This window comes from Semicossyphus pulcher, unplaced genomic scaffold (assembly GCF_022749685.1).
Source record: "Semicossyphus pulcher isolate SPU_LCO1_2020_fin unplaced genomic scaffold, fSemPul1.0.p SCAF_22, whole genome shotgun sequence".
Taxonomy (NCBI): Eukaryota; Metazoa; Chordata; class Actinopteri; order Labriformes; family Labridae; genus Semicossyphus; species Semicossyphus pulcher.
The window spans coordinates 7,949,737-8,230,477 of NW_027211696.1; the positions used below are offsets into that span (position 1 = coordinate 7,949,737).

Sequence of the window (280,741 nt, forward strand, 5' to 3'; positions counted from 1 at the left end):
ACTGTTAAAGTCGAGGTGAAATGAAAAATGTCATTTTCATCCTTTTAGATCACATCCCCGGTAATATTGTGCATCTATTTGACAATATAGGCCAAAAAAAATACAGATAATCAATTTCTTCGTATTCTTATATCAAAATCCGATCATTTATTCTTCCAGTAAAACTAAACTTCACTCGTGCTTACGTAAGTTAGCACCAAACAATTTCAACCAATCCATTCCAATCAATCTGCAACATTTAGCCGCAGAGCACCAAGAACGCTCGGTCAGTTAGCTAGCTACTGCGCTGTGGAGAACGTCTGTCTACGCCCACTTCTCAGCGATCAAATCAAATCCCTCTAATGATATGTCCCGCCTGCATGTCCTGTTTCACTTGGAACTACGTCACGATACGGAAGCTAGATACTCTCGAAATGCCGTTTCAGCTCGACTTTAAGTCTAGCCTTCTTAAAATGAGCTCAGCTAACTGTTTTTACTTTACATTAAATGGAAACATTTCCACTGATGGTGAAGTAAGACACGGTGATCGGGACCGCAGGAATCAGCGCTGCACCTGATTGAGGTTTTCTGTCTCGTCACTGTCAGAGCCTGTTGACATTTTCTTCTCCATTCACCGTCTTTAATCACCGCCGTATCCCGTACTGTGTTCTGTTTAATGTTTACTTCATGTGCCGTGTTCAGTTTTGGAGATCTCTCTGTCGTAGCCTTCAGTTTCTGCATTGTTTAACCTTTATTGCTTTCTCTCCGCTGTTTTGTCTCTTTTATTTTTTTCCCTCTGTAAACAGACTGACGTCAAATTTATCAGACTTCTTTTTCGGCAGATTGATATGATTACAGTTTCAGATTACAGCCACATCCCTAGCGACGGTCTGTTCTTCATAGCAACAGTCTGTAATCGAGGAATAACAGACCTCGGAATGCCGTGGTTAACCAATCAGAATCAAGTATTTAACACAGCTGTGTTCAAATTATATATAATCATAAATTATAATTTTTTTAATGAGGAGAAAGATGCAGATGTAATTCTAGAAGTTTTAATAAGTTAATTTCAATTTTTTTTGCTAAAGTTTAAAGTTTTTTATGCCTTTAAACACAAAAATCAACTAAATCAATGAATGAACGAAAAACCTAAAAACTGATCAAATACAAAGACTATGGTTTGTTGAAGCCTGTCCGTAGCAGCTGACAACAACATACTTTTTTACATTTATTTTTACCTAAAAACCAAAACAAAATGCATTTAAGAAAAATATGTTTTAACAAAGCGGGTCATGTAGAAGAAAGTTGTAATTTCCGTAAGCCTGAAAAGAAAGTGAAACTTTGTCCAAATAAAACAAGCAAATAGTCAGGAATGAGAAAGTGTTGACACAAAGAAAAGTCCCTCTGATGCAGGCTGAAGACCGGACATCAACAGGACCAGTGTTGTTATTTCTATTTAGTTTGACCAGTGTTCATATAAACTGTTTATTTAGGGGGTAAGCAGATATGAAATATTTCTATACTCTGGCTGGCCTTTCATGTCTTCACTTCTGTTTCACCATCCCTGCATTAGCAGTCTGACAGCACATCACACTGTTGATCTGATCTGTAAACATCTGGCACTAATAATCACAACACACTCAGAATCACTCACATTTCGGCCGCTCTGAGGTTTACATCAAATCCTGATTCAGAGGAAAGTGATGCTGATTCTCGCTCCTCACCCCCCTGAAGCTGGAACTGACAGAAGTTCTTCAGAAATGCTCGCCAGATGTTACAGATTTTTCCCATCTGACTCGGAGCAGAAAATTGCTGTTAAATTTTACTGTTGGGGTTACGCATGCATTGGACATGGTTAGGTTCCGGTTCCAGAGGATGAATGTGGATCGATGCAACATCCTGCAAAGAGTCAGGGGTGAACCGAACCTCTCGCACAATGACAGCTGAGATCGGCTCCAGCCCCCTTAACAGGATGAGTGTTATAGATAACAATGGATATAATGAAAGGGCTCAATTTAAAGGGTTGGTTCACTCAAATATCATTTCTTTGTTGCTCATAGCATCAACAATCGCATTTATCAACTTCAGCAAAAATAGAAGAGAGACAGAAACATTGTCCTAGTTACTAAAGATTATCCTCTGAGCGTTTTCATTGGATCTACTTTTCCTGAAGAAATAGTCCCTTAAACTGTTGACAGTGGGCTCTGTGGATTATCCACAGAAATGGGGTCACTGTTATTGGAAATAAAAGATGCTGCTGTTGATTTAGTAAGTATTTTAAGCTTTTGGCCACACAATCATATTTTTATCCAATTTCTGAAAGGAGATAGAGAGATAAAAATGTGGAAAAAATAGGTCAAATAAAAAGAAAGTGTCGGCGTTGCTGAAAAGATAAGTAGTAAAGTGAAGTCATGTACCTACACTGGTGATTTGTCTGCGTTTTTTAAATGACAGAATGAGTTTGCACACGTCCATACTTTAACACAACTTTGATGTTTAAGCCCTGGGACATAATATTGAGGCCAAATCTAAAGCTGTAAAGTGTGTCACTGTTGGCCTGAAGGCCTGCGCACATCTTTTAATGTGCTTGTGTGAAATAAAATCAACATCGTCTGGTGACTGTTTGATGTTGTGGAAGTGGCAGAGAACTTAAAGCGATTCAGGCAGCAGCATAAAACTCTATTTGCATCATTGTGATTCCTCAGCACCTTAAAAGCACTTTTGCTGCAACAGCTGCAGAACTTCTAAACTCTGTTTGATTTCGGCTGCATTATACAGCGAGAGCATAATGAAGAGCACGAGCAGCCTTCCTCCCCTGCGGCTCACTTATGTCTGAGTGATAATAATGATGCTGTGGAAGAGCTATCTGCTGCCCCCTGCGGGCTCACAGTGGTACTGAGGATGTAATGGAAGAAAACCCCTTTAATCTCCTTACTGCAGACAGCGCGCGCACAGTCACATGCATGCGTGCATGCACACATGCAAACACGTACTGTGGGCTAAATATGGCGGTAAATAAGATTGTGGACGCTTTTAGTTTTGGTACAAAACAAACACTCCGTGTGTTGGATGGTAATCCATCCTCTGATTGGACTTTAACCGTGAAAAAAAAAATGTCCTCAAGCTGCTAAAAAAGGACAGTTTTTATTTATTTTGCCTTTGCAGCAAAATCAATAATTCAAAATATTTTAGATAAAAAATAAACCTTTAAGAAAAAAACAGATTCCAATTTCGTGACTCATTCTTGTGCAGCTGAGCACCTTATCAGACAAAAAAAAAAATGCTAATTCACCTCAGAATACACCGAAGCTGTGAAAATAGCATGATGCGTCTGTCAGGCTCACACATGCGTCTTTACGCACGCGCACTGACCGCCCACTCCGGCGCTGTGTGTTCAGGCGGATTGGCTGCTAAAGATACCAGCGCCTGTGTGCGCGCTGTGGTTGGCTGCGGCTCTGCTTGGCCATTACGTTATGCTTACTCCACACACACAGGCAGGCAGCTGGAGAGAGGGAAGACGTAATGGTTTGATTCCCTGTGCACTTGCAATGGTCGTCGTCCTGACATTACTCGGCAGATTCCTCAAACGGGAGGTGCAATGAAGGTACGTGATGAATCTGCGGGTTATTTAGGATTCGGATTCACTGACGATGCAGATTTTTGGAGATTTGCGCGCGATGCTGCACCGACAGGAAGGGAATACCTCCATGCTAATGACAATTAGATGTGTTTGCGTGCACTTGGATGTGTTATATCAACAGGCTTGCGTTTTTATGCAGCAACACAATCTGATTTGATCTTGATATTTCCTCGCCTTTGCATCTCCAACCCTGTCAGTGTGATTTTTTTTTTAATTTCCCGGCGACAGTGCGACCCTGGCAAGGCTTCCCCTGCGTCTCCAGCCGTCCTGACAAACAGTAGGTACAGTGTGTAGCCTTTTAATGAGCCTGCTTTGACCCTAGTGTGATAGTTCAGTGGACTAAAGCCGCTGCAGCGACGTCCATTCATCGTCAGGCTCTAATCCGCTCTAATGAGATCCAGACTGCGGCCAGAGAGTGAGTGAGAGGGATGTTTGGGGGATGTCTCGGTGTGATGAGGAGAGATTCACCTCTCAGGTCCGACCGAGCTGTGTCAGGAGTCTCCTTCCGCTATGTGTGTGTGTGTGTGTGTGTGTGTGTGTGTGTGTTTGTGCTGCAGCACAGGGGGGGAGGAAAAGGAGGTGATGATGCTGTCTGGCAGCTCGAGCTCGGAGCTGATAATGATGAAGATGATGGCGATGATGTCATTGGTGGTGGCAGCAGGTTTGTGGAGACAGTCACGGTGAAAGGTGAGGGGGAGGCAGGGCTGTCACTACAACCTTCATCATCAGCATCAACATCCTCATCAGCTCTGTGTACACACAGAATGGAGAATACACTGGCGCATCTGAGAACAAGAGTTGTCACAATAACAGTACAATTATACTCATAATACTAGCTCTGTTTTGAAGTACATATACTTGAGTATTTATTCTCTGATGCCCTTCACTCTGCTACCTTTCAAAGTAAAAGTCTGTAATTCATGTGCCAGGACAGAGGGTTTCCCCAAAGCATCAGCTGCAAGCTAAGTAGTCGGCTGCTCCGCTCTGCCTGGTCACATATTTTTAAGTCTAAATATCACAGCATTAGTGGCGTTAACGGAGGAGAGAATCCACCCGGGCCTATTTAACCTACCCAGGGGCTTTTATTCTGAAAATTACCCCTTTTGAAAATGTACACAGTATGTTTTGGAGAAATGCAACTCCCTCTGTGTTTGAAACCCAGCTTTTTAAACATATTCAGTATGTTAGCGTTCATAAACACATATTAAGAGTTTGCATATTAGAAATAACATCCCTATGTCTCGTATTGTTCTGGCTTCTCCCTCCACTACGCTGCATAACCTACAACAAGCTATACATCATCATAAATGATGCAGTCGGAGAGAATAAACATACCAGCAGTATATGAAACCTTTAGAGTCACTACAGTGTTTTTCAGGTTAAGGTCACGATTGTTTTCTGCTGCTGAAACTCAACAAAATGCAGCTTTAGTCACACAAATGTCACACTGAGCAGACACATTCTACTTTCGTATATTATTCTGCAGATAAATTAGCACTTGTGTGATATTTTGTATGCAGTAGGTCAAGCATTTGTCACTCCGTGCGGTAGTTCATTTTCCGAACGCACATCACGGCCCACTGTGTCCCGGGGAAACAACATGGGCGAGATGTTTTATTGACTAATCTGCTTTAAATTGAAAAGCAGCTTTTCGGCCCCTGTGGAACACTGTTAGCTGAACTGAGTTAGCATATATCTGAAACAGGAGCGACTGCTGCACAGTATGTTATCATCCATGCCATTTAATCAGGGACAGACCTGTGGGGATGTTCGATTATTACACACGATGCGTTCAGAATCCTCTTACAGTTTAATTTCCCTGCACATTCTGTAAATAGTGGACGTAAATACGCACAAATCTCAGACCATGTAGCACTGATGTAGCACCCTGCATCATATGAGAACTTCTTCTTAAGTAGATCAAAATATCTAACGCTGTAAAAAGGGTCCGGGGGCACAGAAGCAGACTCTGGTGGTTATAAATGAGTCCAGTCATGTTTCATATTGCAGGACAGCCTGTGCCTTTTTATATCGCTGCACCAGAAGAATTCTCCAGGCTAAATCCACGACCACGTCCTCCCCTGCTTTTGCAGTAAACTGTGTAAATCTGTTATTTTTGCAGACGCAAATGCAAACTTAGCCGGCAGCAGAGAGAGTTTTATGTGCACGTCTCTCTGGACGTCTGCATGTGGCGTCTGCAGGCTGCAGCAGACATCGCTGAAGCGTTTATGTAGGTCAGATTTACATTAAATATTTGATTGATTCTCATTATTTTTAGATAAACAAGAAAGACAGTCATGATTTAGTTTATTTTCAGTGTTCACTCCTCTGTCTCCGAAGTGAGGCAGCTGAATCCCTCCTCGCACTGTGACTGACATTATGATGCCAGAGGAAAAAAAGAAAGAGGAAATGAAATGCGAGACAGAGACAGTGGATGATGGAAAGATGGTAAAGATAGCTGTAAAATGCGTGAAGCTGTTTACAGTGAAAACCACCATAAAACTGCCTGTGGGGTGTCTGTCGAGATGATCACATGGATGCTTTCCACTCGTGGTCTCTAACAGAACATGTAGACAGAGCTGCAAACCTTTGATGTAAGTGTTTCAGGTTTTTAATTGACCTAATTAACAAAAAAAACATTAATAATGATTTATTTGTTTCCTAATTACATTCCAAACAACAAGATAAGATGCTGTGTTTGAATGTCAGGGCATAAAAATGACACCAAAATAGATACTTTGTCGTTACCTTCCACCCCTAGCATAGATGAATAGTTAATATGGGTACTTCAGTGATGTCCTGTACTTCCCATAAAGTTGGGGAAGAGATAGATACAGATTTTAAAAATGAACGGAAAGAAACAGGTTAAGATAATCCTGAAGAAATGTGGGGAGGAGAGAGAGAGAGTGGGGGATGACACGCACCAAGTGAGCGGCAGCCCGGGAGTCGAACCTGCGATCAGTGCGTCGAGGACTGTAGCCAAACCAGCGCCCCGATAATCCCGACTTTTAAGATCCTACATTTTCCACAAATCAACTGAATTGTGTCTTTAATTAGAACTGCCTCCTCAAAGCCTCCAGATAGTGATGCATGTTTTCTGTTAAAGCCTAAACCTGCAGGTCATCATCAGCCAGAGCCACCTTGTGACATCATCAGGGTTACTTCCTTAGGCTTCAGAAAGCTCCTCCAGATGCACTAAAGACATATATGAACGTTTCAGCAGTAGATAAATCATGACATGCACAGAACCGAATGAAAAGTCACTTCATAATGTCTTAAAAGAAGGTAAAAAGTCTTGCTGTTCTAGTTAGTCATCCCGTCTCCGTATGACCCATTTAGTCTGCATCTCTGTCCCATTTGGGCACATTTGTCTGTGTCGATGCAATTTTAGAGATTTGATCCTCAAACGCTGATTTTATGAGGTCAGATCGCTGTTCGTCCACATGAGGCCTGCTCGTTTTCTTCCCCTTCTCTGGTTTAAATTCTATTTAAATCTGCCTCACTTACTTTTTCCCCTCTCTGTTTGTTTGTGTGCGCAGAGGAGCTGCTGGCTGCTCCTGTTTGTTTGATGTTGAAGCAGCAGTGTGAGAAATATCTCAACTGTTCAGTCGCTCAGAGAGTCCAAAGGTGACTGGAAGGACAAATACACAAACACAAAATGGTTTTTCCCCGAGGTAAAGCTTAAGTGATGAAGCCGGAGAGAAAATATAAGTGCTTCAAGTAATAACAAAAACAATGTAGTCCATGTGATGTTTGCTCTTGTCACTTGTTTGTTCGGGACTCCCTGCCTGCAGAGCTTACAGTGCGCTAATTGAAGTGACAGAGGGAACTCGTGCTGCTGGATCATATCCAGATAAATCTGATTTCATGGGCAGACTGCAGCGGCTCCTGGAGACGCAGTAAATATTCCTTTTAGTAGTTTTTTACTGCCACATGAAGGACTTTTTAGCAGTTGAACATGAGGTCAAGTTTATGCCACGGGCGCCAAATTGAAGTCTTTATGTTTAATGGTTTTATTCTGCACACAAAGATAGAGTGGTAGTGGAACATTGAAACGCTGAAACAGCTTCTTTTGGTAGATTTCAGAACACGGCATGAAACAAAAAATATTAGTGCTAAAACATTTAATCAGTTGGCAGAACATGTATTCATTCAATGTCTTTCATGAGGCAATGATTCCAACATGCACTGCTTACAGCTTATCCAATCAGAGGATTTGTTTGTTTCATATCACTGTCTATTGAATATTTTCAGCTTTGGGGCTTTTATTTTGACGGGACAAGCTATCATAGATTCTTGGACTGTATTTTCTGGTTTTGGGCTTTTATTTTGACAGGACAAGTAATTTAAAGATCCCACCTTGGACTGTATTTTCAGGTTTGGGGCTTTTATTTTGACAGGACAAGTAATTTAAAGATCCCACCTTGGACTGTATTTTCAGGTTTGGGGCTTTTATTTTGACAGGACTAGCTATTTATTTAAAAAGGCTATCTTGGACTGTATATTCAGGTTTAAGGCTTTTATTTTGACAGGACAAGTAATTAAAAGATCCCACCTTGGACTGGATTTTCACGTTTTGTGGCTTTTATTTTGACAGGACAAGCTATTTAAAAATGGTATCTTGGACCTTATTTTGGTTTAGGGCTTTTATTCTGACAGGACAAGCTCTTTAAAGATGCCTCTTTGGCCTGTATTTTCACTTTTTGAGGCTTTTATTCTGACAGGACAAGCTACTTAAAGATGCCTCATTGGCCTGTAGGTAATCCATCCAACAAACTATCCAACCTTTCCAGTGTAACGACGGATTTAACCTTTAAAAACCGTCCTGACTGCCTCGGTGCAGCGGGGGAAACCTCCCCCCTCCTCCTCCTCCTCCTCCTGCTCTTCTTCTCGCCGTGACTCCACATATAGAGCCTCGTTCCTGTGCTTACATAACCCGTCCCTAAGCAGATGGGTGAGGTCAGATCACAGGGTGTTTGTGACAAGTCAGAGCAACGCGCCGCCTTAAGAAGCGATGTGGCAGTGCCCTGTGAATTCCATTGTTTTCCTCACGGAGCCGGGGAGCACAGAGGGCTTACATTATGCTCGTGTCAGCTATTGATTCTGCAGAACGGAGGAGGAGGAGGAGGGAGGGAGGGGGGGACAACAGAAGACATATTCTCCCCTCGCTGTCCTCCCTCCCTCCCTCCTCCTCATCAGTATGCTCCAAGGAGTCGAGGCTCCCATCACGCCATCTTTGCTCCCTGTCTCCGGCCCGTCTCGTGGTCAGCAAAACATCCGACCGACTCTGAACGCTCACTTTACTTAATTTCTGTTTATCCTATGACACATGAACGCAGCATAACATCCACCACAATGTGTGTATTGTGTGGTTGTGACTTGTAACAAATCCTCTGCTTCTTTCTGGCTGGTTTGTCAAATTGTAAAAATAATGCAGCAGCTAACTGAGGAGTTTAACTCTCGTCATTAATAGCAGCTTTTAGCGTCTACTTGTGTCTAATTATCTGGAACCTCAAAGCTTGTAAAGAGCACTCTCAATAATGTGCTGCCTGATATCTCCCTCCTCCTCCTCCTCCTCCTCTCTTTCTCATTCATCTCCTTTCTCCATTTTCTCTCTCAACAAGGGAGACTGTCTACTTAAGCTCTTTATCGTGTCATTGAGTAAAGGACTTCTGGATATGGTTCTACATCAGCTTCATGTTTTTATTAATGATATTAGAAGTTATTTTATATACAGGAAGTTGAACACCTGATTTCATGTTAGTTTTTAATGTCTGTAAACCTGGAATGATTCATGATTGATTCTCTTCTGAACGTCTCTATAAGATGTCTGTAAAAGTTTCCTGTGTGTGCTCTCTGTAGGCGGGGGCCTCGTCCATGTGGGCGTCATGCTGCGGGCTGCTGAACGAGGTGATGGGCACGGGCACGGTGCGGGCGCAGCAGCCGGGGTTCGGAGCGGGGGCCGGGCCCTTCCGCTTCGCCCCCAGCGCTGGGTACTCCACCTACCCCCCCACCAGCTCAGGGAGCGCCGGGCAGCTGTGCAAGGCCTGCGGACTGGCCTTCTCTGTCTTCAGACGCAAGGTAAACCACACAATTCTTATTAATTTTACTAATCATCTTTCAAATCCGACTGAAAAGCAGCTGTTCGGTTTCTCTTCATGTCAGCGCTTTCTGATCATCAACGTGCAGGGAGGAAACCTTGCTCAGTAATCCCTCACAGTCGAGGTTTAGTCAGCTGTTTTTCTGTGTCTGAATTATGTAATCATTGCGTGCTCTTGTGAGCAGGGACTCCGCGGTGCATTCAAGGAAACACCGATATTCATAGTACCGAATCACCTGCCAAACAGAGACCACCAAAATGACAACGATATGGTTTCACTCTGAAAGGAAACACATTCACACTATCAGTTACATCAATTTGTTTTTTACAAGGTTTTTTATTTCATCTTTATTTATAGACTGTAGCTTGGCTGAATGTTACGGCAGCATCCAGTTAAAAGTTAACATAAATAAAATAACAGACAGACGTGAATAGAACAGAGTAACAGCCACTAAAGGTCGTCACACGCAGAAAGAGGACCCTGATGTTTCTGTAATGTTACAAATACAGAAACAGAAAGTTGCTCACTGTGATTAAAACTTGTTTAAAGCAGGTTTTAAGTCTGTAAGAGGATTTTCCTGCTCCTCTGTAATTAATGGAAGTGAACGTCTCTCAAAGCACACTTACTCAAGTGCTGTACTTAAGTGCAATTTTGAGGGACTTCCAGTATTTCCAATTGATGCTACTTTATACTCCCACTCTATTGCAAGTAATATAGAAATATTGTACTTTTTAGTGCTCTACATTTTTCTGTCCGCTGTGGTTACTTCCTTTCAGATTTAGATGAAACATACATGTTTTATAAGCTTATAAAACACGACATTTAATGTCTCATGGTTGTCAAAATATATGAATCGATACTTTCAATAACGTGTTTTAAAACGATTTAATCTCTGTTATTTTAACGTTCGAAGCTACAGTCAGATTTTCAACCCAAAGCTGCCACGAGCAAAAGAGAGAGACAGCAGCTGTGGTCGAGTGACACAGACAGGAAGTGAGGAAATAAGACATTGTGTTCTGAACGTTTGTCAGTGGTTACCCCCTCAACAACAAAGTCACACGCCTACACCTCCGTAAAACCCCACGATTTTGTTTGTAGGCCGAAGTTGCGCTTCATCCTGCTGACTGTCCGTCTGCTCCGCCTTTCGGCAAATTTAAAACAAGAAAATTATCTTATTTCTTTTTTTGTTGCTGTTGTATCAAAACAGGTATCGAGTATCGTTTTTTATTACTAGTATCGAAGTTTGAATTTCTGGTGCACGACAGCCCGATGTCTCGTAGCTCCTAGCAGCTCCACCGAGGAGAGATTTATCCCCTAAACCTCCTACATGGTTTTATTTTAATCATTACTGAAGAAATGTTTTCTCAAAAAAGTAGCATAACTTAGTTTTTTCTTCTTCCCTGTCCTGTGATTAATCTGATGACATCACATATTTATTTTTGGGGTGTTGGGAACTGCTAAGCTAAACTAGCATACCGGTTAAAACTAGCTCCACCTTGACGATCTACAACAGCAAAATGCTGCTGATACATTGATGCAACAGTGTTAACAATCTCCGTAATAAAATGATATATCAGTGGTGATTTTTCAGTACGTATTATAGCAAGGCTGTACTTTTTATATAAGTGGGATCTTGAATAAAGGAAATGCATGTAATGGAGTATTTTAACAGTCTTGTCCTAGAACCTTCCATCTAAGTACTTCCTCCTTCGCTGTTTCAAGTCGGAAATTTGACCTAAAAGATTTGTGGTTCGTTTTGGAAAATTGTCTTTAAAGTTTGGCATGACTTGTAAAGTCGCCGTCACATCCCTTTAAGAGCAGGCACCGTGCACATTCACTCTGGCATTTGAACGTGTCACAGTTTAATGGTGAGTGTTTCTGTCTGTCTGCCAGTCAGACGCAGTCAGAGACACTGATGAAACGCTGCGGTTTCCTCTTAGATCACTTTATCCTCACACACACACACACACACACACACACACACACACACACACCGCTCTTGACTCCCCGGACACACACACATTAGTGTGTCAGCGTGATATTTTCATAGTGTGAATAAAAGCAGCGCCGGGGGATTAACAACAAACGATTGTAGGAAAGTATGTGTTACGGTTGGAAATGTGCTTCCAGTGGACCGGAGCACGTTTGTTCATGAGTGATAAGAAAATGTTCACAGCCGGGCTGACCTGCTTTCCTGAACATTTGAAGTGTCAATCCACTCGCTGCTCTCTATCAGGAGACGGCGTGGAGCCAGTGAAATGTCAAACATCACCAGGAGGTGCACTGGAGTTTCTTTTTCTTTTCTTTAGTCTCTCTAAGAAAGTGACGGAGCTCACAGGAAGTGAGCGTCTGTTTCAGATGTGTGTCAGAAATGTTTCTCTCTGCTGTGTGGAGACACAGACGGCTGACTGTGGGGAGAACGGGATAAACAATGTGACAGTTTGGGGAATAGTTTAAGTCAGAGTCCCAACATGAGTACGATTATTTCTTTGTCATAGATTTAATGATATCTAAAGATTATTTTCACTATCAACACATCTGTTAATTATGTTATCTCTTAAAAGATAAATTTACATTTAAATTTGGAGATAATTTAAATTGTAAATTGCTTGTTTGGTTGCAGCAAAAACCAAAGAAATCCTCATATTTGAGAAGCTTTAGCGTGAGCATAGTGAGCATGTTTGAGTCATAGATGGGGGTGGGAATCACCGGGTGAATCACCATCCGTGGCCCACGATAACGATGATATCACGAGTCAGAGCGATAATTGATATGTTGCAAGACATTCTTATAAGGATGCATCATGATATCTGGTTAACTTCTTATTCGGCCAAATAATTCCGTTCACGTTACTCATGTCATCAGTGCCGACTCGAGGAGTCATGAAGTAGTGACGTGGTGACTCAAAATCTGTTTAGAGCGACATGTACCATAAAAACCAGAATATAAATCACACCAGAACCAGACTCGGAACCTGGCCGTGCATATGATCCATCCTCCTTGCCAAGAACGCAAACAGGTTTCCTGTTATCCATGTCGTGTTGATAAAAACAGCAATGCTGATCCACTAGTTATTTAAGATTAAAAGTCCACTTCCTGTCACGCAGATGGACGACAAATGCGCGGCTTGTTTAGGAGCAGCATTGCCGCTACAGCGAGTTGCCCACATAAAACGTGGATCTGAACCCGTCTGGGTCCCGGGTCCTAGTTCCAGTGGACCCGTGAAGACCTGTAGTGCCCAGCCTACGGTAACGTTGACGGTGCATGTCTGTGACAAAGATTTAGCTATGTTAAATTATAGCGCCATTGTCGTGGTATTTTGGTCGCACCTGTATGTAGGAAGCAGCCCACTTTTTAGATGGAAAAAAAAAGTTGTAAAAGTACGTCTTATACTCTGAATTTTACAATATTTGGCAGCAGCCTATTGATCAGGACGACGATATATTGCCGTATCGGTATTTTGTCCCACCCCTAGTCATGAATTACTCAAGCAATGAAACAATGCAGATTAATAATTATTCCCTATATGGCAAAAATAATAAAGATAACATGCAAAATAATCCCACTGATGAAAAGTGCTTCGACTGTGATCCCCCGCTACATCAGACAAAACTCCACACACACTTTTTAATCAGTTTGCTGATGAATTATGAATCTGAAGGGGAAAAAAATGTGATAAATGACAAAATGATTCTGCTGAAAGTTCATAATTTCTTATCTTGAATTATCACCAAGTTCTTCTCGCCAATATCCGGCAAGTCGCTGCACCAAATCATGTAGTGATGGTGCTGATTGCTCGTTTCAGTGCTAATTAAATGTTGCAGCAGCTTCGCTTTCCTTCCATCGTTTGGCCCATTTTCAATCTTTAAAGATATATTTCAGGAGATGTTAATTAATTCATGAGAAGTGGCACAGAGGATAAATAGTTGAATGTGCTAACAGAAGGCCTTTTTAGATGTTATTGGAAATGTTTCTTCACTCTGATCACGTCTGACTCTCCGCTCCCTCCCTCAGCACATCTGCTGCGACTGTAAGAAGAGTTTCTGCGCCCTCTGCTCGGTGCTGCAGGAGAACCTGCGCTGCTGCACCACCTGCCACCTGCTGCGCGGCACCGCCTTCCAGAGGCCCCGGCTCATGCAGCTCCGAGTCAAAGACCTGCGCCAGTACCTGCTGCTGCGCAACATCCCCACCGACACGTGCAGGGAGAAGGAGGACCTGGTGGACCTGGTGCTGTGTCATCAGGGGACGAGGGAAACCCAGAGACCGGTGGAGGAGGAGGACGAGGAGGAGGAGGAGGACGAGGAGGAAGAAGAGGAAGAGGAGGACACTCATGAAGAGGAGGAGGAGGAAGAGGAGGAGGAGGAGGAGGAAGGGGGAGATGACGACACGGACAGTCTGCACTCGGTCCCAAACTCGCAGGCTGCCTCGCCTCCCTCCGCCACACGCTCCGCCTCTGAACAGTCGGTGATCTCCGCCTCTCAGGGAGACGTGCTCAGCCCAAGTGACAGCTCAGGGACCACCAGCCAGGTCTGTGTGTGTGTGTTTGTGTGTGTGTGTGTGTGTGTGTGTGTGTGTGTGTGTGTGTGTGTGTGTGTGTGCGTGTGTGTTATACCCTTCATTTACATATGCCATACTTCCTCCACATCTGTCCTCATTCTATCAAAGATCATTAATTTCAGCGGTGAAGTCATCTTATTTACAAGATTCAGTGTGACTGTGACAAACAAACACCCTCGTGCACATCTTTAGACTTATTTTATTTAGTGCTTTATTCCTTCCTTCTGCTGTTTTCTGTGTTGTTACGTCCCCTTATTCTTCTCTGCAACATTTCATTTTTTTCCTCCATTCATACAGAGAAAGCTCCGCTCTGCAGCGCTTCACTGGTCAGCTGACTGTGCACGTGACAGCTGCAAACAGCTGTGTTAGCCATGTGTACTTGTATCTGTATGTGTGTGTGTGTGAGTGTGCAGAGCCTTCAGACTAGCCAGCAACGCAGCTTAAGCTCTTTGCCTTTTTTAGGTCTGTTACATAGGCTGAGTCTGTTATGTAACAGGCCCACAGGTTGAGAACTCCCCACAGCGTCACAGCTGCAGCCAAACAACAGAAACACTACAGAACATCCCTCCTCTCGCCCCCGCAGATTATCTGTCCCTCCTCGCGTCTAACAGCACATGTGGGCTTTAAGTTTTTAGGATTATTCTCTGCAACTAAAAATGTTTTTATCTTTGCAAGACAAAATAATGAACTGCTTTTGCAAACAGGCCAAACATTGTGTGATCATAGACATCAATATTTATTATGGAAGCATAAAAATAAGGGGAGATTCTGCCTTAAAATCCAACTACAGTTAAATCTGAACTACAGATTTAGAAATGAGCTTATCCTGCTCCCTTATGAAACATCAAACAAAGATACAAAGTACTGCTGATATAAGCTTTGAAATTAAAGACTCATTTAGATGTGTAACCTTGAAACAGGCTTCATGTTATGTTTTTGGCTTTTGCCTTCATTGATAGGGCAGCGGAAGAGAGACAGGAAAATGTGGGGAGGAGAGAGCGGGGGGATGACATGCACCGAATGATCGGCAGACCGGGAGTCAAGCCTGCGATCGGTGCGACGAGGACTGTAGCTTCTGTACGTGCGGTGCCCGCTCTACCAACTGAGCTAAACCAAACCAGCGCCCCCAGGCTGAATATTTTTAATGGAAATGACGATTGACAAGATATTGGAGAAAAAAATCTAACGCATAGCGGCGCCCCACTCTCTCTTCACCTGTTTCTGACACTAACCGCTGTCCTCTCTCTCTCTCTCTCTTTCTCTCTATAAAGGCATTAAAGGCCAAAATAACAATAATAATAATAAAAATTACAAATAATCATTCTTTTTAAGGTATTATTATTATGTTACTGAATTGCCATTTTTGCAAGTGTACAGGGAACATTTTAATGCAGAATCCATTTTCTCATCCATCTTATTCCATCGGCTATAGTCTGACGACCATATAGCCTCTTGTGAACATGTCGGGCGTGTAGCCAGGGTTAGAGATAAACGACTTCCTGTCAAGACTTCCTTTTCCTTGTGCTGCATTGTTTAAGGAAAAAGAAACTGTTTCTATTGTGATTTACGTTAATTAACGGGTCTTACCTTTGCTGGAATTTCAACATCATGATGCAGATTAGTAAAAAGTAAAAATGAGGCTTTGTCAGGTCTGTCCTCAAGAGGAGAAGAAAACGACTTTTAAAATGCTCGTTTGTTTGGATCGATCATTTCGGATGCTTTAAGGAGGTCAGGAAATCTGAACGCTGAACGGCTTTCGTGACACAGCGTCAAGGGAATTTGAATTTTAGATCTAGAACAGATTGTTAGCTGCTAGCATGCAGACGTCTGTTTGTAGAGATGAATAAGAAGCTAAATCGTCATCAGAGAGCCGCTGCTAATGCTCTCCTCACGGACTGTTTTTCCTGCATTCGCCGCAGCCTGCTGATACGTGATTGGTTAATATTACTCGGACTACAAGCGAGTACAAACGATGACCATGGGACTAGTTTTATGTCCTCATCATGGTCAGTATTTTCTCATGAGCTGTTCCAGTGAAGGGAAATCAATCAGGCCCATGTATCACATTTTTATCACTTTGTACATTTTAATGTCTTGTAGACATTTCTTTTCTATTATTAAAACAAAGAGTTTAGCAGCTTGTTCAGCCTGTGCAGCAGTCTGCGCTCTCTAAGTGCTTCCTACTTCTGTCATAAGTTTAAAATGGTTGAAACGGGAAGTCAAAGAAACGTTGTGCTCCAGAGAGGTTTGGCACTTTGCGTGTGTCAGAGCTGCTGCTCCTGTTTGTCTCTCTGAGGAGGCCGAGCCCGAGCGAAGGCATCATGTCTGCGTGAGGGGAGACATCTAACACCCCATCGCTGGACGATACATTATTAACACAACTCCAGTCCAGGTCTGAGGCGAAGAGAGGATTTAACTTTTTACAGTGTAGAAACGGCACGATATCACACATATTTAACTTATTTCCGCTCTTTTGTCGAGCAGATAAAAGAATAAAGAGGCGATATCTTCTCTTCAAAGGGCACAAACGGCTGAAATAAAACAGAGCTGTGCACCAAACAGCTGTTCTGCAGCTCCATTTATTCTGCTTTCATCCGGCAAATTCCTGACCTCCACCTTCAAAGGGAATAATTAACCGCCGAGTTAAGAGCGACAACAAAGTCTTTCATTAGATGTGTGAACATTTGCAGTTTAAAGAATGAGATCACAGGGAGCATTGATGGTTATATGGAGGCGGAGGAAACTATGAGTTGTAATCGGACACCACAAGCTTTGTTTCCTTTAAACTTTGATGTTCAAGGTCACATTTCTTCATCCATATTGTTCTGTCTGCACATGCTTCAAGAGTGATTTGATGTTTGGTGATTAAACAGTAGAAATAACCTGTTTTATTGGCTGATCAGTGAGTGAAATGCTGCCATTTGACCTTAAGTGACCTTCAGTGTTTTGTTCTCAAACAGGAGCATGAGGACACTCCGACAGCGTCCCTCCTAAACCTGGAGCCCGCTGAAAACATGATGGAGGTACGACACTCTCTATTGTAGACTAATGAGGCATTCAGGGGCCGCACACTGCGTCGGTGATTGCAGCTTTTGTCTCCCCCCGTGTGTGGACTTGCAGGTCAGTCCGGCGACGCAGAGGAGGATCCGGGCCTCGCTGTCTGATCTGGACAACGAGGAGGCGATAGAGAACCTCTCCGTGCGCCAGCTGAAGGAGATCCTCGCCAGGAACTTTGTGAATTACTCCGGCTGCTGCGAGAAGTGGGAGCTGCTGGAGCGCGTGCATCGGCTGTACAGGGAAAATCAGCAGAACAGGAAGTCGAGTAAGAGTTTCATCTTTAGCTTTTATTTGTTTTTGCATCAAATTTTTGACTTTTATTGTTAAAAAAACACCTTTTTTTCTTTATTCTTCCAGTGGAAAATGTCAGCATAACAGCAGGTAATTATTGTTTTGTTATGTGTGTAATTTCTGCCTTTTAATATGACACTATGAGCATTTTAACCCAACATGAAAATGCAGTTAGCTACTTCCTGTTTTGTGATTGCATAGCCTCTTACACATATGGTGCGTTCACTGTTTCCTAAACTAATAGATTTTCTCTATTACTGCCCATTTGTATCTATAAGTGGTTGCATATCCTCCGCCTCTCTGCAACAGTGGAGTTGGAGGTAAGAAGTTGTTTTAAAAAGCCACTTCACAGCTCCATCTCCTCCATGAACACAGTCATCATCTGATAGCATTAAAGGCACGCTGCAGCATTTTTATATCATCTTCCATTTGATCACATTAAGGTCACTTATCATCAGTGTCTTTACATTCTGTCACTCCTGCTTCTTTTTACTGTCTGCTTCATCTCATTTTATTTTGAAGGACAGCCTCACATCCTGTCATTAATGCACTCTCTGAGAGCTTTCACCCCTTGATGAGCCGTCACATTACTTCATTGGCAGCGTGTCTCCATCAGGTGTAATTACATTGTGAAGCTACTTAGAGGATCCCTTGTTGACATAAAGAGGATCATATTAGGCCTGTGAACAGGCAGGCGTACGTGCAGGGACAGCAGACAGGTTGCAGATGGATGATTCCCTTTTCCCTGACATACTGGATGTGAGCAGCAGGAGTCAGGTTGAGGCCAGTGAGCCGTCAATCAGCTGTCAGGTGTTTATCTTCTGTGAGCACCGAACCGGCATCATTTGCTCTGTTGATTGTTTTCTTTGGTTTATTTTGTAGCAACTAATTACAATAAAGGTATATAATATAATAATAATAATATAGGTAATAAAGTATTGTGAACATTTAACTTTTTAAATGTTTTTTTTCTTTCCAATTATTTAGAACGTGTTACAATTGGTTTAAAACTGTGTGTGTTCTCAACTGGTCTCGCCTCAGGACCCACCACCACCTCCTTGACGACAAATCGCGACTCAAATTTCAGATTTTTTCAACCAATCAAATATATTTAATGAAAAATGGTGCAGTTTGGACCTGAGACGGAATCACAACAGACAACACAATAATAGTGAACCAAAATGTTAATGGTGGATAAGGGGAAAATATTCCCTTTACTTATATATGATAAAAAAAAAAGTGCAACATAAATGCAACTACTGTCGGGCTCATCAAGTTTCAAGAATGTAACTGTAGCTGGTATTACCCAACCAGTGGATACATAGAGTGTAACTAAACTACACTGCTACTGCACGCACATTGAAGGAAACCTGTGTCCTTCAAAATAAAAGCGCAGCTTAGACTTTTTGCCACAACAGTTTTTTTTTTTTCAAGCACACATCCACTTTTGGGTCCTGATTCACCAGTTGAGAACCACTACTCCTATTTTAAACATACTTATATTTTTTTCGTAACTTCCAACCAATTGCAGGTCATTAAACATAAATAGCTTTATTCTTATATTTACAGATTTTGCATAAAAACGCAGAATCTGAAGCTGCATGACCAGATTTTGACATCAGAAGTGCATTTGTAGTCCGAGTTGTATCAACCAATCACGTATCAGCAGGTTTTGGTTGCATGCAGGAACAAACAGAGGAGAGCAAAACAGGCGGAATACAATCTGTTGTAATGTCATCCCGGCTCCGATAGGCGGTCATCTGATAAAGATTTAGCATTTTATTAATCTCTGTTAGTTGCTTGTTCGACTGTAAACAATGCAGAGCACAGAAAACAGCTGGCTTCACCGGACACCGCGATCCCAGAGATCTACATTTCAAATTTTGAGTCATAAAGACAAAAAGATGCACACAAAAGCCCTACGGAAGCCCTTAGCGGACATCCATCCATCCATTTTACTCTGTATTCCCGTGATAACGAGTTAATTCCGGTAGTTTTCTCAACTTCTTTTTTCTTGTTATAAAAACAAAGCTTGTTTTCCCATTATAACTGATTAATTTGGCCCGTTATCTCGAGATAACAAAGCTTGTTTTCTCGTGATAACGGGATAATTTTCTGGCAATCTAGAAAACAAAACAACAGGCTGGTCACTGTGATATTACAGACCATTGTCCGCACTAATGAGCTGCGTTCAGCCTGTTTCTATGTTTGTTTTGTGCTTTTGCAACTCTGGGGATACGAGTTACGATCATCTGACGTTGCCGTGGTGAAGCGTTGGTATGTCAAGATAACGAGATGAATAAGTCAGGACGAGAAAATGACCAGAAATTCCTCGTTGTCACGGGAAAACAGAGTAAATAAAATGTATGGACGCATGTGCAGGTTAATTTTGTCACTTGCTTTAGTTCCATCAGTTTATCACCACCCCTCTGCTCAAAATGGTTTGTCCCATGTAATGAGATGTCATCCACTTGTCATTGCTTTGTGTAATGTTGTTTAAATCATCACTTTTTCTTTGTGTTTTTCCAACAGTTTAAAGAGCTAACACTAAAAATAACTTCTCATATGTCCCTCCACAGATGGCGTCAAGGCTCAGCTGGCGGCCGACGAGAACTTGTGTCGCATCTGCATGGACGCCATCATCGACTGCGTGCTGCTGGAGTGCGGTCACATGGTCACCTGCACCAAGTGCGGAAAGAGGATGAGCGAGTGCCCCATCTGCCGGCAGTACGTGGTGCGGGCCGTGCACGTCTTCAAGTCTTAAAACTCTGTGTGTGTCTGTGCGTCAGGGAGGAGTCTCTCGCGGAGGATGAACTGCTGTGCATGACGTCTGGCAGGGTTCAATGCTGCAGCGGGCGCGAGCAACATCCTGGAAGCAGACTGTTGCCTCTCGCCTCCACCCGGTTTGTTCTCCCCTCCTTTACTAACTCATGACCCCACTTCTCCTCCTCCTGCTGGACCGTCATCAGCTGCACCGGGACACTCTTTCTCTGATAACAAACACACAGCAGGAACTCCCTGCCATCACTTCCTGCTCTCTATTCTCTGTTTCGGTTTCACTCACAGGAGAGGAGAGGAGAGGAGGCGGTCCCGTGGATACTTGAGGAGGATCGGGATGAAGCAGTGTGATTAAAAAAATATAAGATCCCAGGGTTAGAGTCAATATGGTTTACACAGTCATGCCACATGACACCGTGTTATCTCCCTCAGTGTTCTTTAGGATGTGCAATATCAGAAAAAAGAGACTTTCGTGTGTTTTTATCTATCTGTTAATCCGACTACCAAGCACCTGGTCATCTGGTCTCACTCACAGGAGGGTGTAAGGTGCCAAACGTCATGCCTTTGATCCACATTTGGTTTCAGATCTCACAGTTTATGCATCCATTAACCAGCAGGCTTGGTGTGATAGTTGAATTGTAGGACATAAAGCGTGTACAAGTTAACATTTGAGCACTTCCTGTGCTGTGATTGTGACGGCGTCGCCTTCAAAATAAAGTGCACGGACGTGATTTCTTCAGGAGCAAGGAGGAGGAAAACCGCTGCAATACATTCCTGTTACATCTAAAGAGTGAAAGTTAGTTTGTCAACTTTGAAACAGCAGAAATCTGAACTCAAGGCTTGTTTACTTTCTGATTATTTCATGGGCTTCTTCGGTGGATGGGGTGTAATCAGTTGTCATGGAGATGTGTCAGCCAACATTGGTCGTATATGAATGTGGATCACCTTTTTCCTGAGGAGGACCGTGAGATGCAGCTGAAGCTCATAAGTGGACCTTTAGTTGAGATTTTTGTCTTACTAGTTTGTCCTCTTTGATTTCCGATAACGTCCACCAAGCAATACCATTTAGTTTCCAAGTCTGCCAAGTGTCTTTCTTTGATTGTGTTGTCCGTTAACGTGTCCAATCTTAGGTAGGTAACAGGTGCTACTTCCTCTTTTCTGAGTGTAACATCGACGTATCTTTTTGTCCCATCGTCACGGCATCCTTCCTGATACCCATCATGCATTGAGAGGAAGAGGAAGCCTGGTTTACTTTAACCTGTTATGCAAACTAAACTCTTTTGTGTTCTTGTCATGAGATCCATTTAACTCAGACGTCACTAAATGATCTGTGTGTACAGTCTGCCTGTGGTACGTTTAAAAACAGAACTTACAAAGTGAATCGCATAGATAGCTTATATTGTTGTTTACTGATCAGTCATTAAATGTATATTTTTCCATTATACTCGGGAGACATGATTTAAATTCTTCTGATTGCGGAGGTTTAAAATAAAAAGACGTTTTTGAGAATGTATTCCTGCTGGTGTTGGTCGGGCGAGCTCCTCGGCCCTCTGATCGTGTCACTCTCTCACCATTAAACAGTCATGGTTTTTGGTTTCCAGCACTTCTGTTGTCGTCGTCTGCTTCAGATCCAAAAGTGACACCGACACCTGCACTGTAACAAACACTGTAACTCTGTACGTCTGTGTGTTGATGCTGCTGTTTCTCGAAGATGTCATTCATGGGCAGCTACAGTAATATCAGAGTAGAGGTCATCATGAGCACTCATAATCCTGGATCTTTATATTTTGGAATGTTGAACCTTTTTATTTTGGTAAACAAGAGAAAATGATTTATTAGATTCAATAAAATGCAGTATTACAAACCAGACAGTAAAACCTGCTCTTCATTTATACTGTCACTTATTAAAGGAGGGGTGTTGTTCTCATTTCAAGCTTCAAGCTTCCTTCTGTAATTAATTATGTGGAGTAGCTTAACATCACTTCAGTTAAAAACAACTGCTCTGTGCAGGCCCTCATACAGCCTCTGCCTGAAACAACTCGGTCAGCTCTGTCCCTTTAAGAAACCCCGCCCCCTACAAGCCTGCTTTCTTCTGATTGGCCAGCTCTCTGAAGCCTGCCGAGGGGCAGAACTCAGTGTTTGAGACACACCTCCTACCCTGTTGAGAGTAAACTTCACTTATGAACGATGTGAAATGAATGTCTGCTGCTCTTGTCCTTTGGAAAAGTAAACACTGATGTCTTTCCTTCACAGCCAAAGAAACACTTTCTCCGAGACAATGTTGATCAACTTGACGATTAAAGCCGTTGAGCAGAGCGGTGGAGTGAAAAAAAATTCAGAGGCAGACTGCGCTGCTGGGTGGGCGTGTCTTTGAATTGTGCCAGGGGCAGGAAGTTCTGATGTGTCTCTGGCAGATGCCCAAATATAGAGTTCCTCCACTTTGTGACATCACAAAGTGAAGCGTCTGGAGAAGTCTGTCTGAAAGCACGCATTCACAGCAGCCTGCAGACTTTTTTAAGCAGGGGATTACTCCAACATACTTTTACCTACAGATTTGAAACTTCACCCACGTTGAGTGTGGACATCATTGTAACATTGTATATATGTCTTAAAATGTGCAACAGCATAATACCCTCTCTTTAATAATAATGCAGATCTAAACATATAATCAAGGACACACCGCTCAGTATTTCAAATGATTTTAATATCTCAAAAGGTTGACTTAACTCTTCTAGAGGCTTTACATGTACATTATGTACAGATCCAACATTTACAGCAATGTAGTAAAATATGTCGCAGAGACAAAACAAATAATAAAAAAATGAAATGTAAACCCATCCTCGGAACTGTATCAAGTGCTGTTTAATAGTTACAAAAAGCTATTTAAGTCGTTATAATTTGTTGAGTTCCAAGTTGTAAAAGCAAAATGAGTCATTTTTATACAACGTTAAAACATAATGATGATGTAAGAATAAGACTTATGGTTGCAATAAACTTTAACCAAACATGTTAGAAAATAAAACCGTTAAGACGTTATTTGAAATCAAACATTTTCAGGACAAATAAAAAACTTTTCACTTTTATATTTGCACAAATCTTTCAGTTAAGTTGTTCTTCTTCTTCAGATGGCACAGGCTTAATGACATGTACACATACGGCCTCTGATCCTGCCTCTTCCTGTGTTAAAACACTGTTTATAATGTTAAGTATGTGATATTAAGCTTGTGGTAAGAGGCCCATGTCTGGAGACGGACATGGATTTACTGGATCGATTTGCTGATACTGGAGGATATACTTTAAATAAAACAGAAACATCACTATGCTTTACTTATAATCCTTGGGGCGTGAGGCTTTTGCAATATACAGTACGAGTGTAAACGAGGATCAAGCGTGACAATGAGTCTAATTTCTGCAAATTTAACATCCTATTTCTGGACTTTAAGTCTGGAGTCTGAGTCGCTGACTCTAATAAGAGGAGTAAAGGGATGGTTATATTGTTATTAGCTAGTTACTAAACCTATTGTCTGGTGTGTAAACATGTCTCTTTGCTGCATGCAGAGCTAAAACGCCTCCTTTCACAAAGACTGATGGAGACTGGCAGGTCTGTCTGTATATAACCAGGTTAACTAGAAGCTGTTAGTAGAATAAGCAGGAGATTTTAGTGTTGTAAAAATATGCTTTATACACTGTACACTGTATAGTGTATGAGTGAATACATTCATGTATTCATATTTACTGTTCAGTGCAAATATCTTCGACATATCTCTCTCAAAGGGACGTGGAGTCATGATGTGGAACATAATGAAATATAAAAACACACAAACACAGCTACCGTCTAACATTTGGCAACAAATCAACAGACCTTTGCCTCTCAGTAATAAAGAGCTTAACAGTAATGCCGATTGATTATCAATTTCAATGGTAAATGGTGCAATCAATACTGCACATAAATGTATGAAACACTTTCTGATACAAAAATATTACTCTATAATGCAATCAAGTTTGCATTGGAACAAAAAATAATCTATAAACACCAAAGAGAGAAACATGATACAATACCATCATAAAAAAAGGAATAAATAACTTAAGAGTAAACAAGTGCAAACAACAACAAAAACATTTTTGCATTTTTGCCTTCACAGGACAAGATTTCCGTTTGTACATTCTGCTGTAGCAGCTCAGCTTCCCTTCGCAGACGCAGACGGCGCCCTCGTGTCTGTTCGTCTGCTGCCTCCGCGTGGACGCCGCTGTTCGACCCGCCTAACTGATCTTCTGCAGCAGCTTCTCCTCGATCAGTTCAAACTGCACGCTGACCGACATCTCCGCGATGAACTGGTCGCAGCCCTCCTTGGTCACCTGCTTGCAGTAGCGCAGGTCGATGTGGCATATGCTCCCGCAGCGCTTGAAGTAGGTCAGCGACTGGTCTGTGACCCTGTTACAGACTGCGGGGAGAGAAAGAGCAAATGAAGCGTTAACAGGTCACCTGTGCAGACATGAGCTATGACACACAGGGATTAATCAGCCCTTTAGGATATTCTGGGGCATGAAATCCAAATGCCTCATTATGGTGAGAGGTGCTGCAGGACGACTATGGAGACCAACCAAGAAAAACAACGTGTATTTGCCTTCCAGCTGTTTCCATTACGGCCTTTTGATTCACTGCTTTTAGCTTTTAATGCTTTCCAGAGAGACAAAAAGTGTAACATTAATATTTTTAGCATTTGTGCACTTTGCAACAAATGGCACAGAATTATATTACAATTGATTTCAGCATCTTTATTTGATTTCAAACCTCTGAAAGAACAGCAAGAAGTAAGTTCTGCAAAAACCTTTCTCTAAAAAAACCTTCATGAAGGTCCGGTTTGATGCACAATGGTTGCTTTAGACGACAATATTTGTTACAAATAAACTGGTGTACCTTCCCACATGAACATGTAGGTGTTTAGATTTAATCTTGTAGAAGCTTTAAGGCAAGATTTTATTCAGCACGACTCCTATTTCCTTTTTTTTTAACCGTTTGACAACCACATGACCTTGCATAAAGGTGACAGAAACAGTCACCGCCTGAAAGCTTGAGTTAATTGTGGTTAAGAGGACAAACATTCAGAAACACCAGTATGGTCCTTTAACTGAAGGAAAACACTCAAATTAATCGATAAATCTAGAAGTGGAAGAATGACCCACTGGGGTTTTAAATGATATCTGGTACGTTCAGGATTCAGCCACTAGGGGGAGCAAGTCAAACGCAGGCAGACTTACATTAAACACAGACAGGCTCCTACCTGACAGGTTGATGTCAGTGAGCGAGTCTCTGGTGGTTGTCCCGGCAGCGGTCAGGATGTTGACGCTCTGGTCGGTGACGTGGTTGCAGTAGCTGAGGTCCAGCTTGGACAGCGAGGGCATGTAGCGAATGATGAGGCGCAGGGACGTGTCCGTGATGTCCAAACCCGCCAGGCGCAGGTCCTCCACGTTCCGCAGCTTACTCCTGTTGTCCAACTGACCTGCAGAGAGAAAATGTAAGGATAAGTCGGGTGATATTCGATATTTTCTTATCTTTAAGGAATTAAATTAGGCTTAAAATAAATCATCCTTCTAAGAAGTTTTATCTGTGCCGCACACAAAAGGCCTAATGCAGCTTATTCCTCAGTGCCACAGAGCTCCACTGTTCTTAAAAACACATTAATGAGCCAAACTGCTGCGTTGATGTTCCTTCATTAGGATAAAAACGGGTACTGTAGTTTATTTTGAGTTAATCCCACAAACACCCTCCTGCTGCTGGAAATAATCACTAGAGACCCAATTGTGTATTAATCCCTGGCAGAAAATAGTCCCAAACAAAGGCACTGTTTATTCTTGATTGAGTAACATTTATAAAAAATACAAGTGGTTTTAGTAAAATTATTTAGCCTTTTTTTTTCAAGTAAGAGCATATATTTAAAACCTTTTTTAAAAAATATATATGTATATGTATTTAGCAGGAACCATGGTATCAGGTAGGTCCGTACCTGGTCTGTTATCCGTAGGAGGCGACAGCAGGTCCCTCATCTGAGCATCTTTCAGCCCCTCGACCCACTGGACATCCAGAGTTCGCAGCAGAGGACAGCTGGAGGTGCAAAGAGCAGAGACGGCCACCCAGGAGCATCCTGACAGCAGCAGCACGCGCAGACCTGCGGGGACAACACGTGTTTCTGAATGAAGCTACTACACACTGATCTTCTGTCAATCCCTTAAATCAGTTCTACGTGCAGCCACACGGCAAGGCTAAAAATACTGCAGATTCACATTCAGACTGTTGAAGAAATGTGGCCTATTTCTCCGTCTTCCTGTCTCCAGAGTTTTAGTTAATCTGAGGTCACAAAATAAACCAACGAGGAATCTAATTAGCTGAATGATCCAGCAGAGACATTCATCAAGAACAGAGGAAAGCATCTGAAGTAAACCATCTAAACTCACAACTCTCTGAGGACACAATTATCCAGACGGATGAGCTGAACATATGGGAGTTGTAACTTAGCGGAAACTGCACAAACATGAACTACATAAACATACTTTTTTTTATCATCACCTGAATGTAACTGAAAAAAGTTCATGCTGCTTTGAAGTGTTCATAAAAAAAATGTAAAGACATTTACTAAAAATGTAAACTTAATATTTTCACAATATGGCTAAATGTGCGCTTAGTTCTGTTGAATTACTGCATGTGCAAATGGATAACAAGGTGGACAGTGGATAGTGTCTAAATCAGGGAAGGGAGAGTGGGGATGACACGCTGCAAAGGGCCAGCGGTGGGAGTCAAGCCCGGGGCTGCCACATCGAGGACTGTAGCCTCTGTATATGGGACGCACGATTTAACTGCTGAGCTAAGCCGTTATAATAACTAAGAATAAGAGTCGAACATTTCAACTGTGAATGTGTTACAATGTTCTTCAATGACGCCCTCAGTTCAGAGGGTTTTATTCTGGTAAAAGTACAAAAAAGGCTCTTGTGAAAATCGAGGTATCGCTCCAACTTGTTTACATAAGTAAAAGTGAAAAAGTACAGGCCCTAAAATGGAATCTACACTCGATTACAGTAAGATGGACATTTCTACCAGCTGTTTCAGTATTAACACTTGGAATGGATTTTATCAATACCGGTATCAATACTGATACTTATCGATACTCTTATCGATACTACTCTCCATTATTTGGTGCAAAAATTAAAGACATCTTTATTAGGGTGTCTGATAATGCGCCTCTGGAAGTGGGGGTAGTAACTGTGGTTAAGGGCTGAGCTCATCTCCCTACAGTTAACATTAACAGTAAATGCATTAACAGTCATAAGCTATACAAAAACAGTTTTCTGGTTGTCATGGCAACTCAAAATTCACACTTCCCAGCATTGCCATTGGAGGCACCGGAACTCGGAGGTTGCACTGAGGACGTACTAGGAGAAACGCTAGCAACAGTGTTAGCGTTAGCTGCTTTGCTAACGCAGTCGAACGCGCTCAGAATTACAGAATGTTGAACTTGAACGCGTTTCGTGAGGATGCTGGTGTTACCCACTTAAGACGCAACTACCTTTTTACACGAAGTTGCACCAAAGTTAAATTTGGTACAGTGAGCCTAAACACTTTGATCTGTCCGCCATATAGAGCTACTAGACTTTCTCCAGCATGAGGCCACAACAATGTAACGTCATTGCCCGACGCCGGCGGCTTCGTCATCACTAGGCAACGGATGTCAGCTACGGTAGGATGAATCAATTGCAGTAAAATGACATTAAATAAGACTTAACGTAAACATTAAATACTGATAGTTGCACCGTTACTTTCAGTTCTGACCGATCACATACTGGTACCAGAAAATACCGGTTCTCGATAACCATGCCTCATGAACCGCTGAACCTCTCATCTTATTTGTGAGACCTTTTTCTAACTTCAAATAAATTAAGAACTGATAATTACGAACATTAACTTTGCTCCACTTTGATTGGGAATGTCTTGCTGCTCTGAATCCGCCTGAACCTCACACACCTTCATCCACTTCTCTTTATTTCTCCCTGTCAGTCAAGGACATCCCATTAACTAGACGCCTCATCCCAAAGTTTCCCTCTCTTGTCAGTTTCATCTTGAAAAGTATTTCACGTCATTCTGAATATTTTTACCAGGCAGCCTGTTGATGAGCCAGCTGAGCTGTTTCTTGGAGATGTTGGTCCAGCTGAGGTCCAGAGCCGCCGGCTGTCTCCGGATGATTCCGCTCAGCATGAGAGGTGTGATGGACTTACAGCGGTTCAGGTTGATCTGCTTCCAGAGCCTCTTGTCGCAGCACCTGGTGAGACACGCAGCAGATATCAACAGACCGCCTTTAAAGTGTGGACGCCGTGTTCGTCGTGTACTCACCATCTGTTCCAGGTCCTGCACACACGCATGCACACACACAGATCTCTGTGCGTCAGGTGACCGAACACCAACATCCACATCTCTCTCCGCATCAGGTGAGCCTCGCCATCGTTCAGCGGGAGTCTGTCGGGCGGGGGGCTGATGGGAGGCGGCCGGATCACATGGCGCTCCATTTGGATGCATTTTGGCGGTGATCTGCAGGGTAGCGGGCGGGGGCATATCGGCGTGATGGGCGGGTTTCTGTTCCAGCTGAGCGGTGAGTAACCACGCTGCGTGTCCGTCACATCCCGCCCCCTGTGTCGCAGCCAGTCACCCAGGTCGCCGCTGCCGTTGTTAAGAGGCCATCTTGGCTTTTGGTCGTCTACGTCGTTTTCGGGCTCGGCTTTTACAGGTCTGTGGTTCTGATTGGCCAAACTGTCCTCCGTTTTCAGCGGTCGTCTGTTTTGATTGGCGAGTCCTTCCTCTGTTTTAATGGCCCTGCGGCTCTGATTGGTGCTCGGGTCTTCTGTTTTCAGTGGTTTACGGTTCTGATTGGCCACAGAGTCCTCGTTCTTCAGTGGTCGTCGATTGTGATTGGCCGGGCTGTCCTCTGTCTTCACTGAGATGTTCTTTTGGTTGGACAGACAGTCCTCCTTCTTCAGACTCTCCTGTTTGAACTCTTTCTTCAGCTCTTTGTTCGGGAGGCGTCGACGTTGATGGCGAGCCTTCAGCTGAGCAGAGCTCCTCTCCTGAGCGTCTCCTGATTCGCTGCTCGGCCCGGCCCGCGGAGAGTTGGAGGTGGATAAGTCGCTTTCTCTGGCTGCAGACGTCCTCAGCAGTGGATTCAACAGGACCTTAGTTTTATCGTCTGCACTGTTGTCTCTTTCTTTTTTCACTCTCTCCTCTTCCTCTCCGTCCTCGTCTTCTTCTTGGTCCTCGTCGTCGTACTCGTTTTTCTGCTTTAAGCGGATCCGGTCCAGGGAAAATCCGTCTTCGTCATGATCCTCCGGGTCATCCTCCTCGTCGCCGTGATCATTCTCTGTCTTGATTTGCCGCAACAGCTTCGGAGTCAAGGGCTCCTCGGGTTTTGAAAGCTTCTTCTAAGAGAGAATTAAATGGGAATATAATTATGTTTTTTTAAAGCAGTGAATGTGAGAATATTGAGTTTCAGCAGATTCTAGTTCGCTGTAGATTGAACTTTTAAGGGAATAAATGGGGCTCCGAATAGATTTATGAAATGCTGACACACTGTAGTTTAATTTAAGTTGATATGAGACGATGAAACCTCCACTTCATTCAGCACAGCTGATAAGACACAAGCTTTTTTACCTTCTTTTTCACGATGACAGGTTCATCATTGGTGTCGAAAAGTTTCCTCTTTTTCCTCAGCGGGTTGTCCTCAAGCCGCGGTCGGGGCGTACCATCCAGAGACAGCAGGGGGGGACGTTTCTTCGGGGGCTCTTCTTCTTTCCTCTTCGGGCACTCTTCCCTCTCTGCTTTCCTCTTCACGGCCGACGGCGTGGTCGTCAGAGCGGTAACAGTCGCCGTAGCCACCATCGGCGGGTCAGGCTCGTCTTTGGAGTCCCGGTTTAAGCGCGGTCCTTTTAGCAGCGAGCCAGGAAGGTTCGACGCGTACTTGAAGCCTGGCCCCCTTTTTTGCTTTGAGGCCAAAAGGTTAAAAAAAGGAGAGCACAACTTTATTTCTCTTGTTGAGAGATTCACAGACAGAGACGACTGCTTTATCATTACATACAACACACGCAACGAAGTCCATACAGATGCTTACTTTCCCTGTTTTCCCGGCGTGGTTGCACTTTGGGCACTCCCAGCAGTTTGGCAACTCGTCATTGACGACTCCACTTGAATCCTTAACCTGAGCAAAGAGATCAAATAGATCGCCGGGCTTACTAAGGCAGCTGTTTAAGGTGCAGATGCGACACATTCATCCTCAAACAGCAGGCATTCTCATTGCTTTCAAGGTAGCATCGTGCATATAACAGGAGGAGACATGATCACAGAGGTTAATCATATATTCTGACAGATTCACTGAGGTCACACTACTTGCGGCTGTCAGTTTAGCAGGGAAAGAAGTTGTAAACAGAGCCCAGGAAGTTACTGCTCTCTTTTGCTTGCAGAGTGCATCTGGAGTTCAGTACCAGCAGTAGTCCAAGAGCTGGCTGCGCAATCAGCTTCTTTATTAGTACATCAGAAGCTGAATATGCACAGACTTCTACCGCAAACCTGATGCACATTCTAGCAACGTGATTTCAGTAGTAAATCTGGCCCAAGGACTATTAATTAGCACAAGGCAACTTTAAAAGGATGCTAACAATAGCTCAATCAATCACAGAAGAAGTGCGTGGCGGTACTTTCGCTTCACGTTTACCTTCAGACAGTGAGGATGAACTATCTCATTGCAGATGGAGCACTCCATTAGCATTAGGTTAAACTTCTCCTCCTCGTCCTCCACTGTGTCCTCTTTCCCCGCCTCTCCGCAGACAAGACACACGGCTGTGTGAGGAAGGACGGGCTGGAGAAAGCACAGAACACAGGCTTCAAAAAATACGGCTGGTTTACCAAATTAATATCCTCTTTAAGAACGATTTGTTCTGTCACTATGCTTTTATTGATTTAGGGTTCACTTAAAATGAGTCTCAAGAGTCTCAATTTGAGCGCTATTTGCAATATTTTGTTTAAAGCTACTTGTGGACTAAAAAATACTAATTTAAAAGCTCCAATCTCAGTGATGTAATACTGATTTGCACACTTGATCTGTGTGGAGATTAACTTAATTGTAGTCTCATATTTAACATCAATGTTTAAACAGTATAATACGACTATTTTACTCCTTTAATTGCACTATTTATTTGCATTTGATCCTAAACACTAAATAGAATGTGTGGCACAGCATATGTTTGCTCTGAGCACGGCTCCACCATCAGGGGAAGTGAGCATCACCAGTGGGTTTATCATATTGGCAGATCTTTAAAGTGACGCACAGCTGCTAAAGAGCTTAAGACCACAAGTGTGGGTTATCGGGAGAGAAGCCATCTCTGTCTCACTCTCTTGTTCATAGAGGTCAATCATTTAAAACGGATCCGTCTCAATGCTTCAAACGCAGTCTCTGTCTCTGTCCATGGTGCTGAAACATTCAGACACAGCCTTTGGCAACAACACCATAAGTTTACATTGATTTTCTATATTCAAGGCAACCTTTACAATCTTTTTTTTTTACAATGTTGTGAAAATCTTCAGTCAGGGAGGTTTGAAATGTAGTTTAGGTAGCTTTCTTGTTACTGCACATGAGGACAAAAGAAGAGTCCATGAGCTATGTTGTCAGCAAATGAAACCTTAATCAAAAAGCAGCATGACTGAAGAGTTAAAACGATCTGTTTGTTTCTTGGATGTAAACGCCAGCCGTGTGTAAAAGCTTTAATGTCGGAGCATCATTTAAAGCACGGACAGGGAGAGAAGTGTCCAACGACACACTGAGCTGATCTGAATGTGTCAATCAATGAGACACGGTTCAATGAGTTCAATGGAAAAACACTGACCAGCAGTATGTTCCCTTATTAAAAAAAGCTTCTTCAAATGTTAATGTATTCTTTTTTTTGGCTTTATTTGCTGGAACAGCTGAAGAGAGAAATGTGTGGAGGAGAGAGTGGGGATGACATGCACCAAATAATCGGCAGACCTGCCTGCGATCAGTGCGCTGAGGACTGTAGCCTCTGTACACAGGGCGCTTGCTCTACCAACTGAGCGAAACCAGCACCCCGATAATGTTTTAATTTCATGCCTGTCATATCGTGGACAGTGGTCAGACAATGTTCTCTATAGCTATAAACACAGATTAAACTATTTATAGCACACGGTCAAGAGCATTAAGGCCCTGTCTAAATTCTATAAACAGATATCTGCATATGAAGGCTGAATCTGTAGGGGAGGGGAAATATTTTGGTGTTCTGTTATTTTTCTTTCCATCATGTGAAGATGATTGAGCTTTTTTCTGATCTCTATAAACAGACACATATCTGCATACGAGTGCAGTAAAAGTCTGCTCATAGATGTCCTTTTCCCCTGCATATCAAGTTGTCTGACTGTAAACAATGACCAGCACATGGAAGAGGACGTCTCGACCTGGATGTTGTTTTCCGCTGGGCTGGGTACATCATGAATTAGAAAGAACCATAAACTGTATAAAAAGATGGACGACATGACAGCTCCCTAAAGTGAAGCCAAAACATTTAGAGCGCCCCCTGCTGACTGGCTGCAGTATAGGTCACCAAGCCCGCCTCCTCCATGTTAACAGATGGGACATGAGTCAAACTATAAAATCTAAATACATGCCAAATACATGTTTCTTAAACATGGTTTCTGTCATTATAGTTAGTTCTTATCATGCTGATTTATGTCCAAGTGTTAATTTTTCTGACAATTTTATTTTTAATTAGTTATTTGATGCTGTCAAAATGATGATTGACAGCTCTGTTGACAAATTCGGTTCCTGCAGCCGATCTGTTCTGGGTGAGCAGAGCAGAGGACGATCCGCGAGTGGAAACGTTAAGTGTGTTTTTGGGTTTGCGGAAGTGGCTACGGCCGCTTCACTCACCAATCTCTACTGTATGACTTCACCATCGCAAGATGGCAGCGCCTATCATGGGCGCTATTTTGGCATCGTACAATGGGAGCAGATGGAGACGAGTTGTCCATCTATATGTGCAGGCATTGCTTCAGACAACACAAGGAGCTGTTCTACTGTTAAACACGCTGGCATGAGGGATCTTTGCTGTTTTTTTCTGTAAGTTAAGCTTCTGGTTTTGGTTAGTGGAAGTGGCTACGGCGGCGCCACCCGCCGATCTCCAAATTACGTCACCAATGCAAGATGGCAGCGCCTATCATGGGGGCTATTTTGGCATCAATTCTGTACAATGAGAGCAGATGGAGACGCGTCGTCCATCTTTATATACAGTCATTGGAAAACACTATAACATTTTAAAAAAAGGATGAGAGTGTCGTCTGCCATTCTTTTTAAAAGGGCATTTCAATAGCAATGCGCCAGGCTTTTAAATTTACATGGCTGATTCACCAAGTCAAAGAAGCAGCCAGTTCTCTGTGGAGGAATGGGATCTGCTTGGCGCACATTAAAGCGTGCAGGGTTTTGTGCAGATTAAACAAACAAGTAGGACTTGGACACAGTGAGCTAAGGAGGTGCTGAGGGGTGGATATTTCTTAATTTTTGACTATTCATTATTAATGCTAAGCTAAGCTAATTGCCTGCTGGCTTTAGAAAAAATATGGACTTTTCCCAGAATATGAAACAATTCCTCTGACATCGTGTGAACATCAGTGAACTCACCGCGATGCACTGCCTCATGATGCAGGACTGCTTCATCCGGCCCGGCCCGCCAAACTTCTTCATGTCTTTGCAGAAGTGGCACTCCCCGCACTCCGTCCGCAGGCACGCCTCGCACTTCCGGCAGCGCGTCCTTCTCCTCCTGGCACCAGATGTTCCTCGACTGGCCGACAGCTTGACTGCTGATGCAGGGGAAGCTGCCATCTTAGGTTTCGGCCGGTTCGGGGGCCGGGGCTGAAAGGAAAAAAAGAGGATATTGTATCGAGTCAAATGTAACAGGCATCAAAAAGGTCTGAAAATTAGGAAGTGAAATAATGATGCATGTATTTTATAATTGCATATGTATAAGAGCATTGATTTAGTAATACTAGCAAAAACATATGTACTATTTACTGTCTTATTAGCTTTAACAAAAGCCTGTCTGAAGATGCTTTAGTATGCTTATCACACTACTTAAACATCATCCTTTAGTCCTTTATTCTAATGCTGCACTTTTATTTAATAATGTTGCCATGGCTGGATAATAAGCCCTTATATTCCTGTTATGTAATAAGAATCATTTCAAAGTATGCTATTGATTACAGCAGGGGTCAGTGTAACGTTTGATGTGGGCGTTCTGCCTAATCTTCTCTCCGCTCTGCGTAACTCTGGGTCAATAATTCCAAGCACATGCACATAATTATAAAGACATCCCCTTTAAATGAATATACATGAAATATATATATCCACAGACAGAAATGTGATTAAAAAACAGTCTGTGCACACACACATTTTTCATGCCTATTAAAGCAGTAGGAACCAGGAGAAAACAAACACATCAAGAATGTCCCTGAAGGCATCTTCCAAATTTAGCCCTCCACTTGCTTGCATGTTCCTTCTTCAAAGAGAAACTGCACTTATGGCGGCATTTCACACATGTATCACTCGCTCCCATTCTTCTGTGTAAGACGGCTGCACAGACTCATTTATAACAGTAGATATTTAATGTGCTCGATTTAATAAAGCCAGGCCTTTGATCTCCATCCTTTCTGCTCTTGTGTTACAAATTCTGCTTCTTCTCAGGCTCTAAAAAAAAAACCCAACAACCACAACAATGTTTTTTTAACGTGCACACCACATGTCAAAACGCCGCCAACGAAGCCGTGAGAGAAAATGTGTGCGAGATAGAAGAGAACAAGGAGTGCAGGAGGCTGCAGCTCTTGGAAATGAAGATTTCTTTAGTTACATCGGCAGTGCAGATTTTCCTAGCGTCAGCATAGCAACAGCCACGTCCCATTCCCTAACAGAACAGTCTATGACACACAGACTTGTAACCAATAAGAACTGTAATGAGACTCTCTGACAGAAAAAGAAAGCAGGCTCAATCTTAGGCACATTACAGTCATTTATTCCAACAATAGCCGTGAAATAGAGTGACATGGGCAGTCAGATATGTGGTAAGCAGACAGGATTAGAGATATTAGGGGGGTGGGGATTGTGCAATCTGCACTGGACTGGTCTGGGGGTATTCAGGGGGGGATTAAAGCCAGAGGGTCTGTTTCAGAAGAACAGAAATGAGACCAAATATCCACAGAGCTGCAGCTTAAACGCCATGATGTGTAGCCAAGCTTCTGCACGAGACAACAGGTCGGAGCTCTGATCGATAAACTGTTTACACCTGTCACTTAAACTGCAGGTGCAGGAGGCAAACATACTTCAAATAGCCTCCCCTTAAATCCCCTCTGAACCCCCCTCTGTGTGCTAAGTGAGTGTTTCTAAAGCTGATATCCCTCAGATGCAGAGGATAAAATGACAACACTACCGAGTGAGTGAGTCCGAGTACAAACTCTCTGTCTCAGGAACAAGCGCTTCTTTTAGCAATATTACCTTATTAACATTAAGATACATGTCTTAGCGGTGTAGTCAGAGCATATAGTACCTACATGTGTCCTCATTGTAAAGAGTACAATAACAGCGAGTAATTTCTTGCCTCTTCAAAGCCCATTGAGCTGGGTAACATAATGAGAATCAGACTCTAATGTTCATTGACGCAGCCTTGGAGCCTCTTCAGCTGCTGTGGAGAACAGTGAAAATCAATTACTGTGGATGCACTTAAGATCACCTTAAACACACTTTGAAGACGGCGCTGTGAGGACAGAAACAACAGGACGGGTTGTTTTATCAAAGAAGAACATCAAGAAATAGTACCAACAGTCCCAACATCCGTATATCTGGAAACTATTGACTTTAGTTCACGACGTCCTGGAAGGATTATTTCCCCCCGTTAATCTTCCGAGGTGGCATATGTAGAAAAGTTAGAAACATGTGACTCCTGTGGCGCACACAATATTTGGTGTTCAGCCCAGATTTTACATGTGACAAAAGGAAAGTGGAGCACGTGTTGCACACAAATAAAACCTCGGAAGTGTGGTGACTCAGGAGCTGAGGGTGGAGGAACAGAAACAGTGTCAATCAGATACACAAGTCCTTACAGATAATGCACGACATGCTTTGGAGATGAAGATAGAAGCAGGTGTTCTGGTGCTAAAACTTCATATCTGGATGATCTTAGATACTCAACCTGCTGTGGACATATTGCGCCTGCTTCACCACGCAGTGTATTTCAAATTAGCCTTAATATAAGCATATTTTATTGATGCTCAAATAGTTGAACTGTGGCACTGATAACAGGTGCATTCACATGACTGAAAGAAGCAGACCTGAAGATGTCAAAAAGGCAAAATGGACTCTGCAGTCAATGTTTTTCAAGCCTCAGAATTAATGTAAGGGGGGTGTGGTTCAAGACGTATTTAAATGAAGGGAATAAAACACATTAATTGATGTAAGCAGGTCAGAGATCTCAGCGTATTACACTGACAAATACTACAAATTACAACCCTTTCTTATTAACGCAATTAATATTACATTTTTCTGTGCTACTCCTGCACATCTTCTAACATGCACATCTGATGTTTTTACAAACAAGCCATGAAAAATTCATCCTCTGCATCTACGTGAATTCCCATACCTCTGCCTCTCTGCTTTGAAACAACCAATAGCAGCCCTGAGGCTCTGAGCTATATAAACACAGCCTGCTCCCAATGCTGGTTTTACCTGATCAAAACACACGAGCATGCCCGCAGACGCACACACACGCTCACACGGGCAACAAAAGATTTTAAAAGAGCAAATAGCAAAGCACAAGAAGGCAGACTGAATCAATGCATGTCTCTCCAGGTAGCTCCATTCTCTCGCAGCCCTGTGATGCTGCACGCCGCTCTGTCTGGCACAAGCATTCCTCTGGTGGCCTGCTCGCGGGGGTTCGGTGTGCTAACCTGCTCGGAGTCTGAGTCGTAGTCCTCATCATCAGCGCTCAGCGACATGGCCATGGCTGGGGTTTTTTTTTGTTGTTTTTTTTCACACCACGTCCAGCTCGCAGCAAACTGACATGGCTGCAGTCTCCTCCTCCTCCTTCTACTCCTGCTACCGCTGTCTAGCCTACAGCCCTCCCTCCTACTCCACGGCTCCACAATACCACAAGCAGATGTAGGAAACACAGACGAGCAGGCCTCATTAATATGGATCGACTCCCGGGAAAAGAGGAGGGGTTTGGGGAAGCACAGGGCCAATGGGAGGCGGCAGTGCATCAGAATATGTAGCGGGGGGGAGTCAGCTTCTATCCAATGAGAGAGGAGATGCAGAAAAGTTGTTGTCATATTCATGATGAGTATTAGAGGAAGAGGAGAGCAGGCTCTGCACAGCCAATGGAGCCAGATGGCATCTCATTACAAAAGGCAAACACAAAGAGGCCCCAAAACCAGCAGCTGGCCTGTGGAGGGACGGCTGGGGGGACCAGAGGCTGCATGAAACCAATAGTAATCACCTCCATACATTCATATACAACACGTCCCATCCGCCCACCTCCTGTTGAGGCTCCTCCGCCTCTCACACACTTCATGTCTGGAAAATTATTTTAGTAACAGTTTAGTGACAATAATTAAAAAGCATGGAGAATATTAGATATAAAACATTTTAATCTTAAAAGAGTCATTTACGCTAACATACCTGAGCACATTCTGTATTTTTTACCCCAATATATATTATATTTGCGCGGGTGTTTATCCCTGCTGTTATTGGGCGAGAGGTGGACTGATCGCCAGTCAGTCACAGGGCTGACACACAGAGACAGACAACCTTTGACGCTCACACTCACACCTACGGTCAATTTTAGAGTCACCAATGAGCCTAACAGGCATGTCTTTGGACTGTGGGAGGAAGCCGGAGGGAACCCACACATGCACAGGGAGAACATGCAAACTCCACGCAGAAAGGCCCACTACATTCGAACCGAGATTCGAACCAGGAACCTTCTAGCTCTGAGGCAACATTGCTAACCACTGCACCACCGTGCAGCCCTACATTTTCCACATATTTTACATAATAATGCAATCCAAGAAATAAAGACTTAACCAACTACGTCTGCGTAGAATTCATTAAAGATGCTGTTTCACATTTTAAGACACATATATATAATGTTACAATGTTGGATGTCCAGACTAAACGTGGTTGAAGTTTCAAATCTGTAGGTGAAAGTATGTTTGAGTAATCCCCAGGCTTCTCAGCTCAGTCTGCAGGCTGCTGTGAACGCCAGGTTTCACACTGTTTTTTCTACACGCTGCACTTTGTGACATCACAAAGTGCAGCCTCAGCAGGCTTTGGAGAGCTGGCCAATCAGAAGAAAGTGGGCTTGTAGGGGTGGGGTTTCTTAAAGGGACAGAGCTGACTGAGTCGTTTCAGGCAGAGGCTGTATGAGAGTTTTTTAACTGTAAATTATGCTAAGTTACTCCACAGGTATCACAGAGTGAAATATGAAGCTTGAAATTAGCATGATACCCCCTTTTTAATATGTTTTTTGACCCTTTCATACTAGATACTAGTGAAGATGGAAGAGGTCATTATTATGACCCTCTTATGATTATGCTCCAAACACGATAAAATCAGAGATGATATAGATGATATATAAAATATCAGATGATACACACATCAAAAGCCCTTATAGCCTGCCGATGATTACAGCTATTAAACAGTCTTATAATGTTACAATTTTCCTCCGACTGTCAATAGTGGTATATTGTAGAACATACTGACGCACAAAAGGAAAAAGCATAAGTACACAAGAATTTAGAAGCACACGCAGACCTTTCTAATGTTTTCTGTGTGAGGATCAAGACTTGAAGAAAACAGATCAATAAGAAGTAAACTGCAAGCTCTTTCTATTGTTTAATTGTTTAACTCAGAATCAAGCGTGTCGATCAATATGAGTTGAAGCTCAAATTACAGATAAAAAAACTGTTTGGTGCTGAAGAATTAAAAAGTCTGACAGTGCAGCTGAACTCTTCTTACCTTAGTGGTTTTCTTTGACCAGTACACAACAGGAACTCCAGTGATCGCTAACTTGGGGTCGTCATCAGCGTGTTCTTTTAACACCACCTAGACAGCCAAAGAAACCAGACCAGAGAATTCTCTATCATGCAAATGACTGCATGTGCAAACTTGTCAGCGTGTCGTCTAAGTTTCCTACCTTCATGTCCTCCAGCAGGCCTTGCGGGTTCTCGATTCCCTCTGGAACACATTTCTTATTCTCAGGCAGCGATTCCAGCTTCTCCACCAGCGTCCTGAGTCCGCTCAGTTCAAACTCGGTCAGATGGGTCCATTTATTCTCAGAGGCTGGAGAGTCAGAGGGGGTTTGTGGGAAATCTATGGAGGTGGATCCGGGGTTACAGCTGTCCTCGGAGTCGATAGATAAAACCGCTTTGAGGTGTTGGCCCCTCCGGTTGTCGGGGGAGCAGGGGCCATCCTGGGCCGCTCGCTCGGATTTCTCTCCCTGGTATTCCCTGGCGTGAGTCTCACACAAGTCCTCGTTCATGTCCTGGCTCCGCGAGTCAGAGGAGGGGCTCTCTGTGTGTGGCTTTGTGTCGTTGTCTGAAGGGAAAATTGAATGTCAAATGACTTACCATGTTTGTCCATATTGTTTTATTCTTTGCAGCAATGTTAACTTTCAGAATTAGACTATTCTCACATAAAGTGTATGTGCCTTAAATGTAGCAGCAAAGCCGGTTAGAATCCAGCATTACAGGTGGAGAGCAGAACAGTTTTTCATGAATACATTTAATAACAGATTTAATAACTTGTGAGAGATAATTACAACTGCAGCACAAGTATCCAGGGACACACAGGAGATATTAGAAAACAGCTCACCCATTACTACAGGCTCTTTACGGACCTCCTGAGAGAAGTAGGAGCGTTTGGTCAGGCAGTGCAGGTATCTCTCCAGGACGTACCAGCATATCTCGTAGTAGAAGGGGAAACGGAACTTGGAGTTAACCTGAAAACGGGGACAAAACCAGCGTCAGAGTAACCTCTAAGAACACCTCATACTTACATGCAATCAGGGTATTTTTATGTCTTCATAAACTCCAGTTGTTACATGTTTGTTTGAGCCATAGACTGTATAAAAAGATGGACATGACAGCTTCCTAAAAGTGAAGCCACAACACTTCGAGCATGGTTTCTGTCATTATAGTTAGTTGTTATCATGCTGATTTGCGTCCAAGTGTTTTGGACGCACAATTTTTTCTGACAAGTTTATCTTTAATTTGTTATTTGATGCTGTAAAAAGGATGATTGACAGCTCTGTTGACCAATACGGCTCCTGCAGCCGATCTGTTCCAGAAAAGCAGAGTGGAGGACGATCGTCGAGAAGAGATGTAACTAAAACAATCACAACGGTCATTGAAGTTTCCATATCTGTGAACGTCTGCTTCAGACCAACACAAGAAGCTGTTCTGCCATTAAACACGGCGACATGCGGGATCTTTGCTGTTTTTTTCTGTAAGTTAAGTGTGTGTTTTGGTTAGGGGAAGTGGCTACAGCGGCGCCACCCGCCGATCTCTACTGCGCAGCTCTGGCTCCAAATGACTTCACCATCGCATGATGGCGGCGCCTATCACGGGGGCTATTATGGCATCAATTCTGTACAATGAGAGCAGATCTTTTTTTTTACAAAAATTAGAGTTTTGTAATGTGGATTTATTGAACTATTTTTTTCCAAGTAGAGTTTACTGTATTGCAGTGCAGGTCAGAGTTCAGTAGGACTCCTACCTTGGTCCTATTCTCTATCTCATGAATGGTGAGCTGCATAGGAATGTTAAAGCTGTGCAGGATGTTGCCTCCAAACACCAGTGTGTCCTCGGGAGTGTAGACAGCATGAATCCAGCCTTCATTACAAAAAGTAAAAGTTCACAACATATATATAGAGAGATAGGGAGCATGTGGAGGATGCATGCACACAGCTGACTATAAACAGTGTTGTACTCCAGTAAGCATTACAGTCCATTGAAGTGGCAGCTAATCTTATCCTGCTGGCTACTTTAAAACAGCCATGCCAACACACCAGATGGGATGAAGAAGGTGTATCCTTGCTTAAGCTCGACTCTCTGGCATCCATCCGCTCGGTCTCCCAGGAAGATATCACTCTGTTTGCCTGACAGGACCCAGTCCTCGTAAAGGGCAAGGTTATGAGAGGTTGGAGGCACAAGCCAGAACACCTGAGGAGGAGGAGATTTTAGAGGTTATACTGGACAAGTTCAGCTACAGAATATCTCTGAACACTCGAGGTTGCATCATCTTAAATTATTTTCTTCAATGATCTCTTTTATGTTCCATGAAAGGAATAAAAGAGGGTTTGTGGCACAGAATATCGTAAATAAGAGATAAAAAATAGGCTTACTTTTTGTCCCTTGAATACGTGATACCAAACGGAGGTTCCCCCGAAATCGATGTGGAAGTCTGTGTAGCAGCCTTTAACACTCATCAAACAATACCTGAAGCAGAAAAGGAGACAGCAAAATCATTCCAAGTAATCACATTGTAGACAAGAAGACAGTAAAGATGTATCAATAAAAAGATCGACAAATGAAAAACACAGCCCAGCAATCAGAACCAATTTACAAGCAGCAGAAATCTCTGTCGTGTTTCGCTGGAAACGACAGCCACCGTTAGAAAACACCACGAGAGATCAATCACAAGAGCACTACAGCAAAGAGCGAATCGTTCACAACAGGACACCTCTCCTCTGGAAATTAATTGAGGAATGATTAGCTCTCCCCGATAAAAATGATACAGTCATTTAGATAAATAGGAGCAGCTCTGTTTGTGATTATACGCAGTATTATGTTATTCACCCCACAGAGAGGTGATGATGAGAGGGGACTGTTTTTATCTGACACAACGAGAGAGCCAGTGCGCTGATGACAACAGTTTAAATAAAATTGCAACTATTCACCCGGCTAGTTTAACTGTCAAGGCAAAGCAAGGCAAGTTAATTTATCACTCAGAACTGGAGCGATGTGAGCTACTCTCCTGGTCTTAGTGAGGACTCGAGCAGCAGCGTCAATGTCTGATTGATTATTTTAGGGAGGCCTGTAAAGGCACTGTTAGAGTAATCGAGTCGACTGAAGATAAATGCACCAGTTTGTCCAGATCCTGCTGACATAAGTCCTTTAATCCTTGATATACTCTTAAGGTGTCAGTCAAACATGCACAACAGGCCGCTGTCCAGAAATTTGGAAGAATATTGTTTGAGGTAAACTGAAGATTCCTAAATGACAAAATAGTCTTTATCGTCATTTATGGATCTATTTAGTTTATCTGTTACTGAACCTTAACTGTGACCACAGCAATGAAGCAGTGCTGAATACAGAGCTTAAAGTCAGGTGGCGTCATTTTGCTTGCATGAGAGAGAATAATGAACCAAAGAAAGATAATAATTGAACATGAATTATATTGTTGATTTTTATTTTTTCATGGTGGACTAATCTGTCCAAAAAATGTTGGGAAAAAACTAGAGATGCACCGATGGAGAAAATCAGGGCCGATACCGATATTGAAAACAACAATTTTGCCGATGCCGATGTTTTTTTTCAATAACTGCAGAGAGCAGCTAAATAATAAAAACATCAGCTACTGCCGTCGGTGCACGCCACCTTATCTGCCGATGGGCCGATGCCTGTCAACAAGGCCGGTATCAGCCGATTCCTATATTCAACCGATGCATTAGGGCATCCCTAGAAAAAACGCCATTGTAGATTTCTTGTGCACAAAATGACATCTTCACACTTCTTGTCCAACAGTCCAAATACAGTATCTATTTTTTCAGTTACATAAGACAAAGAAATGAAGAAAATCCTCCCGTTTGAGAAGTTAAACGACAGATTATTTTACATTATTTCTTAACAGATTATTTAAAAGACGGATGCTGTACCTACAACACCATTATACATCTAATATTCTGTCTTTACTGCTGTACTATATCTTATTATACTATTATTATTGATACCACACACTGTATATGATATTATACTATATGATTTTATATTACATTTTTAATATTCACTTAATTTTCCATATCATACATTATATACATATACACATTGTAATACACCAAACTGTATTTATTGAAACGTTGGTACTGCACCTTATATGTTACTATATCTTACACCTTATACTTCATAACAAACTGTCTTATCTCATACTGCTGAAATGTTGCTGCTATTACCCACACAACGTCTCATAACTGTCACGTTATCTTGTCACTTACTCCTACTTGTATAACAGCTGTATATACCTCTTATTTTATTTTTATACTGTATTTACTTACTTGCTATTTGTCTTTGTGCTACAGCAACACCCAAATTTCCCCTCAAGGGATCAATAAAGAATTATCTTACCGTATCTTGTTATAAAACTAGCTTCCAATTCATTATATTTTTAATTTAATGTTTTTACTTTAACTTCAATAATGATAACAAATCATCTCAGCGCAATAGTTATTGCAAGATTATTTTAGAATTCATCCCTAAATCACAGTCAAAATGAATATATTAGGGAAAAGGACAGATAATCAAGGGTAATTGTAACAAATTATATTTAAATATATATTATATATAAAAATTATACCCAATGTGTTGCAACTCTATGACACATTCCAACATAGGCTGAAAGTCAGCATGCAGGTGTTTCAGGCTAGTAGTAAAATAAGGGACAGGAAGCCTTTAAGAAATGAACTTGCTAATGGAGAATAGATTATTAAAACTGTTATAATAAAATAACTGAACAGACAGGATTTGTGCACAGCTCCTAAAGGGAATTCAGGCCCTTCATAAAAGTATTTTTTTTACATATATATAAAACACAGCTACCAGTAAAGTTCTGGTTTCTGTCACGTCTTTAAAGGATTGAATAATAATGGAAATCATTTGCTCCTGACCATCTGCAAAAGCTGATCTCCCAATCCATACCACCAGCTGTAAATTAACTATTATTATTCAATTAAATACAATTTAAATAAATAAATAAATATAACTCAAAAGGAGACAATAGGGGGGAGAGTTGGATTAGTGGGGTTTTCATTTGATGGGTTAAAATACAAGCAGCTGAGCTTAAAAGGAAAGGCACACTCAGTGTGACTCTTTTGCCATGTGCAAATGCAGAGATCTGATTGGCCGAGAGCCGTCTGTGCAGTCCGACTACAGCTGTTATAAACCCATCCTCCACTGTGGAAAACTCTGCTGCCTAGCAACAATCAAGAGCACGTTCAGGAGATGGATAACACCAACAGTGTGCAGCGCTCTGCAACCGCTGAGCGTTAGATGAGAGATTCGGATCAGAGGAGAAATGTATTTACTGCCAAGGAAGCAGCAATCTTCTCCAAGTGTTTCCTGTACGTTGGTCCACATATTTCAATTTATATTCAATTATAGACTGACATGGAGCCCTCACAGACACAAAATGAAGAGTCATACCTTTGCACTTTAGGGTACTTCATCTCTGAGATGACATTTGTGGCTTCTGTTTGGCTGTGTTTCAAATCAGGAGGCCACATGTTGTCCACCCAGTCCACTTGATCCACCTGTGAGAGTGACCAGCATAGCCCTTTTAGCCATCGATCACAGTGTTTTAGTCAAACTTTCTCTGAGTACGATACAAGATATGTGACCTTTATAACGTCATATTACGATTTTACCGTCTCTTACCACTGTGGGCCGCTTGATGAGGTTCTCCAGCTTGGTGTGGCTGAACTCTAAGCTGATGACATTGAAGAGTTTGTCCCGCTCCTCCTCTGGCGTCTCATAGTAACGGACAAACTGAGCCATGCTCATTTCAGAGCCTTTCTGCGTGCTCACGTCCATGACATCCACAGACCGACGACTGCCTGCAAACGACAGCGAGGACACAGGTTTAAATTAACCTGTGAGCACTTCCACTGACACTAAAATGTAACTAAATATGTCTGCAAGCTTGTCTAGAAATAATATTGCATGCTATCTTTAGATGAAATGTGTTGCTATAGTAATGATATTTGACAAATTAAATGATTAATAAACAAAACCATGCATGTTATTCATTATTTTCCCCACTAGATGGAGCAACTACACCCTGATCCGGTCTTGATTCATGCTTCATTTAACACAGTTGTATTATAATGGATTAAAAAATGTCTTTGCAGCTTTGTATCTTCAGCACACTGTGCTGTGGAGGTAAAAATTCCCACTGATTATTTTAGGACACTTCAGATAATTTTGAAAAGGTGCCTCCTAAGAGAGTGATTACTCCAGCCGCTCACAACTTTTGGATTACAGAATAAAATGTTTTGAAATTTCAGTAAAACTCAAACTCATTGACCTCCATACTTTTTCGCTCTACCTGCTAATATTCTCTGAACTTGCAGTTGTAATCAATTCTCACCTTTTCCTTTTTTAATCACTCAAACTGCTACATTACTAAACATTTATGCATTTAATTTATTGTGTGCGTGTGTAGCATTGTACTTACCAACTAAGCCTTTAATTTCACTGACTGTAAATTCTGGATCAGGCATTCTGCGTAAGAGAGTTACCAGGTGGTTAAAAGATGAATGTATACAAATATAAATAAGGTTAAATCAAAACCATGAACGCTGTAAAATATTTAAATAAACAATTATCAGTAAACTGGTGAATTTCAAGAAATGGCTTCTCACCTGATCCCTAGTCCAGCTTTCTCTGTAAAAATGAGAGGGATCCTGAGAGCCTCCCTCTGCACATATTCATATGAGAAGTCTGCAAGACAGCCAGAGTGTTATGGACAAAAGCATTGATTTAATGAGGAAAAGGCATCTTGTCAATCAAATGCAAATAAAAAATATTAACAAATATTAATGACTGAATATTTATGAAATGACTTATGGTGTGTTATGTTTCTTTTACCTTTACCCTCCATGGAGTGGACAAATTTTGCGCTGTAACTGTCACTGACAAGCTTTTCCTCCACGCTGAAGCCTCGGATATTTGCAATTTCTTCCACATCAGACAAATCCTCATTTTCGTCGTACATCCTCCGGCAGATGGAGCGCTGCCATCGAAAACGACATTATTTACATGACAAATCTGCAACACGCGTGGAAAGCAAACTCTTTCTGTCACAACAGCCCAGAAACAGACAGTCTGACTGGTGTGAATTAGGTGGACCTTTATTTTATTCCTAACTTACAACTGGAGTAAAGGATCGTATTCAGTTAAATATAGTAGCATTAATTTCCTTGAATCTGACGTCAAGAACAAAAAACATTATAGGACACTTGGAGAGGAAGCTGTTGGTTACTTCATAACGATAAAGGCAGTATTTGCAGGATTTCACTGTTATAGATGTGTATTTATCTTGATTTGACTATCGTATTTTCGCTGACCTGTTTAAAATATAAGAGAAGTTATCACATCTCTAATGCATTCTTTTTCCCTCATGGTCTCTGACTTGAACAGCTTAAGTGACTTGACAATATCCCGACATTTACAGTTGCAGACGTTAGCTTAGCTAACTAATTAGCTCGCTGCCAATCTCGCTTCATAAGCTAACATTAACACGGCAGATGGTACACACCAGCCTGCGTCCGGATTCAGTACACGTCTCCACTGCCTGAGCCATCGTCTCTTACGGATGTTTTCCGGTCATTCAGGTTCGGATAAGCATCTTCATGCGTAGTGAAGTTAAAGAAACACTTAGCACGCTTTTCAGGTTCAAAACAAGGGAACCATGTTTTTGTGTGTTACGTCATCGTCAGGAACCAAAACATTGTTGGACAACGTCACGGCGTGTTAGTTCACTGCTTCTCAACTGCTACTACAAAGCAGCATCATTCACATGAAACTAACCGCTCAATGTTTGTGGTGAAATGCAAAAAAAATATTACATTTTATTGTAATAAATGGTCGAATAGTTAAACCAGCCTTGTTCATGGAAAAGAAGCTATAACATAGATTTAACATATATACAAACAGCTCTTTATTTACTTTCATTCATTCTTATAGTATCAACTCCAGCTTTTGTACTCTGGACGTGACGTGCGTCACGTGGAGGGGTGTGTGAGTGCGTTCAACCGTTGAAGGAGACAAAAACACATTTTTTAAACAATTAATACACATTGAGTGTGGTTGTTACAACGTGACTAACTAAGGTCTAGATACTAATCCCTTAACTGAGAAAACGCAAGACAGATAGCGGATGTTCCTCTCAGCGCGCGCAGGCTTATGGGTAATGTAAGGTGCAGGCAGGCAGCACAACACGCCGGAGACTAGTGGTGAAAAAATAGCTTCCGCAGTTCCGTCAGCTGGCGAGGTTAAATGTGTTTGAGGTGTACACTGTTAGCATGTTGAACGTTTGTTTCTGTCGTGTCACGTTAGAGTAACAAGGTAACTACGTCACCGCTGCTCGTCCAGTTCTTTGATAACGGGAGCAACATGAGCCTGAACGAGCACTCACTACAAGCTCTGTCCTGGAGAAAGCTGTACCTGAGTCGAGCTAAACTGAAGGCTTCGAGCCGGACATCAGCTCTGCTCTCTGGATTTGCTATGGTAACATTATCTTAAAGACTTTCTCTTACTCTTCTTTAGATCTATTGTCATATTACTCGGTATTGACGTGTATAAAGTTGTTTCCTATTCTCTTCCTATTTCTTCCCTTCAGGTGGCTATGGTGGAAGTGCAGCTGGACAACAGCTATCCATACCCCCCTGCTCTTCTCATTGCCTTCAGTGCCTGCACCACTGTGCTTGTGGCTGTTCATCTGTTCGCTCTGATGGTCAGCACCTGCATTTTACCCAATATTGAGGCAGTCAGCAATGTCCACAACCTCAACTCTGTGAAGGAGTCCCCACATGAGCGAATGCACCGGCACATAGAACTGGCGTGGGCTTTTTCTACAGTTATTGGTACTTTGCTCTTCTTAGCCGAGGTTGTTCTGCTCTGCTGGGTAAAATTTTTGCCTGTGAAGCCCAACAAGTCCAGCAATAGCACAGTTTCATCTGGTGTGGCTGCTGCTATTACGTCCACCTCCATTATGGTCCCCTTTGGGTTAGTATTCATAGTCTTTGCTGTGCATTTTTACCGCTCTTTGGTCAGCCACAAGACTGACAGACAGTTTCAGGAGCTGGAGGAGCTGTCTAATCTCACTAGGCTACAAAACGAGCTGGACAACAGAGGGGAATCTTCCATCTTGCAGTCTCCAAGCTCACATTTCCCATAGACAAGTAAGATTAACTCTGACTCCTTGGGATTACTCCAATCCAGAAGCCAAATCATTGGCGTCTTATTTTTTATAGGAATGAAGATGTCTCACCTCTTTGTCGTGAAATGTACTTTTGTGTAAAGAGTCATATTTTTAGAACACATTTAATCAACTGTGAACTCACTGAATCTGCCATGACGCATGTAACTTGAAATTGGAAAGTCTTAACTGTGATAGTTGCTTGATTTATCGCACACATTGTGGCAGAGACGTCTTGAATCTTCAATTACTTTGAATCCTGTCTGTTGCCTGCTGCGTTTATATTTGTTTGTCAGTGAACACTGCATTTGTTGATATATATTATGTGTTTGTGTTCAGTAAACCACAAGTATTTAACCCCTTCTTATTCACTGTGTTCATTATTTATGGTAATGATCAACATTTTCATGAATGTAATGCCTGCTCATTTCATAGACTCACTGCCAGAACTCCAGTATTATTATTGTTAAAGAAATTATGCTGGCATGTGTAGCACAGGCTCTGTTGTTAGAAATAAAGTCATTTTATCATACGGCATTTTAAGTTTCAGAATTTCAAAATAATTGGATGCACTATGTTCAGAAAATAATTCTTATCTTATCTGTGCAGCTTACTTGTTATCAGTAATGCAAGGCAAGCAAGTCACCTAAAAAATGTAGCAAATGTAACATTTGAAGTAGATGTAATTCAAATCTGTCTTAGCATCACTTATCCTGAATAACAAAGTCCTGTCTGAATTTTCATTTATCCAAAGCTTTTTTAAATAATTCTGACTGATTACACATTCTGCTAAACCACATTTACAGCCTATGGAGTATTTGTTAATATTAGACACTGATGTTCCCAGTGCTTTATTTTGTAAAGCCTGAGCACTCCACTTGAAGCACATCCCTATTATCACGTCACCTTCATCGTTCACATTTGTCGATCCATGAAGTGCTCTTCTGATGCTGATGTTTGTTCAAATATAATTCAGATGGGGTTTTATCTCAATAATGTAGAGATCAATTGGAGTTAACAGGCTGTACTGGAGATGGTACAAGTCCAGATGTGTTTGGAGATGTCCATGTGCTGTACAATAAAGTTAATAAAATGTTTTAGGTGCGGATATATTGTATATTTTATCTTTATTATAACCATGAAAAAAACAGGGATTAGAGCTTTTTAATTTGATCATCAAAAAAAAGAATAATTGTTAATAAATGGATTGTTATAAGTAAATTGTTACACCTTCACAGTGCTTAGCGAAAGCAGCATATATGAAATACATTAAAAGGGTAATTTTTGATCAATTGCTTTATATATTTAGAATTCCATATATGATAGTACTTTATTAATCATGACCAACTTCAGTAGACTCTGATTGCTTTTGTTTTACAGTATCAGTAACCTAGAAAATAACTGTTACATTGTGGGATAATGAGCTAGCAGCCAGCTTTTTATTATCAATACAGTTAAAGCATTGAATTTCAAGTGTTGGCAGTAGTTGGATTAACATTATACTATACTATACTATACGTTACATTATACTACTATTGTTTTCAGGTAATTTCAATCATCGCTAAATGTTTGTTTCACACCCAAGAACAAATTATTTGGGTGTAAATATTCAGACAATTCTGAACATGCCGAATTCCTTTATGCCATTATTTTTATTCCTTATCAGGAAGTGTGTGGCGTAGAGGAAACCTGCTCTTCATCCACTTGTTCTTCAACACTGGTCAAAGTAGGCTGACTGGGCCTCCCTGAGAACCAACTGCATATCCACCAGTTGTATCTAGAAAAAAAGAAATTAAAGTTAATTTTTAACACAATAATACACAACACAAGGGCTTTATTGTCCATGATAGTTTGATGTCACATGACTAGTAACAGACTGCGTGTAAACTGCTTAAGTTGTACCTGTGGAATTGGATATGTTGTCGGCGTCGGTGCTTCATTCCTCCCAAAATCAGACAGGGTCCCACATTTTGCCACTCCGTCCACCCAGAAGCCCTCATAAAGCTGGCCTTTGTCAGAGTAGAAGAACTTTCCTTTACCGTTCCTCTTGCCATCACTCCAGGTGCCTTCATGCCAATTTCCATTAGCTTGAAAATAAAAAGATGGAAAGTGACATTATAAATCATCCCACTAAACTATAATCTATTTAGATTTAAAATGACTGCAAGCAAATGACTCTTACCAAATCTAATGATGCCCTGTCCGTGATTCTTATCCTTCATCCACTCTCCCTCATAGATATCTCCACTCTCATAGTACATCCTTCCCCAGCCACTGCGTTGGTCCTCGCTCCACTCGCCCTCATAAACTGCTGAGTTATTGTAGAAGTACATGCCATAACCCTAAGGGATAGAGAATGATGACAAATAAATCACTCTGCGTATTTATATATGTTACAGTGTGCATGTATAAAAGACAGTACATCAATACATACTTGCTTCTTTCCATTTTTCCATCCACCACAGTACTTCTTTGCATACTCCTTTGCTTCTGGGAGTAGCACACTGTAGGTACCATATCCATCACGTTTTCCATATTTCCACTCTCCATTATAAATGGCACCAGAGGCCTTCCAAACCTGAGCTCCTTTCCCTTTAAGTAACATTTTAAGCAAATATTTTAGCCATAGCACATCACAAGTGAGTTAAGTTTCATAACCAGGTCTTCACATTTTCCAGTCATGTAGAAGCTCTCTCACCATGCTTCTTGTTGTCCTGCCACTCTCCAGTGTATTCATTTCCATTGACTGAGAACACTGTGCGCCGCAGTCCACATTTCTGTGACTTGATATCCCACAATGATGACAGTGGCAGATTTTTTTGATGTGTTTTAATATATGGCATGGCTGTGGAGAGCTTGATGAAAAACCCCTAGAACATAAATAACATGTTACACGTATAAAGCTGCATAATTTACATTAAAAATCACATAAAGGAAAGAAAGTCTCACTTTCTATTCTTTCAATACAAGGGACCATATTCATAATGTAGACAGTCAGCTGACACATTAGTTTTACTAAACTTAATATATTTAATAAAAAAAACGTTTTTTCTTGTATTTTGTCATTTAAACGGCTTCTTTAAAACGCCTGCTAAATACAGGGAGAAAGGTGTACAAATGAATGCACATAAACCTTAATTTAGAGTAGAATTCAATTTGTTAACATTAGCAAGTTAGCAACAAGGCAGTCAAATGCTAGCCACCTAGCTAGTTAACTACTTAGACCATTATACACTGCAACTAAACACCAGTCAAATTAGCATGTCAAACACTTATTCAAAGCAAAGTACTAGCACCTTAGCGACGTGTCCAAGCGGATGAATTACTTAAACTCAACCCGCTTGTATTCGCAGGCCAAGCAGAAAACGAAAAAACTAAGCAAACATGTTAAACAGCTAGCAGCCTAACTTTATTAGCTGGTGTCCGCGACCGAGGGAGCTTGGTATTTGTTGTATCCTAGCAACAGAATTGTGTACTGTAGTGCGTGCATTATACATTTAATTAAAAGTAAATTAATAATTACAGTTTAATGTGCCTGCAGGTCCAACTGATGTCTAAGTCGTTTTTATTTATTTTTTTGTATGTCTTTTTAATTTGATATTTTTGTCTTTCCACAGTGGTCGTTATCCGGACAGTGTTTTACGATTTGCGCATGCTCCGTGCACCCCCGGTTAAAGAAGCGTCTGAGTGGACAATCAGTGTGTGAGGAGAGACTCGGGGTGGATCCGTGTGAAGCCGTCCTCTTTGCTTCATCAGCGACTGTACCACAATGTCCAAACCGAAGTTTCAGACTGAGTGGGAGGAAATTGACGACGAATATCAACAATTACAGGTGAGAGAACACATTAAAACCAGTCCATCATCAACGGTAGACTGCTGCCTGTAGCGTGCTGTGGATGGCACTGACAGTCGATACTCTCTGGCGGCTACGTTAGTTTGTATGGCTCTTTCCTATTCGTCATTCATTCCCTGCCCAGTCGTAAACGCAGCACTTAGCCAATAACTGCTCTGTAGGTGGACTAATCTATCTGAGGGATGAAATATGTTTCTTTAGACGTTTATCATCTTTGACTTTACTGTAACATCCTTGTGTTACAGCTGCTAACGTTAGCAGCAGTTTGCTTGTCTTGCTGCTAGTGCGGCTAATGAGCGGCTACAGTAACTTAGCTAACCACACAAAGCTCTACTGTGCGATTGATTAATGTTCAATTATTGTTACCAAAGTTACTTAGAGACCGTGAATGTAACTTCAGGTGTTTTTTACTGTTATTATGTCATAGTAAATGAATGCATTATTGTGAAGCTAGCACACGTTTGCTAGCTGGCTAACTTGAAACAACATAAGTAGTACATAACATGAAAGAATACGGCTGGCTTAGAGGTGCAATATATCATGATGTGGTCTCTGTGGTGTCGTGGCACAACCACACCTCCTCGTGCAACTGAGACGTGGAGCAGTGATGCCATCAACATATAAAATCTGGAGCTGCTCCTTAGGGAAAGATGATGAAGGTGACTGACAACTGTTCGGGAAATTAAGCTCAGGTTTTTCACAGTCAGTTGATTCCCTCCAGATTGTGTATTCTTACAGCTGTGAGAATGAGGCCTTAACCTTCGACAAAGGATAATCTCTGCAGACTGTGCATCCTCACCTCCACTTAGCAGTCCAATCTACTGAGTCTGTGTCGGATAAAGTGAGGACATTGGTCTCTGGTTTACCAGCATAGATGGATGATTACTGGAATATATATTTCACCACATAATTCAGTTTCATGGGAAGTTTGTGTGCAGATAGCAGGGTCAAACAAGATTTCACAGGGTGAAGCATCTCTGTCTCCGCTGAATAGAGATTCTGTTCGCCTATTCAGTGCTGTCCTTTGAGGCTGTATGAAGCTTGGCTAAGATTTTGTTGAGATTAGGATACAGTTTTACTCTTTCAGAAGAGTATTTCAAGTGGAATATGAATACTTGATTCATGCTCAGTTCTGTATAAGTTATAATCACTTATCAGCTCTTTTTTATAGTTTTCCTTTGAAATATTTGTCACTGCATTTCTCTTAATTTGCAGATTAGAAAGAAGCATTTGTACGTCACTGAGAGCCAGGGGACTTTTCTAACCCTACAAATTATCTGTGCTCACATTGTGTGTGTTTTTGTGTTTGGTCTCCAGGAAACCCACAAAATCTACAGACAAAAACTTGAGGAGCTCACCAATCTGCAGGCAACATGCAGCAGTTCTATCAGTAAACAGAGGAAATGTTTAAAGGACCTCAGGCACAGCTTGACCAGGTAAACAATCTCTGCTCAGGACTCCATGTTTTATTTAGTGACTGTTTGCTTACAGACATTTTCTAGTATAGCTCATATTTAACTTAGTTAGCTGATGATAATATGTCAGCAATCCAGAAAATGGTTTTGCAGCCATGTCTGCAAGAAGAGGTTTCTCTAAAGGATCCTTTGTATCTTTTCTTCTGAGGTGTGCGCAAACATGTGGCGAGAAAGACCTGGAACTAATAACAGACATCAAGTTACAGATCAAAGAAAAAGAAAATGTGTTCTTTGATATGGAAGCATATTTGCCAAAGAAAAACGGGTCAGTCCTTTATTTCATGTTGGCAATAAACTCCACATTACAGACAGGAAGTTTGATTTCTCTAATGCTTTTTTTTTCCCGGTGTGTTTTCAGGCTCTACCTGAATTTGGTCCTGGGTAATGTGAACGTAACGCTGCTCAGCAACCAGGCAAAGTAAGTGAAGTATTAATGAATAGACAGGTATAGACTGTAGATCTGTGTATGTTAGTTTTCACCTACTTATCTTCTTTCTGTCGTCCGTTTTGTCCCATAGATTTGCCTATAAAGACGAGTATGAGAAGTTCAAGCTTTATATGACGATAATCCTGATGTTTGGAGCAATAACCTGCCTCTTCTTCCTCAACTGTCGGTGAGATAACCTTCCCTCCTTCCTAATGATGGACATTATCATGTTCACAAGTTACAAATCTAAAGAGTAGCTTTAATTTTTTCAATTTTTATTTAGAGTCACTGATGAAATCTTCAACTTTTTGCTGGTGTGGTACTACTGCACACTGACCATAAGGGAGAGCATCCTCATGAGCAACGGCTCCAGGTGAGTTGTGACGTGAGATACAATTTTGTGATTCCATGAGAGGATTTGTGTTCTGACCGTTGGCTAGCTGAATGACTTGCGTATACATTTGTAATCTTTTCTTTTGCTTTACAGGATCAAAGGCTGGTGGGTGTCTCACCATTATGTATCCACTTTTCTGTCAGGTGTGATGCTCACCTGGTGAGTTTTTGTCTTTGATTTCACAGTGAACTTTTGTGCGAACAAGCAGCGACTGCTAAGGCACTAACACCTTTTAAACCTTGTGTCTTTTCACAGGCCAGAGGGGCCCATGTATCAGATGTTCAGAAGTCAGTTCCTCGCGTTCTCCATATATCAAAGTAAGAAATTAATCTAGATTTGGAAAGAGTTTGTTGTGATTGTTGCTTTGTCGTACGCACCATGTAATGTTGAGTTTTATATGCCAAAGGGTGAAGTTGTTAGTAAAGTTCCTGTTCGTAAGCAGAAACACTTTTATTGACTCTGTTGCATTTACTGCCGTGGTTCTCACCTGGTCTCGCCTCAGGACACACCACCTCCTAAATGACAAGTCACAACCCAGATTTTTGAAATGTTTGCAACATAAATGCAACTTCTGTCGGCTCGTAAAGTTTCAGGAATGTCAATGTAACTGTAGCTGGGATTACCCAATCGGTTGATACATGGAGTGTGAATAAACACTACAGCTGCACGTCATAGGAAAGCCATGTCCTTCAAAATAAAAGCGCAGCATAGACATAGATTTTTTTTTCCAAGCACACATCTGCGACCTACTGAGAACAGCTCCGTGACCCACTTTTGGGTCCTGACCCATCGGTTGAGAACCACCGATTTAAAGCATCTCCAGTCTGTTTGATGGGACCATTTCTCAGCTAAAATAATGTAATTTTTTAGCACTGCACTGCAGTGAAACCTTACTGTTGTTCATCATTAAAAGTTTTCTTTGATCTGATAGGCTGAATCATAAAATACTTCTACTGACTGTAAAACCTTCACTTCTTGTCTGTTCATATTTAGCTGCATTTATAATTAACGTTTGAATAGTGCCTCACACTGGTATAGAGAAGTGCAGTTATTTCACACGCTGGTGGTTACTGTCATAAACCAGTACATCACATGTTCACTTATGTGTGGCAGATAATGTGACAGGGCTCTCAGGGTGGGGTTTGGGGTTATAGGTCACATGATTAAACAGACAGATTGTCTTTCACTCTAAAAAGCTTAACAATGTTTTTTTGATGTGTAAAATTTTACATAAAAGCATCATTTTGACTCAACATCATGAGTTTAATGTTGATCAACTCATGCTAGTCTTAAAAAAATCGGAACTTCATTGATTTGTCGATCTGTTCAGGTTTGACTGTGCTGTAATATATAACAAGATTATAATAAGACTATAATCTGTCATGTTCTGCAATCTGTTTGTCTTCCAGGCTTTGTTCAGTTCCTGCAGTATTACTACCAGAGCGGCTGCTTATACAGGCTGCGAGCTTTGGGAGAGAGGAATCAGCTGGACCTCACAGTGGGTGCGTTGAAAGCTATTTTTGGTGCTAGTCATTTCAATCGTTTGAACTCTTGAGCCATCTGCAGCGCCATGTCTGGGGAGAAATAGGGGAAAGGTTGCTAACATCAGTGTGCTGCTGCTGCTGCTGGGCAGATGTTGGCAGTGATATGAGCATGGCCTCGGTGAATTAGCCTCTAACAAGAAGACGGAGTCATGCATGTAATATTCTGTGTCAACTTGTCCCAAGGTCACTGTTACACTTTTGTGTCTCTGCAGAGGGATTTCAGTCCTGGATGTGGAGAGGCCTCACTTTTCTTTTGCCATTTCTCTTTTTTGGCCATGTAAGTCCTTTCATCTTTTTTAATCCAAATATTTAAAAATCAAGAGGTCATTGCACAATATCCTGCACTCTGCTGGTGCAGAGCCAGAACACATTGTACACCAGTATCATTGTTTGATCTCCTTTTTTAAGTGCATGTAAAAAGCAGACATTTGCATTATAGACAGAGTGTATCAGCTGAGGAGAAAGATGTAGATCAGAGCTCACTTTGAGCGTGCAGCAACATTAGGAAAGATAACACGTCCTTTTCTTTCCCAGTTTTGGCAGCTGTACAACTCAGTGACCCTGTTTCGCTTGGCAGGACATGATGACTGCAAGGAGTGGCAGGTAAGCGTTGCATTGGCAGGTCGGTTGCTTAATTGTTTGCGGAATAGAAATGACATTGACAGGCTGCTTAGGAAAAGTTTTGTAGACCCCTGCAGCCCACCGACCTTATTTAATCTCCGCTAAAGTCTAGTTTAATGTTTCGAAAATTTGATCACTGCCTACTTAATCTCTATTTACAGATTCTACGTAGAAATGTAGAATCTGTAGGCAGGCACGTGGATTTTAGGGACGGCAAGTCTTCTGGTTTCTGTTTGTAGTACGCTCATAGTCCAAGTTTTATTGACCAATCACAGAAAAACAGTCTGTGTGGAGAGCAAAAGCAGGTCACCTGACAACGTTTTACCTTCTTATTAATCTCTACATTTCCCGACTTCCTCGAATAGATCAGAAATGGTTTATCCGACCTCCATTCAACAAACGAGCATTTTACAAGTCGTTTTCTTCTCCTCTTGAGGACAGACCTGACAAAGCTACATTTTTCCTTTTTACAAATCTGCGTCATGAAATTTAGGGGGTGCCAGTTTGGCTCAGCGGTTAAATCATCGACCATATACAGAGGCTATAGCCTTTGATGCTGCAGCCCCAGGCTCAACTCCCGCCCTCGGCCCCCTGCCGCATGCCGTCCCCACCCTCTCTCCCCCTGCCCCTGACACTATCCACTGTCCTCTCTGTCAATAAAGGTATGAAAATGCAAAAAAAAAAATGATCTTAAGAAATTAAGGCCAAGGTGAGACCCGTTAATTAAAGTCAATCACAAGAAAAACGGTTTCTTTTCGGGTTTATACCGCTGGAGTAAGCCAGAGTAAAGCCTCTGTTTAACCTACTATTTACAGAGAAGCTGAGACTCACCAGAAACAGATGAACAGGCGCTCCTCCTGTGGATTTAATGAACTGAGACATTATGTTTACTCTGCAGCACATGGAAAAGGAAGTCTTAACATGTTCACCGTAGTCCCCAGAGGTTATATTGTCTCAGACAATAGCCAATGGGTTCCAAGATTGCTGCCTCCTCTACATGTCCAAGCCCTTCAACATGTAGTAAAACAGATGTAACTATGGTTCTCTTGTATTTTGTCAGCATAAAACAACTTTATTTTTTCTTCTTCTTCAGGTATTTATGCTGGCGCTGACATTTCTTGTCCTCTTCCTGGGAAATTTCCTCACCACGTTAAAAGTCGTCCACCAAAAGGTTCAGAAAAACCAGGGTAAGATGCAGAAAAATGACTGAGACAGAAGCTCAGCGAGACGCCTCGGGATCCTTCAAACGGCCAGTGATTTTGGAGCAACGCGCACAATCGCTTAACAGACTGACCACGGTACGACCCGGCCGGGAGGAGACCAAGCTGAAACCGCCGTTCCTCTCAGGCTCTGACGACTGCAGCAGCGTCCAGCCAAAGTATCCGGCCAGCAGGCTTTTTTGCTTTCCACTGACCCGTCGTCGATGTTGCTGCACAGTCGGTCACAACACAAAGTGGCGTTGACACATGAACTGTTTGTCGCTTTATCCTTGTACATAAAAGAAGTGAGTGAAACGAATGTGTTTTATTTGGGTGTCTGCATGAGAGCCTTTGTTAAAATCATATGCAACTAAAAAAGGGCAGGTAGCATCGCTAAGCAGACCAGATTATAGTTTGCCTTTTAAGACCTAAAGTCTGTCGTGTACATTCTTCATACTTCTGTGAAGTAGTGATGGTCAAACTGTCTCTGGCTTGAACAAACTGTTCAACTTGGCATCGTGCTAATCTTACTTTTTATGTGTACTTCTCAACTTCCTGTTTTGCTATTTCAATGCTAACCAGTATTTTTACTAGAATTTTCACTAATGTAGGTCCACAACTTCAGAAAACATTAACCTGATACTTGACCGCCCAAGATAACGAACAGGACAGAAAATCTCCCTCTGGTTTATTTTGTCCGTGTGGAGTCAGAGGCAGCTCTGTTTTTGGGGGGGTTTATTTTGAAGGGAATGCAACATTATCCCTTCAGGCGGCTGTTACAAAAGCCATAACTGTTTTTTGTATGATCTAACACCCGATCTCTGTTAGCCGGCTAAGTCACATGAACACACGCACATAAAAACTTGTACTGTCTCAGCAAAACTGCTCGTTCCCGGCAAAGATAAAAGCAGGTTTCATGGTAGCTCCCCCTAGCAGTTACACTTGTATGTTCTTATTAAATTTATACTAACAAATGAATATAACAACGGTTTATCATGCTTCACTAATGTCTAAAACTTGATTTAAAGGTATCAAACATTTTGTTACAAAGCCCAGATATGAGACGTTCAAGTTCCACTTACAGAGTTTGGATTTAACAATACTGTGATGGGGGAAAAACTACATGCTGGTAGTTCCCACTTTGTTATGTGATGTTGCAGAAACGATCAAATGCTGCTATTAGTGATGGAACTGTAAAAGTAGGATACAAGATGATTATTAAAAAACGTGCTGGATTATTGTTTTTCTAATTCCAATCAACACACTTAATAAAATATTTGTATGAATGAACTGAACGAGCATTCGTTCCAGGGTTGTCCAGTTCGTGTTTCATGTTACACAAGGGTTTGTTTTTTAGCTAAGGTTCGGATGGGTCCAAACAGCTGTACTAATGTTAGGTCTCTAATGCCTTATTCTCCCTTCTGCCTGTCACTGCAAAAAAAAGTGCTTTTATTTTGAAAAGTCATAAGACGGTTAGCTTTGGCATTTCCCGCAGTGCAATCATGCAAAAGAGAATCGAAATATTCATGTTTTCAATTTTATTGAGGGGGAATTGAAGCAACTTGAGTTACAAATGACCAAAATGTTCATTTTAATGCCAGAAAGCACCGAACAACATGACTTACTGAAAGATGTAGCTGATGTTAAACAATGTTTTCACCGTTCATTTCAAGAGAGTCACTGGTGAGTGCGATCAGTAACTCTTGCCAGTTGACAATTTCTCAATCTGTGTACACTGTTGTAAAAAATATATATATATTAATAATTAAACACGTAATGAAAATCTGACGCTTGTTCTGGTTAATTTTCAGTGTTCAGTGTACCTTTAATTTCCTCCGTGGAAAATGTGGCAAATTGTGCGGACGTTCCGTTTTTCCAACACTAGTGGGCGCTGTTGGTAAAGATAAGAATTCACAGCTCCAAAGTAAACTAGCCCAGTGCTTTACTGGACATGAATTAACCCCGTTTGTTTGTTCATCAACTTTTATTTGTTTGGGTTTTTTTATTATTAGATTGTTAAAGCTACAGTACAAGTTGTTATCTACCTGCAGTGTTTCAACCAGATCAGACATTTGAATAATTAAAACAAAAACCTACAAAATCTTAATTGGTAATACAAATACTAACAGTTTAAAATCAGTACAAATACTAGTTAAAACCTTTATATATAAAAATATTAAAAATAGTTCTGGTACAAAATGAAAATATGACAGAAGGCATTTCAAGTTGCACCTTGCACAATTCTGTAAACTGCGGCACCTTCTTGAGAAATTGTCTTTCCTGTTACATCATGAGCCATTTTCCTGTGACGGTAAAGACACTGATTCATCAGGGCCAAAGGTAACAGGGACTGATGAGTGCTTTCTGAACAGTACAGCTGCTGCCACATCTGTCTGGGACACAAGCATCTTTTTGTCTCTGCATCCCCAGCCACTCTCGATGTGATCACCATTACCACCCAGCATCACCGGCCTCCTCTCTCCTCTGTCTGTCCTTCACAATAAGACACATTTCTTCTTCCTTTTGAAGTTTCTATGTTTACGATTGAAGGCCAGAGTCCTTTTGGTGGCCTCTTTGAAAATGTCGTCCACGTTCTCCTGATACTTTGCCGAACACTCGAGGTAGAGCTCTGCATTCATCTGCTGCCGGGTCTCCTCACCCTAAACAACCCAAACCCGCATTAACACAAAGAGTTAACTCCTATGACTGTAAACGCACAAAGAGAACTGTTTTTGCATTGTTGTGCAGTTAAATGTGGTTTTAGATTCTGGTTAGGGTGCTTCCTCTTGCATGTGACAGTGTAGAAGCATGAAATGTGTGCTGTCTTCTTCCTGCTTTACCTGTATGTAGGTGATGGGAGCCAGATTCAAGGCCTTGAGCTTCCGCACACACTCTTTGTCCTTCCTGAGGTCGGTCTTGCAGCCAATCAGGATGACCGGAATGTCCCTGCAGAAGTGCTTCACCTCTGGGAACCACTGAGTGAACAAAATATGCACAATTATTGTGTGTCCTCCTGTTCTTTTTAACACTAGACTTCTCTTTCACTGCATTCCAACCCTGTTTGCAAAGGCCCTACCTGCATGCTTTGGGGGAGTTCAATGTCCACATGCAGGCTCAGTTAATCAGAGCTAAAAAGAATGCAGCGAACACCAACATACCAGCCTCTAACAATCATTTACAGAGTGATTATAAACAGCCAGGCTGCAGCTCCGGTTAAGACTGACATTCTTGTTGTAATAGATGTGTTTGTTTGTTTGACTTGGCATGCAGGCAGATTACCTTTATCATGACATTCTCGTAGCTGGTGGGGTTCGTCACATCAAAGCAGACTAAAACCAGGTTAGCTTCTTGGTACGAGAGCGGCCGCAGTCTGTCGTAGTCATCCTGTCCTGAAAGATAAAAGGCATAAATAAATGTGACCACTGTACAAAATGTGGTCAGTTCTGGGAGGAACAGTGTGAACATACAGATAGGATGCATGACACAAAGTTTGTGTAGATGTTTAAAACCACATCCTGGCTGCCGCTTCCTTTTTCCGCTGATGTAAGGTGCCCTGCTGCAAGTGCACACGAGATAAGCTGATAGCTCAGTCTGTCACGGGTTTTACTGACTCAAATTAATACTTAAATTTAGGTGTCAGCAATTTCAAAAAGGACACTTTTCAATAACCTCATTCAATCACTTATTTCTTCACTGCTACATCTGCTAACAGAGCAAATATCAGCCAAATTACACCTTAGAATCAGCTGATTTTACACCGGATATTAACGTTTACTATGTGACACTTTTTGAACACATTTCAATCAATACTCAAGAGTATTTATGTGTAATATAAAACCCTAACATGTCTTTATATCTGGAAAAGGACACTGTACATGAATCCACATAACATAGACCCAAATGCATCTGATGTTGTTAAGCGTCCTCAAATAATTGGTCTATGTATACATTCAGCATAACATTAAATAATAAGGAGTAAAGATACTCAGTTTTAGTTGCTGTCTGATGTAAAAGAAGTCTCTTGACTCACAAAAGGATGCCTTTTTACTTACTTACTTACAGTTCCTGAAAATATAATGATAACCTTTACCACTTCCTCTGCCTGAGTCAGAACGAGATACAGACACGTTGGGTGGATGTCTCAACTTTAATGTCATATAAGAAATAAGGCAAACTATATCGACCTCTTACATGTGCTGTTATATGTTATATTACATGTATGTCACTGTTGTCGCTCCACATAAAAGTAAAATATGTTCTCGTACTTAAAATCAATAATGGATGTTCAACAAGGAGTCTTACCTGCTGTGTCGTACAGGTTGAGCTTTATCTCTTTCCCTCCGAGGGAGATGGTGGTGACATATTTTTCAAACACTGACGGTGCATATTTCTGTTTTTGACACACAAGAGAAAGATTTAAATTTTACTTTAATAGTGAACCCTGCTTAAGTGTTTTAAGTTCATTCTCAGAGTATTTATATGGTCAGAAAAATATTTTATGTTGTTAATGATTTAGATTAAATGATTAAGTGAAGGCTCTTCTTACCTCTGGAAAATCACCTTTAGCATACACCATCAGCAGTGATGTTTTCCCGCAGCCTCCATCTCCCACTATCACAATCTTCAGTTCTTCTCCTTTCTTTATGGTGCCTTTACCGGCCGCACCGTTTTGTGTCATTGTCACCTCCAAACTATCAAACAGGTGCCAGACCGGATGAGGCTGAAAACACTCCCCCCAGATTTAAGTTAAAGACATGATAACACCTGGTGCGTCTATATCTGTAGCAGCTGGGATGGTTTACAGGCGGTGTGAAGAGAGAGGAACAGACAAGGCTCATGTTGTAGCAGGTATAGCTCACCGCTCGGCTCACCGCTTCCTGTTCCTGTCACATTGAAGCTGTTTCCAATTGACCCCCCTACACTTCTTCTCTCCTCTCCTATTAGCAGTCTGCTCACTGAAAGCACCCCAGGGTACGAATAGTGCCGCAGATGTGGAACAGTTGAGCCTTTCTGCTGCTGCTTCCTGTGTTGCATGTGAACTTCTGTTTCATTTTCAGGGTGGGTATCAATCTGAGGCACTGCCTCCATGTGAGATAACACCTAACATGTGAATGTGCACAGAAACATTTTGAGATGTTTGTCTATGTAGTCATGCATGTGTGTCCTGGATAGGCTGTGATGACAGTGAAAGGGCCCAAATGTGCTCTCACCTTTTACCGTGATAACTATTTACTTTTGGAGACTGCATTCTCGGAAGCTTATGCTGGTTGAAGGTCAACCTTTCGCCTTCTTAGACGAGTAAACACGCAAGAGCAGGGGCCTCACATCTGTGTGCACTTCATTTGAGGTTGCATTCTTTTTTATGTCAGGCGTGGATATTTGATTCAATAAGGAATATTCCTTTAAAAATCAGTCATTAATATGTCTGTCTAACATTTAAAGGAGTCCATGCTCGAGATATTTGACCCAAAAATAGTCACTTAACTGCGTAAGAAACCAAAATTTATGCGGTGCATAATAACAATGTAAAATAACAGAATTCTTCCCATGTATGTTTTAGATGACACAGAAATAGTAGTCTGTTATTTATTCCCTTTTAATGTGATCATTTCATCAAACACCAGGGGTGTTTACCAGCAGGATGTCCGTCATACCTCTCTGTTCAGCCTGTATGGCTGAACTCATCAGTGACATCACAGATTGGGCGTAAGAATCATCTATTCTCTCGCACATCCCCGGGTGCAGTATATGGATATAATGTGAAGCACCAAACGAATTGAATGAGGGGAAATTAAGTGATTGGTTTGGAGATATAATAGGAGTTATAGTAAGTAGCCTAACATGTATGCGGTTTTTTTTTTTATAAATGGGTGTGTGAGGCAGACGAGCTGCTTCAGGGCACAAGCGATGAGGGTTTGGTAGAGATCAAAAGCAGTCTTGTCTTCTGCATTCAGAATATAGCTTTGAGCTACGGCTTGATTTCACATTACTTAGATGAAAGAGGATTTTCATGGACATTACAGCATATGTACTGCAACGTTTTTTCATGTGTTTTATGTCGGTTATAGCCTCAGAAATCCAGTGTAGGTTAGTTACAGTGGGTGTCAGGAGAGAGCAGATCACAGAGAATGAGCTTGCATGATCAGAACCACAAAATCGTTGACTCCTCTGCTCTGGGACATTTTCTCAGTCCTCCAGGCAGGCAAACTCAAACAGAGGTAGGCAACATTGTCAGATTTGAAGGTTAAATTGCAGTGGTCACCGGTGGGTAAATGTGCAGTAGGAGAGCTGAAAATGGGAGCAAGCTGTCCCTTTAAGAGGATAAGCTGACACTGCCCTTCCTATTTTAAGAAAACACATGTAATCATTCAAGTATTTGCCTAAAAGCAATAAGTAAAGGGGAATTACACCTAAAAGAAATTGCTCCTACAGCCATGCCACCCTGCCTCATGATTTGAGCTCTTGTGTATTTTCATTAAAGCCTAAACAATGGTTTGAAAAATGGGCTTTAACATATTTAAGGTAGAAAATTAACAACCAACTTCCATTTCCACAACAACAAACCATGAAATTAGTATAAAGTCTATTTATTAAAACATCTCAGAATCACAGACAGATGATAATGCTGACAAGTAAAAGACACTAAATCAGACTGTGAAATATTACAGCATTAATACATTGAACATGCAAATATGTAAGAGTAAAAAGAAGGAAAACCAATAAGTACAGTACCACCAAGATCCTTGAATAAGCCAGTGTACCTAAAAATACAGACACAAAGCGACGAGGAAACCTGGTTTGATTCAGTGAACAATCCTTCAGGCTGAACATACATAAGAGAGAAAATGAAGTGTAGCAGTCTGTCTGGTTATTCTGGCTCCACATAAGTACACATACCGTTCTCTCATGCCAAATATGCTTCTACAATTCCGTCTAGCAAAGCATGAAAAAAAATCCTTTATAATAATAATTAAAAAAAGAGTGCTTGTTTGACTTACAGGGTGAAACTGGATTCCTAACATATAAAATAAGGAATCCTATAAAAGGGTATTAAATTGTCCTGTAGGTATACAAAATATCCATACGTGTACAGCCCCTTTTCATCAATTAATAAGCAAAGCAGATTTGTCAAAAATAGTTTTTCGCCGAGTAGAGAGACAGCTGTCCAGCAGAAGAGAGGCCAATCCTCTGTGTGGAATATTCCAGTCTGTCAGCGGCGCGCAAAGCTGAATGGCGCAACTCACAAGGGAGTCTTTTTTTCCCTTCAACCAAAGGCCTATAAATAACCTCATTGGCGGATTTGAACGCAAAATTTTCATCCTTTGTAACACATATATAGCCTTTTACACAATTGCATCCCCATTGCACTGGGGATGGGGGTGTAGAAAGCAGGCTTTGAGAGAGAGGAATGCAGTTTACAGCCTCGTGACCTGCAAATGGAGGAGCGCGCGCACTTGTCAGCCAGAGTTGGGAGTGGATAACAAGAAAAACAGGCCTGACACACCAACTAAAACTCTCTGTGTTGATACACACTATACAAACATTCACGTTAAAAGAAGAATGCCTACAGGCAACATAGTAGCACCCCTAAAGACCATATTAACTTACGCAAAAAAGACTTCACTCTCCTCTTTTTCAACTCCTTACCGAATAAAATGCACATTGTTAGTATTATCTGTTATACAGCAAAGAAAAACAAACTATACTGGTGTTCTGTCGGTCTTTGTTTCGAGAAAGAGAGCGCGCGCTGAAGTCTGAGGCGGCCCCAGCGTTATTTTCACCCAGCTACAAAACAACAGGGCTAGTGCAGATTCCTGATGACCTTATATGGCAGTGTGGGGGTGCAGCAACACGCTTGAGCTCTCGTGGCAGTCGTCCAGAGCTCTCGGATTACTGCCGTCGCCAGGGCGAGTCAGCCCTAGCAACCGACAGCCTGAATACGCAACCCTATTAACGTTTCCTTCCTCACAAGCACCGTCGACCGTTTTTCTTCGTATTAACTTCATTTAAACATTCGCCATTCGAGTTAAATCCCCCCTGTGTCGGTCGGTGAAAAGGCTTCGAGTTGAATCACCGAGAAACGTCCTCGAAAAAAACAGAAAGTCCACTTTCACCGAGTGAACGAGCCTCACCCAGTTATGGCGCAGCAACATTATTCAGCACAGTGCTCTCCTTTGTCTGTAAAGAAGCCATTTTGAGACAGGAGAGCAGCAGAGAAACCACAGTACAAGTGTAGCTTACTTACACTGAAAGCTCTGTTTGGATAAATGGAGGCAGTGAAATGTACAAGATCTACCCCCATAAGATTATTTGCTCGTTAAAGACTTGGATTATATGTTTTGAATACTAACTGTAAGTTTGCAATATCAAATCAAAGAATGTGAGTTAAGTTTAAATTTTACGAAAGTCCATATAATTTTACGGGTAACGTTTAAACCACAGTTAATTATTGTTCGTGTTGTCTGCCCTCTTTTAGAATAGGCTACTTAGATGTAGACATATAAACTGGCAAATAAAGTGAAATAGCTGTAACAATAAAAATTCATTACCTTTCAAAACAACATTTCCTTGTGGTATTATATGATGTAGCTCTGTTAAAAATGTCGAAATAGAAGAGGTTATACTTGACTGCAATCCTGTCTTCAAGGAGAGAGAGGAGATGGTTTGCATATTGCCCACACAGATGATGCTTGAAGATGCATATTCGCTGGCTGAGAGCAATGCCTTCCACTGATCAAAAAGTTTTCAAAAGAGCTCTATCATTCGTGCTAATGGATTCCTTCCTTTTCAGGAGACGCTCTCCCACCCCTTATTAATGCCATTATTAGAGGATCCGAAGATGGAGCTGAAAACATTCCTCCTGTCCCTGCGTTTAGGCCTGTTAACTGCATTTCACCAAAGTGCTGAGGTAAATATTTTCAACTAAGAGTTTTCCCTCCATCTGTTTCCTCTTAGGTGTCAGAGTTTATTTTTTAACGGTTGTTTAAAATGTTAAAAGGCCACCTAACTAGGCTTATTTTTACATTTAAAATGCCCTTGAAGTAAGGTCAAGCCGACGTTTAGCCTACACTGGACGCATTTGGTTCTTAAATAGCAAATGGACAGCACAAACCTAATCGTGCTTGAGGTTGTCTCCACAGTTGTAGGTGGGGTGCAACACAAGCCATCAGGGTGTTAAGCGTTGCTGTTGTGAGAGGAGATATTTAAAGTCATTAATCAAAGAAAAAGGGTTATCAATCAACAGTAAGAAAAGCAGGCAGAACAATAAACTACTTTGCAAAAGGCCATTAGTTATCCATGGCCTGTCTGTCATTTGAGGAGTTATATGACCTGAAAGCTTTATATTTTGTATGTCAGCATGCAGTGAACATATTTAATAAAAATGGCTAAATATTACAGAGGCCAACATTTCTATAATAAAAATGAAGATAGCTCAATAGATGAAATGACAGAAAATACTTTTACTTACAGTAACTGCATGCCTCACATTTTACATTTCTAAATAACCAAAACTGTGAAATATTATAAAAGAGTTAAACTTACTCATTGCTACTCATATCCTACAAGGCCATAAACAATCAGCCATTACATATTTTCACTTTAAACTGTGTTGTTTCCCCTCTACTTTAACATCTCCAAAACCACAAAGCTGTTTATTCACAACATTTGGTTTCTTTTTTTACATAAGAAAGATAAATACTATTATATGGGTGTGCCATGACCTAGTTAAGACAAAGATGGATTCCAGGCAGAGGAAAAAAGGCTCAAAATGTCACAGGGTATTACATCCAGCACATTCTCTTCCTTCTTCTCAATCCTTTAAAAGGAGGAATCATAGTTTTATCATAGTCCGTGAGAGATGAGGAAATCAAGTGTAAGATCCCTTTTGGAACAAAGGAAACCCATATAGGCCATTGAGTCCTGTTTTAGGAAAATGGCTGCCGAGAGCGCTCAGCCCCCTCTCTCTGCTCTCTGTTGAAGGACTCCTGAGCCGTGCTTCTAATAGCAGACAGCTCCTCTGCTGCTGCGCTCTGATTGGCCCGCCGAGCTGCCGCTGTTAACCAGCCAATTGCCCGAGCACTGCAAAACACCAGGCAATGTCAAACAATATCCAGTTTGTTCGACAACAGGCAGTTCACAAAAATAATTTTAAAAGCGAAACATTCACAATATTAACATTTTTTTAATTAAAAGTTAAACTCCTTAATTTAACTCCTTAAAACCAAGCCTCGAATTAAATCCCTCTCTCTCTTAGATATTCTACATTAGCAGTAAACAACGTGCTCTACAGCTAGCTCTTTTTTTCTTTAAAAATATACTCCGACATGTTAAAATGTTTTAACTTTCACATGCACGTGTTTACACAATAGCCTGCGACAAAATCGTGTTTATTAGCTTTTAGTGGCAGTTAGAAACATATCCCCCCGTGTCTATCTTGTTTGCCATTTTAGTAAATACAATCCGCAGATTCCACACCAAATGATTTAGAGGTTTATCGAAGCAAAGCTGTTATCAGGCATTAAAAATCTTCGTTTGTATACGAACATCTCATTTTAATATTTTTGAAAAATATCAGTTTCATACGAAGCTAAAGTATCGTCAATTGACCGTTGGAAATAGAAATTAGTTTGTAACGAAAGTGCGACTAGCGTCTGAGGTGGGCAAGCCTAGCGGTGTATTGTGGGAGAGACAGAAGCTACAGACCAGAGGCACACAATATGTGTTGGCTCTCGCCGAAAAGGAGGCAGTATTCTTCAAGCTAAATCATGTAATGTAAGCGGCGAAAGGAAAGCGATTTTGTCTTTTCATCAATTAAAGAAAAATTACTCGACCGGACAAAACATGTCCAAGCCAGGGGAGAGAAACAGATTGAACGAAGACCATGGCAGAAAGCAGAGTTCAAGTAAGCTGGCTCTTTTTTTCCTCTTTCTCCAGCCCTCCTAATGCCTGTTTTCCGTAACTGGGATCTACGCTAGATCCCGTTTTCGCTCTCACTTGGGTTCCCCCCTTCACCACCAAAGTCATGCATCTGTAACGTTTGGCTGTTGTAAAGTGTTGGGGGCTGGTAACGGGACCGTGTTTAGCTTTGCCTCACGATAGCTCCTCTCTCCTTGTCGCTGGCTGTCGTTTCAGGTTTGGCGAACGGCATGGACAGTCATCCCGTCTGCGGCTCGGCGGAGAAGCGGAATCACCACCGGAGAAGTTACAAGTTGATCATCGACCCGGCGCTGAAGAAGGGATCCCAGAAACTGTATCGCTACGATGGACAGGCGTTCAATTTGCCCGTAAGTGGACCGCCTGTGACACGGCGGAGCGGCTACAATAGTAACCGAGCAGCCGACCTCCATGATAGGTTATAATTTGTCCGTGTAGCCGCTGTCGGCCACTGGCATGTTTCAGCATCTTGAGCTGCGTGTCCGAGGTGTTCATTTTAAGCAAACACGACGTCCTGTTTGCATAAAACTACTTTGCAACAAGTTATCGCTGTGTGAAGTTGTGAATGGGATGGATAACATTGTGTCCCCCTCCTCTTCTCCCCAACAGAACCCCGGGATGCCACCAGTGGACATGGTCCGGGACCCGAGGATCGGTCGTCTCTGGACTAAGTACAAAGAGACGGACCTACCGGTACCGAAATTTAAGGTACCTGCTTTGACAGAAAGACACCATGATGCCCGCTTTTTTCTTGAGGAAATTGGGGACTGTCAGAAGTTGCAGACACACCCCCCTCACTCATCTTTGGGATGCGGAGTGAAAGTTTGATTGATCAGACGGCTGTTGACTAAAATAACAGGCGTGCAGATGGCTGATTGGATTTGCATGTTCATCGTAACGACTCCGGCGCTCTTGTCCTTATCTCAGCTGTCAGAAATGACCGCACATGGTGCAACATTAACCCGAAAGCACCTCTAACATTAACTCCTCTCATTCTTCTTCCAGATCGATGAGTGCTACATCGGCCCTGTGCCTCCAAAGGAGGTGACATTCGCCAGACTCAACGACAACATCAGGGAAGGATTTCTTACCGACATGTGCAAAAAATTCGGAGAAATCGAGGAGGTGGAGATTTTGTACAATCCGAAGAATAAAAAGCACTTGGGAATTGCCAAAGTTGTTTTTGAGACAGTGAAAGCCGCCAAAGTGGCCGTGCAGTCGCTCCACGAGACGTCTGTTATGGGAAACATCATCCACGTGGAGCTGGACCCGAAAGGTAAACAGTGATTCAGCCGTTCAAGGGAAGGACTTGTAACCTGCATTTAGGCACGATCGAGCCCGCTCCCTGCAGCAGGAGCTAAAAAATATACTCAAAGTGAAGTGTTGCCTTGTTTTGAATCATTAGGATGACGGCAGTCACGTGTGTAAATTTACGTCCGTTGCCTGGTAACGTGGGGTAATTGAATTTCATTGAATGCTAGCGTGCTCCCAAAAGCTCAGAGCTGAGGGTGCTGTGTACTCCCACTGTGCATAATTTCAGACCTGTAAACAAACACTAACCGATCTGTCAGAGGCCGTACAGATCATCTCTGTTGACTCACATTTGGACCAACTTTTTATCCATGTTTTCCTTCAGCAATACTCTGCTTTACTTTGTGACAGACATAGAGTTTAGCCACATCAACTTATCTTAAGAAAATGCAGTTATTATTAAGCTGGCGAGCTTCATTTTGCTCATTTCTTGAGGAAAATAATGACTGAAATTTTATTTATTTATTTTCTTTTTCTGAAGAGTCTCAGTGAGAAATGTAGTTTGCATGTGTTGCATTTTGTGTCTCATCTCATAATGTTTATTAGGGTGACACTGGTATTATTGCATCCATGTGTTTCATCCAAATGTACATTATCTATATCTGTTAGATAGTTTCCCAGTTTACTACTCTCATAGGCTGGGAAAAAAACAATATAGATTATTAGAATTTCCCCTAAAATAATTGCTCGGAAATGATGCTGCATGAATGTAATCAGATCCTCTCTACAACTGTTCAGATTTTCCTTCATTATTTAATGCATGCCACATTAGTTGTATTAAAGCCTGCTGGCATTTTTCCTGCTGTATAGACTTGGCATCAGTATGTTTACTGTTCTGCAGGTGAGAATCGCCTTAGGTACTTCCAGCTCCTGATGAATGGCAGCTACACCCCGCGGACCCTGCCTGTTGGCGCAGAGGAGGCCAGAGAAGTCTCCCCTCGCAGCCTAGCAGAAGCCTTACTGGTAATTACTCCTCTCATGTGCAGAACCTGATTAATTTGTTTATGGTGGTTGTGAAATCTCTCCCTTAACTTTACCAGTGTGATAATAATGTAGTTTGGTACAGTCTCTGGTTTGTGCAACAGTTGCATGCTGTTGTGTGGAAGTGATCGCACAGTTGTTGTTTCAAAAATCTAAGCTGACATCCTTATCTGTGATCCTTTTTATCAGGGCAGCAGGTGGTGGAGTATAGCAGAGGAAATGTTATCCCGACCCTTGCCTGTGCACTGAAATCACAAAGAAACGTGCACTTTGGCCTTGTAGCACGAGTGCGCTCAGGCATGCGGCCTAGATACTCTGATATTCTAGTCTTTGCAGGTTTAGACTGTAAAATGAGTCCCACTACTTTTCATGATTGCATTGATACAGCTATGTTGCTACCCAAATGCATTCTCAGTTAAATGACAGGGTATATAATTTGTTCTATTGGTGTAAATGTTTTCCTGTGACTCTCATTCATCCTGTCTTTCTCCTCTCAGGCCTGCGAGCCGATCCGCAGGTTGTCGGAGAGCGGCGTGTCTGCTGTTGGAGGAACATTGCCCCCCAGCAGCTCCACCACCCCTTTGTCTTTGGAGACGGGATACTCCAGCCTAAGGCAGGACACGCCGCAGTCCCAGGGAACCCCTCACACCCCACGCCAGACCGGTACGCCCTTCTCGCAAGACTCCAACTTCTCCAGTCGGCAGTCCACGCCTGCGTACCAGTCCGGCCGGCCCGAGAGCTCCGGGGGTTACAAATCTCGCAGACATGAGAGTAAGTTCCAGGACGCGTACAACCGCAGACCGGAGAGGCCTCAGTACCGCAGCAACATGTACCGAGGCACGACGATGTCTGAGCCCTTTAAACAGCACCAAAAAACCCCACCTGAACCTCCGCCGTCCACCCCCTCCTTCGCCTACACAGCGCCCCCACCCGCTACGCCCAACTTCAAGTCCGCCTTCTCGCCCTACCAGGCCCCTTTGCCCCCTGCGTTCCCCCCGTCAGAGCCAGCTTTTCATCACCCCGCCCAAAGGGAGGACGAGTACCTCCGACCGCCGCAGCCTCCTCTGGCAGCTGCTACAGACTTTCTGCCTGTCAAGGAAGGGAGACCGGAAACTCCTCCCATCCCAGAACCCCCTCCAGAGCCCCTTCCCCATCCCACCACGCCGCCTCCTCAAACCCCAGAGCACATCCCCTCGCCCGGCTCCCCCACACTGGATCCAGAGCGCAATAGCCTGGATTCCCGCATCGAGATGCTCCTCAAGGAAAGAAAGACAAAACTGCCGTTCCTGGAGGAGCGAGACTCGGACACTGAGGTGCGGATGGAGGGAAGTCCGATTTCATCCTCGTCCTCGCAGCTCTCTCCGATTCCCCCGTACATGAGCGGCTCCCAAGGCGGCCAGTTTAACTCCCGCCCCTCCAGCACCGGCTTGGAGGACATCAGTCCTACCCCTCTGCCAGACTCGGAGGATGAAGAGCCGATTCCTGGAACGGCCGCCCTGATCAAGAGAATCAGCTCTCCTGTCCAGGAGAAGATGAGCAACAGTGACCTCAAAGATGGACACTTTCGAAGCCACACGCCCACGGATAAAATGGAAACGGTAAGACAGTTTTTTTATTCGCATGAAACTTTACCTGAAAACATAGGCTGATAAAGCACCCAAAAGTGCCAAATGTAGCTAAAATGTGTTCATATTAATAGTCCTGATTAGTTGAGCATGGGGCTGATGTTTACTCCCAGCTGTGAATGACAGTTACACAGAAGACACAGGAAGTCAGGTCTAGTTTCAGTGTGAGGTGGTAGTAGTAAACTTTCCCTTTTATTTCATTGTGTTCCTGCTGCGTGTAAAGGAAGTGCACGTTTGTAACAGTCCATGTCCTGCTTTTTTTGGCAAGAAACAAATATGATCTTAATGACTCTAACTTAAGTTTTTGTTTATGAATTACCTACAAAAGTTGTGTATTTGTTTGCACAGTCGTCTCTAAAATTGCGCAGAACAATGTAAAAGTCTTTGTCAGGCGAACAGCTGAAAGAGTTATGAATGAAAACTTCTAAATGCCTAACTGGCGGTCTTACAAATACCTCCACATTCATACAAAGTTGCTCTCCTTGTTTGAAGCCACAGTAAACACCATCTGGCCTGTGAAGTTTTCTACACTTAGTGTTGCGCTCTAAAAGGAGAAATAAGAGCCGTTCTGCTGTTGGGGAATTGGAACACTGTTATTTCCTCTTTCTAACACTCACCACACACTCACATGCAGGAAGACACAGTTTGGCTGTTGGCCCCATTCACTACCACACTCACTCGCTGGTTTTGCTGAGCCTGACAGTCGGGATCGCCCCGCGGCGTCTCGCGTCTCGCATTTCAAGTTATCACAAAGCAAGCCGTGCAAACAGGTCATTTGGATGTGACGCCACTCCCATGCTGAGTTTACTCTACTCACTTTCATTTCTGCAGCAGTTGTAACACAAAGCCTTTCATAATAACAATAATAAAAGCAGAGGCGAGCATTTAATGCTGATATGTTTACTCTAAAACACCCAGAATACTATAACTACTAGAAAGGCCATGGCCATCAATCTGACTGCTCATATATTTTTTTAAATATAATATTTTTAGCTTTTGCCTTTATTGAATAGGACAGCTGAAGAAAGAGAGGAAGTATGGTGAGGAGAAAGTGGGGGATGACATGCACCAAATGATCGGCAGACTGGGAGTCGAGTCTGCGATCAGTGCGGCAAGGACCAGGCTAAACCAGCGTCCCTTTTTGCATAGAATTTGATAATCAATATAAAACCTACAAATAAATAGATCTGTAGTGTTAGGATAATTAACCCATAAAGGGTTTGTGTAAATTTATATTGTTATTATTATAATGAATGTGCGGTAGGTAAATTAATAACGACAGAACCTGCAGATACGAGAGTAAATTAGATCATATCAGACACTATCACTAATATGTATATTGCATAAACACCTAAATCAATCCAACCGTCACAGGAAAATCTCATCTGAAGGCTGAAATGCTCAATCATAATAATATTCTTTGATATAATAACTTTGGTCTAAAGCTTAATCTAGGTTTAAACTTTGCAATTGCGTGAAAAAAATTGCTAGGTAGTTTTAAAATGTGTCTTCAAGATTGGGGAATAAATAGGCAACACTAAAATACTATTCTGTCTGTAATGAATGTGGTTAAAATGTTTTGGGTGAAATACAGACAACGCTAGTAATGAAATAACAGTGTTTAAATAAAATGTAGAATAAGATGAGTTTTATAGTTACATGAGTTTTATTTCAACAAAGTTATAACATTGCAGTGTTGATGAAAAGGCGCATAGGACATGTGATTTGACTTTTGTAACCTGTGGAGAACATCATGACATCATGCTGTGTTTGTTTTCAGAGTCATCAGTCGTCAGGAGAAGACATGGAAATCTCTGACGACGAGATGCCCGGGACTCCCATCACCAGCGGGGACTGTGGCCAGATGCAGACCATCACCTTGCCTCCCCCTGGCTTCCCCCCTCTCCCCCACCAGGCCGGCTTCGCCATCCAACACCACCACCTGCACCCACACTCGGCTCACCTGGCCGGCCACCCCGGAGTGCCTCCGCATTTGCTGCCGCACATGGGCCCGTACGCTCCGAGCATGATGCCGCTGGTGCAGATGGAGCTGATGAACTGCCTGCGGTGGGAGCAGTGGAGCAGCACCGTCCCCATGTCCTTCCAGATGCAGCAGCAGATGCTGAGTCGCATCGCTCAGACTCGAGGGCCGTTTCCTTATCCACAGTTTATGGACAGCGGAGCGTCGGGGCCGTTCGGGGGGCCGTATGCGCCTTTGTCTATGGGTGCTACGCCTGCTAGCAACGCGGGAGCACCCGGGCAACAGTGGCAGCATCCCAGTATGCCAAAGTTCAACCCCACTGTTCCTCCTCCTGGATATGAGAGTAAAAAGGAAGATCCCCACAAGGCCACCGTAGACGGTGTGCTGCTGGTGATCGTCAAAGAGCTGAAGGCCATCATGAAGAGGGACCTCAACCGCAAGATGGTGGAGGTGGTGGCCTTCAGAGCCTTTGATGAGTGGTGGGATAAGAAGGAGCGCTCGGCAAAGGTACGTTATTCATCAGATACAAAAACAGGGTTACCTGCAGAAGCAAAGAAAGTACTCTATTTGTGGGGACAATATACTTTATCACTTGATATCATGATAGCATTATATCCTATTCTTTCTTTCCCTCTAGGCGTCTTTGACTCCGGTGAAGGGTGCAGAAGGGAAGGAAGAAGAAAGACCCAAACCCAAAGAGACGATGGGTTCAAGTCTGCTGGAGAACTGGAACAAGGGCGAGGGGCTCGGCTACGAGGGGATGGGCCTGGGTATCGGTTTGAGAGGAGCCATCCGCTTACCTTCCTTCAAGGTAAACATTGACATTTGTCTTTTAGAAACACGGACAAGAAGGACGTGTCGTTTTTCACCACTGCTGCTGGTGCTTAACAGTTTTGTGTTGCGTTCAGGTGAAGAGGAAGGACCCACCCGAGGCTGCAGCAGTAGGGGACAACAAACGGCCCCGACCGTCCACTCCGGTGGACGACGAGCTAGAGGATGAAGGTAACCATATATATCGAAACACTTCTTTCTTTTTCTTCTTGGTGTCTTTAAAATACTCAAAGCTGATTAATCTGTATTTCTGTTAGACCGTGATCGAGACCCCGCTGAACTCCCCACAGACGAATCAAAAATGGACGCCGACAGTATGGCAGCAAAGCGGCGGCACTCCCGGCCGCTCGAACTGGACAGCGAGGGCGAGGAGGAGGCGGACACCTCAGGGAAGGAGGAGGAGTCGTTGTCCGACAGGGAGGGGCCTGATGAAACGAAGGCTGCTGATAGGCTGTTGTCAGGAAAAGTAAGTCGCCTCAGAAATGATTGTATTTGTTGGATTATCTGTGGTATGGTTTTCATTAAACATTGTGTTCATCTCTCAGGAGAGCGGTGATGAAGAGGGCGATGATGAAGACGAGTCCTCCAGTGAGAGCGCCTCCTCAGACTCGTCTGATGACGGTATTTAAATATCAGCGGCCACAGTTGGTTGAGTTTCTTGCTTTTTACCTGTTATTCATCATTTCTTTGCCTCATTTCTTGCAGAAGCTGAGAGTTCAGCTTCCTCCAAGGCCAGCTCGGACTCCTCAGACGCAAGCGACGAGTCCTCGTCGGAATACGAGTTAAGCTCGGAAGAAGAGGAGGACGAAGAGGAGGGGGCGTCGCAAGAGGTGGAGGATGATGTCAAAAAGGCAGAGACCTCGTCGTCCTCTTCGTCCTCAACGACGTCGTCTTCTGACGAAGAGGAGGGGGAGGCGGAGAGCAAGGGACAGAGCCCTCCTGTGGGGGTTAAGGAGGAGAAGGAGGAACAGAGGAGCAGCAAACACAAACGTAGACCTCCCAGTCCTGAAGAGGAGGACGTGAAGCCACCGTCACCCAAAGGTAAGCGTCAGCGAGAATGATACAGAATTAGCAGCAAACATGAGTACTGATGTTAAATGAGCTCTTTTCTTGTCTTGTAGTGAAAGAGCGAGACGTCGACGTCGACAGCAGCGTTCCCGTAGTGAAGTCTGAACCTGTAGCGAATCTCCGGCCATCAACACCCACAGGCGCCCTCCCCGACAGCGACCAGGAGACGAAAGCCAAAGGTAAAGCAGAGCCTGAGGAAGTCCCCTGCACCCCTGGTCGATTAGCACCATCCCACTTAGACGCAAACACGCCTCTCCCCAAATCTGCCTCCGCATCTTTAATGCACCTCCCTCTCCCTCCTCACCCGGCGCTAGAAGGCCGCTCCCTCCTCCACCCACCCCCCGCTCCCCTGCCTGACCTCCCTCAGCGGCCTCGCCTCCCCACAGACGAGGACATCCCCCGCACGCCGGGCAGGGACCTGCTGGAGCGTGCGCGGAGTCTGGGCAAGTCCACGAGCACGGATACGGTGCCCAACACGCCCGGCAGCGACGCCCCGCTGACCGGCAGCAGCCTGTTGCTTAGCTCCCCTCACATCCCCGGTAGCCCCTTTTCCTACCCCGCACAGTCCCCCGTCCTTAGTGCTGGAGTCCCCCGCACCCCAGGAAGAGACTTAACCTTCACCCCCGTCTTCCCCGATCCCGCAGCACTGACTCTTAACAGGAAAATCTCCTCTGAGAGCATAGATGATAGACCAGTGTTTAAGGAGCCGCCTGTCAGCGCCCTGCCTAACCAAACTTTGTCAGCTGGAACAGAGCACTCTGCTAGTGTCCCTGAAGATCTGCCCCCTGGTCTCACTGTAGATGTCCCTGTGCCATCAGATACCCCCTCATCAAAGAAGAAACCTGGGCGACCCAAAGGCAAAAAGACCCCGGCTCTCTCTGTGTCTGAGGACTCTTTGGAGCTCTCATCCGAGTCCACCCTTGTGCCTCACGACGCACGTCTCGGCGATCTCTCCACGCAAAGGATATCTGCAAAGTCACCCGATCACCCGAGCCTGGACTTCCGGGAAGGAAAGGCGGAGCCTCAGACGGTGCTGCCCGCAGAAGACGGCTTCCTGTCCTACGAAGACGAGGCGCCCGTAGTGGTGAAGCCGACGCGGAGGGCGCGGCGAGGCTGGGAGGAGCTGCTGCTGGACACCCTGTCCCCCGTCACGTCGCCTCTGCGGCCGTACTTCAACCCGCGGTCAGATTTCGAGGAGATGACCATCCTGTACGACATCTGGAATGAGGGGATAGACGAGGAGGACATGAGGCTTCTGCAGATCACATATGACAAGATGCTGCAGCAGGATAACGGCAACGACTGGCTCAACGACACGCTCTGGGTCAACCATCCTCATATCCTTTACTGCTTTGCATCGACTGATTCACACCAAAAGTCATCAATAATATTATCTTTGTGTGTCTTTTTCTTTACAGAATAAAGTTACAAAGTTCTCCTCAAACTACAAATCATTTAAGGAGATCAGTCCAGTTAATGAGGACTGTTGTTTTGTACTGTGTGTGACAAATAGCAGCCCCCTCTGGTGGTGAAAGTGAGGAACGTTTTTGGCTGGTATTTAATATCTGTTGAGTGTGGTGGCATCCGAGCTGTGTTTCAAAGCCTTTTCAGTTTCTCCCTTGACTCCCCTGCACCTACCAACATCCCCGGAGTGAAGAAAAAGAGACGAGACGACGGCATGAGGGATCACATGACCGGCTGCGCGAGAAGCGAGGGATACTACAAGATCGACAAGAAGGACAAGATCAAGTACCTCCAGAGCACAAAGCTGCAGTCCGAGGAGCTGCCGGTGGACACGCAGGTGGGAATCAGAGAATGGATGTTTGCTGTTTATTTGAACCTGCTTTGGATGAACACATCTTAACTCCACCCCTCTCCCTGCAGGGAATGAGCATTCCTGCACAGGTGCCAGCCTCCACCAGAGCTGGCTCGGAGCGGCGGTCGGAGCAGCGGCGTTTGCTGTCCTCGTTCGCGTGTGACAGTGACCTGCTGAAGTTCAACCAGCTGAAGGTAAACACCATCAAAGTGAACTTTGCTCCAGAGGGATGGAAGTTCAGTAAAGGAACTGTAAACAAGAACATGAGACACAATAAACACACACAGTGACCATCGAAGGATTACTCATAATCAGGTTTCCTGTTGCCAAAAAGTCACACTTTTCTCCTCTTTTCTGTCTCAGTTCCGAAAGAAAAAGATCCGATTCTGCAGGTCGCACATCCACGACTGGGGTCTGTTTGCTCAGGAGCCCATCGCTGCTGATGAGATGGTGATCGAGTATGTCGGGCAGAACATCAGACAGGTGAGAGGCAGAGGATTGGTGTGTTGTAAGTGGGCTTTCTGTGGGTGTGTTAACAGTTAGGACTTTTTTTTTTTACCAATCAATAAATCAACTTGCATTCATTAGAGTTTCGTGTGAGCCACAAATACAGACAGATTTGGAAAGTTTATACTTCTGAATGTGTCAAGTATGAAACCTTTTAATGAACAGAAACTCACATTAAAGAAGTGGTATATCTGCGCATCGTTTTTGTGTGAATTGCAGCAACTTTCAACCAGATTTAATTTTGAAAATAATGACGAAAAATGTTGGTCAGCGATCTGTTTTCCATGACAAAGACGAGACGTTGACGAGCTAAAAATAGATTGTTGATAATAACAACTCTGACGACGTGTATGTTTTGTTTTAACGAGACGAGGCGGGACCAAAATGTTAGAGGGGGAAATATGCATTTTGAATATTTGACAGCTATGTGTCTAATCTGTCAAAATACAAGCAGTTCATTCCTGTAACAGGGTAACGGGTATCACAAAGCTGGTTGTGAACTTTCTGTGTCACTCAGGCTTTCTGCCTCAGGCTCTCTGCCTGCGTTTTACGCGTCATGTGATGCTGCTTCCGCTCAAAGGAGCGATCATCGGCTGTCTGCTTCAGTCAGACTGTAACTTTAGATGCGCCGTCTTCATTGTTCATTTACAGTAAAATGGATGATCTGATGAAATTAAGGTTTTAATTTTACCTTAGCAAACAGGTAAAAACTAGAAGAAGGAGACTGGAGGGGGGGGTCATATTTCTTCAACATTTTGACTAAAAGTAAAGACTAAAATGTGAGGACTTTTTATCGACTATAACTATAAAGAGCAAAAATGACTAAAATGTGACTAAAACAAGAAGCATTTTCATTTTAAGACTCAGACTAAATCTAAAATAGCTGCCAAAATTAACACTGGTTTCAACAAACTCAAAGCCAATAAATAAAACAGGTAGGAAAAGATCCCCAACATACCCAAATCCAAATAACTTTCACCTACCTTTCCTGAGGTCAGACTCCTCAAAGGGCTCAAGGGTCAGAATGTGAATAATTCACTACACCATTATAACCAATAAGTAACACAGTTATCTATATAGAGAACTCTTTAGAGCTTCTTCGTCTGGATGCAAACACTTTGATGCACACATTTACAATTGTTTACAGCCAAACATATTGTCTCGTTATGTTTCGAACCGTGACTGAATATATAGACGGGTGACGCGTCTCCATCTACTCTCATTGTACAAAAGTGAAGCTGCGCAGTAGAGATCGGCGGGTGAAGCCGCCTTAGCCACTTCCGCTAACCAAAACACACACTTAACATTTAGCTGCAAAGATCGCATCTTGCTCAATGTAACAGCAGAACAGCTTCTTGTGTTGGTCTAAAGTTAATGTTCACAGTCATGGAAACTTCAATGACTGTAGTGATTGTTTTAGTTACGTCTCCTCTCAAGTTCCTCCTCTACTCTGCTAATCCACAACAGATCAGCTGCAGGGGCCGTATTTGTCAACAGAGCTGTCAATCATCCTTTTTACAGCTTCAAATAACTAATTAAAAATAAACTTGTCAGAAAAATGAACACTTGGACGTAAATCAGCATAAGAACTAACTATAATGAAAGAAACCATGTTTGAGAGAAAGGAGGCAGGCTTTATGACCTATACTGCAGCCCGTCAGCAGGGGGCTTCACTTTTAGGGAGCTGTCATGTCGTCCATCTTTTTATACAGTCTGTGGATTCGAAGGACTGGGGTGAATGAATAGTGAACGAGCCCCACAAATACAACATCAGCAAAGTGGAGTTCTGAGGGTGAAGCATTATCTTTTATTCAAGTGGTCAAACAGCTAACGTTTTTCTCTCTGCAGGTGATTGCGGACATGCGGGAGAAGCGCTACGAGGAGGAGGGCATCGGTAGCAGCTACATGTTCCGCGTCGACCACGACACGATCATAGACGCGACAAAATGTGGCAACTTTGCCCGCTTCATCAACCACAGCTGCAATGTAAGACAACATCCACGAGAGAAACGCCTCAGCACCACGTTTATGAATCAGAAACATCATCATCTAACTTTGATTGTCTTGTTTTTCCAGCCTAACTGTTATGCGAAGGTCATCACAGTGGAGTCTCAAAAGAAGATTGTGATCTACTCCAGGCAGCCCATTAACGTCAACGAGGAGATCACATACGACTACAAGTTCCCCATCGAGGACGAGAAGATCCCCTGTTTGTGTGGGGCCGAGAACTGTCGCGGAACGCTCAATTAACGTCCATTCGAGGTCGATCCTCTGCGGGGTGTGAACCCGGATGAGGAGGAAGTGAAGAGGGGAATTGTAACGCACTCTTCACATATTTAAATCTAGATTGTTTACGATTTATGGTGCTCTTGAAATGAAAAACGCGTACTTTTTTATGTCTGCCAGTGACCCAGAATTTACTACAACACTTGACTTGCTGGTGCAGCGTTTTCTCCCCCTCTCCCCGACGTCGGACAGTATTTCAGCATGGTCTCTTCCACATCCAGTCCTGGTTTGTACAGTTTTTTACACTTCCCCCCCCCCTCTCATTTGTCACATAAGCTTTACTTACACCACACGTGGTACAAAAAAACACACATCCTCACATGTTTAGCTGCTTACTAACACTGTTGAGACGCACAAACCCACCAGGAAAACATCCTCTCTCCGCGGCAGAGAGGCGGCACCTGAGCAGATGGCAGGCGGCGGATGGCGGCAGAGTGTCACAACCTCCGTCGTCCTCTGCTCCGGTTTTCTTGGACATAAATCAAACTGATGGAAGCAAAAGAATTCAAACGGTTTAATCCTGCCACAAAATCTGGAATATGTGGATATCACCCCTTTCCTTTACCAGCCAATCACGGATCATGCTGCTTCCTATTAGTTTATGCAAAAACATGCAAAATTTGTATTAATGATATTCCAGTGTTTTCCAGATTTTGGTTTAGGTAGTTTCTTCAGAGACACTATATTTGTGTGTTAGTGTGTGTGAATGCGTTCTGACTGAGAGTTTATCAACATATCTTGTGAATGTGAATGTGAGTGCACTGCCCCCTGTAGGCCGCTGAGCAGAAGGCTGAATAATCATGCAGACAAACTGAATCGTGACCCCGTCTACATCCGCCGTAGTTGTTTCAGTAGAAAGCATTATTTCTCATTTTTAAGTGCCATATGAATGTGTAACCGTCTTTGTTAAAGCTGAGCAGCAGAGTCTGTCCTTTACGAGAAGCGTTCACATGCATGTCTAAAGAATTGCTGCCTATTTTTTCCAGCGCTGTGGATGTTTGATGATGTTTTTTGGCTTTTTTTCATCTGTGCCTGGGCCGCCACTTCATCTGCCACACTTTATTTCTCTACCAGTGTTCAATGTGATTCTCCGACTCGGCACACAGCGAGGGTCGTTCTTTCTTTATAACTCATTAAGATGAAAAAAAAACCCTGAATGCACTCGAGGCTTGCACTTCCGCTTTACGCCATCTTTCAGCCAATCAGCTGCCCCCCCCTCATGACCAAGTCAGTCATTGCTTTTCATTCAGTTTGATGAAGATTTTTTTTCACCAGTGATGTTTATATTGTATATGATTACTTGTACAGAAGATCTAAAGCTTTTTTTATCTTCACAGGGGTAACACTTTTAAGATGCATCTCTCTCTATTTCTCTTTTTTTAACAAAAGACTGAGTATTTAAGATATTTTCAGGGATCTGTAAAAGGAATCTGAGGATTTAAAAGGTTGTTTATTTAAAGTAAAAAGGTCCACTGTGTACAGGAAAAAGTCTCCACCTCCCTTTTGGAAAGATTGTTTCTTGTAGAAACGTCTTCATTTTCTGCCCATTTGCTTTGTAATCCTAGAGTCTGTAAATACTGTAACTGTGAATACTATATAAATATATATATATTTTTGTTCCCTGGGATTTGCTACTCAAACTCAAGCTCAGAGGTCTATGTAAAATATGAGGCGAGCACTGAGCTAGTAGCAGGAAATTCAGCTTGTGTCAAGCTTTGTTTTTTTTTATTTTCTGTTGTAAATTCTATGAAAAGTTTGCGGTGTGGAGATAAAAAAGGTGCAGAATCGGCATGAGAAGAGGGCTGAAGCTTCAGCCTGTTTCTTATGTCTATTTATTACACGACAAATGTATGAAAAAGGAAAAAATGGAAATAAAGCAATTTTGCATACATCCATAAATGGTGGTTGTTTGTCATGAAGCATGTGAGTAAACTATACGCTGATTTATCGATAATTGTGACAAACCCACATAGTCCTCCTGATGCTGTTTTCATGAATGGGAACAGTCGGCAGCAGCTGACCAAACAATGGCTCTGTGTCAGGCTCGATTCACAGAGCACAGGGTCATGTGATCCACTGTCCTACAAACAAAGACTGTATGTTTAGCACCAGTACAGTTTATAACACAATAAAAAGATCAGCAGGACTTACATAAAAAAGAAAAATACATTTATAAGTAGATTTAGAGAGAATGACCATCGTTATCAGTCCAACACAAAGATACCCTCATCATGATGACATGTATTTGCTTAGTTGTGTACATTATAATATTTCAACTTTATGCCGACACACCTCAACCACAGATTTGTATCCCACTCAGGTCTTTTTGCATGACAGTCGTTACCTCAATAGACAGGAAACGAGGCAGAGCGATAAAGCAAATGTCTCTCATCTGTCAAAAACAGCAAACGTGACACAGAAGAAGACATGGAGGCTTTGTTTATTGTTTGAACACAGGAAATATTAAAAGAAAGGCACAATTGTAAAGTAACATTGCTTTAATGTAGCCTGTTCACATACTTGAATTCTTTCTCTAAAACTTGCTAGTTTATATTGATGTAGGTGGCAAATATGCAAATGATGCGCAAACACACACGGCATATATTTGCATGTAGTTTGCAGGCAAGATGGGTCATTTGCAGACTACAACTTCAACTTTACTTTTTAAATGGGCTCTGTATACTTTAACAGGCAGACATTATGACTATGATGATTAGTAACACCTGTGCTTGTCATGGCAGGAGGAACACAGGTGTTACTAATTATCATACTAATGGAACTAACGATGGCTGTTCTATTAAAGTGTATTAGTGGGACATGTTAGTGAGCTAGAATGTAAAATAGTACAACCCTGAAACAAATAAAGCTGAAAGGATTTTTAAAAAATAGTTACACTTCTGGTTTTCCTTTTGTGTTAAGATGTAATTTGCCAGTTCTGTGCTAAGTTGTTCGGGTTATCGCTGTAAGGATACCTTTCAACTCCTGCTCACAAAACACCATAAGGCGAGTAAATACTTCCACATACTGTATTTTCTTCCACTAATACTTTAAAATCTGTTTAATGAAAATAACAAACAACCTTCATTACAAACACTTTTCATTTGCCTTCCCTTTCCTTTTAAGTCATGCTAGCAGCACATTTTTATTTAGCACCATCATAATGTTTAAAACATTTTTGTGTTTAGTTTTAATGACAAATAACTACAAAACGCGACACCGCCATCTGCTGTTAGTTGTGTGAAGTGATAATTAGTAACTGTTAGCATGCTAAAACGCTAAACTAACCCTAACCCTGCTTAACACAACCATGCTAGCATTGTACGTATGTTAGCATTCTGACGTTAGCAGTTAGCTACAGCTCTTAGTGTTGTTTTATATTTTGTCTTCCCCTTTTTTCACTTTTAACTGTTAATGTTTGTGTAGTTAAAAAATAATATGTGACCCAAAACTACTCATAAAAAACATAAATGTTAGGAGTGTACTTTAAAAAAAAAAAAAAAGCTATGAGTGCAAAAAGCCTACAGTCGTACGTGGCTGCCATTAAGAAATCGTTTCAATGCTACCACTACTGAATTCACATGATTTTCAAACTATTAGTAACAAGACATTTTTGAATACATTATAGGAATACCTCCTGCAGAGACAGTATGTCACAATCATGAAATATTTAGTAACAGTTGAATGTTTTACAGTACTTTATCTTCACAGTTTGTTTCTCTATATGTAGTCTTGGCTGGAGCTTTTCTACACATAATTCATCTTTGTCTGCTGTTGTATCTTTCCATGGTTTGGACTCATTGTGCTAAAGTCCCCACATGAAGCTCCCCAGTAAAAGGATTTGAAGCAGTGACACAGCTGACCTGAGGCGATGACCGGCCGCCCCTGTGAGCACTTTGCCATCTTTGGACACAGACACGATGCGACTGAAGGTGGGGTGGATGTGTCTGAAGTTGTTCTGCAGAGGTGTCACCTGCTCTGCGTCCTCCTCTGTGGAGAAGATCTGTGAGGTAAACTGAGCCAGCTGAGAAGAAAATACATACAAACATCTTTTTACAACACTTTGGAAACTATTTGTGCTTTCTTTTTTTTAGAGATTACCAAAGAGACGTACCTGTGACCATGAGATGTAGACGGGGACTTCATACAGAGTCCATACAACCACCTGAGAACATGGAGGGGTGGTGAGGCTGCCGTAATAACGGTAATACTGACTCATGTTGTGCTTGGGCAGAAGGCTCATCAGCGGAAATGGCTTGACTTTAGTAGTTTGGCCTTGGGGAAGGATGCACAGCCGTTATGAGACGAGAGATACAAACAGCAGGCAGGAAGATATTTAACATGATTTTATCAAACCTTTGTAAGCAACAGAGGACAGCTTTTGTGAGATGTGTCCAAAGTGCACATTGTCTGCGTAAACAACCTGTAAAAGAGCAAAATATTCATGAAAATATCTGCAAATGCTTTGATTTATACAGCAAATATAGTAGATTTATTGAAACTGACGTCAATGAAGAATCCAAGAACAGCGAGTCCAGTCGGGTCGTTCAAGGCTGCCGTCATGTTCGGATGGATGGACTTCATGTTGACAATGTGCATCTAAAGGTACATGAAAAACACATTAAAGAGGCCGCTCTGCATCAGTCAGCTGTTAGAGTTAGTTAGTGACAGTGTGGATCTGTCTACTGACCGTACTGTACCTCCATCGGGTATCTGCGTCCGTCCACCGTGTGCTCAGAGCCGTTTGTAGCCGGGCCTCCCCAGTGGAAGTGCAGCTGGATGGTGTGGTACACATCTGAGAGACCCCCGCCGCTCACTGACATGCCACCGCCGACCTGCAGAATAACTGGGAGCAAACCAGAAACGTGTAATCGACAAAAGAGACGTAAAGATTCAAATTCAGGGCAGGATGTGTGGACTATTCACCAGAGTGTCCGTCGTTTTCAAGCGTCCAGTGGCCTGTTTGGATCACATCGAAGCCCTCCAGATGTAACGAGTCCAGAGACTCGTTTCTGGTCATGTGGTGGTCTAGATTGATGGGGGAGTGATGCTCTTCAAGTAAAGGATGGCAGGACGGGAACATGTCTCCCCACGCGTAAGGATCTGAGGAAGACCCAAATAAACCAGTGAGAGACGATGTTATTTACATAAGCCTGGACCTCTTTATGGAGTCACAAGATAAATACTGAATTTGGAAGGTCATAGGTGAAGAAGTTGACTACACAATTTCACCACAACGGCCGTTTATGACCCTTTCCCACCAAAATTAGCGCTTTGATGCAGGTTTTTCAGACCCGGGAAGACCTGCTAATAAATGCCGATTGTTTCTTTTCCCATTGCCAGTGGAGTATATTGCTTTCGGTCTCTTTTCTGCTGCGTCTCCATGTGACGTCACAAACGCACCAGAAACAGGGTTAGTAAACAATAGTAGGCACAAAGAACATTATACTCTTTATTGTATCTATTCCTCATTCAGTCTATTTATCAAACTTGGCGCAGACAAATTTGGAACGATGTTCGAGAATTTGTAGCTGAGATGATAGCAGAGATTGGCGTGTCAACCCGGGTTTTGAGTTCTCATCATTGCAGATCGGAGCCGAGGCGACAATTACCCAGGTCTACTGCAGAGTCATTTGACCCGGGTCTGAATGCCGATTGTAACCTTTCCCACTAAGCAAAAAAGCTGGGTGTTTTGTGGGTTTTCTGACCAGTGGGAAAGAGGCTTTAATAGCTGACCTGGAGCTTTTTCCTCACGTGACATCAACTACCTCAGCAGATGGAGGTTTTTAATCTAAGTGGTTGTCAAATTAGAAACTTGTCTTGTTTTGTTTGCTGTTTCCAAGATGTAGAGAGGACAAACCCCCTTAAAAATTGTGCTGAGAAAGATTGCATATGATCAAAAAGCTCCAGAACAGCTACTTAATAGATCAGGAGTTTTCTTGTTATTCACTGGGGGGAAATTGTTGTGATGCTTAAATCTTTTAGACTCTTTTTTTTCTTTTCTTGTGACAAATTGGATAGTTTAATCTCTTGAGCCCTCAGAAAATATTCAAATGATACAATCTGAGAGGTTCAGAGGGTTATTTTATCACACGAGGGGAAGGAAGAAGTCACTGCCTCATTTGAAACCAAAACAAGCTCTGTCAAAGAAATATTGTGTTAAAAATCATGGTATATTCAGCTGAATAATGTCTCACATTGGCAAGTAAATTCATCACCAACTAGCTCCAAAATATAGCTGATATTGATGCTATTTAATTCACATTATAAAAAGATAGTAAATTCCTTAAGGTGCTTTCTTTGAGTTTCAAAATGAAAAGTAGTTCAAAGGTTACTCACCACAGTGCGGCTCATTGTAGCAGTAGTCCTCTGGAAAACAAAAGAATAGCAAAATGTTGACATTTTTTCTTCACTTCTATTTCATTAGCTTCAATTTATTAAAAAAAACAACAACACAGAGTTAAGTATTGTATTTGTCTTCTAAGAGCCGGAGCCTCACCTGAAACAACGTATGAAACAACAGTCATCAGCAGAGCAGCGGTATGAATCATGGTCTGATCCCGCGGAGCGACGAATCCACACAGGTGTCAGAATCTGAGGTAGACTGGAGATCGGCGAGGACGTCGACCTGCTTAAATAGGAGCCGAGGTGGAAGCTGACTCTTTATTTTTTTCTCCCCCTCCTGGTCTGATCAGTGAACCGTGTCATTACCAGTCTAGTGGTCTTTTCTGATCAACAGGCTCATTGATGCAGGACAGCTTCGCCCCCCCCTCCCTCATCACTGATGCTGCTGCTGCTGCCAGCGTAGATACCCAGTGACCACTAACAAGACCCATTCATCTCATGGGAAAGTCAGGATGTGCAGCACGCTGAATTAGACAGGAACAGAATATATGTTGCTTTTTATAGGATGTTAAAATCTGTTTGTTTTGATGGTCATAATCAGCATAAATCTAGATATATTGGCTAATTAGTCTTGAGTAAAATATTTATTATGTTAATCTTGAACATATATTCCACCTGACATATGACACGTATGGTTTTGCACTACTTGTAAAACACACAGTTGAGTGCTATTCTCAACTTTATACACAAACTCTGATATTTCCTTACTTTTCTAGTCAGGTCCCTACTGTCTCATTAACACATTTGTCTTGACTGAGCTGCTCAGCGTCGAGTGTCACGTCCCCCTCGTGTAGAAAAAGATCATGTGGTTCTGTCACTCCTCGGCCCGTGTGGACAAAGCCCCTTTTCTTCAGCGACAATGCTTTCCAGCCGGGTATCACTATCTGCTCTGACTGCTGCCTTATGAGTCACTGCGAGGTGCCATATATCCGCTTTCTTAAATTATTTGAATCTTTTGACCTGTGGAGGGGGAGGGGGATTTCCCTGCATCCCACCTTAATCCCCTTGTGACATTTGGTCACTGCAGACGGAGGGATTTCCTCCACAAGTCAAAGGACTCAGGTAAATGTCGTGATGGATGCTGTGTTCATACCCACTGACGCATGAGTCGTCCTTCATGGTGCAGTTTATTTGGCATTTGATTAGATGTACATCTACCTCAGAAAAACACAAGCTCCCTCTGCAAAAGAAGCATTATTTAAATGTAAAGGCTATGAAATAAAAGACAATGAAATGTAGCATTTGTTGTATTATACATAAAAGATTTCAATCCAGTAAAATTAGTCGTCACACCACCATAGTCTAGCACAGAAGCTACAGTGTAATGAAGCTGTTTGGGTCCTGGACAGGTTTCTTGATGCACATGGAGTCTTTGAAGCTACTGTACAGGACAGACTGTTGCGCTAAAGATGTGTCCATGAAAAGAAAAATCTCTCAGCATGCCAAACGATAAAAAAACAAACATGCACCTCAGGTCCGAAGAGCAGGTTGAAAAATCAAAGCAAACAAACTTCATGGGGCGAAAATGAATCAAACCAAAACAGCATCTCCGTCCTATACACACATGCACACGTTACTGTTTCCATAATTCATGAGATTTTGTTGGTTGGATAATCCTCTGTGGATTGTCAGAGCCAAAACAAACAAAAATAAAACATGGAGAAAAAAAAAGCTTCAGCATAAAAAAATGTTTCTACATACATTACATTCAAACATGAGATACACAGACGTGCTCAGTCGTTCACACATATACAGCTGGTTGTCTTTAAGCAGACCGATAACCGTTCTGATGCTGGTGGCTGCGGGTCGACGCTGATCTAAAGACTTCTTCAGGCTTGAGTGAATCACACGATTGTCATCATAACAGGGGTCTAAACAAGTTTTAACTTTTCTTTTATTACAATTTTTTTTTTTCACTGCGATCCCACTGAGAAAAAACAGAACAGGTAACAGACCGATCAACAACACCGAACAGAAAAAAGACTCACAGCTACAGTCAGCGACATTATCTTCATCAGTAGCTGAAAACAACCTCAAACTGAGAAAACAGAATCACACATAGAAACACATCGGGGATGACAGGCAGCATCCAAATGTAAGGACTGACAGATTTTATCTCTAAAAATAAAAAAAAATCAACCCTGAATTAATCAAGAGATGAGCGTGCAAAACATTGAGCTTTGAGTCACTAAACATGGTTCAGTTAGCAAACACACAACTATCCTGCGTAAAAAGAGTTAATGATAAAGCAACAATGGGACCGTCTGCATGATTAAACAACCTCATGATTGGAACAGTTGTGTTAAATCAATTGATTTTGTCAAATTCATTAGCGGGATATCATCCCTGATCTTCACACATGCACTTCATCGCTTTTGCTCGCTGATCAGTGGACAGTTCAGACTGCATCTATCCCACAATAAAACTATCAAGATTACAGCCTGCAGTCGTAAATCATAATCAAACAGAAGACGATACCAAACTCAGATATTTATACCAGTACCACCACAATCCTTGATACACAATGCCTTGTGTCAGCATCACCTAATAAAAACCTCAGAGCAGGAAACTAACTGTACCTTCTTGCAAGGTTAAACCTCTTTATTACAAAACTGCAAATATGCGCTATAAACCTGGAAGACCGCTTCATGTATCAGACCCATAAGAAAGAGAGGGGACAGTAGATTTGTATGAGCGAGTAGAAATCCAGATCTGGGACATGCTGCGAGAGAGACAGATTTGTTGAACGTTATTGAAGCTAATACGGATCTGTTGGAACGACAGTATGATGCAAACAGAAACGCACAGTTAACAATGGCTGGTTTTTCTGTCCGTCCGTCATTCTTTTGCTTGTGCTGGACTCTGACACACAAGTGTAAGAAATCTGACCAGCACAGACCTGAGGGGTATTTACATCAGGGCTCCTCCACCAACCAGGCCAAACTCTGAGATGTTTCGAAAGCTTTGCTAACGCTAAAGTAAAAGTGCAGCCTGATTAGCCTGGATGTAGTTTTTTTTTCTCTCTCTGTACAGAAACAGTCCTCTCTGCTCCCTCAGACGTCTTAAAAAAAACAAACACTCAGAGGTCCGGCTGCAGAAGAGTCTCCAGAAGGATCCTTGTAACGCCTCAGAGAAACGAGCTGCCTCCGATATGTCTGTACAAACTTTAACGACACAACAGTCTGCTGCGTCCTCTCCCGGTGCAGAGCGCCACACAACCGGCGGGGTATGTCCGAATGCTCCGTGTGGTCCGTTCACAGTCCTATACCACAGTGCTGAGGGTGGAGGCGCAGTCTGCAGGCATGGAGGCGGGGGCGTGGCCATCTGTCGGGGTGTCGGGCCCCACCAGCAGGGTGCTGCTATCTATTGAGTCCTCCCTCTCCTGAGAGGACGGTGCCGAGTTTGGCACAGGAACGGAGGCGTTGGGAATATCAGCATGCAGCCCATCTCCCATGGCGTTCATCTGGCTTGGCACCATGGAAACCCCAACGTGTCCTGAAGGTAACAGCGAAGAGAGGGAATAAAGACGAGCTCAAATGCACAATAAGATATGATACAAACAGGATCAGCGCCTACCGAGGTCCACGTAGAGGAGGCTGTCTGGGTTGATGGAAGCTTCGTACGGAGGAGGGGGGTCGTCGGGGTGCTGGATGTCGGGGTATTTGTAGGCTGCGTACGGCGGAGGAGGCTCTTGGAAATGGAAAGCGCCCCCCTCTCCGTCATCAGACAGATGCAGGGGAGTGAGACCGGTGCCAAAGGCATCCGGGCCGTAGTCGAAGCCTGGGACTCGTCTCCCAAGGTTAAAGTGGTGCACTGAGCCGGACAAAGGGAGGACAAAATTAGTGCTAAACAGAACTTACAATACATCCGCCTCTTAAGACACTTTCATTCATAGTTTTAATTTGATTTAATTAGGAGATTTAAATTAAGATTCTGTTTCTACAGGGATGTTTTCGAATTATTGTTCAAATAAGCAATGAGTTTGCTCTTCACCGACGTGCCCTCAGCGGTCAACAGCATGAAATCCTTATTTAAACTGAAACAGCAATTTATAACGGGAGCTTTGTGTTTCACAGGGCTTCAAATTAATAGCTGCAGTCAATTTAACTGAGACTAATTATGATAAGAAAGCCTCATTACATAACCAAATGATCAGGGTTTAGCGAGTGTGTGTGTGTGTGTGTGTGTGTGTGTGTGTGTGTGTGTGTGTGTGTGTGTGTGTGTGTGTGTGCGCGTATGTCCAACAGGCTTACACTCACAGTTTCCTCCAATCAGGGTTTCGATGCGTTCACGTCTCCGCTGACGGAGTCTGTGCACCATGAAGAGCAGCAGGGAGAGGATGAGGAAGGACGAGATGCAGCTGACGATCAGCCTCATCCCGCTTGCCATCGAGTCAAACAGACTGTTTCCATCTGAGGAAGCAAATAAAATAAATAAATAAATAAATAAGGATATTAGCTGCTGTGAGCTCATTGGTTAAGTCATAAACTGAGGTAAGCAAATACTGTTGATGTGTGGGGACTGTGATCACTGACATTAAATCACTTCATGTAAACAGTGTCTCTGCAGCAGCTACCCCAACAGGTGGCTGAATGTTCACATATCCAAACTTTTGGCAGGTGAAAGTATTCTGCTAAAGTGAAATCTGGCTCATATCAGTGAGGTGTGGCAGTACCTGGGTCCAGACAGGTGAACTTGCAGCACTCTTTGGGATCCTTGCGGAAGTGCTGGCAGCCCTGCGGACGCTCGCACAGCGCTGCCACACACATCTCAGGCTCGCCGTCGTGACACGTGCAGCTCAGACACGGGTCGTCCCCCTTAGGGGTGAAGTAGTAGCCCTCGTTTACAACATTGTCTTTAATATCCACACACGTTTGTCCTGTGGAGGAAAATAAAACATCAAAACAAACTCCAGAATGACTCAAACATTTCTGATAGACATGACTAAATGAGCACATACTCCTCTTGCAGAGAAAGGGGAACTTCTTGTAGCAGTTCTCAGCGTGCCAGCTGTGCAGGCCTCGTTCATTCATGCTTTTAATCTGAAAGCGCTGCAGCTGGGCACAGAAGACATTGTCCTGAGTGGGAGACGCCTCCCCGAAACTGGTCAGACCCTCGGGTGGCAGAAACACCTGCATTGACCCTAACAATGGAAAAAAAAAAGAAACAGTTAAAGCATTAGAACTACACGTTAGAAGGGACGTTAGCTTTCTTTAGGAGCAGAAAAATAAATACCTTTGTATGCCACCTCCCAGCGGCCCTCCAGGGAGTGGTTTTGATTAGTGATCACATACTGGTAGCCCACCCAAAACCTTAAAACACACAAAAAAATGTCAAACGTCACATCACCACAATGTCAAGGTGCGTGCATAAGCCATTATTGAGCACTTTAAACTGCAACTATTGGCCACTAGAGGGCCTTCAACCTATAACAGAGCACTATCACTCCCCCACATCTGAACCCACAACTGTATATGTCATTTAATTTGGACCAGAGACATCGATGGCAAAGCATAACTTTTACGAGTGATAGAAGCAGATCTGGTTTTCATCTCAAGACACTGACTTGAGTTTGTTGAGTTCTCTTTTCAATAAAAAAATGACACAGCTATTCTCTCTCTAAGTAGAGGCCAAATAAACCAGACAGAGGAGCCTGCAGAGCTTTGACAAGGGGAGGAGAAGCTGTAAAGAGTTTGTCCTTGACATTTTAAAAAATAAATAAAGGCATTGAAGTTAATTAGACTCAGTTAAGCGGTAAATGAATACAAAATTCTGATTAAAAAAACATCCCTTAAGTGAAGCTCTTGCAAACAATCATCGGCTCTGACTAAAGCTACATTTTTCAAACTAAATACTTACTTGCACTGGTCTCTGCGCTCACAGACTTTGTCATCGAAATCCACCTCGATCTTCAGTATGAACTGCAGCTCCTCGTTGGTAACAAAAGTAGCCAATGAGCCGTTGACTTTCTGACAGGTATCCACAGCCTGCCAGTAGTTCTCGTTCCTCAGGTACACTTTGTAGCAGCTGGCCGTTTTCTCGTAGTGGTGCCATCCGCTCGGGCATTTCTCTGTTGATAGAAAAGACACTTCAGCATTCTGGCTAATGAACGCTGGGTAATAATGCACATTCAACAACTGTTTAAGAAGCTCAAATGAAGTGGGATGCTTACTGTTGAAGCGCACAGGCTGAGCCACACCAATGACGTCTTCTACCTGGTCATATCCGTTACCGAATCGATACCTCTCCTCCTTTATAGCTGAAAAACAAAAAACAAAAAAAATTAAAATCTAAGCTCTGCCTGGTAATTCTAGGTTTAAATCATGTGTGTGTAAAGGGGTTAATTGTTAAAACTAATAACTTGGGTATATTTTCATATTGACTAATTCTGGCGTTCCTCTAGGTACACTTCTAGATCCCTTGTTAATTATATATGTAATGGCTTCGGATCAACATGTCTTCCTGTTGTGAGGCTCTTCACTGATGACATGAACTTTATGTACGCATCTCCATAAAAATGTAGGAACTAGATGCACATTTGAGGAAGATAAAAGCAGAAGCAAAGCCTTACCATGCAGAAGGTTTGTATTGTTTTGTTAATTTCTTAAAGGCTGAATCAGATCTAAAATCCCAGCGTTGTCTACATAAGTCAGCAAAATCTTGACTTTTTCCATAGGAGATCTGATGTGAGGATGAATCTAAAGCAAAAAGTCTACCCAAATAATCTAAATAGTCTGCTTCTTCATAAAAGAAAATGTCCTGAAGAAGGAGTTTCACTTGAAATCACAAAAAACAAGATACTAATGGCTTCAGGGTTTTATATATATATATGACATCTATGTTACTCAGGCGATAAAACAAGCAGACAAACTTTTTTTCAGTTTTCAGCCTCTAATACTGAGAAACAGCTGTGCATAAAAAAGGGAAACATAGACTGAAACTGTCAGTAAATTTAAAAAAAGGAACATGAGATATTTAGTTCAGGAAATTTTTACTGTACGCTGATTAAATTTAATAAACTCCTTGTTCCCTTGATTCACAGAAAATAAAACTAAAAAGGGTTTCCTCTGCTACAAACTGAACTGAAATGTAGCTGCCAACGTTTTGAGAATCAGTGACACAAAGCTTGTAATGTTTTAAATAAATAGTAGTTTTTTATTTTACTTTGCTCGCTTCATCTTCAGACAACACTGTTAATGTGAAGTACTTCCGTTTGCAGCCTGGCTTACTACAGTCTGGTATGCGTTTGTTTGCGAGCTGGATTTCCATATAATACCTTCTCCTCCTTAACCTGCATTAAAGGTATAATGCTGAAAAGTTTCCTCTGGTATTTGTTTTGCTGGAGTTAGTGTGACTGATTGCGGCACCTTTCCACTGTATTCAACAAAGAGCTAATCCCAAACAAACAAGAACATTGATTTCCCTGCATAATGTTGATTCAGCGTACAGTAAACCCTCACTGATGCGTGTCGGAGCATTGTTTATTTTCTCTCTAAGACTCCAAAGCTGCTTCTGAGGCCTCTGAACATACTGTGCATAAATTTGTGGTAAGGTTCTTTTTATTGGTGAATAATCAAGCAGTCTGTGCCGCTGTTCATCTATAAGCAAACACTTCCTGCCTTTAATGCATGTATGTCCTCTAAATATGGTTTTACAGACGCATGAATAGAGTCCGGTATAAAACCTCAATTAGGATATGTTTGAAGGCCTGCAGCGTTTACTCAATAGCATACATAACCACTGCTGTATAGAGGTCACATGCTGAACTCAATCCTTTCAATAATTCCTATTATGCGGTCAGAGATCTGGGGATAAGGTCCCGATGGGTTTAAGAGTGGAAAACAATAGGATTTCGGTCAAAGGATTAGCTGCTGCTGCTGCAACGTTTATGCAGTGTTGAAGAGATCAACAAGCAGTAAACACAAACAGAGACACATGTGCGGCCACTCAGAATTTAACTCTACCTCCCTCTGCGATCTGATGCTGTCAGTCAGGAGCTGCTAGAGTCTCTGCGGTGGACCTCTTCTTACCTGCAGGCTAACATAATGTCTGAGCTGTTTGGTTAAAGGAAATCAGCTGGATCTAGTTGTATTTGAGGGTTTTATTGTGTTCTACATCTCTGAATACATCCCAGTGCCTCCTCAAAGCATGCTGGGTGCATCCACACCTGTATTAAGAGCTGTGATGGGATTGTCTGAGTGTGAAAAGGTCGCAGTTGTTGCTATTCTTCCCAGAAATCAATGGGTTTATGGGTGTTAGGTAACAGAGTGTAAAAAGGCTTAAGTGAGCGATACTCACGGGGACAGTCCATCTCGTCACTCTTGTCCTCACACGCTGTCCAGCCGTCACACTGCCAGGACATCGGGATACATTGCATCTTCCCGCTGCGGCAGGCGAACTGCCCGGGGCTGCAGCGCTGCTCTGTAACACAACAACAGAGTTTGTGTGGTCAAACATGCGTGACTGAGGCCTTTTTACAAACAATAACACCAGCAGAGGACTGAAAGAGACCTGGTCGATACAGCCTAAAATTTGGGAAATGGTTCCAATTTTTCCTCTTTGGCTGTTTAATGGCTGCCAACGCCAGCTACTGTTTCTGAGCTGCAAAAAGAACTCTTTTATTACAGTTTTGGCGAGTATTTTTCCTACTACTCTCCCAAAATGTTGGTCCTCCAGAAACGTTTTGTAAGGATTACAACTCGATCCAAGTCTTACATCTCATCTTCTCCACTATTTCAGAAACTCAAGATTCTTACTATTCATGACATAAGTAATGTGTTTTTATTTACAAAATACATTCAAGTAAAGGGAATATCCCTGACCATTTGAAGTCTTACTTTTAAGCTAATCCACAGGTCAATTGTTATCCAACTCGACAAAGATTAGATCTTCCCCCTTCCTAAATTTCTCACTTGCAGAGGTCAACTTCCCGTACGATTTCGAGGTACCAAATAATGGCATGGCAAAAAAACTGTTCATATATAAAATTTTCTTTACAAAAGATGCCTTAAAGACCATTTAACTGCCATTTTGTAACTACTCTATGTATCGTTATCCATGTATCCATGTTTTATTTGTTTAACTCAACTATTGTCAAAAACATATGTACACCCACATTACACATACTATACACATTACTCATATTCTTTATTTATCTTTAATTAATTTGATACCATTTGTATTAGGCTATTATTGTCAAAATATATATATGTGTATATATATATACATATATATAGTTATTAGTTTATGTTGTATTATTTTCTCGTGTTCTCTATTAAATTGTGAAATTTTTAACATTATTTAGATGGAGACTTTAAAGCTCCTGTGAGGAACTTTTAGTTTGTGTTGATTTTGGCGCCCCCTGTGGACAAAGCCGTACCTCTTATGTCATTGCTGATTTTCCTGTACATGCTTAAGTGGCTGTTTTTAACAAAAACTCTCATCCTGCTTTCTTTAACAGTCATATGTCAAAGGCAGCGTGCAGTTAATCGCGTCGTCTGACACCTACTACCCCCCCCCCAGCGGTTTCAGGCATTAAAAATAACTATATAGAAATACTCATTTTTGTTGCTTTTGTAGGTCATTTAGAGTAATAATAATTAATTTCAGTCCGTTTCATAACCAGCAAAAAACTCCTCACAGGAGCTTTAAATCAATCAATCAAATTGTATTTGTATAGCGCCAAATCATAACCAAGTTACAAAGTTACCCTTTACAAAAAGAGCAGGTCTAGACCGTACTCTTTGTTATGTTATTTAAAGAGAGACCCAACATGAATCATCATGAGTAGCACACACTGGCAAAGGAAAAACGTCCTTTGAACAGGCAGAAACCTCGAGCAGAACAATGGGATAGAAGGATAAATAAGCCCACTGGGTCTTTTGTCTCTCCCTGCGCTGTATATTGTTACATGTTATCTTTGTTCTTTTTGTTTATTGTGAATTGTGCAAAAATAAAATTCAAATTTCAACTCATTCCAGATAAATAAAGCACTTTGACGTTAAAATTCAGTGTTTCCTCAGTGCTTTGGCAGGCACAACATGTTGCTAACATTAGCGCAGCTTGGGTTACTAACAGGAGCCAAATTATCAGCAGAGGTCTCATCCTCTCCAAAGCAAATGCAAAATAGGAATCTGTGTCTTTGGCAAACACAAGAGAGAGAGAGTTGTGTTAAAAAATATAAAATATCTTCTCCATACGGTTTTGTCATGTATCCCTAAAAGTATTTTTGTGACTTATTAACAGCTACATACAGTTTTAAGGTTCTTTGTATGCATGTGGTCATGTTTTACAAAAGGCGTAACCTTAGCTAGGCCAACCCAGCCAATATCACGTCCATAAAGGTTGAGTAGTGAACAGCTGTTATGTTCTTTAACACCACTGGTATGGGATCAGTACCCTTTCAATTTGAAAGTTCAGCTATCATAATCGGCAATGGGAGGCGAAAAAAATCAGAACATCTCTTATGGATACACAGACTTCAATGCTCTTCCTGATAGCACCTAGCCAACCGACAAAATCAGTCACAAGAGCAGCACTACAACTGCACCAGTGGGACAAACTTAAATCAAGAGATACTGGGCACTACAGCTAAAATATATACACACTTCTGTTCAGCCCGTTTGCTCACTTACCAAATCAATATACTGAGACAGTAAAGGAAGGGAATAAATATAAGTAACACAGCACTTAGTGACTGAAAATGTGTACAGAAACCTATGTACGCTCAGACAGCTGAAAATAAAACAACAGGACGTTTGTAAGCATGTCTTAAAGAAACACTTCAGTCATGTGGGCAAGAGGAAAGAAGGAGCCTCATTAGACGTCTAAACAACAACGTCTAAAGGCTTTTTGTATCCTTCAGCAACACAGTCTGTGCTAACTGGGTCTCCATACATCATGTGATTAACATAAAGGATGCTTCTGCATCAGAGCTGCCTGTGTCCTGGTTTCCTCATGTGATGAAAGTCTATAGGCAGACTCGAACATGTCCCTTGCAGATGTAAGGATCTCAGAATATCAGGGGATTATTCTGTTATTCTGTACTTATAAATGCAAAGACGATAAGAAAATAAGAGTTTTTCAGGCTTTAAACTTCTGATTACCGTCTGAAAACATCTAAAAGGTCAGTGAAGGTTCAAACTGAAGGAACAGCTGCTATACGCTAACAACAACAGCCACTACACTAAGACACACACTGCTTGCTTACCTGACAATAATCTTGCCAGAGCTAGCCGCGGACCTGAAAAGAATAGAAACAATCAGAGTGACTATCCTGTTTGTGCTCCTCATTACGTCCCCCTATAAGGAAATCTATTATTCACACTGTTAACACGTGTGTTTGTCAGTGATTTCCCCAGTTGCTTGCCAAGTAGAGGGTCCTTCCATCCCACCATCTGTTTCTTGGATACAGGTGGTTATGTTTGCCTACATGTAGCTGGACCACCCACTCACCTGACAAATATGGCAGCGCTATTTTTACTTAGAAAAAAGAAGATCAGAGCTATTTCAAGGGACTATTGTTTCATGTGTGTATGCCAACCACACCAGGTGACAATAACCCCAACACACCGCTTCAGCTGTGATGATCCCACACAGCAAGACAACCATGTACACTGTGTCGACTAGACAGTGATTAAAACCTTTATTTGTGCTAGAGATCTGACTGCTTAGCAAATTATTGCTTAGCCTGTAATAAGAAACACATGTGGGCGTGTGGCTTGGAAAGGCACTCGGGAAAGGTTTAATTTTTTCCAACCTGATGGTATTAAAAGTTTTCCTTGTATTTACAATCACAGCACAAGTAGCTGTCAGAAACTAACCATTCATCTGCAGCTTTTTCCAGAGTTTTAAAACAACCAAACAAGCAAATTGTTCAGACCTTTAAATAAAATGAAAAACCATATTTTCAAAAACAGGAATCTAACATTATTACGTAATAATCCCGAAGATTTCCATTTGAATAAATGTCACTATCGCTGAATGAGGTAACACAATGCTGATTAAGCCTATGGCCCACTGATGAAAGCGTTTGTATTGTATAGTATTATTATGGACTGGGTGTCTGTGGAAACTTTCGCGGAAAAAATCACAAGCGGCGCCCAGTTAGTGACGTGTTTTCCATCACCCAGCAGTGGTTGGTCTGCCAGAGAGGGTAGGCGGAGCTAAGTGGCTGCTTTTCCGGTCTCTGTAAGCATTGCGAGTAAACAGTAATCTACTATGGCTGAACAAACAAAGAAAAGATCGATGACTACAGATACAACTTCAAAAATAAGTGAAAATCCAAAGAAAAGGAAACAAATTGGACGCTCAGATGAAGGCAAACAGTCTAAAAAAGGAAAGCGACCATCATCGAGGAAAATCAAGAGTTACCGGAGCCAACTGTGGACGTCACACATGCGACACTGTCTGGATATCCTGCTACTAAACGACCCAGATTTAACCAAGTGAAATGTGGGCTAAAAAATATGATAAAAATGACTGTTTATTAGGGGCTTGAAAAATATCGATACAGCAATATATCCTCGTCCTGAAGCTATCGATATGTTTATTTACAATTATGTGGTACTCTTAACACAATTACCTGCGATTTTAACTCACCGTGCCACCACTTCACGACCCCTCTCAGTGGCACTTATGACATGATGATCATTATGATTGTCTTGCAATATATCAATTATCGCAGAATCGCTGTATTGTGACATTATCGTTATCATGGGCCACGTAGCGCGTATCGTGGGTTGCCCTGTGATTCCCACCCCTACTGTTGATAACCCTGTTTTGTGTACAATATAAACCAGTCTAGTTATCCTGTGAGCTTCCTGTTGTTGTATCTGAACTATAGTGTAAACTTGAAGTATATAAATGACAGAAAATGATGAGAACATGTAAATAAGGTCTCTCCTGAAACAAGCTGCCCTATTCTTCCAGGCTGACCTTAATGCAGGTCGCCTTAACGTTGCCAAAAGCCGACGTCACCTCGTCTTGGTTAATGCTAAGTGGATTGAGATGCATAACAGGCCTGTGCCGGCCTCCTGGGGCTGGATCCATTATCATTGGTCCCAATGAGCCTGAATATGTGTCACACTGATGGCTAACATTAGAGAAAATGTATCCCAAACACATTAGAGAGGAAGTGTGAGGTTAATAATTAATGCATGTGTTTAGACAGAAAACAGATATTTAATTCACAGTCTCATACTTAAGTTTCCTATAGAGCTTGAAACGTCTTCATTGTGAGCTTTTTCTGTGCCGGTACATTTCCTCCAGGAGATGCAACAAATCCAAAACCCAAATCCAGCTTGTGCTGTATATTTAAAATAGAGCTGACTACGCTTTTCAATCCGTATCTGCATGTGCTCAGGACTTTCAAATACATGCTTGATTTGTGCTTCCTGATGCCTGTGGTTTGAATAAAGCCTCGCTGCCTGCGCGGTCTTCATCAGTATTCACTCTCTCTAAGAGCTGCTGCAGAGAAACCCTCAAAAATAGAATTTATTCAGACACCACTCGCCTCCTACTTTAGGGTTATCAGATATTACATGTCGAAGGCGAGGAAAAGCTTCTATCTATAACGGCTTCAAGTTGAAGAGCACTTCCCTCGACATTATCTGAACTTCCTGGTGATAGGAGTAGAGTATCTGAATGGACTGTGGTTGGCAGCTGCCTGAAAGCTCATCTATTACTTCCTGCATGGTGGAGACATTTGTACAGCACACATTTCAAAAAGGAGGCTAATGCTTTGTTTTGGTTTTGAGACGAGCTAGAAGAAGACCCCCGGTGGCTCATAATTAACCACAACATGCCCGATGCGAGGTCATGCTTGACATGCGCGCCAGGGAATTACTGCATTAATGAATCTTGAAAATAATGAGGAGTTTTCTCTCCATGAAGGCCAAAAGTCATCCCATATCGAGGCTATTTCCCTCACACACGTTACATTTTGTGATGCCAAATCTACACGCCGGCTACCCTGAGAAAAGGAAGCCTCTGCATCTCTTACATAACCGAGAGGAAAATACAATAAAGACTGCCCCGACTCAGTCCCTCCGAAGTCTAACAGCACAGTGAACCGGCCTTGTGAAAACACTGCTTCATCTCCAGCCACCGATGATTCACATCAACACTGAGGCTCTCAGTTAAAAGCATGAGTGGGTACGGGTATTCATTTATATTTCTTTATGCCAGCTCACATTTAAAAGCAATAAATTTCTCTTTGCTGAAAGCGCCTGAGGTTAAAAGCAAGGCTGTTTGGTTATGTAAAAAAGGGAGTTGGGGGGGTATGAAATTAATATGCGTAAATCATGCTGTTTTAACTGGTTTCCAGGAAGTGGATCAGTGTAACATGTAAAAAAGAGAGAGGAGCGAACACGTAGCAATTAAGTGAAACATCTAATGTGTTCCAGGAATGAAAAGGATAATCCTTACCGAGCTAGAGCAGAAAATATAAGTGTTATCCATCCGCAGGTACGTGATTCTCTGCTGTCAAGCCTGACTGAAATCTGTCTGCGCTGACAGTCGTTTCATCTCAACATTTCCTTCACTTACATTTTCAACTGCTCGACAATACAGGAGACAGCATGAGCAAGAGGTTGCGAAACATTTCAGGTGTGAAGGTGAAAAGAGTCTTGTCTCGGGGCTGTTACACCGACTACTGCAGCAGGAAGGAATTCATCTGTAACTTCTTACAGCTCATTAAACATTACAAAATAATAAACACTAAATAAGCTAATAAAACATGGCTCTAATAAATGTTGGTGGATAACTTTTCTTCCATTTCAAGCCAATAACTTACTCAAGGATTAAAACTTCCCTGTAAGTACTTCTGGCTGTATTTCAAGTCTTCTACATGGGGGTCACTGCAAGTTAACCGTCAACTGCAACTGTCTCGCCAGTCATCTGACTCAGTTCTGATGGATGACGTCTGTCCAAAGATAAACTGCAGCCAACATTTTGTGCAGAACAAATAGTGAGAAAACAGCTGCCAGTATATCACAGCCCCACAGAACATAAACACAGTTCAGCAGACTGGTTGTTCAACTTGACGTCTGTGTAAATAAAGGTATTTCAGTCCCTTGAGTCGTGGGTATGTTTGCACTGCAGGAGCTCAACCAGACTCCGCTAACTCTGTCTGCTTCTTCACGACTATTCGGAGCCGACGTTAAAGTAGTTCAGTGAAGCCCGAGGTTTAGTGGCCTGGGCATGACCCATATCTGCTGCGCAGTCTCACATTCAAATATGGCTGTGTATTGGCAAGAAACAGGTCTGTGCGATTCATTAAATTGCAAAAGTGTAAGTAAGGGAAAACCGGTCATAGTGTAAAGAACTAACCACCATAAGCTTAAAATCCAGTATTAAAGGTTGACTTTTTTATGAAATCAGAACAGTAGGATGTGCATTTATGTGTAACTTCCACCTTAAGAGCTCTACTTTTTGTGAAGTGTAAGCATTAACCATATGCCTTTATAAATTACATCAAATAAAATATTTGCTTGTTGGCTATTATTTCAAGAGTTTCTTAAGAATCATTATTACACGGCGGTGTTAAATACTTGATTCTGATTGGTTAATCACGGCATTCCGAGGTCTGCTATTTCTCGATAACAGACCGTTGCTATGAAGAACAGACCGTTGCTAGGGATTTGGCTCAGTTACACAATCCAGAGGACTAACTGTAATCACACCAATCAGCCGAAAGAACTCCACGATAACAACCTGCTCTCTATACATTACCCCTTACATACAGTATCCCAAAGCATAATATCACAACACTCAAGTGTAGCAACATTTTCTTACACTGCTACTTTTGAGCCAAACCAACGAGCTTCTTGCAACTGTCGTACAACTCACACAATAAAGCCTCTCTTTTTGGAACCTTTCCCACGGCTTTGGGCAGAAGATTAATTTAAAAAAACACTCATTCATGGATCAGGTGGAGAATATATTTATGATTCAGTTGTACAATCCGCCTGACATGCATGACTCTGTAGGGTGACCATAAGATATGCACATGTGCTAACCACCTAGCCACTGAACAATCCCTGTCATGTGTATCATCACATCCATCTCTGGTTTTACATTTTCACACACTTTTGCAACACTGTGTTGAGTATTGCAGTACTGCTTTTATATATTATTTGCATCTCTTCAAAAAGATTCTGGTCATATTTTGGACCAAAAGCACCTCCTCCTTCACTGCATGGAGCGAGTTTAATGTGTACTAACTCTGTTGCTAACTGGCTAATATGTAGACCTAGCTAGTTGCAGAAAACTGAGTGAGGTGCAGATGGGTTGGTGACATAAACGCCAGATGAACGAATCCTAAAGCTTTAGAGAAGACCTTAACTGATCATATAATGATGCAGGTATCTCTGCTACAGCAGCGGGTTCTGTAAGACCACTCTGCTCTACCTGTGTGACAGGAAGTATTTCATGCTCACAGCTGCTCAAACATTTTTAATTGAATTATGTTCTACAAACTGGATTATTCTTAAGCTGAGTGCCCAAGTCATGTGGGCATCAAGCTTTGGGAAGCCTGAACTTGACGTGCATCGACATGCTCTACAGAAACACCCCCTCTGTGACACAGTCTGTGCAGAAACAGGAAGTCCATGTGTAGGAGACCTGGGACAGGGCCACAGTATACACAACAAATAATGATTGTAAAACAAAAGGCACTGAGCTCACTCTTTAACATAAGAGTAAATAATTATCCAGCTTTGAAAAGATAACTGATTAGAGTTGATTACATCCTATAATTGAGTGCAAATGAACCCCAAAGAGCCTCCTAATATACACTTAATATCTGTCCAAGGATCAAAACCTCTACACAAACAAACAATAAGAAGGATGCAGAGTCGTGTCTAATGTGTTTTCTGGGCAAGATTCTTGTTGCTCCTTTGGATTAAGCCGAACAATAACGCGTTTATCCATGACTTGAATTGATAACAGTTTCTCCATTGTCAGGATCCCAACATGCATTTGTCTTCTCACTGCTTAAAATTTATCCAGGAAAGGGCTTTGCATTCGAAGCACGAGTACAGGCTTTCAATTGAGACAAATGAGGTAAAATAATTTCCCTGTTCGGTTCATAAAACACTGGCATTTTCTGACAAACATGATTACCTGAAGACGCCAGTGTAATACTATTTAAAGCATTTACACTATGAATCAGCTTCATAGGGGTTTTGTATGGGCTTAATGAGTCATTAATTGTTTGCAGTTCGTGTTGCACTTTTGAAGAACAATTTTCATGCTAGAAATACAAAATTATATAAACAAGTACATCTGGATTTATAGATTAAGAGGTCATTGTTATCGATCCTGAGGGAAATTTAGGCATCCAGTAGCTAGCTTAAAAGGCATATGACATCAATAAAATTAGAGACAAAATAGAAGAAAAATAAAAGCTAATAAAATTACAACAAAACACTGCAACAAGGGCTATTAAAATTACAACTATACACTGCAACATTGAGTAGTGGGTAGGAGTGTAAGGCAGTGTTATGACAATAATATTAGTATGCTGTTTATAACGGATATGTTTAACTGTTTAGCTGAGGGATGAATCAGTGTGAGGCAGCTTTAGGGATGCAGGAGCAGAAAAATCTGACATGAATTTCAAATTAAAGCTTCACAGCTAAGCAGAAACACTTACGGACGAAAACAAACCAATTGTCTGTTCAGTCTCTTTTTTTTTTTGTAAACCTACGCGAGTTAAGATATCCACCTTTATTATGAGTCTGGCCACATATTCATAATGTATTTTCACAGTACAGCCGTTTCCAGAACTGACCAAACTAGCCTGTTAATTATGAAAAAGAGGCTTAAAGCAAAAACAAATGGCGTGTATTGTGAAAATCACATGTTGACTGTATTAATGTGTAAATGTTCATAGTTTAATGGTAGCCTGCAGGGGTTTTAGTTTTCCCACTTAAAAAAAGACTAAAGACTAATTAAGTGGCGACACTCAGGTGTTCCTCCACACTGTCCAGCATGAGCACAGCAGCGGTTTAAAATCAACCGGAGTCCCCGGTTCATCCAGCAGGCCTTTCCGCCTGACCTGCCTCTCTCTACTCCCAGCTGTAATCTGTTTCTCCTACTTCACAGACTTGCCCTCGGGAATGTAAGAACACAATGTAGATTTATTTACCTGTCCGTGGTGGGTCCGTTAACGTGAGGACAAAGAGAAGAGAGAAGAGGACGAAACTGCTGCTGTCAGCCTTTGGCAACATTTATCCTCCATTCATAGTCACTCCTCTATTCAGAAATGTTAAAACATATACCGAGGATCTGCACCGTCGCCGCCCTCTCCGGATTTATAACGTTAACCGCTTAACACACTTTATATCCATTTCTACTCATTCGAAGCAGCAGTTAAGGAAGAAAAAAACCGAGTAGAAACCATATTCGCTCCACACAGCGACACGGATTGTAGTTAATCTGAGCAGCTAACGTTAGCTAACTGGCGCAACCGTTAACGTCCCCCGTCCTCTCTCCTGCTGCTCGGTGTGGAGCGGCGCTGATCCAAGATGGCTGCGGCCTCCCATCACAACAATCCTAAACATGGAACACACAGGCTATCAGCTGGAGGAGCCGTCGGGGCGGAGTTTAGCAGATTACACCCAGTGTGACACACGATAACCAGAGTGTATGTGTGCCCTTTGAGATTATTACGTGATGAATCGTACCCAAAATATGATCACTGGAAATACTGAGCGGATGTCACCGACACACTGATGACTCTTTAAATCTCACAGCATCTTGCGAGCTGCTGGCACAGTAGTGAACGATGTAATTTCCGTTAGTTACGCATGTCAGAAGACTTTGATGATGAGTGATTACATTCATTTAAAAAGCTCATTTGATGCAACAACATTAATTATCTCAAGGTCACAAATTTACATGAACCCATAAAACCCATTACAACTTCAAGAGATTTATTCTAAAAACAAGTTATTTTACAAAAGTAATAAATTAAGACATGGCTTTATCATTTGGCATCATGAGAAGCCTTTTGACTAAAATGCTTTAATACACATGAATTTAAAACCTGAATGTTATCATTTAATTTGCTATATTTTATCGTCTTCCTTAACTTCCTGGACAGTCTGACCTTATTGACCTTGTGAGAGAGCCCGTGTGTTAAACCTTTTCTGAGAACCATCACGATACAATTAAGTCATGTATATACGTACTAGCATGTGAGTATAAGAGAGTTGAAATGCAAATATATGTTTTAACGGCCAAATCTTAGTTTGAAACACTTTCTTACAAAAACAATCATGTATATTAAACATTCACTGTACTAAAAACTCAGTGTCAATGAGTCATGTCCTTAGCCGAGTCAAAGATATGTTTGACAAACACACTAAAATCACTGACCTTTGAACCTTGACCCTCCCTTCTGAAAGGGTCAAGTTGTAAATCAGGCTGCAGCGTGTGTTTTGACTTAGTTTGATAATAAATCAGGCCTTTGGGAGTCCTGTTGCCTCTTAGGCTTCGATAAACAGACTGTTGAACCTTTCTGGCTTTAGTTTAAACACAAAAACAGCCTCACAAGGCCTCTACATTTCATTCCTATTGGAAAAAAGAAGATGGCTATTGTGGTAATGGTATTAAAATCTTTTTTAGACCATTTATAGTCAAAAATGTCCAACTTTATCTTATATTTTAGGGAAAAAAACTACAAATTTATGATGCAAAGCTTCCCAGATCTGCCTGTAAAAACTTTAAATTAAGAAGATATATTGAAAATGTCTGTCTGTCTGAAACCCTATGTTGTTTTTTTAACCATTTTTACTGACACAGTGTGACTTTGGGGAAACGAGAGGTTACAAAACATGCCATATTGTGTAATTCCTACGATGCAGAAACAAACACTGAAGTGTTGTGGCAGCACGTACGCAGAGCTGGGCCACAGCTTTTGGATTTTGTGCATTGAGATAATTTGTACGTGTGATTCATGTAAAAAGCTACTCAATTTTAATAACATTGATATATAAGCATGAGCCGCTGGGTTGGTGGCTGTACAAAAATCTATGAAACCTCATTTTGGGATTTAAAAACAACATAAGAAACAAGTTAAATAGAGTTTGGACACTGAGCTGTATTTCACATTGATCTCCATAAACCTTTCTGCGCAAAAATGTAACCAATAAATCCACAAAATGTCTCCTCTGTACATTCCTTTTTCCAGCCATCCAGATGAAAGATACGCTCACAAATTTGAGAGAAACTAGGTCTGGAGAGTTTATAATTAAGTTCTCCCCGTTGTAAAGTGTCTGTTCTGGACAATCTCAGCTGAGATCTGCTTCTCTTGTTCAGAAAAAGTCCGATGCTTTTCGTCTCTTGGGGAGTTGCAGCAGATTGTCTGTGAGCGATGTGAGGTCCTGAGAGCCTGGCGTCTTGGCTTTGTTTGGCGTTGGCGTTCCTGAGGGAGTGGACGGGCCACTGAAGGGAGTCTTGCAGCCGGTGACTCTGTGCGAGGGCGATGGGGTGTAACTCGCTCGCAGTGCTTTGTCCGTGTATTTGCTGGATGTCCGATTTACGAGTCTTTGCAGGGCGGGGGTGAGGGCCGGGCTCAGACCTTTGGGTGTTAGACTGCAACACAAACAAAGGTGAGGTTAGTACATTACTGTGGCTATTCTACAACTGCACTAATAAAAACAATTAGTAGCACAAAATAATTAGAAATCTAAGCTTTACTTTCCACTTAAAGGAGGTCAAATAAGCAGCAGCAAGTTGTTTTAACTTGTAGAAGCAGATATAATCAGTGTGAAGTAAGTCAGATGCCTTTACCTTGCAAGGTTCTCTGTAACCTTTCGCAATGCTTCCTGTTTCTTTGCACGGTTTTTAGCAGCAGCTTCATTGGCCATCTTTAAACCCAGCCTCTCTCGTCTTCCCGGTTCTGGAATCTTTTATGAACATAATTTGTTTAATTAATTAATAAATAAATACAATGATGAACAAACATCTTCCCAGAATTCATTGACAGTTCAGTACCTTAAATGACGGGCCATGATTCCTCTCAACATACGGCGAGTCTGACCCATCCAGACGAAACGGGGTGCTCTCAATCTCACCCCACGTCATCAGAGGCGACTCAGCTACACCTGAGGAGACAAAAAGTTTTCAGTAATCTTTAACGGTTGTTGAATCAGTTACTGTGTTTAAGCAAATTTAAAAGACCCGCTTACCAGGTGCAGGCGAAGGCATCGTTTCAAAACCATATCCGTTCACTGTTGGGGATTCGTGAGGGATGAGTTCTTTCCCATCAGGACCGACTTTACCCTGTTTGAACTGGACAGAAATAAAGGTACATCAGTTACATCATATATGAATGATCATTTACGTTTGACTGAACAATAGATTGACATGCATAGAAAAACTTCCCGGATTTAAAACAGTTTATTCCTGAAACGGACCTGTGCATTGAGGGCCGCAGCCTGCTGAATCTGACTTTTGTTGAGCGCCTTGCTGAATGGGTCTCCGGCAAAGCGTGTGTTCTTGTGAACTACCTCCCGTGGCTTCTTAAATAAAGCATCGTCGTCTTTAACACCTGATGAAAAAAATTACAAATATGAGAAAGTATAGAAGACACTTTTTTCTTCTCAGAGCCACATACGATCAGGTACACGCCTTTAATAAAAGAGTTATGTAGAAATGAAAAAGAAAATTAATCCTCGTTTTGTGTTCTCACCTTCTGGATAATACATCAAGGCATTCTTTGCTTTGTACTCCCATGTCTCAAGTCCAGCTTTGACACACTCGAGCGCTGCCTGCTCTATCGATGGTAAGGCAAGGTTCTCATCATGCCGCTGAAAAACATCAGAGAGTTTTAATATATTATCTGACCGTCTAACAAAATCAGGCAACCCTCATAACCATCAAAGATTTGGCTTCTAATTCTACTCTGTTCATACATACCTGTTTGAATTCAGCCTCAGCCTCATACAACCAGGAGTGCCTCAGCTTCTCCTTGTCTCTGGCCAGTTCCATTATCTGCTCAAATGATGCATTATCCTCACTGGTGTTTTTAGCAAGGAAACGATCCAGAGCAGGCAGCTCTTTCTCCTCCTTGTCATCATCCTTGCCCTCTATAATACAAAATGGATAGAAATACCATTAAGTTTCTGTTTACTATTTGATGTCCATTTATTAAAATATTACTGACAAACATGACTTATTTATTTGAGTGTTTTATGGTTGGAAACAGATCTGTGAGTTCATAAAAAGAATGTAATTTTATCTGTTCTTCATCTTAAAAAATGAGAGACTTACCGCCATCTAAACCTTTACCGCCATGAGTGGAGGAGGGAGACCCCGTTCGGCCAACCGGCGTCTCGAAGCTTGCTGGTGTCACATCTTACATGCAAAGAAAACAAAGGGAAATTTAATTGTAAGGTATATTCAGACTCCAATTTTTGTTAATTCATTTTTATCTCTCTTCCTGTGTCAATAGCTTGTAAAATCCAGCTTTGACAGGAAGAAGCAAAGCAAAAAAAATGTTATTACTCACAGGGTGCAGAAGAGCGTGGTGTAGATTTTGTCAAAGACGAACCATATCTGATGGATATCTCTCTCATTCTCTCTAGGTCACCAGTTTCCTCTGCATCAAGATAGTCCTTCTGTGCTTGCAGTTTAGTCACATCTGGGAAGAAGTCTCTCTGGATGATCTTCTCTAAATTCTGTAAGAGGAGACAAGAGGTTAAATTTGACTTTGAACAAGAATAAAAACAAACATCATAAATACACATGGCTTTCAATCAGCTTCAGATTAATGATGCAATTAAGTGGTTGAACCTTTGCTCAAGCTAAAACTTCCCTTTAATTGACTTGTTTAATTATCAACATAGTACTTTTCTGCCAATAAATGTATTTTTTAATCCAACAATCTCTTCAAAATGGTATGACATAGAGCTGCATACAATATACTTTTGAATTCATTATCTTAATACCGTTTATATGATATTTATTCGAGTAAATAAAATCAACATGTATTTGCCAAAGATCACATGAAATCTGTTACCATGCCATGATAATACTCGAACGGTACAGCGTTATGTATTCCTGACCAGGAGGGGCTGTACCTCTGATAACAAATGCCACTTTGTCAGTGTCAAAACTTATGGTCATTTAATAGTTCTCGCCTCACGGCAACTAAATTATTTACACACACAAATCAATATTAAAAGTATTTTTTGTTACGCTGAATAATACAGCGTTAAAACAGTTTGTATGCTAGCATTTACCATGCTAACACACAAAACACTGCTGTTGTGTTGTCTGACAGCCCATCTCTTAGCTATGACGTATACTAAACAATCAAATAACTACCTCAATGTACTCCTCTTCATCAAGGACCTTTCTCGTCAGCTTCCCCTTGTCTGTCTCCTCGGGTTGTTGTAGTAGAGCCACTGTTGTAACCGCTGAAGGGACGAGAGTCCCGGACAGCGATTTCCTCACGCTGGCGCTGCCCTCCATTGTGGATGCTGTTAGCCTTCTGGGCTAACGGCTTACGGCGATAACAAACACCGACTGAATTCGGAACAGACGGTAGCTTTGTACTCGAAAAACACTGTTTTAGTATTTCACGCAAAGAGTATACAACTAAACACTGACGTCCACCAACTGTAACCAAAAAGTAAGCTAACAACTTACCGTAAGCTAACTTAACACAGCGTACAAACAACGTAGTACGTAGAGTCGTTTTGTTACGTCACCGGAAGTTTACTGCCGCTCATGAAATTTCCAGTATTTTCATTTACATAAATATTGGTAATGATCCGCCTGTGTGTATGTGAGACCAAGTGAAGACATCTAAATTATGTTTTATATAACCTGAAGATACGAAGTAATGTTCTTTTGTTTTTAGTGCCTTTAGTTAAGTGTGTTCTTCATTTATAGCCATGGTGCATTTATAATAACAATAAAAATATGATCATTAATTATTATTAAATATAGGTTCTATGATATCCTTACCCAGAAATTACCCTTTTGAACGGAGAGATGTCTGAATAAAAAACAGTAAATCAAATTATTGAATGTATGCCAGCTTTAAAATTGGTATGATGCATCCATTTGGATATGTTATGGCTTGTGTGATAAATGCAGGTCCTCTACCGCTCTATAAAACAACTTTATTTGTTATCAAGGACACTTTTTCACATCAGTGCAAACTATAACAATCCATTTACAGATTCAGGCTTTCACTTTCAGAACTAGCATTCAGAACATTAGCATATAGTGCCTGTGCTTCTGTCATGCACTCAGCCAATTATCTACAAATAGGTTACAAAAGTGGCTACAGTCACATGATTTAACTGACACAAAGTTTGTACTAAAAAGGAAACATGATATTTTATAACATTGGGGGGGAAAAAAGTCCTTGTATTCATGTAACTCAAACACGCACTTTCTCACACACACACACACACACACACACACACACACACACACACACACACACACACAGCTTTCTTCTTTTATCAATGCTATGTTCCAATTGTAGCACAGAGTTTAGTTTTCAGTGTTTCCCACACCAAACGACAGTCTTTTCTGACGCCTCCACTTTGCTCTTCGGTTTTTGAACCAAACCTATCAGCAGAAAAAAAAGTCAGGTTATTTAGGCGTCTTTCTTATGACATAGTGTACTTAAATGATTTGGCACTTTGCTTATCATTTATATCTTTATTTCAAACGTGTAAATAACTTACAAGGAGATTAAAAACGGAAAAAGGACAACAATACAAGTATGCACAGTAAACATATACAACAATTTTAATTGCAAAATTGAGCAAAAAGTAAACAATACATGGTCGACAAGGATTAGCATGAATTATACACTTATTTATTCACACCTCTTGTCTACTTCTGAACTATTCTGTACACACATTTATGGACAATTACAGTTTTTAAAGCTAAATATCTGTGTCAATAGCAAAGAAAAACGGTTAACCAGCTATTACAACCTTTGCTGTGTTCAATTCTATCAGATCTATGCCATTCACAAACAGTGTGTTGGTGTGTTTGCGATACCCCCCATAGTTAACTATCCCTATTGATCTGTTTTGTATCATACATAAAGGCCGTACGGTGCTTTTGTTGGTGTTACCCCAGACCTGAACACAGTATTTAACATGTGGCAGTACAAATAAACAATACAAAGTTAGCAGCACTTGATGATCCAGAATTTTTCCGAGGACTGCTTCATTTCTTACTACCCTTGTTGGAACATGTCAAATGATGCTTTTCAATTTTTACATAACTCAAGTTATTATTAGATCAAGTGTTTTTCCACATGCACATACATGTCTTACCTCAACTCTCTCCTCTCTTAGGTGAGTTTGCTGTGCCAGTCTCTCCCTCGTGTTCACATCTGGATACTGATTCTGCAGGAACAGCTCCTCCAGTGCGTCCAGCTGCTCCTCGGTGAAAATGGTGCGGTGCCTCCTGGTTCTCCTCTGCACCTGACCGGGCTCCTCTCTGTGGGCATCTCCGAGCCTGCACGGGTCTGTGAGCATCGCTGGGGACCATCCGTACTGACAGGCTGCAGGGAGAATATCTGAAGTGAGATTACTGACATGAAAACCAGTTTAAAACAAGAGTCCAAATAGGTGATAGTCTTACCTTCATGCATGAAATCAGTCTGATAAATGTCTCCACAGTGGGAGCAGTAGCAGCAGCACATACAGGCGTGATGAACAGTCTCTGTCTGGCCTCCAGCAGCACTCGCTGCCTTTTCTTTTAATCCACTTGTCCCACATGACCGCCTGTCTCCGTTACTGTTTGGATATTTGCTCAGGATGTTCTCAATGGTGAAAGGAAACTTTTGTCTCTCCATCCGGATCAGGCCGTCCATCCCCAAAGGAATCCCAAAAGAAACCCCCAAGCAGCAAAAATCACGGGTTATTGACACACAACACTTTGGAAGGCTCAGGCTCGGCTGCTCTTCTGCTTCTCCTCTCTGCACAACACCGGTCAGGCCCTTATAGTGAAATTGGGAGGCTAAAAAAAAAAAAATAGTAAAACCATAATCCCCCCCGATGGACCAGACACATAAAACGGTTGAAACTTAATTCCTAGCTAATCTGGGCAGTTTTGTGAAGAGGTTAGGGAGGACGGCAGATTCAGTTAATCTTGCCTCATTCCTTTTCTCCAAAAGAAATCAGATTTCACTGCATAAAATGAGAAGTGGAGAGCTCCTAAGATCCTTATTGTTGAGGTTTTAGAGAAAAGGGGATTGCTTGGTATTAGAAACCTGGATTTAAAGATGAACGTTTCTTTTTTTTTTCTGGTATGGCCGGAGACTTGTGCATGCTGAATTTAAGGATTAAGTGTTAAATTTGTTTCATAATGTCACTCTCCTCTTTGGCTCTATCTAAATGATCTTGTGCAAATGAGTAGATTTGCTCAGTTAATGACAAAAACAACGCAAACTGATTACACACAGTAATAAGGCAGCAGCAGATGAATGAATGACTCATCTTGAAAGTGACGTGTGATGCTGACTAGAATAGATTTGTGCATTACTCAACACTAACTGCAAGAAAAGGCGTCCCTTTACAAGGTTTGTATTCCCAAACATGCATCATGTGTCTTATCTGTGTGCTGCAGTCTTTCACAGCAGAGCTAAAGCTATTACAGGTTAAATTCAAACCCCCTCCAACAAATCCTGTGATTTCATACAAGGCAATACACCTTTTTTTTCCCCGCAGAGAATTAATGGATTTCCACAATCTGTCTTAAGCTCCTCTTATAAGGGCTTTTGAAAACAGATAACAATAAACACCATCCCATCCTTTTCACCTGGGTTTAATAGCGGCCAGATTGTTGATGTATAGTTTGCGGAGCATGTGAGATTGCTATCTGCAGTTATTGTAGTGCTCAATAGAAAAGGAATTGTAGCACATCCACATCGGTTCAAACAGTTCAAAATTCATTACTGGGGATTAGAATGATAAAGGTTCATTTTGTTGTTGTAAAAGAAATATTTGGCATTAGAGGAAACGTACGAGAAAAAAAAAAGCCACCAAAGCTGATCGAGTTTTTGTAGATTTTTAAGCTTACTTTAATTCAAAGTTTCAGTTGGTTTCTTCTCATGTGAATTTCAAGGCTCGCTTTCCTTTAAATATAGAACCTGAAGTGCCACATGAATTGGAAAATATCATGCAGAAAATGTCTCTCATTCCACAGGAACAAAAGCAAACCAGTAGAACACAAAGATTTAAGCAATATCACATGAGACGGAGTGATGTTGTACTGAATATCATCATGGCTGTGATGCGGTCGTAGATAATCACAGCCTACCTGATATTCAGTACAACATCACAACCTTGACTGTGATATTGCTTTTATACAACAGTTATACAAGCGGCAAATAAAGTCATTATCAACAACAGATTACTTTTTGCTCCACCAACTCAACTAGTTCCACAACTTAAATAAAGCTGGACTTTTGTTGCCAAGCAACCAAAACATTCTGCACTCTGTGGTTACCACAGACCAGCTGTTTTTATCATGCACATTAATCTGTATGTTTAAATGTATCATTAACCAGTGAAGTAAGAGTCTGCCGTGTGATTCAAAGGCACCAGCTTGATTAATGTAGACATACACGGTCTGCTGTAATGAGGCGGAGTGATACACAGAGTGAAAAATCCCAGTGATGTTATACTCTATATCAGCACTCATGGAATGCCTCTTATCCAATCATATTACTTGGTCAGAACTGTTGCATAAAAGACAATAAAGCATGTCCAGATATTGCACTGCTTTGCTGCCGTACACCCCAGTGTGATGCTTTATTTTGAAATCCGGAAAATATTACACGGTTATGATGCAGAGCTGTTATTATTCCGATGCTGCTGACGTGTGAGAATCACTTCTCTATCGCTGACTAATTTGCCCTTTAGTTGTTTGCTTGGATCAGACGTGTCTTTAATAGCAGGTGTGTGGGAGCTGATATTCAAACTCAGGCAGACAGGAGACATTGGATTACAAATGGTGTGTTTATAAAGGTATCAGATTACTCATGTAAAAAAAGCTCAATGTCTCTGTTTGCTGCTGGACCGGGGCCTAGAGCCTCCTGGGGAAGCTGAGATTGCAGCTGTGACCACGTAGAGAACCGACCTTCCTCTTTGGGCTTTCTGCAGAGTTGCTTGTGTGTGAGCTCGATCAGGGAAACACAGCAAACTGTTGAAGGCTCAGAAGAGACCCCAGGGAACTGAGAGGAACCAAGAAAACCACCCTGCGGTTGCAGACACCCCATGACTAATAGCAGTGTAAATTTCAACATGATGTTTTTTTCTAACATCTCTCCCCTGGAATCTGAAAATTAGCTCTGGGAATTGTTGTTCAATTTGACTGGCTTCAGTGTCACCATGTAGGCTTCAGTTATTTCATGTATATTTTGCGTGGTCAAAACAGAATGGAGAAAGAGTAGTCGGACGGCAGTATGTATGTATAATCCACATTTTAGATTCTCCTTTTGTAGTTTAAATCATCTTTTGATGCATTGAATTCCATTTCAATAGGCGGATGTTAGTTTCTCCTTCACATTGGGCTGTTTTTTCAAAGCAAATGGTGCTATGAGGTATTCTACAGAAAGAAATGCTGAATATTAAAAAAAAAGTCAAGTCAATATTAAAAGAAAAAGAAAAAACAACCATACACTTGTGAAACAGAAATACATTATCCTCTTTTATCTATTGAAAACAACTTAAGGATCCTAAATATGGACATTGTAAAAGCAGTGTGTACAATAGAGAACTACAAAATTAAAGAAGGTGGGGAAACACTTGTGGAATATGTTTGAATTCCTCTCTGGATCATCAAAAAGTATTATCTTGTTTCTTTCATTCATGTTTATAGTTTGTTTGTGCGTTTTGGTTCTGGGTTACATGAATTCTGTTTTATGGTAGGAATTTAAACTACAAAATATTTTCCTTTCAGAAGAAACCAGGATCATGGCAGAAATAAAAAACAAGAACAACACATGAATTGTATTTTAACCCCTCAGTAAGGCAGGGCAGTAATAGAGGCCAGTGCAGAGTCGTGCGCCCCCCAGTGACAAAAGACTACAATGCCCACCGTTGAACGGCAGAGCGACACAGCGCGGCAGGCAGCTCGCCACTCGCGATAACTCGCGTTTGCCCAGCAGCAGCTGGGCGGAAAAGGCGGGAGAAGACTGCCGCTTCCGCGTCCGCGCAGCACAGGCAGCAGAGCACTGGGGCAAAATGGACGATAAGTTAATATTGGCTGTATTTAATTGTCCGGAGCTGTACAATGTCACTTTGCCGAATTATCGCTGCACGGAAAGTCGGGGGAACGCTTGGAGAAACATCGGTTTGATGCTGGGTCTTACATGTGAGTGTTTCATAATTATTTTGTGTTAAACACAACTTTATTGCAAATTCGTATACGCGTTGCGGATGTTGGTGTGGGCGAATGAACAACCTGAAATTAGAAAACAGGGTTTCTGGTAGATAGAGGAGTTCCACATGTCTCTTGCGGACAATTTGTCGCCTCTCTTTTTTTAACCGCGCGGGCGCATCATGGCGGTGGGGAAGCAGCCGCGCGCACCGTGCTAGCGGTAGCAGCCGCAGCTTGCAATCCGTAGGCCGCGCAGCACTGAACGGCACGGTCCGGCTCTTCCACTGCGCCGCCAGCCGCGTGACCAACACGGCACGGCTGAGGAAGAAACATGCTCAGCGTCACGGACTCGCTGTCTTTACCGAACCGCGTGCTTTTCGTCTCGCTCGTTAAACACCGCGTGCTGCATGAAAACCGAAAGCTTCTCGAAGTCTCGTGGAGACGTCGGCGGCAGCAGCAGCACCTCGGTCTGTTTGATAGAACATGTCAGAGCACGGACTGACGGTGCGACATGAAAGGTTCACACAGATGAACTAACGATGACCTTCAAACATGATATAGCAATTACCTTCAGACAACTCCTGTCTAACTTTCTACAGATGTATAATTATAGCATAACAATTAAATTAATTGTGTATTGCTGTTTTAATACCTCATTATACACGGTACATGCATAATAAACTCCCTGGCTACTTTATTATGTATATCTATATTATTTAAAGCAATCAATTATAATAGATCTGCAACCAATTTTACATTAATTTACACATTCCAAGGTGTTGCTGCTTTTATTTGTCCTATTATATAGTTCATTTAATGCATTTGTTTTTTTAACTTTACTTTTTACTTTGTGCATGCTCAGGTTGCAGACTGCTTCATCTTTGTTGTCAATATCATTCTCCCTCATTCCTGTGCATTCTAAGTCAGCACAGTTTTTGTGTCATTTTTTGCTCCTTACACTTATATGTTTTATTTTTCCAGCTGAGGAGTGTAAAAGAAAATGGAAGAACATGAGAGACAGGTACCTGAAGGAAATCCGAATGGAGAACAAAAGCAAGAAGCAAGGGGAGGTCTTTCAAAGTAGATGGAAATACAGACAACTCATGAATTTCATTGCACCCTTCGCTGGGTCAAGGAGCGGAGGGGCAGACATCTCGAGCAATAATGACGATGACCACGACAATCTTGACGAGTCTGGCAGCCCGGAGGGAGAAACTGCATCGTCTGAGGGAGTCAAGTCATCGAAGTCTGCGAGTCAACAGGATATCAAGCCACAGGTGGCGTATGTGACACAGCTTCCTTCAGTGCCTCAAGACACACAGGTTTCCCAGCTGGGTGTGGTGTCAAAGATGCCGTCAGGCAACCAGGTCTCCACCTTCAGCAAAACAGGACGAAAACGGCGCCTTATGCCGGACTCGTTCTCAGTTAACTCTTCCCAAACATCCCCGACAAAGTGGCTGGTAAAAGACAATGGCACCTCGTTTCCCAACAGGCCGCGGGACGAGGACGAACTGTTTCTGCTGAGCTTCGTCCCCGCTCTGAAGCGACTTGCTCCACAGAAAAGATGTGAGACAAAAATAAAGATCCAGCAGATTATGTATGAAGCAGAGTTTAACATTTCACAGCCAGAATCTCAAGACAAACAACGGGAGACCGAAGCGCAGGATTAAAACGAATTGACTCCGTTTTTCTACTTTACTTTGTTTTCTAAAAAGCTTTTCCACAGAATGATAAAAATATCTGTTTTGTTTTTTGCACCACAAAGTGGTTGAATTTAAAGTTTATCAATTTTTTCATGTGAAAAAATTAACAATGAAGAGTCATTAAATATTTTCAACAGAGCTCAGTAGTTACATTTTTCCCCACCATACAGGTGTGGTGGCTGATTATTTGCATTTTAAGAAGCTGAGTTAAGACTTAACACAAGACAGAAGCCATTATAGATTTCTACATACACAGAACAACACAGAGACTCTGATTAACATCTTTATTTACATAACTTTACTGTCAATAGAGTGAATTCACACTTAGAAAAGTGGTTTATATTCAACCAACAACTGTTCATTTTTACTCCGTATTAATCTACAGTATTTTACATTTTAAATTACAACGATATTCAGAAATTAAAGACTTTCCAAATTGGAAAGAAACACTGTTTCATAAATTCTGCTTTAAACTGCTAACATGCATCAACAAATCGCTTTAATTACCAGAAAAATAAAAATAAAACGTGACATTGTTTTGATTTGTTTGTGATTTTTGTACATTTCCAGATGAGATGCCTCCTTTGTTAAATCATGTTTAACATAAATAAAACATTATGAGTATCTATAAGGGAACAGAAATGTGGAGCAAGCACATGCCAGTAATCAGGGTGAACGTCAGCAGAATTATTTGCAATAATTGAAATGAATGCAGGCCTGTCTGAACAGGCCCTTTGACAGGTAGCAGTGGGAAAAGCACAGGTGTAAATGACCAAAATAATGATCGCTGCTGATTGGGAAACTTGAATAGAAAAGAGCCATTATTAATGTTTGATTAGAAACACCTGTGCCTTTTTTTTTATGACCAGTCAGTAACGGTAGGGCTGACTTACTGGCTGCCTCAAAAGTTTATAGGGATCAAGTAGGACATCTGTGGCCAGAGATAGGCTGAAAGGAAACACATTGGATTGGATGTAAAAAGTTAGTTGGCAGAGAAAGCTGGTGATCTTGTTTTGTTTAGCAGAGTGTATCTTTAAATACGGCTTCAGTAACAAAGCAAAACTAAAAAAAGAAAAAGGAGCACAGAGAAAAATCTCTTCCACTTTCTCTCACCTGAAAAACCTCCTTCTGTGTCTTATTAAAAACTAACACTTAAAATAACTGATACAAACAGAAGGTCACAAAGACTGAAGCACTACTTAACCTTTGATGAAACATTTCGCAACCAAGGTAATGCGGCTCACCGTAAAAGATGTTGTTCTTTGTGACACTTATTTAAATCATGCCTTTGTGTCAAGAGGAGAAAAAAAATACTCAAGGAGCCGACAAACGTGTGAAGGCAGAATCAATTTAGTTCAAACCATGAGGATGATGTCTTCTGGGTTAGCCCAAGATGTTGTCCTTCCATTGCAACTATGCAATCAGCAGCCAAAACATAATGACCAGAGCGACGAACAGGAAGAGTCGAGACAGAAACTGTTCATCCATGTGCTGCGGCGTCCCGGGGGCTGCTGTTTGGGAAAATGTAAAACAGAATGTATTTGATACTGTGTCGATAACGCACACAGAGAGGTCACGGTGAAGTGTGTAAAATTGAAATACCTGGAGGAGGTCGCCCGTCGTTGATGTTGAAAGCTGTAGCAAAAATACCAAATGGAAAGGCACCGATTCCGAATGACATTTGGAAACCTCCATCTCCGAAGCCGAACCCTTGAAAGCCCTGTGAAGCATGCAGTCCATTCATAACATTGAGACGTGTGTATTTTCCTGCTGAGCCAAGTATTCAAAATATCTGTGCTACAGTTTAAAGATACAGAAAGTGAGATGTGACGCAACAGCCGGTCATATTTGAGATCATTCTCAAGAGATGTCTTTGCACCTCAATGCTTCATTCTTAATAGATCCCAGAGGGAAGTGTCCTTTTGTCAATGAATAAAGCACACTCTTGCTCTACAGCACCTACATCATCCTATGTTAAAGTTTCATCATTAAAGAGGAAAGTTACTCGACGTACAGTGCAGCTGCCTGACACGTTAGTAATTGGATATTCTGTTATCATGATGCAAATATTATATATATATAATATAAGTATATATTTAAATGCTACTTACGCCACGGTTTTCTGGCTCAGGCCTTTGTCCTTGCGGTCGAGGGGGAGTTCTTTCTCTGTAAAACAAAACCAGATTTTGTAAAGCCACCTTTACACGCATCTTTACTGTTTATACATTAGTCGCATTTAAGTCGCATCATGACTCTACACCCAATCTCGGATCCCATCGGCTATGGTCTGATGGCGATCTGCAGTTAGCGATAAACGACTTCCTTTTTCTGCGTGCTGCATAGTTCACAGAAAAAGAACCCGTTTTCTCGTGATTTACTTTAATTAACGGGTCTCACATTTGCTGAAATTTCAATATCATGATACAGTAAAAATTAAGTTCTGTCAGGTCTATCCTCAAGAGGAGAAGAAAACTACTTTTAAAATGCTCATTTGTTGAACGGAGATCGGATCGATCATTTTGGATGCATTCGAGAAAGTCAGAAAATCTGAACGCTGAACAGCTTTCGTGACCCAGCATCAGGGAATTTATCTCAAGTTGAAGTTTATATCTGAAACAGATTGTTAGCTGTTAGCATGCAGATGTCTGTTTATAGAGATTAATAAGAAGTTAAATCGTTGTCAGATAGCCGCTGATAGGAGCCAGGATGTCATTACGGCACATTAAGTTCCTCCTGCTTTTGCTCTCTTCACGGACTGTTTTTCCTGCATTCGCCACAGCCTGCTGATACGTGATTGGTCAATAATACTCGGACTACAAACGTAGTACAGTACGGAAATGAGAATACTTGCTGTCCCGGAAATCCACGTCCTTGCCTACAGATTCTAACTTTCTAAGTGGAATCTGTAAATAGAGATTACTCTACACCAGAACATGCTTACCTTTGGAGAACGCTGGGAACTATTGTGTTTACACAACACATGAACTTTATAGTCAGCTGACCTTTAGTAATATGACTCAAAGGCACCAACCTGGGGTCTTGTTGACCTGTGCTTCCACGCCCATATAAGGGGATAACTTTGTCCCGACTGATGCCAGCTTTACATACTGGACACACTTGTCTGTTGGGTCGTGTCTCCAACCACTGCATGAAGAGAAAGAGATATTTAGGACCTGGCTGTCTTCATCAGTCAGATAATAGTGAAAAGGGAGAGATAGGTTCAGCTTACCTGATGCAAACAAGGCCAACTGATGGAGAGGAGGTGCAGTGAAATGAGGGTTGAGGTGATTCAACAGGGAAGAGATGTATTAGTACAAATTTAAACAATTGAATCCACATATTCTGTGTCATTTTCTTTACTTCACTTATGAATGTTTGGGGTGAGCTCAAATGCCAAAGAGGTGTCAAAAGAAAAGAAATGGCTTCCTGCTTTGGGATTTATCTCCTCTTTGGTAATGAATAACTAAATTGGCACTGCCACCACTGATATCAGACCACCTGCTACTGATCCGCTAGCATTATATGTGAATACAGAGCCTGGAAAGTGTTTGTAGAAGGAACAGGATTACAAAAATAGATAGGCCTACATGTTTACTTTGCCCAATACTGTAAACTGGCACCTCCAAGCTTTTATTGATAGACTACACTATTGTAAATACTTCATAGAGCAGCATGTGTGTGTTTTTGTCAAGAATACTTTGTTATTTTCTGCATTTCTACAAATGTCTTTATGTAAATGCAGAACAGGCTCTGCTTTAAAAGCATGGCTATTGTCTTAAAATAGAGACCAACATTATTTCTTCCTTACAGTAAAAATGATATCAATACAAGTGATGATGGTGTTGCTGGTTATAAATATTTGTTTTCAAAGCTTAACCGGGCTACAGTGTGTATTCTAATAAACAGGTTTATACCAAGATCACCTCTTGTTCAAGAACATGAAAAGTAAGATTAGCTTGATTAATCCGGATCTGGTCTGCCTGCCTGTTGTCTTAATACCTTGACTAAAGAGGCTTACAATTAAAAAAAAACTTTAAACACATGAGGTATAAACAGTAGTTATTACCAGAAGAGGTGTCCACACAGACTGATCACTGCATCCTTGGCGGTGTCCAGACAGATATTACACTCGAAAGTGCTGTCCTGGTTACCACTGTCGGCCGCAGTCGAGCTGCTGGATCCGGGACTTTGGTTTTCAGTGGCCGCAGCTGAGCCAGCGGCTGGAGGGGGGGCAGCGGTGGCCATTTAAAGATAGATCCAGTCAACAACAAGGTTCAGGTAGGGTGACTCCGCGGGCACCCAGCGTTTCAAATTAAGTTCATATGGAGGCCCAGTGGGTGGGGGGTTGTAGGTTACAAAGAGGCAAAGACGATAGACTGAGCTTGGCAATAATAACTCTTAAAACAGGAGTTAAATCGGAGAGAATCGACCGGTTGCAGCTCGCTCCCATGTAGAGCAGTGTCGTTACGGGGCTGCTAACGTTAGCTAGCGAGAAGACTGAGGAAAGCAGACAGTTTGACTGTCTCACGGATTAACCACGTACTAAGAATACAACACTAAAGCGTTTATCTAGCCTGTCGTTAAGACAGTAACTTTGTAACCTAAAAAAGCAAAACTTGTTGAGAGAAGTTGAGAAAATATCCTTACAGCTGGTTGCATCACACATCCGCAGCAGCACCAACCGGTAGTGGATCCTGGAGAGGAGGGGGCGTGGCTTCTTCTTCTTCTTCTTCTTTTTGTTTTATTGGCGGTTGGCAAACAACTGCATGGTGCATTACCGCCATTACCGCCACCAGCTGGACTGGAGCGTGGATCGGGTTTTCACCTTATTTATACAGTCTATGTTTTTTACAGGCTATTAACTATCTCAGAAATAAATAAAATTAAACAGACAAAATATAAATAAATTAAATGAATGATATTCTCGCTTTCAAATTAGTCCTTTTTAGAGACTGTAACAAAAATCTATAACATTAACACCAGGATTCTTTTGTAAAATATCATGTAAATCTTAATTTCCCCCAGCCTCATTTGCAATACCCTTCTCTCAGCCTCATACTTTTGACAGTACATAATAACGTGCTGTACTGGGGGGCGTGGCTAAAGTGTTCTGGGATTTTGTTGCCCTCAGCAATGCCTTTCAGGTGCCCACGACACGAAGGCCCAGCAACATCGCATCAGCTGCTTTTGGAGATGGTAATCAATTGCTCTTTTGGCCACATCAGGATATTGCAATAAGAGGTAAACACAACACGGACATGATCACCTTTTGATTTAAGCTAGAGGGGACATTTTAGAAAACAGTTTCCTTTTTTACACTTGGCAAAAGTATAATTCAGTCCCGGCTAGTCTAGCTCCTTTTTTAACTTTCACCACCTGGGAAAATGCTGCTAAAACCTTCATTGTGTTCACCAGCTAGCTATTTTTATCTGTCTACCATTTGGTTCTGAGCTGCTTGTACAGCCAGTCAGAGCTTTTTCACAGGAAAGATCTGCCTGCCCAAAACCAAAACAACAATCTAAAAGACCCAGAGGAGCTGATTGTTACCGTGAGCTATACTCCTTTCTCTTTGGATTGGATTTGTTAAAAGAGAAACACTAGTAAGAGCAGGTTCTTACAAGTTTTATTAACTTTGAAACAAACAAACACAACAATAGAATACAACAGTACTTCTTGCTAATAGGGCTACAATAAATCAAAGGGAAGTTGACATTTCAATAACACTGCAGAGAGAAGTTACAACAATGTAACTTAATAAAAAAAATTCTGTAGACATTATAGTAAAGACACATTTCTTATCAACATTTTAATATATTATAAAGGTTGAATTTAAATGAATTTAAAAGACTTTATCCCATCCCACATAGTGAACATTGAGGTTTTTTTGCAAACAAAACAACTCAAAAACACAAATAAAAAATAAGAGTAATTAAAGATTTTTCAGGTCAAGGACAGAAGACATAGTCCAAATAACCAAATGAGATCACTGTGTTGTGCAAAAGTGAGATAATGCTAAAAACCAAAGGTTTCATCATGATAAATAAATCAGCCATACACACATGCAAAAACAGTAGCCTGTGTGCATGTAGCCTATAAAAGGTTAAACATGCCCAGACTTGATTCTGCCATTATTACCCCGCTCGGTAACAATACTCTGCCCTGTGAAACACTCCTTGTCCTCATTTCAAAGGTTGAATTTGATTCTGAATAACTTCCATTGACTTGGACCTTGAGCGATTGAGACCACCTGTACGGAAATCCTCCGCCATGGCCTCCTCTATCCTTGATGTCAAAGACCTCTTCAGGATTTTTTTAAAGTCATTACCGATGAACACATAGAGAACTGGAGATATGAAGCTGTTTGCTGAAGCCAGCGTTGCCCCCACCTTCAGGCCGGTTTGAAGCACATCCAGGCTGTGGTTCTCCAGGTCCAGCTCTATGAGAACGAAGCTATGATAGGGAACCCAGCAGCAGAAAAACGACAGGATGAGCGCCACCATGACTTTGTAAGGCTTTGTTGACCTTAAGGTCAAACGACTCAGCTTGATGCCAAGCACCGAGCAGCAGAACACGATCATCAGGAAAGGAATCAGGAACCCACAGATGAACCTGGTCAGAACCACCGCTCTGTGCCAGGACTGGCCCTTGTAGTTTGTGTAGCACTCAGTGACTGAACCGTTGATGATGATCTGCTTAAAGATCAGCGAAGGCAGCGTCAGGAGAGCAGAAAGGAGCCACATGAAGAGGACGATTGCACGAGCTTTCCGCACTGTCCGATGGTTCTGTGACCACACAGGAAACGAGACCATTATGCAGCGATCCAAGCTGATCAGAACCAACAGGAAGACGCTGCTGTACATGTTGAGAAACAGGGCGGAGGATGTGAGCTTGCACAACACCTGCCCAAAAGGCCAGTGCGAGGTGATCATGTAGAAGACTTCCAGCGGCAAAAAGGCACAGAACAATAAGTCTGAAATGGCCAAACTGATGTACCAAGTGGTGATGACAGTTCTTTTCATTTTCCATCCGCAGATCCAGATCACTAAGGAATTTCCCCCAAGGCCGATAACAGATATGATGATATTAAACGCTACCCGAAGAGGAGTCAAATATGTAGATTGGGAACTGTTGAAATTTATAGATCCTGCGGTGCTGGAGCTGTCCTCTGTGTCGTTGCTTGGAATGTAGTCGACATAGTCAACATAATCCACTGCCATGATGGTTTCTTTACCTGAAATGTGAAGCACAGTGACCTTCTTTATAAACAACTACAAAACAGAGCCTAATTTAAGCAAATATTGTTAAGTTTGGAGTATAAAAGTAATCACCTTATCTGTCGATGTGACGGCAGTCAGTGAAAAGTGCCTTCTGCCCTGCTTCCTTTGGTTGGTCTCACTTCTCACTTCTGTTTCCTGGATAGTGTTGCTGACACTGGTTACAAAAAATATCTGTCAGTGTGATCAGTCATGGAACAACTGAGTCTGCCCTCCTCTCACTTACCAATATCTGTTCGTGGGCGAGACCATTTTGAAGAAGTTGAGAGCTTTAAATGGTCACAGAGGTGAAAATAACCAAAAAACTTCTTAAAGTTATTTTTCGTGCTTTTAAATTGATTTTTCAAGTCTTGCAACAGATTATAAGTAAACTCATGCAATCTCATAAAGGAGATCCCCTTTGACGCAGCAACACAAACCACCAACTCACATTTCATAACCAAGGGTGTGACTAAAGGCCTTTTAACCAAAACTGCACGGTTTGCAAAACTAAGGTCATGGGTGACTCCCAATTTTAAAAAAATAGCCATTTCCCTCTATCAAATAAAACACCTCATCAAAAACACATACATAGAAGAAAGCCAGGAAACAGTGGTAGTGTTTGTTGTCATCCTGGTAAAGGAATCTGTAAACACGTTCATGTGTACACACTAGACCTGAGACATTTTTCATTCTGAAGGCCCACAATTCAAACCAATGCCTGCTTACGTCAAATATCAAATGCCCACGTTAGTCAGATTCTGCTAATTTATTAAGCAATTCAACCTCTCGTGTCACATTTGACATGCAGTGTTGTTGTAAGTAGGTGCAGTTCCCTAAAAAATCATATGATGCTGTTGTGTAACAGAAAGAAAAAGCTGAGTGTGATATTTTTGAAGAATAAACAAATATCAGGCACCTTACCTACAAATCTGGTTAAACAAGCAAACACTAAGATTTATAAAGGTAGTATGTTATTAACTCAGGAAAAGTACAATGCACAAAATACTAAAATGCAAGTAACAAAAAAACGTTACTGATCTAGAGGTTTAAGACAAGATCTGATAAGATAAGATAATCCTTTTTAGGTTTTTTATTTACGTGAAATAACTAGAACTTCTATCTAATAGTCTATGATTAATATTTTATTTATTTAAACATAATTCTTCACATGTATGTTTTTACATCTTCTGCTGGCCTCAGTTACACTATGTATTTAATTGGTTTAATATTATTTTTAGTTATTATAAAGTTGGGTCATTCTATCCAAAAAAAACGAGTGAATTATCTTTTAGGAAATTATGGATTCATAAAATAGATTTTAACCAAATTCGAAGCCCAACATTATAAAGTTGTTCCCTTTTTGTTAAATGTTTTACTTAAGTTTAATTGTGAAAGCTGGACATTAGAAGTAATTAAGTATTTAAATAAACAAGGATAAATAATACCAAGTGTAAAGTTTCAGCCCTCCTTCACAGAAAATGCTAAAGGATGTTCACCATGGAAATACTGCCCTGCACTGGTTTACCTCAACTGTACATGCGCAGATGTAACTAGCGTAGCCCCTCCCACTGTCAGTGACGTACTGGACTCTGTTTCTAACTAGAAGCTGCTCTCCTCTTCGAAACTGCGCCATTCCCCCTCGATCTGTGAACATGGCGGGTACCGTTGCGAACAAGTGTCTCAGTCCTCTGGCTTTCGTCACCAGGAGGCTCTCTGCTCCGGAGTTCATCACTCAGTGCTGCTACCACAAGAAGGTAAAAAATACTTTTCTATTAAAGCTTGGCTAAAGGAGGCAACATCCTACTAGCAGGTTTGGCTAATGTTTACAAACATTACCAATAGCCTTGAGTGGTCATAAAAAGAGCATCACAAGTAGCTGTGGTTACATGGTTCTGGTTTAGTGACTGAGGTGGTTAACCACGTAGCTAGCCAGGGTTAACCAGCAAAAATGAGTTAATATATGGTGTGCTTTAGAAATACCTACTTTGTAAGAGACAAAATGGACTAAACTATCTTAATTTAACATTATAAAACTGGTTCATTCTAGAGAGCTAACAAATTGAGGACTAAATTAGCGTCACTAATCTGCCCCTCAGTTGGCCACTGCAACAGCTTTAATACTTGAATTACATCAGATTAATAGGCTTAATGAGTGTTCAATAGGGTGAAGGAGCACAAAGCAGAAGAAACCTGTTAATATTCTCTTCTACCTGTGGAGTTATTTTATCATCTTTCTTTTGAGGAGGCAGCATCTTTCAGCTTTTACCATCGCAGTCTTACTCAGATGTGTTTGAAAGGGTGATGTGACTGATGCAACGTGTTTGCAACAGATGCAAACAGGGTTATGACCGTAAGAATCAATGACACATTCAATTCTTGTTGGATCATGCTGGTAAACAGAGATGCTCTCTTAATGTTTGATTCGTTTTAAATAGAATATACCTTTTATTAAGGGCTTTTTTTGGGTGTGACGCAGTGCAACAGTGGGCTATCTTAACACCTGACATCCCATCGGGGCCAGACAGTTATGTATCTGTTTTGGTTTGAAGATCTTAAAAAGCTGTAAGAACATAAAGACACCTTTTTTAAATCATTATCCATTAACTTAGATGTAGTTTTGAAGCCGAAAGGTTTTTACATAAGTGGAAGAGTCAATTTTAAGAACAAGCAAACTACAATTTTAAATCACATGTGTGATGTGTTTTTATTCATTATTTTTGACGTATTCATCAGTGTTCATGCTCCCCTCAAATTGTTTGGTCACAGTGACTCAGCAGCAGCGAGGGGGGAAGGGAGGCAGGATGCAGGACTCTGTAACAGTGACAATGAAATCCGGTGCTAATCTGTTTATTTCTACGTCTCTTACGTAACGGTACAAACCTGTCGTTGTGTAACAGTGATGCTCAAAAATTCGAGAGACATTCCTTTTTCTAAAATACTCCGGATGTTGCTATTGTTTTACTTCATCACATTAATTCCAGTATTGCTGAATGTCATTTGACACATTGTTTTTCCTCCCTCACACAATGCTTCCTTTCTTTTCCTCCTGAAGGTGGTGGATCACTATGAGAACCCGAGAAATGTGGGTTCACTGGACAAACACTCCAAGAAAGTCGGGACCGGCTTGGTTGGAGCTCCAGCCTGTGGAGATGTAATGAAGCTGCAGGTGTGTTTGTCTCTTAAGTCTGGAAGGCTTACACCTTTACACCCTTAACACTTAATTACCTTAACACAGTTAAAACGTAGAAGAGCCACACACAGGGCACTGATACATTACATCCTTGTTTTATTAAGTAGACGACTCTGAAGTCTTAAATTATTAAGTGTATGGCTGTAAAACATTTCCTCTTATTTTTTAAGGGAAAACACAGCTTGAATTTTTCTGAAAATGAAAGGGTCTCTTTCGGTTTTCAAGAATTGGATCATGATCACAGTCTTATGAAATTATTTAAGAGTCTTCTCCTGATTTTTCTGTTAAATAAACCCTTAAAAAAAACTCTTATTCTGACAGATTGAGGTCGATGACGAGGGGAAGATTGTGGATGCCAGGTTCAAAACCTTTGGCTGCGGTTCTGCGATCGCCTCGAGCTCTTTGGCCACCGAGTGGGTGAAGGGCAAATCTGTGAGTGCACACATTCTTCTCATATTATTTATTCTGCTCTGCCTGTGTCTTATCATCGCCTGGAAATGTTTTAGTGGTGACTGTAGCTGTGTGTTTGTGTTTCCAGGTGGACGAGGCTCTGATGATAAAGAACACCGACATTGCCAAAGAGCTCAGTCTTCCACCGGTTAAGCTTCACTGCTCTAGTAAGTCTTCAGTCAATCCTTTTTAATGATCTTCTGTATTTTCTAACTCCACACATGTATTAAACCGCTAATTGTCTCCCTGCAGTGCTTGCTGAGGATGCCATCAAGGCTGCTCTGGCTGACTATCGCCTCAAGCAGCATGACGACCAGCAGGAGGCAGCCAGGGCCAGCATTTAAGCCGAGCACTCTCGCTCTGAGCAAGGCGCTGCTGTTTGCTTCCTGCTGCTGAGAAGACACATAGAAGTAGTTCAGCATCACCACCTTAACTTCCTGCAGTAATGACAAGACAAACCCAATATACTGACGACACCACCGTCAACCCTGTGTAGCAGTGTCACCCCAGGCTTCCTGTCTTAGTCTGTGGTCCTCTGACTCCGTACAGTGTAACTGTTAGCCTGTCACGTAAACGCACAATATAAACACTGTTTGGGTTGTTGGTACAAAGATGAGCCTTATATTTGAGAGTGTTTCATATTTAAAGATTTGATGCTTGAAGAGGAGAGTCAATGATGTGATGGAGATGTTGCTTAAAACTGACAGCATTCCCACTGTTTGCTCTTAATATATCTGCACCCCTTGCACTGAAGTTTTGATATGCAATATCGCACAGCGGCTTGAAACAAAGAAAGGGTCCATGTGTTTTAAGTGTAATTTTTAAGTATTTAGTAAAGCTTCCTTGACAGTCTGCAATAAAAAATATCCTTAAATATATTTTGTCTTGAGTCCAATTTATTGCTGTTAGGAACCTGAATATGAGACCTCTTTTAGGGTCGACAAATCACAGGTGTTACTAATTTCATTAAAGATGTTTCTGATCAATAAAGCACCCAAACATTTCATTATTTGTTATCTGCATGCACAGTTACTGTTGCAGAACTGGCTCACGTAAATGAAATGCCGTCATCACAAACTATTAAATACACCTGTTTACTTCCTGCTGTAACTCAAAATGTCTGCTATGGAAAATATCTGTGGATATGGTTTTCTACATCTTAAAGAGGGGGTATTATGCTGTTTCACATTTTAAGACGTATAATTTTACAATGTTGGATGTCCGTACTAAACGTGGGTGAAGTTTCAAATCTGTAGGTAAAAGTATGTTGGAGTAATCCCCTGCTAAAAATGTCTGCAGTCTGCTGTGAACGCCAGGTTTCAGACGGACTTCTCAAGACGCTTCACTTTGTGATGTCACAAAGTGGAGGAATTGTTTATTTGGGCATCTGCCCGAGACACAGCAGAACTTCCTGCCCCTGGCACAGTTTAAGGACATGCCCACCCAGCAATTTTTTACACTCCACCACTCTGCTCAGTAGATGAGAGCAGCCACACGTCACTTCCCGTTTGCCAGAATGACCACGCCCCCTTTTGGGTGAAAACAAGCGATGTTAACATGTCTGTGGCTTTTACAGTACTGGCGGTAGATTAGAAATTACCTGCAGCACCATGTCTTTAAGCTTCTGCATTGAACTTAAGATGTTTTTACTTGCACAAAGGGCAAAGGAGGGTAAAAGAAGAGCTCTGTGGCTTCAGGCTGCCTGAAAGTGGTATGCCTAAACTAGCGATTACAACTGCGTTTAACTGCAGTAGCTGTAGTCTGCCTCGGTCACCAGATTCTTCGTACATTCACAAATAAAATTCTGGTGATTTTCAAGTCGCATCTCATGTAAAATGTGGTGAAAATCATTGTATAAGTGAGCACTTCACCAAAGCCTCTTACGAAAACTAAATGAAAGAAATATTTTGATCTAAAATGACTGGTTACACTGAGATTATGTACGGAAATACTCAATCATTTTTATCCCGCAAGTCGCCTACATTACTACACTATGCATTATGACAAATAAATACTTTTTGAACAGTGACGATCTAACTCAGGTAACACGGTTTAATAACACAGTAGTGCATGTGATGCCAGTTCATGACACCTCCGCTCACGAGACGTTCATCATTTATCATGAAGGCAGACAGGAGATGACATTCACATGCCCCTATAACCTTGATTATTTTAATGTCACGACACCAGCCATTGATCAGAAAAGTCATAATAAAGCAGTTTGCCTGAATGGCTATTAGATTTAGGCACTTAATAGTGTTAAAACTGTACGCTAATCTTATTTGAACTCACTAAATCGAACCAATATTTACTGCCATTTATATTAGAGGGCCTGCTTTCACCCTAAAGGGGGCGGAGCCACAACTTTTTGGCGAAGTATCCGGATGGGTTGCTCTCATCTATGGCTCTGCTGGCCAATCAGACAAAAGTGGTCTTGTAGGGGCGGGGTTTCTTTAAGAAATAGAGCTGACTGAGTCGTTTCAGGCAGAGGCTGTATGAGGGTCTGCACAGAGCACCAGGGTGAGAAACTGTTTTTTAACTGGAAATTATGCTAAGCTACTCCACAGGTATCACAGTGTGAAATATGAAATTAGCATAATACCCCCCCTTTAATCCCCCAAATACTGATCTGTAATGTAAATTTGGGAGCACAGAAAATTCACTGCAGGAAAGTTTAAGGAATTTTACATAAAAACGAAGCAAGATATATTCACACTACACAAAAATCACACCTTAAATAGAAATATGTTTTATACCAGATGTTAGTGACACATGTTTATGATATAGCATGAATGATACATCCAATCAGAGTGAAGCAACAGGCTGCAACTTGTATCTTCCTACACTGAATACAAACATGTATAAAAAAATGCTTTGATTTGAATTCAGCAATGTTCCTGCATTTACCTCGGACACATTTTTGGAAAGGTGTATTGGACAAATTGCCACTTCTACAATATATACACAGGTAACAGAGTTCAGAGCAGTTAGAAGGCAGTTTTCTCTCCTGCGATGAGCTGCAGAGTCGCAGAGTCATTGTGAATATGCAGAGAGGGAGGCCGCTGACTCCTACCAGCCAGAGGCTCCTGTGACTCATCTTCTGGCTGCTCTGCAGGCTCCAGCTCAGAGCTGCTGGCTGCTGCTGCTGCTTTGTCCTCACTCTCAGGAAGCTCACATGGCTCCTTCTCCTCAGGCAGACTTGCTAGCTGCTGGTCCAGGACGCTGCCGTCTGCTTTGGAGCTGCCCTCTGGACTCTGATCTGTCTCTTTCTGGCTGGGGTCGCCTCCCTCCGCAGCTGTGGTAGATTTATTTGGTGTGCGCAGACTCTTCACAGCCCTCATAATGTCTGCCTGGAGCTGCTTGTGAGAGTCCACCGGCTCACTTTCCTGCTCAGGAGCAGCTTTTTCTGGCACTTCATTAAAGAGTTTGGCACCTCCGGTTTTATCCCTGTGGTCTACATACATTTTGGAGGGGAAAGAGGAAGGGTAGTAGGCGTTGACTTTGCGCCTGCGGCTCATGAAAATCGCCCCACAGATAATAAGGAAGACGAGAAGGAGTAAAGAGGAAGCAACAAGGATGAGGAGCATGTTCTCCTCCAGAAAGGTCTTCACCTGACTCAGAAACTCTGCTTCAACATGCTTGGGGCCCGCAGGGGTGGTTTGGTACTCTGAGGAAGCGATGCTGGTGGGCAGAGAGGAAGTGGAGTTGCTGGGCTCTTCCTCATCGGTACTTCCCTCTAGAAGACTGTAAAAAGGTAGAGGAGTGGCCGAGCTGCTGCTGAGGCAAAGCACCAAACACAGAGCGGTCAGAGGAAGGGCCATCGCGAGCATCGTTTCCCCTCTGGATCTGTAAATAACAGCAAAGTCAAATGTCAGTGCCATGTGCGAAACAGGTTTGTGCCTCATATGTATTACACAGATGGTCATGTTACACCAACGACTGTCTGAAGGTTCCCAGACTCCTCACAGACTTCATGCTCAATATAATACCTCTGATGTTGGATACTTTATATAATCCATTCATCCATTATCTATACCACTCATACTGTTCAGGGTCGCGGGGGGGTCGCACCTACAGGTGATTTAGAGTCACCAGCGAGCCTACCGAGCATGTCTTTGGACTGTGGGAGGAAGCCGGAGTACACAGAGAGAACCCACGCATGCACGGGGGAGAACATGCAAACTCCACACAGAAAGGCCCACTACGTCTGAGCTGGGAATCAAGCCAGGAACCTTTTAGCTGTGAGGCGACGATGCTAACTTTGCAACATGCTACATCTACAGAAGTGACATTTAATTAAAAGCATAAAAAAGTGTCTCACCCATCTGAAAAAGGCCCCAAATAAAATCAAAACTCTGCATGCCATAGAAAAATAAGTCTTTGAGTTTCCAACTTTGGGTGAACTGGCCCTTTAAAGTCCACTTTAGTTTGCTTTAGTTATTTATTTGGATCACAATCAGTCTGTGTGTAAACTGGCAGCAGCTCGCACGCTCTGATCCTTATTCTGCTGCATCTGTGTGCAAGCTGAGCCACATCTGGAAAAAGAGGGGGTGGGAGGTGTTTTCAGAATTAATCACACGCTCACCCCAGACCAAATATACACGGCCAATCAGACACATAAACATGTGCACATACGGCGACCATATGCACACACACGGAGTGAGTCTAAAGTCAGCAGATTTTTCAAATTATAAAAACTGGGGGGAAAAGTTTGACCTAGTTTCTGTCTTCAGACGACTGTAAAGCTCTTACTTTGATAGTCACGCTCTTACTTCCTGTTGCTGGATGCAGCTTTGGGGGCTTCATGATGCTGTCAAATCACACGTCAAACTCACTTGTGCGCTCAAAAGATGCATTCAAGATTCTTCTTGCCAACATATTTAGAGGAACGCTATGTAAAAACATTTTACTCACCATCCACTGAGGCTGAAGAAAAGTCTCCGCTGGGATCGTCTCTGATGGAGGATGAGGGAAACCAGTCTGTTAGTGGACTGAGACAGAGAGAGAGAGAGAGCACAGCAAAGAGTGGCAAAAGCTCTGTGAACCACGCCACTTCTGCAGTTTCAGATTTCAGGCTGCAGATTTGTCTGGATAGCCACACGAAAAAAAAAAAGACGTCGTTAACCATGAGGACAAATCCCTCCTTCTGCCTCTCCTCTGTTCTCCTCCCCCCTCCAGTTTCCCCCAAGAGTGTCTGCGCTCTCTCCGGCCTGCACACAGATTGTTCTTGTTAGGTAGGAGTTTATAAAGTGCAGTGGGGGCAGGGACGTGTCCTCGGCTCTCCTGTGTGGCTAACTTGAATGACTAATAAAACATCTTAATCATCATTTATTCCATCATCTTTCTGCAGAGGGAGCCTCTGATTGACAGCCCGGCCTCTCCTGTGACCTCCAACAGCAGGCCTGCCGGGGCAAAAAGAGTCAGAGAGCAGCGTGGAAGAGTGACCCACTAATGCAGGAGGAGGTTAATGTTTCCTGTGTGGCCAAAACACCGACAACACCCAGGAGGACGGGGGGAGAAAAGAGGCACACTCTCAGAAACAATGTGGTGTTTTTACTCCTCCTGAGACAATGCCACTCACACTCTGTGTCGTGTGTGTGTGTGTGACCTCTTAAGTGTGACTGTGAGAGTGTGTTTGGATGCATTTTTGGCGAGTCCTCTGTGTGATCAGTCAAGGCCAGTCGAGCTTTATATGGTCATCAGCAGGATGAGATGAGGTCCTGCATCCTTGCAGGTTTACATTCGCCTCAGTTCTGTTGATAACCACCAGCGTCTGTTTCAGTTGCTCAACGTGACAAAAAAAAAGGAGAAGAAGAAGAAAAACTCGGCTTCATGAGCATTCAGGGCTCTGTTTTCTTTTCACAGGAAGGGAAGTGAGTATGAAATCCAGTCCAGGGGAGAAGAAAGGCCTTTTATGAAGCCGTTCATAAATAAGGGAAGTGTCTTAGTCCACAGTGCCCAGTTATATTAGGACTGTTCAGACATTCAGAGGCACATAAGGAACAAAAACACTCTTTTCTTGAGCTTTTATGTTAAAAAATTTCAGCCCAAAGTTAATGTTAGTTAGCCTGAACATTTACTGATTTTTGAATCATAGTTTCCTTATTGTACGGTGCAAAAAGTCCAAACATTTCCTCATAATTATGGCAGAAAAAAAACATGTTCAAGAAGTAAATTAACAACCAATCAGTGCCAATCAAATCAGCGCGTTCAAGGAAATGATCGGCCAATCATCAAGTGCTTTTAAACTCAAATATACAAACTTAACTCTGAACTTCATCTCTAATATTTAGCACAAAATCTCATTGTTCTGTCTCGAAAAGTTGCAACCAACGACCTGTCAAATAAAGCGCCACCAAACTCTTAAATAAGACATCACCGTTCAATAAATTATCACCGCACAGAAACTTTATCCTCACATATAAACCCATTCCCGTACAGTTCACCATGATTCAGATTACAGCGTTTACACAGTAAAGTCCTCTCTGCCACCAGAGTAGCTCTTGTAAACCCGAGTCTTTGAAGAGCAGTAATCCCCCTGACAAAACAGGCCTTCCTGTCTCCTGTCGCTAAGTGAAAAAGCATCAGGGCTCAGCGCAGGATGTTTAAAAAACACTCAAATCTTTGATCACTGTCCTCATCCTGAGTCTCTCCAGGTGGTAAAACGTGTAAAATTATGCAAAAAAAAAGTCTTTCTGTTGCCTAAAATACACATTTTAGTGTGTATTTTGTGTGTTTGTGTCTCTCTTATGCCACTCTCAAAGGCGAATTTAAGACCTATCTCTTTAATGGGGCTTTTATTTTGAAGTTTTTTTACAGCCTTACTGCCCATTTATTTATCTTTGTCTTCACAATAGTGGTCTTTACCTGTTGTCTTTACAATTGAGGCACATGTTTGTATGGAAGGTGTTAAGTCCTCCACAGGGCGTGATGTGAAGCATAACCGCAAAAATAAAACAGGAAGAATGAGTTCATTCAAACAGGAAACTGTTGAAACCATGTATGTGATAATAAAATCAATAACTCCATCTAAACCGATCTGTCGTTCTCTGGAAGGAAGCTACTGAGAGTGAGATTATCTCCTCCTTCGTCGTCGCTGTCTCCTTCTGTGTGCATCACCAGGACGCCGTTTCTCACTGCATTGTGTTGCCTGGAGTAGGTGTAGTTCCTTTCAGGCAGCAGGGCGGAGATGCACATCATCTCAGTGGCCGGCTGACGTCTCCTCACCTTGTACTTCCGCGCTGACAGCTTGGCGCAGAGGACGATGGTGGTGACCATGAAGAATGTGGCCAACCCAGCCAGGGAGGCAATGGTGATGAGGCAGTTCTTCGCCACGCTGCGGGTGGAGCAGGTCGGGGCCTCTGAGCTGGGTTGGCTCTTTGAGACAGTTGTGGTTGATTTGGTCGTTGGGGCTGGCGAGGTTTTGGGTCCATGAGGGATCAGGATTATTGCAGGAGAGGTGGAGTTGGCAGCCGGGGTGGTGAAGGATGAGGTGGTTGGAGGCTTAGTGGAAGACCCTGTCATGGAGGTGTTGGTTCTTATCGTAGAAACAGACTGAGATGTAGATGGAGTCTCAGTTCTGGTGGTGGATGTCTCTTTTATTGTGGAGCTGAACGCAGGTGCGTCCCTAGAGGTGGTGCTCTCTGTCATTTTGGTCGCAGCAGAAGCTGGGGGAGTGCTGGGGTTGTGGGCGGAGGTTGGAGTCAGGGCTGGATTAGCAGGAGAGGTGGTGTTCTCTGACATTTTGGTCGCAGTAGGAGCTGGAGGAGTGCTGGGGTTGTGGGCGGAGGTTGGAGTCAGAGCTGGATTAGCAGGAGAGGTGGTGTTCTCTGACATTTTGGTCGCAGCAGAAGCTGGGGGAGTGCTGGGGTTGTGGGCGTAGGTTGGAGTCAGGGCTGGATTAGCAGGAGAGGTGGTGTTCTCTGACATTTTGGTCGCAGTAGGAGCTGGAGGAGTGCTGGGGTTGTGGGCAGAGGTTGGAGTCAGGGCTGGATTAGCAGGAGAGTTGGTGTTCTCCCTCATGTTGCTCGCAGTAGAAGCTGGGGGACTGTCGGGGCTTTGGGTGGAGGCTGGAGTCTGAGTGAAAGCAGCAGGAGAGTTGGAGGGAGCTAACATGGATGGCTTTGTGGTGGACGTAGGCTTGGTTGCTATTTCTGGGTTTTTCGTGCCTTTGGGAGGTTTCGCTTCAGAGGAGGTGGGAGGCAATCCTGAGCTGCCGTGTGTCACCACTTCCTGTACTGTTTGCTCGGGTGCAGGAACACCACCTTCGGTCGGATGAGTCTCTGTTTCACTATGACCATTGTGTGCACCCATCAGCTGCGTGGTCGTCTTGTCGGGTGCAGCTGTTGAGTAAATGCCCGTGGAGGCACTCATGGACTCTGTGGATAACAAGCTGAATACTCCCCACAGCAGAGCGAGAGAGGCCTTCGTACTGAACGACATCTTTGTTGTTTGAAAGATCTGAAACGACAGAGAAGATTCAGATGTAAAGGTTGGTTTAGAAAGTTGTTATAGTGTTCATTTAGCGGACGCTTTTGTCCAAAGCGACGTACACCTGAGAGTTAATACAACACAAGCAACGATCAAGACAAGGAGGGAACAAAGTCAGTTAGTATCCTAATCAACATCAACAACATCCTCAGTGTCTTCATCATCAGGTCTTTAGCTCTTTCTGTTGAGGAGAAGGGTCTAGTTAGGGCCCTGTTGTGATGGGAGTACCAGGGGCCTTTCATTGGCAGAGCGTAGTGGGTGGGAGGGAGTGTAGACCTGGATGAGGGCGTTCAGGTAGGCAGGAGCCGTTTTTGTTGTACGTTCGCGAACGATCCAATTCTTTTGAACGGCTCTTTGGTGCGACCAATGGGGACCAAGTCGTAGGTGAGAGCCGTTCTTTTTATAGTTGTGCCCAAATTTCACTGCCTGCCCTAGATCCTCTCCCCTTTATGCCGAATTACCACAGCTTTTTTTCAACTGCAGCTCTGCCATACTACGTCACATGCAGCACAATCAGGTCACCACAACCACCAAGTTTGTGGGGTTTTTTGTGGACAGCTCTCTCAGCTCTTTCAGCTTCTCTCCAAACCAGTCGCCAAGAATCTTGGCCTCTGGTTTGACAGTGATTTAAGCTTTGAGCAGCACACAACAAAGCTTGTACAATCATGTTTTTATCAGCTCAGAAATATTTCCAAAATTTGTTCTATTTTAACTTTTAAAGACACAGAGAGGATTTTACATGCTTTTATATCTCCACGCCTTGATTACTGTAACAGCCTTTTCACCTGCCTGAGTCAAAGATCCATTGATCGACTTCAAACTGTACAGAACTCAGCTGCCAGGCTTTTAACCAGAACCAAAAAATACGACCACATCACTCCTGTGTTGGCATCTTTACACTGGCTCCTAGTATGTTTTAGAATTGATTTTAAGATTTTACTGATTACTTTTTCCCAGCTATATCTCAGACCTTTTAGTATTGTATGAGCCAACACGTACGCTGAGATCCTCGGGCAGAGGTCTTCTGTGTGTACCAAATGCCAGACTGAAGACTAAGAGGGACAGAGCTTTTGCTGTGAGGGCTCCGAAGCTCTGGAGCGACCTGCCCGAGGAGGTTAGGTCAGCTGAATCAGTGATCTCTTTTAAGTCCCTTATCGGCGAGCCTTTCCAGATTTTACTTAAATTTTAATTTAATTTTAAGCTCTATAAATAAAGGTTACTAAAGGTTACTATTGTCATACAACTTGGATTAATTGTTCCTTCATTATTCTGCTGTTTCCTTTCAAATTTTAGAACAACATTTTAAATATGCATGAGCGTTGACACGGGAGAAGATATTGCAGGCACGTTCTCTTGAACGGCTCTCAGAGAGGAACGGAGTCATAAGATGAGGTTCCCTTCAAAGAGCGGTAATTCCCGACACTATCACAGAGCTGTTTAACTGTTGGAGATTTTGTAATAGGAGACACGCATGGTGGAAAAGAAAATCAAGTGTCATATGGTGACAGTCATGAGTCCTTCACCACACCCGGTGCTTCATTTTCACAATTCTGCTGAATTTCAAAGTAAAGTTTTTAAAAAGCAGTCCATACAGGTACAATTATTTCTTCTTTTTAGGCAATTTTCAACAGTTTTTAAAGCTTTAACAACAACAGGTATTGGAAGTAAACAACAAAGATACACACACCTCTTCGGGAGGAAAATCTAACTACAAAATGACATTTTTAGGGAGCAGGGAGAAAACTTTTAACAAAAACTACATTTAAAAAACTAAACCAACACCATTATATAAAAGGACACAGCCGATCCCAAAACAAGAAGCATTGAATCAGCACAAAAGTCTCATTTCTGTCAGTGTCTTACCTTGCTGCTGGTAAACAGAGGGATGGATTTCAAAATAAAATAATTTCAGCGTCTCTAGTAGAACATCTTCATATGGCTGCTGACCGTAGCACTGCTTGTTAGAAGAAACAGGAAATGATCAGACTTAAACATTAACATTTTTAACATTTTTAGAAGTCAGATACACACAGACACTTCCCCTACAAAAGCTTGGCTTTAGTGTGCATCAATAAGGAAGTAAAGTTCATCAGAAGCTTCCTTTTTCTACCCTACATCGACTAAGATACCAGAATGTAAGATCTTTTATCCATTCCCAGGCCGAAGATGAGTCTTACCTCACTGATGGGGCGTTGAGGAGCGCTCAGGTGCTGCTGTGCGGACTCTGTGCTGATGTTCTGATTAGATAAAGCAGCAGGAAGTTCTCAGTTCTGCAAACGGAAGTTTCAGCCTCTGACCACACTGAGTGAGATACAAGAAGTGTCATGTGGGTAAAGCAGTACTGATAGGTAGCAGGCCATGGTAACATAAGAACAGACACATGTCAGGTGTAATACATGCATACATAAATAGGCTAATGTAATCAGTGTTAGAGTAAAGACTGGATATGTGAGTGATTGACTGACTTGGTGTCTTTAAAACTCCCACATTTGTACCCTGTGTGGAAACAAATGTTCTTCTGAAATCATAACTGTCACTTCCTGTATGTCTGACTCACACTGAGACTGAGATGTGGTTTGTTTTAGACGTTTTCAGCGTTGCCATGCTTTGGAAAAGAAAAAAACACTGCACCAAATGGGACCAGACTGACATATACAGTGTTTTTCAGAGGTGTGAAGGTGTTGCAGCTCTGTCCTACAGCAGATTTAAGCTTTAATCTGCTAATGCAATGATTTAACTGGTTCTTGAACATGTGATGGTGACTCGCAGCTATTCCTCACAAGGCTGCAGCTACGAATGACGTCACAAAGTTGAAGTCTGTAAATGTTTTCAAGCAATATGGGAACTGTTTGCAGGAAAATATTATGTTTTTGAACCCAGTGCAGTTAAAAAGCTTCTTTACAGGCTATGGAAACAGAAGAAACATGGGGCCAGAAGAAGACCACAGTGTGGAAACTAAAACAGGACCTCTTCACAGACTTTTTCTCTTAAGTGTAAACCAAAAGTATTCTGGGAAATGTAGGTGAGTAAGCAATAAGCTGTAACTAGTTAGAGAACGCCACTACAGTGCAGATGTATTCCTGCTAAAACGTTTAGAGTGATGTATAAAATCTGAGAATATGAGGAGGGAATTTCTCTATTTCAAAAAAGGTTTAGACATTAACAGAAAGAATATATACAGTATATGACTGCAGAAAGGGAGCTAATGCTGATCACTTTAAATCTGCTGCTTTAGCACCATCACCAGGCAACAGAAGAACTAACAGCAGGCTTTGAGGCAGGTTGGGACTGAGGTTCAGTTAGAGGTGAAACCATTAGTTGATTGATAGAAAATTAATCAGCAACAATTCATATGAATCTTTTAAGTTATTTGGCAGCAATTATTGTGCATTGAACATCACTGGGTTTTGGTTCTGTCAAGGCTACAGGTACGTTTCTCTATTCTAAGAAATATTTCTTAATTAACCAAGAAAATAACTTTTAATGGAAATCATCATTAGTTAAAGACATAAGACATAAATGTAATGCCTGTTTTTTAAAAATAATTAAACACTGCTTTGTCACGGTTGGTATTGTACCTGTCTATATAGTCAGTTACCTGAATGTGTCATTATATCACCAGATGTTAAGGGTGAACATAACACTTATTTATGAAAAAATATATATATTAAAGGGGGGGTATTAATTTCAAGCTTCATATTTCACTCAAGTAATATCTGTAGAGTACCTTAGCATCATTTACAGTTAAAAAAAAAACGTTTCTCACACTGGTGCTCTGTGCAGGCCGTCATACAGCCTCTGCCTGAAACGACTCAGTCAGCTCTGTCTGAAACCCCGCCCCTACAAGCCCACTTCCTTCTGAGTGGTCAGCTCTCCGAAGCCTGCCGAGGGGCAGAACTCAGTGTTTGAGACACGCCTCCGACCCTGTGGCCGTGTTACAGAGTTGTCGACAAAGAGTAAACTTCACTCGTTCGATTTGAAATGAACGTCTGCTGCTTGCATCAGAGCAGAGCCGTTGAGCAGAGCGGTGGAGGGAGAAATATTTCCGAGGCTGCTGGGTGGGCGTGTCCTTGAACTGTGCCAGGGGAAGGAAGTTGCCCAAATATAGAGTTCCTCTACTTTGTGACATCACAAAGTGAAGCGTCTGGGCAAGTCTGTCTAACCCTTTGATTCCAAAGGATCCGTCTCTGGTGCGTTCCGTGTGCACCATGACCTCCGGAGTCGATCGTGCCCTTTCAAGTCAATGATCGTGATTCCACAGCACGCGCCACAGCGTGTCTCCGCTCTGCTCCGCTAAAGAAACGCGCCAGGTCTGTTCTTAGCGGATGCCGCTTCAGACACGCGTCAAGCTCAACAGAGCAGATCGTTCCAAACATGAAGTCACACACGAAAGCAGCATACAGCATCCGGTCATTTCAAAATAAAACACCATGTTCAGACCGGTACAGACTCCTGTTTTTTTTCGTTTTTTTTAAGATCAACAAACTGCAATCTCGAAAAAATAACACTTTTAAGTAAGTAGTGTACTTCTCCATGGTTGAAGCACAAAAATCACGGAATGATTTCCACATGAGCAGATAATCAACCTCCGATGTGCAAACTGAACTGTAGTTTGTGTGTTGCTCTGCTGACATTGATGTTGTCGCGCAATTTCTGAATTCTCGCGCAATAATGTAGTTCTCCCGCGATCTTGTGATCTCGCGAATCCAGCTGCTTGGGCCAGCGCTCCACTGTACTGAGGACCAGACACGCTTCCTGTGGGCGAGGGCTCGTGCCGTTGACGAACTAGAAATGCGGCGCAGACGAAACGCGCCGGAGACGGATCCTGTGAGATCCAGGGGTAAAAGCACTGGTAGGGTATTACTCCAACATCCTTTTACCTACAGATTTGAAACTTCACCCCAGTTACTCTGGACATCCAACATTGTAACATTATATACTGTATATGTCTTAAAATGTGAAACAGCATAATACCCCCTCTTTAAATATGGAGATACAATGCTTCAAGAACGTGAATAGTGTTGGAAACAAAGGAAGAGAGAGCAGGGACGACATGCGGCAAGGGGCCGAGCGTGGGAGTCGAAACCCGGGGCCACCGCATTATGGACTGTAGCCTCTGTACATGCGACGCCGATTTAATCTCTGAGCTTAACCAACGCCCTACATTGTTTAAAATTATCTTACATTTCATATTTTGCATGTGAAATATTATCAGTTTTAAATCTGATGGCTGAAGACATTGGAAGCTAATGTTGACTTGTTTTACTGACGTGTAATGAGCTCTGCACCAGACCTGCAAGGATAGTAAGTGATTCTAGTTAAAAAATAAGTAAAGAAAAGACAGAAAAATGGATGTTTTCATGTGTAAAATCTTTATTATGTGCACAGAACTGTTCGTCAGGGGTTCAGTGAAACACAAGCTGGGTGAGTGGTCCCTTCCCGACACCAAATCTGCACTGGAGAGGGCGACTTCAGTTTGACCCTAAACAGTGACAAGAGGCACCACTACATTTGCACAACATTTACACCAGAGAGATGCAACCCCTCCCGCCCCCCACCTCCCCCTCCCCTCCCCGAATAAAACCCAAATGTTAAATTTGAAGCCCAGAAGAAGAGGAACAAAAAAGAAGAATCCAGGAATTCTTCCACATTCATAAATCTGATCAATGAGCAAACTGGTGGGAGGATCAAAGTTCAACAGCTAAAAAGAATCCAGCTCGACTAAATCAAATCTACCAGGTTGTGACTGGAATGTACGACAAGAGGGGAAATCAATGTAAAAGCAGTGCATGAAACCGCACACGATATTTGGCAACACAAAAATAACAATGGAAATACTGATGCTACATACAGTTTTTGAGTAGTAAGTACAAACTTCACATGAGAATGTTTTACCACAAAAAAAGTTAAGACTTTTCCTTCAACAAAAATGTCTTTCCTTCAAATGTGAACATGAGCTGCGAGAGTTTTTCCTTTCCTGTGTGTGTGTGTGTGTGTGTGTGTGTTTCTGGGCGAAGTGTGAAAGTTGGCAAGGAAAAAATAAAAGTTCATCTTGGAATGTAGGCTTGGTCTCATCGACGCCAAGCTCGATGTAGCCGAATCTTGAGAATTTGGCCGTGGCTGACCCCGTCCATTCTGTTCTCTCCAAAAAAACGACGAGCAGTTCCCGGGAAAGGGGGGGGGGGCTGCTCGTCTCACATGGCGACCTTGGCGACCTGCTCTTCCAGTCTGGCGATCCGACGGTCTTGGAGGATGACGCGGTCCCTGAGCGACTTGAACTCTCGGAGTACCTCTTCCAGTTTATCTTCCATTTTCTGCTCGGAAACAGAAAGGAAAGTTAGAGTGACATGTCTCGTTTGACTCTTAAGAAGCTGCCAAAGGCTTCCAGAGGAGTTTCTTTGAGACAACTACTGAATTTTATCCACTTCTAAACACATTTTGCTGTCATGTCTGGAAAAACGAGCAGGGATATAACAGGCAAAGGAGCCCTCCAGCTGTTTTCCTTTGAATGGTTACCCAAACGCTAAAGTATGTGCTGATCCATAACTTCTGTGGATTGTTCCAACCATAATAATTACTATGAAGTGGGGACTGCAACTGTCAGCAAAAAGGCTGTGTGCAAGCTTCAAATCCTTTGTTAGAGCAGAGTTATAATAAGAAAAGTAATAATAAACGTTAAAAGGAAAGATTATTTAAGCATGTTTTGGACCTTCTTGTTTTTCTAACACTCACTACTGAGGGCTGTGGGGAAGCGTGCTTCTGGACAGTCGAGACGAGCTCCGGTTTCGTGGCTGGTTTGGTCTCCAGGACGTTCGTCTTCACCACTTTCAAATCCCGGTTCTTCGTGGACACGTAGCCGTCTTTGAGTGAGATCAGGATGGGGCCTCCGTTCTTGCCGGCGAACCACTCCTCTGCCTCCAGGGCGGGATCGGGGCCGGCTGTGTCGGGGTACAGGTCGTCCTGGAACAGATCCGACTGAGCGGGTGGAGAGGACAGAGAAATCGTAAGGTTTTTATGGCAGGATGCTGAAAGGACATCTCTTCTACAACAGCAATGAAAGAACGTTATAACTTGATATAAACACAGGCTTACCTTACGTGGGACTGTCATGATGATTGGTTCACATTTTCTCTCATGTAATTTGTAAAACCTGCAGAGAGAATAATATAAAATGTTTAATATACACAGCAAAACATATAAAAACAGTCATAAAGAGACAGAATTAAGAGTAAAAACAAGTTGCTGCAGTACCTCGCGATTTCACACTTGTTGACGTCCAGGCCTCTCTTGGGCATGTACCCCATCCCTCTCTGCGGCTCCTTGGTGGAGAAGGTGTTGAGGTAGTGGACAAACGGGGCCTCGTCGGTGATCTCAAAGTACCGGATGCTGCTGTCGCCCTGAGGACACACAATCACGGCCAGCGTCAGTTTGTGTATCCGAATATTAGAGATCGGAAATAAAACAGGAAGTGCTGTACGAGGCTGCTCACCTTTCCACACAGATAGACTACGCTGGTGTCGGGGTCGTAGAAGGGCAGGAGGACGCCGTTACTGGAGTCCATCTCTTGTACACATATCGGTTCATCCAGGTTGTCCTGGAAACACACAATGTTGTTTTTTTATCACTTATAGCTAAATAAACAAGAACAAATAACATCCTGCAAATATAGACAAATTATTCCTCAATTTACAGTCTGACCCTTTGAATTCAACGCCCCCTGCTGGAGCTGATGTGCAATGAAAATGAAAATATTCCAGAAAATAAAACATCCTTTTCACATTTAGCACAGGAGAAGCTAATAGGAAACATTTGGACTCATATCCTGGGCAGGAAGCTGAACACAGCAAGGCTCAACATCACTTTAGAGCGCTCACAGAGTAAGCAGTGTATATGGGATGTATGTGCGTGATACATCCAGGGACGTACAGTTTTCCACAGGGCTAGCTGGCGCTCGCTCATGCGGCTAAATCCAGTCGTGAAAATGTTCCCGTCGGCTAAAAAGATCGCTCTCATTGGCCGAGCTCCCTCGTGGGCTTTATCCTTCTCCTGAAAACAGAAACACACGTGTCAGACTTGGCAGCCATGTTTGTAGGCTTCACTGCGTCATTCTGGAAGGCGATTATGGGAAAGATTCTTCCATACGAGGATGCATCCTAGCTTCAAATCCTTGTTTACACTTACCGCGACAACTTTCTTTTTGCGCGGGTCGATGATGCGGACCTTCTTGTCCTTGCAGGCGGTGCAGAGCAGGCTGCCGTTGCGGCTCCAGCTGACACTAAAGATAACGTCAGGGTGCATGTCCTCCAGGTTGATCATGGCCTCCCCCGTGCCCACGTTCCAGATGACGATCTGGTTGTCACACCCTAAAATGGACACACATGCACGCAGCACAGCCTGACTACACACACCTCTGAGTCCAAGTTTATTTTAAGCGTTTTACATCACACAAAGACTATGTGACAGACGGCACTGAGAGATGATGGTCAGATGTGGAGTTCAGCTGTGCTCAGTGGACAAATGGCAGACAGAATTAACTTAACGGATATTTCAGTTTGAGGGTTGTACCAAGGGCTTCAATCAAAGGTTACCTGCACTGAGGAGAACGTTGCGGGCGGTGGGATGCCAGGACACGATGCCCACCCTCTTGGAGTGACCCTCTAACACGACCACGGGCTCTGAGAGGGGGGTCTCCAGGCCATTCTCAGGGATCTGCCAAACCTGAATCAGAATAAAGAAACAGTTACCGATCAGACACAGAAAATTAGGAGATAGAAAGAGAACATGTGTACAGGTGTAAAGACGAGTCAAGCATAATAAACCAGGTAATTACTTAAAGCTAATGTGACCCTTTAGAGAGGAACCGTTTCCTTACCATGACCGTGCAGTCCTCCGAGCCGCTCGCGATGACGTGGTCATTATGAGGACACCAGTCGACGTCCAACACCGGGCCGGTGTGGCCGCATACTGTAGGGTAGACTTTGTCTATACGGCCGGTCTGACAGACAGGAGACAAGGGGGTTAAAGAGTGTGAGCTGTGAGACAAGAAAAAACTCCCTGTGAGCTGATATCTGTCAGAGAGATATGAAAATGACAGCTGGTTTCACTGTCCTGTGTTCTGTAGAGGTTATATTCAGTGATTTGCATTAAAACACAACAACTGTTGACTCTTCTTGACCATCACTTTAGAAATGTATCTCACCTGTAAAACTAGTCAACCAGTATTTCCCAACATGCAGATATCTTAAATTCCTCCCTGAACATCCTAAAGTTAGAGCAGCTTCTCCAGAGGCAGGACTACACATGGTGAATAGAAATCAATTAACCCAGTGGCCTAAAATAGTGAGACAGCGGCAGCCATCCCCTCTGTGAGTATCATGTGTTCAATTAGTAACGGGATACACATTGGATGCCTTTACTATCAGGCAGATTTATCATTGATTATCTTTGGTTTGTACTATAGATATGAGCCCTGGGGGACAGGCTGGACGGGGTCACAGTAGAGCAGCAGCAGAGTGCTGAAGGTCTGCTGACAGAGAACAGGCCTATAGGATTGATTAGCTCCACACTCTGAATGCTATAATTTGATACAACCCTTGTATCTCCTGGTATGCTTTACGCCCGCCATGTCCAATTTTGGACTTGCCAGTGTCACGCAGTTATTTATTCCCCTCTGATGGCTCCCGTGTGTAGGATTTAAATCGTGCTAGAAATACTTGTAAATGTCAGCTGAATCGAAAGGGATATACAGTAGCAGCCTTTAGGCCTTAAATAACCTCCTGCTATTTAAATCAGATCATTTTTGAATACAAACTGGACTTCACAGCTCCTCTGGAAGTGACCATCTAAAGTTGCCATTCAACATAGAGTTCCGATACAGATACTGATACGGTACCAATATCGGTACAGTATTGATACCAATATCGGTACATTATCGGTTCCAATGTCTGTACAGTATCGGTACCAATATCGGTACCAATAATGGTATCAGTATACTGGTATCAGTATCGGCTACTGATACAGTATTGGTACCAGTATCGGTACAGTACTGGTACCAATATCGGTACATTATCGGTTCCAATGTCTGTACAGTATCGGTACCAATATCGGTACCAATAATGGTATCAGTATCGGCTACTGATACAGTATTGGTACCAGTATCAGTATGGATACTGATAATGGTATCAGTATACTGGTATCAGTATGGGTACTGATACTGATACAGATACTGATAACAAACTCTGTGTGGTGCTAGCTGAGAGTGTAATGTTAGCCAAAGCTAGCAAAATCTTAGCAATCAGTGTTTTTCCACCAACATGATGAATATTTTAAAAATCACACTAGTATCAGAGGGGTACTTGGTATCGGTAAATAGTCAAGTCTAGTTATCAGAAAATTGGTATCGGAACATCTTACTTGAAACCGTTGATAGAAACAAGAAGGTGTAGCAGAACGTCCCTCACCTTTTGTAGTGGAAGGACAAGAAAGGCTCCGCCCCCGCTGGCGTCTATGATGATGGCAACGAATTTGGGGTTGACGGCACAGAACGAGCTGTCCCATGTGACCCTGGACACGCGGATGTCATCGTAGCACTGGTCGTTCCTCACTGCCTGCCCGAACACATGACGGAACTTGCTCTGTCGCACAACTCGCCGCAACATATCTAGAAAAATACAGAGGATGACGGTAAGTCAGAGTTAGTAACACAGTATAAAATAAAGTGTATTAACACTTGGGGAAGTTTTCCCACTAACACTGATATAAAATGTGAAAATGAGCATCCTTTGTCATCACCGAGCATGCTGAGGCAACCTGGGGGTTAGCTTGGTTTACTGCCAACGCACTGTCTCATATGAGATTATGCTAACTAACTGTGACTGAGTTTGTTCCTGTGCATTCTAACGGCAAACATTTAAACTGTACAGGAGACACAATTTTTTTTACTCCTGCTGTGTTTACTTCCTAATCTCACTGTTATTTTCCAGGCTGGGAGAAAAAAGGTCAAGTAAGGTAAAAACATTTGACTCAGGCAGGAAGAATTAAAGCAAGTGTAATATGCACCAGATAAACTAAAATATAAGTTATTAACAGTAACAAAATTAAAACACTTGCAAACATGTAAGGTAAATCAAGTTAAGTCTGATAGCATTATCCAAGATATAAACATTGCATATATTAGCAACATTGTTGAAATAGTAAAGATAGTTAAAAATATAAACAAGGGGGCAACTCTGTAGATTCTCAGTTTCAAATAGAGGCGTGCAAGTTTAATTATGTTTGTGAATTAGGTAGAAAAATGTATTTAATTAGAGCCTGGCCCATCTTGGAATTATGAGACTGATATTAATACCAATTTTAGACAGGAAAATAATCACTGATAATTTTTTTAGCAACCGATATAAACTATGGAGTCGGAGTCACTTAGTCAAACTAAGTGATGATACCATACCTAAATAACTTCTAAAAATGGTTTTCTGCATTATCTGTTCTCTAAAAAAATGTCATATCCGAAAAAATATCATCCAATGTTAGCCCAATAGTATCTTTCAACAGATATATCAGTCATGCTCTAATGTAAACAGATTGGTTTCTTTTGGGTGGATATATTCTTTATGCTGTCTGATAAACTGGAAGAAAATTAAGTTTAATTTGCTTCACCTCTTAAAGGGCAAATAAAAATTCCAGTGAAATCCTTGTACTGTTTATTTCAACATTTTACAGTGTATGGATGTTAAACTGGAGAGCCCTTATGCTAAATTTGCTAAGGGCATGAATTTAAAGTTTTAGTGTTCATTAATATTTATGGCACCTGTCTAATGAAGGTTAGCTCCATTTCATAAAGTAAAAGAACAAAATCTGCAGTCAAGCAGTTTCTTTTATAGAACAAAAATCACAGCTTGGCAACTGTAAGTATATAAAGAGCAAGCCACTTCCTTTCTTACCTTGGTACAGGTAATGACTCATAAGTTAAAGATAGCATCATTTCAATTAACAGACAATAGAACAAAGTGGTAAAAAGGAAGAAATTGGCATATCAAACAATTTGAGGAGAAACAGCCGAACTACATTTCTGAATGAGTACAGGAAGGCTTCAGTGACGCCAGCACTCTATATCTCAGGATGCAGCGTAAAAGGTAAGCATTCACGGAAAATGTCTGCAGTGATATTTTATTTTATTTAGCACATCATCTCCAGCGAGCACACCACAGATGGCCCGTGTGTTGCTCCATGGTTCTGAAAATTATCTCAATTGTTGATCCACATCACACTGTGGCTCAGCGCCCCCTCAAGCATGTTCACCTCTTCCTGTTTCCTCCAACACTAGTTTCTGCTTCCAGCTTTATGTAGACATTCATCAAGAGTAGAATCCTTTTTTTTTCACAGCAAATTCAACTGTTGGAATTTTTACAACTTCTGTTGGATCGGGTCTGAGGCCAAACCAGGACAACCAATAGCAATTGTCCAAAAACTTGACAGCTCTGTGTATTGTAATTCCAGAAAAAAAAATGTTATGATACTTTGGGGAGATTTTCCATCTTTTCAGTGACAGGCTGTGCTGTGTAATTATGTGCAAATATATAGTGTCTCAGGGTGGTAATTAAGCTGCCAGTCTAAAGCGACATACTGAGCCGTACAGACTGCAGGATATTTCTCCACTCATCCACAGATCTGACATCAAGTTAAACCCCTCCTTCTTCGCATTCATGGGGTTTTGGAAACGGAAAAGATATTGCTGGATTTTGATCAAAAAAAGAAACATGTACTTTCGCCCAAAAAAAGTCACGTTTCTTTGATTATTACAATAATGTTTAGGACAGGTAAAATATATATAACACCAAAAATCTCTACGAACTGAATTCAGCAAAATAAGATATAAAGCTCAAGCCCTACATGCCAATCATTCACCCACACAGATGTTTTCAATGACTGTCTGATTAGACCTTGTCTCACAAAAGTGTGGGTGCATACAGATAGTGATTGATAACTCATCTTAATTACTCTTACATGGTTACGATGTAATCTATGGAGACACATAAATATCTGGAGAACTGTATGGTGTTTTTACAACCATTTTTATAAACTGTCTAAAGTCAAGTGAGGACATGCCACATGACATTTTCTCTTTGCATACACAGAAAGCCATAGTACATGGCAGTATCCTCTTCCCACATACTCACAGAAAATCTGTGCTGTGCATGCAGCATTTTAAAGCACTTAAGGACATTTCTTAATAATTAAATACTTGCGCTTGATATAGTTGATTCATAAAACAATGTCCAACACAGCTACAGCAGCTATTATGTCGCTGCAGGGCTGCATAATGGTTGGACAGCACACGACTACCAGTTCACAGCAAACCAGAACAGTGTGTTCCCTCAGCTTATATCAGCGCTCCATTCAAGAGCAGCTATCCTCATTCAAAATATGCATCTGTCAAAAAAAAAGAAAAGACGCTACTTCAGCCCCTGCAGGCTTTGTTAGTTAGTTGATGTCATACATTACAACATGCCCCTCTCTGCCTGCCCTGCTTACACCACAACACCACCTAATGCACAGCACTGAGCATCATGATGGTGGCCACTCAGTGTTGGGCCTTGTTTCAGCAGGTACAGACTAATGCTGTGATATTATTGTCCAAGTTGAGAGCTGAAGGATAATATGATGGCTTCTCTGGATTTACTGTAAATGTGGTCAGCAGCCATGCTGGAGTCTGGTCTCCTTGCCTGTTATTTTATTCTCGTCTGTCTGTTCAACGCTACTAAATGGGTCTGCACCACAACATCAAAGATGCTCTCACTATCACTCCCACTTTCAGCCTTAGCTCATCATAACAAAGGCATGTAGCATTGTTGAGGATTGAAACTGAACATACCCCCTGCTATTGGTAAATGGAGGTGAAATCAGCGGCTCTGTGCTAACGTTTAAACAATGGTTGCTGGCTAACGCTAGCTGATGTTAGCACAAAGCTCGTTGTGTCCCCTCCTCCCTATTAACACGAGTAGCTAGCTAAAAACTTGAATAGCAAGATGATAATGGGGTTCAGCTGTGCTTTTAAACCATCTTGCCAGTATTGTAACTCCAAGTCGTTGTGAAGATGCTTTAGTATGAGATAACTTCGCTAGCAACGGTTGCTAACCTAACGTGTCCGTTAATGACACAAGAAAGTAGAATAGGGTTCGTTAGTGTTTCGGTGGGAGCCGTTACGCCCCAGATGTGACTTTCACGTGAAAACCCCACAGAGCACACGGTTTACTTTTACGATAATATTTGTAAAAGACAAATGTTCGGTAAATAGAAATGAAGTATAACGTTAAAGGTGGCGGCGATAATAGACCGAGTTCCGCCGCACTGCCCCGGCAGCTCGGCAGCTGTGCCGGGGCTGGTCCCGTCTCAGCAGCCGCTGACACACAGAGACGGTACATCGCAGACAAGGAGGAGGTAACTGGAGGGGAGTGTCTTTTTCGTTGACATTTTCGTTAATGTCGAACACAGTTAGCCCTATAGCGCATGTATTATGTCTATACAGAGCTGTCCACTCAGAGTACTGTGTGTTAGTTTAATATAACGGCTCCACTAGCCTGCCACTGTGTTTTGCATCCAAACCGCTCATCTGTTAAGCTAGCCACCTAGCCTAGCTGCTAACCGTTAGCTGCGGTGGACCGCCGCCAGCTGACGCAAGTGCAGATATTTCCACCCAAGGTTTTTGGCTGCTCCCATTCCCAAACCCATCCAGCGAGCTAAATGGATGCTGCACAGCCGCGACGGATAGATCACATGCAAAATGCACAATGCAAAGATACTTTTAAGTCTTTCTTACCTCCTAAATCTATGCAAGATTTTCGTAAGCACGGGGGTAATCAATCACAACACATGAATCTGGTAGTTTAGGCGCGCCCTTATCCTGCAGGACGTTGCTCTAGTATCCCTTGTCTCCACAAAAAAGCTCAGCCGCTATGCTCTTATTCCTTTTCTGACTGCAAATGTGTGGCAGGGAGAGAGTGTTTTAAATCTAGTTGTATTTCAGGATGCCAGATGACAAATAGAGCATCTCTTGTACGCTTTTCACCTGCGGGAGACTAGCACTCGTCTACTCTCATCGTTATTAAATTCAATAGGATACGGTGACGACCGGCTACGGCACATGCGCAAAAGAAAAGTCAGATTTCATTTCCCAAGGCTGTGAATGGGGATGGGTCTGCAGGAAAACTGTGCTTCCTGCTACTCCCTCCTCATGCCTTTTAAAGTATATCTGCTGAATCATTTATTTTGTTCAGCTCTGCAAAAATGTGGATTTTTATCGCAAACAGCATCCTTTGTATCACAATCCCTCCCCTCCCCCTCTGTCCCATCCCATTCCAGCCCACCCCAGCCTGGGCTGTCCAAACACAATAACCCCCCCCCTTCCCAACCTCCCTCGTTGTCTGTGATGCTCCAATACATCACAATTATAGAGGAACCAGCTATTAAACATTCCTTCTTCCTGTTCAGGAATTATTCTTACTTTTCATCAGCATATTTGCACTGCTTAGTTTTGTTTAAATGTGAGTAATCTACAGCACCTGGAGTTTGTTTTACAGTTTCTCTCTTTTTAAGTTGATGCCTAAAATATGTAGTCAGATGTAAATACTTAAAATCTTTGATACTGTAGTAACATCTGATTATAAAGCTCTTCTTGCTAACTTCAACATGTAAAATCCAACAATAGCTGTGAAAACTAAAGTGCAATAAAAAAGAAAGTTAATTATTGAGCGTTGAAACAGTTATTAAAGATCAATTTGCTAGCTTTTTCCAGTGCTTTCAACAGTGTCACCCAGTCTTCATCAAGGTCAAGAACCAACTTTCATAATTGGTTATAATCCGACACAGAAGAAGTCCTGAAAGTGCTTTGGATGAATTGAACAGCTACTGAGCTCTCATGTGAACGAATCCATCAACTGACAAGTGAGTCGACCGTATGATACAGATTTCATCTCCAGAAAAAGCGAGTAAGTTGATCTTGACTTGGAATAATTTTTTGTAATAGTACCTGGAAGCTGCTAATGTAAGACAATGTGGTGCTTGATAGTTTAATTTATTAATTTTACGTAGACGTTAATGTTACATTTCTGTAAATCATGAGTGCATAAATCTAGAGAAAGACAAAATAGTTGATTTGCTTTTTTCTTTTCTCGCTTACAACTGAAAGGTCACTGAGTTTGGAGCATATCCCAGTATGCATCTGAAGAGGGCAGGGTTGGACAGTTTCCAAGTCGTCCAGAGGAATTATTTATGTAAGATAGGGAGAACTCCCAAACTGCACTTATACCAGGACCCAGATTCAAAACCCAGCTAAGCTCACTGTAGAGATCATGAATGTCCAACTGGCTGTCTCTTTTTGTCTTCACCATCGTGTAAATGCAACTGAATCACAGTCAAACCATGTGAGAAGCGCTTTGGGAAGACCTTGTTTCATATTGAATTACTCTTCCAATCCTTCAGGAAGAACAAGACTCTTGATCGAATTAGGCTTAAATGTTTAAATGTTGTATATTACATAACAACATTTGATCCTGTTGTTAGGTTACTGGCAGAGCATGGCTGCATCAGCTGTTTTTAATAAAGCACATGCTTTAAAAAATATCTACAACTTTGTTAGCAAACAGTCGTTTTTGTTTTAAGTTTTTCTTTTAGCACGGTTTTGCTCTTTACCAATTCCTGAGAGAATCATCTTGCTTTTTGTTGATAAATGCTTAACTATTTTTAGGAAATATTCTCTATCTTTGTTTTCTTGTTTGGTGCTGGGCATATAGCATACAGTCTGTTCAACGCTGACCTGAGAGAGATGAATCTGAACCGAAACAGAAACATTGCTGCCCATAAAACCAAAGTAATGAGCTCAAAGAGGATAAAAAGTACCAGAGCTGAGGTGAACTGCAGTGTTTGAGAAGTCTGTGAGTTTGTCACAAATGACAATTTCCACATTACACATTGTAGGCTGATCCATTGTTAATAAAAAATATAATAATATTGATAAGAGGAGTTTTTAATTAGGTTTCTCAATCACCATCTCAATCAAAAGCAATAGGTAGGTGTAAGAAGGTCACTTTAAAAAGTCCAAACTGCAGCTTGGTCTGTTCGAAAGGTGAAAATGTCACTTTAAAATTTCACTCCTGATGGGGCCATTCATTTGTAGAGTTCACCAATTTAGTTTCTACACGCCAAACAAACAAAAAACTGAGATAGTTTTCCAGGGAAACTGATAAAGAAGTAGATAAACAGTTCCTGTTAAATTGTACCATGAACCTCTTTCAAAGTGAACTGGGAAGTGTTTATGAGACAGTCTGTGTTAAGCAGTTGGGAGTACCGTCTTATCTTAACATAACACTGTCTTATGTATGATTGCTTTGATAAACCATTGGATCACTAAACAAAGACAGAATTGATTACACCAACATTAACAGCCCAAACCCTCCTTACCTTTCTTTGGAGATGCTTGACGTTCTGGTGGTCTCTCTCTGGATTTCTTTGGGACATCAAAGGCATCCTTCATTTGAGATACTTTCACACTTGGACTCTGCTCTGCAACCCGAACCTGAGCTTTGGTTGCTTCTGGTTTGACCCGACCCTGATGTCTCTGCATTTGATTTGTTTCCTTGATAAGTTCCGACACAGGCTTGTACGAGCCCACCTCACTTCCTGCATCCCTATCGCTACTGAAATTAGTTATGTCTCTATTGTTGCTGTAGTTCCCAGAGTTGTTGTTACGGATCTGTGTGTCGAGTCTTTCAGATAGGGGCTCACGGTAGATTTCTCTTTTCCCTGAACAAGCAGGTTTTGGTCTTTGGATGTCATTGTCAGGTGTGACCTCAGGTATGTGTAAAGTCTCTGAAGATGCATAAGGATCATGGGGCTTGTCTGCCACAGTAGGTGGTGAGCTTTTGAACCTGGATCGTCTTTCTAGGAATACTCTCCTCTGTAACATGTCCAGGTTTTGCTGCTCTTCATCTGGAGACAGTTGTGCCATACGCGTACAGTAGTCAAAGTCAATCATATCTCCAAACTGATCATCCATGTGCCCAAGTGAGGGTTCCCAAGGGCTGAGATCGATTGACAGTCGCCGTATATTGGTTGGCACCGTATAAGTGCCCCTTTCGTCCCACAGCAAGCACATGTCCTGATTAGTTGGAGCGTTGCATGGAAGAATTTTATTGAAATCAAAAGTATGTCTCCTCCTGACCCTCTCCTCTGAACGTAGATGGTCTTTGTCTCGTCTTTGCACGTCGGTAGACATCAGTTGTGCAGTTTTGAGCCTTATAAATGGGTTTTTAGGTTTCTTGGCTACAGGTGGAGGTGGACCTTTAACTTTGGGTTTTTCTTTTGGCGTAGACTCATCTTTCATATCACATAAGGCATCTGGTGCCATCTGATGAGTTACAGGTGGAGGGGTGATGACAGCAGAGAAACAAACAAGCTCGCTCTCCCTCTTTAAGCTCGCAATTTGAATCTTTCTATTGCTGTCTTCATTCCCTGGCAGAGGAAGAGAAGGGATCACATCGCTTTGTTCCAATGAAAATGAGACATTGTCCTCCAGTAGTGGTATTTCAAAGCTTGGGGCCTTTGGGAGGCGAGGGTCGGCTGCTTTGCTAAACACTTGGCTGTCCTCTTTCTTGGTACAGGAACTAGAAATGCCCTCTTTCGCCCTCTTTGATACAACTCCAGCGAACCTGCTCTGGGACTGATCTTGGTTCACTTTTTTTTCTGATTCTCTTAAAGATGGTTCCACCTTTTCCCAACTGCCAGTGCTCCTTGTTAATCCTTTCACTGATCTGCTGTTGGGCTCCTTATTGCCAGTAGAGACCTTCCCCTCACTATGGTCATTCCAGTTTAGTTCCCTCTCAGCTTTGCCTTTACCAGTTGTCTCAGCGTGGGTAGCTCCAACATGAGTGACTCCTTTTAGCTGACACCTGCTGCCTGTCACTTCAGCCAAATGTTGACCCCTTTCTCTCTCAGAACAGGCTGTGGTTGAACCCATAGCATTTGCTTTCACACTGTCAGTTGTAATTGAAAATGTGTCGGATTTTCTCCTGCTTGTCTTCTCAACACCCTTATCTTGAGGGGCATCCCTGGAAGGTTGTGGACGGCTATTGTTACGATCGCTAGTAGAAGTGTTTTCCTCACCTCTTTTTTTAGTAGATGGTTGAGAATTCTCTGGTTTTATCCTGTTGCCAGAAGTGATGTTATTTTCCCTGTCAGATGATATCCAAGATTCATCCCTCTCCAGCACTACAAAGTCCTCCTCAAGAGTGGGATCGCATGAGGCTGTTGGACTCCTTGTTTGAGAGTCAGGACTTAACCTGCAACGACCAAGCTTTGATGACTTCTCATTTTCCTGCTCCTCCATAGCTGTAGTCCCAGTTGAGGCTACAGCTTTGCTCTCAAAGCCTTGCCTTATGTTGGAAGTCTGTCTTGTCTCCTTTGAGGTCAGGACAGTTTTTGACTCCTCTGCAGTTCGTGTGACACTTCGGCTCTCCCTGTCTCCACCCACCCACTCTCCCCCAGTGTTTGGAGGGTGCTCCCGTTGACCTAGAGGTCTGATTGGCTGCCCAGTTTGGGGGTCTGTACGTGCAGAAGTGACTGTGAGCACCCCTGCGTGCCCAGCAGCAGGACTGCTGATACTGATCCCACTAATCCCACCAATACTCTCAGGGGTCACAAAACTACCATCCTCTTGATCTCTGCTCTCAACTTGTTCTGCTGTTTCCAACATTTCTGTCTCCCCAGTTTGCGCAGACCAATCTGAATTCTCAAGTGATTCTTCATCCTTTTCTGATACCCTTTCCAGCTTCTGTCCCATGGTGGTTGTTCTGTCTTAGCATCAGGAAAACAGAGAGAAAGTGTCAAGACACGGCAGCAAATATATATGCAAGTCACAATGGCCCAATGAGGATGGCTTGCCTCTCCATCCCAATGACATGAAATCACTCAACTGGCATTTCTAACCCTTTGTCTATTTTTAACTCTCTTAAATCTTTCTCTATTTTAGTATATTCTTCTATACTGCTCACACTTGTCCTCCGAAGGCCTCTCTATCTGTCACTCCCTATTCTGTCGGTAAGGAATGCTATGGTGGCTATAATTAAAGCTGGTCTGACTGCTGCCAGTGAGTCAGGGGGCCAAAAAAGAAACAAGACAAGTGAGATAAGAGGTCAGCCAGGTCAGGTGCCAAGGTCAAATGAAACTGTGAAAATGTGATACAAATGCTGCCAATTGAAGAACATTAAATAATTAATAATGATATTTTATAGGTTGTACTTTCTTGAATTACATCAAAGCTTGTTTTTGTATAATTTGTAAGTCTAATTACTAGTTCTGTAAACATGTCCATTCAGAGCTAGCCCAGTCCGAGACATCATGCACTGTCAATTACTGGTTAAGAGACAAGGCGTGTTTGTGCTGTGTTTACTTCCCTTCAAACCGACTGTTTATTTGGTTGTTTTGGTTACAGGGTGTACAGAAAGGTCACCTGGAATATTTGATTCAAGTCACAAGTGCTTTGACTTCTGAACTGAATTGTTGATCCGGGGCATGATGATAGCAGAGTTTAATCACGGACATGATGGATGGTGGAAGAGATTATTACAGAGGGAAAACAGCTCAACAGACTTTAAAGTGGCATGTGGAATGAGTATTTTTAGCTGACAAACAAGCAGCCATATGTGCGAGGGTATTGTTACACCAGAAAGATTTTGCAGGAGGATAAACCTAAGTTAACCCGACGAATGAATATAAACTGCTAAGCTAATGTGCTTTGATATTGACGGCTGAAAGGTGAGTGAGGAAAGAGAGGGCATGGACCTCTTCACCATCATCATGTGCTCTACTGCTTAAGCTATTTCAAGCCTGAGAGGCGGTGAGTGACACTTCATTTTTTACAGTCCTGTCTGAATAACCAACGCGCTTGTCCACAGAATGTAAGTGAAACTATTCCCCTTGAGGCGTGGCTCCTGACGGGTCTTGTTCTCTACACCAGTGATTCACAACCTTGGGTGCTTGTAAGTGGAAACAAATGTAATTAGCTGAATTAAACTTAAAGAAAAGAAATTACAATTTGTACAAATACAAAAAATTAAGCTAACTATAACATCTTAACACCACCTATTTAGGTTGCATGAAAACTAGAAAATGAGTAGCTTGTAGTTTGCAAAAGAAAATATATGCTGATGGTTGGAAATAAATCGCTATCAAGTAATGGAAAAAGCTCAAATTGTTAGCAAGAAACTAAAGTAGTAAGCTAAAGTGCAGATACATTTACGGTTGTTTAGCTAAAAGTGGTTAAAATATATAGCCTAAAGTTATCGAAACTGTTCAAAGAGTTAGCATGAAAACTACGGTAGTAAACAAAAGCACAGATAAGTTAACAAATAAAAATGGTTTAAATATATGGCTACAAGTAATTGAAACAATAAAAATAGTTAGCATGAAAACATTAGTTTAGCAAAAGTACAGATATGTCGACAAATGGCTTGCTAAAAGTGGTTAAAATCTATAGCTAAAGGTAACAGAAACGGTTAAAATACTTAGCTTAAGGGAATGAAGAAATATTCCTGACAGACAGCTAAATATAATGGATCTCAACTTATATAGCTGCATGTAAGGGATTAACATCTGGAATAGTTACAGTAATGGAAACAGTTATAATAGTTAGCACTAAAGTAATAAAACAGATGCATCAACAGTTGTTAGCTAAAAGTGGTTAAAATATATGGGTAATAGTAATCGAAACTGTTCAAATAGTTAGCATAAAAACTACAGAAGTTAACAAATAGTTAGCTAAAAGTAGTTGAAATATAGTTCAATATAGTTAGCTTAAAGTAATAGATCAATTGGACGGCTAAACATAATGGATGAGTTGTTAAAAAGAGAGCTAAGACAGTCGAAACAGCTAGCAAAAGGTTTTGGATTTATAGAGATAGAGTTAATCTGACAGGGCTGTTGGGGTATTTAAAATGTGGCTCTATATCATACAATTACAGTTGGTAGTAAGAATTTGCAGAATAGGTTTTAGTACCAAGAACTTTTAAGTTGGTCTAAAGCTAAGCTTGATGTGCCGAAAGGCCTTTCTAATCTTTTACATTTCCTGTGTTTGAGCACCAACTTCCCTCGCCTTCCTCATGTATAGAGCACAAATAAATCCAGTGACTTGACAGATGTGTGTGCTTGCAGCTTTAGCGTATCTGAAGTGTTGTCTTGGGATGAATGTGTTAAGATGGCAGCGAGACGCATCTTTGAAATGTGCGTGTGAAACTACCTTCATCTTTCTTTCTCGCTCTCTCACTTTTCATTAAGTGTCTCTCTCATCTTTGTACATAGTTTATAAGAAACTTGTGACTTGGATACAAAAAATATTCGCGTTGTCTTCAGGGTTGTGTTTTTCACCAAACAGAATACTGTCTGCTTTTCCCTGAGAGCAGCAAGTGTGTGACATGCAATAAGCTCCAATTTAAATATTTGGTAGGGCGAGATGATACGCAGCCACAATATCTAGATTGATAGTAAAATAGTCAGAGCATGCTGCGAGGCAGGGCTTGCAGTCATAAAAATATAAATGTGCTGCTACTTTAAGGAAGCACAATACATGTATGCAGTGTACCAACTCTTAATAAGCAACGTCTATAGCTTCACCGTATACACACATGGCATGTTTGGACACCTTAAATGAGGCTTATTCTGAAAATCTTAACTTTTTAAATTTAAGTCTTCCTCTGGCCGGATGTTACAAGAACATTAACTATGACAATGTGCTGGCTATAGTCTGACAGCCTTATTGCCTGCCATTTTGGAAGTCATCTATCAAACCATATAAATACACTTACATAAAATCATCTTAGATTATAGGTACTTACTGAAGCAGATGTTTAAAACTGATGCTCCGTCTGCCCGTCGTCCTGCTAGACTTTGGTCTTTATGGGAGATCTCCTCCTCCGTCCGTCAGCTGGCGCATGATGTCAGACTGACTTCATTTGACTAATTCAATAAGCGAGCTCTCTGGCCAGCCCATTTTACTAAAAGAGCAAGTGAAGGCGAGAGGCAGACAGATACTATTCATACTATATGATCAAATATGTACAGGGCTGTCCTCATGAAGTACCACACCTTCTACCACTGAAAAAGTTACAAACAATAAGGTAGGGATGCACGATATTGTTTTTTTTGCCAATATCCGATATGCCGATATTTTACAACTCATTTAGCCGATTACCGATACCGATATTTTTTTCCCGCACACCTAATTGCAGAGATCATCGACTCTCTTCTGTATTGGAATTAGCACACAGTATAATGGTGATACTCTTATCACATTTGTTACAACGGTCGGGGTGACGGGTCTTGAGATGGTTAATCAAGTTTGTAGTGTTGAAAGACTTTGCCTTGGCTCCTCCTCGCATCACCAAAGCTGAGCAGTCATTGCAAATAGCAGTTTTGCTTTCTATTTCGGACACTTTGAAAAACTTCCACACCACGGACATTTTGGCTTCTAACTCTCTCATGCTGCAGGTAGACACACGTGAGGTCATCACGCTGCGCCGCGCAGGTCTTCTTCGCGCCGGGGACATTGCGTGAAGTCGGGCATTTAATCAAGTATGCAGCAGCCCATTATTTTATCGGTTAATTATATTGCCGGATATCGGCGTGTTGGCCGATATCCGATAGTCCTTTGTTTTTAGCCAATATCAGCCGATACCGATAACGTGCCGATAATATCGTGCATCCCTACAATAAGGTAATGAATGTGTAAAAACAATGAATTAAATGCAGAGGAAATGGTTTATTTCCATGATAAACATTAGACTGGACATCATTTTTAACAAAATGTAAAAAAAAGTGCATTACACATGAACATTGGCAATGTACAGTACAGTACACAAAAGGTAACAAAAGAACAATAACAAAATCCCAGGTAGGTTTTTCATGTTCAACATTTTCCACTCGTCTCCACCTCACATGCTTTGGGGCAGACTTGTGCTCTATGAATACACTCTATAAATGCCTGGACCCCCCATTAAACTGCATTATGTCTTAATGTCCTTCCACACAAAGTCCTCCATGTCCTGCTCTTTAATAGGATTGTCATTTTGATGCCTGCTGTCTGGGAATAATGCAATAAAAAAATTCAATCATAACCATATTGAATAGAGCCCGAAGACATTTGCCTAAATTAGAGATCTTCATTTTTTGCTGTGGTACAAACACGAGAACTTAATTATGAGTCTTCAATACACAGTAGCATTATCAGTGCTTTTCTTAATATCGACCACATCTGCAAGCTTATGTACTCAATAGCAAATTGTAGAGAAAACTATATACAGACTGGTAAATTTCTTCATGTTTTAATGTAAATGATAGTTCTCATTCCAGCAGGTAAGGCTCTTTAGCCAGCTATTGAACCAATACAGTGTACCACAATACCAAACAAATACCATATCATTATAGGCTATTGATAAATGGAAGTCCATCAAGTATGCGCGTATCAGGGTAGAGGAGGCTGCTGTGCATGAACATGTGTGTGTTTGCATACATTATATTATGTGCCGAGTTATACATAGCAAAGGAGCATGGTTATTATTGGGAGCGGGAGGGGGGGGGGGGGTAGTAATGTACAAAAAGCCAGACCATCAACACACTCACAGAAATTTTGCAAAGCCTGTGATGCTTTATGATGGAGCTAAGGCCAAGGTTAAGGCACTTAAATACAAAAACAAGTTCAAAACATGGAGCAAAGAGCCAAACGTAGTGCTGTGGTCTGTGAACGCTAATAGAAGGATCGAGTGCTTAACACAAACAGGGATCAGACCCACCAGTCAGGATCGCCAACATACCGAGAACAACTTGTCTAAGTAAGAAGTGTTCATATGTTAAAGGAATAGTTAAGCATTTTGAAAAGTATGCGTTTTGCTTTGTTGCTGAGAGATAACAACGTTGAAACCACGCCCATTTTAAAGCTACAGCATGTAAGCTAACATTAGCATAAATCGACCCAATAGCACCTTTAATGCTCACAATTACAAGTGTAAAAAAACACTTGTTGCACTAAAGGTGTTCGTTGGTGGATTGTGTTGCCTTTAGCCAGAGCAGCTGTATACTAGTTTCGCGTCTGCTAAGCTAAGCTAACAAGGTTCTGTTCACTCTCGGCAACAAAACAAATGCCTGTTTCCCAAAACATTAAACAATTCCTTAAATTTGTCTTAAGCAAGATTCAAACTTTGTAACATTTCATAATTCTTACACTTTCAACATTTATTAACTCGTGGTAATTTTTTATAATGGCTCCATTTCAACAACTTTAAGTGCTGTTTGTTACGTCATGCTCAAAGGGCCACGTGAGGGGAAAGAACAGGTTAAAGGCAAAACCAAATTACTTAAATCTAACTAGCGGAGCAAACCTGCAGCTCCCTGGTGTTCAGTTAAGGGAGGAGAAGAAAGAGGATGCATTGTTGTTTGTCAAAGTATCAACTAATCTAACCAAAAGAAAAATCTACAAAAATACACAAAAAACCCCAAAGTTAAAGAGGATTCAATCAATTGCATTCATCCTTTGCACAGTTTTCATTTCTTCCGAAGCACTCAGGCCTTTAAACACAGTTTCAACACTCGCATGTGCTTTTCCTGCAATACAAACAGGCATCATTCAGTACCATTCAGCACACCCAGCGTGCCAAACACAGTAAGAACACAACATCAACCAAACAGAAGAACACCCTGTGGCACAGCAACTTTGGAATAGGTGGTACGAGTGAAACGAAACATGCCTCAAGCTGTCTGAACATGTGTCATAAACAAATAAGGAAAAGTAGCAGATTGTGTGGGTGCTGGGGTTTGTAGTTTTCTAGGTACTTGTTCTGCATTTGAAATAAAGGGAATCTAGTGCTTAAATCAATTTTCACACTGAATATAGAAACATTTCATTTGGTAATTTGAAGTTTTTTTTCACTAAAACTTGCACATGTACAAGGATGGAAACTCCACTGCAAAGTAGATTTTATATTTCTCTTTTTCCTGCTTTATTGTTCTCAATTTAATTCTTTACACACAGCTTTAGCACTGAAATACCTTTGTAGGATGTGTGAATGGATACTAAAGTTGTGCTCAAGTGCTGAGTATGATTAGTGTGCCTATGTAAATGTTGTAGGATAGAAAGGTAGTCTTCTTGTTTTGTAACATGTAAGTGACTCGGGGGAGACTCGTAAGATAAATCACTGGGAACGGAAGCAAGAAAAGTGTTCAATATATCTATATAAGGAAACTGTGTTAAGGGTATTAACTGGACTTGGCATTGTGATATGGCTTTGTTTACATCAGGAGTGATCTGACCGAGGTTCATAAATGAGGTTCAATTCATTCAAATGGATTAATCCTCCATCGCGCCTTTGTGTTCCCTCCACTGTCCTCCAGTATTTCAGAAAAATAAAAAGCCGACTCGTAATATGTTTTCCGTCTAAGCTTGTGAGGATATGTTTCGTAATACTGCAAGTCATGCGTGGGCTAAAGTGAGCGCTTTAACTACATGATTACATTACGTTTAATGGAGGAGGTCGAGTGAACTCACTGAGCAGAGACAACAAAACAGTCTTTGACCAAAACAGTCTGAGATGCTTGTTGTACGAGGTACGACGCTTTACAAAGAGGCATAAAAAAAGGCTCACAGATGCTCGCGTCCTTTTTTTTTTTTTTTTTTAAAAAACATGATGATGCTTTCACATGAAATGCCCAAAAGCAGCTGCAGCGGGGGGAAATATCAGTGAGGGTAATTGAGGATCCAGTTATCAGCGTTAACATGAGGAAATACTGAATGCAATCGAACTGCAAACATTCACTGAGCTCCTTCATGAAGACTGTTGAAGAGTTGGATTGGAAAACAAACAGTACACTGACAGAAGCGATGTTACTTCAGGTATTTTTCTTCCCATCAACACCGGAGCGCTAGCTAGAGCTTTATCAGAGGTTAGAAACCACCACTGTCCTCCTGTAGAGGGAATATGCAAAACATGTCTGTTGAGGGCAGCGTAATGTCTCCACTGGGCTGCAGGGAATAGTGATGATCCTGTATGTGGTGAAAGTCTGTCAGTCCTTACCTGTACGCTCAAAACAACAAGCTTTACCTGGATCTTTACGCCAGAAGACAATGACAGTATGAGCTGTTGCAGCTTGTTACAGTGCAGCTATGAGGCCAGGACATGACAGCACAGGTCAAGGCAGAGCTTTGTTTCTGGTACAGCACCGCAGCAGCAGTCATCTAAAAAGGCCCCACCATAGTGTACGTGGCGGAGGCAGTGGTAAACCCCCTCCTCCATCTTATCCATGCTCTGGACGATGTATTAAGGCAGGGGCCCCACTAGAGCTGACCCTCCATGGACAAATTTGGCAGCTTCTCGAGCCGCTCCGCCCTCTGCTGTATCAGTTCCAGACCAAATCCCATCCCCAGTCCTGGCATTTGAAGCTGGAACTCCACCGCACCACCTGCTGTAGTCTCACTGATAGCCCCCGTCCCCTCCCTCGATATCTGTTCTCCCATGTCCTGCGCCTGAGGTTCGTCCATGTCCTCTGAGCTGCGGTCAAGAGGCGTGTCCTCACAGCTCATGGGTGACAAAGGTTTCTGTCGGATGGTTTGCGGGACACCGGGGACGCAGGTGGCACAGCGGTACAGATGACTACAGGGCTGGACAAAGTTAGGCGGGACGACCGAAAGGGCTTGTAGAGGCTGCAGGATTGGAGTGGAAGAAAAATGGGTCCCGGGCGGGTCTATGCATATGGTGGGGACGGTGCAGTGGCGGGAGGGGTTAAGGCGATGAGAACGGCCTCCTGCTGAGCGGTCACAGCGTCGTCCTTGTGGTAGACGCAGGCAGTCTTTACAGGACTGGTAGGAGGGCTTCACTTTTAAAGGGTTTCCTGTGCTAGCGCTGTCCTAAATGGGGCAAAAGTGAGAAAACAGGGGATGGTCAGTGGCATAAGGATTATTTTAAATGCTACTAATATTAACAAAAACAAATCAGCACTTTTAAAGAGCCAAGCTATATTTTTCAACTCACGTCAAAAGCTGCAGGGCAGCTGCGCTTAGCGGCTAAGCGGTTGCTGTTGTTGGTGTTCAGGTTAGCGAGGCCTATCCGACTCTCCTCCGTCCTCTCCGCCTCCTTCCCATCTGAATTCCCAGGTGTTTGAGCCAAGGCCGCCATCTCCGCTTCCTCTTTCTTGGCCTCCTCCTCGTCCTCTTCCTCCAGAGTACTGAACTCCAGCCTCAGTCTCATGTCCTCCATGGGATCGAGGCGCCCGCACGTCTGAGCTGCCGTGCCCTCGCCTGGCAGGGCTAAGTGTGCCATAGGGAAACCCTCATCCTCCAGCAGGGCGTCCCTCTCCACGTCTTCAATCTCAATGAACACCCTCTCCATACCCAGCAGAGGGGGGCCCCGCACAGGGGTGGAGGGCTCGCTGTCGAGCGCAGAGTCCGACAGACGTCTGAAGTAATAGTTGTAGTTGAGAGAGTCGAGGGGCTCCATCTCCAGACCCATACCCCTGCAGGGAGATGCCCCGCAGCCTCCCCAGGCCTCCTCCCCTCTGAGCACCGGTGTCTCCTCCCCTCCAGTGCTGGGACCCGAGGCTTGTAAATCATCAGACCCCTCCTCGTCTGTGTCCGGCCTCCACAGCTTGTTGTGGCGCTGTTTACTGTCAAGGCGACATACACAAAATAACTCAAACTTCACATAGCACCATTACTTTTTATAATGCCAGTAGCATGTCTGTGATGGCTACTTATTCAATCCATCAATCAATTCTTATAAAATTGCACAAAAAAAACACAGCCCCCCAGATTAACTGGCTGTAAAAGAACAAACAGATGACTGCAGGTAGCTCAGCAAAGTGCAGACCTGAGTGAAACTGTAGACCTGCTTACCTTGCGTCCAGGATCCCCTCGTATTCTGCCAGCTGCCTCATGAAGGCAGCGTTCGGCTGAGCTATGCTCCGTTTCTGCTTGACAAAGTTGTAGGCTTTCTCCAGAGACCAGCCGTACTCCTTCATTGCATAGGCAATAACTGTGGAGGCGGACCGGCTCACCCCCATCTTACAGTGCACCAGGCACTTTGAATTGTTCTTCCTGTTGCACAGAAACAACGTACATGTCGTTATAAGGACATCTAGTTGGTGACAGTTTGGACAGTGAAGCATTCATTCATTCATTTTTATTTATACAAACATCAGGTTTACATACTTTGACAGTTACATAGCAACCAGACTGCACCCTTTCAGCTCTCCCTCTCTATGTTACCGGCACAACTCACAGGTGTGTCTTCCATTTAGATGTCCTAATCAGAGCAGCAGTACTACACAGAAAAGACTTAAAAATGATGTCTAATGCTCGCACAGTGTCTTTGACGTGTTCTCTGTACAATCCATTATCACAGCCCCCTCCCCTTTCTGTCCAAAGCACCTGAAAAGCAGCAGCTCACTGATGTACCTTCACATGCATTGTCTTACTTGGCTTTGACGATAAAGTTGTAGGTCTCGTTCCAGTGCGCCAGCAGGTCGGTGGCCTCCTCGTCGTACACGCGCACGTTGTGATAAGAGAAGAGCCCGGGGAAGAAGTTGTCGATCTCTCTGGTAACATTCAGGATGTAACCCACCCTACATTTAAACATAAAACACTTTTAAATACTGCTTTATTAAATATATTTGGTGCTTTAACAGTGTCACATTATCTAAATTGTTTATTCTGTAGTAAAATACTTTAATTAATAAGAGCTGAAACAAATCACCCAAACACAGCTACAGTTAATCTATCAGGGAGCATAAAATCTCAAATCATAAAATGCTTTAAAAGGGAAAAATATAAATATCTACCTTTTATTTATTAATCCTGAACGAGGATTAAAATTCAGGATTAAATCATGAAAAAATGATATGTGAATATCAGCTCACCCACAGTCACGAAGTTCCTCCAGGTTGGAAGCGTTCCACTCAGAGCCCTGCAGAGGCGACAACACAGAAATATATTCTGAATAACTGTTTAGAGCTTATTTGAAGTGTATTTCAATGAGGTGAGTATAAACCACAGGGAGAAAGTAGCATCAGTGGGGCAGAAAAAAGATGATATAAAGTGTATGATGTAGAAACATTTGAGTGTAGCTTAAAGTAATCGATCTTACCAGGTACACGTGGTCAAAGATAAGTGTGGCCTTGTCCATCTGACCCAGGATCAGCAGCATCTCGTTGTCGATGAACTCTTTGTACTCTTTGAGGTTACAGCTCATATGCTGCTCCAGCTCGATACGGATCTGAGGACGAGGACAGAGCTCTTTACTTTTCCAAAACAACAGCAGAGCATTACAAAGAACTGGATCTTCACTGCAGATTATACAACAGTTAGATCCGACCAAGCAATCTGATTGGACGAGAAGCATTCCATGAGTGCTGATATAGAGAACAACATCACTGGGACTTTTTACTCTTTGTATCACTCCGCCTCAGCCAGGTGTCCTGAATACTGTTAATTAATGTTACAGCAGACTGTGTGTGTCTACATTAATCAGGCTGGTGCCTCTGAATCACACAGCAGACTCTTATTTCACTGGTTGATGATACATTAAAACAAACGTACAAATGTACATGATAAAAATAGCTGATCTGTAGTAACCTGTAGACACAGAGTGCAGGGGAATGTTTGGGTTGCTTAGCAACAACAGTCCGGTTTCAGTTAAGTTGTGGAAGTAGTTGAGTTGGTGGAGCAAAAAATCTGTTGTTGATTATTACTGATTACTAATATTTGCCGCTTGTATAACTGTTGTATAAAAGCAATATCACACTCGAGGATGTGACGTTATACTGAGCCATGCTGATATTCAAACTACCTGAAAACTCTCCCCTTATAAACACTGGATTCTACACATTCACATGCATTTGGCCAGAATGCATTAACCTAAGGTCTATGCTTAACAGGCTTGTAACTGTACAGTTAATAACTGTTGCATTAGTTGTGTATTTTTCCGTTGTTGACGTGTCGCAGGATGAGGCACGAACCTCTTTGGATGTGATGTTCTCCAGGTCTTGAAACGTCATGATGGTGCGTAGCTTGGCTTTAATGAGACTCTCTGTTCTCTCTCGCTCAGTCGGCCTGCACATAATGAGTCAATGCATCAGTGCTGCTGTCTGAAAATTAGCATAACAGTGTAACATGTTCCCACAGCTGAAAACAAAGGGCTGGCACAAAGGGACAACAGCTGGTTCCCAAAGCATTGAAATCTATCCCATGACTAAGTACGTTGTACGAACAGCCGGCATTTTAGAAATCAGCTGAAATGATAATAACATGACGTTGGGGGTAATTTGAATGCATTGTATTACTATTTAATGTGAGCAAACTGTGATTTAAGTGGCAGCAGGCTGCAGGGCCTCACCTGTCGACGAACATGGTGGGCGAGTCGGGCCGGGTGGTCTCAAGGTCGGTCATAGCGTTCCACTCATTGAGGCAGCTTTGCTCGGAGGTGATGCAGCTCTCATAGAAGGCCATCCACGTGAGAGCAATGCCCCCTGGGAAGTAGTTGAACCGGCGTGACACCTCGCATGCTTTGTGGAGGACCTGAAGGGCAGACCTGCAGAGGCACAGAGACAAAGGCTTTACCAACAAAGTGAGATGCATGACAAACTAACACTTTGGAGAAAATAACTATCTGTTTATTTGTAGTTCTGATATCTAACCAGAAGGTGGCAAGACTGTCACAAACATATGAACAAACAGTAATGTCTGTAATTATATATATTTTTTCCAAACACAGAGACAAGCTTATCGGGCTCTATGTCTGTGTGCTGTTTGTATATTTGCTGTATTCAGTTAAATAGTTGGATGGCAGAAAGCGCAGTCACACAAAGGCAGGAGAAATGTCTACACACCTTTAAACACTGTCGTACTTATTGCATTTTACATATTCATTAAATAATAAATATATGTTTGACTAATTTGTAAGAAGATGACAGAAATAGTACTTGAAATTAATAATTGTATTCTAATTTATGGATATGATTAGAATGACATTTAATTGATCATACTGCACTGATACAAAAGGCAACCATAAGCCCAACGAATTCTGACTGTAGTGTTACCCTGTGTATTTGGGCATACAGAATCCCTGATTGCAAGTGCGCCCGATCAAAGCAAGTCCACTCAAAGGGCTTGATTTTCCCTCTTACAGGTTATTCAAAGTGTCTGACAACATTATGTAGAGCAGTGGTTCTCAAAGTGGGGGTCCCTGAACCGTAGCCTGGGGGTCCACCAAATAATTACAATAAATTTATAACAAATTATAAAGTTGTGCTGTATCATTAAAAACTGCATGTCCACAGATGAGGTACCATTTGCGTCAATGAAACAAGCATATTGTGTCCATTACTCCCGCCCACGTTAGCTGTGGACCAATAGAAACTGACATCATTGTGACACATCTCGTCATGAATCACTCAACTCACTCAGGTCCCAACGATTCGTTCCTGCGGCTGTTAATTTTCTGAAAGCTTTTAAGATCGATTACTTGAAAAGTATAAATGCTGTCAAGTTGAGTCCGCAAGCAGTTTGAATAAAAAGGCCCTCTGTTTTAAAGTAAGTGGCATTAACATGAGTCAAATTGAAATGTGTTTCTGTTTATCACTATGAAACAGGCCGGAAATAGTTGATAAGTTTTACAATACAAATAGTTCCAATGGCATCTAAAAGTGCAAATGGTAGTAAGCATATGCTTATGATATATGTTGATTTATGGGTTAGTTTGTTGGTGTCAATGTGTTGTGTCTTTAGAACACAATAGTCTCAGAATATTACAAGCAAACTAGCTGTTCGAGGCAGTTCTGTTTCTGCAAGGTAAAAATACTGGTTTTGTCAATGGAGTCTGGTGGCTTTGAAGAGATCAATGTACCAGCTGATTCTGCTTTAAAAAGGCACATTACCTTTACAAAACAATCTGTAGCAATCCTTTATTGTAATTTGATTAACAAAAAGAGCCTGTCAGAGAGCCTACAGCCTGTTTTGTGGTTGCCAGCTGAGTCAATCTACAAGAGAAATTCTTTTTCATTTTAATCCCAGGTAAACACGAAGGATCCACTCACCACATGGCCTGCACGGATACAGGCTTGAAGACATGTGACCGCCCCGCCGTGTTCACACTGAAGCCGCTGGTGAGGAAGAGGAGGAGGAGGAGAAGGGAGGTCAGTTTAAGAGTCTGGATGGAGATGATGAGGAGCAGTCAGAGGGATGTAAACACAGACTGGACACGGCTCGTTCATGGGACTATTCAGGACACACGGACCAGTGGAACATTCCTCCAGCGTACAGAGACAGAGTTAACAGGTCAGCAAGAACAGTTCTCACACACACACACAGAAAAATGTATGTAGTTCCCTCCTCTGCCGCTGGGGGGCAGTAAGACTTAAAGGCAGAGCAGCTGAAGGCCTGACTGAAACTCTTCACATTTCCTGGTGTGTTTAAAAAGAAGAGAAAATCTTTGTTCCTTTTATATTCAGATTATTTATATATTAATTATTATTATAATTATTATAATTATTATATCTTTTTATGACAGGACAAAGTGAAACTTACCCATCTCCATCTAAGTGTATGTTGGTGTCGCTCCACAGGGGCAGCACCATCCCAATAGAACAATCCTTACTGTAAGTCACAAAGATTTCAGAGGACATTTTCAAATCTAATGCTTATTTAAGCTGAACTAAATGTGAGGCTGCAGAGAGATTAATTACCTGTCCTTGTCTGTGAAGTCCATTCCCAGGACGATATTCTCCTCTGTGTCTTGATGGCCGCTGGTGTAGATAACGACCATGTAGCGCACTCGCTCTGACCATCCGCTCTCTAACCGCACAGCCTGTGGAATAAAAGCAAAGCACGCAACAATAAGATCCAGCATTTAGTCCTGCTGACTGCATGATGTCCCTTAAACCTGAGATTAAACAGACCGACTGTCAGGAAATAACACCATACACACGTCACTCAATCCTATCCTAGGGGTTACGATCACACATGACAGTTAGTTACCCTACGCACTCATGACGGCAGTACTGATAAAAAAATATACAAAACTACTTTAAATCAATGGTTTCAGTCGTTTTGATGTTTGGATGGAGTCTTATACAACAAACAATATTAAGTGTGTTACACGCTTGGGTGGGTGTCCAAAGAGGATTCATTCACAAATTTATGACTTTAGAAATTCTTTAATTTGCTAGTTTATTCTTGCAAATTTGTCACTTTTTTCTGGCAAATTTATGACTTTAATCTCTGAGTTTTTTCCAAGTGGCAACCACTGCTGTGTAAATTGCAAAAAACTGCAGTTCCTCAAGTGGTCACTTGCGAAATAACATTATGGCAGATGGGACAATGCCAATTTTTACAGCAGAAATAAATATGTTTACAGCCTGGTACAAAAAACGGTTTTGTTATAAATAGCTAATTTTATTTTTCATACTGTACGGGGGTGATTTTTTTTTTTATAACACACCTGTTTTAATTATTTTAAGCCTAAAATTATAGGAGCCGAGTCACCGAACTTAACTTCGTCTTGTTTGTGTGTAGTTTGGGGATTTTTTCATTCAAAATTTGGACAAATAATCTGGCTTGCTGTGTGATTCATGGAACTTTCTGGCTGTGCAAGAAGTATGTGCTCCAGCTTTTCAGCGGACCGTAGTGATGAGAAGATCGGTTATTTTAAGTTTCCCGATACGTGTCGTTCACTCGCTACTATCTCACCAGGTGAGCGAGCAGCGAGTCCGCTACTTCTTTAGTCTGATAAATAAAACGCCTTCACCACCACAAACAGAATCTCCTCCTAGGAAAGTTAAACTAGCTCATTCACAGGCTAATGGATCAACCACAGACACAGACTGTAAACCAACATGGCGGCGGACATATTTTTTCTCATATTCGTCTTCTCCTCCAGCTGTATTTTTTTTAAATTTTTTTTAATTTATTTTTTTTTACAATGGCCCTGATACGGCGTAGTAAATGTGTATGTATTATACTGACCAGTTTGATGCGATCTTCAGACCGGAGGATCTTAAACATGACCTGCAGGTGCTGAGGTAAATCACCTGAAAGGGAAACACACATTCATTTTAGACACATAGCTCCAGATCATCATGACTTTAATCCTTGACAGGCTTCACTACAGTATGAATTCTTCAGAAATTCTGACAATTTTCAAACAACTGATCATTTAGTTTCCTGTGTTCCTTATTCATTGTTGGCTGTCTCTTCTAGTGGAAGAAATGTGTGAGGAGATTACTCTCAATCAAGACAAATCTAAACCCTGTGACTTAGAAACCAACTGCATACTCTGCTTTTGTCCTCATCTGACTTCGCACTCAACACGGATGGCAGATTAGAAACTTGTAAGCAGCGAGCAACTATAAAAGAAGCCCTTTGATGGATGTTCAAACCCTTACACAACGTTTTATTTTTAGATGGTGCACGATTAGGCCACGTTTAACGTCACTTTGATGTGCAGAACAACGCCAGCATGAGTGTGTAGTAACACTCAGCTAAATCTGTTGCAGCCAATAAAAAGAGAGTAACTCACGCTGGATCAGCTTAAAAAAAGCTGTAGTACTTTGGGCAAAACATGCTGAGAGCTGGAGGTAAAAGCTCAGGGTGGTTACAGGAAGGAGGCAAAAATATGTGTCTTTTTCTGATCATAATAAGTTCTTGTTTCAAGTCCGTGCTTTAAATCGAGAATTACTTTCTTTGAGGAAACTTCGAGCAAACTACCTGAAGCTGGATCTAGTTTGATTGATTACTCAGGATCCCTGGAGTTCAGCGGTTAGTCACCTCAGGTCACACCGAGCTCAACGCCTCCCAACAAGTTTTAGAGCAAACAGACAAACCCACAGAGAGAAGAGCCCCCTCAGCAAATACAGTTTTCCTTTTGTCTGGAGCTCGTTTGTGCCAAAAGAACAAGAAACAAAGCTCCTTCTGTGTGTGTTTGTTCCTACCTGCATGTTTGTGGTGGGTCGGGGTCTTCGGTCCCTGTGCGCTGCCGCCCTGCTGGAGGAAGAGAGCGGCTCCTTTGACCATGAAGAAGCTCTCGCTGAGGCTGGGAAAAGCAGAGTCGGGAGATAAATGTAGGCCTTACAACAGCTATTAAAGAGTCATCATATCTGTGATTATTCTATTGTTTCTTTTTCTGTTATTCAAAAAGTGTTTTAGAACAGAAAAGTGTGAAAAGAGACCGGGGAATATCTAACATTACTGCTTTCATTAGCAACTTGGGAAGATTTTCCTGGTCCCCTCATCTCTTAAGTTTTACCTTACACAACCCTAACACTCCAGAACCCATCTTATTTTTAGCTGTAGCCTGATTGGACAGCTTGTTGTTTCCATGTTTTCTACATTTTTACGTTATTTCTAAAGTCGTAACTTCCTGTCTCAAAATCGACCCTTAAATCCTCAGCTCATCCGGATAACTGATGAATCCTTATTCCCACATACTTGAACAAAACTACTGTCCCAACCTTTGAAATGTAGCTTGTCGAGAAGCCATTCTTACATAGGCCTATAACACAGATGTAATATTTTCACATCGTCATAGAAACATAGGTGAAGGACATACACAGTATTTGAGTGGGTAAGGTTGACATGATGCAATTATATATTATATAATTACATATATATTATATGGGCCCTTTTTTTACCTCCTGTATTTATTTAGTTGGAATTAACTGTCTTTTTGTCAAGTAGATACACGTACAACACATCCATTGGCTTTATGATTGTTAAACTAAGCAACAAATGAGCCGTTATTATCAGTATACGTCCAGATGTTCAGTAGGTAACATTATTAAATCAAATGTTTTGTCATATCTGCTCAAACTGTCACTTTAAATATGCAGTAGTACATGAGAGAGATCATCTGTGAAAAAAATCATGTTCCTCTGGCTCCTCCTACTGCTCCTTATGGCACTTGCAAGAATCCACCCCTCCTGAACCACAACAACCAATCAGAGTCGAGCAGTCTCTCAGGCTGCTGTCAATCACACGCTGCGCAGCGCCACACCTCCGCGCATGCTCACACGGCTCAATTTCTTCAGTGTGCGTAGTGTCAGCCGGTTTGTGTCCACAAAGGCTTAAAAACAACCACCGGGAATGAAAAACTGCCCATCTCTCCACTGCAAACTACAGGTTACACTATAAAGACTGAAGAAGAGAAATGAGGAAAGCAAGCTAAAAAGAAAGAGTTTGACCGAGACAGAAACAAAATGAGAGTAAACATTGGAGCCCATTTCCGAGGTGGAGAGAGCTACTGGACCTGAAAGGCTTATAAAGCGATGCTGAGTTAGACAGTTCTGCTCCACAGGTAATTACCCCAGCTTCATTTCTGCTGTATTTGTTTCGCATTGCCCGTGGCGGTTCCTGTGAAGCTGTGTTACATTGGTGTTGCAGTCGGGCTAACATTAGCTTGTTCCTGCTGCTGCTGTATCATTGTTTCATGGCGGAGTGGCTGAAAATATCTTTGTGTGTGATATCTTGGCAGTGTGACCGTTTCGGACTTTCTCCTGATAGTTCTGTGTGCCTGTGCTCTCACGGATAAATGTTCTCACTGCTTAGTGGGCACTGTTTTTTCCACAGTTTCTGTTAGCTAATTAAGTGCTGGTGGTTTGCAGATTAGAATTAGCTGTAGATTACCGTTCACAGCGAAACCACTGATTTCCGCTGGTTTGATGCTTATCTGCTTGATAGTGTTGTCAGTGTAAAAAACGGCTGTGGTTATTGTAGTTTCACGTTTTTACCTGTGTTTCCGCTATGTTGTATACCTGGCTTCATCAGTTGCCTGGTTACTAGCCTGTGCGCGCATGACAGCTTTCTCTGCGGGGAGGGCTTGGGAGGCAGGACTGCTTATCGAGTCCTCACTGGTTCATTGAGCACCACAGAAGACTCAGCAGAGTCCTGATGCAGTCACTATTCCACCGCATGTTTTTATTCCATGATGAACGGACTCTACATGTCTGACTTGCCTGTCCTCTAGTGAATCGAGCTTTACACACATGACCATCCATATGTACTACTCCCCTTCCTGTCCCACCTGTGTTACACGCAGCACCTCGGGGTCCTGACTTTGTTATTTAGCTGCAGCGAGCAGGAGGAGAGCTTTAGCGTCTTTTCTCACACTGAACAGAGTACGGCTTTGTATTAAGAACACCACACTCATTCCCTGCTCAACCAACACACACAAAGCCTGGTATGACTGAGTGGGACCACCACAAGGCCTTTTGTTACAGCTGCACTGCCATGTGATATCATTGTTTCTTTTCAAATTTACTCAGAAGACATGATTTGGAGATAACTTGAATAAATGTTAGCAAAAAAACTGAACGAATTAATAAATTCAAGCTTAAAGAAAGCAACTTGTTTTAGATAAATTATCATGTGACTGTAACAAACAACAAGCAGAGAGTGTAATGTTAGTCAAAGCTATTAAAATGTCAGAAATCATAGTTTTTCCAACATATAAAGGTTTATTTTCTAATCACACTGACATCGGAGGGAAACCCGGTATTAGCTGATAATTAGGTATCAGTCTAGGTATCAAATTTGGTATCTTAAAACGATTCTCTAACTACAAAAAACATTTTTTAATCATACTAGTATCGGAGGGGTTCTTCGTATCGGCCATAGACTGTATAAAAAGATGGACGACATGACAGCTCCCTAAAAGTAGACCAAAACATCTCGAGCGCCCCCTGCTGACTGGCTGCAGTATAGGTCATAAAGCCCGCCTCCTCCATGTTAACAGATGGGACATGGGTCAATCTATAAAATCAAAATACACGCCAAATAAATGTTTCTCAAACATAGTTTCTCTCATTATAGTTAGTTCTTGTGAACTGTGCTGATTAACATCCAAGTGTTCATTTTTCTGACAAGTTTAGTTTTAATTAGTTATTTGATGCTGTAAAAAGGATGATTGACAGCTCTGTTGACAAATACGGCTCCTGCAGCCAATCTGTTCCAGATTAGCAGAGTAGTGGACGAACGGCGAGATGTTTTTCGGCAAGTTAAGTGTGTGTTTTGGTAAGCGGAAGTGTCTACGGCGGCGCCACCCGCTGATCTCTACTGCGCAGACTCTGGCTCCAAGTGATGTCACCATCGCAGGATGGCAGCGCCCATCACAGGGGCTATTTTGGCATCACTTTCGAACAATGAGAGCAGATGGAGATGCGTCGTCCATCTACATATATACAGTCATTGGTATCGGCCAATACTAAAGTCAAGGTATCTTAATTTGTTCTGATTATGATACCAGTATCAGTATTGGCCTCGAATACAGCCTTAAATCCAGTATCGGGTATCATCACGTCTGCCAGCCAATGCACTGATCCGATACCAAAACCATTAGCCCCAAAAAATCAAGAGGTTTCAAATAAATTGTCATGCGACAATTACAAAAAACAACTGGTTTCGCTAGCAAAATATCAGAAATCTGTGTTTTTTTAAAAATTATTTTATGTATATTTTTTAATCACACTAGTAACGGAGGGGTTCTTGGTACCAGCTAATACTAAAGACCAGGTATCGGTATCAGAAATGAAAAAATATTGGACTATATTTAACTACAAAATCCTCTCTTTGAATTTTGATAATGATACCAGTATCAGTATCGGCCTCCGATACAGACAATAACAAAAAAAACAACTGTGAGACAACAAGAGAGTGTACTTTTACCAATATTATGAAGACTTTTTAAACACACTGGTATTGGAGGGCTCCTCGGTATCGGGCCAGGTATCAGTATTGGAAACAAAAGAATATCGGACTATCTCTAACTACAAAAATATCCTTCCAGCCACTAAATGGCATTAATAACACTGTGACATCATCATGATGTATTAAACTTTGACACTGTGAGAACTTACATGCGACAGAGCTCCCTCCGAGTCAGAGCAGCTTCCTCCACAAAGTGAGGCAGCACGGTGAACACGGCTTCAGGGGAATGTTTCACAACCAGATGCATCCTGCTATTACTATAAAATATCCTTAAAAACTTTTCAATTTAGTCTCCTCTTATTAACGTCTTTCCATCCATCTTCTACACCTGTGTATTCGTGTCCATACTCGGGGGACTGAAGCCTCTCCTAGCAGCACGTTTCAGTCAAACGTCTCCTTGCACGGTCCTGGTTCGTCCTCTTTCCTCTCACAGCTTTCCTCTCGTCTCTGTCCTGGATTCTGCTCGTCCTCGCTGCTCTGTCCTCTCAGCCTCTGCTCCCTATCTCCTCTTCACAGCTCCTGCAATCAGCTCTCCCTGCGCAACACTCGGCCACAATACCATCATTCATGCGAGTGCTGGGAGGCGTTGGAAATGCTACTTGGCGTCAATCTCAACTCTGACATGCAGAATTCTAAATTAAGACCCTGTGCTGATGAATTACTGAGCCGTAGAAACATGTTGCTCATTGAGACAATCGCGACATGACATGACTGTTTCAACTGTGAATGACCCACGCACACACACACTCACTGACACACACGGTGAGAACAAAGGCAGAGTTTGTGCCAGAGCTTTGCTGACATAAATCATGACTTCTGTGACGTCGGTGGATCAAAGAAAAGCTTTGTTAGCGTGCAGAAACAACAGCTTATTTACTCGCTGTTATGTAAGTGAGTAAAGGAAACATTTAAAAAACGCGTCAGGATAAATCAGCTGGACTCTCAGCAGGTTTTTCTGCTTGACAACTGTGAGAAAGTAAAGGCCTTCAGAGAAAATAAACGGCCTTACTGATTCTGTATGAGAGCAGAATTCGCTGGTGATTTTCAGGACGTGGGACAAGACAATTTGACATCACTACTCCTAACCGGCCACTAGGGGGCAGATATGATCAACAACTGCTTCAATTTGGAATAATCCTTTCGCTATGGACAATATTCCCCACCGCTATGTACAACCAATGACTGTATATAGATGGACAAAGTGTCTCCATATCCTCTTGTAAAAAAAATGGAGCCAAAATACCCCAGGAAGCAGACTCTGGAGTCTACGCAGTAGAGATCGGCAAAACATTTAACCTGCAGAAAAAACTGTGTGTCAGCGTGTTTAACAGCAGAACAGCTTCTAGTGTTGGTCTGAAGCAGACGATCACAGGTATGGAAACTTCAGTGACTGTAGTGATCGTCTCCTCTCACCGTTCCTCCTCTACTCTGAATCATGATGATCAGAACAGAGCTGTCAATCATCCTTTTACAGCATCAAATAACTAATTAAAAATAAACTTGTCAGAGAAATGAACGCTTGTACATAAATCAGCATCATAAGAACTAACTATAATGACAGAAACCATGTTCAATATGATGTGTATTTTGATTTTATAGTTTGACTCATGTCCCATCTGTTAACAGGGAGGAGGCGGGCTTTATGACCTATACTGCAGCCAGTCAGCAGGGGGCGTTCCAGATGTTTTGGCTTCACTTTTAGGGAGCTGTCATGTCGTCCATCTTTTTATACAGTCTCTGGTAAAAAACGTGTTGGAAATGTACTACAAAATAAATGTGCGTTTCCTTGTCGATTCTTGTGTATCAATCAGGGTTTCCGTTATCCGGTAATCGCCGTTTTTTTTACCGGTAAAATCTGTTGAAGTCCGACATAACTTCAGGAATATGCTTAACCAGCCACCGGAACCATTGTTGGTCATTTTAAAAAAAAGATTTACCGGTGAGGCAGGTCAGCAGCACCAGACCCTCTCATCGATGCCACAAGCACTCTCGCTATGGAGGCTTGAATTTCGCCACGGCCTGCGAAGTCCTCATCAGGGATTTCAGTGAACTATATCCAGATTCATATATATATTTATTAATATTAGTATTTATAACGAACTGCACTCCCTCAGAGAGAGAGAGAGAGCGAGAGAGTGTGGACGGTGCGGACGCAGCTCAAAAAGGGGTTATTTGAGCATGAGACATGTTGCGCTGTATAAATTTCAGTTTAGTGAAGTTATTTAAGCTGAGTGCACCAGCTGGGCGTACTCCTAGGTGTTACGTTACGTCCGACTTAGAGCTGAAAGTTACTAAAGACTTTAAATAACACCCTGTGCATCAGTAAGCCCTGTTTGTGTTTCACCTGGGTGTATCTTTTACGCTTAGGATGGAGCAGGCGTCAGTTTAGAAAGTCAGACTTCACGGTAACACAAATGGTAAAAGTAACGGTCACAAAACTTAAAAGAAAAACACAGTGGCAGCACGTCTTGTTGTTTTACAGGGTAAATAAAAGGGCATTAAAACGAGAGAGTCATCCGTGATCGGACAGTAAGTTGATCGAGAGGTTTCCTTTTGTCAGACAAGTCCTGTTTGAATTCATTAAAGAGCTCTCCCCTCACTGACAGCATTGTGTCGGACAGAAACGCGGAGCTGTCCCCGCCCTGCAGGTGCTGATTGAGCTCAGAACAGACAGAGGGAGACATGATAAATGTACATCGGACAGCGGCATGTTTGATTATTTATGTTTCCTCATTTCACTATCCACTAAATGTTTTTTTCTTTACGTTTGTTATCCCTATCTTCTTTCCATCATTTGATGAGAGACGTTAGCAGGTGGAGACGTGTGTTGCTTGGGAACAATCACCGCTTTTTCTTTTTCACAGAGTTTTCGAGGCTTGCTGCACTCGGGATGAAATCCAATCAAGAAGTTGGTCGTAGCTAAGTCGGACATTACTATATCTAGTATATATAGATGAGAGTCCTTATTTACAGTGACGAGTGACGGCTGTCTCATGCATGACTCCTCCACAGGTACCATATATTAATTTTTTGACAAAAGTATTGTAGGGACAATTCAGTAATTTCCCTATTTTACGCCCTTGATATAGCCTGCCTATCAACTGTTTTTAAGCTAAATAAATGCAGATAATATTTGACAGACTGGTCTCAATTCAGGGGCTGCATCCTTCGAAGGACACGGTCTATGGAGGCTGAGTCATTTGTAGCCTGCGTAGACCGCTAAGGCTGAACTGAAATGAGACGGCCTGGTCTATGGAGGATTTCTTGTCTGCATCACCAGCTGTTCCTGCCCTTACCCTTGCGTCATCAAATGTGGCTCCTGTCACCTAGCAACAGGTAGCTAGCTGGCTATCTAGCTGTCAAAACTAACGCCACATAACTTATTTAAAAGATAGTTTGTTTAAAGCCCCGTTTTTTTTAACATTTGTATCTCTAGCTATTCGAGTTGAAACCAAAAACTTTTACATTTAAAGTGTATTCCTCAGCCGTTTAAGAGTCCGCACATCTTGTTTGAATTGGCGCGCAATGAATCTTGGGATACATTTGGCCAAGAAGGATAAAGTGGATGGATACTTCGTGGCCCGGGAAAAGGTGGAGGTATTGGTCGGCCGCATGAATAGGGACACAGCTTTTGGTTTCAACTGACAATCACGCTGATGATTTCTACCCCAACTGCAAAGATCGCCACTGTGGGAAACACATCACAATTGTGACAGAAAAGACAACAAAACAGAGATCTAGTCATCTCGTATAGTGCCAAACTCGAATGAGACTAACCTGCAAATTGTCTCCTGTTCATTCTACTACTGTCACAATCTACACCCCAATCCCTAACCTCCACCAAAATGCCCCCAAACTTTAACTGAACACTGGGAGCTACAGCTCAAAATGTTCACCAACAGAACTGTTGTTAAGATGGTTCGGTTAAAATCCTGAAGCACTGTTTCCAACCATCCTGATACTGACCAAAGTGTGTCTGCTGGTATTTCCCCTTGTTGCTACAACAGAGTGGGCTCATCCAGGGTCAGGAAGCCCACTGACCACAGTTATACATTCCACAGAGTCAGAAACACTAAACATCTGCGTTGAGGCCTCCAAACACTTGACTTTTTAAACAACAAGATCTTACCTCTGATTGTTTTTCCGGTCATCATCGCTTCCAAAATCCTGAAAGACAAAAAGAAAGCGGAGATATAAAGACTGCCACAGTAATGGGTTGTGTAACAGCAGCAGTGTCTGTTGTTTTTTTTAGACTGGATTAGCGAAGAGAGACCACTTCACTGTGAACTGCTAAGTCTCGTTTGGGTCATCTGGCAGCTGGGATTCATGATGTCTGCTGCAAAAACATTTGAATGTGTATTTGTGAAAGCTAAAGAGCCGCATGGGCGGAACACATTCAACACCTGACTGGGCCTTAATACATTTAAACATCACACCCAACCACTTTTGAGTCCCTCTGGCTGTATTGCACAGAGTGATATTAAAAACCCAACTTCTCATCAGAGGAGGAATGTCGCTGCTTATTTTTGTGCCAAAGCTCAGTCAGCCTTTCAGAGCGCGTAATCCACTCCTAAAACTAGAAAGTAGAGCACTAACCCTGATGCTATGATTTCACTGGGCGCTGCTCCACATTTGAATGTTTGACTTTGTTTGCTGCAAAGTTTTGTTAGCCTTAAACTCAGCAAAGTAACTTCTTATTCTCGGGGGCTGAAGCTGATGGAAGATACACTCTTTTTTCTCCAATGTGATGTAAATTATTGGACCAGTCTATCAATTAAATATTGACTGATAAGATGCTTGTGTGAGGTGTAAATGGGGGTTCAATTCAAGCAAGGAGCCTAGTGGAGTTGCTCACATTTCTCACTGATTGTTTCCCCCATGACATCACCCAGGGAGTGTTTTTCTCAGATTTCTACAAGTTCGTGAACGCCTCACTTTACTGTCCTGGGGCACAAATCTAAAAAAAAAAAAAAAAATGATGTAATTCCCCTTTAAAGTCTCCTCCCAAACGTTACGTCTGCATTACTGTAAATAAAAACCCAATAACGAGGAGGGAGGACAACCTGAGTGTCACGCAGCAAATGTTGTGTAGCAGCAAAATGAGCACTTTGTTCTTACAGCTAAACCCAGCAGCCTCCCCCTCCCCCCGGGCAGGATTTTGTTTACAAATCCGCAGCCACAAACAACTCTCTGCTGGAAACAAAGCAACAATAAATCAAGTTTTTAACCCACGCAAAAATGACGGAAGTCTAGTTAACCCTTCCTGTCATAGAACATGTACTTATACGAGCTACTGTCCTCAAACCGCGCACACAAAGACACCTCCCCGGCTTTCCCACCTACCTCCCCCGCGCTGCTGTTGGTCGTGCTGGCCGAGGATGCTGCACTCGGGGTGGGGGAGCGCTGCAGAGTCACCAGGGCCATGGTCGCTGTGCTGCAGCTTTGGAGGGCAGCAGAGGAGGAGGAGAGGAGAAGGGAGGGGAGGAGGAGGATGTGGGAAGATGCGCGGCTGAGATTGTCTCTGTCACCGGGGAGAAAATGCCTAGTCAGACTCTCATCCAGCAGCACCTGACTCCTCAGTCCACCGGTCCACGGGGCTCCCTTTCGGTCCTGCTCCGTCCGTCCTCTGCCGTTCCCGGAGTCCTCATGAGCGGGAAGACATAAGATATTTCCTCCGTTTGTAGCGAGTCAGCATAGGCAGCGGAGCCCGCGGATTCATCCCTGGTGCGCCGACAGACAAACAAAACACGGTGCAGGTTGCAAGCGGGGCAGAAATGACATGCAGCTTTGCCGGACGCCTGTGATTGGCTGGCCTAGTTCGCGTGCGCGCTGTCATTGGGCCAATGTTGTCAAGGTGACTGGCCAGACTAGGAACTCCCGAATACAAATGATGAAATAATTTTCTGCTCGTGTTTTGAAACGCAGCGGGGTGGATATAATGTTGAGTAAGGCATCAATTATATTCATAGTCTATTAATCTGCTCATAATCTGTTTGTCTATATGGCCTGACGTCAGAAAACAGTTGAAAACCGCCTTCAAAATCTGGTTGAATCCTACATTGTGCCACTTATGTATCGTTTTAGCCAAACCCAACATACATTTTCAATAAACTACAATGATAAGACAATAAAAACGGATCATTTTCACATTTGAGAAGAATGTTTGGATTTTTATCATACCATTTAGTTTTCTGTCTATCAATTAATCAACTAATAGATCAAAAAAATCTAAATTTAATTTCAATTAAAGAAACTGAATGAAGCCCAAAGCAAACAGAACCACTTTAATTAGAAAAATCAATATCTTCATACATAAATAAATATAAGAATCATTTTTATATGTATAAAATAAATGTCTGTCTCTTAAAACATGTAGCTCCGATAGTGCAATAACATTTGATCATCCTTTTCCTAAATGCCCATTCATCCTAATGAGATTGTCCACCATTTATCTTCTCCATCTAGACTCTGAGGATTTAATCCATAGTTGGTGTCTACAGTCAACTTACAATCATATAAACTCATTTCCATCTTTTTTTAATCCCCCCCCCCAGGTTGATCTGGCCCTAGTTCTGTGTGGAACCATTTGACTGGCTAATCGTGGTGTTGTTGTGTCCGGCCTCCTGGTCAGCGTTGGACTCCTGCAGACTCCTGCCCACTGTCTCGATAGGCAGGATCAAGGATGCGATGCCAGCCAGGAGGCAGCAGCCGCAGTAAATAGACAGGGTGAGATACACAGATTTCCTGAGCAGTACCTAAAACCAAAACACACAAACTTACAGCCTGATTCTGACAGAGCCTGACCTCAGACTGGTGCTGGAAATTGATTTGCAAAGTACCAACAATGATGCTCATTTCTGCATACCTGTGCCACAAAGGGGGTAAGCAGGGCGCCCACCTTGGACATCGCACTGCAAGTGCCCAATGCCAGCGCTCTGTTTTCTGTAGGGTACACCTAATGGAAGAGAGGAGAGAGCATTTGTCTAGTTAGGTCCATCTAAAAACAAATATGTGTTATGCAAAAATGTTGAGTAGAGCTACCTCTGGTGTGTAAACAAAAGCGACTTGGTATCCTCCAGAGATGAACGCTCTGGCAATAAAGATGAAGATTGTAAGAGCTATCCTGTATGGACAGAAAGAAGGATCAGCCCTGATGTTCTGACGACAATGCTGCTGTTCCAATATGACATTAACTTACCTCCCAAGACAAGCATATAAGGGCAGAATGCACAAAGAAAACATGAAGAAACACAGCGCCAGGCTCTTCTTCCTCCCAATACGGTCAATCAGCAGGAGGATAACTAAAAGACCTGAGACAAACGTATAAAACAAATTTTTTTAGTTACACAGTGAGAAGATATTATAATTGTAAAAACCACTCCCTGGAAAAACACATCTCACTTTCCCTGAGGCGACAGGCTATGTCGCAAATAATTAGAAACCAGTTTGAATATTTGGAGACAAAGTGAAACAGAATTCATGTCCATGTTGTTTTTTAGTGAATGGATGATTATGTAAAGATTAGGTTAAGTTCTTCACCTCACAGTTTGAATCACATAACGCATTTTACCTGGGAACTCAGCCAAGGTCGTCCATAGAAGATCTTTGTAGTCAGCTGATGTCAAATATTTGCATTCAAGACTGCAGCTCGGTTCGATCTTCGCTCCTTGAGTCGCTATAAGGACGAGGGGACAGGTTAATTTTTTTAAGTCTTCAAATATAAGACGCCTAATGCAAACGTTTACAGCTGAGTCACGCGGAGCGGCTGTTACTTACCCCCACATGAATCTCCAGCCTGGAACAGCTCCGTTGTCAACAGGACTATCCCGTAATAGGAGAAGGCACAGGAAAACCTTTTGGATAAAGTAGCATAACAGTGTCTGAACGTGGCACAAAAGAGACTAAACAATGAAATCTGAGCAGTATTTTGCCTGCTGACCTGGATACCAACCAATACTCGTGTGTGTATATATATGGCCAGATGTTGGGCCTGTTCTTTACTCACGATTTTATCCGGTTTGAGCAGCTGATATTACAAACTACTTAAGTCTATTATTATAAATTAAGTGCATAATAAAATATTTTTTTGATACCTAATAAATGAAGGTTGATAGAAAGCAAGAACTAGAAATGTATATTACTCAAGCCAACCATATAAACCACAGAAGAAGAGTAGTCCTCCAATATTGAGGAGCGAAGAGTTCTTTGATCTGTCCGCGGTCATTCTGTGAAATCAAAAAACAGAAGGCTTAATCATTCATGTAAAAAATTAAGCACCATATCGGACACGCAGGGACCCTCATATCTGTTGCCTCACCTGTTTAAAGGCGGTCAACCTCCCTTTAGGCATATCCTTTCCATTCTCCTTAGCGATGAGTTTTAAAGTCGCCACGACCTTTTCTCGTTTTCCCGTCAGCATGTCAAAACGAGGACTCTCAGGCAGCCACTGCGAGACACAGAGAGGTCAGCTGAGACTTCAGTTAGTTTTAAGTTCAGGATTTCTCATGAATGCAAACTTACATAGCTGAAGCAAACAAATATTAGCATCGGTATCGTGGACAGGCCGAGCAGCCACCTCCAGCCGAGCGTGGGCATTATCCACAATGCCAGGAGGACCTCGAACACAGCACCCATTGCCCAGAACGCCTGAAACACATCAATCAATGAGCCCTATCAGATCACAGACTGTCTTCAATACAGTTAAAGTCATGCATAAATAACAAAACAAATACATTACCGCCATCATCGTGATGCACTTGCCTCTGGACTTCACAGGGAGGAATTCTGAGTACATCGTCACCCTAAAAAATGAACAAATGTTTTTTGTTAAATGTGTAGCTCTCTCAAATGTGAATCTTGTTACATAAGTAGGTAACCCACGCTTGAGGAGCCCCACCAAGGCCGGCTCCTACGAGGCCCCTCAGGAACAAGAGCCAGCCGAACACCGGAGCGAAGGCGCTCAGCAGGCCGAAGTACAGAGTCCAGATCGTACAAATTAACAGCCCCTACGAAGCAAACAGAAAAAGTTAAACATAGACAAAATGCGGAGACATCTCTAAATCTTTAAACAGGTGAGACTTACGGCTCTCCTGCCGTACTTGTCAGACACGTTCCCCCATATAGGTGAGCCGATCCCTGTCCCGATGAACACCACCTGATGCCAAAAAGAAGATCAAGCACTTCCACATGTTTCAACAATGAACAAGCTCTAGTCTAGAGAAACGCTTGACTGAGAGGATCTTACCGATGTTATGAGAGCCACTTTAAAGCCGGACAGCCTCCAATCACAGTGCAGCTCAGGGCCCAAAACACTGAGGAGCATCATCTCCATCGCGTCTCCAAGCTGCCCTCAGAGAGGCAGAGCGCTACATGAGCGACATGTTGAAGTAACAGTGAGGATCTTTCTGCATGTTTTTCAGGACTCTTACCCATGACAGTCCGGTGAGGATGCTGATCTTCCACTGGAACTTTCCAAAACCGATGGCCTCCAGGGCATCTTCTACTGTAAAGGTTTCTGTAAAAGGGACAAGACAGTCACTGCAAGTTCTGCTCACGAATCAAAATACTCATGATTTTACAATGATATTAAAACAATACTTTAGCTAGTAGTTGAACTATCTTCACATGACCAACGGCAGCTGATTAAATACTTGAATTTGTTGCTAATACTTTTGTACTTTGTGGCATCATTACTTTTACTGTAGCAGGGTTTTCAGTCATCAAAAGTTGGACACTTTTATTTTGAAAAGCCACCTTCAGGCGCTTCAGGAGCTCCTTTGTGCCCACTGCCATCAGACTGTACAACAGCAGTGGAAGCCACGGGCTGTCATCATGCTGAACTCTCATCACTCTCACCTCATTGACTCTGCTGTTCTCATTACTTATATACTTGCCATATACTGTTATATCTATCAGGTGGTTATATCTTCATATACTGCACTTACTATTTGCCTCCATATTTTTTTTACTATTATAATTACTGCTCACTGTTATATAGTATAGTATAATATACAATGTATTATATTGTAGTATTCTATATGTATATGTTCATAATGTTGACATTGTTAACCATATCATACTGTATACTATATATTTTATTACACTATACTATGTTATACTATAATTTCAATTTTTACCGTTATATTACTTACGCACTTTTATACTGCACCATATATTGTACCATATCATAAACCTTAGACCTCATACCATACTGTATTATCTCATACCATGTCATTTTATCTTGTCACTTACTCCTACTTGTGTAACAGCTGTACATACCTCTTATTTTTATTGTTTTAATTTTTTTATCTATTATTTTTTTTTATACTGTATTTATTTATTGGCTATTTTGCAGTGTTGTGACCAAGTCATCTTTGCTCAAGTCCCAAGTAAGTCGCAAGTTATTTGGTCCAAGTCTCAAGCAAGTCTCGAGTCATTTTTTTTATAGGTTATGTCAATTCAAGTCACAGGTTATGTCATGTCAAGTCACAGGTTATGTCAAGTCAAGCCGAGTCCTTAGTTAAGGCAAGTCAAGTCCCGAGTCAAGTCACATTTTTTCCACCCAAGATCCAGCACTCTTCTCTGTAGTATCCGGTCTTTATGAAGAGAAAAGACAAGGTGTTAGTAGCCCGTCTAATAATGATATTATTGGCCAATTTATATAACCTTTTCAAAAAGTATGACAATGAATTGTATTTGTATTATCTCAGCACAGACGCAGCCATGATGATGGTCTGCCATGAGATCGTATTGAGTAGTAACGAGTACGACTGATGAGGGTTCTCTTTTGGGGAAAAACATCAGGTAGCGGGGGGGCTTTGATGTTGCGTGTTGCCATAGCGAGGAGTTTGACCGACAGCCAGTCATCCAGTCATGACAATCACATACCGAGGAGCTTTTTGAGTTGTCCAATCATGCTTCCTGTAACGGCTGTGGCAGTGCCAACTGTTTCTCTGTGTTTCCCCTCTCCTTGTGTTCCCAGTGTTCCCCTGTCTGTCCCTTGTTGTCTCTGTGGGCGTGGCTTCCTTACTTTGCAGACTCCCAGCTCTGCTTCTCCTGCACACCTGCTCTCACTCGGCTCATCACTTCTCCCAGTCAGCACACCTTCCTCTCATCAATTCATCAAGCCTGCAGTATTGCAACCCTGGTTCTTCAGTCACTCATCGCCAGATTGTAGTTCAAACAACAGTGGTAGCCAAGCTCTCGGCCAAATCACTGAGTATTTGCTGAGAAGTGATCTTGCCTTGTTTTTTGCCAAGTTCCTAATTTGTTTTTTCTTCGGCCCCAGTAATGCTCTCCCTCAGTACACCTCCGCCTCGCCCTCTCCTGCTGCCCCCCGGATTCCCTTCCCAGCCATCAGGCCACTCATTCTGTTCCCAGCATTATTAAACTGTGTCCTGCCTTTGGATCTAACCTAAGTCTGTAACAATTCCCAGTTTGCGCTGCATACATACTTGATAGTTATGCAGAAACTTGACAACATTAAATTATATCATTTTATATATTGAACAGCTAACATTCAAACTTATGAACACACTCAAGTCAAGTCTCAAGTCATTAACTTGGAAGTCTGAGCCAAGTCATCAAAACAGTGACTCGAGTCCAAGTCACCAAGTCCACATCTCTGCTATTTTGTCTTTGTACTGCTGCAACACCTGGATTTCCCCCCTGGGGATCAATAAAGGATTATCTGATCTTATCTTAATTGTGTATTTTTACACATGTACAAACAAAGCAGAGAATCTGGTTAAACTACAACTAATAGTGTTCCACAAACCTTCAGCTTTACCAAATCCAGATGTAGATGAAGACTTTCTTCTCCGCGAGTCGACCTTTGGTGAAGCTATAGTGCAGATCTCATTGTCTGTGCCCTGATCCTCATCGCTTTGACCCACAAAACCGGCCTCATCACTGAATGTCAGCACACCAAAAGGAGAAATTCAAGCCTTATCAAGCTCAAAAGATTGACTCTAAAACATCAAGATCTACCATAAAACAAGGTATGTAGAAACATGTTTCCTCCGGCAGCGCTCTGGTATGTAAACACAAAAAGGCAAGTTTTCTTTGCAGTGTGTCCTCATTTAGCTTCACAAGCAAAAGAGAAAACATAAAAATGAAGTCATCTGTTTTGTTACCTCGGTTCAGGGTTTCTCCACCGCTTGTAAGTGATCTTTTCTGGCATGCCCCAGTTCTCCATTTCCCTGTATGTAGGTGTTAGAGAGCAACGAGACTGACCACACACAGCACACCGGTGTTGTGGTGAAACCTGCTGGAGCAGTTGCTTCAGGTTACTGTGAAACACCCAATCAGAGAACAATACCTGGGGATAGGAAAAGGGCGGGGTTACAGCAGGAAAACAAACCATGTTAATGAGTGTATCTTAAAGGCTTTAGGTTAGCATTTAGCAACATGGGCTGGCCATATGTATTTAAAAGTTAGCTGTAAAGGGTTAAATTATTAAGTAAGAAGGAATGATAAGCTTTGTTATTCGAAATAATGCTTTAATTATTGCCCTTAATTAAATTACAAAGATGAATCTAACCAGTGGAGATAAATTGATCTGTATTCATCTCCACTTAGTCAAGGCCTCTGTTCTTATCCAGTGGAACAACAATAAGATAAGCATATTACATGTACACTCAGATTAAGATCAAGTACACTGTCCCTATAACCACATGTAAATTATAATATACCTATACTATTTTAATATTTGAGTAACTAATAAGAGCTAAAATCACGTGGGAGGAACAGTGAGCCCAGATTTGACATGATTCACAAACAGGAGGGTGATCTTAAAGCAACAGTACTCTGGTTCAGTAGCAGACATGCTGTCATACCCTGAAGCTGCCAGCAGGCTGTGCTGTCATCCTTATTGTTCGGGATGGTTGAGGGCTCTCTCATGAGGTCATAGCTGCGTTTCTGTTGGTACATGTTCACACACGCAAACTAAAATCATAGTCTTTGTGTCATTTCATCTCTTTTTTGCTTACATTTTTTCAAACAATGATTACATTTTGTAGCTGATATGATGGTTTGTAGTTTGTTTTTAAGTCAGGTAGTTTTTAAGTAAGGCCCCTTCAAAAGGTCACAACATTTGACAGATAGTAAGATGATTAATGGAGGGGAAAGGGGGAATTTCTTCTACACAAATTTGTATTCATGCATGCACCTTCTCGGTGCCTTCACTCTCTGGATATTGTAGGTTCACTACAAATCTTAAGGCCCCAACTCATCATTGACCCCTGCATGCTCGAGTTGGCTGGCCTGCATTGTCCACTCGTAGACTAAATCACTGGCATGTCCTTATTTATAGGGCAATTCTTAACTTGCTCCCCTTATACTTATGTAATTTAGGTCATCTGAAAAATGCTGGAAGCTACTTCGACTTCGTTCTGCTCTTTCCCCAAAGTGCATCTTAAAATGGGGGAAAGGGGGTTTTAGGTGCGCTGCTCCTGCAGCTTGGAATCTGCTGCAGAACGATTTGAGTCTGGGGGAGTCGATCTCGTTGGGGGAAGATGCATCAACTGTTTGGGACCCCACCAGCAAACTAATGAAATGTGATCTTTTTATATTAAAATATAAAAGTATATATCATACTTTTATTTTAAACTTAACATGTATTTTTGTGTTTCTGAAAAGCCTGAAGTCCTATAGGAGTGAAAGAAACATGATTTCACTCTGAAATGTAGTGGACTGGAAGTATAAAGAAACATAAATAAGATATACTTTGTAGCACACATACAGAATATAGGCTACTATAAAAATGAAAGTTCAACAGTATTTCTTCTTTGTACCTCAGAGGTTTGTCTGTGACTGTTCGAAGCTCTCCGTCCTCTGCGCCCCTGTGAGTGATCAAGGCCAACCCGAAAATAAAAGCGTTGGGGAAAGTAGGACAGTGTGAGGACATGCTGAGGCTGCTGCATTATGGGACAGCCATAAATACAGGTGGAATATACAACACGTTTCTCTGTCCCCCCACATCCTCTGGTCACATCTGCTGCTCGCCAAAGAACAACACAGAACATCAGCAGAGCTGCAACAACATGGACGCAGAGGTAAGCTTAGATATCTGCATACTATAAAGCAGAAAGTTAAATTATTTGTATTCTTAGAGGTCACAGATTTAATGTGTTAACATCTTGTTTTGTGATGCTGTACTTTAATTATTCTGTGATGCGTTCACAAGACGCTCCATTTCTGAAACCAATATCCTGACAGCTGGTGTCGGCCTTCAGCGTCGTGGCCCGGCGACACAATCGGTTTGCTCACATGAATAAAGGATACGTTTAGAGGTTTGGGACAAACTGGGCCTGTGAATATTTATTTGAACAAGTTGTTTTTAAAGAATTTGTTGAGATCTGAATCGTCCCTTACTGTTCAGAAACAGAATTGCGAAAGATCGTTTAATTTATTCCTCATAAGATGTTGAGATTTTAAAGTGTGTGTTCATGAGAGTTGTTACTGTAGGCTGTTGTTGAGGAAATTCGTGAAGCTTGACAACCCAGAAATGGAAGAAGACTCAGATGGCTTGAATTGAAGAGTTTATATATCATGACAGAAACAATACACTCGGAGGTGCAGTGTAATTCTAACAGACCATCCCTCGTGCTCAGTATTTATCATTTCAAATGTGGTTGTGTCTACTCTATTCCATATAAGGACATCCCTAAAGCCAATAGGTCTAAACTAAACAGTCTTACCTATATTTCAATAAGAAACACAGTCACAAGTACAGAAAGACTCATGTGTGTTCAGAAGAATCAATGTTTCTCTCTCTCAGTGCAGGAAGGAGGCTATTGAAATGCATACAAAAATTAAGAAGGAACTATTTTCTTGTGTTATCATAAAGGCAGAGTTTCTTAAGTGTTGAAAAATTGACTTAATTGTGTCGATACAACCAAATACTTATAATGTGCCAATTTTAAAGATAATGCTGAAATCATTTTCTGACACTACATACTCTTTAAACAGTATATACTCTTTATTCTACACATACTGTTAGGCACAAGTATTTTATGGTTCAGGACGCTTGCCAACCTGTAAAACACGATAACTTCCAAATAGCAGGTCTTTATTTTAAAGCCAATTTTTCAGTTTTAAATATTTTCAGTTCTTCATACTTGGATGGCCAGTGTGAGATTTAAATATGTCAAGCATGAAAAGTTGCCACTGCACTTATTTTGTAATGAGTAAGAATAGCCTGAACCAAAGTCAAAACAATGAAACAAAACAAAAGTCATCTCCTAGTCCAACACATGAGATTTTATTGTTTAGAGGGTCCACAGTTGTGCACATTTATATTTTTTGCATTAAATTATGATATTAGTAATATCTCATTAAGGCTAATTTAACATGAACCTTAATGGAAAACAATAGGTTTTTGATGGGTGCACGATAAATCATCAAAATGTGTCCACAAGAGCTCATGTTTGTCGAGTGTTATGTGTGTGTGTGTGTGCGTTTGTGAGGATAGCCGTGGTCCTATTTAAAGATTAAGTGGAAATCCCTCAGTATTTGCATAATGGATTACATTATGTTAATTTTTCCTCCACGCTCTCTTATGTCATAGCGTGTTTTGGCCGATCTTCGGGCAGTAACGTAAGACGTCCCTGTTGATGCTTACAGGAAGCACAGTATTAAAGTTTAAACAGCTGGAATGAGAGGGCAACGTTACGCTGCCCGCAGGCCTGTTACACCTGAACCGGCTGAACCACAGAAAAAGGGATGAGATTAAAAAAACGGGGTGCAAGATTTTATGGCAGTTAGGTTGATATGGTATAAAACTGTTCAAGTATACAGCATAATCACATGAATACAAGTCACAATATTTCATTTAATTGGTTGTGGCTCTCATGTGCAGTTGGTAATTAGTTTGAAATGCACCCGTCTAATCAAAGATCAGTAATCGAATACCTGTTCTGTAATTTTGTGAGGAGGAGGGTGAGGACGGGTCTCTGAGAGGATAGAGTTACTTCATCCTTGTATTACATACCTGCACACACACACACACACACACACACTCTTCCTTAAACACATGGCATGGCTGTTCAACACTCAGGTGAAGCGCTGAATGAACGTTTGCTGCCTGGGCTGCATGAATGTTTAAGCAGCGCAGTGCTTCCTGAGCCAGGCAGGTAGCTCATTACTGCCTCATTACCTACAACACAGGGACACCGACCCAGCAGGAAGTAGCAGGGCATCACTCCTCCTCCTCCTCCTCCTCCTCCTCAGCCTCTTCGTCCCTGGCCTGCTCTGAGCCAGAACTGGAATCAGGGGCCGATGTAAACCTGAGGAGCAGAGGAGATAGAGGTGAAATTTGAATGTCTCTCCACTATGGGAGAACTCATCAGCTACTAAAACTGCCATCGCAGGCCGTGTCCGTCTGACTTGCACTCTGAGGACCGAAGTTCAAAGTAATTGGGATTTATCAGGTTCATCAAAAAAGCGATCCAACCATGACGCACCAGACTTTGGAAGTTAAGGAGGTAATTACTTGAACATGGCTTTATTGTCTTCCCGGCAATTATTCGATGATACTTTGCAGCCTTTATGGGCAGAATTCCAATGATCGCAGCATCTTAGAGTAACAATTCTTTATCTGATCCACTTATGGGGTATCGGAGTGAGTTGCTGTCTGACTCAGCTGCTCATATGATACTTAATGACCAGAGTCAGATATGTTCACATTCTACACATTATGTAATACCTTTAGAGTTGCTCTCACAGATGTTTATTATGAGAGGAACTTCAGTTCTATCAGCTTTAAAGGAAGTTTTAGTCTCTTTTAGCTTTTTGTTTTGGTTTAAGAGCTTACAATTTTAATGTTTTAGTTCCCTATTGCTGCACTTGTCAACCTTATTTTTTATGCTTCGGTTGGAGTTTATTTTTCAGTGATAAAGCTCTACAGGAACCAAGTGTACATGACCAGCTGGGCACAAAATAGCAGCTAGGCAAAGTTAGCGGCTAGCTTGAGAGCATAGTTGAGTATTTAGCAGATAAATCTTTTCCTCTGGAGTTGGAAAGCTAAAAAAAAGACTACTAAAGACACTAAGAACTAAAAAGAGACTGAATTTTGTTAAGGAAAGAAAACAGACTCAAAATAGAGCTAATGTTGCTCTGTAAGCTCCTGGATGAGAACATAAGTAGCAGGTTTGCTAGTTAGCTAGCTAGCTAAAAGGATCACAACAATGACTTTCTAAAAGTGATTCACTTTTGAGTATTCGGCTTGTTTCATTGACCTTAATAGGACAAAAAAATTAACGGTGCTTTAAACAACAGCTAGCTACAATTTACTGAACATAAGTTACACATCTTTAGTCGTTTTCTAACCAATAAGCGGTGCAAACATTTAGCCACAGAACACTGCATGTTACTGTATGCTTGTGTGAAACATTAGCGACAGAGGAGGTACTGTACTTCACTGCTGTGATGGTCAGGTTTCCAGACACCTGCAGCCCCTAAATGTGTGTTGCCCTGGGCGATGTGTGGTGTCAGTCAATGGCCCACGAGGAGTGCTATCTCTTTCAGGAGCCTAACTGCCACTTTGTGGCGGCGTAACAGGATCCTGCACCACACTGGATAGACAGGGACAATGGCGCGCCCTCTCAGGTGATGGTCTGCGGGTCAGATAGACTTTCCTGTTATGTGACATCAAAATTAGATGTTTATGGTGGTTGTTCAAGTTGGGTTTTTTTAGTTTTACCTTGTACATGTGACGGTTTGTTTAGCTATTCCCACGTCTTTGCCTTGAAGTCTTCAATATCCTCAGCACTGTCCAGTTTGCCAAGAAAAGTCACCTCCTTTCTTGTTGCCCTTTCCTAAAGATTAATTGTCTTTCCTTTGAGAGCAAAGTGTTGTTTTACCATCAGCTACGCGTTCAGCAGAGCTTTTATTTCCCTTTGAATGACAGAAAATCTCTGCCCTGCACACGATGCCAGGCCACCTCACACAGGTGCCAACAACAGGGCAGAGTGTCTGAGATAAGCCGCGCTGCTTTACGGCACTTTTTATTTTACTTGATGCAAAAGCCTTGACAACAAAATCAACAGGCATGTGAGCTATTCCCAGACAAATCATAAAATTACTATCAAGCAATTTTAAAACCTCTATTAAGAAATCAGAAAAATCATTTGGTTTCTAGTTTAATTATGACCATTTCTATTTTTAGATTAACCCTCTTCTGAAGGTATTTAAGGGTATGTAAAAGGTATTTAGAAGCATGTTTTTAAATGGCTAATGACTGCAATTGTAATTTCTTTAAATTTAAAGAGACAGTGCCTAATAGAATGACAATAGTTCACTAAGTTATTTATAGAAGTAAGTAGAAAGTAGTGACGCAATTACACTGACACTTGAAGAGATGATGACTGTAAAGATAAAACATAATTGTACATGTTAATTATTAAAAGTTATATTGCATGAGATAGTGAAAGTTAAATTAATATTGCACATGCAAATAAATGAATAAGCGTAGTATTGAGCATGATAAAGCACTCTATAAATTGTATTTACAATTCAGAATCCTACCAATCACCTACAAGGCCCTTCACAATGTTGCCCCCTCCTACCTCAGTGATCTCCTTCTCCAATACACTCCCACCCGCAACCTAAGATCTCCTGGTGCCAACCTCCTCACCCCTCTCACCCGAACCAAACACCGGACCTGGGGGGACAGAGTCTTTTCCATTGCTGCCCCCGCCCTCTGGAACTCTCTCCCCCAACGATTCAGAACCTCTCCCTCACTTCCTTCCTTTAAAACTGCACTAAAAACCCATCTATTTAAATCTGCTTTTAACCAATGATCTGTTATTATTTCCTTTTAACTTTTTATTACCTTTATATACATATTTTATTTAACTGAAAGCCTTTTACTCTGATTGTTTTTTTTTTTTTTTCATTGTATATGTTCTTAATGTATTTGCTATTGTTGCTTCTGTTCTTTCTTTTATGTAAAGTGCCTTTGAGTACCTTGTTAAAGTGCTATATAAATATACACTACCAGTCAAAAGTTTAGACACATTTTCTCATACAAGTGAATGGAAAGTGTGTCCAAACTTTTGACTGGTAGTGTATATATCGGAAGAGATATTGCACATGAAAATAAACATAATACAGCCTGATATAGAAAAGTATTACTGCACATGTAGAGGGGAAAATGACATGGCCTCAAGTCATGAATGTTAGTGTTTATTTGAACATGTGATAGTTGGTCTTAAGATTTGCCTTCAGCATGCTTTTATTAATAAGATGAACAAGTTTAAAACCTTTAATACCATCCATTTACATTACACTATGTGACTTAGATTTAAAATCTTGATTAAAACTTTATGTGGGGAAAAAGAGTAAACACGTGCAAGCAAGTATTTTAGGAGTGGTCAGACAACACACACACACACACACACACACACACACACACACACACATGCACATGCACAAATACATATTTAGAAAAAGAGTTGCTTCCTTTGTTGCACCCTCACTACATTATTGATGGTTTCCTATTGAAGGAAGTAGAGACTGTAATCTATCAGTGTTTCCTGTCATACTGCCGTCCTTTCCCCTCCAATAAAACCACACGTTCAGTCCACACACACGCACACACACCAGGCACCTTCAGGGTAGGTAACTTTTTCCCTCTTCCAATTTTTCCTGCAAAACTTTATGGAACACTTTATTGCCCGCATGTGTTTTTTTAGGACATGATTCATTGTGGCATCTTGCAGTAAATGCCAGCTGGGTCAGTAGAGCAGCAGCTTGTTTTACTGGAGAGCGATCTGTGAGTGTCGGTTACTCCGACTTGGTGACAGGTCAGCTTGGCAGTGATGAGAGCCAAGCTACTGAAGCAGAATAGTGGGCGGCTCTTTCATAGCACCGTAATTAAAGTGCAATGCTTCTGCCGATTATTATACCTGGCACATCTTCTGTTGTGGCAGCAGAGCATATCCTGTGTTTAAACATATCATCATGGGTGATATCACTCCTTAATTAACATCTGGACTCTGCTTTTTTTCTGTATTAAATTGGAGTCTTTCCTGTTTGTTCTGCCTTTGCCATGAACAAGACTGATGGCTATTCGGAGAACAAAAAAGCAGATTAGATATCAGCGGCTGAATTTAGATTTATCGTGAGCATTGAGGATGTAGCCAAGGCCACAAATGGCTCTGACTGGACGTCACTGATATACAGGCAGACGGGCAGGAAGTGAGTCCTCTGCTGGGAAATATATATCCTAGCTTGTCAATGATTGTCAGCATGTGTGTATGTGTTTTTGAGTGGTGGCATCCTTAACGAAAACAGATAACTTTTGAGGCAAACAGGACACAAAGGAAAAGGAAGTATACGTAATGACAGGACTGAGAACAAGGCCCAAAAAAAGCAACAAATAAAGGTCTCATAAAGTGCGTATTTACATGCTTCTGTGATGTGTTTCTGCTTCCTCACAGAGCCTTGACGAGCGCTGCAACAAGATCCTGAGGAACATGGAGGCCTCGCTGACAGCCCGGGATCGTGTGGGCATCCAGGATTTTGTCCTGCTGGACGCCTACACGAGTGAGAGCGCCTTCCTGGACAACCTGAGGAAACGCTTCCATGAGAACCTCATTTACGTGAGTCTTCCTGTGTGATGTAGCGTTGGATAATCAAACTTCATGCCCTCGACCTTTGACCCCTAAAAGGTCCTAATGTTGCGATGCCTTCTGCTGAATCTGCCACCTTGTGTTGCTGAAACAGCAGCTTCTGTTCCTTTCATTTGCAGAGCGAGCAATCTAAAGGTCACAGATGTCATGACAAGCGATTAACTAAACTTATTGCTTTTGATAAGAGGGGCAAAATTACTTATCAGCAGAGTGATACATGGACACCACAGTGCTAAGCGCTTTCTGTTATAATGCCCTGTAATGCTTGAGGAAACAATCTCCTGTATTTAAAATGTGCAAGAGTAGCAGAAGATGACTTCCTGTCCTTGTCTTTCTCTGCAGACGTACATCGGGACTCTGTTGGTGTCGGTCAACCCGTATAAAGAGTTGGATATCTACAGCAAGAAGCAGATGGACACATACATGGGTGTCAACTTCTTTGAGCTGCCGCCTCATATGTAAGAAGTGTTTCCTTCTGTATTTATAGATACTTTGTAGTGGCTGCTGTTAGTACAATGAATGGAGCTTTTCTATGTTTATTATATCAGCTCTTTAGTGACATCATCACATTGGTCCAGACTGAAATATCACAACAACTATAAATTAATAGCTATTACATTTTTTAGAGATGTTCATGGAGTCCTACTTACTTCGTTGATCCCCTGACTTTTGGTCTAGTGCCACCATGAGGTTGACAACTGTAGTTTATTGTAAGTGAAATGTCTCAATCAGAACTGGATAGATTGTTATGAAATCTGGAGCACACATTTATGTCCCCAAATTGAATTTAAATAACTTTGGTTATAATCTGACTTGTTATCAAGTGCAATCATGCGTTTAAAATTTAAAGGGGAGGTATTATGCAAATTTCAAGTTTCACATTTCACTCTATAACTACCTGTGGAGTAGCTTAGCGTACATCCTAGTTAAAAAACCTCCTCGTTTTTCTCACACTGGTGCTCTGTGCAGGCCCTCATACAGCCTCTGCCTGAAACTACTCAGTCAGCTCTGTCCCTTTAAGAAACCCCGCCCCTTCAAGCTTTCTTTTGATTGGCCAGCTCTCCGCAGCCTGCCAAGGGGCAGAACTCAGCTACCCTGTGGCTGTGTTACAGAGTTGTCTGCAAGGAGTAAACTGCACTCTTCAATTTGAAATTAATGTCTGCTGCTCTTGTCCTTTGGAAAAGTGAACACTGATGTCTTTCCTTCACAGCAAAGAAACACTTTTTCCAACACATTCTGAACCAACTTTACGAGCAGAGCCGTTGAGCAGAGCGGTGGAGTGAATAAAATTTCTGAGGCTGACTGAGCTGCTGTGTGGGCGTGTCCTTAAACTGAGCCAATGGCAGGAAGTTCTGCTGTGTCTCGAGCAGATGCCCAAATATAGAGTTCCTCCACTTTGTGACATCACAAAGTGAAGCGTCTGGAGAAGTCTGTCTGACGGCAAGTGTTCACAGCAGCCTGCAGACTGAGACTTTTTTAGCAGGGGATTAAGAGATCATGAAGTATACATGCAGGGCATTACGGTGGCCTAGAGGTTAAAGCACTAACCATGAACTGCAACATTTGTATCTGACCAGGGACCTTTGTTGGGGGTCACAAACCATCTCTCTCCCATCACTTACCTTAGTCTTTCTACTGTCAGATAAGCTGCCTAATAAGGGCATAAAATAGTAGTGTCCTTACTGTCCTTGCAGTTATGCCCTGGCAGACAACGTCTTCCGCACCATGCAGTCTGAGTTCAACAACCACTTCATCCTGATCTCAGGGGAGAGCGGGGCCGGCAAGACCGAGGCCTCAAAGAAGATCTTGCAATTCTACGCCGTCAGCTGTCCAAGTACCAAACTCCTGAACAACGTCCGGGACAGACTGCTTCTCTCTAACCCAGTGCTGGAGGTCAGTGACATGGATGCTTCTGCTGTGTGAGACCATTTTAAGTAGAAAATATCTGTTATCCAAACATATTTATATCTTCCAGGCTTTCGGAAATGCCAAAACCCTGAAGAATGACAACTCAAGCCGCTTTGGGAAATACATGGACATCCAGTTTGGCCACCAAGTAGAGCTAAATTCTTTCATAACATAAGACTACAGTGGAAATTACAATGTAGCAAATATAGCACAAGAGGTTAAAGGTTAACTTTCTACCCTTAGGGTGGTGCAGTTGGCGGTCACATCCTGAGCTATCTGCTAGAGAAGTCCCGCGTGGTGCATCAGAACCACGGAGAGAGAAACTTCCACATCTTCTATCAGCTGGTGGAGGGAGGAGAGGAGGATCTGCTGCGCTGGCTCGGCCTGGAGAGGAACTGCAAGAACTACCGTTACCTGGTGCAGGTCAGAGAGAAAACTACACTGTGGTGCAACAAAAACCGCTAGACTCAGACTTTTCACTCATCTTTGACCTCTGCAGGGTGAGTGTGCCAAAGTGAGCTCCATCAATGATAAAAGTGAGTGGAAGACGGTGCGGAAAGCCCTCTCTGTCATTGAGTTCAGCGAGAGTGACATTGAGGTGAGAGTACAGTAAACCTTTTCACATCAAAACTAGTATGAATGATCAATTCTGCTGCTGATTCATGATGTGTTTCTCTCTGGGTGTAATGCAGAACCTGTTTGGAATAATCGCCAGCGTGCTCCATCTGGGGAACATCAAGTTTGAAGCAGATGCTCGAGGATACGCTTCTCTCAACAACAACCAGGAGATGCACTGGCTGTCAAAGGTGAGCCCCAAACAAACCCTTTATCTGTCTCTCTTTAACTTCCTAAAGGAGGCGAGGAAGAGATTTAAATGTTACATACTGTTTTGTTTGCCTCTGCTGTGCAGTTGTTGGGGATTCCCGCTCAGGTGCTACAACAGGGCTTAACTCACAGGAAAATCGAGGCCAAAAAGGAGGAGGTGACTTCACTTCTTTTGTGGAATTCAAAGCATAAAGCAGCTTTAAAATGTCTGTTAATTACTGTCATTATTCTTATGTCAAAGCTGTTCAGTCCCTTCTCTGTGGACCATGCAGTATATGCCAGAGATGCCCTTGCCAAAGCCATCTATGGGCGCACTTTCAACTGGCTGGTCAACAAGATCAACGAATCTTTAGCTAACAAGGTGAGGATGAAGCTACTATTACAAGCCTAGCCAAACTTGTGTCTTACTGTGGACAGGAATAATAAGATATTAGACGCCCTGAGGCAGCCATTGGGCTATGTGTGAGTCTGGAAACATCTGATACCTGCAACAAAAGACCCCAAATTTCATTTATCTGTAGGATTCCTCCAGGAAAACTGTGATAGGTCTGTTGGACATCTACGGCTTTGAGGTTTTCAATGTGAACAGGTAAGATGTTGCACACATGCAGATCTTTAACAGCAGATGCCTGAATTTATGAATCAGATACTGACTGCGTCTATGATTTATTTTAGCTTTGAACAGTTCTGCATCAACTACTGCAACGAGAAGCTGCAGCAGCTCTTCATCCAGCTGACCCTCAAGTCAGAGCAGGAGGAGTACGAGATGGAGGGGATTGAAGTAATAATGCTCCTTGTATTTTCTTGAAATTTTTGGCTCAAAGTGCTCGTTAAGTGCAAAAACAAGCTCACGTAAAATTACAACCCATAAAGCTTTACCTGCTTTTTATTCACAGTGGGAGCCAGTGCCATATTTCAACAACAAGATAATCTGTGATCTAGTGGAGGAGAAACACAGAGGAATCATCTCTTTGTTGGTAAAGACTTGATTGAGTTACAGTCCTGACAATATACTCTCAGACAAAACTAAAGCAGGACTAAATTATTCATCGTTTTCTTCTCATACAGGACGAGGAATGTTTACGTCCTGGAGAGGCCACAGATCTCACCCTCCTGGAGAAGATGGAGGAAACCATCGGCGGTCACCCTCATTTTGTAACGTGAGCCCTACATTTGTGCGATAAACACAATGCACTTTGTCCACACAGTCTGAGGGAACATGACCCAAAAACTAGACAAGCATATCTCATTATAAACATCATTTTGACCTAACACTCTCCTTCTTCAGACATAAACTTGCAGACCAAAAGACGAGGAAAACACTGGAAAGAGGAGACTTCCGCCTCTTGCACTACGCTGGAGAGGTGACATACTGTGTTGTTGGTAAGAGATGAAATACCTCTTTATGATAAAGAATGTCTTTCCCCGTTACAATACCATTAAATGAGCCAATGCTACAGTGGCCAAATGCTAAAATGTGGTGTAAAAATAGTTTAGTGAAGAGAAGAGAAGAGAAAGGAAGGAAACTGACTAAGAGAAGTAGCTCTTACTTCCTAACGTTGAATGCTAAGACTACCCTACCTATAATAAAAATATGTAAGTAAAAAAATTCTTACTAATAACACAAAATAGATGTTTACAAGTAAAGAAAATATAGACAATTTAAGAGCCAACATGCCTGAGTAAAAGGCAGCAGACCACAAATAAAGCCACCTGCATGCTGCAGTAGCCTAGCTTGAAATCACTAAGCTAGCATGCTACAACAAAGTATTGTACTTGATAAAAATACCCTTTCCAGCACAAGTTAAGTTACAAAACATCATCAGACATGGTCTGTGATTCTTGGAAAGTCGATGTGTACAACTTTAAAGTGTTTCTTTTACATTTTAACACGAAACTTGTGGACGCACTACTCCTAAGGGGGCTAACTCTGGCTAACTCGGGGCTACATGCTAGCAGGTCCAAAGGTCACATAATGAAAACAAAATTGACAAAATTAAAGCTCGCCATGAATATTTTTATGGATAAATATATTTAATGTTTTACATTGAAAATATAAAATGTGTACATAAATGAAATAGGGATTGTTTTTGTGAAATTTAGATGATTTGACAGATGTTACACAAATGTTAGCACTAAATGCTACTGGTCAGACCTGCCCAGTGTACACAATAAAACAAAAGTGTTTTTTACATAACTTTTGCCTTTGTATGAGGATAAATGTGTTGTTACCAAAAATATGCAATGTCCAGCTTAATTAAAAAGTTGTTTTGTTCTTTAAACTTTCAGGATTCTTGGACAAAAACAATGATCTGTTGTATCGAAATGGGAAAGAGGTAATTTATTTACCATAATATGGATCTAGGTGAAACCTGTAGTAGGTTGGTTGCTGAGTCAGTAAACGTGCATTCCAATGTTTATGATTTATTGTATTACACAAATACCACGCTACCTCGAATTTCCCTTTATGACTTTTAATATTCTCCGCTGCTGAGAAAACAACACCAAAACACAAATGGAAGTGGTCTTTATTTAAATTAAAGAAGCACAATATAATATTAAATGTATATACTGTATATCTTACATACCGTTGATAAGTTTCCTGTTTCTCCTTCAGGTCATGCGACAGTCCAAGAATGCTATCATCAAACACTGTTTTCCTTCTACTGAACCGGACAGCAAGAAGAGGCCTGAAACCGTGAGAACTGAATCTGATGACGAGGCTTAATTACACACTGATTTAAAATTTACAAAACTTCTATATACAAACCTACAACACTTGTGTACTTGCCATTTACCTGTGACTCCTCAGGTGGTGACTCAGTTTAAGAGCAGCCTTGTTGGTTTAACTGAGATCTTAATGTCCAAAGAGCCGTGGTACGTCCGCTGCATCAAACCCAATGAAGCCAAGCAGCCAGGTGAGGCCTCGTGTCACAAAAATCCTCCACTTCCCAAAAGACCTTAGAGCTCTAGCCAAGCTAATCATTTTTACTGCATGTTTAGCCATCCAGTTTTGACCCCTGAACCCCTGAATTAATCATTGGCCTCTCGTGCAGGACGCTTTGATGATGTGTTGGTGAGACATCAGGTGAAGTACCTTGGGCTGATGGAGCACCTCAGGGTGAGGCGTGCTGGGTTTGCTTATCGGCGTAAATATGACATCTTTCTCCAGAGGTAACTAAACACACTTTTACTTCTCTTGCTCCACATGCTCTTTGTCTTCCATTTGTCAAGGTTGTCGTTTTTGTCCACATACATTGCTATAGTTAATATGAGCTATAAATCTGTGTGTGGTCTTTGCCCAGGTATAAGCCTCTATGTCCAGACACCTGGCCCAACTGGAAAGGTACGGCAGCAGAAGGTGTGCGGCGCTTGATCAAACACCTCGGCTACAAATCGGATGAGTACAAGATGGGCAGGTAGGGAAATGTTAGAGGACGGGTGCCAGAGACTCCATTGAGAACTTCTCATTGTGCGTCTCTTTCCCTCTAGGACGAAAATTTTCATCAGACACCCAAGGACTCTGTTTGCAACCGAGGACGCCTTTCAGGTCTGCAAACACAAGCTAGGTGAGATGTTGAAGTATGTATTTAGCTGTAATGCTACATTAAGCATCATAACACCCCTGAGAATTAAACTGTCACTGTGATCGGTGCAGCAACCAGGATTCAGGCCAAGTACAAAGGCTACAGAGTGAAAGGAGACTTCATGAAACAAAGAGAGGCCGGTGAGTGGTCCAACACATTTTGACTAAATGTTGTTAAACTTCCCTCATCATAAGCATTTTAAGACACAATTTTCTGTAACACTTTCTTTTTTTAACAGCCACAAAGATTGAGAACTGCTGGAGAGGTCTGATGGCCAGAAAGGAGCGTGAAAAGAGGGCATGGGCTGTCAAGGTCATCAAGAAGTGAGCCGAAACTATGAAATCTATTTGATGATAAGAATGATAACCAGACAGCCTGTGACATCTTTCCCTGCCTATTGATTTGTTCCAGGTTCATTAAAGGCTTCATGACCAGAAATCAGCCGGCCTGCATTGACAACAGCGAGTACCTGGCGTACGTGAGGCAGAACTACCTGACACGGCTGCGGGAAAACCTTCCCAAAACAGTCCTGGAGAAAGAGTCTTGGCTCACCCCTCCGCCGATAATGCAGGAGGTGGATGATACGCTTTTGGCACTAATTGTTCTTAGTAATAAGTCTCGTTATGAGGTTAAACCTCTCATGTATTTTTTCTAGGCTTCCAAGCTGTTGAAGAAGCTCTACATTCGACACATGGTGAGGAAGTACGTGCGAGGGATCACTGCACAGAGGAAAGCACAGGTACAGTCCAAGAGTTTAGGTAACGCTTAAATAAGTAGCTCATAATTTCTGCTTTCATACTGTTTCCTTGTTTCCAGCTTCTGTTAAAAGAACAGACGAGCGCCATGTTCAAAGGAAAGAAAGAAAACTATCCGTTCAGTGTGTGCAGACCGTTTGTGGACACCAGGATAGGTACGACTACAAAGTTATTTCCTTTTCTTTGTGTGAACTTATAGCAAAACTGTCAATCAGATTTCATGTATGCATGTTCCAGTTTCTCTTACAGTATTTTTGTGAAATCCTCTCGCTTGGATTCTCAATAGTTTCCTTTTCCTATCAAGGCTCAGAAGACATAAGCATCAAAGTGCTTCAGATGATTCGACACGAGCACATCAAGGTGAGCTAACACTGGAATTTACTTTGCATCTCGTCCTTATTTATCCTCCCTGACCGCGTGACTGTGCGTCCCTCCCACAGTACAGCGTGCCGGTGGTGAAGTACGACAGGAACGGGTTCAGGCCTCGTCTCCGGCAGCTCATCTTCACGCAGGAGGCCGCCTACCTGGTCGAAGAGACCAAGATCAAACAGCGGATAGATTACAGCTCGCTGAAAGGTGACGAGTGAGATAATAGGACAAAATATCTGCAAGGTTAACTTCAAGCTCTCACGTTACATGTGTGATTTAAGGTTTAAAGCTGACTCTTTTTTTAAAGGTGTGTCGGTGAGCAACCTGAGTGACAACTTCCTGATCCTTCATGTCACATTTGATGACATTAAGCAAAAGGTATCAACAGACTCATTTAAATTGGATTTAAATATATTATTCAGACGCTGTTTAGAGACAGTCTAGAGTACAATGCCCAGTACAGATTGAGAGACTTTTCTCTTTAGGAGTTGCATTGATTTCCCTTTCATTGAAATGATGCGTTTGGGCATCTTAGAGTGCCAACAGTACAGTTTGTCTATCCAGAGTTTAATAATTAGAAATTACTATACCATATACTTTCTTATACTAACACTCATAATGGAAGAAATGACACCATACGTTCCTTTAGGGGGACCTGGTCCTGCAGTGTGAGTACCTGTTTGAGGCCCTGACTAAGCTGAGTGTTATTGCCAACAAGCAGAACTCCATCAAAGTGGTCCAGGGCAGGTACACTATCAGTATTTATGTCATGTTGTTAATTTAAAAGCTAAAAAACTGTAAAAAAAAAACGACGGTTGAAGCTAATCCGATGTGACGTGTGCGTGAATTGCAGTGTACGGTTTGACATCCAGCCCGGCAGAGAGGGGTTTGTGGACTTCAAGAGCGGCCAGGAGTCCATGGTGTACAGGGCCAAGAACGGCCATTTGATGGTGGTAAGATTGAAATTAAATAAAGGATCATATTAATACAATGTAATGTTTTTTTTTGTTGATTAAGCTCTTTGCTTTATCCTTTAGGAGTCTACAAGATCCAAGTCCAGGTGATGCTGCCGGTCGTTTGGAATGATGTTGCTGCAGATTTTAGTGACAGCCATGTTTGTTCTGATGTCCTGCTCCATGGTTGTTGCCAATTTGTTTTACATCAGCTGATTTTTATTATTATGCAGTTATGTACAAGCAATTATAACACAAGCACTGCCAATATCTCAACTGTAGATTGCAGACAACAAGCTCATAGTAGAGCCAAGCCAGAATATCAGTGTGTCTGCTTGTTCCTCATGTCTGGAGGTTAAATCATCTCAGTGAACAAACTGATTCCAGAAATCAACTATCCCTCATATTAATAGAAGCACTTGTAATCTTCTCTTTTTGTATTAAACTGATATGAAATCCTGTACAGATGGTAACCGTAGAAGAAACAATACAGATAGGCCTAAGTGTGCAGCCATGACAGCAACAATGTTTATAAAACCTCACACATGTTTACCATTACATTAAAATATGTTAAACCACAGTGTGTGTGTTAAGCATGTGTTTTTTCTGGTTGGAAAATAGTTCAGTATGGAAAATATTACACCAGCATGATTTAAATGGTTGTCTGATAATCACTGAAAGAGCGCACTAAAAGAGATCGCCAGAGGAAGCAGCTCCCCCTGCTGGTCTTCAGGTGGCTCTGCAGGTCAATTCCTCAAGGTTCGCTTGTGATTCAGATCATTTTTAGGTTACATAATATTAAAGCTAAAGTAATGAAACACTTTTTTGTTCAGTTAAAAAGAAGAGTGAAATACTGAGTTTGATCTCCATCTTTCCTCAACTGTAAGGTCGCCTCCTGAAGATGCTTTGATGGCAAGGAAACGAATGAGGACATGATGCATTCAAGTGAAACTTGTTTACTTTATTAATAATTCACTCTTAACTTTAGCAAAATATAAACCTATTTCCTTCAGTAGCTTAATCTGCAGCACACTCTACTAGACAACACAAATGTGACTCGAAAATTCAGCTCAGCTTCAGGTAGGTTTTCACTCAGACGGAATTGCCTTGGTACAGTGGAGCAGGAAGAAAAAAAGATGAAAGATTCATTATTTATTAAAAAAAGACGTTTGAAGCAAAAAGCATCGAATGTAAAATCTATTGACTAAGAAATGTGCATATGTTTAGCTATGTTGATTTCTGCAGTATAAAAATTTCCCACATTCTCAAAGTGATATGTTTCCTTGGCAACATAAGTGAGCTTTAGCCTAAGTTAACAGCATTTTACAATGCTTGCATTGCTAACGTTAGCATTTCAGGACCAAAATCGCAAAAATCATAACTGAAATGCAGTATTATTATTACTATAATTAAACTAATCTGTTTTATGTGTGTTTCGAATAAGAAGAAGACTCAAACAAAAATGCTGGTTAAATTTAAACATGCTAATGAACGGCTAATGTTGACACTTGCCTTGCTAGCTTGCTGGTAGGCCCGTTTTGGTCTGAAGTCACTGCTGTGGTATAGAGTGAATAAATGTGCAGAAATATGTGTATTTTATATAATTGTATTATTTCATATGATATATTCTTGAAGACAGATTTATTTTCTATAACTAATATCCCCATAATAATTTATTTCTATTATCTGTTTTCCACAGTCTCGTCACTTCCCGTCTGGATTACTGTAACTCCCTCCTATTCGGCCTCCATCAAAAATCCATCCATAAACTTCTACTGGTCCAGAATTCAGCTGCCCGTATCATTACTCGAACCCCCTCCATCCACCACATCACTCCTGTCCTCCAACAGCTCCACTGGCTCCCAGTTCAGTTCCATATTCATTTCAAAGTCCTCCTGTTAACATTCAAGGCCATCGTCAACCTCGCCCCCCCATATCTGTCCGACCTCCTCCATGTTCCCACTCCCTCCCGCTCCCTCAGATCCTCTTCCTCCTTACACCTGTCTGTCCCCTCCGTCCGTCTCACCACGATGGGGAGCAGAGCATTCAGCCGCTCTGCTCCTCGTCTCTGGAATTCATTACCACCCCAACTCAGAAACATCGATTCATTCCCCAATTTTAAATCAAAACTCAAAACACATCTGTTTAAATCTGCCTATTCCACATGACGCTAAATGCTTTGTCACTTTAATTGTTTTATTTTTATTTTTTTTGTTTTTTTCTCTCTCTCTTAATGTGTATTTTGAGTATATATATATAGATATATATATATAGATATATATATATATATCTATATACGGTGTCCTTGAGTGCCGAGAAACATGCCTTCAAATAAAATGTATTATTATTATCTATTATATAAATCTATTAATCAACATATAACTGACAAAAACTGGTCAGCTTTTGAAATGACACATGGTCAAAGGTAGCCACATGAATATAAACAAGCCTACAACTGGTTAATGATTTAACAAGTTTGTCAGAGATAACAGTGCAGAGATGTAAATGCTGAGTAGGCCTATATATAGCAGGGACTTAATTGTAAAAGAAGTCAGAGAAAGTCTGTCGAGATGGAAAGATTCACAGCCATCCTATTTGTCCTTCTGGTTTCATGTATCTGCAGGTCATCAGGTAAGTAACTAATAACTTCTAAGTTGTTAAACACACTGTAGTTTGTATGTAAGTATCTGTTACTTTTAAAGAATAGCCCTGTTTGCTGTCTAACTTGGACTTAAATAAGTTGATCAACCTTACTTCTGTGTGTACACTCTAGTTATTGTCAAAGAGTGAATGCTGGAGTTATAAGTTAACTAAATGGCTCATTCTAAAGGATATTTAGTATTAGGGGACACAAAGGTACATTTTTCAAGCAGCAGCAGCTTCTGTGTGTCTGTGTGTGGAGGGGTCAGAGGTCAGCTAAACTACAAGAACCGGTTGAGCACATTTTATTTTGAAGACCTCATTCTCTTTTCACAGGGCAGTCATGTGAAGGAAACTGTGGCGTAAAATTAGCCTCATGTTCATGCCACGCGACGTGCACGTCTCTAGAATCCTGCTGTTTGGACTACAAAGAGTACTGTGTCGATATTCTTCCATATTCCGGGACCATTCTGGGCGGGACGGATTTTATGATCCTTGAAGCTACGTTCAATAAGAGTTCGCCGATTGTGTGCAGGTGACTGTCTATACTATGTTTCTTAACCTGTTCTGACAATAACTTTGGTTTCAAAGATTACAGTTGAGCTATATTCAATATGATGGTAGACCTTTTTTTTTAAAGAACATAAAAACTAGCTTTACCGGGGCTTTTAACCTCATCCCATGGTCTTCCTCAGGCCTGGTAGAAAAGGCCATTCAAAAATATAATGAGATGCATTTGAAATCAGCAGAAAAAGCGATGGATATGACATAAAATACACCGTACAGAAACTTGCTGATGTTTCTTGGCAGGTTCAACAATGACACAGACACTGTGGGCTATGTGGATGAAAACAGTCGAGGCCATTGCATCTCCCCGCTGTTGTACCAAACAGGATGGGTTCCGTTTCAAGTCTCCTCTGATAACGACACCACCTTCAGCAGAGAGGGATCCTGGCTCTCAGGTACATCTGTCTTAATGTTCTTATGAGGAAGAAAATGTTTTCATTACAATTTTCTGATTGTAATGTGTTGTTACAGTTCACACCGGCAAGTTAGACGCTAAGTTTAAGGCGATTCTGGTGAATTCGACAAAGTGGCAGTACTATGGCACACCAGGTGTCGGAGGCACTCTGGAGATGACGTGGAATCCCTCTCAGGTCAGAGCGGAGTGGGTCAACATAGAGCTGTGGGGGTACAGGGAGACAGGTGAGCTTTTATACTTTGTAGGTTACATGACTATTCATTTTGTAAAAACACTGAATTCTGTAAAATGTGTCTCTGTAGGAGAACCCTACACGGACGCCTGGCAGGCTGAGTGGGCCTACCTGTACTCGCTCGCCAAGGATCAGCCCAACACCGGCTCCTTTAGCTTTCTGCCCAAACCAGCAGACAACGGATTCTCAAGCTGGGAGCTCGGCTCTATACGAGTCAGCAGCAGCAATTACACTGACGGCATGTGGTATGTAAAAAACACTTCTTGCTTTTTAATTATGGTCTCACACAGATCTAAATCCTCTAAAGATCATTGATTATATTAGGGTAAAAAAAGTCTAACTCTACAATCGTGTGATTCATTTAGGAATGTACAAGCTGCATGGACCGAGGATCACGCTCTGGCCTGGCACCTGGAGGAGAGGTTCAGGCAGAACTCGGCAGTTTGGGCTCTGGACAAATGTTTAGCGTGGGACAAACTTGAAGATCAGCTGCCCAACTTCCTGAGCGAGATCATAGACTGCCCCTGCACTCTGGCTCAAGCTAGAGCCGACACAGGGAGGTTTCATGTAAGCGAGTAGAATAGCACACTTAGATTCAGCACATAAAGGTGGTGGTTTTCAGTTGCAGCAGCCTTAAATTAATGCTCACTGCTCATCAGATAAGTGAGTCAAGAGGGTGTTTCAGATTATTGTAGTATTTACAGTCAGGGTTAGGCAAAGCTGGCAGGTGAGTCACACAGACGCGCTGTGAAACATTGTGTTTATTGAGTTTGAATTCACAGCATAATTATTAAGCATATATTATTAAGATTGTGTGTTAAGTGGTTTCTTGGTTTGAGCTGCATTTAAAACCATGTAAGTCAGAGACAGTCACAAGCTGTTATATAACATGCCAATAATTTCATATTTCAGGGGGTTTAGGTTGTCTAATTTGCATATTCATACATGTCATGCTGTAAACGTAAAGTTGGATATCCAAATAAGTCGGCTCACAGACGCCGCGTCTCTCTCCTCAGACTGACTACGGCTGTGACATAGAGAAGGGGAGTGTGTGCACCTACCACCCAGGGAGTGTCCACTGTGTGAGGGCCATACAAGCCAGGTGAGTCCTTGACCTGCTTGACCTCAAAGTTGGGTGAAAACATCATAATTTTTCAAATGCGTTTACATAGAATGAGAAAAACATATTCAGCAGGTTTATTTTGTAACTTTTACTAGTAGCGCCTGAAAGCTTGGTTTTTCCTTGGCTTATTTTTATTTTTCTTATACGTATGTAGCGTAGGTGAAAAGTGTTTGAATGTTCACGTTCACTTATGCTTTTATTGCTCTTCTATCTATAATCTTATCTATGATCTTAACGACTTGCCCACGCTATCTCCCCCTGACAGTGAGTAGTAGCCAAAAACCCTCCCAAGATTCAGTAAACGTTTTACTGCCCTGTTCGAGATTCATGTGAAGAAGGTTCATGTGCGACTGTGCGTACTAAGGAGTCGACATTATAACCTTTCTCCTCTTTGGACTATCTTTCTTTTAATTGGTTTGAAACTGAAATCTGTGCTCTTATTGAGACAAAGAAGCACCCAATATAAATGAAGCTATAAGTTACACCGGTAAATTTTAAAAGAAGTCACTACTGGAGAATATACTGTTCTGATTTCAATGTTTCCGATTTGTATCAACAGTCCCAAGTACGGAGCAGGACAGCAGTGTTGCTATGACAGCACCGGCGCTCAGATCCTCACAGCGGACTCTGTCGGGGGCAGCACTCCAGACCGAGCACACGACTGGGGCTCTCCTCCGTTCAAGAAACCTCCTCGCGTACCCGGAGAGTCCCACTGGGTGTACGACGTCCTCAGCTTCTACTACTGCTGCCTCTGGTCCGACAACTGCAACTACTACTTCAAACACCGGCCGTCCAGTGACTGCAGGCAGTACCAGACGCCCAGCTCAGGTGAGGGGGATCATTCAACTAGGTGTATGTGGATAATTCTAGAGTGTGAAGCCCTAATTTTGTGTGTGTAATCCCAGCTGTGGTGTTCGGAGATCCCCACTTCATAACGTTTGATGGTGTCAGCTACTCCTTCAACGGTAAAGGGGAGTACATGTTGGTGTTCTCAGAGAAGAAAGACCTGATGATCCAAGGCCGAACAGAGCCGGTGAATGGTGAGTTAATAATCACTGAGCTTTTTAAAGTTTCCTGTCTCCTGATCAGTGCCACCACCAGGGCTGTGTCCAGGGGGTGGCCTGGGGTGGCTAGGACCCCATCTGACATATAATTGGCCTCCACAGCTGCTACCTCACAATACTAAACTGTGATTGGCTATCTTCCTGGTCAGAGGCGGGACTTATTTTCAACCCAACTCATTTGGCTGTGTTGCAACAAGCTGCTAGTAGCTTTTGTGACATTTTAATGTAGCATATTGTCTTTTGTTGGTGCTTTATACTGAAATACATCTCAAATTTGATTCCTTAGAGGATTAGGAAGAAAATCTGAAAAATTTGAGGTTATTACTTTAAAGTTGATATAAGTAGTTGAGACAGACGTGGTAAATAAATGTTACTCTGACATGTGTGTTCTCACATCCCACCTGCAGAAGTTGGTGCCCCACGTGGGCCACCCCATTCAAAAGCCCGGACATGCCCCTGCCTACCACTAAAGAATGATAACTATTTCTTCATGTAATAAACACGCAGAAAATTACCTGTTAAAATGTTCCTTTTCCCTTTGACACCGGTCTGGTTCTCACACTATCAGGAACCTTCATAAAAGCAACACAGTTGTCGTCTGTCGCCATGCAAGAAGCAAACTCTGATGTCATCGAGGTGCGGCTGGTCGGCGGTCACAACGGCCTCGAAGTGCTGCAGAATCAGAAAACCCTCTCCTTTACTGAGCAGAGCTGGATGGACCTGCATGGTGAGACCCTGACTCCCTGATACCCTTTGCTGCTTATAATCCAACTTTGGTGTCAACCTTTAACTTATGACCCAAAACAAACTGTTAAGACAGCATAGAGAGAAAAAACAGTTCCGGTTATGATATTATTGATTAGTTTGTACTGACAGTTTTGATATATTGTACCTGAATCGACCCACCTTAAAGGTATCTCCATCCAGATACCATAGTGATTTATGACAGCCGTGTGACTCAGAAGAGTCCTGCCCAAAAGTCATTAATATTTCTTCACAACAACATCAAAGATATGAACCGAAAAGATTAGGACAGGGAGCGGAGATGAATCTTATAACTCATTTTATATTCTTGAAATGAAAAGAGTGAAATCTTTTTCTTATTAAACTGATTTTGAAACAGTGTCCTTCACCAAATTAAATGTTTAGAGAAGGTAATACGATTTGTTTTCGCAGTTCTAAGCAAAAGGCAAATTGTTTGATAAATTGATATAATATGATAATATTGTATCGTTAGTGCTGTTGCCTCACAGCTAGAACGTTCCTGGTTCGAATCCCAGTTTGGACAAAGTGGGCCTTTCTCCTCCGGGTACTCCGGCTTCCTCCCACAGTCCAAAGACATGCTCGTTAGGTTCATTGGTGACTCTAAATTGCCTGTAGGTGTGAATGTGAGCGTGAAAGGTTGTGACAGAAGGATGCCCTGTGATTGACAGGCCAGTGACAGCTGGGACTGGCTCCTCAAAACAAAACTCCCTCTATTCAGCAGAAAAACACTCCTTCCACCCCTGCATAAATGTAGAAATGTGTCTTCATGTAGGACCTAAATGCTCATCGTAAGAAGTTGATGAAGAAAATGTTTTTATGGGTCTTCAAAGTGAGTTTTTGATCATATAATCTTGTTAAAGATTAAATGAACTCAATCCCTCCTCCAGGTGTGTTTGTGTTTTCTCCTACCTCTACAAACGTGACCGTGATGTTTCCCTCCGGAGCCGGGGTGGAACTGAGGCTGAGAGAGGGAACCATGACAACCACAGTTCTCCTGCCCGAGGAGTTCAGAGGTGCCACTCTGGGACTGTTGGGACGGATGAACGGCAACCCCAATGACGACCTCACTTTCAGCCACGGGCAAGTTGTGGGGGACCACAGCAATCCTGAGGAGCTGTTCAGCTTTGGGGCGAGCTGTAAGACAATATTCATAAAGCAGAATATTGAAGTTTGGTGTTAATGTCTAATAATCTTCTTTAAACATGAGCTAGGACCAACATAATAAACAACATAGTTATAATTAAATTCAGTGAAAGTTTAGAATAGCTTATGACTCAATTTAGGGAAAAGCCAACTACAAGATCAGAGTCAGGACTTTGGTCGGGTTAAAATTCAACTGCAATCATAAATTGATTTATTAATTCTAATTCTGTCTAAATCATTTAAGATTATTACTCTGTTTTCCCGGAATGAGTAATTTCCGGTTGTTATCTAAGATAAGACAAAACTTAATTAATTAATCCCGAAGGAAATCACAGTGCCAGATAGCTCCAAAAGTACGCTACAATACAAATAATACAAAATACAAACAACAACAACTCAAATATAAGTGAAAATATAATAAATACAGTGTAAAGAAAAACAACATTACAATAGTCATATATAAAAGTAGGCAGGAAGTAATGGTGGCAGTTAAAGTATTATTGCACATGGCGTCATCCTGCATCATGCAGTATAACCTGATATTACACATGATAACAGAAGTTGCACATGGTAGTAAAAAGTCCCTTCATGCTCATGAATAGGAGGGAGTTACACAGTCTGAAGGCCACAGGTAGAAAAGACTTCCTGTGGCACTCTGTGGTGCTCCTGGTAGGACTCCAATGTGGCGTGCAGGGGGTGAGCGAGGTGACTGAGGCGTCCCCTCAGCATCCTCCTCTCAGACACTTCCACCAGAGACTCTAGTTGCACTCCCAGGACAGAGCCAGAGATAAAATATGTGGATGAATGTCCACTTAGGGCTTCCATAGAATACATAATTTACACTCAATATTTCAGTTTCTACCAATAATTTAAGACATAAAAAAAAGACCGATATATATTTGGTACTCACAGAAACATTTCCACAGGTCACCAAAGTTTTACTTTGCATTAATGTGCGCTTTTATTGGTCCATTTTCCAGAGTTGGGAAACCATTCTTCTGACTGTGATGAGTTAACAAGCTTTAAGTTCATGGCATCCATTCAAAAAAGTTTCATCAAATCAGCCAACAATTACTTTTGTGTGTCATGTTTATTATGACGTCAAGTCTGTCAAGTCGGTAGTTTGTGTACCAAAATCTTCTGTGACTTTTTCATGTATTCATGTATTGTCGATTCCGAATACAAGTTGCCATATAATTACTTTGCATGCTGCTCTTTTTGGGCATGTGTCTTTAAATAACCTTTTGATTTGAAATAACCCTTTTTTAATGGCATGTATCTTTCTTTTTTGTCTCACAGGGGCTGTGTTCAACAAGTCTGCCTTGTTCACATATGACTCAGAATATCTTATGGAACAATACCTCTTTGGTCCCAGACATGACCCGAGTTTTCTCCCAGTGTTCTCTGTCCCTGAGAATCCAGATGATCCATTAGCTGGTCAGACTTCTGAAATTTGTACTGGAGAGGGTTCACAGTTCTGTAGGTACGACAAGAAAACATCTATCTGCTTTAAACCATCATAATAATGAAACACAAGTTACAAAAACCCCTGTCAGTCATGTTGTTAACACAATAAAGGAGCAGTTCTCCCCTGGAAAAAGCCACTGTCAGTCAAAGCTGGTGTTCTCTGTAATCGATAGAAGCAATAATATTTGAAATTGGCGCCATAGCTGTGGAGAAAGTTGTACAAACAGCTTGTGGTTTCACCCATTCTACATTCCTACAACACCCAGCTTGCATTGTGCCTGTGTGATAGCGTCCTCCAAAGGCACGGAGCCAAATTGCATTTTTTCCCTATGATAATCATAATGTTAATCATAATAGCATGATAGGACTGAGGTTGAAAATCAGCGAACTTGCCCTTTAAAGTCCAGTAAGATAAGCCTGCTGATGTCACAGTGATGTCATCAGGGTCATCTTAGTTTTAAACCACCAGACTGCAACTTTGTAACAAATAGCTAGGGGTTAAAAAGCAGGCAAGAGAATCTCACATAAGACTATCAAGCTGCACTCTGGGAAATGTAGGATGCATTGTTTTTGAGAATTTGACCCATACAGGGACTAAATGTGCTGATATCTCTGCCTCTGATTATTCAATTTTCAACTTTATATACATTTATTATATTTATAATATATATATATTTTCTTTTGACTAAATCAGCTCTTTTTATGATCAGTAATCACGTCCTATGTTCTGTATGTAGATATGACATCCTGGTAGGCCGTAGTCCAAGATTGGGGAATGCTACCAAAGAGTCTTTCCAGAGTCACATCTCTCTTGTCGAGCATCTAAAACAAGGTGAGTTGATAAACAATATTAACCGGCAATCATTATGCATAACTGTTTATGTTTTACAGTGTTATTTTATGTTATACTGTGTAGTGACATCCTGCGGATGGCTCGCGCCCCCTGAAAATGGCACAAAGGAGGGGACGACATATTTAAAAGGAGCGAAGGTGCGGTTTTCCTGCGATGAAGGCTACACTCTGAAGGGATCAGCTGAGCGTGTGTGCCTTGAGATCGGCACGTGGTCCGGAGAAGAGACAAGCTGCGTCATTCCCCGTATGAATAAACGATGAAATCAGTCTTTTCATTTTGATTTTGATCTTCACAAATCAGCAGTGGCAAATGTGTGAGTGTCTGAATTTGAGCTTGTGTGTGTGTGAGTGTGTGTGTGTGTGTCTTTGAACGCATCATTTGATCCATCGAATCAACTCTGAAGTGTTGAAATGCACAAAAAATTAAATCACTCTCATGATCTTTTTACCTTAATATTTACAGAAGTGAGGATGACTTGTAAAAGAATTATGTCTCATATAAATGTAGATATTCTAGAAATTCGGGCGTTACAGTTTAGAGATAGATCGATATGTTTTTTTCAGGGCCGATACCGATACCTATTATTAGTAGTCAAGGAGGCTGATAACCGATATTTGGAGCCGATATTCATTTGCATTAAAAGTGAAAATATTGGCGTCAAAATTTTGAATAATACAAACTCCAACACTTAACTTTGTTTAAATGCCTTTAAGCATATGTTTATTAAACAAACAAACAAAAAGCGCAGGGCCCGGCCAATAATCGGTCGATCCCTATTACAGTTGCTCTGTCACAGAGAAGCATAGAGAGATATATGGCAAAATAGAAGTAGAAAAATGTCAAATATGTGCATTATATATATAATAAAATAAGAGATAAAGATTAGATGCTGAGAAGTGGATCTATGGTGATTTAAATATGAATGCCAGAATTAAATATAGTTACCAGAATAAAGTTAGGTGCAAAAATAAGTTAAATGCAATATAAGAGTTACAATGCAAAAAGTTATGTACATGAGTTATTTACGAATGAACAGTATAAGGCAGTATTTATGTCAACATATTGCACAGTTGAATTATTGCACAATTATCCAGCTTATTAAAAGTTTAGTGCACAGTTTAAAGTAGTGTCTGTGTGTCACACATTCAGAGGGAGGAGTTATAGAGTCTGATGGCCACAGGCAGGAATGACTTCCTGTGGCGCATCTCAGGGGAATGAGTCTTTGACTGAACGTGCTCCTGTGTTTACCAGCACCTTATTGAGTGGGTGGGAGACACATGTCTTAGATAACGCGTAATTTGGACAGCATCCTACTGTCTGATACCACCTGTAAGAGAGTCCAGCTCCACCCCCACAACGTCAATGACCTTGCGGATCAGTTTGTTCAGTCTGTGGGTGTCAGCTCCACTCAACCTGCTGCCCTAGCACACAACAGCAAACAGGATGGCACTAGCCACCACAGACTCATAAAAAATCCTCAGCAATGTCCTGCAGATGTTGAAGGACATCAGCCTCTAAAGCAGGGGTGGGCAACCCTGCTCCTGGAGGGCTACCTTGGGCTACCTTGGGCTACACCTGATTCGAATGTTTCGCTCGTTACCAATCCCCTGAGATGCTTCAGTTGGTTGATAACGAGCAGATCATTGAAATCAGCTGTGTTAGAGTGCGGAGAAACCTAAAACATGCAGGAAGGTAGCCCTCCAGGAGCAGGGTTGCCCACCCCTGCTCTAAAGGAAGTAGAGGCGGCTCAGGCCCTTCTTGTAGACACCTTCAGTGTTCTTGGCCCAGTCCAGTTTATTATCCAAGTAAACCCCCAAGTACTTGAAGAGGGAAAATAGGTCTATGTTGTGGTTCAGAAAGGGGTTCCTTAACCAGAACCTATTTTCATCCTATCATTAAGTCTCCTTTCTTCGTTCCCTTAAACAGACCCTGCGCCAAAAATGAATGACAACAGTGTGGCCTCCTGTAAAACAATTTTTTTGTTATTAAAGCCACTGAGTAAACAAGCTCTTACGTGACCCATCATGGCAGCCAGCAGCCTGTGGGGTGACACTGTCGATCAGTATAGAGTAGCAGTAGACAGACCCTTGTAAGCATGCAACACAAATCTGAGCCCTTCATGGTGCTATATGAAAAGTTCAGAGATCAACAGCATCTAAAGTTCATCCTCTGAGGAGAATGAATGAATGTTTGTTATTTCATACCATGCCTGACAATAGATGTCAACAGATTCCATTCAAAACTACAAATGTTTACTTCATGTGACATAAAAAAAACAGAAGATCGGGGCGTTGGTTTAGCTCAGTGGTTAAACTGAGTGTCCCAGTATCTCTTCCCCCGACACTATCCTCTGTTATCTCTATTAATAAAGGCAGAAAAAAGGCCAAAAGATTCGTCATCTGAGATCACGAATCTATGTACAAAACTTTAAGTCAATCCATCTTTGACAGGTAGATATTACAAGTAGGCGTGGGGATCGCAGGGTAACTCACCATACGATACGCGATACGTGCCCCACGATAACGATAATATCACGATACAGAGGTTCTCCGATAATTGATATATTGCAAGACGATCATAGAATGACACATCACTTCTTCTTCGGCTGATTCATTTTCATTCATGTTACCTTTGTTCATGTGAGAGGTAAGCGGTGATTCAAAATCACAGGGAAATCTGTTTTGAGCGCCAAATATCTGTACATTAAAATATTGATATTTGGTGCCAGTCTATTGATAATTGTATTACAGAAGTCAGGACAACGATATATTGCCGTACTGATATTTAATCCCACTAAAAACTTTGACCAGCTAATGGCACGATGTGAAAAATCAGGGGATCACTAATATCAACAGAATGCATCCTCTGAGCGCTGCAGATGTTTGTACCAAATTTCATGGCAATACATCCAATAAGTGTTGAAATCTTACAGTGAAAGCAAAGTGATGAACCAACAGACCAACCAGATGGACAATGACATACTTAAAACTACGCCTCCAGAGTGACTAGAAACAAGAGGAGTTTTAAGCTACCTGTATGAAGGTACTGTTGAGAAGTGGGAAAGGAGCCTCTGGTTTAAAAACATCTTTTTATCATTTTCCAGGTAACATCGCAGGAATCGTGGCCGGGTCTGTTATCGGAGCCATCGCGCTGATTGTGATTATAACAACAATCGTACTCTACTCCAGAAAACAGAAGAGGTGAGAATTTTCAGTTAATTAATTTTTTATTAATTTATTTAGGATGGAAAAAGTTTGACAGATGCTTTGTAATGTATTTTCCTAATGTATGTTTTTATTTGTCTTTTATTTCAGAAAATCTGCCCGGTCTGCGTCAGTTGGAAGAATGGAGTCTTTCTAAGTGAAAATCGAGATTTACTGACGTACTGTAAATGTTCATAACTCCATCTACTAAAGAATGAAAAACCTTTTAATGAATACATGTTTGGATGAAGTCACACAGAATAATACAAAGGCAACATTTTGGTTGAGAGATTACGAGAAAACGGACGTAATATTACAACTTAATTGTCGTAAAATTTAAACTTAATTGAAAAAATACGTAATGAATAAAGTCGTAATATTAAGAGAATAAAGTCATGAAAATACGAGAATAAAGTCGTAATTTTAGACTGTTGTTAGCCTAAATATTTCAGAAAAGCAGCCAGCCACCTGCACTAAAATGAGGAACGTGTAAAGTGTAACTTCATCGTGAACATCTTGTGAAGTTATGCTTGAAAATGACTCATGATTTTAGTCATTTTAACGCAGGCGACTGGCTGCTCTTCTGATATTTCCCTTCAAAATAAGATACATGCTAACCATAGCCTAATATTATGACTTTATTCTCGAAATCGTAGAGATTTTTTTCCCTCAATGTGGCCCTAATACTCCGTGAGCACACAACTGCATGTGGATTGTTTACATTGCGTAATAGAGCTGCATGATTCTGTGTGGACAGAAAGCGTAGGATGTTGGACCCTCTTTCGCTGTTAGAACACTGTGTGGGGAGTAAACTGGTCCCGCTGTTGTTTATTTGGTTGCCACGACTTCATGTGTAATTGATGTCCTTGGACTCCTGTCACTGTTTCAGGGCGAGCGACCGTTCATTTGGAGCGGAAATCTCTGCAGAGTCGTTTAATTGCAACTTCATGACGTGTTATAGAAATCTGAAGCGGCGGTGGGCTGCTGCTACAAAATGTATGTAGCGGAAACACTGCTAAGGTTGAGCAAAGGCTCCTGCAGTGTTGAAAAGTAACTGCACATTACATCTTATACTTATACTGTAAGTCTTTTATCACTGATTGATCAAACTCCTGTCAAAGGTGAAATCCTAACAATGCAACCTGTAACTGCTTGAACACTCCATTACTGTTCATATCACACAGCAGTGAATGTACTTTTGTCTGCTTTGTTTACAGAAAAACTGCAATAGTAACTGAACTCTGCACTATGTTTGTATTGTTTGCATTTGTCATCACAGAGTGGTGAATATTCTTCTTCAGTTGTGCAAATATTTTGGAAATTAAAGTTTTTCAAATAGAGCACTACTCTGTTTCTATCTTATTTTTCTAACAATTTATTAGTTTACTTAAACAGTGATAAACATTGACAGACCTAACCAAAATGTTATCGTCATTCATGTTTTTCACTGCTGTGCTTTCTTTTGATAAATGTGACAAATAGCATACACTGCTATGGTCCCACTACTGGAACCTGACACATAGGGCTAGGTTAGCTTGGTTGCTAAGTTATTGTGGCTAAGTAGGCCTCCAAGTGTTGTGTCCAAGTTTCTGTCCAGCTTTAAGCAGCGTCTGTGAGAGTCAGTGGAGAGCAAAAGAGGCAGATGCAATCCTGGAACCCATCAGCGGTTATCTGACTACGACTTAGCTTAAATTAATCTCTGCAAACAGACATCTGCATATTAATCAGCTAAAAGTGCGGTTGTAGATGTCGTCACTAAACTCCGACTCTTAATCTCGCTGTTTAGACGCTAGTCGGACTGTTTACAATGCAGCATATGCAGAAGAAGTCATGGCCGGAAGTCTTATCGCTAACCGCTAAGTACACCGGAAGTCCCGAGATTGGTAGGTTACTGACAGATGAACTTGGATGTATTTGTGAATGTGGAAGATATTCAGTCTCTAAACAATGCTCTGGAATTTGTTGACACAACCTTTTGAGAAATATTATCATAAACTTACTGCTTTTGTCCAACCATTGTGGTAGTGCTATGTGGGTTTTAGCTAGCTAGCTAGTTCACCATGGAGTAAATTTTGCTACATGTTGCTAAGAATAGGCTAATTTCCAAGCAATCTGATAACACACAGCATTATGTACTGTATGTGTACCTAAATAAATTAAGCTATAGTTCCTGTACCATGTATTATTCAGTATTGTGGCTAATACCCATGACAAATGCTCCTGAAGATCGCTGATGTAAAATATTAAATACCACTCCTATCTGATAGGAATAGGTTTGATTTATTTGTCCAAAGCTGTGGTCATTATTTTTTACAACATAACACCCATGGAGATGAAGCCCTAGATGTGAAATTTCTCATCTACACACAACTGCATCAGTCTCCCAGTCCGTTTTGTTGTCCTAGATGTAAACACTTCTTTAATGTTGCAATTTGCCCCACAGACGCATCACATGACCTTGCTCGTCAGTTTTTCCTTCAACCTTCGCTTTTAGAAACTGGAAGTAACTTTGTTGTTTACTCTGTAACTGAGTGTACTGGCTGTTCCCCCACATAACACAAGGCTGTGATTTCTGTGGACAAAGGGCACCAGTATGTGACAAGACTGCAAAGGCCAACGCTGAATAAGCTGTCTGCTTGTTGCCCTCAGAGTCACTCTCCAACAACTTGCCACAGACACTCCAGAGATATAAATAAAAATAATTAGCATTATCCTCTCCAGGTCCCGGGGCAACGGAGGAGTAACACCAGAGCTCATTCTCACCCCTTAGATCACACTTAATGCTGGACAAGTGTTAAAATGAATCAGCTGGGTATATAAAGTGTGTAAGTGGAGCATTACAGAAGCCAAAACAGACTTCTCCTAAGACCTCCTGCTCTGTTTTTCTCTTGGGCTGCCTATTGTTTAGTGTCCAGGTCATAAATCCCATCTTGTTTGTTGCGGAGCTGTGGAGCTACAAGCTTTACAGTTTCAACATCTTTCTCCTTCATTCTGAGCTTACTTTCTAGGACATGGGCGACCAAGATAAAATATTATGCCGTCCCATTTTCCGCCGGGACGTGAGATGGGATCCTTTCCCAAACTGGACGCAGCCGAGCCGCATCTTTGCGCAGGATTTTGGCCTCCCTCCTTTCCTGGATCCCACTGATCTGGACTGGTTAGACTGGGCGAAGAGGAGACTGGGATCTTTCTCCTGGCCTGGGTACACACAGACTCCACTTCTGCCTCCTTTCAGCAGTCAGCACTCTGCGGCGAACCAAAAGAGTGCGAGACAACTGACAGGTGGAGTGTCGGAGATCCGGACCGGGCAGGACAGCTGGAAGATCAACCTGGACGTCAATCACTTCTCGCCGGAGGAAATTACAATCACAACCAAGGAGGGTTATTTGCAGATATCAGGTACAGTGCACATGTCTTGTCTTATTTTCCACAAGGTATTGATTTTTTTATAACTTGAGCTTTTATTTTTCATTACCAGGGAATCATGAAGAAAGGCAGGATCAGCATGGATCGGTGACAAGGTGTTTCACCCGGAAATACAAGTACGTTCCCTCTAAAATACGGGGAATTTTTGAACATATAAATAATTGAATTGCTGTGTGTTGTATACAATTCTAAGTGATGAAAACTAAAGCTTTGTGCAGAAAGTGATCCAAAATGTGTTTTTTGGTGTTCGCTTCTAAACTTCCTTTTCATTTCTTTAAGGCTGCCACATGGAGTCGACCTGCAGCACATCAGTTCTTCCCTGTCTGGTGACGGAGTTCTGTCCATAGAGGCCCCCACTCCTGGGACGTCCCTCAGCGATCCGGCCAACGAGATCGTCATACCAGTTCAGATCAGACAGACGCAGGACGCTGATAAGTGACACTGTAAGCTGGATTTCAATCAGTCAGATGTAGCCCATGTTGTTTGTAGCATCCTTGTAGCACTGGCATAAAAAGCTATGATTTTAACGCTGCTGTTAGTTCACAGAACATCTAAAGTCGTGCACATTGAAACATGGCATCCTTTCATTAGTTTAATGGAGTTTCAAGGTTTACAGGTGGTCGGCGGTTCGTGGATGATTTTATCTTTGTAAAACAACGGGCGAAAGGAAATATCAAGGCTGAATAATATTTAACAAAGATTAAAAATGATGAAGTAGTTTTAAATATAGTTGGTTGCTCAACTTGTTTTTCTTCTGGTAGGGCAAGTGACAGGTTCTGAGGGCGGGCTTTATAATGCTGGGGAAGTGGTTTGGTCAGGTGCTGTGATGCAGGTGCTGTGATTCTAACAGCTGAGAGATTAACTGTTGAATAAGCTTGTGTTCCCGCTATGAGATAGTATTTAATACTGACCAAATGCACACAGAGCAATATAACTCAGAACTGATGCTGAGAATAAAGTATTATTTGTATCACAAAAGGACTGGCACAGCCTTTCTTTTCTAACAACGCACCATACAATTTTCCATGCACTTTAAAGACCTTTCATTCACTAGAACTGTGGAGAGTGAAGCTGACAATGCTGGCCAAGAATGGACATTGGAAGGCCCTACATGTTTTATATCTTAACAGCTGATTTACTGTACCATAAAAAGGTATGTACATAAAATTCTGTTTCTGTGTAAGAGAGCAATAGAGAAGAGACAAGAGTTAAATTGAATGTTACTTGGCTGTTAAAGTTGTGGATTTATTTTGTGTGTTTGTAGTTTAAGTTCTACACTGATGTGTTGGATAAGTAGCCCAATGAATCTGTCCTTAAATAACGGTAATATAATCTTCCACAAATGTACAAAACGACTTCTGCCACATAAATAAATAAAATGCTTCTTCATAGTCTATTGATTGATTATTCATCCTTTGCTCCGTTTCTCATGACATGTTTGCCAAATGATCCACTAGAGGGCGCTAAAGTCCTGTATATTGTAATATTCTCACACTGCATTACTTCATCTTTGTCTGCTTTGTCTAAATGAACTTTATATATTTATGTTATCAAGAAATCAGCCCCATCTAAATCACCCAAATTAGCTGCATTTACACTTTAGACATTTCCTAAAAGAATTGCTACGGACACATTTCCTTAAGAATTGTTGAAATATTGCACAAAAAAACTCACTGCAATCAAATTTTGTTTTCAAAGCAAATGTACAGCAGGCTGAAGATGAATGAAATTAAGGTATTACAGTTTGGAAATTACACATTAATCTAACAGCAAAGGAGGATGATAGGTGTCAAGAGTAACCGTGCTAAGCTGATCTCATGGCCACTCATAAGTCAACACTGACATCTAGTGCTTCAAGTGAGTGTTGCATTGTTGTATTTTTACTGTGTGTCAACAAATACATTATTCATGATAGAAATGTTGGATATAATTGTTGAAATTACAGCGGGTACAGTGAAAAAAATAGAGACTCCTGTTTGAAACATGTAAACTAATTAAACAAATAAAACAGATTCTTGGTTTGTTGATTTTCCAAACAGGATCGAGGTTAGATGTTGGTGTTCGTATTTATTCTTTTCATGCTTCCATGCTTCCTCCATCTGTGATCACCATATATTCAGTTATTGGAACTCTTAGGGCTCAACTCAGAACAATGCTCAGTGTACAATGGATGCCAGTGCCACCACAAGACATGTTTCGCTGGGAACAGACCAGATATACATGGATCCACACGGACACATGGACCCACAGTATTACAGTCCATTTTAATGGGTATATACACCCTCTGGTCTTAAATTAAGATTTCTAAGTAAATTTGTCATTTATGCAAAGGTTAAATAAATAAACATGTCATACAAAACTCAAATACAAAACCTCAAAACATTCAGGATTGATTGGTGCAACTGGCCTATGCTCCTAAAGCTCCTTTTTCAACCAGTTAGGACAGTCGGGGCAGGCTACAGGTCCCCACACTGGCGCAGAGGATAGCATTCTGAGAGGAAGGTACATTACATTCAGGTCTTCACTGGCACCTCCCTGGCTGGTTTGGGGGCCTCAACCAGGCCAGTGTGGTTGTTATGTGGTCAGGCACCAAAAAACACATCAATAATGTAAGAGCTCCAGTATTCTTACTGGTGCAGAAAGTACAACACCAGCTAGCATCTCTGCACACAGCTGCAAATATCTGGCAAAGGTTTAGATGGCCTTAGCATGACCGATTTGCAAGCAAGGAGAGCATTCAGTGTCCTCTTTAGTTATACCCAAGCGGCAACCATCGGGACTGAACGCCGCAGTGGGAAAACTGCAGTTCCATGACGGGCCACTTGAGGATGGGTCCAAAAGTGAGTCAATCTCCACAGAGCCCCATGTTAAAATGTCCATGTCAAGCTGAGTTAGACATATTTACAGCCTCTCCTAGCTCCTGTTAGATATAAGATTTATAACTTAGCGTTTGAAATGTCAAATAGGAACACCATGTAAATATATATATTTGGAATAAACAGTTGTTATGGCTGAGAATGACAGCAGAGTAAACAAATTCGCAACTATGCTAGCTGTGCTGACCTTTAGCTCATGCCTTTAAACGTTTAATAACCTCATACAGACAAATAGTAAGTGATAACCTAGCTAAATAAACGCCTACGTTTTATTGTGGTCATTGAGTATTGTTTGTACCAACTTTGGTGATTTGATGAAATATGTGCCAAAAGAAGCTAAAGACGTGTTTAGCTAGCAATGCAAGATGGCGGAAGCAAGCTAATGTGAGTGGCCTATGCCAGTGAGCACCAACCATTTCACCGTTGAAATTTGGTTGAAAACAGGGTGAAATCAGGTCTCAACGTCTAATCATTTTCCAACCAGCTAAATATTTGTATCATCAAGGGAACACAGTGTGAAAATAATGTTATGTTTTACTGATGGTACATGAGCTATTAGCTTGAATGTGCAACACGTAATGACTGAGCACAGGGTGGCGCTATTGGAATCGTACTGTAATGTTAACGGATGATTCACCTGTCCAAAAGGTAGCCTGTGAAAACTAAGCTCTTGTATAAATGATATTTCTACTTTTAAAAAATGACTCCCATGGACTTATTTGTTATAATGTTATAATAAAGTCATTGAAATGTATTTATTGAAATGTAACAATAAATAAAAGTGATATTTCTCCTGAATAGTTTTCCGGACACTCACGTGAAATTTCAACGACACACAGGACTGAAATTAACGCCAAAAATACGCCAAAAAAACTTACAATATATATAGGATAAAGAGCAAAGATAGCATGAGATGTGCCTGTAGTATTGCGGTGTCTCTTTAAAGGAAGGGGGAGTGTAGAAGAGGGACAGAGGAAAGAGATGAATAGAAGGCACCAGAACCACCTACCATGACCAAGTGCGCTGTAAATGTAGGACAGAAATTCGAGTGGAATACAAACCGATCATCAGGCGACAGGATCGAGGGAAAACCATGTTTGGATGTGCCTTATCTGAATGTGATATTTTTAAATATGCCACCACATGCGATCATTGGAACACAGGGAAAGTCTTTTTCCTCCCCACCATTTCTTGCATTTTGAAACGGAAAAGGAGAGTGGCAGTGAAATACCTCCCCGTGCTATCTTTCTCCGATTATCAATGGTAGGCATTGCATAATTCACCCTTTTCCACCGGAGCCATTTGGGAAGAGGGGGACGCCGGAAAAAAACGACTACATCCAGCAGCTGCCTCCTCGGTGGTGCCTGCAATTGTTTGGCTATGTCCTTTTCTCTCGTAGGAAGAACTTGCAGACAGTAGCGGGGGATCAAGCGGGGGAAGGATGCATTTAAAGCTGGATGTGTGCTGCATTCAGGGAGATTCGGCAATAATAGCAGCTCTAGCAGAAACGGCGAGTGCGGAGGGCCTGGGAAGCACCCAGCCCCACTATCTCCTCCTTTTCCTCCCCCCCTGCAGGACCATGCTTGCGTGAGGGATGAGGCTGTGCACAGGGACACCAGGCCAGAGCTGCGGCCTACTTCTCACAAGAGCCGGTCTCTCGACTGCAAGATCTGTGAACACATTGCCACCATCAAATCAGCATCTTTGGTACGCAGCTCCCTCTCTTCGCCTCAGTATGCATTTAAACGTGTGCGTGTTTGCGCGCGTGTGCTTGTGTGTGAGTGTGTGTGCGCGTGCTGGCGGCAGGGGGGTGAGGAGAGGAGAAGAGGGGAGGGGAGGGGGTGTCTGTGTTCTCAGCTGTACATCTGTAGTCATGGCAACCAGATCCTGTTAATGGATGTCATTTTTTCCATCCTCAGCTTCCCTCTCTGCCTCTGCCTTTATGTGTGCATTGCATCTATATCTATTCCATATGAACCTTAGGCTGACGTCTACTACCAGTTTAGATTTACAGATTGGTTTTAACCTTCTTCTTTGTAACATTTAAATGTTAGTTATTTATCAGAAATGGTGCTGATATTAAATAATTTATGTTACTTTTTTATGACGTGTGGATTCTAATCAACAATTTAAATGGTGTTAAACAGCAGAGCCTCTGTATACTGATAAACTTTACATTTGTTGTGACACTGATTCTTAAAAGCAGTCAAGATTAGATCCCCAAGGAAATGCTAGTTTAAAATTACAGAACAAAATACGAGTCATACAAAATAACAACTTAATATAAGTAGGAAGTAGTGATGTGACTAACATTGACCGTCGTATTTGCAGTCATAATAGGAAATAAAAACTTATAATGCATCACATTATGATGTAATGATAGCTATAAAAAGTAATATTGCACAAGATGGAGTATTGATACATAGTTTCTGCACAGTACTTTATGTGTGTACTCTAACTTACCAGCTGCCTGTCTTCCTTATTCTTGTGTCCACCATGGCTGTTCTTTCTCTCCATTGGCTCCCTCTCTTTCACTTCCTGTTTCTCCCTGTGTCTTCCTCCGCCCAGGTCATCAGGTAGATCCAGGAGCATGAGCAGGACTTTGAGCTGCGGGAGCAGATGTCTGGGTACAAGCGCATGCGGCGGCAGCACCAGAAGCAGCTGATCGCCCTGGAGAACAGGCTAAAGGCCGAGATGGATGAGCACAGGCTCCGGCTGCAGAAGGAATTAGAGACACATGCGAACAACACTTACATTGAGCTGGAACGACTGGCCAAACGGCACGCTGCTCAGACTGACAAAGAGGTACAGCATCAACAGAGGGATTTAAGTCACCTCATGCCACACTTGTGTCTGTAAAAACATAATTTAAAGGTGCTAATTTGAGTATTTGAACGTCTCTTCACAGATTAAGTCAGTGGCAGCAGAAGAGAGGAGGATCCAGCAACAGATTGTTGCTCAGCAAAAGAAAGAGTTGACTTCTTTCTTAGAGAGTCAGAAAAAGGAGTACAGGCTCTGCAAAGACAAGATCAAAGAGGTCAATGTCATGAACACACAGCTCAAAGTTTCTGATCTCATTCTTATTGTTTAATATGAAATGTATAAGATTTTCTTTATGCGCTCCTTTGACTCTTTCTTTGTGGATGTGTCGCAGGAAATGAGTGAAGACCCTTGTACACCCAAGGAGGAGAAGCAGGAGCGTCTGTCCAGGCACAAAGAAACAATTCAGCGCTCTCAGGCGGAGGAGGAGGCTCACCTGCTGGCCCAGCAGAGGCTGGTCTACGACCGCAGCTGCAGGGCTCTCAAGCGCCGGAGTCTGATCAGGAGGCACGAGTTTGAACAGGAGCAACTCAGAGAGGTAATGTGACATTACAGAGCACAATGTCAAGAAAGAAGTTTTGGACATGATCATTACAGAATGTGCTTGAACACAACATATTGTGAAATGATGATTGTTAGCAAGTCCACAGAAGAAGCGAGAGTTCCTTTGGCTTGAGCCAGAGAAACCAGTCATTCTTTTTTATCCTTATGTGTCCACAAAGTAAATCAGCTTACCTTGTCGTTGTTAAAACAGTACAACAATCATGTCTCTGTCCCAGGAGCTGAACAAGAAGAGGACCCAGAAGGAGATGGAGCACGCCCTGATGATCCGGCAGGACGAGTCCACGCAGGACATGGAGCGCAGGCAGCTGCAGATGCTGCAGAAGCTGCGGATCGAACTCATGCGGCTGCAGCACCAGACGGAGCTGGAGAACCAGGAGGAGTACAACGGGCGGCGGCAGAGAGAACTACACAGGAAACACACTCTGGAGCAGCGGCAGCAGCCCAGAAACCTCAAGGTGCGCAGATCCTTTCTCTGTGTTACTTTGTGGTGTATAAGAGGGATGATGTCCAGTTTTTTTGACATGTTTTAAGACAAGACGATGAGAAAAACATTGATGACAGCTGCGAGATCTGCTCGTCCCGTATTCTTTTAGTTTTTGCGAAGTTAAAGCTCACTTTCTGTGTGAAACTCAGTGTTCAAGGGCATTAAATTCAATTAATTTATCACCTGTGCTTCTGAATCAACTTAAAAAGAACATCTCTCTATAGGTAGCGTGAGAAAAGATTATATTAAATGCATACAGGGTTGTTCTTTGGACAGCCAAGTCAATTAAACGGAGATGGTCACACAACTAACTGTTAAATTATAACAAATGAACCAGTAACATTTATTTGTGTTTTAACCCTCTGTAGACCCTGGAGATGCAGATCAAGAAACAGTTCCAGGACACGTGCAAGGTGCAGAACAAGCAGTACAAGGCTCTGAGGAACCATCAGCTGGAGGTGTCTCCCAAAGGCGACCACAAGATCATCCTGAAGAGCCTGAAAGAGGAGCAGACGCGCAAGCTGGCCATACTGGCAGAGCAGTACGAGCAGAGCATCAACGAGATGATGGCCTCGCAAGCGGTACGGAGATCCTTTCGCGCCACAGTTTGTCGGCCCTGTGCTTTTATAAACGAGGCCCAACCTGTGCTTGTTGTTTAATGTGTTTGTAACTTCCCCCCCGTCTCGCTGGGTCTTCAGATGCGATTAGACGCAGAGCAGGAGACGGAGTGCCAAGCTCTGAAGCAGCAGCTGAAGCAGGAGATGGAGCTCCTGGACGCCTACCAGAGAAAAACCCAGTCACAGATGGAGACCCAACACGAGCGAGAGCAGCAGAAACTTGAGCAGAAGGTCTCCATACGCAGAGCGCACCTTGAACAGAAGGTAGGTTCAAGATCGAAGACATTTGAAAACACTTGAATGCAGCGTGATTTAATAATACATAAGACGTACATCACTCAGGATAGGTAGGCAGAACACTAAACATCCAGAGAGACACTTTATACATGTTGACCACATTATTACAGCATACAGTGCCCCCTAGAGGCTCCAACGATCACTACAAACACAAATACAGAAGCTTTTAGTTACCTCTGACCGGGACATGGGTCTTTGGCATTGCAAGAATGCAGTTGGGAAAGCAGGGGCAGTGAAGAAAGTTGGGTTACCCTCCCAAACTTGTGTCAGACCCTCATCCTTTTGGTGTAGCTCAATGCTGGCAGGTGAAAAGAAGCAGCTGGTAACTCCTTAGCGCTGCAGCCTTCCTCAGGTCAACAGCAGAGATAGTGAAAAGGACTGCAGTGCACAGGGGGGCAGGTATTCCAAACGAGGGTTGGTGCTACAAGGAAAGAGCAAGGGGTCATTTCTTTTGCTTTCTCGTTGTTAGTGGTCCCACATATTTTGCTTATTTTGCCCCTTTGATCCAGGCTGGAAAGTACCTCTAATTTTTGAATGAACTTGCTTGAAATTTCTTACATACATTAATGATCACCAGACAGTGAATCTAAATGACTTTAATGATCTCCTGACTTGACTGACAAGGCCAGCATTCTGGTTGTGGGTTCCTCTTCCTCTGGTTTTTGGGCCATCATGAGGTCATTGCAGTCCAATAGTTTGGTTACTGAATGAACACCTGCAAAAGGAGAATCAACTGTTTTTGTGTTTAGTGCTAATTACTGAATGTTAGCATTTTAACAAGAAGTTGAACATGATAAACATGTTACTTGAAGAATGTTAGCATCCCTGCGTTAGCATTTATCTCAAAGCTTTGCTGTTAAGCCTCACAGAGCTGCTAGCATTATTTTAGACTTTTCTTTTTCGCTTCTTCCAACCAATTTAAATCCTAATAGGTAGAAAAGTTATGAAGTTGCCACAAACTGGACTTCATTTAATGAATACAGAAATGACCATAAAGCTTTTTCACGCGGGCTATGCATGAACACATGAACTGTGTATTCCTTTCGTTTGAGTAAAAGGAAATCTAAGAAATATACATTATCTTTGAAGCGAAGAAGAAAATACAGGAAAGTTTCCAGAGTGTACGAAATGGCAAAAGGTTCATCCACTAGAGATGTGGGTCTAAACTGGTGGGTTGGGACCCAGAAATGGGTCGCAGAGCTGTTTTCAGTGGGTCGCAAAAAAAAAAGATTTGGCATGAAGTCGATGCTGCACTTTTATTTTGAAGGACATATGACGTGCATGCAGTAGTAGTGTAGTTTATTCACACTCCATGTATCCACTGATTGGGTAATCCCAGCTGCAGTTACAGTCTTGAAACTTGATGAGCCCGACAGCAGTGACACTGATGCACTTTTCTTAGTTTAAATCTGTAGAAGAAATATTTTCCTCTCATGCACTGCCACCTGCTGGTCCTTTTGGTTGACAATGATGCTGTTGTGTTTTGTGATGTAGATATACTGTGTGTGATATTTAGTCCAGTCTCATATATATATATAGATATATATATCTATATATATATATTTTCTTATATATAATTTATATAATGTCTTTATGTAGTAGCTTAGACTTCACACTTTCATTATATGAGTTAATAAGTTAATTTTTTTCTTGTCAAATAGTTTTGGCTGTAAAATGTTTTGTTTGATCCCCATATTTGAAAAACAATTTTCGTTATTAATTTATACTAAAAAAAAGTTGCAGTTCATTTTATACTGATTTACACAGGAAGTACTTCAACCAGCTTTTATGATGCTCTGCTGTGAAAATGTTGAAGTCGCTGAAAACCAAGCTCCATCTTGCAGCTTCTGTTTAGCCTCCATATAGAAATAACTACTGTATGTTTTCCCTTTCCAGATCGAAGAGGAGCTGGCCGCCCTTCAGAAGGAGCGTACTGAAAAGATTAAGCACTTGTTGGAGCGTCAGGACAGAGAAATGAACACTTTTGACAGTGAAAGTAGAAGCCTGGGCTTCGGCAGCCTGGGGTCTCTGGACTTCCCCAAAGAAGACAACAGATGAAAGTGGATTTATCTTTAGAGGACGACATATCCGCTCCCCTTTTCACGTCCACTTGACCGTTTGTCACGACCACGGTGACGAAGCTGGATTAACTTTGCTTTTTCTTCTCTCTTAGATATTGCATCTTTGACTCGAGGTGTTAACGTGCAATGAGAACTTCTTTTGTGAAACTTGAAGGGGGGAAAGTAAAACAAAAGACAACAACATGTCAATAAAACTCCAACCTAGTCAGTGTAACGCAAAACATATGTGTTCAAAATAACAGACTCTTTCCTCCATGCCATTTCCTCCTTTTTGGTATGAATTGAATAAATCAGGAAATTTTAGTAAAATTGGCACTTTGATATGTTTAAGTAGAAACCCATCATGTTCGTATGATGCTAAATGTGTGTGCTACATGGAGGGACATTGTGGAATGTGAGCTGCGGACTCCCCCGTGGTGTTAAGCTGCTTTTTATTCATTTGATTTGAGTTTCTTCTCTTTCTTTAAGCTCTGAATGTGAATATTACTGTATGGGGTCACTGGATAAAGTCAGAGTTTATCTTCTTTTTTTTTTAAGGTCATCTTCCATATTGTGCTTATGCATACAGTATACTGTGGTCCCTCACTTTTCTAGGCAACAGTTCTTACCTTTTCTTTTGATTTGATATGTAGGATCAATTGGCGTTAGCTTGATCAACCCATTTATCTTATCACAACTCAAGATCCCACTTGGTAAAAACTGCTTATAATTGCATGCACTTTAAGGACAAATTCAGGTTGTGAAGTGAAGCATGAATCTGTCAGAGATTTTAGCTGTTTGTAAATAAAAGCATTTTTCTTTTGTTTGGTTTTAAGCCTATGGATACTGGACATAAGCGCCATATTTGATATGATAATTTCACAAATGCCTTTCTTTAAGTTGTGCCTGAAGCAGATTTAAGTTCCGTGTTTGTTCTATCTATATTTTATTTATTTATTTATTTACTGAGGCCGGCACCATTTTGTTTTTGGTTTCATCTAAACTTGTGAATCATTTAATGTTCACTAATCAAAGTTCTTGTAAAGGAAAAATGGTGAGAATTGTGCTGTATAACTTTTGATATGAATATTTGTACATGAGAATATAGCGAGAACATACAGAGACATCGGTCTATTACTGATAACAGAGCTTAACGATAAAGACTTTGCTTCGTTTTTCTTTTATAATATAGAGATATGGTCATACGATAGCTCAATATATTGCTAAGTCGAATCACTAGACTCTCAGATTGTATAAATGCTGGTGAATGGAACCACAGACTTCTTCTGATATCAGTACGACGGTCTTGTACGGATCAAAAGCAAACACAACAACATGTGGGTCCAGATTGCATTTGAGTAATTAGTGTCTAATGATCAGATTTACATATTTTTTGCCATGTTCATTATGGTCATTGAACAGGTTGCACAATGTTTCCATTTATACCGAATGGAAAGATAATTGTTTGGTGCTTAATTTCTAATACCACCTTTAGCCTTGTAGTTTTCTGTCTTGGAGAGACGATTGATTTTTACAAAATGTAAACATTTTGAGACCCCCTCTGAGTCAAAACTAAGTTTTTCAAACACTCATGACGTATTTAAAGTACCCCATGCAGTGAAACCCTCTAAAAATGAAGTATATGTATGAAAAAATAAATACTATTTTATCACGGGTCAGTTTTTGAAACATTGTTTAATGTGGTGGTCTTGAATGCAACCCTGTTATGTTTGACAGGTTTTGTTTCTTTTGATTTTAGAGCCACGACTTGTATTAATGTTCGGTCGTTTTTCCTCACAGGGCTGAAAGGTGGAAGACGTCCCCTGAATTAAAAAAGTATTTTAAATGGAGGAACTATAATGACATAATGTGTCTGATGGCAATAGAACTGAAACGCTCTTGTTTTACACGTAGAAACCTAAATTCTGAATTTGTTATGTTTGACCAGAGTGTGTTCTGAACTTTGAATGGCTCCTCTAGATTTTTCAGCCTTTTACATTTTCACAAACTTTCTGAAATTTGATGAAAAACGTTTCTCATATGCAGTACGGCCTTTTTGTCTGGTCACATATAACTGAAGCCTTTGCGGACAAATGGTTCCATAAATTAAAGTGCTATTGGGGTGCTTGAATAAGGTTTGCCTGAGAGCTTCAGAACAGTTATGAACCTTACAATTTGTGTGAATTTTAAGTTACTACAAAGATGTATTTAGTTAGAATAAAGGGGACTTTCCTCAACAACCTTATTCACCATTTCCTGTGCAGTTCAAAGACGAAATAAAAGAGATTCTGTTGAAAAAAAAGGAGTCTCAATCAACATCCTGCATCTAGTGACAGTGCATTTCTTATTGTTTGTGGTTTGATTTCTTTGTAACTCTCACTTGTGGTCTGAGAATTCTCACTTTTGCTTTTCTTGGGTATAAAACAACCACTTTGACCTATAATGTGCAGCAATTTACAGTAAATCTACTAACAAACATGCAGGTCAAAGATAACTTGTGAAAACGAGAACCTTTAAGTGAAACGGGAGGTGAGAAGGAAGTTACATTCAAGAGCGTCAAGTGTTCCTTTCATTTCAGGGCTTGATTTAGGTGTTAATTTTGGGGCTTTATAAACATGCTTGTACTGTATATGCTGGCAGGAATTCGACTGAAGTTTCCTTGAATTGTCAACGTCTGCGGCACCATCTGCAGCAGTTACCCTCCTCACCACAACCCCTCTGTTGTCCCCTGGGGCAACTGGAAAGCCCCGAGAATGGCAGGAGAGTGGTTAGCCTTTACCTGAAGTAGTGCTGACAGGGTTGTGGTAGGACGAGTTCCCCCTGACTTTTCTCAAGTAGTCGGTGGTTTGACAGCAATGCTGCATGGAGTGTTGATACTTGAAACAAAGAGGTGAACACCTTAAAAAAGGAGGTTATCGTGCCGCTCTTACAGCTCTAAACATGAGCTCTTAACCATGTGAACAAGGCAGCCATTTTCGTCTGACCTCAAATGTAGGGTGGAAGCTCAGATGCTAACGTATGGTAACTAATCATTACGCTAAAATCAGAAGGCATATTGGCCCATTTCTCAAGTTAGAACAACATATTTCATTACCCATTAGCTACTGTTACACAACAACTAATGTTCGCATTTATTCACTAACTAGCTAACAATACCGTTAGGAAGTGACCGAAAACTACTGTAACCATTTGGTAGTGTTTCATGCTGCAATAGGAAAGGCCTAAGTTCCTAGCTAATTAAATATTATGTAGTGGTTGAATGCTAACGTTAGCCGTTGTTAAAGGTAACTAATAAATGATCAATATGCAATCTCAGAACACAACGGCTAACATCTGACGATGATATAATCTCTGAGAGTGATGGAGCAACTTGAAAAGCGAGAATTTAGTTGAGTCTAAGAATGGATTATAAGCTGCATTTGCATGCAGATGTATATTTCTAATGTTTGAGCTGTATTCAACTAATCATTATGTTAAAATCTGAAAGGATATTGGCCCATATTTAAAGTCAAAACAACATATTTAATTTCACCCATCAGCTACTGTTAAACAACAACTAATGTTAGCATTCATCCACTTACTAGCTAACAATACCGTTAGCTAGGGGGTGAACAAAAACTACTGTAACCATTTGGTAGTGTGACATGCTGCAATAGGAACGGCGCAAGTTCCTAGCTAACGAAATAGTTAGTGGTTGAATGCTAACGTTAGCTGTTGTGTAAAGGTAGCTAATAAATGATCAATATGCAATCTCCGAACCCAACGGCTAACATCTGACAGTGATATAGCCTCTGAGAGCGATGGAGCAACTTGAAAAGCGGGAATGAAGTTGGGTCAAAAAAACGGCCTGTTAGCTGCATTTGCATGCAGATGTATTTTTATAGTGTTAGATAGAAAGCTTGCTGTATTCAACTAATCATTATGTTAAAATCTGAAGGGATTGGCCCATGTTTGAAGTTAAAACAACAACAAGATAACAACTAATGTTAATGTTAGCATTCATCCACTTACTAGCTAACAATACTGTCAGCTGATGGGAGAGACTGATAACCTTTCCGGGTGTAGCCAGCAGTTAGCGATAAAGAACATTCGCCAATGTCTTCCTTTTCCGTGCAATTATTTACAGTCCGACTAGCAACTTGAGAAGCGAGAATAAAGTTGGAGCTGAGGATTGTTAGCTGCAATAACATGCGGACATGCAGATTACATCACTGCTCATTAATCCAGAAATGGTAAAATGCTAAACACATGGGATTCCCTTTAATTCATACAATTTACAGCCTGGAATACAGTAGTGAAACATCATTACAGAATTTAAGCTTCCCTCCCAGAGTGTGACATCAAAGGCCTCCGTGTGACAAACTAGCGTGTCATGATTAGACAAGACTTGGAAAACCCAGTCATTTTTCATATCTTACATCCTCCTCCTCCTCCAGTATATACAAACAAATCACTTCCATATGCCACAATGAAGTCACCCTCTGATATCGTGAGCACTGCAAGTCAGGGGCTTGAACTTGTAGTGTCATGGCTCTGACACATTGCCTACATTAGTCAAGCAAACCCTCCCCTTTACGCACTTGTAAAAGTCTCTGATTGAGAAATGCATTTCCTGTGACCCTTCCAGCTTCCTGCACGAATGCCCACATGGAAAATAATCTTGCAAAAAAAGACACACAAAGTCTAAGAAGCAGTTGGAACCGTTAGTTTTTTTACTGAAATCAGCAGACAGTGGCTCAAAGAGTCAATATGAAAGGCCGACTCTTTGGGATTGTTGGGACACTTTTCATTTATTTAAACCCCCCAAATTTTACTTCAGTATACACTTGTCTTAGCATCTTGGCTTTCTTTGTTCTTACATGTACATTTTCTCTGCATATGTAGAGGAAAAATGAGTTCTCACCTTCTCGCCCACGCTCTCTAGAGGGCGCTATGAAAGCATGTCAGTGAACTGTGTCAAAGGGTGGCCTGACCTCAAGTCCTTCAATTATTTCCAGGCATGTGTGTCATTTTTCTAAATTCCCTCGAGGGATATAAAATGATCAGATTCGTTTATTTATTTCCTGCACGAATAAAAAGGAAGTGCGATTAAAACTCTTAAACTGAATGGTCAGACATGTAATCCTATTAAGACCACGTCCCTACATGCCTACTCACAGTCTGGGCATGTACGGACGTTGCCCACTTGATTTGATACAGAAGGAAGAAAAAAAAATGCACATGTGAAAAAAAAGGAGGAAATTCTGGGAAATTTGGTTGCCTCACAAAGTACACGTCATTTCCTCCTGTGACAAACTTGTGGTTTCTGACTTTTCAAAAAGTTTTAAAGGAGTGTGATTATGACGAGTCCTCGCAATTCGCCTGTGATACCGAGTGGAGAATGAATGGTCATGTAAAGAGTATGCAGTTTCAACTGTGTATGGAACCAGCAACAAGTAAGTTTTACCATAATTACTTACAAGTATTCACAACCGAATCTTTACTTATGTTAGTGCATGCTAATGTGAATATTTTTGAGTCTTCATGCCTGAAATCTGACTTAAGTTTTACATCCAATTTTACTACTTCACAGTGTTTTTAACATATCTGTAGGGTCGTTTTTAAGTAGTTTTTCTGTGCAGTATCTAAAGAGACTGGCAATGTTGTTTGGCATCTAAACATGGCTCTACAGCATATAAATATATCAAATATGTTAACTTACATTATATTAGAAGTCTGTTTTTCTTTTTTCACTCGCTTAATGGAGTGAAGGATCTATTTTTATCCCTCCTGCCCTCAACTTGTGGCTTTACGATGAAGTTCCCCTCACCGACGGGATGTAAGACAACCTAAACTGACCAGTTTCCTTTCCTCTCAGCATTACTCTCTCTCCTGCTGCTTATGGCTGTTGATTCAACACGAACTGTGGCGGCGAGCAGAAACCAGCAGTGTGGGAGCTCTCTGCAGCAGACTCTGAAGCTCACCAGACTCATACAGAAGGAATCTGTTGACTTAATCAAAACATATGTGAGTACAGTCATAAATTTGATGTGTCTTATTTTCCTGTGTTGACCTTTTAACCTTTATTATAAGCTGACTGTTCATGTTCTACTTTAAAATGTGTGGATTAGTTATGTGTATGCTTTGTTTGATTGCAGAAAGCCTCTCAAGGAGAAATGTCAGAGCTCCTCTGCAAGGTGTCCATCACCGGCGTCCCCGACCCCAACATCTCGGGCCTGGAGCCCTCAGAGAAGATAGTGAGCATCTACACACACCTGCAAGCCTTCCTCCCGCATTTCAAACGTGTGTACGAGCAGCAGACGGACTTACAGTCGCCCGCCAGCCCGCTGCTGGCCGGGCTCACCCACGTCAGCGATCGCAGCAAGTACCTGGCTGCTCTCATAAACCTCTTTTATCAGAGTCTCTTTCCGAACGTTCCCATACCGGAGCCGGCTGGAGGGCCGACGGCTCTGCCTCCGCCTCAGAACGTGTTCCAGCAGAAAGTCTACGGCTGTGTGGTGCTGAAAACCTACAAGGAGCTGCTGTCAAATGTTTCCAGTGAACTGAGGACTCTTAAAAACAGAATGTGCAGGAAGAGGATACAAATAAACCGACTGAGGATGACCTAAGGCTGGCCTTAGACGATCAGTTTACATCAAAAGTTACGCTCACATTTTTTGATAAAGACTTAAAAAGAGGAGTGAGTAAGAAGGTGGCTGGTACATCAGAGTAATGAAGCCTATTTATGGTATTTAATATTTATTTTTGTGTGGGTCTGATAAAAAGGAATGCAGATAAAAGCCCAAGAGTGTTAATGTATCTTTAAGCAGGTTATGTATATTTAATGTGTCTAATGTAATGCTCTCTTTGCTGATGTAAGCTTATTGGCTGTAAATAGAATTATTAAAAGATTATTTGCAGCTTTAAATCTTTTCTCTTCTCATTTCTTTGTTTGGTTTTGTGTCTGTAAAAAAGACAATCAGACATTGCATTAGTCTTCTTTAAGCAGGATTTAATTTGAGTAAGAAAACATCCACTTTAATGTCTTTTATTTTGGCAAGTGCAAAACAGTACAAAAACAGTGTGCTTCATGCATCATGTGTCTTCTGCACAGATCCAGTCCATCAACAGGGGTTAAAAGAAAAATCAGGAAGCTGCTGAGACGCTGACTGTGTGATATCAGCTCAGAGTGACGCATGTGTTCAACACAAGGCTGCATCAGATAGGAAAGATTTCATGAAACTGGCGGGCTGTCTGGCCAGTCACAAGGTGTGGGTGTGTGTGGGTCAGATAACTGTATGTGTGGTTTGCACCTCTTATAGATAGAGATGCGAGTGTTTGAAGGGTGAGGAGGGTGAGGAGGGGAAAACTGAAGAGAGGTTTTAAATAGATCAAAAACAGACATGTCGTGCAGAAGCGTCATCTATGTATACATAGATTTCTATGTAACATGGATACCAAATATTTTTGCTAGAATGAAGTAATGCTTAACTAAACTTTCCTCCGATCACAAGCTCTCAGGAAACTGGAAGTGGATGGGGGATTCACTCTAGGTCATGAATCAAGTTCCCTGTTATAACTCGGCTTTATTTAAAGCTCAAACGCAGAGGGTACGTCAGGGCAACAGTCGCTCTTTATTCTGCATTATTTGGTCATTTTCGATACTCGCTAAACGCTACCTTAGATGAGTCCTCGCTTTAAACACTTCATAATCCACCTGACCTGCACGCTTGTTTTCCTTTTACCAGATAACATGGACACTTTTCATGCAGATTTCAAACTTGTTCCACCTGTCATCCATCGACAGCTCATTATTATGAAGCTGTGTTGACTTCTGCACAACTGCTATAATATAAAGGCTAATGAATCAGTTTTTGTAAAAGTACAAGGTCAAGGAAAATCACTCTCAAAAACTAGATGGTAAGCGTTCACTAAAGTTACCTCTTGGTGGTGCAGCAGAAAAAGTCAAAATTCATCATCTGGAAACAACGTATGTCTTCGAAAAGCTGTGTTCCAATCCATCAGCTGGACGTCAGTGCTTTCACTGAATACGAGAGAATCTTCCAAAGGTGCTGGAGGAAGATTTAGACAATCACCAAAGCACTTAAAATGTATTATCCAGGGACCATGAACATCTGCAGCAAACTTCATGCATCCATCCAATAGCTGTTGGAACATTTTAGTTTGGACAAAAGTGGGCAAACCTGCAGTCCGACATTGTTTTACATAATAAAAGAGTGCAAGCTATGCAAAGTGTGCAAACTATGCACTTGAATTTGTTGCATTGCAATGTTTCTTAGAGAGGTAGCAACAATACCAGAGCAGCCTCAAGAGATGAACAAAGTAAAAGCCCTGGATAATAAAATGACATCAAGTGTAAGACTGACGAACATTTTAATTGATTGATGAGAATCTGCTATGGTGCAGGTTCATTATCATTTCACATGCTTTACTTGTTTTGACCTGTAGAGGGCTGTATGCATCCATAACTGATCACACTGACTGCAGTGCTGATGGGTGTCTATATGGCATGATTTGGCATTCACAGGAAGTATTAAAAAAACGACTAAAAAGGATCTCCAGCAAAAGTCACACTTGTGTTTTTCTGGTCATTGGTGTCGTGGCTTGCATGAGATTACTTTACTTCATGTTGTTGCTGATAAATATATATTTCATTAACTGCAAATGACTGCAATAGTAGCTCTTATAACGAGCATTTAGTGCTTTGGTTTAGAATAACTTCTCCTATGTTCTTCACCTTTTATGTCGGAATAAAGAGCGTTTTAACTTTGAATGGACTCAAGTGCAACAGTTTCTCAGGTTTTTATGATATACTGAGGGCAAAGAGTAAAAGGGAGTTTCCCAAACAACAAAACATTGGAAGGATATATCATCACATGATACACAAAGGTTATTCCCTTGAGTCATTTACTCTTTAAGGAATTTTTTTCTAAGAAAGAGGTGTGACCTCTGTGTCTCCGAGGTTCATGTTATCTACACTTTATTTAAAAGTCTGTAGGAAAAAAGCACACATTTTTAAAAAGTGGAAATTATCTTTTCAAGACGATGAAATGGATCTGAGTAAAATGATTTCTCATGATGTGCATCGTCACCTCTTCTTAAATAAAGACTTATCAGTCACTAAGTATTTAATCTCGCATGACAGCACTCCCGTTTCCTTTTTATCAGAAACACTCGTCATGAACTGCAGTCAGGCCTGTTTCACGGGGGCTTTTATTGTGCAAATGTCGCAGAGCATGCACCAAGTGTCATCTTTGTAACATGAATAAAATAGATTTCAAATTATTGCATTACTATTATAACACACACACACACACACACACATATATACATATATTAAAATACACACATTTCTATCCCTGATTATTGAGAGTTATTGATTTATGGCATTAACATTCGTAAATGTTCATAAAGCATCCACATCAGCATGCTGACCGCTGCTCCACACATGCATATTAGATTATTGCTGAGTCGAACTACTCACAGCCTGATTGTTATTTGATTGATTGTCTTATATTATTGCTTTCAATCAAACTAACTACTGCAATATGCATATATTCTTTGAATTTGCATAGTTATTAAAACATGAGTAAGGCATATATTCAATGCAAGCGTTAAACTGGTGTTAGAAACAGATAGTGAAACCATCATTTACGCGCTCTCAGAGTTTCCCAAAGTCACTGCAGAGTTCAGCGTACTGACCTCACTTACATAAGTTTGTTGTGTCCATATTCAGGAAGCGGATGTTCATTCTTGATTCGATTTCAAAGCCGTTCAGCAGCTGCAGAAGACAATTTTATAATAAGTAAGTTGCATATTTCTGTTGGTATTTTCTCTAATTGGTTTTTATTTGAGAGTTTTCAACATTTTCCATCAATTTAATCCATATGAACTAAAATCATTTTAATCGTTTTAGCAGAAATATTTGTATTCTGAGTACTGACCTTTAGGAAATGCTCAAATGTGATTCCCTCATAGAACTCATCAGGCTCCTACATGTGACAAAGTGAGGTTAATGAAATGATCCAAACAGAACAACTTAATATTATTTTAAGATACTAGAGCTTACATACCATGTGACCCATAGAAATACTGGCCACCTCCAACATGGCGGCATCAGCAATGCTTTTGGCCGTGTCCTTCTCCAGAGTCTCGCTGAGGGATAGCAGTTCCTCCACCACCTGCACAGATGTGAACTGTAAGTGGACTGTACTTTGGACTGTACTCAAAGCACTTTTAAGCCACTGTCCGACTGGTCAAAAAACCTGCTAACACCCGGCTTTTTTGCTTAGTGGGAAAGGTTACAATCGGCATTCAGACCCGGGTCAAATGACTCTGCAGTAGACCTGGGTAATTATCGCCTCGGCTCCGATCGGGATTGATGGGAACACAAAAACCCGTGCCGACACGCTAATCTCCGCCCCTTTTCTGGCGCGATGCTATGCTCCGCCTGTAACTTCTGCGACTCCTCGTCATCTCAGCTATGAATTCTGCCTGTCTCTGTCCAAGCAGCGCCGAGTTTGATAAACAGACTGAATGAGTAATAGATACAATAAAGACCTAACCACCAAAACATCTTCACTGTTTACTAACCCTGTTTCGGGCGCCTTTGTGACGTCAGACGTGACGCAGCAGAAAGAGACCAACAGGAGTATACTTCACTGGCAATGGGAACAGAGACAATCAGCATCTATAAGCGGGTCTTCCCGGGTCTGAAAAACCTGCGTCAACGTGCTAATGTCAGTAGGAAAGGCGTATTATACTACATTGATGTGTGAATGTGCCAATAAACATAGGTGCCAATATCCAATCAGGATCTACGGTCATTTATACACCTAAGGGGCCTTCAGGAGCAACTTGAGGTTCAGTGGCTTGCCCAAGACACTTCGCCATGTGACTGTAGCAGTCAGGGATCAAACCCCCAACCTTCCGATTGGGAGACGATCGACTCTACCACTGAGCCACAACCACTCTGTGAACAGAAGTTCAACAACTCCAGAGTCAAAAGATCCCAAAAAGGTGCAGGAGGAAATGAAATGCCTCCTCTCTTTCTCTCATTAGCAACAAAGTACGTGTTTTGCACTAAGGCTGACCCTCCGCAGGGAATCTGCGATTCCATAACCTTCAAAATTTAGCTGAAAAGGATCAAGTGATGCTAATAAAAACTGACTCAGATTAAAGTAAAACCCACAAGATAAACTCCCCAGACTGTAAGCAGAGATTGATGTAATCTTCACTGGTTAAATGACCATTTAAGATTGTTAAAAATGTGTAAAGCTGCAAGAGAAGAGCAGCAGAGCTTACATGTCTGTATTCCTCCAGGGTTATCGTCCCGTCGTTGTCTGTGTCATGCATGTTGAATATAACTGCAGGGAAAAAAGACACAGTTTAACAAAAGCTGTGTGCAAGCAGAAGATAAGCATGTGATCATGTTGTTTGTTTTACATCTCAGCTTCTCTCTCCTGACGCTCTCACGCTGCTCGTCCGTCATGTGCAGTGACGGGGGCCTGAAGTGGGACATGACCACCAGGAACTCCTCAAAGCCAATCTCCTCAACCGTACCCTCGCCATTCTGCCGGAAGTTCCTGAGAAAAGCCAATGAGACAGAAAACAACATGAAGCATTTGCTACATTTTAGAAAGGCTTTTGTTTTGCAGCCACAGTACATGAGAATTAGTTGTAGGTGTACCTTCTGTCAAAGAACGCCTCTATGATCTGCGAACGGATTGGGTTGCAAGCCAGATCTGGAATTCCACCGAAGTGATCCCTCCTGCGGGTGTAAACGGGAGTTAAAGGAGTGGCACGTGGTGTGACAGTAATATAATCATGGTCACAAGCCTGCGTGTCGACATGAAGCCTGTTAGGCAGGTTTCCAATTGTAAAGGAAGTGGGTGAAGCCAAGTTGCTTATAAAAATAACAATAACAAAACAACTCAGTACAGTCTTTCCAATGAACTAACCGCAGAGTTTCTTCATTGTGGCTCAGCTGCTTGAATCTTTTATGTAGAACTCCAATCTGTTCAAGTGAAACTGAAAATAGAAAATAGACAACTTAGTAAAAGTTTAATCTTCCAAACAACAGGAACCCACAAAGGTCTTATTAAGCATGAATCATGTTGACATATAAGTTGTTTGATAAGAATAACTTAATAACAGCTTCACTACGTTTTACTAAAGACTTTCAAGGCAGCATATTTGGATATTTATATTTTATGTAAAGCACTTTCTGTTGGTCTGTCAGCCTGCAGACACACTCACCTCTTTCATAAGAGGGCTACAGGTGATTTAAAATAACTATTGTGACATTTATGTTTGCTATCCACTCTTAAATGTTCTGTCAATACCCTGTCTGATCTATTATTTACTGCACTTCCCTGTGTAAACTGGCTAAAGTTTCACTTCCATTAAGTTGCAGTTTGAATTATTCATTGCTGCTGCACCAAACAGACTGGTTTACTTTGACACAGACATGCACATGTGTGATTAAATACACAAAGGGAAATATTGATTATGTCTTTATTTAACACGGTACTGCGTTGAAATACTCGGGTTTCCCCTGTAGGAAGACTTGCATAGAATGAGACAAATTTAAATCGTGTTTCCGGTGCAGTGCGATCATGTTTTCACACATCCTACGCGCCTGACGGATGTCTAATTAAAAAAAGAAGCACTTCACGCCACTGCAAATAATAATGATGACTACTCACAACCGGTCTTTTCCGCCAGATCAGCGTATTCCGGGTGACCAGGTAAGGACTGTAGTGCACCCATACCTCCAAAAAATATAGCCCCTCCCCAACCAGTCCAAACAGGTTAGAAATTAACCGAAACTGTTGGAATTCAAACAGATCTCATGGAATCATGTCTCAGAATCGTCCATCTCCACCTGAGTGTTTGGATGACAGACTCCGATTTCACACCTCCTCCTTCCCTCCTCTTCTCTTCCTCCTCCTGCGCGGTCTCCAGGCAGGTCTCATCACTTCTCTGCAAACGGCGCAGGACACTTCCGCAACTACCGTCCCGATGACGACACAGACATTTAGCAACAACAGGCTGCAGTTTGAATTATTAATTCAGAGTTTTTTATTTATTCAAAGGCTGAGACTGTTGTGACCTGTTTGTTTGTACAGTCAGACACAAGTAGTTCTCAAATGTCATAGCACAGGCTGAAGTGACTGATACTGTGTCAAACTGCACAGAAGTTAAAGTATTTGGCTTATGATTATATTTTCACACAGGTTTTCCTCACCATTTATTAACCCTTTCAACTTTGCTAGTTCCACAAGACACCACCTGTTTCCATATATATATATATATATATATATATATATATATATATATATGTTTATTAAAAAAATGGAAATATTATATATATATGGAGTCATCGATCTGGTTTCTTTTAATTAAATAAATATTTATATAAAAAAATAAAAATTTAATTTTAAATTTACGTAATGACGTTTCTGTGACGCCAGTGATAATGACCGTTACTCTTTGCTGCTAGTGCAGTTTCATTGGTGGGTTTGGATAGTTAGAAGTGTCATTGATTGTGTGGGACAACATAAACATAAGTTACTCTAATAGTTTCTGGTATGGGCGTTACTACAAGTTTTGAGTCGATTCAGTGAAATACAATAAGTTCGTGCTAACCAGCTGATTATGGACCGAGATACTTTTGATACCAATAAAAGACGAGGGGAGAGTTGATGAAGTCTGCCGCAACGATCACAGACGGCTAATTCTAGCATTGAGGATGCTAACTGCTAACGTGGTGGAGAGGTTTTGTTGCCAAAAATGGAGGATAACAAGGACGACGGTAAAGAAAAGGACTGCCTTACTGAGCTGCATTAAAACGGTAAGTTAGCGTCTTGAGCTGAAAGTAAGCTGTGTGTCATGTGCTGTGTGTGTCGGGCTAACTTTAGCCTCAGCTGGCAGGCCGCTGCTAGCTAGCTGGAGCTACTATTGCTGTTTCCATAGAAATGTGAAATCATTGCGCTTTACCGTGAAGTATCCAACTCTAGCAGATTTGTAGTCGTCTTTGCTGGAAGCTGAAGGTTTTTGTAAATCCACAGATGGTTTTTGTGGTGACTTTGATTTGGATTGTTAATTGTTTGTGGTTGCTTGTGCTATAGTTTTTTCTATGCGTTGGATTTGTTCAATAGTAATATACAGAATCAATGGTGCTTGTGTTAAACATTTAGTAACCTGCATTTCTTTTATATGCCCGAGATAATTTAATGTCGTTTTGTTATAGTAAAATTATTTGTTAGTGGTTGTTCATTTGCACATGCCATTGTTAATGTAGCCTTCCTGGCGCCATTCTAACTTGTATATTATTCAGCAACACATGTACTTTACTGTACACATGATCTTAAAATCCTTACATTTAAAGGTTTTCATAATGAGCAAAATGTAAAGCCGAACTAGTTGGCTATATATGTAAACTGATGTACATCTGCATTATTCTATTGATGTAAGATGTATTAGTGCAGCTATAAACCTGGCATTTTGACAGATATAAGGTTTAATATTGTGATGCGATATAACCTTCATATAAAATACTGCTGAGTACTTCGATGCTCTTCTCACTTAACTTAAAATTTGAGGTTCAAAATTCAAGACCTTGATATTATTAGTTATAATTTACTGAACAGCCACTTAATGGACCTTGAGGTGAGACTGTTTTGCTGTTTCTTGATGCAGAAGTAGGCCTATTGGATGTTGTGTAGTGTTAAATATAGCCTTGGCTGCCTGACATGATATAACATGTCTTGAATCTTGAACTGCAAGTTGAAATGTTCATCAAAAAGAAGTTTGAATGTACTCTGACATCAGTTGGCATGTTGTCAAACCCCTAAAGCTAAACACGACAATCTGTATCTACTGTCAGCCCCAAAGACTTTTATAAACAACACGTGTAAGACAAATATTTTTGACTGTAATTATTAAAGAACTGCAGCCTGCAGCCTGAAAACTGCAGCTGCATTGCTTCACATCATCAGGAGTTTCTACTTTCGGGCACTTATATCACCATGTATGCAAAGTGGTGGCACCTGTTATGACATCACTTATTAGGTGTGGCGAAGCTCAACGTGTTTGAATACTTCAAACCACAGAGAAGTCAGTTTGCAGCAGGTGTCTTTTGCTGTGTGAGTGTAAATTGCTTTCTAAGTTAAATTAGAGCCTAGACAAAAATCAACAAGAAAATGTGAATGAATTTTTTTTTGCTTTGAAAGTAACTTGTTCATGTTTAAAATACACTGCATGTACAAAGGTGAAACAAGTTGCATGCTTAATGTATTATTACAGCTATGTAGTACTAACATGCACCACATGGTGGCAGCATGTGGTCAACTATGTAGTGTAACAGTAGTGTTTAACTGTAGAAATGTCAGTAATCCCTCTGCTCTGTTGTAATCCCTCTGCAGAGGTAAAAAAAAAACATGCTGTGTGAGTGCATCTAAATGCACATATCTCATACAGAGTCCACTCTCAGGCACTTGAGAGCTAGCATTTACGGCTCCATTTATTGTCACCCTATCCCCCACATTTGTTGTGTAAAATGTATTATTAACCACCGTGCAATCATTTCCAGTATTGTGTCAACGAATGATACACTGTCACGTCTCCTCCACCATAATTTGTATGTGCATTGAGTCGATCTTCATTAAATTGTAACAAGTTAATCCCACCCTGTCCTATCTTGCAGCTGTTTCCCAAGTTTTCCGAGCCCCGCCCTCTGCCACTGTTGTATCCTCCAGACGTGAACATTAGCTGTCACTGCTCATGGAGAATCAACAGGCGTTGTAAGGATGATGGCAACACAATTAAACTGCTGGGGAAAAAATATTTACTTCCTGTTACTTCGGCCTGCTTATCTTGATGTTAATTGACAGTGATGCAAAATATTGAGCTTGAAACTTCTAGACACTATTCTCCAGTTTCACCAGGAGAAAACTGATTAAAGCTACATTCCTCTGACAGTCACATCTATGTGAGCATAATATTCCTGTTCAATATCACTTTTTAATGCAACCTTTTTCGTCACATTCCTCTCCTAATAAACGGTCTGTCGAGAAATGAAAGTGCAGAAATAGAACGTTGCTTTATTGTGGGATTCAAGTTAATCAAACTCTTTTTATAATACTGGATTGGTGAGTCCTCCCTTACGATTAGTTAGGATTTTATTGATACCGGTATCGATACAGATACTGCTTATTAGGGATGCACCGATACCACTTTTTTTCAGACCAAATACAAGTACTTACATTTGGCTACTTGCCGATACCGAGTACAGATATGAGTGCTTAATATCAATACAGTTCTCATAATGACTTTAAAAGCATGTTTCATTTTCATCAGGTGGTCTTCACTTTCTGACTGTAACAAAGGACGTAACTTTGTTTTACTTAACAAACATGACACTACCACACATTTTACTTTCATGTAACCTGTAACACATTCAGTAGATTTCAGTACAACACAACATACCACATATAGTGTAAAAAAGGTCACGTGATGAGCACTCCTATTTCTGAGCGTACCTGAACGCAGCACTACACAGTGCATCCCCCCAACATGGCAGTGAGGGAGACATGCCCGGACTTGTTTACTGCACCTACTACGGAGACATCAGTGATCGCCGACGGACTCTGTTTATCGTGTGTGTCCATGAATATGTAAGTTAGTTTGCCTTAATGTTTATGTTGCGCTCCGTTAGCTTCAGTTTGGCCGTGAGTGTATATGTTAGTGCTGTCTATGAGGACTAAGACTTTTGCTGAAAAGTGGCATTACTCCTTCTCCGCCTACCTGCTTAACTAACGGGAGGCTATCGTCAAGCCGTAAAGTGGTATCAGGTGCAGTTGTATTGTCGTAGTTTTACGAGTACGAGTACTTAAGCTCCAATACCGGCCGATACCCGATACTGGTATCGGTATCGGTGCATCCCTACTGCTTATTGATACCGATACTTATTATTTGTCCATTAAGTTATCGGTACTTTTGGTACTGACCAATCACGTACTGGTGCCAAAAATACCAGTTCTCCTTACCAGTCTCTACTCTACTCACAATGTTTGTTAAAGCCTATTGTGTTCTCTGAGCTAACATTGCCTAATGGATAAAATGCAAATTGCGCCCAGACATTAATCCTTGTACTACAGCCAGATAAACTAGTTATGAGGCCCTGGGGCAAATACTTTTTTTTTTGGGAGGGGGCCTATTTTTCACCCGCCCCCTGGAACACTACTTGGCCCCATGTTTTTTGTGTACTATTCAGCAAATGGATTATGACTTAATATAGGGATATGTAACATATGGGCACAATAAAGCCCAAATCCAAAGCTGATGAAGTAAAATAATGTCCCAAAACTAGTGACTCAATATTAGAATAATTTGTACGCACATTTGAAAAATTACCCATAACCAGTTGAACCTATAGGGCACTTAGTCTGGACCCCAGTCCCCAGAAGTTTTAAATCCAGCCTTACTTTAAAAAGATAAAAGCTATTATTAACATTTTGAACTGGATCACAGTAACAGATAAAAAGGGTACATTTCCAAAGTTATCAGACCACTTCAATTTTTCCACATTTTCTTATGCTGCAGCCTTAAAAAACAAGACTGCTCACACCACGTAGTATTAAGTACAATTAAGCCCATTTGAGCTGGCGGCCAGGGGTGATGGATTAGTCAAACAAATGCAGGATTTTCACCCAGTCGATCGAAGGTCAAGTCCTGAGTGAAACCAAAAGCCAATATCTGAACATTTGAACTTTTTCTAACATATCCTTTGATCATAATGTAACTAACTTACCTAGCCTAGAAAACCACTATTTCTGTTTTTGAACCAACCAACACCAACCTCATGTTCCACATGTTGGTTTAAACAATTTTTTCCCTCATAAATTTACAGTCAATACCACAGAATGACAAAGCAAAAACTGGATTTTAGGCATTTTTCTTTGAGATGTTTCTTCACCATGGTAATTGAAATGATTGGACATGAATTGGAAGGTCTCACAAGCCCTTTTTAAACTGGGGTTCCGCCACAGCACCGTAACTAAGCTCCCCCGTTATGCTGCCTTTGCCATTTTACATTGAACCAAGCAACGGCAGCGTAAAGCCGCCCCAGTGTTTATTTTACGTTCCGGTGCTGTCATGCATGTGGATTTGTTTCATATTCGCCCTGTTGTACATAGAACATGAGGCGTAACAGAGGCGGAATAATCTCGCCTTGAACTGGCAGTGTAAAAGGGGCTACAGTTACATTGTATATAAGAAGAAAATCAGGGACAAATGAAATGCGTGCAGAGCTCAGAGACAGGGTTGCGTCGTGACAAGGCTAGAACAGAAAATTCTGCTGCATTAAAGGTTTCCAGGAGCACAGTGGCCTCCATTATTTTAAAGGCTGCAACATAGCAAAATGTGAAAAAAGTGAAGGTGTCTGAATGCTCTCTGAAAACTCTGCATAGCTTTGGATACTGTTCGAAATCAGGAGAATGCACAAGGTTAAAGAGTATATTCTTTATCGTCCCAGTTTATGTTAAATGACCATCACAAAATGCCATTTAAATTATAAACCCCTGCCAGCTACAGGCACTAAAAAGTAACAAAGCTTACACAGTGTTAAATGCTTTAAGTAAACCATTGGCCTCTGGCATCAGAGCACAAAGAACATTCACTTTGCTCTGCAGGGGAATTGATGCATCAAGTAGTACACAATCAATCTGGTATTAAAAAATCCACACTTTCTTTTCTTTATCAGCCTCTGCCCTTGAAATGCTCTTTCCCATAAAATCATCTCACTTGCTGCCTGTTGTGTTTGTGTGTAACTATTACTGAGCGCACTACGTTTGAAGGCTTGAAATTGATTTGAATAAAGACTCTGCCTCGGAGAAAAGGGGGGAGAGAAAATAAGGAGGTGTCTGTTATACACGGAGACGAAAAGGGGCGGAAAAAAAGCGTGGCCAAGGAGAGAGGGCAGCCCGAGCCTGTTTTGCATGCACGGGGGCTTCTGTGGGAGAAGGAGTTGACAGGGCGCCGCAGTGCTGCCTCGGGCTCTCAGACAACAGCTGCTCAGAAAGAAGAGACGTCCTGAGGGTGCTGCGACATGTCTCGCTCTTTCTCCATCTCTCTTTTCACCTGTCTGCATTTCCTTTCACAGAGCAGACATACGCTAGACACATGTGCAACGCGCTGCCATCCACACACCTCACTGACAGACACACACACATTAGAGCACAGGGGTTTTGAGATTCATAAAAATTGGCAGGCAGCCTTTTCTCAAAAACAGTGAAAATAAAGCAGGAAAAGCTGAATGTTTTATGGAATCTGTTGTTTGTTCTTCTCACTGGAAAGGTGTTTATGAAAAATAATCAGCAGTTTATTGGAGCTGAATTATTATTCTACTGTTTTCCGAGCTGCTGATGACAGAAATTCAAGTCGACAAGCCTTCGAATGAACTTCAAAACTCTTTTTTTTTTAAAGTTGCATTGGTTTAATTTGGTTACTAATGAAGTGTGTGTGATGGCTGTTGTTCCTTTTTCTTATGCAAGCACCACACGCAGAGGTATTCTTATTATTGTCACAACCGTGATGTCTTTATATCTCACAATAACAATGTAAGACTGTTTGATGTGACAGCTCACATCTATTAAGATTGATGAATCACCTTCTTTTCACAGACAGGAAGTCTCATTAAGGAAAGAATCTTTGGCAACACTTTACTTTAAGTCACCATGATTAAGGATTCATAAAGAGTATACTAATAAACTAATTATAAAATTTTTGTGTTCTGCTTATAAATGCTAAATGTGGGGTTTTAAAGTGAAGTGTTATCAGATCTTCTTGTGATAAACCATCAATCACAAAGGCCTCAAGTTTTTTGTCTCACATTCAATCATAAACTGTGTAAGAATAAGAAATGGGGACGAATATTTGATTTGATGTCATTATTCGAGTAACGTTGCACTACTCACGCACCTGCGCATGCATTGTTTTCGGCTTAAGTAGTTTAACTGCGTTATCTTACATGCACCGAGTCAACCGTGACGAGGAAAAGTGATGTCTGGAAGTACTTTGACAAAAAAACAAAACGATACCGTGCTGTACAAGATATGATGTATTTGTAGATCATAGAAATACTAGTTTGATGCTTAAAGCACAAGGAGAAGCCAGCAGAGACAGACAACAGGCAGTCTCGCATCACATCATTTGCTAGCCCTGTTAGCCCACGTCATTGTGATGATACCAGAGCGGAGAAGATTAGCCTGCTAATAACGAACATGGTGACTGGAGATGTGCTCCCATTAAGTTTTGTGGAACGAGAAGGCTTCCGTGAGCGGATGGTGTTGGAGCCGGAGTACATTATTATCATCATCTTAAATTGAACATCATGGCTCATCATTGCATGATATTTTATTTTCCGAGGGAAACTGCAGGCTAAAACTGCCGTAAATTAAGCTAATTTAATATTTATTTTAACTTGTAATGTATGACTCAGCTGTTGATTTAGAGTTTCCTGTGGAGCAACACAGAACAGAAGTCAATACAGCCCGCAACCACTGTGACTTCTGACAACGGAATGTTACAACAATGTCAATTGAAGGGCCTGTTAAGGTTGTTGCTTTTCATTGTTGGCTATTTAATTACATTAATGTAAAAGTGTTAGTAATGTTCTTTTACAGGCATATAGCCTACTATTTCCGGGCTGGGAGGTTTGTGTTCGCCGTATGTTTTTTAACGGTAAAAAAATATATAATTTGCAAGTGCTCAGTTACTCGTTCATAAGGTAATTAGATTACTTGAATATTGAGATTACTGGAAATGCCCATCCCTAGTTAGAATTAGAGGAATATATTGGCAGAAATGGAATATAACATTCAGAAGCTTGTTTTTATCAGTATAATTACCTAAAATAAGGAATAGTTGTATTTTGGTTACCTAAAAATAATCACAGTATCTACTGAGGAAGCGAGTCCCCTTCCAGAGTCTTAGCCTTAATATTGCACCACCATGTTTCTACAGTAGCCAAGAACGAACAGACCAAACATTGGCTCCAATGATGGCTTTTTGCTTTGCCATTACAAGACTCGCAGCCACCATTGTTCTGTCACACATTTGGAATGGGAGGGTGAGATGATGGGTTATCAGTTAGCTGCAATCCACAACCTCGCATATAGATAGCTTCAATTAGTACACACTGGTACTTTAATTTCAAGTGAATCCTAATCTCTATTTACGGATTCTGAATAAAAATGCGGAATCTGTAGGCACAGGACCAGATTTTTGGTATCAGAGGTGTCTTCTCGTTTGTAGTGCGTTTGTCACCAGAGAAGTATTGGTTGTATTTGGTTGCATGCAGGAAAAACAGCTCTGTGGAGAGCAAAAGAGACAGAACTCCAACACTTCTCAGCTCCCATCGGTGGTCATGGGGCAGCGATTTAGCTTTTTATAAATCTCGATTAACATTCATGAAAGTGAAAGCAGCTAACAATCCGTTATAGACTTAAAATCTAAACTCAAATTCCTTTCTCCCCTCTGAAGATGCTAGTCGGGCTATAGACAATGCAGAGCATGGAAAAGGAAGCTACAGCGGAAAGCCCCCGGAAGTTGGCTGTAACTCCCAGAGGCTTTATCATCATCAGACATTATCCCATAGGTTCTGAGATTGAATGAACCCAAATGAGTAATTGACAAATTTATGAATGGTCACTTGCTTCACAGTAATACAGCATATAAATAGATCATTCATATAAATGGATCAGTAACAGGTGTTGTTTGAGCACTTTGAATTTCTTTCATCACTTTAGAGGTGACCCATCTAAACATCCAGGTAGGGCGGGCCCTGTGCTGAGCAGTGAATGGAGAATAATTACTAAACTTACGAGACACTGAAAAACACCTTCTGTGGAGGTGGCTTGAACGGAAGAAGAAAAAGAAAACAAAAATGTTTTATCTGAGAGTTGGATTTCACAGCATATAAATGTGGGTCCAATTGCGAGTTGGAATGACAATAAGGTTTTGTTGGCTTAATCTTATTACTCATTCTAGCGCAAATAAATCAGGAAGGCTTTCTTTTCGGTCTGCTTTTAAATTGATTGCACATAAAAGGACAGAAAGATGAGCCATTTTTGGTTTGCCCTTGGTTTGTCAATATAGCAAAGGAGACGGGACTGCAGAGGCGTGGACAGGGCATGCTCTGATCTCCAGACAGAAAGAAATCAATTTCAGAGTACAAGCAGCTCGGAGACAGGAAAAGACGAAACTTAGTTACAGTAAACGGCAGTTAGGCTGACGAAAGGTTGAAAAGTTTGTCGGATAAATTTCAGGAATATGAACTCATAAAGGTTTTATATTCATACTGTAAAGCTTTCCAGTTTTTAAGTAGCACAAATGGTATTTCCTACAACAACTTGCTCCAGCTCCTCTGGGGGGATCCCTCATCCCTCTCAGGACAGATAGGAGATGTAATCCCTCAAGTGTGTCCTGGGTCTGTCCTCGAGTGTCACGCCTGAGGACACCTCCGAACAGAGCCTGGCATTTTCATGAGATTCCTGAACCACCTCAGCTGGATCCTCAATTCAGAGCAGTGGTTTAATGCTCAGGTTTTCTGAGAATCACTGAGGCGTCTTTACCATGGAGTGAGACCAGCGACCCCACGTAGAAATTTCATTACAGCGCCTGGTATTTTGCAATCTCATTTCTCTGTCACTATTCAAAGTGTGAGACCAGGGGTGACGATTTGAAAGAGGGCAGACTGATAAATCAGAGTTTTACTTTATAGCTCAGCCCTTGCTTCAAAGCAACTTGCCCTTATGAAGCCTGCCAGAGGCGCCCTACCGAAGATCAATCTCACAATCCTTTGTACCATCACTCTACAATACCTCAACTAAACTGCTCCACTTGTGGCAGCTGCTACCTCTTCACCCAGATAAAAGGCCTGCACCTTTTTCTGCGCTACATTCCGCTTCAAACCTCACCGCTGAACCTCCAACCAAAAGGATAACATCATCTGCAAAAAGGCGAATAGCATTCTCAGCATTGTTATAATTGAAAGTATTAAGTTCCTTGATTCCAGTTCCTTCCATTCCAGTCTGCACTCCTCTCTATTCTTGACACTCTAGTTCGACAGCCTCCGATAAAGGTTGTTGAAATAAAAGGTAGCCTACATTTCGGATGGATGTGATGCGAGTAGCTTGAAATATTTATAGCTAATGAAAAAGCAGATTAGAAAAGAGAGAGTTGAGTTTTTTAATCCTGTACTTGTGTAGATAGCTACACATAATACATTCATTGATAGTCAGCTTAGTAAGTGATGTCATAGCAACATGTGGTCAATTTCAGTGTTGGCTTTAGCTACTATTCAATTAAAAAGTTGGCAGCATTGGGCCAGTTGAGCTTGCTATTCTTGCAGGGCAAGTTTGCAGTGTACAATGATATCAGGGGCAGATTTACGGTACAATGTTGGGCTTTTTCTTCTTACATGGTAAATGTCAAAGGGACTGATAGCGATTTTCTTGTCTTCCAACCACTCAAAGCGCTTTTATCGATCGAACCCCCAAACCTTCCAATTGAGAGATGACCGACTTTACCACTGGGCCACAGCCGCCACAAAGTAATAACTGGTTCTTCTGTAGCTAGTTGCACCTCACATCAGAGCAAAATAAGACACTGGTAAATGCGTTCTTTACACTTTTGTTCTTGTGGTTTTGGTTTTGAGAGGCTATGAAACATACAAGGAAGAAACTGAGCTAGTTTTTTTCTCCTACAAACTGTTTGCAGTTTGCATCCTCCTCCCTTATAAGAAAATAAGTGTGCTGGTACCATGTATGTGATGTGCATGGATAGCCTCTTCTCAAGTGTTTATTGGTGGAAGGCATGTTGGCCTCGTCGTGAAGCAGGCACCGAGTGATCGTTATGCTCAGCTTTAACCTATAAAACACAGTAATATCTTATTTTCCAGTACAATTTACCAAATATCAAGTGCAGGATATTGATGTAATATCTAAATGTCATGTGTGCACTACTGAATAAAGTATCCATATTGTACCATTTAAGACCTTGCATACATCAAGGACCCATTCAGGCCCGTCGCTCTGACCTTACATGTAATCAAAGTCGATAATAGAAGTGTTCATGAACTCTGAGCTCTGAATGCGAATATGTTAACTGGTTTTCAGAGACTCTAATTTAAGTCTTAGTGTTTCATTTCACCTCAGTGACCCTCCGTGGTTTCGTAATCAGACCTTTATGCAGGTCTTGATTGATCGTGCAGATCCTAATGTTGAGAAATGCACTGAGTTAGAGGGAAAGATGCAAAAAATAATAATACATGAAATGTAGAATTTTCCATTTTCAGTTATGGCACAGCGAATATGTTCCCACCTTAGATTTCAGTATTCACTCAGTATATACAGTACGTGATATGCATATATTCTGATATCAAAAGCAAGGACAGCTGTTCCAACCATAAGAGAGGGAATATTGAGTAGATGTGGGGCGTCACAGAGGTGGTAATCTGTGTACTGCAGATGAATATGTGATGATTGGATGGAGCACAGGAACCTGTGATTATGATTTACATCCGACCCATCTGGACCAGGTTCAGCCTCCTGTGCCATGATTTGATTACTGATTTTAAATGAGACCATTGCGTGTTTTTTTTTTAATGTTCAATATACTTCTCCCCCCTGGTGTGACCACCAAGCCATCATCATTCTTGACCAGAGGCGCCAAGAGAAACATTTCCTGTTCTGTGCCTTCAATTTTCACCAAGCACTCTGTGCCTTACCCTGTCATTCCCATAAACACCAGTGGAACCAGACATCCTTTGACAGAATAAATAATAAAATTGTATTAGACTGTGGTAAAAAATGAAATATAACAGTACCAAATTTGAGAACAACCCATTCAACAGTTCGCAAGATATTTCACTCAAGAATTATTCACCTCAAGGGACAGCTAGAGAAAAAGTAAAGAGATCCCCTGATTCATAACGATTCATCTTCCGGGAACCATAAATCCATCCATTATCTTTACCAGTTACCCTATCCCAGCTGTCATTGGGCGAGAGGCGGGGTACACCCTGATCGCCAATCAATCACAGGGCTGACACAGAGAGCCAGACAACCTTTCACACTCACACCTACTGGCATTTCAGAGTTACCAATTAACCTAACCAGCTGGAGTACCTGGAGGGAATCCTCGCATGCAGACTCCATTCACAATGGCCCTTTTCGTCCAAACCAGGACCCAAACTATAGGAACCGTCTAGCTGTGAGGCAACAGCCCTAACCACTGCACCACTGTGCAGCCCGGAACCATAAATGTCAGTTCAAAATCCATCTTAAAAATGTTGAAATATTTCAAGCAAGAAATGTAAACTTCAGCCTGATTCTCAGGTAGGATTCTACCTCCGAGGAAAATCAGTTTCTGTGCCAAATCTTTTGAGACTAGTGAATACCTGCAGAGATTGAGGCCTGACATGAGTTTTTTGTTCCTTCCTTCCTTTTGTTCTTGAGAACTTGAGATCTGACTTGACAAGTTCTGGGTCATGGTTAAATAAGTAAAAATTTCTCTGTTGTTGACTCCTTCCTGCATTATTCAGATCTTAGTGCACCACTGAGTCGAGAGCTGGCACTCTTAGCTGGAGTGGAAACAAACAGGGGCCCCGGGGGTCTCTGGATCAGGACTGAGAACTGCTGTTGGCAGTTACACCAAGATGAGAAACCTTAAAATGATTGTTTTTTTGAAGAGATGTAACCCAAATACAATCCCTGTCTGCCGTGACATATGCTTCCAGTCTGACGCTGGTGATATCTAATGATGATGGTGACCTTCTGACCTTTTATTTGGCACCACGTCAATCCCCTTCTCATCCAAGCTGTTCTGGATTTGCAGAACAACTTTAAAGTACAAAGTCTGCCTGGCAGGCTACAGATGTTGCTCTAATGTCATTATTTTTGTCACTGTTAAAGTCAATTATAACTTCACCTGTGTGTATTTGATTAGTCTTTGGTGTGCTTAAAAAGCTACAGTACAAAATGTTTTAAAAGGCACATCATAAATCATAACATCCCATCCAATAACATCCAAAATGAAACTGAGGTTAAGGCTGTTTTTGTGTGATATCCTATTTTGCATTGCGTTTCTTTAAATAACACCTATTCCTCCTTGTCTGAGTGCACAGCTCTTGGTATTAGACCTCAGACGGTAAACAACACACTTCTGTAAGCTTACATAAAGATGCATTGACATGAGCCAAGGTCAGTGCTGTAGACACACAGATCCTCAGCCATACCGGTGTGTTTGCAAGAATACAGATCATTAAATTATGTTCTGAATCAGAAATCATTTTTCTTATTGGGAAAACAAAGAGATCGTCTTGTGCTAAACATTGCAAAGTCATTGGGTTATTCTTTTAATTGCCAGATCGCTTCAAACAAAACCCACAATTTTCTGTAACTGAGCAAACCTGTTTTTATTGCTGATGATGAATCATCCTTGTAATTTATCGTGTTGGCGAAAACGGATGTGATCTAATATTTCATATTCTGTCTTCATCCTGAACAGTTCCTGTTTGTTCGGCTCCCTGAAGCAGTCAGAGGAGCTTCAAAAGAGATGTGGCCATCAAGGGAGTTACCGATTTCATCCTCGTCTTCCTGTTGCTCTTTTCTTCGGCTGTTGTTGTTGCACGAGGGACAGGAAGCACTTCACTGAGCGAGCAGCTTTGTAGTTTGAAAGGGACACTGAGAAATATTCAAGTCAAATAACCGAGTAGCGTGTATTTTTGGGGGTAATTAATGGGTTAATAAACTCTGTAGAAGCGACACCTTTGCAAATCAGAAGCTTGTTGTAAAGACAGAAAAATAGGTCTTCTCTCTGGCTGATTCCCGGTGCCCAAAAAATAAAACAGCCCCCCTGAATCTGTGCCAAGTCAGTGGAAACTTTTAACAGAACAAATGCAGTTTTTTTGTGCGCTCACCTTGAAACAACTTGAGGACTACTGCGGGAATTGTTTCACCTGAAAGATGCTGACTCTCATTTTAAAGTTAAGAAGAATCCCTCCTCCCTCCTGTTACCTCTACATCAAAACCAGATTGTTTATGACCTCTGTCTCCTCCTTTCTCTGCTCTCTTCTCCGTATTGTGCGGACGGCTTGACGTGTGGTGTTTTCAGCCAGGACGGGCTCTCGAGCAGCTACATTATGTTATCCGAGGCTCAGTCTCTCCCCAGGTTCCTGCTTAGCGCTCAGAACAGACCTGTTGTGCTGAGATACCGGCCCGTGTCACGCTGTGATCAGCTGTAGTGTTTACCTGCTGCATTGCAGTCAAGGTCAGAGGATTGAGAGTGCTGCAGCCCAGTTCTCAGGCATCACCTGAGACCTGTGAGGAGCTGTTAAATGTTTATTACACACACACACGCACACACACACACGCTAGCTGGTGTCTGTTATTTCACCCACCACCACTACAGAAGACGGATAGGGTTTAAGTGGTGGTTCTCCTGCAGGGTGACAGTCAATCAGGCTTGACAGGAAGTGTGTGTTGCTACAGAGATGATCAGCTCCCATGTGTCTTCTTGACAGCTTGTGTGCCATTATGGTTTTTTTTTTTATCTTCAACACATAAACCTGTGGAGCTCTTTTAAGGGAGGATTTCTGGGTTAAAAAGAAGGTTACAAGTTGTAAACCTACAACAGCCTTGGACTGGGCGTGCTGAGCAGTTAGTGTACATAAAACGGTGGTGAAAGGGTGCCCTTGAGAAAGGCTGAGCCAATCCCCACAAGTTATGGTATGCTGCCACAAATGGAGGATAATAAGAACGATGAGGTGGACGATGACGATGAGGAGTGCCTGAACTAGCTGCAATAATAAGTGAGATAGCATCATTATCCCAAAGTTAGCTTTTTGTGTCATGTGCTGTGTACGTCAGGCTCACATTAGCTCCAGGTTTCCTTGGAAAGTCCGTTTCGTTTGGACAGGTGAGAATAGACATTCGAACTCCGGTGCGGGCCAAACTACCAGACAATGGTCCGCTAGAAATCACGGGACTCGGTCAGTTTCCAAATGAACCAGGGTCCGGTTCGATTCTGGTGAGAACATAAACGGACTTAAATTAGGACTTAATACAGGAAGCAAACCAAAAAATAGTGCATTGTGGGTTGTTAACGGGTGCTGACACTTGCATATACAGCAAGGCAGCAAGATGAGTAGAGGGGGAACGACGAGGAAACAGAAATATGGGCCGACCAAACAATTTCAGGAATGTTCGTGGAAACAAGAATACGGACGTTTTCAAACTGTTCAGTGATAAACTAATGGAGAATGAAACTGATCGAACAATGCGGTTAAAAGTTCTCTGACAACAAAACATTAAAGTCCATGATCGTGTTGAGTGTGATTGAGGAGTGTCCTCTCTCTCGCTTTGTTCAGTTCAGGGAGTTTGCCCATGTGGAAATTCTGACCAATCAGAAAGCAGTTCCCTCACGCATCAAAACTTTTGGTCGGCTGGTAAAAGCTGCCGTCTGAACACAAACCAAACTTTAGCTAAATGCAACATTGTAACAATTCAGATCAAAGAAACGGGCTTTAGGGTACATTTGATTAGTTGATTCATTACAAATGGAATTTATTGTACATGTATGTACACAGTAGCTGCGCCATGTTATACCCTGGCATGGCTACAAGCTGGTAGAAGCAAAAACATGAAGATGGTGAAATGTTTTGAGTTCCTTTAGAGAGTTTCACCTGCGTGTTGATAGACCCAGGTTAACCTTCACTGTCATTGCCGTCTGAGGTCTGCTTTGTTGTTGCTACAAATACAGTTTTTAATTGTTTATCAGGGTCATTATTATTCAGTCACAGTCCGTGACGCCCGCTTTAGATCCATTATAGGGTAGAAGTAGGGTAATCAATCACAGTGCGTCGGGCAGCAACACTTAATGCATGACATCTAAAAAACAAGAAAGCCATATACACAGCTCTCGGCTGCTTTTAAGCTCTTCTAAATTGGTTTCAAGAAAAAGCTTCAAGGAGAAGCTTTCAGTGATCAGTCCCTCTTTCAGGCAGGATGGGATTACATGTGGCTGATCAGATCTGGAGCAGGAACATTCAGCAGATCCAGAGAGCAGCTTTAAGCCACTGTCTCTAAAAAAAACTAAACATGGCACTGCTGCAAATAAAATTATAGCCGAGACTTTCATTTACTTAAATTCACTGAACTATAAAATGATGAATACCAAACTGTGGAATACCAAACTTGGATAGAAAAAAAAACCATTATCATAAAACAATTTAAACCTGTGCTTTTTAATCTGACAGAATCGCCTCTTTAGAAATCAGGCCACGTTTTCACCTGCATACATTGAAGGCCTGAACTCCCACACAGGTGTCTTCAATAATTCAGTCGGATTAGACCTTTGCTCGGGTTCAAGTTGGGAGGAGCTGTAATTAGATTTACATAAGAGCTGCAACGTGCTCATAGGAATGATAGAACAGGATTTCACTGTGCTTTCACATGCTTTTAGGTCATTGTTTTGGTTTGCCAGTCTGTGTATTTATAAGGAAATAACGTACAACTCGCTATTTTAACAACCATGGATCATGTTGTATTACATTATATTGTGTTATACCATGCGGAAATGACTCACTTTGTATCATAAGGTTATGTTATTAGAGATTTCTCACCCATGTAACTCGTTTTTTTATCGTTTTCAAGCTGTGTTGAAGAATAATTTAAATTAGACTCGGCTGCAGTTAGACAAGTTAGAAGGTTATTCACTCAAATTCTCAATTTAAAATGCATAGTAAGTTCAAGGTTTGTTATAATGGTAAAATTTGGTATGAGGTTGAAAAGATCATACATTCACAAAGACTAACTAAAAAATCATTACAAAACTGTTTAACACTGTTAGATGTCCAAAATGGTTACATTCTTTAAACACTAATCGAGGTAATCTGTGATCTGCAAAGTTATCTTTATCTGAGATCGATTGCTTCTATCTTTTCCTCATTCTTCCTCACATGCAGCTGATGAAACATCACCCCATTGTGTGATTATTTCTTCACAATTTTGAGGCATTTAGATATTTTGTACAGAGTAACTTGATTGTAATATTTTGCTAACTTCTTAAGACTGTCAAGAAAGCTTTCAGGTAACATTTAAGATAGTGAAGTTAGCAGAGAGTAGCAAAGCTTATGTGTGTGGGTGAGTTTTTTTGTGAGCATTTACTGAGCATCTACTCTCGATTTTTCTGTACGTGTTGATGTGTAAATCATTTGTATAAATAGATTTGACTACAATTGTCGCCGAGGAAACATCTCCCTATAACACTTGCAATTATTTCTCCCCAGTTCCAGGGGCATAACACAATACGACATACATAACTATGCGATGCATCAGAAGTCTATCATCTGTAGGCTTGAGCGGTTGTGATACTCACCTGACAAAGATAGGTCCATCAAAGGGAAGTGAATAAAGGGAAATCACAGTTGGTCGCTCATCGAGTAGACATGTTGTTCTGCTGTGTTTACTGCTCAGTCACACGGGTGACAGAGAAGGATTGCCTCTGCAGTGACAGACAGGTTCTTAAAACTGTGCCGCTCAGTTTCCCCAAGATGTGCTGAGAGAATGGCTCTCTGTGTAAGTGTGTGTGTAGGTTGAAGCACAGCAGGTTTTTGCCAGGTTTCAATCTGGATTAGCACCTGCTGCTGAATACGATAGGTCTCTTTTTCTGGCATAATTAGTGTGAGTCATGAATATATGTGAATGGTGAGGAATTCTTTCAGATAAAAACACACCTACAGAAAAAGAACTGCACTCCTTTGTCACCAGAATAAGAAATACATTGTTGCCCACTTATTGAATTTGATTGAATCCTCCTAAAGTATCATGAAATCAGTTAAGCGGAATATAATCCTCACACCTGGGGTTGCCTGCTGCATTTATATGTAGACTATTGATGATAACCTTTGCACTATACTAACATGTATGATACATCACAAAGGTTTTTGGTCTGAAGGTAGAAACCCAGTGAAAACAGCTGAGTTTCATTCATTAGTGCAGGTATTACCTCCCTGTTAACCTACTTCCTGTTTGCTAATTAAATAAACGATCAACAGCTGAGGCCAAGATCAAGGTCAGGTTCTGCTTTCCAAGTTTAATTTGTGAAAGGGAAATGATCAGGGCTTGGAACAGAACATAGTAAGACATTTGTTCTGACACAAACGTGGGTGTGTGTTCAGCAAAATGTAAGAAAAACTGCTTGTAACAAACCCTGCTTGTCAAATGCTATATAGTAAGTGCAGGTTTAGTCTAATTATGTCAGATGGTTTTGTCCATAAGCCAATGTACTTGTTGTAAACAGAGGAAGCCATAAGGAAGCATGTTTTATTTGCACAATATTTTCTAGGGCTATAAGACCATTCCTCAGATGTATGGTGCCTGAGAGAAACACAAATAAATCAAGTCAAACAGACCGGAGTTGTTTAAGCTGTTCCTGCTGTTATATCTTGAGCACCATTACAGCAGCTGTTTGTCCCAAAGCAACAGGAACTAGATGGGATAGCATGCATCAATCAAAGTCGGATTCTGCTGGAGTGCCTTTGTATCCATTATACGCATATACCATCAAAGAAAAGTGTGATTCATGTGTAAAACTAACTGTTGAAATCCATTTGAAAATGTAAGATCTGCTTAACACTGCAGACGACCTCAGCAACATGAAGACTGATAGAAACAAGTAGGCTAATATACTGCCTTCTGCATGCAGAGATTTAACAACACATTAGGTCAATGTGCGCTTTTGTGTTTACGAGGACTGTCCTTGTGAGGCCGATGACAACGTGTTTGAAAGCAGGTGTGCGCTGCGGACATAGGTAAGGACTGCGGACGAGCAGCGAAGGAGCAGCCCCGCCTACTCCCGGAACAAAGTATCCAGAGCCGCATAGACAGAGAGTCGCGTCAGTGGAGGTCCAATCATGATCCGCCATTGCAATGTCGCGAATCTCTCTCTATGGCTCTGAAAGTACTGTCACTCACTTAGTCAGTCAGTTACTCACTCACTCAGTCACATATAGACCATTGCGATACAATGGTGGATCATGGAGCATATTGGACCTCCACTGACACAACTTTCTGTCTATATAGCTCTGGATACTTTGTTCAGGGAGTAGGCGGTGCTGCTCCTCCGCTGCTTGTCCGCTTTCCTCACTTACGTCCGCAGCGCGCACCTGCTTTAAAACACGTCGTCATCGGCCTCATTAGGACAGTCCTCATAACACATTGCCCCCAAAAGCGCACATTGACCTGATGCGGTCAGCCACATACTAGGTTTTGACCTAGTCTTGTTTTTTTGTTTGTTGACAAATTCATATGTAGTTAGAATTTCATGATTTCATTTTTAGACTGCTTCATCATCAGTGCCCTCATCTAAAGCCCTTGACTTTGGAAGGGGCATCGTTATCTTGAGGGTCAAAATGAGCTGCACAACACTGACCCTTTTATTTATTGCTTCACAAAAAGACCTTCAATGTCTTTATTTCATATCACTCTCTGAAAACGCAAAAAATAAGCTCAAGAAGCAGCATCTGGGCGTCCTAATTGAAAAACACACACAATACAAAATGACTCCCTCTACACTCGTGCAATCTGCATGATTGCGACACAATCTGTGAGATTAGACGAGCAGCCACTCCTGCAAACTGTGTGTGTGTGTGATGAGTTGGTGTGCATTGAGGAGATTAATATGGCAAATGTGTTGAAAGACCAGACTGTTCATGAGAAGTGTTTTAATAGCCCTGATATATCTAAATCAGACAGCTGCTGTCTGCACATAAATCTTCCTGCTTCCGTTGAGCAATGCCTCGTCTTAATTGGCGGGGCAGTATGGGGGAGGATGTAATCACCTGTGTGTTGCATAATAAAAACCACCCATTGTTTGCATTCCTGAGCGGCGTACAGGAGGTGTGACTGAGTGAACAGTTTAGGGATTTACATTTTTAACTTCAATATGATAAATATGGAGATAAGGGAGGGAAATGTATGGGAGCAGATGGGAGAAAAGGCATTAAGAGCAAAAAAAGGAAACTAAAGAGAGAATTAGAGACAGAGAGACAGATGTAATGGCTTATCCAGACTGGAGTTTCACCATTGTTATTCATAGAATTGCATGCTTGGATTAGGAGAGGTTTCTCAGCCACAGAACACTCTCATGGCCTGAAATTGGCACTTAATTCAATGACGGTGCAAAGAGACGAGGAGAGGAAAAGGGAGCATTGGCACAGCCTGGCACGGAGCTGGCTGGTATAAAGACATCTTAGAAACATGACACCCAAAGTCAAGAAGAACGTACACATTGTCCTGGTTGCATGTGATTTTTAATGCCTAACTTATGTCTTTTTTTGCTAGTATTTGAGACCTAAAAGTAGGTCAACAAACCTGGACCAGATTCAAGCCCAGGTCACGGTTTCATGGTTTGTACTTCAGCCCAGTGAGCCGCCAGGACAACATAATCTCTTTCTTCACACTGTCTGCCTTAAAATAAAAACATAGTTTTATTATTATCACCCACTGGACCAAACAGGGTCTAACCAAAATCCTTTGATAATGAAATAAAGGATCTTTATCGATTCTACAATCCTATTACCTCATTATATTTGATCGACGTTGCAACCTTTGATCCTGCAGCCACAAGCACAGTCCACTGAGACTGTACTTCTGTGCAGATTTATGGATATGCACCAAAAAGTCCAAACTGTCAGCTGAAAAGTATATGTAAGCTCTGCCATAAAAGATGTCTGACCTCTCAGAAATACACCTCAGAATCAACCAAACATGATTTCTTCGCTCCTTTCGAGAGGACGGATCAGTTGCTGAGTCAATTCAGAGAGTTACAAGACCGAGTCTGTAAAGCTCAAACACAACCAGATAATCTTCTCTGACCATGAGCTCTGGCACAGCATCTGATCCCCCCCGACATCCCCCTGTGGGCACCGATGGCTGGTGTCCTATCAGGAACAGTCCTCGTCCGGAGGCGTGTTCCAGAGATAACAGGACCCACAGGAGAGCAGCGACAATAAGCAGATGAAGCGTCTGAGAGGAGCTGAATAAACACTGAACTCAATAATATTGAATTCATTGAACAAACTGCATTAAAGCTGGTTATATGCAGAAAGTGACGCTATAAGGTGCATCAACCAAGTTACTTATTAATTCCTTAATGAACACGTTCTGCAGTGACGTCAATGCACTCATGCTTCTGCAAAACTGCTTTCATCATCTTCTCTTGAGTACACGAGATTCAATTTACAAAGGTGAAAATATCCTGTAGCATTAACACTTGGCAGTGGAACATATACCAGGTGAGAAAATACTGTTTATGTAGTGGTTAAACAAATAAAGTGCAGCACAGGAATTCATGTGTACTCGCAAAATGAAAGTGCACAAGCAGAATTTCAATCCAAAGTGGGCCTGACTGCACAAACAAACAGTAAATAAACCATGCATAAATACATAAATTTTATGCAATGAATTAAATAGAAAACCTCCGAGAGTCATCTTCATATAAATAAAGTGTTCGGCCTCAGCTCATTCAAAGCTGATGCATCTCACTCCTGTTCCTAATATAGAGTAACAACTGCTGCATCTGCTCCGCCTGTGCGTCTGCAGGTTGGAGCGGCGCTGCTAGGGGTTTCCCGTCCCTGTTTCACGGCCGTAATTGAAAGCGTACAGGTGTGAAAGTGTGAGGCCCGGTGCACAGGGACTTCATTAGCAAAGAGAGAAATTTGACCCATTTTCAGAACAACCCGAGTGCTACAAGGAGCTTCTTTGACGTCCTGTCTCCTGTTTTGACATAAAGAGAAAGGGTGATTAATTTATTGCCACGGTGTGTGAATCCATAGAGAGCGACTCTGGGTCATCCGCAGACCTCTAGGAGTCCATAACCCCAGGTCAGAGCGGCTGGTGATCAATCTTTTCTCTCATGCTAACTCTTCTTTGCCCCAAATCCCCCAGATGTGACTAATTCATGAGACTGATTTTTGATGTTTATTTTACTAAAACATCTTATGAGGATACATTTGAAAAACTCAGAGCCTCTCATCTTCAGACAAGCAAAGACCGACAGATGTGGATCTCTTACAGACGTCCCTGCTGATGGATTAATTGCAGACGAGCGCAGAGAATTGTCTAGTTTGGAAGTCACTTTGCAGCGAGCCAACTGTCTGCATACTGGAAGGAAGCAGGCGGGCACGAGTGTATTATCAAGTTACACAGATGGTAAACAATGTTAAAAACACCACTGACAGATGTACAGTACACCCTTGTATATTAATGACATGGTGTTCATCAGGAATATATGAATATACAATAAAGTCATCTTTTTTTCCCTGTCATTCACCAAATAGTGCATACACATGAATAATACGGACATACTAACATACACCGATTGGCCCAAAAATTATGACCACCTGGCTTATATGTGTAGGTCCCCATTATGCTGCCACAACAGCCCTGACCCATCGAGGCATGGACTCCGCTAGACCTCTGAAGGTGTGCTGTGGTATCCAGTACCAAGACGTTCGCAGCAGATCCTTTAAGTCCTGTAAGTTGGGAGGTGGGGCCTCCATGGATCGGATTTGTTTGTCCAGCACATCCCACAGATGCTCGATTGGTTGAAGACCTGGGGAATTTGGAGGCCAAGTCAACACCTTAAACTCGTCGTGTTCCTCAAACCATTCCTGAACCATTTTTGCAGGGCGCATTATCCTGCTGAAAGAGGCCTCTGCAATCAGGGAATACCATTTCTGTGCATACTTGGTCTGCAACAATATTTGGGTAGGTAGGTACGTGTAAGTAACATCCACATGAATGGCAGGACCCGAGGTTTCCCAGCAGGACATTGCCCAAAGCATCACACTGCCTCTGCAGGCTTGCCTTCTTCCCATAGTGCATCCTGGTGCCATGTCTTCCCCAGGTAAGTGATGCACACACACCCGGCCATCAGGATGATGTAAAAGAAAATGTGATTCACTAGACCAGGCCTTCTTCCATTGCTCTGTAGTCCAGTTCTGATGCTCACGTGCCCATGTGGCCCTTTTGGTGGTGGACAGGGATCAGCATGCGCACCCTGATCTGGTCAGCCTTTGCTCCCCAGTCAACTCCCATGACCCTGTTGCCAGTTCACTGGTTTTCCTCCCTTGGGCCACTTTTGGTCTAGATACTGAGACCATGATCACCCCACAAGAGCGGCAGTTTTGGAGTTGCTCTGACCCAGTCGTCTAGCCATCGCAATTTGGCCCTTGTCAAAGTCGCTCACATCTTGCCCATTGTTCCTGCTTTCAACACATCAACTTCGAGGACAAAATGTTCACTTGCTGCCTAACATAGCCACCCACTGACAGGTGAAGTGAATAACATTGATTATCTCGTTACAATGGCCCCTCTCAGTGGCCCTCTCAGTGTTTTGGCTCATCAGTGTACACAAAGGCAAGGTTTAAACATTTAAAGACAAGTAATAGGAGAAAGCATGGCATGGTGACAGCATTAATAAGTAAAAGTAAAATATATTTGAAAATAGGAGAAGAAACAGAAGACAAGGGAAGCACAACAAGGAGAGTAGAATTAAGGGGAAATAAATTGAGGGCATGATCTGTTTGGGTTTCGATGCATTCCAGGCGAGTGTTGCGGGATGGGTTTGGTGAAGTGTTATTAATTCTCCCTGCTCATATAAACACACTCCAACATACATGTCTCAGATACATGCGTTCATTTACATGTATATTTGTGTTGTGGTGTAAGCTTAGATTAACTGTTTACCTGCACAGACGACCTGTACAATGACCTTGTGTTTTCCTGTTTCCTGCGTTATGCACAGGTGCAGTAACACATGCATGAATAACTCAAGCAATCTAAACCAGATCTCAAACATACATTTTATTGACTCGGTTAGGATTTTGTGATAGGTATGTGCACCTGTCACAACAAAATCAAATTATCTCTGAAATAAAACCGTTGTTTTTTCTGCACAAGGGAAGACGAGGTGTTTCTTGCAATATTTTCAGACACGCATAACTCATTACTCATTATCGAGGGATAGAAATGTAGCGTAAAATGAGTTGATTGCTTTGTTGTTTTTCAGTATTCTGTTAATTTGGGGGAAAAGTGGCCAAATTTACGACTTTATGGATATTTAATGGGAAGCTGATTGTAAGACAGGTCCCTTCAATTATATAGAGGCTTAACAATGGTGTAATTCATACAATATTTATTAGGAAAAAAAGATGAATTTGTGAGTAAATTATTCCTGCTCAGACAGAAGCTGTCAACTGTGACCAAAGATTTATATTTTGAAGCCTGTGCCTTGTTTTGTAAGCAGTGATCGTGATGCTGCCTCCTCAACGATAGAACAGTTGTGTCCGATCGTTAATGAGTCTGGAGTCGACGGCCGGCTCAGACGTAATGCTTCATGAAAGCTTGTTTCACTCAGTGTCAACTAGGGAGGCAGATTTTGATTCATCCCAAATCTGCATACCTCATTTACATTTCAAAAGGCAGCAATCCTTTTAATTTCCATGAAATTGGGTGACTATTACAGGGTGACTTGGATACATGGAGTACACCGATCGGTCCAATTGGATTCTGACTCACAGGACATCACACATGGGAAATAACCAGGAAGATTATCCCAGTGTTAGCCTCCTCTTGTTAGTTGTCTTTACACTGTTACCTTCCATTGCTTTCCAAATCCTTGATATCAATAGCTAATGAGACACATACATATTTTAATAACATCTTTTAGGTCAGGATTTATTAAAAAAAATCACCATATTTCTATCAATTGTAACCTGATTTGCACATTTTTGTACATCTTATTTCCAAAAGCCCTAAGTGGCTCGCTTGCAGTTTTAACAGCAACTCAAGTTTTTAATGATATTAACTTTTTAATTCTGTTGCCCTGGGATCAGAATCAGAATTATGTAACGTCTTATTCAGCTCAGATGGATCATCCTTTGATCTTTCCTCGGCAAGACAGAATTAATTTGTGACCTAATTCTCCAAATACAAAATCGAGTGCCACACGCTGGATCTACAAATGTAGGTCGGCATGCCACTTCGTTGGTTAGTCCACCTGAAGGGCTGGACTGTTGGAAGGGGTCAAGGAAATGGTACATATATAGTCCAGGAAGTAAACAGGTTTCTATTTCAATGTACAAGTCAAACTCTCAGACTAGTATCATAAAAGTTGTCCATACTGCATCTTTTCCCTGCTATTCTACTGAGGTCTGACACGTCTTCATTTTAAATTTGATGATACGCAGGATAACTTAATGCTGTGCTTTAAAACTGCACTGTATATAATATATGTGACCCAAAGGCTGATCTAAATGCATTTATTCCTGTATCAGAGGTCTCTTGGACAAAGTCCAAACAAAACTGCTCACAGAGGTCACAAGTTGACTTGTCTCTCCGGAAGAGTTCTCTCACCTCTGGCGTTGTTCCATTTGATTCTAAACCTGCTCTCGTCTAGTCTTAAAACAGTCCACACAACTGTTAACTTTTCATCCAATATGATTGAGAAAGTGTTGAAATGTCTCCCAGTTTCAGCTGAGCTCTAGCTCTAGCTAGCTTGGTTGTCTCGTTGTGAAATGAAAGGTGTCGCACCTTAAGTCTGTTTGTTTGATCTGAATCAGATCAAATTGTTACAGGGTTGCATTTTGTCTATAGTGTGGTTTGTGTACAGACGGGAGCTTTTACCAGCAGACCAAACATTTTGACGTGCGAGGGAACTGCTTTCTGATTCATCAGAATTTCCACGTGGGCAAACTCCCTGAAGTAAACAAAGCGAGAGAGAGAGAGCACACTCCTAAATCACATTCAACACGATTTCAGACAACCCACAATGCACAGTTTTTTGGTTTACTTCCTATATTAGGTACTGCTTTAAGTCAGTGTATGTTCTCACCTAAATCGAACTGGACCGTAGTTTGTTTGGGGTGCCGTCTTTTCTAGCAGACCATGGTCCGGTAGTTTGCTCTGCATGAGAGTTCGAATGAATGTTCTCACCTGTCCAAATGAACCGAGTAAAGTCAGAAAGTCCGGACCAAAGTTGTCAGGTCTGAAAAGCACCCAAAGTTGCATGTTTGAGAGAAAGAGAAAAAAGACCCTGCAAACTGAGTTGTACGCTCAGTTAGTGCAAGCTAGCGCCTGTAGCACCTGCTGGTGTCAGCTAGCACCTGGAGATACAGAGTGAAGCCAAATACTCAAACACAGATGAATTAGTATTTGGCTTTTATTAAAAGTACAAAATCGGAATTTTCTTGTTATCTGTGAGCTTTAGAGGCACAAAAGCAGACTTTATATTTTAAGACGTAGCTCTTTTTTCCTGCTTAGAATGATTTTGCTATGCATCAAAGCATATTTCCAAAATGTCAAACTGTTCCTTCAAGAATCTGGATGGTTAACTGTTTTGAGCTAGCTTGGTCAGGCTAAAAAGAAAAACAGGAAAGGGGCACAAAGTGTTGGAGAAAAACAGACTTTAAGGGCCAGATAGAAGGGAGGGAATTGCTGATGAAGAGAGATGAGTTAACAGGACGGAAACATGAATTGCTCTTGCTTCAACGGCGAAAACAGAAGATGGTGGAAAAAGATAAAAGAAGAACGAGCTTAAAGCGCTAAAACAGAGGAGAGGTTAATCAAATGGTTCCACACAATAACGTCTTTGTGAAGAATCCAGTGTTAGAATCTAAACAATGTCTCATTTTCCAATTAAATCTCTTTGACAAAGACGGGGGACTTTGAAAAGAAAAGACAGCTTTAGAAAAGTGTGATAAAAGAAAAATAAAGTCCACAATTACACGGCTAGTTAAAGAAAATTAATGGAAACTCTGAATTTGAAAGGTCATGTGTAACTCCTAATCCACAACGAGGCTCTTTCTCTCTCTAGACCTTCTCTTTCTAAGACACATTTTGAGAGAAACCACTGAAAACATGCCCGAGGACAGAGGAGACACAGGTGTTTCTGTTAATATCAGAGATTGGGGGGAAATAAAAGAGGAACAGGGTCAGAGGAGAAGCTAAACCCTGTAAACACGATGGTGTAGCTGGTGGGGTTGGCTGTTTTGTCTTGGCTGTTTAATACTCTTTTATCAGAGAAATTGTGAAGTCAGCGTCCTTCAAAGAGAGTTTTCGCTCTTTTGTCTTTGTTGAGATCTGCATCAGGAGGACGTGATTACTGCGTTTGATAAGAGGCAGAATTAAATATGGAGACTGTCCTTGTCTGGCCAAACAGCAAAGCAAACTGCTGCTAATATCCAGAGGGTTCCTTTTGCAATGTGAAAGGCAATTTCATGTTTTATGGCTCATTTCTGAGAAGAAGATCATTAACAGAGGATCATTTAAAAGCAATAATTCAAAGATGAATTTAAAAGTCATTAAAGTGAACATATCCTACAGCTGTCTTAGGTTTTCTCTCTGATGTTTGATGTTATAAAATATGGTTCTCCCCACTTACAGACAAATTGATCATTTGCTATGAAGCTTGAGACTTCATTTACATTAAAGGGTTAAAATCATCTAAAACGTAAGCATTTATATAAGCTGTGAATCAGTTCAATGCATACTAATAGTAGTTTCATGTTGTGTTTGCAGTATAACCAATAAACTCTCTTTGTTATTTTTTTATTCTAACAGGAAATGCTGCAATACATCAAGCTAGATTTAATAAAAGTTGCTGTATATTGTTATGTCAGAGTCCTACCACCATCCTCAATATATTCAGACACTTTGCAGCTGTGACCAGCTCAGATATTTGATTTTGTCCAGGGCAAACCCACCACACACTGAGGGTGCTGTCACACCTGACAGCTTTGGTCCCGACTTTCGGACTTTACTCCAAAAGTCTGTTTGGTTTGGACAGGTGAGAACACGCATTCGAAACTCTGGTGCGGACCAAACCACCGGACCATGGTCTGCCAGGAAAGACGAGACTTGGTGCGTTTCCAAATGAACCACAATGAACCATGGTCCGGTTTGTTTCACGCGAGAACATAATCAGATTTAAAGTCGCACCTAATATAGGAAGAAAAACCAAAAAGCTGTGCATTGTTGGTTGTTAACGGGTGCTGACACTTGCAGAGACAGCCAGGCAGCAAGGTGAGTAGAGGACAAACATGGGGGAGCGATGAGGTGAGGGCTCTGATAGAAATATGGGCTGACCAAACAATTTCACAAATGCTTGTCAAAACGCACAAGAATACGGAGTAGTAAAAAACAACTCCAAAAACAAAACACTAAAGTCCGTGATTGCGTTTTCTATGAAGATGATCCATCCGGTTCCTCTCACAGTAATCCTATAACCCTGAGTTCAGTCCGTCACCTCCAGCTTTGTTCCAGCTCAGCACCTTCTGTGTAAAAACCAGCTCATGTACTGTAAGTCTGCTTGGACTTCCTGCTTCTCCCCAGAGAGATGATGTTGAACAAACCCAGAGCTGTTTTTCCAGGGCCACGGTGCAGCTGACCAACACTTGTTCTCTCTGCAGGTGATGAGCCAGCCATCACAAAGGCTTAGCTCTCCTCATTTATACACTACACTGTTAATGTCATCACATCAATCTGTGTATTCAACACCTGATAGGCCTTTAAAAGTTCTTGTTTATCCACATCAAGGATTATTTTTCTTTACAGTCTGTCAGCAACTAACCTTTTCACCCTTCTATACACTACTTGGCCAGCAGTTTTCTGCAGTGTTTTCCCACCTGTCATCCTCGCTTGACCACAACACTTATCTGCTTACGTGCGCCTCATTAGCTCCCCTTGTATAGATCCTGAACCTGCCCTTTAACCCCAAAAATGTGTCAAGTCTATCGGCTATTCTTGCAAAAGTTTCCAGACATTTTATATCCTGCCTGTCTGCCTTTTGTATTTTTGTTTGCTGCCTTAGGTTCCGTTGGAAATATTGCTCTTTTCTTACTGATTGTCTGTTATAGTAATTAATTATAAGGGCCTGTGTCTACCAACAGCACCTATTGTCTACCCATGGTCTGCGGACCGGTACCAGGCCGTAGGTCTTGCAGTACCGGACCGCGAAGCCCAACAGATGTCTGTAACATTCCAAATTCATATGCGGAGTCAGATCTGTCACATGGGCTATGTGAAATGAGCAACCACACAGGGCCTCGAGCCTCTAAAGACACTTAAAAAAGTAGCCCAATTCTGCTGGAAAAGGCGCGGACCTGGCAACCCTGGCTTCGCATCCCATAAAACTTTGATCGTGAAACCTGATGCCCCGGATTGCATCGTTATTGATTCAGGTATGAGCATCAAAACACACACAGGTCAGCATCATATCTGCTCCTCTCCTAACGTCTGTGTGGATCACTGGCTCATCTCAATCACAGTGCGTGAAGACGTATTTTATGCTTTATAAAGCATACATTTTCACGGAAATACAGGACCGATTGCAACCCTTTTGAGCCAGGAGCAGAGCCTGAGAAACACACACAGATCGGTGTCATCACTGTGCAGCATGATTATAAACTGCTCACTGCTTGGATCACACTATGGATCATCCGTCTCTGACCCGCGCCGTCCCTCTCGTCGGCTCTTCCTGTATTAAAAACTTGGATGCAGTTTTTCTTTGTCAAATTTCCTAGAATAAAAGTAAGTATGAAGCATACAGAGCAATTTAAAACAGACTTAACAGGCACTACCAAGGGAAGCAGAAGTGCTGCCAAACAACTGAAATTGAGGTTGTGGGTGCTGCCAGCACAAAAACCACTGTAAGTGGACACGGGCCCTAAACCTTGCTTTACTTTTGCCTGTGAGTGTGTTTGTTTTTTGAGTTCACTCCTTACATGTATTTGCTCAAAGTGATCAGAGCCAACACACAGGTCACTTACTGCAGACATTTTACTTACCAAAAATGAAGCAGTAAAACTAAAACACTGACTATCCTGAGAGAACAGAGTGTTTATAAATAAATAACTATATTCTCTATATGTTTACTTTTTACCATTATGTATACTCAGTATAGAGAGTTTGATGTGAAATCAAACGGGGGAGTCCAAACTGCAGGCATAAAACTGCACCATTTGCTGAAATGTAATCCCCATGTGTGTCAGCTTTCATTTCTTGAAACACAACATTGCCTAATATGTTTTGAATTCTTAGACGGAAAAATTAAAAAGAGGAACATGAAAAAGTTGCAAAACTGCTAATGCCGGAAGAATTACATCATCGCATCATCCTGTTTGTGGGAATGGGCGGCCAGGAGGAAGTTTCCAAAAGTGCTTACGTTTCAGTTTTCTATTTACTGGAGCGTGTGTGCTGATTTTTATGCCACATTATTGCAAACTGTTGAAATAAAAATGAATGGCTCTCAGTCTGTCTCATAAGCCTGAGAGGTGGATTAACTTTCTACCTGCCTTTTTCTGTCCGTACAAATGTACCTGCCTTAAATCAGGCCCATCCTGCCCCTATTGACACCTGCTCGCCTGAAATGTTGCTAAGACTGTATGATTGATCCTCAAGACAAATCTGTCAGTCTGTAATGAGAGTAATTGTGTAATTGTCATTTCACAATTGATCTCACCATCCTAAAGGGAAGTAAACTCTAAATGACACCCTCTGCAACTGTCTCTTTTTTTATTGGACATCCTGACAGGAGGAAGACAGTTACGGCGGCTTCCTGGGTTCCAGCAATTCTCCGAGTTAGATGGGAGCATCTGCTGCTTCATTAGGAAATTCAGCCAGAGGATGTTTGCTTTCTGAAAATGAAGAAGCTACAGACTTAAAGCTACCCTGTGGAGTTTTTATTGTAAACAAATATAGTTTGTTGACGTTCAGCGTGGGAACCCTTAAGGCCTTATAAACACATTAAATGCTTTTACAAACCTTATAAAAATCTTCAAAGGCCTTTTCAAAACCTCTGCATTGGCTTGTGATTTTCTTCTTCTCTTTTATTTGTGTACAGCTTCCTTTTTAAAACACATTACCTCCACCAGCTGCAAACTTTACATCACCCCCATGCCCACCTTCTGCACGTGCATCCTCTTCTTATGCATGTGCTGGTAAAACATACATGCTCCCTGAAATACAGGGACCTGCTCATGAATTATTGCCCCACAGCACCACTAGTGGCTGAAAACAATTAAACACTGTCATCATGAAAACTGCAAATTTAACACTGACAGTCTGGTTCACCTTCTCTGTATTTCAAGGACAAACCTGCTCACGCTGGTGATCGGCTGTCAGCTGACGACATATAGATCTGCCAGACATGAGGTCAAAGGGGAGGGCAGGAAGGACCCTGCATAAACCAACCATCTGTTCGAAAAGCCCTCCTTTAAGATGTAGCAGATCCACGTAGATGAAAACCAAGAGGCATGTGAATTTATTTCTTCTAACAGTGTAAAACAAAGGTTCAGCCAGAGGATAACTAAAAGCCAGAGTCAAAAATATTCTGTTTAAATTCAATTTATTATTTGTATTTCCCTCCTATCTGTCTGTTTCTTTATCAACTGCATACCAGAAAGCTCTGACATGCCCACAGGCTTTATCAAACATATTGCCTTAATACTGCCACCAGTGACTGAACAGCAAGGACTGAAGGATGTGTGAAGAAAACAGCTTTATTACTCCAGAGGCAACCGAGCCGCAGAACTGTAAAATTGGTCACAGAAATGGTATTGATCCGCCTTTTCAGAGCGCTTTTGTGACTTGACTTTTAATGCTGCTTTTGTAAACGCTCCCTCTTCTGCTCCGTCGTTCACCCCTCTCTGCTATTATACATGTAATATTATCATTCAAAGTGTGAGAGAGGAGCTGCTGTTGGAGCTAAAGATTTTATAATTACAGTGTTATTTGCAGAAGGCGTCTTAAATTGCATCTGATGAAAATGTATTAGTTTGTAGGTAGTTTGGACATATTGAGAAGAAGAGAAGAAGAACCCTCTTCAAAGATTAAAAGTTTCCGTAATCGATCCCGAGCCATGCAATTGTACATATACATGCGACGACCCGCTCACAGTGCAGGGTGACCTTGTCGGAAGCAGGTCCTTACACAGATCCGGGCAGGAGTGTAATGGAATGGGAGATGAGGAGGATGAGCCAGTGCGACCATCTTGAGCAGACAATGACTGATTGTCTGGGGGATGCTACCTAACATAATGCATTACAGCAACATAATTGACTTTAGTGCAGGACAAGGTACCCAAAGGCTAATAGTTTTGCCCCAAGGTCACAGCTTTGGGCCGAAAGAGACGGAAGTGTAAGGAGGTTCGTGTCAAGGTGGACAAAGGAGTAAAATCCACAAAGAGATCCATTATACTTGACCTTGCTTGCAGGAGTGTGTATTAAAAAGTGCGGCTCACTACATCTTACAACAACTACGGATGCAATTATTTAATGAAATCCTGACCTTCGACATAATTCAAGAGCATCTTCCATTTTTTTTTTTACTCCCAGGAGTTCAATCAACCTTTTCAGGCCTGCTGAGAGACTTTTCTTCAGGGACAGTCTGTAAAAAAGCAGAATACACACATGCACGCATACATCTTCCTGCCATATGATCGGGAAATGTGCCGGTGGAAGTTGCGCCTGACATTTAACGAGGCCCGCTGCCTGAGTCTGGCTTCAGTCTGTGGCCAAATGACAGCATATTTAGTGTCATCACCCATCAAGCATGTGTCATTCGGCTGTGCCTCTTACCCTGATTGATGGTGCCCCCCTGGTGTATATTGAACAGCGAGCCGTCCGACTGAGTGTCACTATCTGTGTTTAATGACCCACTAGGAGGCTTCCTTGACTCAACAGAGAGCCGAAGTTAGCAGCGAGTCTGCACCGACAAACACGACCGAAGCACACACACAAACATATTACAGAGAGACGAATGGTTAAAGTCTCTGGAAAGTTTGGCTTTGAAATAGTAAAAATGCAGATATTAAAATTGAGAGTCTCATTAAGCAGCCACAAAAGCCTGAGTAGAAATTCCTCGCTTTTAGAAAACCTGGTTCAAAAAACAGCTTACTTTCTGTTCAGACCATTTCTCAGGCCTGTGCAGGAATCACATTTTGATTGAGGTCTCCCAGGCTCATCTATGCAGAAACAGCGCATGTAACACTGCATCCCAAAACAGGAAGTAAAAAAAAACCAGACAAAATCCATTTCAATTGGTGATTGAATTGTGGGTTAATGCTTTGCTATCCATATCATAGTTAGCATACACATGCAACATTAGCTTTGATGCCTATATGCTCTTATAGCTATAGCTGTGTCCCAATCCAGCAGCTGCAGCCTTGGGAGGTTGTATTTGAAGGCACATTGCATCACAGAAGCGCGCCAAAGGCTTTCCCAATTTGAAGGCTCCTTCAGATGCAGCCGACAAATTCGAAGGATGCACCCGATGGCCCACCGTATCCCGAGATGCATTGCTTGCCAATTCAAACGAAATGGTAGACTTTTAAACGGCAGAGTAATACACTTTAAAATGTAAAAGTTTTTGGTTTCAACTCAATCGAATAGCTAGAGATACACATGTTTAAGAAAACCAAAGGGCCCTTGAAACAAATTATCTTTAAAATAATAGGTTAAGTTATGCGCCGTTAGTTATGCTAGCTAGTTAGCCCGCTAGCTACCTGTTGCTAGGCGACAGGAGCGGCATTTGGTGATGCAAGGATAGACCAGACCGTCTCATTTCACTTCAGCTTTAACGTTCTACGCAGGCTATGAATGGAGCATCGTCCTTGGACCACCTCCTTCGAAGGCTGCAGCCCCTGGATTGGGACACAGCTTATGAATGCAGTAGAGCAGGCGTCACATGTACAGAGACGGAGTCCTCCATGTGTCTGCCATGGGTTCGATTGACTTGCGG

The 280,741-nt window shown here is 41.7% G+C and overlaps 25 protein-coding genes across 28 annotated transcripts; 10 read left to right on the forward strand and 15 right to left on the reverse strand.

Annotated features, from left to right (window-relative positions):
* Positions 1-3,486: 3,486 nt before the first annotated feature.
* On the forward strand, positions 3,487-22,262 carry rnf34b (ring finger protein 34b). Its single transcript, XM_069673447.1, has 8 exons — positions 3,487-3,583; positions 9,482-9,700; positions 13,735-14,247; positions 17,238-17,300; positions 17,398-17,599; positions 17,692-17,715; positions 17,904-17,945; positions 20,205-22,262. The coding sequence occupies exons 1-8, from the start codon at positions 3,578-3,580 to the stop codon at positions 20,387-20,389; spliced, it is 1,254 nt and encodes a 417-aa protein (XP_069529548.1). The 5' UTR covers positions 3,487-3,577; the 3' UTR covers positions 20,390-22,262.
* Positions 22,263-23,092: 830 nt separating this feature from the next.
* Positions 23,093-47,210, reverse strand: kdm2bb (lysine (K)-specific demethylase 2Bb). 2 transcript variants are annotated; one of them, XM_069673076.1, is made up of 21 exons: positions 47,070-47,210; positions 46,400-46,544; positions 46,174-46,252; positions 45,987-46,033; positions 45,188-45,366; positions 44,957-45,063; positions 41,884-41,977; positions 41,548-41,701; positions 41,256-41,371; positions 40,353-40,479; positions 39,676-40,076; positions 39,498-39,584; positions 34,119-34,349; positions 31,149-31,292; positions 30,549-30,635; positions 30,092-30,421; positions 28,784-29,862; positions 28,549-28,712; positions 26,409-26,570; positions 25,686-25,904; positions 23,093-24,845 (listed from the first exon to the last, which is right to left on the reverse strand). In XM_069673076.1, the coding sequence occupies exons 1-21, from the start codon at positions 47,112-47,114 to the stop codon at positions 24,664-24,666; spliced, it is 4,179 nt and encodes a 1,392-aa protein (XP_069529177.1). In that variant the 5' UTR covers positions 47,115-47,210; the 3' UTR covers positions 23,093-24,663. The 2 variants fall into 2 exon arrangements, with proteins under 2 accessions (XP_069529177.1, XP_069529178.1); XM_069673077.1 differs by lacking the exons at positions 39,498-39,584; positions 39,676-40,076; positions 40,353-40,479; ... (7 more) ...; positions 46,400-46,544; positions 47,070-47,210 and adding an exon at positions 37,430-37,607.
* A 548-nt stretch (positions 47,211-47,758) lies between these two features.
* On the forward strand, positions 47,759-49,092 carry orai1b (ORAI calcium release-activated calcium modulator 1b). Its single transcript, XM_069673080.1, has 2 exons — positions 47,759-48,040; positions 48,153-49,092. The coding sequence occupies exons 1-2, from the start codon at positions 47,927-47,929 to the stop codon at positions 48,708-48,710; spliced, it is 672 nt and encodes a 223-aa protein (XP_069529181.1). The 5' UTR covers positions 47,759-47,926; the 3' UTR covers positions 48,711-49,092.
* Positions 49,093-49,841: 749 nt separating this feature from the next.
* On the reverse strand, positions 49,842-52,098 carry morn3 (MORN repeat containing 3). The gene is made up of 6 exons (XM_069673078.1): positions 52,028-52,098; positions 51,430-51,601; positions 51,166-51,323; positions 50,914-51,073; positions 50,634-50,818; positions 49,842-50,508 (listed from the first exon to the last, which is right to left on the reverse strand). The coding sequence occupies exons 2-6, from the start codon at positions 51,572-51,574 to the stop codon at positions 50,443-50,445; spliced, it is 714 nt and encodes a 237-aa protein (XP_069529179.1). The 5' UTR covers positions 51,575-51,601; positions 52,028-52,098; the 3' UTR covers positions 49,842-50,442.
* A 350-nt stretch (positions 52,099-52,448) lies between these two features.
* Positions 52,449-60,021, forward strand: tmem120b (transmembrane protein 120B). Its single transcript, XM_069672900.1, has 12 exons — positions 52,449-52,563; positions 53,902-54,020; positions 54,208-54,324; positions 54,418-54,477; positions 54,578-54,673; positions 54,770-54,859; positions 54,974-55,039; positions 55,136-55,197; positions 56,290-56,382; positions 56,637-56,701; positions 56,959-57,027; positions 58,139-60,021. The coding sequence occupies exons 1-12, from the start codon at positions 52,501-52,503 to the stop codon at positions 58,253-58,255; spliced, it is 1,017 nt and encodes a 338-aa protein (XP_069529001.1). The 5' UTR covers positions 52,449-52,500; the 3' UTR covers positions 58,256-60,021.
* A 188-nt stretch (positions 60,022-60,209) lies between these two features.
* rhof (ras homolog family member F) lies at positions 60,210-68,201 on the reverse strand. Its single transcript, XM_069672901.1, has 5 exons — positions 62,791-68,201; positions 62,547-62,634; positions 61,524-61,633; positions 61,085-61,219; positions 60,210-60,904 (listed from the first exon to the last, which is right to left on the reverse strand). The coding sequence occupies exons 1-5, from the start codon at positions 62,920-62,922 to the stop codon at positions 60,740-60,742; spliced, it is 630 nt and encodes a 209-aa protein (XP_069529002.1). The 5' UTR covers positions 62,923-68,201; the 3' UTR covers positions 60,210-60,739.
* Positions 68,202-68,987: 786 nt separating this feature from the next.
* On the forward strand, positions 68,988-83,484 carry setd1ba (SET domain containing 1B, histone lysine methyltransferase a). The gene is made up of 18 exons (XM_069673637.1): positions 68,988-69,147; positions 69,378-69,529; positions 69,789-69,887; positions 70,185-70,455; positions 71,332-71,453; positions 71,969-73,069; positions 74,877-75,584; positions 75,715-75,888; positions 75,986-76,079; positions 76,166-76,374; positions 76,454-76,529; positions 76,614-76,949; positions 77,030-78,313; positions 78,611-78,777; positions 78,861-78,986; positions 79,156-79,275; positions 81,148-81,285; positions 81,376-83,484. Exons 1-18 carry the CDS (start codon positions 69,087-69,089, stop codon positions 81,547-81,549), a joined length of 5,412 nt encoding a protein of 1,803 aa, XP_069529738.1. The 5' UTR covers positions 68,988-69,086; the 3' UTR covers positions 81,550-83,484.
* Positions 83,485-85,284: 1,800 nt separating this feature from the next.
* car15 (carbonic anhydrase 15) lies at positions 85,285-88,133 on the reverse strand. The gene is made up of 8 exons (XM_069673843.1): positions 88,082-88,133; positions 87,922-87,951; positions 86,509-86,685; positions 86,283-86,428; positions 86,089-86,181; positions 85,939-86,005; positions 85,697-85,857; positions 85,285-85,606 (listed from the first exon to the last, which is right to left on the reverse strand). Exons 1-8 carry the CDS (start codon positions 88,131-88,133, stop codon positions 85,388-85,390), a joined length of 945 nt encoding a protein of 314 aa, XP_069529944.1. The 3' UTR covers positions 85,285-85,387.
* A 962-nt stretch (positions 88,134-89,095) lies between these two features.
* dgcr2 (DiGeorge syndrome critical region gene 2) lies at positions 89,096-106,482 on the reverse strand. Of its 2 annotated transcripts, XM_069673819.1 has the most exons (11): positions 106,139-106,482; positions 99,197-99,229; positions 96,286-96,408; positions 94,160-94,246; positions 93,847-94,057; positions 93,223-93,299; positions 92,948-93,130; positions 92,663-92,866; positions 92,247-92,399; positions 91,564-91,800; positions 89,096-91,482 (listed from the first exon to the last, which is right to left on the reverse strand). In XM_069673819.1, exons 1-11 carry the CDS (start codon positions 106,218-106,220, stop codon positions 91,250-91,252), a joined length of 1,623 nt encoding a protein of 540 aa, XP_069529920.1. In that variant the 5' UTR covers positions 106,221-106,482; the 3' UTR covers positions 89,096-91,249. The 2 variants fall into 2 exon arrangements, with proteins under 2 accessions (XP_069529920.1, XP_069529921.1); XM_069673820.1 differs by lacking the exon at positions 99,197-99,229.
* A 433-nt stretch (positions 106,483-106,915) lies between these two features.
* On the reverse strand, positions 106,916-111,619 carry ess2 (ess-2 splicing factor homolog). The gene is made up of 10 exons (XM_069673543.1): positions 111,325-111,619; positions 110,507-110,675; positions 110,269-110,352; positions 109,915-110,084; positions 109,688-109,805; positions 109,413-109,546; positions 109,185-109,287; positions 108,991-109,100; positions 108,787-108,902; positions 106,916-108,588 (listed from the first exon to the last, which is right to left on the reverse strand). The coding sequence occupies exons 1-10, from the start codon at positions 111,469-111,471 to the stop codon at positions 108,309-108,311; spliced, it is 1,431 nt and encodes a 476-aa protein (XP_069529644.1). The 5' UTR covers positions 111,472-111,619; the 3' UTR covers positions 106,916-108,308.
* An 887-nt stretch (positions 111,620-112,506) lies between these two features.
* Positions 112,507-114,047, reverse strand: LOC138602383 (homeobox protein goosecoid-2). Its single transcript, XM_069673859.1, is given in 6 exon segments — positions 112,507-112,584; positions 113,307-113,536; positions 113,617-113,870; positions 113,914-113,965; positions 113,968-114,028; positions 114,030-114,047. Coding segments are annotated over 6 exon segments (693 nt in total).
* Positions 114,048-117,210: 3,163 nt separating this feature from the next.
* LOC138601955 (uncharacterized) lies at positions 117,211-119,632 on the forward strand. The gene is made up of 2 exons (XM_069673298.1): positions 117,211-117,354; positions 118,342-119,632. The coding sequence occupies exons 1-2, from the start codon at positions 117,225-117,227 to the stop codon at positions 119,028-119,030; spliced, it is 819 nt and encodes a 272-aa protein (XP_069529399.1). The 5' UTR covers positions 117,211-117,224; the 3' UTR covers positions 119,031-119,632.
* Positions 119,340-123,745, reverse strand: rnf185 (ring finger protein 185). The gene is made up of 6 exons (XM_069673299.1): positions 123,130-123,745; positions 122,293-122,311; positions 122,095-122,207; positions 121,175-121,229; positions 120,666-120,783; positions 119,340-120,574 (listed from the first exon to the last, which is right to left on the reverse strand). The coding sequence occupies exons 1-6, from the start codon at positions 123,306-123,308 to the stop codon at positions 120,477-120,479; spliced, it is 582 nt and encodes a 193-aa protein (XP_069529400.1). The 5' UTR covers positions 123,309-123,745; the 3' UTR covers positions 119,340-120,476.
* A 995-nt stretch (positions 123,746-124,740) lies between these two features.
* On the reverse strand, positions 124,741-126,519 carry LOC138602262 (chemerin-like receptor 1). Its single transcript, XM_069673708.1, has 2 exons — positions 126,392-126,519; positions 124,741-126,294 (listed from the first exon to the last, which is right to left on the reverse strand). Exon 2 carries the CDS (start codon positions 126,278-126,280, stop codon positions 125,243-125,245), a length of 1,038 nt encoding a protein of 345 aa, XP_069529809.1. The 5' UTR covers positions 126,281-126,294; positions 126,392-126,519; the 3' UTR covers positions 124,741-125,242.
* A 6,166-nt stretch (positions 126,520-132,685) lies between these two features.
* tmem119b (transmembrane protein 119b) lies at positions 132,686-136,975 on the reverse strand. The gene is made up of 2 exons (XM_069673921.1): positions 134,874-136,975; positions 132,686-133,805 (listed from the first exon to the last, which is right to left on the reverse strand). Exon 2 carries the CDS (start codon positions 133,787-133,789, stop codon positions 132,947-132,949), a length of 843 nt encoding a protein of 280 aa, XP_069530022.1. The 5' UTR covers positions 133,790-133,805; positions 134,874-136,975; the 3' UTR covers positions 132,686-132,946.
* A 13-nt stretch (positions 136,976-136,988) lies between these two features.
* LOC138602446 (uncharacterized) lies at positions 136,989-140,715 on the reverse strand. The gene is made up of 3 exons (XM_069673920.1): positions 140,627-140,715; positions 140,313-140,403; positions 136,989-138,419 (listed from the first exon to the last, which is right to left on the reverse strand). The coding sequence occupies exon 3, from the start codon at positions 138,399-138,401 to the stop codon at positions 136,989-136,991; it is 1,413 nt and encodes a 470-aa protein (XP_069530021.1). The 5' UTR covers positions 138,402-138,419; positions 140,313-140,403; positions 140,627-140,715.
* A 3,311-nt stretch (positions 140,716-144,026) lies between these two features.
* Positions 144,027-157,890, reverse strand: coro1cb (coronin, actin binding protein, 1Cb). Of its 2 annotated transcripts, none has more exons than XM_069672970.1 (11): positions 155,904-157,890; positions 148,910-149,109; positions 147,322-147,444; positions 147,038-147,167; positions 146,631-146,812; positions 146,376-146,495; positions 145,939-146,043; positions 145,701-145,846; positions 145,542-145,599; positions 145,182-145,424; positions 144,027-144,763 (listed from the first exon to the last, which is right to left on the reverse strand). In XM_069672970.1, exons 1-11 carry the CDS (start codon positions 157,825-157,827, stop codon positions 144,644-144,646), a joined length of 3,351 nt encoding a protein of 1,116 aa, XP_069529071.1. In that variant the 5' UTR covers positions 157,828-157,890; the 3' UTR covers positions 144,027-144,643. The 2 variants fall into 2 exon arrangements, with proteins under 2 accessions (XP_069529071.1, XP_069529072.1); XM_069672971.1 differs by lacking the exon at positions 155,904-157,890 and adding an exon at positions 153,265-153,540.
* A 4,342-nt stretch (positions 157,891-162,232) lies between these two features.
* On the reverse strand, positions 162,233-183,685 carry ssh1b (slingshot protein phosphatase 1b). Its single transcript, XM_069672972.1, has 15 exons — positions 183,571-183,685; positions 182,357-182,394; positions 174,459-174,559; positions 173,494-173,558; positions 172,215-172,336; positions 172,057-172,125; positions 171,567-171,632; positions 169,868-170,062; positions 169,491-169,584; positions 168,620-168,748; positions 168,393-168,439; positions 167,952-168,098; positions 167,371-167,571; positions 166,511-167,141; positions 162,233-166,386 (listed from the first exon to the last, which is right to left on the reverse strand). Exons 1-15 carry the CDS (start codon positions 183,649-183,651, stop codon positions 165,817-165,819), a joined length of 2,556 nt encoding a protein of 851 aa, XP_069529073.1. The 5' UTR covers positions 183,652-183,685; the 3' UTR covers positions 162,233-165,816.
* Positions 183,686-184,587: 902 nt separating this feature from the next.
* LOC138602000 (synaptic vesicle 2-related protein-like) lies at positions 184,588-190,458 on the reverse strand. The gene is made up of 16 exons (XM_069673358.1): positions 190,362-190,458; positions 190,004-190,137; positions 187,656-187,741; positions 187,472-187,570; positions 187,310-187,381; positions 187,108-187,232; positions 186,965-187,028; positions 186,748-186,873; positions 186,545-186,673; positions 186,379-186,452; positions 186,004-186,080; positions 185,798-185,902; positions 185,426-185,537; positions 185,269-185,350; positions 185,093-185,182; positions 184,588-184,982 (listed from the first exon to the last, which is right to left on the reverse strand). Exons 1-16 carry the CDS (start codon positions 190,421-190,423, stop codon positions 184,794-184,796), a joined length of 1,626 nt encoding a protein of 541 aa, XP_069529459.1. The 5' UTR covers positions 190,424-190,458; the 3' UTR covers positions 184,588-184,793.
* Positions 190,459-198,665: 8,207 nt separating this feature from the next.
* myo1hb (myosin IHb) lies at positions 198,666-207,368 on the forward strand. The gene is made up of 31 exons (XM_069672974.1): positions 198,666-198,830; positions 199,203-199,318; positions 200,555-200,753; positions 200,836-200,916; positions 201,012-201,191; positions 201,268-201,366; positions 201,461-201,574; positions 201,679-201,750; positions 201,835-201,954; positions 202,115-202,182; positions 202,269-202,374; positions 202,490-202,570; positions 202,662-202,753; positions 202,882-202,976; positions 203,883-203,929; positions 204,211-204,291; positions 204,406-204,511; positions 204,650-204,767; positions 204,899-205,012; positions 205,086-205,162; positions 205,252-205,320; positions 205,419-205,503; positions 205,592-205,754; positions 205,836-205,932; positions 206,010-206,090; positions 206,240-206,295; positions 206,376-206,511; positions 206,612-206,682; positions 206,954-207,051; positions 207,158-207,257; positions 207,342-207,368. Exons 1-31 carry the CDS (start codon positions 198,705-198,707, stop codon positions 207,366-207,368), a joined length of 3,075 nt encoding a protein of 1,024 aa, XP_069529075.1. The 5' UTR covers positions 198,666-198,704.
* Positions 207,369-209,827: 2,459 nt separating this feature from the next.
* Positions 209,828-220,730, forward strand: LOC138602304 (sushi domain-containing protein 2-like). Its single transcript, XM_069673760.1, has 15 exons — positions 209,828-209,888; positions 210,234-210,432; positions 210,708-210,859; positions 210,936-211,103; positions 211,182-211,356; positions 211,477-211,678; positions 212,128-212,213; positions 212,794-213,062; positions 213,140-213,274; positions 213,867-214,025; positions 214,951-215,199; positions 216,506-216,689; positions 217,411-217,505; positions 217,590-217,769; positions 220,630-220,730. Exons 1-15 carry the CDS (start codon positions 209,828-209,830, stop codon positions 220,728-220,730), a joined length of 2,415 nt encoding a protein of 804 aa, XP_069529861.1.
* Positions 220,731-223,740: 3,010 nt separating this feature from the next.
* LOC138602173 (heat shock protein beta-1-like) lies at positions 223,741-224,951 on the forward strand. The gene is made up of 3 exons (XM_069673591.1): positions 223,741-224,128; positions 224,208-224,271; positions 224,435-224,951. The coding sequence occupies exons 1-3, from the start codon at positions 223,741-223,743 to the stop codon at positions 224,592-224,594; spliced, it is 612 nt and encodes a 203-aa protein (XP_069529692.1). The 3' UTR covers positions 224,595-224,951.
* Positions 224,952-228,025: 3,074 nt separating this feature from the next.
* taok3b (TAO kinase 3b) lies at positions 228,026-236,184 on the forward strand. Its single transcript, XM_069673724.1, has 9 exons — positions 228,026-228,294; positions 228,431-228,738; positions 229,600-229,836; positions 229,940-230,068; positions 230,186-230,389; positions 230,631-230,870; positions 231,268-231,480; positions 231,598-231,780; positions 233,710-236,184. Exons 3-9 carry the CDS (start codon positions 229,651-229,653, stop codon positions 233,869-233,871), a joined length of 1,317 nt encoding a protein of 438 aa, XP_069529825.1. The 5' UTR covers positions 228,026-228,294; positions 228,431-228,738; positions 229,600-229,650; the 3' UTR covers positions 233,872-236,184.
* A 3,048-nt stretch (positions 236,185-239,232) lies between these two features.
* On the forward strand, positions 239,233-240,734 carry m17 (IL-6 subfamily cytokine M17). Its single transcript, XM_069673815.1, has 3 exons — positions 239,233-239,308; positions 239,731-239,879; positions 240,011-240,734. The coding sequence occupies exons 1-3, from the start codon at positions 239,254-239,256 to the stop codon at positions 240,479-240,481; spliced, it is 675 nt and encodes a 224-aa protein (XP_069529916.1). The 5' UTR covers positions 239,233-239,253; the 3' UTR covers positions 240,482-240,734.
* A 2,296-nt stretch (positions 240,735-243,030) lies between these two features.
* tescb (tescalcin b) lies at positions 243,031-246,824 on the reverse strand. Its single transcript, XM_069673381.1, has 8 exons — positions 246,581-246,824; positions 245,834-245,903; positions 245,563-245,643; positions 245,319-245,458; positions 245,178-245,239; positions 243,947-244,054; positions 243,818-243,865; positions 243,031-243,654 (listed from the first exon to the last, which is right to left on the reverse strand). Exons 1-8 carry the CDS (start codon positions 246,642-246,644, stop codon positions 243,577-243,579), a joined length of 651 nt encoding a protein of 216 aa, XP_069529482.1. The 5' UTR covers positions 246,645-246,824; the 3' UTR covers positions 243,031-243,576.
* Positions 246,825-280,741: the final 33,917 nt, after the last annotated feature.

Excerpts from the sequence above, each read along its gene's own strand:
- rnf34b (XM_069673447.1), top strand. Across the intron at positions 17,600-17,691 it reads TCAGCAGAACAGGAAGTCGA|TGGAAAATGTCAGCATAACA; the intron begins GTAAGAGTTTCA and ends TTATTCTTCCAG. Across the intron at positions 17,716-17,903 it reads AAATGTCAGCATAACAGCAG|TGGTTGCATATCCTCCGCCT; the intron begins GTAATTATTGTT and ends TGTATCTATAAG.
- kdm2bb (XM_069673076.1), bottom strand. The coding sequence starts at position 47,114 with ATGGCTCAGGCAGTGGAGACGTGTACTGAATCCGGACGCAGGCTG. Across the intron at positions 46,034-46,173 it reads AAAGCTGGACTAGGGATCAG|AATGCCTGATCCAGAATTTA; the intron begins GTGAGAAGCCAT and ends TCTCTTACGCAG. Across the intron at positions 31,293-34,118 it reads TCATGAGGCAGTGCATCGCG|CCCGTCCTTCCTCACACAGC; the intron begins GTGAGTTCACTG and ends TGCTTTCTCCAG.
- orai1b (XM_069673080.1), top strand. The coding sequence starts at position 47,927 with ATGAGCCTGAACGAGCACTCACTACAAGCTCTGTCCTGGAGAAAGCTG. Across the intron at positions 48,041-48,152 it reads TGCTCTCTGGATTTGCTATG|GTGGCTATGGTGGAAGTGCA; the intron begins GTAACATTATCT and ends TCTTCCCTTCAG.
- morn3 (XM_069673078.1), bottom strand. The coding sequence starts at position 51,574 with ATGCCATATATTAAAACACATCAAAAAAATCTGCCACTGTCATCATTG. Across the intron at positions 50,819-50,913 it reads ACAGGGCATCATTAGATTTG|CTAATGGAAATTGGCATGAA; the intron begins GTAAGAGTCATT and ends TTTATTTTCAAG. Across the intron at positions 50,509-50,633 it reads CAACATATCCAATTCCACAG|ATACAACTGGTGGATATGCA; the intron begins GTACAACTTAAG and ends CTTTTTTTCTAG.
- tmem120b (XM_069672900.1), top strand. The coding sequence starts at position 52,501 with ATGTCCAAACCGAAGTTTCAGACTGAGTGGGAGGAAATTGACGACGAA. Across the intron at positions 52,564-53,901 it reads ACGAATATCAACAATTACAG|GAAACCCACAAAATCTACAG; the intron begins GTGAGAGAACAC and ends TTTGGTCTCCAG. Across the intron at positions 55,198-56,289 it reads CGCGTTCTCCATATATCAAA|GCTTTGTTCAGTTCCTGCAG; the intron begins GTAAGAAATTAA and ends TTTGTCTTCCAG.
- rhof (XM_069672901.1), bottom strand. The coding sequence starts at position 62,922 with ATGACACAAAACGGTGCGGCCGGTAAAGGCACCATAAAGAAAGGAGAA. Across the intron at positions 62,635-62,790 it reads CTAAAGGTGATTTTCCAGAG|AAATATGCACCGTCAGTGTT; the intron begins GTAAGAAGAGCC and ends TGTCAAAAACAG. Across the intron at positions 61,634-62,546 it reads CAACCTGTACGACACAGCAG|GACAGGATGACTACGACAGA; the intron begins GTAAGACTCCTT and ends TTTATCTTTCAG.
- setd1ba (XM_069673637.1), top strand. The coding sequence starts at position 69,087 with ATGTCCAAGCCAGGGGAGAGAAACAGATTGAACGAAGACCATGGCAGA. Across the intron at positions 69,148-69,377 it reads TGGCAGAAAGCAGAGTTCAA|GTTTGGCGAACGGCATGGAC; the intron begins GTAAGCTGGCTC and ends CTGTCGTTTCAG. Across the intron at positions 69,888-70,184 it reads TACCGGTACCGAAATTTAAG|ATCGATGAGTGCTACATCGG; the intron begins GTACCTGCTTTG and ends TTCTTCTTCCAG.
- car15 (XM_069673843.1), bottom strand. The coding sequence starts at position 88,133 with ATGATTCATACCGCTGCTCTGCTGATGACTGTTGTTTCATACGTTGTT. Across the intron at positions 86,686-87,921 it reads CTACAATGAGCCGCACTGTG|ATCCTTACGCGTGGGGAGAC; the intron begins GTGAGTAACCTT and ends GGTCTTCCTCAG. Across the intron at positions 86,429-86,508 it reads TGAAAACGACGGACACTCTG|TTATTCTGCAGGTCGGCGGT; the intron begins GTGAATAGTCCA and ends GTTTGCTCCCAG.
- dgcr2 (XM_069673819.1), bottom strand. The coding sequence starts at position 106,220 with ATGTTGCCAAAGGCTGACAGCAGCAGTTTCGTCCTCTTCTCTCTTCTC. Across the intron at positions 94,058-94,159 it reads TCAGCCTGTGCGCTTCAACA|AGAAATGCCCGAGCGGATGG; the intron begins GTAAGCATCCCA and ends TTCTATCAACAG. Across the intron at positions 93,300-93,846 it reads GAGCGCAGAGACCAGTGCAA|GTTTTGGGTGGGCTACCAGT; the intron begins GTAAGTATTTAG and ends GTGTGTTTTAAG.
- ess2 (XM_069673543.1), bottom strand. The coding sequence starts at position 111,471 with ATGGAGGGCAGCGCCAGCGTGAGGAAATCGCTGTCCGGGACTCTCGTC. Across the intron at positions 109,288-109,412 it reads CTGCGGCCCTCAATGCACAG|TTCAAACAGGGTAAAGTCGG; the intron begins GTCCGTTTCAGG and ends ATTTCTGTCCAG. Across the intron at positions 109,101-109,184 it reads GATGCCTTCGCCTGCACCTG|GTGTAGCTGAGTCGCCTCTG; the intron begins GTAAGCGGGTCT and ends TTGTCTCCTCAG.
- LOC138601955 (XM_069673298.1), top strand. The coding sequence starts at position 117,225 with ATGGACGATAAGTTAATATTGGCTGTATTTAATTGTCCGGAGCTGTAC. Across the intron at positions 117,355-118,341 it reads TTTGATGCTGGGTCTTACAT|CTGAGGAGTGTAAAAGAAAA; the intron begins GTGAGTGTTTCA and ends TTATTTTTCCAG.
- rnf185 (XM_069673299.1), bottom strand. The coding sequence starts at position 123,308 with ATGGCCACCGCTGCCCCCCCTCCAGCCGCTGGCTCAGCTGCGGCCACT. Across the intron at positions 120,784-121,174 it reads CTGAGCCAGAAAACCGTGGC|GGCTTTCAAGGGTTCGGCTT; the intron begins GTAAGTAGCATT and ends CATGCTTCACAG. Across the intron at positions 120,575-120,665 it reads CGACGGGCGACCTCCTCCAG|CAGCCCCCGGGACGCCGCAG; the intron begins GTATTTCAATTT and ends TTTCCCAAACAG.
- LOC138602262 (XM_069673708.1), bottom strand. The coding sequence starts at position 126,280 with ATGGCAGTGGATTATGTTGACTATGTCGACTACATTCCAAGCAACGAC.
- tmem119b (XM_069673921.1), bottom strand. The coding sequence starts at position 133,789 with ATGCTCGCGATGGCCCTTCCTCTGACCGCTCTGTGTTTGGTGCTTTGC.
- LOC138602446 (XM_069673920.1), bottom strand. The coding sequence starts at position 138,401 with ATGTCGTTCAGTACGAAGGCCTCTCTCGCTCTGCTGTGGGGAGTATTC.
- coro1cb (XM_069672970.1), bottom strand. The coding sequence starts at position 157,827 with ATGGAGGAGCAGGAAAATGAGAAGTCATCAAAGCTTGGTCGTTGCAGG. Across the intron at positions 149,110-155,903 it reads TCAAGCATCTCCAAAGAAAG|ATATGTTGCGGCGAGTTGTG; the intron begins GTAAGGAGGGTT and ends GTATTTTTCTAG. Across the intron at positions 146,813-147,037 it reads CAACGTTCTCCTCAGTGCAG|GGTGTGACAACCAGATCGTC; the intron begins GTAACCTTTGAT and ends TGTCCATTTTAG.
- ssh1b (XM_069672972.1), bottom strand. The coding sequence starts at position 183,651 with ATGGCCCTGGTGACTCTGCAGCGCTCCCCCACCCCGAGTGCAGCATCC. Across the intron at positions 182,395-183,570 it reads CCAACAGCAGCGCGGGGGAG|GATTTTGGAAGCGATGATGA; the intron begins GTAGGTGGGAAA and ends TTTGTCTTTCAG. Across the intron at positions 168,440-168,619 it reads TCTTTGACCACGTGTACCTG|GGCTCTGAGTGGAACGCTTC; the intron begins GTAAGATCGATT and ends TCGCCTCTGCAG.
- LOC138602000 (XM_069673358.1), bottom strand. The coding sequence starts at position 190,423 with ATGGAGAACTGGGGCATGCCAGAAAAGATCACTTACAAGCGGTGGAGA. Across the intron at positions 185,903-186,003 it reads GGCTGGAGATTCATGTGGGG|CGACTCAAGGAGCGAAGATC; the intron begins GTAAGTAACAGC and ends TCGTCCTTATAG. Across the intron at positions 185,351-185,425 it reads TTATATGCTTGTCTTGGGAG|GATAGCTCTTACAATCTTCA; the intron begins GTAAGTTAATGT and ends CTGTCCATACAG.
- myo1hb (XM_069672974.1), top strand. The coding sequence starts at position 198,705 with ATGGAGGCCTCGCTGACAGCCCGGGATCGTGTGGGCATCCAGGATTTT. Across the intron at positions 202,183-202,268 it reads GAGGTTTTCAATGTGAACAG|CTTTGAACAGTTCTGCATCA; the intron begins GTAAGATGTTGC and ends GATTTATTTTAG. Across the intron at positions 202,571-202,661 it reads GAGGAATCATCTCTTTGTTG|GACGAGGAATGTTTACGTCC; the intron begins GTAAAGACTTGA and ends CTTCTCATACAG.
- LOC138602304 (XM_069673760.1), top strand. The coding sequence starts at position 209,828 with ATGGAAAGATTCACAGCCATCCTATTTGTCCTTCTGGTTTCATGTATC. Across the intron at positions 213,275-213,866 it reads CCGAACAGAGCCGGTGAATG|GAACCTTCATAAAAGCAACA; the intron begins GTGAGTTAATAA and ends TCACACTATCAG. Across the intron at positions 217,506-217,589 it reads TGTCGAGCATCTAAAACAAG|TGACATCCTGCGGATGGCTC; the intron begins GTGAGTTGATAA and ends TATACTGTGTAG.
- LOC138602173 (XM_069673591.1), top strand. The coding sequence starts at position 223,741 with ATGGGCGACCAAGATAAAATATTATGCCGTCCCATTTTCCGCCGGGAC. Across the intron at positions 224,129-224,207 it reads GGGTTATTTGCAGATATCAG|GGAATCATGAAGAAAGGCAG; the intron begins GTACAGTGCACA and ends TTTCATTACCAG. Across the intron at positions 224,272-224,434 it reads TGTTTCACCCGGAAATACAA|GCTGCCACATGGAGTCGACC; the intron begins GTACGTTCCCTC and ends CATTTCTTTAAG.
- taok3b (XM_069673724.1), top strand. The coding sequence starts at position 229,651 with ATGTCTGGGTACAAGCGCATGCGGCGGCAGCACCAGAAGCAGCTGATC. Across the intron at positions 229,837-229,939 it reads CTGCTCAGACTGACAAAGAG|ATTAAGTCAGTGGCAGCAGA; the intron begins GTACAGCATCAA and ends GTCTCTTCACAG. Across the intron at positions 230,871-231,267 it reads AGCAGCCCAGAAACCTCAAG|ACCCTGGAGATGCAGATCAA; the intron begins GTGCGCAGATCC and ends AACCCTCTGTAG.
- m17 (XM_069673815.1), top strand. The coding sequence starts at position 239,254 with ATGAATGGTCATGTAAAGAGTATGCAGTTTCAACTGTGTATGGAACCA. Across the intron at positions 239,309-239,730 it reads GTGTATGGAACCAGCAACAA|CATTACTCTCTCTCCTGCTG; the intron begins GTAAGTTTTACC and ends CTTTCCTCTCAG. Across the intron at positions 239,880-240,010 it reads TTGACTTAATCAAAACATAT|AAAGCCTCTCAAGGAGAAAT; the intron begins GTGAGTACAGTC and ends GTTTGATTGCAG.
- tescb (XM_069673381.1), bottom strand. The coding sequence starts at position 246,644 with ATGGGTGCACTACAGTCCTTACCTGGTCACCCGGAATACGCTGATCTG. Across the intron at positions 245,459-245,562 it reads GAGGCGTTCTTTGACAGAAG|GAACTTCCGGCAGAATGGCG; the intron begins GTACACCTACAA and ends GGCTTTTCTCAG. Across the intron at positions 243,655-243,817 it reads CATTTGAGCATTTCCTAAAG|CTGCTGAACGGCTTTGAAAT; the intron begins GTCAGTACTCAG and ends TGTCTTCTGCAG.